General features: G+C 50.6%; 9 protein-coding genes across 24 annotated transcripts; 2 read left to right on the forward strand and 7 right to left on the reverse strand.

Annotated features, from left to right (window-relative positions):
• Positions 1-10,338: 10,338 nt before the first annotated feature.
• MEOX1 (mesenchyme homeobox 1) lies at positions 10,339-29,659 on the reverse strand. Of its 2 annotated transcripts, XM_058559416.1 has the most exons (3): positions 29,191-29,659; positions 13,194-13,366; positions 10,339-11,704 (listed from the first exon to the last, which is right to left on the reverse strand). In XM_058559416.1, the coding sequence occupies exons 1-3, from the start codon at positions 29,657-29,659 to the stop codon at positions 11,582-11,584; spliced, it is 765 nt and encodes a 254-aa protein (XP_058415399.1). In that variant the 3' UTR covers positions 10,339-11,581. The 2 variants fall into 2 exon arrangements, with proteins under 2 accessions (XP_058415399.1, XP_058415400.1); XM_058559417.1 differs by lacking the exon at positions 13,194-13,366.
• Positions 29,660-111,554: 81,895 nt separating this feature from the next.
• Positions 111,555-115,097, reverse strand: SOST (sclerostin). The gene is made up of 2 exons (XM_058559418.1): positions 114,742-115,097; positions 111,555-111,976 (listed from the first exon to the last, which is right to left on the reverse strand). The coding sequence occupies exons 1-2, from the start codon at positions 114,959-114,961 to the stop codon at positions 111,555-111,557; spliced, it is 642 nt and encodes a 213-aa protein (XP_058415401.1). The 5' UTR covers positions 114,962-115,097.
• Positions 115,098-122,431: 7,334 nt separating this feature from the next.
• Positions 122,432-133,674, reverse strand: DUSP3 (dual specificity phosphatase 3). The gene is made up of 3 exons (XM_058561111.1): positions 133,518-133,674; positions 130,341-130,567; positions 122,432-126,155 (listed from the first exon to the last, which is right to left on the reverse strand). Exons 1-3 carry the CDS (start codon positions 133,640-133,642, stop codon positions 125,950-125,952), a joined length of 558 nt encoding a protein of 185 aa, XP_058417094.1. The 5' UTR covers positions 133,643-133,674; the 3' UTR covers positions 122,432-125,949.
• Positions 133,675-135,268: 1,594 nt separating this feature from the next.
• On the forward strand, positions 135,269-138,637 carry CFAP97D1 (CFAP97 domain containing 1). Of its 2 annotated transcripts, none has more exons than XM_058559420.1 (5): positions 135,269-135,392; positions 135,943-136,013; positions 136,283-136,401; positions 137,994-138,050; positions 138,527-138,637. In XM_058559420.1, exons 1-5 carry the CDS (start codon positions 135,269-135,271, stop codon positions 138,621-138,623), a joined length of 468 nt encoding a protein of 155 aa, XP_058415403.1. In that variant the 3' UTR covers positions 138,624-138,637. The 2 variants fall into 2 exon arrangements, with proteins under 2 accessions (XP_058415403.1, XP_058415402.1); XM_058559419.1 differs by lacking the exon at positions 138,527-138,637 and adding an exon at positions 137,356-137,479.
• Positions 138,638-147,110: 8,473 nt separating this feature from the next.
• On the reverse strand, positions 147,111-176,729 carry MPP3 (MAGUK p55 scaffold protein 3). Its single transcript, XM_058561113.1, has 18 exons — positions 175,935-176,729; positions 175,556-175,674; positions 175,212-175,289; positions 173,965-174,045; positions 173,603-173,740; positions 170,093-170,174; positions 168,808-168,893; positions 167,305-167,379; positions 164,315-164,511; positions 162,449-162,513; positions 161,072-161,092; positions 160,471-160,512; positions 159,183-159,347; positions 158,998-159,078; positions 155,396-155,489; positions 155,082-155,190; positions 153,285-153,407; positions 147,111-147,416 (listed from the first exon to the last, which is right to left on the reverse strand). Exons 1-18 carry the CDS (start codon positions 175,957-175,959, stop codon positions 147,240-147,242), a joined length of 1,758 nt encoding a protein of 585 aa, XP_058417096.1. The 5' UTR covers positions 175,960-176,729; the 3' UTR covers positions 147,111-147,239.
• Positions 176,730-189,705: 12,976 nt separating this feature from the next.
• On the forward strand, positions 189,706-203,782 carry CD300LG (CD300 molecule like family member g). 7 transcript variants are annotated; one of them, XM_058561129.1, is made up of 8 exons: positions 189,706-189,821; positions 190,717-191,052; positions 193,617-193,718; positions 194,656-195,001; positions 196,600-196,712; positions 198,377-198,429; positions 202,126-202,245; positions 202,751-203,782. In XM_058561129.1, the coding sequence occupies exons 1-8, from the start codon at positions 189,779-189,781 to the stop codon at positions 202,862-202,864; spliced, it is 1,227 nt and encodes a 408-aa protein (XP_058417112.1). In that variant the 5' UTR covers positions 189,706-189,778; the 3' UTR covers positions 202,865-203,782. The 7 variants fall into 7 exon arrangements, with proteins under 7 accessions (XP_058417112.1, XP_058417115.1, XP_058417114.1 ...); XM_058561132.1 differs by having other exon boundaries at positions 194,917-195,001; XM_058561131.1 differs by lacking the exon at positions 193,617-193,718.
• A 7,560-nt stretch (positions 203,783-211,342) lies between these two features.
• On the reverse strand, positions 211,343-240,962 carry MPP2 (MAGUK p55 scaffold protein 2). Of its 7 annotated transcripts, none has more exons than XM_058561120.1 (13): positions 240,791-240,962; positions 237,901-237,964; positions 232,781-232,899; positions 220,361-220,513; positions 220,091-220,240; positions 219,479-219,706; positions 218,540-218,671; positions 218,341-218,446; positions 218,188-218,256; positions 217,803-217,964; positions 216,903-217,105; positions 216,443-216,571; positions 211,343-215,169 (listed from the first exon to the last, which is right to left on the reverse strand). In XM_058561120.1, exons 2-13 carry the CDS (start codon positions 237,929-237,931, stop codon positions 214,993-214,995), a joined length of 1,659 nt encoding a protein of 552 aa, XP_058417103.1. In that variant the 5' UTR covers positions 237,932-237,964; positions 240,791-240,962; the 3' UTR covers positions 211,343-214,992. The 7 variants fall into 7 exon arrangements, with proteins under 7 accessions (XP_058417103.1, XP_058417105.1, XP_058417107.1 ...); XM_058561122.1 differs by lacking the exon at positions 240,791-240,962 and adding an exon at positions 240,470-240,714; XM_058561124.1 differs by lacking the exons at positions 237,901-237,964; positions 240,791-240,962 and adding exons at positions 233,778-233,811; positions 234,329-234,369.
• A 16,306-nt stretch (positions 240,963-257,268) lies between these two features.
• On the reverse strand, positions 257,269-257,942 carry PPY (pancreatic polypeptide). The gene is made up of 3 exons (XM_058561142.1): positions 257,752-257,942; positions 257,463-257,534; positions 257,269-257,293 (listed from the first exon to the last, which is right to left on the reverse strand). The coding sequence occupies exons 1-3, from the start codon at positions 257,940-257,942 to the stop codon at positions 257,269-257,271; spliced, it is 288 nt and encodes a 95-aa protein (XP_058417125.1).
• An 8,173-nt stretch (positions 257,943-266,115) lies between these two features.
• Positions 266,116-267,098, reverse strand: PYY (peptide YY). Of its 2 annotated transcripts, XM_058561140.1 has the most exons (3): positions 266,693-267,085; positions 266,505-266,585; positions 266,116-266,356 (listed from the first exon to the last, which is right to left on the reverse strand). In XM_058561140.1, the coding sequence occupies exons 1-3, from the start codon at positions 266,893-266,895 to the stop codon at positions 266,332-266,334; spliced, it is 309 nt and encodes a 102-aa protein (XP_058417123.1). In that variant the 5' UTR covers positions 266,896-267,085; the 3' UTR covers positions 266,116-266,331. The 2 variants fall into 2 exon arrangements, with proteins under 2 accessions (XP_058417123.1, XP_058417124.1); XM_058561141.1 differs by lacking the exon at positions 266,116-266,356 and having other exon boundaries at positions 266,501-266,585; positions 266,693-267,098.
• Between the last annotated feature and the right edge of the window lie 4,705 nt (positions 267,099-271,803).

The raw sequence follows: 271,803 nt of genomic DNA on the forward strand, positions 1-271,803 counted from the left end.
GAGGAGCAGACCAGATCTCCTGGAAGGGGGGAGAAAAAAGAAAAAAACCCTCCCATCTGTTGAGTATTAACCTCTGAACCATTTAACCAAACATTGGCTTCTCTTGTCATTTGATAAGGTGTATCCAGCAAAGGGAGATGAGAAAATTGGAAGGTTATTCTTTTAAATTACATCAGCAGGGGGTTTGTTCCTGCCGCAGAGCTCGGAGGGTCCCGTCTGGGCCATCACATCACCAGCAGCACACTCAAGGACGGATTCGAGAGCTTTCCTCTGCCTGGGCGTTCAGGCATTCACAGGGATGTAAAAAAAAGCAAGAGGGATTTGAAAATAAAGCCCGTGCACGGCAGGCTGTCTGCCCTGAGCCAGCGCTGCAGCGAGGGTGATTATGGAGGAAGGAATGGTTTGTATCACCGTCACACAGAAATGTCCGACGGCTTTTCTGCAGAGACAACACCTCTCAGTCTTCCAGAGACTCTGTGTGCAGACTTCCGGAGCTGTCGAGGACCTCCAAGGCCATCCTGCCCACTCCAGCCCCCCTGGAGTAGAGTTTCTCTGTGGGATGGGCCAGCAAGCAGTCTAGACAGATAGGGACCTCCAGGGCTGGCCAGCCAGCTTCCGCTGGCAGGTCTGACCAGTGGAGAGGACATTAGGCCCTGGACAGAAGGGCGGGAGCCCCGGCTTCGGCTGCTGTCTCTGGTCCAGCCCTCTCTCCCGTCCCTCTCCTGACCTCCAACCGACAGGAGCAGGTGGTCTCCTGGGGCCCCACCCAGGCCTCCTGGGAAGTGAACTGAGCACTGGACAGAGTCAGGAGTCTGTCGTGAATGCCTTATGACCTTGAACTAGTCCCTTCTCTCTCTGGGCCTCAGTTTCCCCAAGGATCAAAGGAGCTGGATGAGATGGTCTCCAAGATCCTGTCAGCTCTGCCCTTGGTGGTGTTTGTTCATAGGATTCCTCTAATAGGGAGGAAACACGCATTTTCTGCTTCTCCCAGTGACTCACAGCCCGTTCATCAGAATTCTTCTCTGCCGTCTTTTCTAGACCTGGCTCACTGAAGCTTCCCTCCTGTTCTCCGTCCTTCTCTGCTTGGTTGCCAGAGCCAATGAGGCTCACCTCATCCTCCCCTGGACTCACTAGTCTTGTATCCCATATGTCACTTCTTTCCTCGGGAAGAGAAAGGCAATCCACTCTCCCTGAGCCCTGACTGAGCCCAGGCGCTGGTCTGGGATCTTTCACACGTGTTAACTCATTTACTCTTCATAGTAGCTCAGACCCATGGAGGAGTCTCATTTCAGATGAGGAGACTGAGGCTTAGAAACCTTGGCTTGGCCAAGCGCCCACTCCAGGAAGAGGTGGAGCCAGGATTCAGACCTGATCAGTTTGACTCTAAAGGCCAGATTCTTTCCACTGAATCATATGACACCTTCCTGTGTCACTTAGCCATCTGGTTCTTCCCGGGTGATGCTCCAGGCTCCTTGAGGACAGGGGAGGCAGGATAGCAGAGCAGAGAAAGCACAGAATCTCATTCCAAAGACCTAACTCCTCGGCGGACGGGGAAGAGGAAGGGAAGTGCGCAAGTCTCAGAAACTAGTTGGGACGTGACCATAAGGAACTTGAGCCCGAGGCTCCACTGCATGTGACCACACCGATTCCCTTCCCCATCGCAGCTCAGGCCCAGTTTCGCTGACCAGCCTGGCTCACCTGAGGGCTCTATAACGAGTCCCACACGACAGCCCAAAGGACACAACGCAAGGTGCCATGATTTCGTACACAAAGTAGGCGTGTGACCTTGGGCAATTTCCTCCAAATTCTGTTTTCTCATCTGCATAATGGGCACCTCAACAGGCAGCAAGAGTGAGAAGGCTTCACTGGCTCACTGGTTAAGCCGTCATTACCATTTTTTTCCTCTCTCATGGCGCCCCTGCCGTGTCACCTGTAGCACACGCCTGGCAGATATATGTTGGACGAATACTAGTCACCAGCCTGGGACAGCCCTGTCACGTTGACTGAATATTTCCACACTTTCTATTCTTTAATTCTCCCCGCAGACCTTTCAGAAGGCAAGGCTGCCCTTGCTCCTGGCCTTAGTTTACAGATAAGGAAACTGAGGCCTGTCTGTTATGGCTCCTTGCTGGCTGAAGAGTGGGGATGCTTTTTGCTGACAGCTCTCTGTCTTCTTGTCATTTGGAGAGAGCAGGCCTGTGAGGGCAGCTCCGTGGCCAGCTGTGGCCCAGATGTAGGGGCCTGGCTGGCCGCAAAGGAGGCGGGTAGGTGGGAATATCCTCCCATTTCCTCCCTCGAAGACAAATGGCTCAGGGGCCACTGGAAGCTCTGCAGGCTGTGGCTGGATTAGGACCCTCCCTGGAGCCTCCGGGAGGCGGGAGCTGTGCTCATCTTGAAAACAGTTCCTCCGTGTGAGGTGGCTCCTTGGAGGATGAAATCAGAGGGCAGGGGCTTGGTCAGCTGCCCCCCCTTCCCCTCACAGCACGGCTCTCTAAATAAGTGTGTTTAGGCCCGAGGTCCTAAGGGCCCTCGTCCCGGTCTGGGCAAAGGCAGGCAGGCTAAAAGACGGAGCCATCTTGACCTGCATTTTGTTTGTTTGGGTTTTTTTTTTTGGTGGGGGGGCAGCATTTTGAACTCGCTCCTCTGGCCACGGAGTGAATAGACACACACACAGAAAACATACACACAATGTACACACGCATGCACCCATACACATATGCGCACCCATTCACACACCCATGCATGTGTGTGTACGCACATGCATAGACTTCACCTCCCAGGAGCAATCATGGCTCCCTCCAGCCCTCAGAGCTCCCTTAAGCCCCTCAGGGGAGGAAGGAAGGAAGCTGGGTGTCGTATATCATTTCTCTCCAAACAGGCAGTGTCCTCTGGCCCAAGGCGGGGGTGGGGGTGGGCGGCAGCCATGAACTGGTCCCGGGAAGGAGGCCCTCTGGCCCATATTTCACAGACACCCCAGACAGAGCCTGCTGTCAGGAGCGCTGTCTAATTTCCTCCGCTGACTGCCGGCCCAGATCCCCCCAACAAAGAGGGGCATTGTGTCCTCCTCCCCAGCCCTGGCATCTGCTCCGCAGAGATCTGTAGGGGGACGCATGGAGGGGATTTGGGGGATGAAGGCACTGCATCCTGCGCCGCAGCCCCCAGAAGGGCCACAAATTCTTGAGCAGAAAGAGCCTGGTCCTGGCTGAGGGGTCCTCCAGCCTTGCAGGCCTCGGCCGCCCCAGCGCCCCTCACCCTCCCAGCAGTCTTCTCAGAACCCCCAGGCTCTGGAATAGCTTCTCAGGTTTTTCAGGGAAAAGGTGGGTGAGGAAACCGTTTAAGGGGGAGAGGCTGAGGATGAAAATGCATTTGAAGGGGACTGGCCCTCACTACCCTCTCCCAGGGGAAACAAGACTTCAGCCCCTGGTCTCCCCTCCTGGAGGGATCTTGCAGGCTGAGCAGGCTGCTGGAAAGAGGCCATTGTGCCTGGTTTTTCCTGCCCTAGGTCTTTCACTGGTTGGACATTCTGGCAAGGAAAAGTGGAGTCCTGGGGGGCAGTGCTGAGGGAACAGAGAACGTAGGGGGCGTGGGCTGGCGAGAGAGGACTATGGGCCCTAGAGCCGCTGCAAGACTCCCTAGGAGAATGCAGTCAAACAGTGCCCTGGGCCCCCACTTTCTGATTCCCTCCCAGGGATACCTCCACAGAAGCTGTTCCTCCCCAGTGCCAGGCCGCTGGGTCAAGATCCAAGCGATGCCTCCCATGGAGTGTGTGTGTTTTGGTGGGGGATATGCTTCAAAAGCTGAATCGCTATCACAGGTGCACTTGGGGCTGTTGTGTGTGGTCACAGTGTGGACACGGATGGGGCTTCTGCTCTGGGCCAACACATCAGAAGCAAATCTGGACTCAGCATCCTCCAAGCCCTTGACCTTCTCTCTATCCCCTACTGCTTCTCAGCAGTGCTTCTTATCTGGACAGCTTGGTGCTCTGAAAACATTTTGCCCACAGTGTCTATCTTTTGTACTCGAGGCAGAGCATGGTATTAGAATGCTCTGTTTCTACAGAGTCAGGAGATTGGCCCAGAGAGGGTAAGTGGCTTGCCTAAAGTCACATAGCAAATGAATAAGAGAGTACATAGTAAAACCCAGGCCTCCTTCTCCTTGCTCCGTGCTTTTATTGTCACTGGGTTGCAGCTTCCCTGTGGAAGGAGAAGAAAACTCTGTCTAGAACATGGGGTGGGTGTGTGTGTCTGTGGGAGAGAGAGAGAGAGAATCTCACCCTACTGAGGGCCCACTCTGAGCTTGGCCCTGTGCTAGGTGCACTGCAGACCTGACCCCATTGTCCCAGAGACAGGCTGGCTCCGTCTCCACTTACCACGCCCAGGACTTAACACATAGTTGGCACTCAAGAAATATTTTTGTGGAATGAATGAATGAATGAATGAATGAATCTAATCCTCCCATCAGCCTGTGAGTAAAATATGACCTCTACTGTGTAGAAGCATTTTAACAGATGTTTGCAAGCACCACAACTTCTTCAGACCACTGGCATCAGAAAACTAGGCTCAGAGAAGTTAAGTGACGATGAAAGCCACACAGCCAATTTCTGGGAGGGCTTATGTGGGAACCTCAGTCTGTTAGTCTCCAAAGCCCGTGTGTGTGTGCATGTGTGTGTGCATGTGTGTGTGTGTGTGTGTGTGTGTCTGTGTGGTGGGAGCTTCAGGAGGGAAGGTGGTAAGGAGTAAGGGATTTCTCCTCCTGCAATGCAGAGAGTATTAAAGCAGAACAACCTGAGGAGAGTGTGGTCCCACGAGGCAGGCAGCCAGCTCAGACACAGGCCTGCAGCTCTCTAGCCAGGTGTGCTGGGTGCTTTAGACAGGATTTGTGTTCCTGGAAAACTGGTTTTAAATCATTGTTAAAAACACAGACAAAACCATCCTTTCCAGGCACTGGGGAAGCGTGCAGCTTGAGGCAACGCTGCAGCAAGTTTTCTTCTGTACCACAAGGAATTCTTTAGAGACTCTGAATTTTCTGGATTTTTCTCAAAGCGTGGTAAATCTGCTGGATGGTAGAGAAAACCGACCATTGGGCTCTGGCCAAGCTGAGCACAGACTATGGTAGCTGCCCTTCACAGTGGCTCTCAGACAGGCCCAGCCTGCTCCCTTCCCAATAACGCTGGAGTTAAGCCCAGCCATGGGCCCCAGCTCTGGGACAAGCTGGAGTCCTGAGCCAGCAGCTCCAGTTAGGAAATTAATAAAGAAAGAGAAGCTCTTGCAGCCAGGCCCATGGTGAGAGACGAGTTAGGTCATGTCTCTTTCTGTTCAATCGGATATTAGTCCCGACCCTGATGTCACCTTCAAGCTATTAAGCATCACCCTCAGAGACACACTAGAGCTGCTCACAAGCTTCTTATCAGGCACGCCTCTGAGTCTTGCTGTTGTCAGTGGTCAGGACCTGGATGCTGTTTTTTCGCAACTGCAGGTCAAAGGGGAGAGGCTCATTCAGACTTCAGACAGGGCTCAGAGCTGAAAGAGAGAGAGAGAGAGAGTGTGTGTGTGTGTGTGTGTGTGTGTGTGTGTGTGTGTGTGTGTGTGGTGGGAGCTGGGGGAGGGAAGGTGATAAGGAGTAAGGGATTTCTCCTCCTGCAATGCAGAGATTATTAAAGGCGGACAACCTGAGACAGCATGGTCCCACCAGGCAGGTGGTCCTGTGGCCAGAATCAGAGACAGTTCCCCTGGGCTACAGAAACAGGGTGAGTGTCCAGTGCCCCTTTCCTGGGCAAGGGCATGGCCAGCCAGAGCTGTTGGGCTCTAAAGGCCTGGACTGCATCAAGCCAGCCAGTCTAAGTAGCTTCTGGGCCAGAGCTTCCCTACACGGTCCACGTGGCCAGCAATGGGCACTTGGGAGCTGTGAAGCCAGGAGATACCACTAATTTAACAATTCCCCCATCTACCCACCCATCCATCCTTCCATCCATCCATCCATCCGTCCATCTGTCCATCCATTTATCCATCCATCTGTCTGTCCATCTATCCCTCCATCCATCCATGTGTCCATCCATCCATGCAATAACTATCTATTGAGCATTTATGATGTGTAGGCATCATGCTAGTAGCTGGGAATAAAATGGCCAGAGACGCACATCCTCTTTTCTTCCCTCCAGCTTGGAAAGCAGACCACAAATGAATAAGCAAACAACAAATAAAAGAATGATAAATTGTGGTGAGGGCCGTAAAGGAACTCATACAAGGTGGGAAGACAGGGATAGAAGGATAGCAGTGGCCAGGGGTGATGGTGGCATTAGAGAAGGGTGTGGATTTGAGATATTTTGAGAGTGTCTATTCAGGATTTTCAGGAAATGGGACTGAGAAGGTGCAACCAGTAAGAGAAGGAACATGGTGAGGGCCCAGCGCTGTGGTGGCCAAGAGGGGACACCACTGGCCATTTCCACATTGGTGACTGTAAGGGGTTAGCTGGTACAGGCCGCTCAGCCTGCCTGGAAAATACATAGCTCTTAATGGAAAGCATTTCCACTCAATGCAAGGAAAGAAGGCTACCTACCACGGGTTCTCCTGGAACTGTGGCACTTTGGGGCTCCAATCGGAAAAGAGAGGACCTCGGCCTGACATCAGCTCTCTTCTTTGAATAGAAGCTTCAGAAATACATGCCTCCATCCAGAGCCTGGCCCAGGCAGGTGGGCAGGTTTCCAAAGCCCTGAGTGCCCCCAGGCCCTTTCATTTGGAAATGGATTCTCTACTCCCTTCGTCTCTCTTGCATCTCTCTGCCTCTCTCCAAAGGGCAGCCACACACTTGCTCCGCCTTGATGTTCTCTCAAGGATGGAGGAACCCATTACTGAAAAGTTATTGTCTGGGAATTCTTGGTTGTCCGGATTCCTACCAAGCCACCATCTCTGGTCACAGCCACTGGTTCATCAGGGAGTCGCCAGTGGGTGGGCTTGCTTCTCGCATACAGCTTTGCACCCGAGAGAAAGCAGAGGATTTTTACCAATTTGAGGCGCAGCTCGTCCCAGCTACTGTTCACCCAGCACTGGCCAATCAAACGCCAATGCTGAAGGGAAGGAGGAGGTCAAAAGAAACCAGAAAACACTCGAGTGACGTGTGCGTGCACCTTTAATTTCATGACCAGACTCTCCTCAATGGACTTATTAACTGTGTTTATTGGGAAGATTAAAATTCTCACATTGAAAGAGATTTTTTTCTATTGATTTTAGAAATTGGCTAATGTTGCCCTGTGATGTCAGGCATCAGCCTACTGTTGAAAATTAGGCCATATTTAAACACGTTAAAACTTCCTCTGTGTTCCTCTCAAGTTGTTGCTGTAAGTGCTCCTGGAATGGCTAAGTCCTTGGGGGGTCCAGGTCTGAGAGAGCATTCCAAACAGAGGGAATGAGCAAGGGAATGTAGGAGAGGAATCACATGGTGGGTGTCTATGGGAGGGTGAATGGCTTGGTACTGCTGGAGCACAGATTTTGTGGCAGGAGGTGGTGGTAGGAGGTTGAAGAGGTAAGCAGGGGCCAGAGCTTGGGGTTCTTGGAGGCCTGTGGAGGGTTTGGACTTCATTTTGTAGGTGATGGGAAGCCCTTGATAGGTGTGTGGGGTTTTTTTTTTTTTTTTGGTGAGGATGATTGGCCCTGAGCTAACATCTCTTGCCAGTCTTCCTCTTTTTGCTTGAGAAAGATTGTCCCTCAGCTAACATCTGTTCCAATCTTCCTCTATTTTGTATGTAGGACGCCACCACAGTGTGGCTTGATGAGTGGCATCCGAACTGGTGAACCCCGGGCTGCCAAATTGGAGTGTGCGAACTTAACCACTACACCACTGGGCCAGCCCCCCTAGATAGGTTTTAAATGGAGGGTGACAAGGTTGGATTTGTGTGTGTGTGGTTGCTGTAGGGGATGGACTTCGAGGTGCTTCAGCTCAGAAGGAGGGAGAGCTATCGGAGATTCCAATTCAAGTGAAAGGTGTTGACAGCCCGAAGAAAGGCAATGCTGGTAGGAAAACAAAGAGTCCAGTGGGTATGAGCAATATCTACATAGGAAGTGAAACAAGCAGGACCAGGTGACTGGTTCTGCAAAGCAAAGAGGTTAGAACCAAGGATGTGTCCCAGGTTTCCAGTATGAGTGAATGGGTAAGCTGTGGTGTCACCAACTAAAATAGACAATTCAGAATGCAGGCAGATGAGCCAGCCTAATCGGGGGAATGGAGACTCCCCTTCAGATATTTTGAATTTGAGATGCCTGTAGTCATCTTGGTGGCAAAGGGCAGTAGGCAAAGGAATATGAAAACTTAAGGTCCCAGAGCCCAGTAGGGGAGTGTTGGCCTAGTGCCAGAATGCCAGGATCCAAATCTCAGTGTCATAACTGGAGTAGTCATATTTCACAAGCTACAGTGACAAATGACCCCAAATCCCAGTGGCCTACAACACACTTTTATATCCTCACTGACATATGTGAAGGTGGTGGGTCAGCTTTGGCTTTGCTCCATGTCTTTCTCATTCTGGAAGCCAGGCTAATGGTGGAACCCCCATCTCAGCCTCGTGCAGAGGGAAAAGCACCACAGCAGAACCACATGATGACTCTAAAACTTGTGCATGGACAGGGCACTTGGCACTTCTGCTCACATTCCATTGGCCAAAGCTGGTCACATGGACAAGCCTGCCATCAATGAGGTGGGAAGGACACCACAGGAGGTCCAGCATACGGCAGTGGTCAGGGAGCATATTTCCCGGTGGAGAGGGAAGAAAGTAATTGGCCCCAATTGTACGCTCTACCAAAAACCACTAACCGGCTATAAAACCTTGGCGGCTTACTCAACTTCTCTCTGCTTTGGTTACCTCGTCTGTAAGACAGGAATAGTAGTACTACCTGTTAGGATTGTTAGGAGAATTAACCTAGTTCGTACATGTAAAACACTTAGAACAGTGCCCAACACAAACACTATATAAAGGTGGGTAGATTGAGGGAAGGAGGGCAGAGGGAGTTGGTGTTTAACGGGGACAGAGTTTCAGTTTGGGAAGATGACAAAGTTCTGGAGAGGGATGGTTGCACAATGTGAAAGTACTTAACGCCACAGAACTGTACACTTACAAATGGTTAAAATTTTAGGTTATGTATATTTTACCACAATAAAAAAAATGTAGGTACATGGGATCATCCGGGGAGAGCGTGAAGCGGGGAAGGCAGTGGGCAGAAAGAGGAAAACTTGGGAACCAGCAGTGAGGGCAAAAGCATTGAGAAAGGGGCCTGCATGGGAGACAGAGAAGGAACATTCTGGAGACAAGGAAAATCAGCAGAGGTTGATGTCCTTTGAAGCCATGGGAGCTGAGTTAGGAGGGAGTGTTGGAGTGCTTGAGGGTGTCATTTTTGCTTGGCTTTGAACCTGAACTTGCCCTTTGGCGCCTTGATTTTGGTGGATCTGCTTTACTCCGCCAGCTCCTGATAACGTCATTTCTGGTCACTGCCCACCCAGGCCCGGACTGCCTTGGTGCCACATCTTGGCCAGGTCTCCTCTTCTGGCTCCCCACTTCCCCTCTCTCTAGCCAGTCCTATTTTGTCCATTATTGACATCTTGGTGAGACAAATTTTTTCTTAATTAAAAAGACACAGAATTGGGGACATTTTTTCTTGTGTCATTTTTATTACTATTGGTGTATATTGTTTTATCCTGAAAAACAAAACCCTCCAAACTTTGAATTTAAAAATTAGGGATGGTTAGTTTATGGTCAAGATTCCTTTATTAACAAAAGAGTTCATCTTTTGTTTATAGAACTTGGACTATTTGAGAAGCCATAGGTTAGAGAAACTGAAAGATAAATTTTGCAACAGGAAATGAAGACAATGCAGTTGCATGGGAGGAAAGATTTCCTTTTGACAGTGATTATATTTGCACCCCCACAGTTTGAATAACCTAAAGGGGGATACCTTATTCTAGATGATTTCCTCCCTTTTCTCGTGGCTTCTAGAAATTGTCTGGCTGATCATCACACGAACATCAGAGGCCTGCACACAGAGCTGTGGTTCTTAGCTCTGCAAGGCAAAAGACTTGGGAACATTGCTTTTTTTATGGATTTTATTTCTCCAAGAGTTTTCTTACTAAGCAAGTTGACCTTGCACAGTTAACTTGATGTAATCTTAAGAAAATATATGAAGTATGCTTTAGAAAAAATTACACATGCTCTAACCAGCCATCTTATTTGGCAATCATTTTCCACAGCGTTTGCCCTTTTGGGATGGGGAGGTGGGGTTCTTTTTACATGTGAATGATGAAATCTACATACAAGAGCTCCAAACTCTCGCTGACCTCCTCTGCTGACCTCCCCTGCAACACCGGCTGGTATTGGGAGACAGAGCATGGAGGCAGGCAGGGCTCTCTCGTCGAGGCTTCAGTCACCTCAGGCTGTTTGGCCATCAGTCCTGGAGTGTCCCCCCAGAGGATCTGGGCCGTCCACACACAGAAACTTAGCAGCTCCTCCCATAATAACAGCATTTGTGGAACGCGTAGGAGGAGCTTGGGTGCATCTGGTGGAGAAGGAGGGACTGCTTGCTTGTCCCCATTTGCAGTCAGAGTCCTTTGAAAGCAGAGGACGCTGCAGCGGGAGAACCTTTCTCTCCAGGGTTCCACAGCCCCAGTATCATCTCTCCGTTCTCAGAACAGAGGGGACACTCTCCAGCCCTCAACTCAATAATGTGAGCATCTGGATAGGTTTTCAATCCAGAAATTTTAAGCCAGAAAAGGAATAGCTGCTCTCTTGCTCTGGGGCGCTGCTCAACACTCCCAGTAGTGTCCCTGAATTGATTCTGAAGAAGCAGGTGCTTTCCTGGGTCCACTCTCCCCCACCCAGGAAAGCCAGTGTGAACGGGCCTGTGTGGACCACGGAGACCAACACCAGGCTGTTTTTCAGACTGTCTTCTTCCAGTCAGTGCTCATAAACTTGCCTGCTGAGCCAGCAAACTTCCAGACAGGGACTGGTTTCTGATTTGCAGCAGCTGAGTTTCTGTCTTCAACCTTCCTCACACTGATTTTCCCTGGGGTTTTGGGACAACCGAGGGTCCCCAAAGCCTCAGATATAGAGCCGAGAAAGGAAGGGTGGTCTAGGGTGTGTGTGTGTCTCAGTCATTTCCTTTCTTCTGGAGCATTTTCATGAGTCACCAGCTGGTCCCACGGCTCCTCTCCCAGCAGGCCATGTGGTGTCCAGACCTGGAAGAGGCCTGGCTGGTGCAGGAGGAAGGTGGTAGGAGGAGGTGTGGGCAGCAGCCAAGAGACCCTGAGAAGGAGAGTCCCTGGAGCTGTTCCCCGGATTCATTTGGGTCCGATCAGGCCACTGCATGATTCCATGAGAACTGTGGGAAGCAAAGACTGGGGAAGGGGCACTAAGAGAGAGAAATGCTGGACAGAACTTTCTGGGAAACTTCAAGGCTCCCAGGAACACCGCGCAGCTTCATATCCAAGAGTCACTGCAAGATGTGAGAGGCTGTCCTGGGGTGGATGGGAGAAGGTGAAGGTAGGATTAGGGTGAGGGTAGTTGGGTAGGGGGCTTAGTCCTCAGTCTTTTTCTCCACGGAGAATCTCACTCTGAACTTGGAGAGGCTGCAGAGTCCCCATCCTCGGGGTCCTGCCCGTGGGGGGAGATGGGCTGACCGCCCTTCACGCGCTTCCACTTCATTCTTCGGTTCTGGAACCACACTTTGACCTGACGGAGGAAGCAAAGGAGCCCAGTCACTTGAAGGCAGGTGAGACCACCTCCCCATAGTGATGCTCAAGCTAGCCAGGGTGGGGCTCCAGGGACCTCAGTTCGAATCTCTGCTTGCCGCTCCCCACTGCTCCAAAGGCTCCAGGAATTGAGGCCAAAGAGAGGACACACCAATCTACCCAGAAGCCTGTCTCGTGTCTCCAGATACAGAAAGTGGGACAGACCCGGGTACAAGTTCTATAAGTCACTCTGCACTGGCCCCACCCCCTTCATATGCCCCGCCCCTCCTGTGCGAACACCCGCTCCCTCTGGCTTCTACTACCCAAGGGTCTGGGAGCAGAGGATCACCAGCCTGATCCTTAGGCACATTTATAAAGCACCTCTCACCACAGACAGCTCTGGTCTGCACATTCTCTCATCCGAGCGTCAGCAGCACCTGCAGGGTGGGGTTATGACCCTGTTTTACATATGGAGACCCAGAGAGGCTAGGAGACACGTCCCAGGGGTCTCAGGGCTAGGAAGTGGTAGAGGCAGGATTTGAATCGAAGTCTTCTGATTCTAAATCCAGCACTCTGGCAGAGAGCTTCATCCACTAAAAGCTGCTATCAACTATTATTATCATGAAAATATTTTACTCCATGTCAGAGCATGGGTGTGGGTGGAACGCCCTGAGGGAAAGTCCGAAACAAAGGGCTAGGAAGTTCTCCCTGTGTGCCCAGGAACCAGCTGCACATCCGGGTCACCTGGAGAACTTATCAGAAATGCAGAATCCCAGTCTCACTCATTATTCCAGCAAAATCGCTCTCCGGAGCTCTGGAATCTGCATTTTCTTTTTTTTTTTTTTTGTGAGGAAGATCAGCCCTGAGCTAACATCTGTGCTAATCCTCCTCTTTTTGCTGAGGAAGACCGGCTCTGAGCTAACATCCATCACCAATCCTCCTCCTTTTTCTCCCCAAAGCCCCAGTAGATATGTATGTCATAGTTGCACATCCTTCTAGTTGCTGTATGTGGGACGCGGCCTCAGCATGGCTGGAGAAGCGGTGCCTCGGTGCGCGCCCGGGATCCGAACCCGGGCCGCCAGTACCGGAGCGCGCGCACTTAACCGCTAAGCCACGGGGCCGGCCCTGGAATCTGCATTTTAAACAAGAGCCTAGATGATTCCAATGTACACTCAAGTTTGGGAATAACGAGATCAGAGGTTCCAACCCTGGCTGCACATGAGAGTCACCTGGGGGACCTTTGAAAAGTTCTGATGCCTGGACTCTATCCTGGACCAATGGAAACAGTCTCTAGGGGTGGAGCCCAGACATCAGTGTTATTAAAAATCTCCGCGGGCGATTCTCGGGTACAGCCACAGCTGAGAACGACTGCACTGGGTGGAGGGAGAAGAAAAAGAAGAAGATTCAGGGAGGAGTGGTGGGAAGGGAGGGGATGAGAGGGCAGAGGAAAGGAGGAATGGCCAGAAGATGGGGGACCCCCTGGGCCGCACCTGGCGCTCGGAGAGGTCCAGGTTCACAGCGATCTCGTATCTCCGGAGCCGGGTCAGGTAGTTATGGTGCGCGAATTCGGCCTCCAGCTCCCGCAGCTGCTCCTTGGTGAAGGCCGTCCTCTCCTTGCGGGCCTTGCTGCCGCCCTCCGCCTTCGCTCGGTTCTCCTGGTTGTCTGGGGAGAGAGGGCCCCAAAGGGGAAGACGTGAGCCGTCAGGGCCTCGCTTCCCTTTCTTTTGTCCTCAAGCAGCAGGGCAGCCTGTCCCTGTCTCTCTGATATTTAAAGGATGCTGAGAAAGAACCCACACCGTCCTTGATCATTCCTTCTAGTGTCTTAACTCCCGGAGAATTGGGAAGTCTTTTTGGCTCCTAAACTTAGGCGCCCCCTCCCAACTTTTTTTTTACTCCCAAAGCACAAGAAGCTGCCTTTGGCTATTTAATGGTCTCTACCACCCAGCCCACTCCCCAGCTTGACAACGTTAGTGGCTGTAAGCTTGTGGGGCAAGATGCTCTAAAAGAGGGATTCTCTGTCCTCAGCAACATCAAGCATCACCTGAGAACTGTTAGAAACGCACATGCTCAGGCCTCACCCCAGACCTACTGAATCAGAAACTGAGAGTGGGACCCCACGGTCTGTGTTAACAAGCCCCCCTAGATGAGTCTGCTGCTCTAAGATGTCACTACTCAAATGGTGCTCTGGTGGCAGCAGCGTAGCTAGGGGGCTGGTCACACTTGCAGGATCTTAGGCCCCACCCCAGACTTACTGAATCAGACTCTGCATTTTGGCAAGATTGCTAGGGGAGCTATGTGCTCATGTAAATTGAGAGGTGCTGCTTTAGGCTTCTTTCCCCCTTTGACACCAAGAGGGGTCTGGAAAGTTCATCTATGAAGGAGGCTCTGAGTTAGACACAGCAGGGGCTCAATCATAATTGCTAACGGGGGTGCAGGGACCAAGCCCCTTACACGGATTAGCCACTTAATCCTCACAATAACTCAACCAGGCAAGTTCTAGTGTTAGCCCTATTTTACAGACCGGAAAACTAAGCACAGAGAAGTTAAGCAAGGTGACCAACTTCGTCCAGCCGGTGAGTGGCTGAGGCGGGAATCAAACCCAGACAGTTTGACTCACATACTGTTCATATGAAATGTACGTAGGAAGGGGTTACAAACTGTGAAGGGCTGTACAGACGAAAGGGACTGTATCTTTATCTCCTGAGCAGGGTAAGAGGCCACTCTACTTTCACTCTAGCGGTGGTGGTGGGTGGAGAGGCCACGGGAAGGAGACCAGCACACCTACACGTTAGTGAACAATGCGCGCCACGTGTCCGGTGGACGGCCACAGGAACAGCTCTTCCTGCAGGCTCCACAGTTGGAAGTCTTTCCCTTCATTGTCCGTGTTGTACAGACATGGATGCCGTGGCTCAGGGTCAGGAGCTTTAGTGAAAGCAGCGCCCCAGCCCCCTGCCCCCTCAAGGACCCCATCCCCACCTGGTTGCGTGTGTTCTGGGCGAGATTCTCTGCTCTCAGAGGCCGAGCCTAGACTGACGGGGGTTTTACACCGGAGTGCGGGGGTAAGGCGGGGAAGCCGCCCACACTCCCCGCTAAGCAGCCAAATTGCAATGCGGGGTGGGGATGTAGAGACCCCTCGTCGACCCCGCGTTCCAGTTGGGAACTTTGGCCCTCCGGTTCCCTTCGCAGCACCTCCTTCTACTTTCCACTCGGTCCCCTCGTATGTCAGTTTCCAAGTCCTCCGCCCCCGCGCCACGCCGCCCGGGGGCCTGGGAGAAGGCCGTGGCGGCTCCTGCGCGGGGAGCGCACGGTAAAGCGATTTGGGCGCCGCCGCCACCTGGCGCCCGGGAGGGAAGGCGAGTGGGCGCCGCCGCGTCCCGGGAACCCGAGAAGGTGGAGGGGCGGCCTCCGGGGCTCCCCGATGCCCGAGTGGCGGGGGGTCGCGGCGCCGGGGCCGGCTGCCAGCGCCGGGGCCGGGTGGGCCGCCTGCGGGGCGCGCCCGGGGGCCGGACGGAGGCAGTTCTCCGGCCTGGGCGGCCTGCCTGGCGGCCTCTGGCTCCTGGCCGGAGAAGGCCGGCCCAGACCCCTCCGGAAGCGGGAGCGTGGGCTGGAGGAAAGGACGCGCAGCCCCGGGCCGGGGTCCCCCAGGAGTCCTCCGGCCTTGGCCGAACGGGCCCGGGAGGGAGGGGCGGTCACGCAGCGGATGGACGGCCTTGCCGGAGCACAGCCCGCCCGCAGGCTGAGAAACCCTGCTCATACCCACCCCTTCCTGTCCCAGAGCTCAGAGCGGTACCCACCCCTTCTCTTTAACGGCTGAGGGATGTAAAACCCAGAGGACTTGTGCCAAAGTTTGACTCCCCTCGCTGGAGCCTTTCAACAAGCCACTTAACGTCTCTGGTCTTCAGTCGCCTCATCAAGAAATTGGAGAAAATAAAGCGCCTACCTCCCAAGGGTTATTGGGAAGACTGGATGAGCTAATGTGTGTGGAAAATGCTTTAAAAACTTTAAAGCGCTGGATAAATATAAAATATTCTTCGAATTCTTCAACCCCACGAGGTGCCTTGTGAGGGGCTGGGACAGTAAGAGCTGGTGTTTCAGTAACAGAAGGTGTCTCTGTGCTCAGATGCAGTCACTGCTTTAAAACTCCCCACACAACACCCTCAGGAGCAGATACTATGATCCTCCCCTTTAGCATTGTCATGTGAATTTGTGTGATAATTTGATTAATAGTTTTCTCTCTCTCTCCCCCCACCCCCAGGGACACAACTGCTTTTTCTCACTTGCTACTGTACCTGGCACATAGGAGTTACTCGCTAAATCCTTCTCAGTATCCAGAGGAGGAAGCAGCCTCAGAGGGGCCCAGGAGCTTGCCCAGTGTGCTGGGCAGCTTTTAGGCAGCAGAACTGAGATTCAAACCCAGATCCACCTGGCTGGAGCTGGGCAGTCAACCCTGGCATCAGGTTCTCCATCTTGCATCTGGCTGCCCCCAGGGCTGGACCTGGACCAAGCAGCTCGGCTTGTCTCCACCTCCAGGGCTCCTGGGGGCCCTGTCCTGGGTTGATGGCCGCACTCACCCTCCCCTTATCCCAAGCTTGCTTAGGTGTGCCCAGGCACCCTATGGAATCACTGAAAACAATCCCCCGCAACCACCACATATACACACAGTCATGCACAAAACCCTCCTGAGAGAGAAGAGGGGAGATGGGGAGAGGAGCCCTTGGGAGCTGGTCTTGGACTGGTTATGTGGACAGCTGAGCACCGTCAACCAAGCCAAGCCCCTCCCTATTCACTCTCCTCTCCTGTCCCTTATTGTCCTGATTTAGGCGCTGGGGCCTGAGGATGGGAAAGAAGAGGAAATAGGATGAAGAAGCCTGAGCTGGGAACTGAGTGTCTCAGCCACTGCGGGAACCATGGGGCAGCACTAGGGATGGGACACCGGCCTTGGAAGGACCCTTGTTCCTCATCCGCTTCCCAGAGGGGGAGGAACTGTCATTATTGTTAGAAATGACAAAAGGGCCAGACATACGGCTAGCGGGTTATGAAAACTGAAGTGGAAGTTATGGTTCTCTTTGTTCTGCAACCTTTTCATCAAGAAAGACAAAGAAAAACTAGGAGCGCTTCGTTCCATTTCTGGCCAGGGGGTGTGCAGTCTGCCGGCTCACCTGCACAGTTCCTGTGCATACTGCCCCCAAGATGGTTTGATCCCAGGAGAGGAGACTCTTGTTGAGGAGCCTCCCTCCCTTCTCCTGGCCTCAGTTTCCCCACGTATAGAAGTATGGGATTGGGCTGGAACTCTCCCCTGGGAAGCTGGTGTCAGAGTTCTTTCCCAATATGCAGCCCCGACAACCTCTTCTCCTCTCACTACACCCTCTTCTTTTGAGAACCTCTGGCCTCAAACCTGAGGCCCTTTCTGGTTTCACGTATTCTTGTCTTGGCCTCTAGTTCCTCCCTTCAGTCAGATTGGGGGTCTTGCTGTGTGCTCTGTCCCAAGGCCCTCTGCAGCGTTCCCAATGTCCTCAGCCCAAAGATCAGGGCCATGCAGGGAACTTCTCTCTCCCTCCGATATGCAAAGCTCCCCACCCCGAGCTGAGTAGAGGGGAGCTGTGTTTGCAGAGGTTTCCGAGGACCTTTGGTGAACCTGGGCCTTAGCCGGCTCCAAGAAAGAGCTCTCTGACCTTGGCAAGTCTCTTAAGTTCTCTGAGCCTGTTTCCTCATTTGCAAAACGAGAATAGCTATACCCGCGGTGATCAGAAGGCTCCTGAGAGGGTAAAGTGAGATGGGTAACGTGTGTTAACACCCTGCATAGTGCCTGTACCCTGTTGAGACCCCTTGGAAAGAACCATCAGAAGAGGTTCTACTGGAGATGATGTTGGCGAGATGATTCACAGGCAGAGATCAGAAAAGATGCTCCTCCAGGTACCATGTCTCCAGAGCTGTGTGAAAGGGATGCCTTTTAAATGTCTGGCCTTTTAACTATTTTCCCTTCTGCACCATTTTTCTATGTCTTCCCTTGGATCTCTGTCTCTGGCCCCTGAGGCTGGCCACGATTCAGCCTTCCAAGCACAGTAACTAACATCGATCAGAATCATAAATCGGTCCTCATGGTCCTGCTTCTCTCTCAGGGGTAGTGGGTGCCTCTTCCAGGACTGTAGAGGGAGGAGGCTGGCGCTCAGCTGGCTGCCTCTGTGGTTAAGGAGGAGCTGCCCCGCCTTGCTCCAGCCCCTGCACAACCCTCCGAGTGAGCAGGGCCGTGATGGAACAGTCGACAGTGCCCAGAGAAATGCAAACAGGATGTGTGTGTGTGATTGCGGTTTCTACCATGAGCTTTTACACCATCCAAGGTAAATTATTTCATAAATAGCTGTCATGTTTGGCAGGCCTTCCTAAAGTTAGCAGACAGCTTTATCGGAGCCACAAGGAGAGTCAGACAGACCCTGGGGAGCTGCCTTTTTAGAGCCCTGTACCCCTACTCCCCAACTCTTAGCCATTTTACAGAAATTGCTATCCAAAACCGATAGAGAGCCGTGTGCCCCATATTCAAATAGCACTTTGCAGTTGACAATGGATTTCCTTCCCCTAGCGATAAACTTCTGGGCTTTCATATATGCTACAGAACCGGAGACTAGTAGAGCCGGACGTGGACCTAGAGATGATCTAATGTCGCCTTTTCATTTTACAGGTGAACCTAGAGAAGGTCAGAGACTTGCCAAAAGGCACACAGCAAGTTAGTGGCAGAGCTGGATCTAGAACCCCGATTTCCTGATAGGAAGCTATTTCCACACTAGTAGGCTGCTTTGTATTGTATCCTCTTGTTATTCTGTGAGGTAGGTAAGGTACACATTAGGCCATTGAACAGATGAAGAAATTAGGACCCTGGGACCAGTCCAGGGCTATAGCCACCATGTCACACTGCCCTGGGGGGACAGTGAGCATAGAGGCTGTGCCCATTCCACGAACGGCGTCTGTGTGTGGGCCCAGGTCTGTCTCCCTGGAACTGCCCAGGGAGGGAAGCGGGAGGAGATATTTGAGGCATGATGTCAGTAGGTGAGACCTTGGCAAACCCTCTGAAAATGGCGTCTGTGGCTTCCTGGGCTGTCACAGTGCAGAGCTTTGTTGTTCTCGTTAATTCTGATACTTTCAACCTCAGAAGGAGTCAAAACTCATCAAAATAGACAGGATCTAGATGGAGCCAGCCCAAGACGAGTTGGGCATTCGCATCCCTGGCTTCCTGGGATTGGCTCGCCTTTTCCTTGGGCCCCACTCACCTCAATATCCGGGCCCTTCCTCTTTCCCGTAGGTGCCTAACGAGACGTGGGTAGGGCTCCCAGCCTCTTTGAGGAACCCAGCAATGGGGCTGGGGAATTCAGGGTATGTTTTCTGGGAGAGAAGCAGATTCTTCTGGAATGGGAATGCCTGGTGCTCAAGTAGTCTTTGCTGAGGGTCTCAGGTGGGGTCGGGCAATGGTGAGGGAGAGTGGAACAGACTGGGCCTTGAGATGGGGTGTGGGGACCATGGGGGAGGGGTCGGGCGGGGGGAGCACAGAAGTGGAGGGGGAAGGGAGGTGGTGTAAATGAGAGGAGGAAGCAGCAGCAGGCCTCTGAGATGGGCTGGGGGGAGGCATGGGCACGCCGGACTTTGTTTGTGTTTATAAGTTCCAAATGTTGCCCTCAGCTGTCACCAAAGGAAGTGTGGGCTTCAGGACCCAAGCCCCACTCTTCACACTGTTCTTCTACCACTGTGTTCAAGGAAAACAGGGAAAAACATGAAATATAAAAGGCTGGGGTTGGGGGTGGGGGAGGAATCCTGGCAGAGGCCAGCGAAGCCTGAATCAGTGAGCAGAGAGGGTGCTGGGGGAGGGGGCTGGCTCCGGGGCTCTGCAGGGGCCTCGGGTCCTGCCCCTCAGAAAGAAAGGGCTGCTCTGCCCCTGGCATCATCCCCACCTCCCTGGGCCCAGGTGCCCTGATTGCCCTTATTCAAGCCAGAGAACTGGATGAGTGGGTGGACTGCTGAGCCCCTAGCCTGGCCTGGCGGTGGGCAGACCTTCTCACTGCCCATGGGCTCTTTGGACCCTTACATCTCAGAAGCTGGTCAGAATCCTACTGCCTTTGTGGAAATGGACTTTCTCCAGAACTTCCAGACCGTATCTCTCCGGGGGAGGCTGAGCAGGCCCAGGTCCAGGGCTTGTGCTGATGCCTCTGAGTGCAGACAATGGCCGAGGTCTGGGGTCCTGGTTTGGGCCCCGATCTCTGCCTGTCAGAGGAGGAGAGGCAGGAGCTCCAACCAGGACGCGGGGGACACCCAGAGGGACGGAGTTCCTGTCTCTCCTCTCACACTGGCCACTCTGGACCCTATGGCTTCGTCCTCACTGAGGATTCTGAGGTTGAAGTTGGGATGGGAGGGGCTGCAGCAGGTGTGCACCCCTGAAACCGCACCCTGCCCAGCACTGCAGTGATCCTGCGCCAGGGAGCCCAGAGACAGGCAGGCCTGGCTGGCCACAGAGGCTCCCTCTGAGCTTGAGTCATGGCCTAGCCAGGCTTCAAGCACAGGCAACCTGGGGAGCAGCCAGGATCCGGCAAGACTTTGAAGAGAGAAGGGTGCTCATTGGTAGGTTTGGGAAAAGTCGATTGAGGGGTTACCGAATGCTGGCTGTGCTCTTTACATCTGTGATCTCATCTGGTCCCACAACAACCCCATGAGGTAGATAGATACTCTTATCCTCACTTTTCAGAGGAGGAGACTGGGACTCAGTTGGTTTAGGACTCATCTGAGTTCACACAGCCAGGAAGTTGTGGATCCTGGACTTGAACTAGGTCTGCCTGGTTAGCACACTTAACATTAATCCCTGACCCCACCCCCACCCCCCATTACTAGGCTGTGGCCCAGCAAGGGGGGTGGGCGTGGATATGAGATCACCCAGTGTGGTACTGAACATCACTCTAGTGACCCAGGTGACACTTGCTAAGGTTGACCATTTATTTAGTTATCACCTCCTTTCCTTCTTCCTCTGTCAAACAGCCTGCTTCTTTAGAGATTCAGTCCTAAAACTGTCTCCACTTTTCCCCTCTCTCCTTGTGGGTGTAAGATCAGAACGCAGGGATCTGCTTGTGCCTAGAAACAATGCTTTATCTGAGTGGAAAAGCTCCAGTGGCCAACAGGACTCCAGGCTAGGAAAGCTCTGAGGTGCACGTCTCTGAGACACTGCTTTCATGAAAGGGGTGTTTAACTGGAGCATTTGTGCCACTGTTAGAACCTTGTCTCTGTCTCTATACTCCTGTTTATGAGCTGAATCGTGCCTCCCATTAATATGTTGAAGTCCTAACCCCCAGCACCTCAGAACGTGACTGTATTTGGAGGTAAGGCCTTTAAAGAGGTGATTAAATTGTAATGAAGCCATTAGGGTGGGGTCTAATCCAATCTGACTAGTGTCTTTATAAGAAGAGGACATTAGGACACATAGACAGCAGGGATGCCCATGCATGGGGGAAAACCATGTGAGCACGTGGTGAGAAGGCCGCTGTTTGCAATTCAAGGAGAGAAGCCTCAGGAGAAAGCAAGTCTGCCGACATCTTGATCTTGAACTTCTAGCTTCCAGAACTGTGAGAAAGTAAATATCTGTCTTAAGCTATCCAGTCTATCGTCTTTTTTTTTTTTTTGAGGAAGATCGGCCCTGAGCTAACATCTGCCAATCCTCCCCTTTTTATTGCTGAGGAAGACTGGCCCTGGGCTAACATCCGTGCCCATCTTCCTCCACTTTATATGGGACGCCACCACAGCATGGCTTGCCAAGTGGTGCGTCGGTGCGCGCCCGGGATCCAAACCAGTGAACCCCAGGCCGCCGCAGCAGAGTGCGCACATCCAACCGTCTGTGCCACCAGGCCGGCCCCCAGTCTATGGTCTTTTGTTCTGGCAGCCCAAGCAGATTGATACCTCCCCATAGCCAGTGCTCGCTCACCAGTGGAGAGAGGGAGTGAGGCCATGAGGAGTGCTTGGCAAGGCTGATGCTAGCCCATAGGGGACCTCTCTAGATTTGTCCTTTCCTCTAGATTGGAGCACACAGCCACACATTCATGTGACAGCTGGGTCATCTAGATGCCCAGCTGTGACCGCCCCGCTAACTGCCCCGCCATGGTGGGTCCACCTTATTGCTCCGACAGAACAGCTACACTTGTTTCCCAGCCATGGCAGCCCTGGTACTTGGGAGCTGATGCCAGTACCCCATGGAGGATTCCTGCAGTCAGCCTGGCCTGCACGTGCCTTTCTGACCCCAGCACTTGCCCTGACCGTGGGCTGGTTTTATGATTGAAGTCAGGCTCTCTGCACTTTTTCACAAGTGAGACTGTAAAAGTTCGGATGCATTTTACAGAAGCACATCACACATGGAAACCCTCATGCCAGACGGTGAAGCCACTCTCAGAGAGAAAGTGAGAAAATGAATGAATGAATGAATGCCAGGCTGCCATAGAGGCTATTGACCAGACATTGAATGAGCTCCTCCTGTGTGCAAAATTTCAATAGATGCTAGGGAGATTGCACAGGTAAATCAGATATCATTCCAGCCCTCAAGACACTTCAATTTTAGGGAGAAAGTCAGCCATATGCATCTATAACTCTGGATGCAAAGCCAACTGTGCTTTGATGCTAAAATGGAGATGTAAACAAGGCATGCTCCATGTGTGTGGAAAGTATTCTTGGTCACTCAACAAACTAGGATAAGGAGGAAATTACCTCAACATAATAAAGGCCATACATGAAAAGCCCATAGCTAACATCATACTCAATGGTGAAAAACTGAAAGCTTTTTCTCTAAGATCAGGAACTAGGCAAGGATGCCCACTCTCATACTGCTATCCAACATGATACTACACGTTCCAGCCAAAGCAATCAAGCAAGAAAAAGAAATAAAAGACATACAAATCGGAAAAGAAGAAGTAGAATGACCTCTGTTTGTAGATGACCTGATCTTGTATGTGGAAAACCTGAAGATTCCACAAGAAAACACTTAGAACTAATAAACGAATTCAGCAAAGTTGCAGGATACACAATCAACACACAAAAATCAGTTATGTTTATATACACTAACAATGAACAATCTGAAGAATAAAATACTTAGGCATAAACTTAACTGAGGAGAAAGACTTGTACACTGAAAATTACAAAACATTGCTGAGAGAAATTAAAGAAGACACAAATGAAAGACACCGCATGTTCATGGATTGGAAGACTTAATATTGTTAAAATGTTCATACTATCCAAATTGATCTATAGATTCAGTACAATCCCTATCAAGACCCCAATGACGTTTTTTGCAAAAATGGAAAAAAAAAAAAATCTTAAAATTCACATGGAATCTCAAAGAATCCTCAATAGCCAAAGCAATCTTGAGGAAGAAAAACAAAGTTGGAGGCCTCACACTTCCTGATTTCAAAACATGTTACAAACCTACAGTAATCAAAACAGTATGGTGCTGGCATAAAGATAGACATATAGACCAATGGAACAGAATAGAGAGCCCAGAAGTAAACCCTCACGTATATGGTCAAATGATCTTCAACAAAGTTCCAAGGCTACACAATGGGGAAAGGACAATCTTCAACAAATGTTGGGAAAACTGGATCTCCACTTGCAAAAGAATGAAGTTAGACCTTTACCTTCCACCATATGTAAAAATTAACTCAAAATGCATGAAAGACATAAATGTGAGACCTAGAACTATAAAACTCCTAGAAGAAAACACTGGGGAAAAGATTCATGACATTGGGTTTGGCAATGATTTCTTGCTTATGACACCAAAAGCACAGGGAACAAAAGCAAAAATAGACAAATGAGACTACATCAAACTTAAAAACTTCTATGCAGCAAAGGAAACAATCAACAGAAGGAAAAGGCAACCTACAGAATGGGAGAAAATATTTGCAAACCATATATCTGATAAAGGGTTAATATCCAGAATATATAAAAAACTCCTACAAGTCAACAATAAAAGCCCAACAATCCAATTAAAAAATGGGCAAAGAACTTGAACAGACATTTCTCCAAAGAAGATATACAAATGGCTAACAAGTTTATGAAAAGATGCTCAACATCACCAATCATTAGGGAAATGCAAATCAAAACCACAATGAGATATCACCTCCCATCCGTTTGGAAGGCCACCATCAAAAACAAAAACAAACAAAAAAATCACCCCCCTCGCCAACACACACACAAAATAACAAGTGTTAGTGAGGATATGGAGAAACTGAAACACTTGTACACTGTTGATGAGATTATCAGATGGTACAGCTACTATGGAAAAAAGTATGGAGGTTCCTCAAACTTCTAAAAACAGAATTACCATATGATCCAGCAATCCCACTTCTGGGTATATATTCAAAAGAATTCAGACAAGCTCTAGAAGAGATATTTGTACACCCGTGTTCATTGCATAACTATTCAGAATAGCCAAGAGGTGGAAGCAACCCAAGTGTCCATCAACAGATGAATGGATAAAGAAAATGTGGTATATACAAGCGATGGAATATTATTCAGCCTTAAAAAAGAAGGAAATCTTGTCATATGCTACAACACAGATGAACCTTGAGGACATTATGCTAAGTGAAATAAGCCAGTCACAAAAAGGCAAATACTGCCTGATTCCACTTATATGTGGTTATCTAAAGTAGTCAACTCTTAGAAACAGAAAGTAGAATGCTGGTTGCCAGGCCTGGGGGAGGAGAAGGGGAGTTGTTCAACGGATACAGAGTTTTAGTTTCACAAGTAAAAAAAGTTCTAGAGATCTGTTGCACAACAATGTGTGTATAGTTAACATTACTGTACTGACACTTCAAAATGGTTACCGTGGTAAAATTTGTTCTGTGTTTTTGACCACAATAAAAAGAAAGGGGATTTAAAATACAAGATGTCCCGTGGTAAGAAATCTCAGGAGAGCTCCTTTATGAGGTTATAAGCTGTATTTAGAAAATCAGCACAGGTTCTAGCGGATACTATCATTTGAGAGTTCTTAACTATGGCTTTCACTGAAATGACGCTATGTACAAGTGGAGTCATAAAAAAAAGAAAGAAAGGATTCTTGGAGGGGGTGGCCTTTGAGCTAGACGTTAAAATAGTAGGACTTCAACAGGTAGAAGAGTGGGGGAAGGGAAGGGTTTTCTGGGTGAGGGGAAGCCTGAGGAAATTGGGGGTGGAGGGAGAAAAAGCAGCATGCATCTGCGGGACAAGTAAACTGGTGTGGCTGGCGGCAAGGTGAGTGGAGGTGGAGGTGGGAGGCTGGGGCCTGGAGGGAGATCAGGTGGGAAGGCGGAAAGAGGCGATTTGTGGAGGGTTTTTGAACTTCAGGCGAAATTGCGAGTTCACGGGTTTGGCAGGGGCAGGCGCAGATCAGATCTTGCTGGGAGGCTCTCGGGTAAGGAGGAGCCCGGGAGGCGCGCGTGTTGGAGCTGAAGGAGGACGGGACAAAGTGCGTCGGATGAAGGCAGAGTGAGCGCCTGAGCGCGCCAGTGAGCAGTGCCGAGCAGAGCTCAGCGGCTCTCCCAGGCGGGCGATCAGATTCACCTGTAGCCGGGCTGATCACGCGCAACCTTCCCTTGAACTCGTCAGGAAATCACCGCGAAATCCCTCATTCCCATAAATTAAAGACGACCACGGTAGCAAGGACAGATTGGGGGCAAACAACAGTGGCCTCGCAGCTGTCCCTGCCAGCAGGGGTCTTTAACACTCCCTGCCCGGGGCTGGGAGTGAGACGACATCACACTGGTTTAAATCAGCTTTGTGCTGAGAACCAACAGAAGGTCTCAGGGTGGGGGCCAGGAACCCCTGCCTTCCCGATCTTTTACTTGAGCGAATCAGCTCCACTTCCAGTGGGAATGAGGAGGGAGAAGCTGGGGCTGGCAGAGGAAGGATAAGGGAGAGCAGAGAATGTTCCTCTTGAAACAAACTTTGAGTAACTTTCTGTTGCCGGAGCCTCCCCAGCCAGCCAGCCAGCCAGGATGAGACGCATTTGCCTGGCACAACTCACCCCTACCTTCTCCAGCAGATCTCTGAGCTCCGAGCTCCTAATTGATGACAACAGGATTTTAGGACCAACAATGATTGCAAGAAGTTCCCATGTCTTATACCCAAGACCCAGGAATTTCTGAGACAGTGTATTTGAAATATTCAATTCCATTGACCCCCTAAATATAGCAATATTTGTCAGACTGTATGTTCTGAAGGCTGGTTCTGGAAATATGGGCCTAATATCATTCATAGCTGCTATTTATTGAACTCATGTGCTAGGCACAGGGTTAATGGCATGGATCACTGCATTTAATCTTCACAGCGACTCTATATGGAAGATGCTATTGTTATAGTCCCATTTCACAGCTGGGGAAACAGAGGCTCCAAGAAGTTGAGAACTTTCCCAAAGTCATGCAGCCAAAAGTTGTAGTGCTGACACTGCAACCTGCCTGCCTGACTGTGAAGCATGATGGAAAACGCATTTCTGATCAATGCTGGTTAACCTTCGAGAGGTGGCCTAGCAGGGCCCAGGGTGGGGCATCTGAGGCACTCACGTTGGGCACAAAACGGAAGGGGCACCAAAAACCTCAGTAATCAAGAGAAATAATATTTTAATGCGATTTTTTTTGTTTTTTTGTTTTTTTTTTTTGTGAGGAAGATCAGCCCTGAGCTAACATCCATGCCAATCCTCGTCTTTTTTGCTGAGGAAGACTGGCCCTGGGCTAACATCTGTGCCCATCTTCGTCCACTTTATATGGGACACCACCACAACATGGCCTGACAAGCGGTGCATCGGTGTGCACCCGGGATCCAAACCTGGGCCGCCAGCAGCGGAGTGCACGCACTTAACAGCTACGCCACAGGGCCGGCCCCAATGTGATGTTTTTAAAAATCAAAATTAATGCAAAAAATCCATAATGAATAGAATATCAAAATTCTAGATAGAGAGAGAATCCAACCAGTGACTCAGGGTTGGTGGGCTGGGGTGGGGGTTCTCTGCGGTTTGTCTCTTCTAAGCTGAATCCCAGATTCCTGGAGTTGGTTGTGAGCCTTGCTCATCCTTTTGCTCTCTCTTTAGGCTCTTACAAAGCTAATCTTTCCCGCCTCCTTCCCCATCAGTTAAATTCCAAAGGAAGACTCAAGCAACTAACTGAGTGATAAGATTTCCATGCTGAACAGAGAGTGGGCCTGGAACCTCAGAGAATGAATGAAAGTCAGCTTGCTGTGCCCTGCCTTGTGCGACTGCTGCCATTGCTGCTGCGACTGAGGGGACCTCAAGGGAGAGCCCAGGGCCCCTCCTGGATGGGAACCTCCCCCGACCAGTGAAGAGTACAGGGCATTAAGCAGAGGGTGTCCATGTGCTCTTGGGGTGGTCAGCTGCCTGGCACGTGAGCTTACTCCCTAATGCAGCGCCATGGCCCCTGGCCAAAGGGAAAGACGGCGCATTTGGGTCTTGCTGAAACACAGAATGATTCTGCCTAAGCCCAGCCCTTGGCTCTGCCCATGCCTTCCCAAGGCCTTGGCTCCCAGTTCCCTGGAAAGTGGCTGGAGGCAGCCGAGGGAGATGTGGGCAGAGAGGGAGGAGCTACGGTGGCAGGCGCCACACAGGGGAGAGCTCTTCAGCCAGGTGCAGAGCCAAGTCACTGAGAGCGCCTTGGAGAGGAGAAGCAGAAAGTGCCCATTCTCAGCAAATCTCCAACCAGGGCTAGGAATAGGTCCGGATTTAACTGGCTGGGGATTTAAAGGGCCCTCAGATTGAGCAGCCAGGAGGGCTGTGGTCAGTATCATCCATTGTGAACACGGTGAGGGCTTCTTCAAGCATGGAGACTGAATATTTCAAAAGGAGGATTGTGCTTGAAATCTACTGCAGGGTGTAGGATTTGGAGTCTGAAGCCCGGGGTTCGAGCTCGCTTCTAGGGTGACCAACTGTCCCAGTTTGCCTGGGGCTAAGAGGGTTTCCTGAGATACGGGACTTTCAGTGCTAAAACCAGAAAAGTCCTGGGCAAATTGAGATGCAGGGGTCACTCTATTTAGACTCCATTCTAGCAGTGTTCCCCTCAAACTTTCCATCTCTCCTTTTCCACACGGATAGAACCGAGATGCTGATAAGACCTGCTATACTTACCTCGCAAACTGGAGGGACTCAAAAGTGCTAACATACATTTCTCACAGCACCTCGAACCTCCCCGATCATAGCACATCCACTGCCAGACAGGCCTCTGCAGGCCTCTCCTCCCTCTCAATGTGAGCTCCTTGGGGGCGAGACCACCTTATTCATCTCTGCATCCCCAGGGCCTGGGCCAGTGCTTGGCAAAGCGAGGATGCTCGAGAAGTCTGTGCTACATGGAAAGTGCCTTGTAAAGCAAAGCACAGTGTCCTCGTTGATTGGTTGGCACTCTCATTTTCTGCCTGCCCCTGGTTAGCCCCAGGAGAAGGTTCTCTATAGGTTCAGACAGACAGACGTTGCCCCTAGAGTGGCTGTCAGAAGGGCATAGCGGGCAGGGGGGGAGGGAGGCGCAGGCACTGCCTTGTTCCAGGCAAAAGGTAACCGGGTGGTGAGAGGAGCTGGGGAGAGCCCCATGGGGAGATGCGGAAACAACGGGTCCCCACTGTGGGGAGGAGATGGACTTTAGCTGGGCTCTTAACAGGCAGGCCAGCTCTGTCCTCTGGCCTTTGGGGCTCCAGCGCCGAGCGGGGCTTTACCTGCAAGCTGAGGTCTAGAGCTTGCCCTTGGCTGCCCACCTCCCTGACTCTCCCCAAGGCTGGTGATGCCTCAGGAGGGCTCCTCAGAGGGGTGGCCTTCCCTGGGGGTCACCCAGGCCTTAGCACGCTGATCTGCCCCCTTGGCCTGGGCATGGCCCAGCTGGGCAGGGTGATACCTCATGGCCATCTGTCCTGAATCTCAGTGCTTCATCTCCCTCTCATTCCTTGCCTCTACCATCCCAGCCCTAGGGCTGCTTCTCTGCCTCTAGGCTCCTGGAGGGTCCCGCTCTCCTTGACCACTCAGGGTCCTGGCTCTCTTTGACCACCCAGGGTCCCAGCCTCAGTCCTAGCCTTCTGAGCCTCCGTCTCAGCTCACTCCCCTGGTGAGCAAACCTTGTGGCTCTGGGACCATTTGGAGCTGGCCAGGGTATGGTGGGGAGAAGCATGATGCAGAGGTAGCCCAGATTCAGGAAAGCCCCTCTTCAGCCCTTGCCAGCCTGCACCCAGACACTCCATCCCACGTATCCTCCAAATCTTTGTGGATCCTATTTCATTCTCTTGCTGGTACATCCTTCCTGGAGCCCAGGAGTACAGGGGATATAGACAGGGTCCCCATCAGGAGAGAATCCTAGAACTCTGAGTAGAAGAAACCCCGAAGTTAACTCCTGCCTTTGGGTAGGTTAGATAGTATTGTTCGCAATTCATGGTCAGAGCAGCTAGGCTCAGAGAGGGCAAACAACCTCCCCAAGGTCACACAGTAAAGGAACGGTCAGCTGCTCCTCAGCCACCTACCTGAACTCTCCTTTTTCCGTCTGGCTGACTTCTTCTCCGTCTCGTTGGCAGTGCTCCCAAGGACCTCGTAGTCCTCGCCTGGGCCTCCCGTGGCGTCCACCAGGCCTGGGCTGCTGGCCCCCATCTCCCTGGAGCTCGCAGCTGGGCCCGGGTTGAGCCTGCGCCTGGCTTCCGAGACAGGGAAGTGCCAGTCGGGGGGCTGTGGGAAAGCGGGGTGCTGCTCAGTGAAGACACGCTCCTCCCGGGGCAGGCTGTGTGGGGTGGCCGCCAAGCAGGAGGCTGAGAAGTCGGGGTACGCTGCTGTTGCTGTCGCCGGGAAGTCTGGTTTCTGGTGGAAGGAGAACGGGGTTGGCGGGTAGTGGGGTAGCCCCGAGGCCCCATTGCCTTCCGAGTGGGGATTCCGAAGGCAGCCCCAGACCGGGGCTGGGGGGTGGGGGCTCCTCATGCAGCTGCTGGCCGCGGGATCCATCTGCCGTCTGCTGCGTGCCTCCGTCTTTTCGGTTTGATTCTTATACTTTTTATATTAAAAATTTTTTAAATGCAGAAAAAAAAAGTTAAACAAGAGGGAAAAATGTTCAACAGAAAATTCACCCCAGGAACCAAAACAAAAACTAAAGTCTTTCCTTAAAGTATGCACACACGTGGCTGGCTACACGTACGTGTGCACACACCTATGTCGGACTTCTCTCCTGGCTTCCTGTCCCCCTGACACACCAGCCTGCTTATCGGGGTCCCCTGTACGTGTATTTATCACCGATGACACTGAACATTTTCACTGTCCCAGCCCAGATGCACCAGCTGATGAGTGCTCGTCCTGGAGCCCTGCAGAGGGCTGGACCAGGGCTGCTGAGACACACTTTTAAATCCTGCGGTGGGGAGAGAGTGACAAATTTCTGAAGTGAAATGTGAGAGAGGAGAGGGAGGGGTTAACCTGCACACGCACGATCCCCTCCAACCAAAACCCGAGCAGGCAACTATTAATCATCAGAAACCTTATATGCACATCTAATGGGATTTGCAGATGGAGACTTTTAAAGAAACATTGTCTGTATTTTTTTTTTTTTAAGGAGCGAGAGCAGCACACACACACACAACTTCTTTAATGTGCCTCCTGTAACACTATGAAGTTATTTTATTGCACTGTTAACAAAATTCCCCAAGTCTTGGATTTGGAAAAAGCCTTAAGTCAGATCCAGAATCCATCAAGTGCCAAATTCCAGGGAGTGAAGAGGGGAATAAGTGCAAGAGACAAGTTTGCTGATTGCATTTGATTTAAGGGCCCTTCTACTGCCGCTTGCAAAAAGGGAGGTGGATTAAAAGAAATCTTTTTTTGCAAGTCTCAGCGGCCCACTATGGTCTGTAGTATAAAGAAAGACACACTCCAGAAAAAAATGATTTCTTTCTGCCCAAAGTGACAGTCTCACTTTCTCAGCAACTTAAAAAAACTTTCAGATTCTTCCTTCCGCTCTTTAACCCCCAACTTACATGCCAATTAGCCACACTCTTCTCTAGAGGGGTTTCAAGTCGTTTTTCTCCATGGTAAAGGAAAGGCTCTTAGATGAGGTCCTTGAAGTTTCTCCAGGCCTCCCCCACCTGCTCCCTGGCCCCCCTAACCTTCACCCACCTGCTTCCCCTGCCCCACCCCCCCCGAGGCCAAAGCTTCCATGGAATCTGGGGCATGGAAATAGGAATCAGGGGGATTCTCATTCCCAAAGGAATTGTCTTGGGCAAACAGTCACATGGTCTTCCTGGCTGGTGCCTATCACAGGAGGACCAATTGCCATCTTGACCGGTCCATCAGTCTCCTTAGTCCTCATGCCCTGCTGGTCTTTCTGGAGGGTTAATGTAATTTCTTGGAGGACGACATTCCAAGCACACGGAGCCAGTGCTCCTCTCCTACCGAATATTTCCGTGGCCCGGAGCAGCAAGATCAGGCTGAAATAGGCATGGACCGTAATAGCAGTGTCTCTGCTGGCTGGTTCCAAAGATGCCCAGGGTTCCCTGAGGAGGGGCCACGGGTCTTAGCTCTGCAGCCTGGAGGTGGCACACACTCTCTTCATGAAATAGGCATCCTGCATTCTGGAAAGGGCGGCCAGAGTGTCGTAGGCCAGTAGAGGAGATGGAGTCATAGCCACAAACCAGACTCATCTCTCTGCTTTGTCCAGGACTTGGCTGTTGCATACACGTTTCTCCTCTCAACCTCACAACTCTCTTATTGTCGGTAAAGTCAGAATTATGTTCTACATTTTACAAATGAGAAAAATGAGGCTCAGACAGATGATGTGGGCTGCTCAGAATCACAGCTAAGATATGGCAGAACCAGGAGTTGCCCTCAAGTGTCCAGCTGTCCAGTCTGGAGCAGCTTGATGCAGAAGAAGGAGCATGGACTTTGGGGTTAGACAGGTGTGAGTTCAAATACTGGGTCTGCCACTTCCTGGCTGTGTGCCCTGGGACAAGTCGCCCCACCTCTCTGAGCTTCTGTTTCCTCATCTGAGATGATAGTCAGAGCTGACATTCATCCGCTGATCTTAGCACCTCACACATATTCCCCCAGGGGATCCTCACAAAAGCCCTCTGGGACAAGTGCTTTTCTCATCACCTCCGTTTTTCAGAAGAGGACTCTGAAGCACAGAGAGACTGTGTAACCTGCACAGGGTCACACAGCTGGGGAGTGGAGGATCCAGGATTCCAACCCAGGCAGCCTGGCTCCACTCCATCAGGATGCCCACTCCACAGACATTGGAGAATTTTAAACAAATCATTCATGTGAAGTGCAAAGCAGGTGATAGATAAATGCGGCTCCCTTCCTAGCATATCTCATTCTCTTTAACTCAATGATTCCGAAGGGGGACTGTGGGACTGGGGAGCACTGAGGAAATTCTACAGAAACAGCCTTGTGAGGTCCCTCGCGGGGTCCCAGGCTGTGGGGGCTCTGGAAGGAATCCATAGAAGGCTGGGAGGAAGATCTGGCCTGTCAGCTTTCCTAGGAAAACCTTCCCCAGGGGCCTGGCCCGCAGGCTGTAACCGGATTCCTGCTCTGGCCTTGCATCTGGCCCAGAGACCCCATCCCAGGGAGGCCCAGCGCCTGGCCCTTTGCCCCTGGAAGGGGTGGGCCCGGGGTCATGGTGGGGTGGGCGGAGAGGTCAGGAGGGGCAGCGGGGAGGGGGCGCGGCGGGGGTGCTGTGGCTCTGTGGGGGGGCCCTGGCACCCCTGCGCCCCGCAGCTGCCGGCGTCTGTCAGCCACCCCGCGGGGGCGCGGCCGGGGGCCTGCTGGCCTCTACATCTTCCTGACAGGCCCCTCTTCGGAGGCCAGGAAAAAACAACAAGAGTTCCTCCCGTCACGGCAACCCATTTGTTAGATGAAGGCCGGGCACCAGCACCTTTAACCTCCTCAAAGTCGGCGTTTCCCCATCGAGGCCCCGCGGCCCGCGGGACAGAGATGGATGGAAGTGGCTGTTTGTGGAAAAAAGCCCTGTGGCCGTGCGGCCAAGGGGAGCAGGGTTTTCAGGAAGGGAGGGGACCCCGTTTCTGGTTGTTGTTAGGGGTGGCACGGGGAGGAAAAGGGAAAGTGTGCGTCAGGGGGAGGGTCCCAGAGGAGGACTGTCGCGTGCCCACACCTGAGCCATCGCAAAGAGCTTTTGGAATTTCCCCCATTGTGCGCCACAAGCGGGCGTGTCCCAAGCCGCAGACCTGCTTCCATGCCTGGCCACCCCACCCACCTGTGCCTGGAGTGGCAGGGTGTCCCAGGGAGAACCTGGGGACTGGAGGCAGAAGACTCGGGCTCAAGGTGTGAAGGCCACACAGCCTGTCATCGGCTGTGTGGTCTCAGGCAAGTCACACCCCTTTTCTGAGCCTCAGTTTTCTCACTGGTGAAATGGAGATGACAGTACCAGCCTCACATGGCTGTTCTGAGGATAAATGGACTGATGTCTGTGAAAAGAGTTGTAAAAGGTTAGGCACGTGGGGAATGATTATGGCTTCTCTTTCCTTACTCTGCTGGACCACTGGACAGGTCACGTCTCGATGGAGGATGAAGATGGCCCATCCTAGCCCTCCAGGACCTTCTTCTACGGCAACATAACAGAGGGTCAAGATCATGGCCTTGGGAATTAGGAGAGCATGGGTTCAAATCCAAGCTCCGTCACTAATAAGCAGAATGACTTTGAGCAACTCACTTTATCACTTGAGCCTCAGTTTCCTCATCTGTAAAATGGGGATCAACTCTTTCTTCTTTCCCCATTAGGTTGCTGAGAGAAGTGTAGGAGGCGATCTAGGAGAGCTCTTGCCACAGCCCGGTATATACTTTTTAGTGATAATTTCTGGATGATGATGATGATGGTGATGAAAATACCTGAGATTTTTGCCTTAAAGACAACTCCAGAAGGCCCTGTGAAATAGTTATATGCCACCCAAGAGGGACAAGATGGAGCCATTAGTATTAACTCTCATAGTACAACATGTGAACCAGATGAGACACCTCTTCCCGAGCAAGACCCTGAGGGACAGGACAGGAGACAGACAAGCTTGAATATGGTGGAAATGGCTCTGGACTAGGATGTTTACCACCAGGCGTGGGGTTTATTAGAATGTATATGTCCTTTGCTTCTCAGAAGCCTTAGAGGCAGGGTCACTACTGCCCTATAAGACTTTTGTGAGGTTCAAGTAATAGGATGGACGGGACACAGTGGAGTAAACCGCAGAATACAATTCTCACGACTGTCACAGCCTCCCCTGCGACGCCTGCGAGGTGGGACCAAGACATTCCACCCTAGAGAACCAACGATGGGGTCTTTCCCTAAATCCCAGAAAACACTGAGCCGATAGAGACAGTTTCCTCAGATGACTGTTTTCTCTCCTGTATATATTTTTTAAACCTCTGGTGAGGACCATCGCTTGTCTGCTACCAAGATTGTAGGCAGATGACTGGAAAACCCGACAGCATACAGAGTGGCCTGCATCTGAACCCTGGCTCTTGAAGGTCACATGACCTCGGTTTCCTCAGCTGAAAAGTGGAGACTTGCTGTAGAGACCATGGACGGGCACTCAGGAGGTGCTCCTTAAACACGCCCCTTCCAGGGCTTCTGTGCCTGAAGGAGTCAGAGGCAGGCTGATGTCAAGGAAACGCTCTAAGTTAGGGCAGCTAGATAAAATACAGGGAGCCCCGTCAACTACGTTCCGTGCAATATTTGGACTTCAGCTAAAAAGTGATTTGTTGTTTATCTGAAATTCAGATTTAATTGGGTGTCCCTTTTTTTTCTCCCCTAAATCTGGAAACCCTAATCAAAGGCAAAACTCATCTTTGAGATGGAAAAGGTGCTGGCCTTACCTTCTGAGCTAGATATTTGCACTTTGACAGAAGGTTCTGGAAGGAAACTCTAAAGGGGGCATTCCAGGGGAGGCATGGTAGTCGGGGAGGTTTGCCTTTGGCTGTGGGCTTTCTAGTTGCAGGAGGAGCCCAGGGTCCCCCAGGAAGTCTCATGGAGACCTTTGGAGTGAGACAAAGCAGAAGGGAGGAGGAAGGGGGGAGGAGAGGCGTCCAGGTGGAGAGTGAGGACAAAGGTGAGTGCCCCTGGGCAGGAAGTGCTGAAAGAGAGAAGGAGGGAGGCCACCAGTGCCCGGGCAGGGCGCCAGCCTGGGAGACTCCGGGCCGCCTCTTCCGGGGGTGCACTTTCCAGCCCCTGCTCGCAAGGCAGCAGCGCCTTTATTTGGGGGGAAACCAGCTAACGAGATAGGACAGCAAACTGGGGATTTATGTGGTGTGGGAACAGCTCGGGTTTCCCTCACTGTTTATCCAGCAGTATTTTTTAAAACAGAAATCAGCGCGCGGGTAACCACAGCTGAGAGTTACTGGCTCTGGCTGTGAGGGCTGTGTGTGTGTGTGTGTGGGGGGGGGTGGTCTCCTCAACAGTGCTTTGCTCTGATCAGCTTGGAAGTTGCTGATGGAGTGTGCCCCTCCCCAGCCGGGGCTCAGGTGGGAAGGGTGGCCCTGGGCAGGTCCCAGGTCGCTCTCTCTCCCCTAGGACGAAGGCCAGCATCCCTGGGGTTACTGGATGGGTCAAGGCCTAAAGCCTTAGAGATCACTCAGTCTAGGGGTCATGAACCCACGTGGGGCCAGGCAAGTAAACACAAGCCAGGGAAGCCAGCTGGGAGGGAGACATGGGGGTGCAAGGAGAGACAGAGGGACCCCAGCAGCTACTTGGCACTGGCCCATTTTGCCTTGCAAGAACATGGGCCTAGCTCTACCAGATCTATTTTTCTTAAAGAGCCATGATTCTAGATTTTTATAGGTGATCTCTCAATTTTTAAATGTTGGTATGAATTTAAAACACTGCTGGTCAATTAAAAGAGGCCTGCGGGCTCAAATTGGTTCTCGAACAGCCAATTTGCAATCTCTGGTCTCCTCCAAGTCTGCCTGCTCCCCCTTTTACTGAGGACAAAGCTGAGGTCCAGGGAGGCCTGGTGGCTGACCCAGGCCGCACAGGTTGCTCCTGGGAAAACCACGGGTCCAGGAAGCCTGTCCAGGGCTCCTTGCCCAAGCTGGGAGTTTTGCTGGCCAAGCCTGGGGTCTTACCAAGCAGTTCTCAAGAGCATCCAAGCATCTCTCATTTGTGCAAACATGACATTTACAAACACACTCATAACCCACTTGATTCTGGAAATGACCCGAGGGAGTGGGGCTGGCATTAATCCATTTTTACAGGTGAGGAAACTGAGGCTGGGAGAGGCTGGGTGACTTGCAGAGTCTGTCTTAGGAAGGGCTGGAACCAGGGCCTCCAATTACAGATCGATGATTTTTCCGCCCCCAAACTCTGTCATCCCTGGGGGATACAGCCTGAGACGGATAATAAACTCCTCCTACAAGGGAAAAGAAAATGGATGGGATACTGGGTAAACTGAATATTCTCCGTAACTTAAAGTTAATTGAAAATCCATAGGTTATCAATTTTCCAAGCAAGAGAATAAAACATAAGGTATTTCAAAGAGCAATTATACCAGGCATGGCCTAATCTTTCTTTGATGATTCCAAAAGCATTTCAGGGGAATGTAATGCCATAGGGCCTCATTATGAACACCAATAATTACTGTGTAGGGCTCTGAGACAACTTCTCATCAATCCCCTCCTGGCTGTTGGGGTCTTCCAGGAGAAGTCACGGCATCTGGCGGTGAGCACGGCACCTGGCAGTGAGCATGCGTCTGTGTTCCGTGCTGCTCTCTCTTTCTTTGTCCGTGTCAAGCTGGTCTTGGGGAATGAGCAGTGTCCCAGGAGGGATCTTGCCGACCTTCACCTTCTCCTGTAAAATGGGGGTAATACTGACTCCTTCTATACTCACTGTACAAGATTCTACTTAACAAAGGGCCTCCGATCTCACAGCGTCAGAGCAGGAAGGAGCTTCAGATCATAGCAGGCACCGGCTTCATTTTACCACGGAGGAGTCTGAGGCCCAGAGAGGTTAGGGGCCTTGTCTGAGGTCACACAGCCAAGGAGGGGGTACTAGAATCTGGGTTTTCTGCTTTCTAGACTTTCCTGAATACCACACTGAGGCAGAGAAGACCTGTGGAAACTGAAAGATTAACACATGGTCACACACACAAACAGAGACACATGGGGTCTCTCTGGCCACAGAGAGGAAAAAGTCAGATCTCCCCAGCCTCAGGAGAGGGGTGCCCAAGTCAGGGGAGGAGGTGAACCCCTTAGTTCAGGGTGGGGAGGAACCTGGGCCGGGGGTAGCTGAGACACTACTGTGAGCTTTATGGTTTCCTGAATGTCGGAGCATTTTAAAATGTGGTAATTTTGAGTGTGCAGCCTCCCAGGGCCTTTCTCCTTTTAATTGAAGAAATAAACAATCTCCCTTAAGGCACGCTTGGCCAAGTAGAAAGCAGGTGCTATGTTCCCCCGGGAGAGTGGCAGCCTGGAAGGACTCTGTGTCAGGGAGAAGCAAAATATCCGGGAAATAGAGAGCAAGCCGGTCTTGCCCGAGCCCCAGGAGAGGCAGGTCACAATAAGCACGTGTACACATATGCACACCTCCTGCCTGGGCCCTGAGAGTCCCTACATAAAGCTCATACATGCGGCCCACATGTCACACAAAATCAAACACAGAGAGGCTCAGCGCACCAGGACACACATATGTGTCCACGACAGATGCTCTCAGAGATGCTACTGCCTGTATCTCTCACCTGCATGGCAGAGCCCCTGTCGTCTGGGCAGAAATATTGAAGCAGGGGCAGGCACACACACAGCACGGCCACAAATGCTCCTTCCTGGTACCCCCACCCACGTGCATACACAACTAGACATTCTAGGAGGCACATCAGGACAAAAGGGTCCCCACATCCCTCTCCCTCTACACATGCAAATGTTTGCCCTCACCAGGCGCTGCGAGGCACAGCTTTATCAGTCCAGATGCTCAGACAGCTGGACACAGGGATGAGCCCTGAGACCCTGGTGCACACGGGCTCTCTGGTCGCACTCACGCTTGTGCACACAATGATGTTCGTCCTCAGCCTTGGGTTAGTTTTGAGAGCTGATGTGTGGTTACATTTTCAAATAGCGACAGCATTCATCTCCTCTGTCAGCTTAACCTACCTCACAACTCCCACTTTCTGCACCCAGCTACTGTTCTAGTTCTTGGACCTTCAAAGCATCTCACACCCTGGTCAAAGTGTCCTGCCTTATAGTCTCTGGAGGAGCTTTCACCTACATGGAGGTGAAGAGTAAGAAAAACTGATTCAAGGGTTTAAGGCTGAAACATTTTAGCACTAAGAACAGGACAGTGGTCCCTGGGGCGCCATCTGGTGGTTAGAAGCACGTTCTGCAATGAGGCCAATCCCAAGCTTCTCCCTCTCCAGAGTGTGAGGACCTGTGGCTGACCCTAGAATGGTGGGACAGATGGGGTGTCAAGACTCTATGGCCCCTGCAGCCCCACAGCTGCATACGGACATGAAGGGTGGGAAGAGAGCTACCTGCAGGTTACTGAACCGCTCCCCTCCAATACAGCTCCAGGCTTGTGTCTGCCCCAACTTCTATTTTCTGGATTTTAAGTGGAAGATATATGAAAGCCAGTGGGCTGGACAGCCATCCCTACTAAGGGGCCTGTGATGTCCCCTTCTAGTGACACCCAGTGGCAGAGCTGGAAGGCAGATGCTATCAGGGCCTGCATCTGCCTTGTTTGTGCCAACATAGGCCCAAGAAAGTGCCTGGAACAGTAGGCATCTACCACAAGTGGGCCTCTCTAATATGGAAAAAGAATTCCCATCCCACTAAGATCAAGGACCAGTTTGAGAATTAAACATGATGATGTATTTTGAGGCCCTTTTTCTGTTGTAAAATGCTGAATGTGGCTAAAGCAGCTTGGAGTAATCTCTGCCTTAGGTGGACCATCGAGGGCAGCCACACCTTCCCACCAGATCCCCTGGAGAGGGCGCAGGGGCAGACTCCTGGACTGGAGGAAGTCCTGGTCTCCACTGGGTACCAGGTCAGCTTGGCCAAGGAGCCCTCAGTCAATGCTGACAGTCTGAGATTCTCTGATGCTTCATTCCCTCATTCCACAGCCACTTCCTGGGAGCCTTCTCCATTGCAGGCATGGCCTGAATGAGCAGTGGTGTGGCCTGTGTGGGGCGTGGAGGTGGGGATGGGGAGGGCCAGGCAAGGCCCAGGCCATAGGGAGCTACTGAAGGGCTGAAAGGCCAGGAGTGGCATGAACAGATCTCCACATTGGAAAACACTCTTTGGTGGTATTGCCCAGAGCATTTCCACGGTAGCAAGGTGATGGTAACCATCATGCTGCCGAGAGCCAACACGTGCTGAGTTCTGTGTGTCAGGGTGTTGAATTCTCAGGACCCATCTCAACTCAGAGTCCAAAAGGGCCAAGCAGCTAACCAACCAGTCAGTCAGACGGTCAACGTGTCCAGGCAAGTGCAGGCAGTGTGGGCAGGCCACCGGCCGGGAGCCAGACAGGCCTGCCTTCACTTGCTTGGCTTGCCTTGGGCAAGTCTGACCTTGGGCTTGTGGTTCAGCCTAGTCAAGGTCAGTTTTCCTGTCTATTAAGGGGGGATAACAGCTAAAACCTAAGTTAGAAAATGGGGGCGAAAGTGCTCTGCATGTATTGTATATAATTACGTAGGTTAACTGTATACAGTTACGAAGGTTTTTTTTTTTTCTTTTTAAATGTGCTTATTTATTTGTTACTAGAGTTTTCCCAGACCTTATCAGCTGGCAGGTACAGACGGGGTCATGCTAACAGTTACTCCCCACATTTCCCAGGCATTGTCCCCACTGGCCACACAGGCCCAGGCAGTGTCACCCCAAGTGTGCCTGGAAGTCCACGAGGCATCTCCTGCACTGGTCTGTCAGATACAGATGCCTCAGCATCATCATGCCCCTCATGGACTTGCTCTGTCTTTGCTCGGGAAGCCATTTGAGGGGTCCCCCCCTTCTGCTGCTGCTGCCAGGGCCACCAAGGATGTGCCTCTGCCCAGGGGGAGGCTCTCAGGGCTCCCACAACTGCTGTTCCTCAAGGGGCCTGAGCAGGGCCATCCCCCAACCCTGGGGGTCACAGGACCCTGAAGCCATGCCCGGTGCCAACATCTCCCCAAGGCCCTTATGATCATTGCTCACAAGACCAGTTATGATGTAAGCAGAGCCCAGGCCAGGACCCCTGCTCCCACCCTCTGCTGGTAACAACAGCCAACAGATATGTATTGAGTCTCCACTGTGCTAAGTGCCAGAGTGAACAAAACAGACCAAGTTCCTGCCCTCATGGAGCTTACCTTCCAGGGGAGGGAAGAAGAGCAATGCACACATAAACCAGACTATGTCAGGGGGGTAAGTGCCAAGATGAAACCTAAAGCAGAGGAAGGGGATGGAGCATTACACAGGGTGGGCAGGGATGGCTTCTCTGATAAGGTGACATTTGAGCATAGACCTGATGGAAGTGAGGGAGGGAGTGAGTGTGTTGACATCCAGGAGAGCAGTCCAGGCCAAAAGAAAAGGACATGCAAATGCTCTGAGGCAGAGGAGCACTTGGAGAGCTCAAGGAATGGCAAGGAGGCTGGAACAGAGTGAGTGAAGTGGAGAGTGGTCGGAAATGTAACCAGAGAGAGAGCTGGGTGGGAGGAGGGGCACACAGGGCAGGCCACTGTACATTGTTACTCCATCTTGTTCCAAAATGGAAATTAAGGCAGCTCTGTGTATTCTCCATGGAGAAACTCCTATAGACTCAACACCACCCTGAACACTTGGTGACACCTAACGATAAGCCCTGGGCCCTCTCTCTGTCTGTCATATAGTCCCACTTCAGGGATGAGACTTATTCATATACAACAATAGCAAAGCGTACAAGATGGCATAAGATGTCCATGCTAAACATTGTGGCGCTCACAGGCATTCTAGGCCTGGAAGGTCATTCGGGGCTGGAGTGATCACAGAAGTCATCTTGGAGGACTTGAAGGTGTGAGCCTGGCACGGCTGCATGGAGAGGGGAGAGGCCAGTCAGGAGAGGACAGTCTGGGCAAAAGAGGGCAGGGGGTGGGAAGTGTCACTTGGAGAATGAATGTGCCGTGTTTCAGGAATGATAGTAATTGTCTTGATCATTTATTTAAGGTGTATTTCTTGAGCCAGGCACTGTTCCTTGATTGGGCCACTTACTGACTGGGTGACCTTGGGTGAGTCCCCAAACCCCTCTGAGCCTTAAGGCAGTACGGTAACAACACCCCAGTGAAGCTGGTATACACATGTGGGCCCCCAGTGACGTGCTGGGTGCTGTGGGGGCGGGGGGATGAATGGGTCAGCGTGCTGGTCCATTCGCAGTGCAGAGAAGAGACGACGGCAGACCCATTAACTCCAGATAGAGATTCCGACTTGCCACTGAGACTGTGTGAGGGGAGCCCACACTCATGATGGAGCGGCTGGCCTGCCTCTCCTGCAATAAACTTTCCAAGCAGGCTTGTCCCTCCAAAATGCACGACTGGAACTCTCTGAGAACCAATCTCATTCTCCATGCGCTGCTGCCAGAGCTGGTTACGCAGAGATGACTGAATGTCAGAGTCACTGTCAACCCACAAACAGGCATTGAGCTCCCACCTAGGAAATCAGAGAAGAGGCCCTTGGCCTCGGGGCTCCTGCAGGGGCTTCTTCAGGGGCCCAGCCAGCTTTTGAGTTAGAGAATGAGCCCAGGGAGTGGAGGAGAAGGGTGTGGGGATTGCTGTTCAGAGAGGAGACGTCTCCCCAGGCAGGGCTGGCCCGGGGAAGGTCCAGGGAGCGGGGCGGCTGGAACAAGGATGTGGAGGAGGAGGAGGGGAAGGACTCCGGAGGCCAAAGGAGGAGGAGTGTGTGAGCAGGGGGTGGTGGGGTGTCAGGAGAGCTGGGAAAGAACAAAGCAAGAATGCGCAAGGGCATCCTTCTCTCAAGACAATGGGGAACAGGAACAAACCAGGAGGGAAGGTTCTGACAGAAAGCGAGGAGAGAGAATGTCAAAGGGTCGCTGAGAGCCAGAATGCAGAATGGAGCATGCCGGGTAGAGTCCAGAGGGCAGCAGAAGGCGCTGAAGTTGTGGGAGGGGGGTGGGGGATGTTTGCACCGGGGCCTGAGCTGCCCCCAGGGTGAGCTGGGGGAGGCAGGGCCCGGAGTGGGCAGGAAGGAGGGAAGGAGGCAGTTAGGGAATCCGGGAGAGAAGTGCCCGAGGTGGGCGGGCCGGGGAGAGGAAGGCAGCAGGGAGGCAAGAGGCTCGAGGACTCTGAGGAGGCCTGGAGCAGCCCTGTCCTTTAATGTCCCTCCCACCCCCACCCCCTGCCCCCAGGAAGCAATGATGGGTTCAACACGTCTCTAGGATTTGCTGCTGGAATGCCCCTGGGCTGGCAGAAGGCTCCTTGTATTACTGCTGCAGGCCCCCTAGGTCTGGGGGTCTCATAAATTCAGGGGTTGGGGGCACCTGTATTTGGATGGAGCAGTCCAGCCTGCCCTGAGTATTGTCACTGAACAGTCGCTGAACTTGCAGAGCGATAAAATCCCAGGCAGAAGGAGGGGCCGGAGGGCAGGGTGGCCCCCACCTCCCCCACCCCGGTGATGGGGACTCTTCTGGCCTCTGACACGTCTTGCTTGCCTTTCTTCACTGTCTCCCTCCCTCCTTCTTTCTTTCTTGACATGGAAATCAGAAAAGAAGGTCAAGGCCTGGCTTTGTCCCCCACTGGCTGTGTGACCAGGGTCAAGCCCTGCGACATCTCCGAGCCTCCTAACTCCTGGAAGCCTCGCAGCCGACTGGGGCTGGGGCCAGAGAAGATAATGAAGCCAACCAAGAGGGGGCTGCTAACATTCTCTTCAGCGCCTTACTTCCTTGTTTTAAAACCTTTTCTCCCCCTCGCTCCCACCTCCCAGGGGTCAGGCTGCAGTGAAAGGTCAAGGTGAAAGTTCAAAAAGTCAGGCTGCCGCTACTTCCCTGGAGCGAGCAAGATTCCCAGGGAGGCTGAGGCCTGGGCAGTCCACGCGGAGGCTGTCCTGGGGTCTGGGGAGGGGTGCTTGGGGTGACTGGGGGATTTGCATCTTTCCTCTGCCGAAGGAGGGCACTGTGGTGACTGCTCCCTGGACTCTGCTGTCCACGCGAATGGCCTCTTTCAGGCCTGGGTCGTCTGTCCCTGCATTGCAGGAGTTTGCACCTTGAATCTCCCCTTGACCAGGGGAGGCTGGTGAAAGTCACTGCCCCAGGGGCCCTCACCACTGTGTCCCAAGCACCTCGATTTTCCTCCAGAGGAGGCAGGACCTGTGGGACCTCACCCTCCAGCCCATCTGGTTCCTCTGAGAACAAAGCCCTGTATTCTGGAATTAGGTTTGATGGCTTTGGCAGTGGGGAGGACACAGAACCTCCAGGCTTAAGAGACTCATGACAATTTCTCCTTAGGGAAGAGAGAAGGAAGCCAGGGGTGAAAGACTGGCAGAGTTGGGGGAGCCAGAAGGGAACCACACCTCTGCTGACCACCAGCCCCACCCCCAACTCCCATGGACTCGGTGATTTGATAATCTTATTCACCTAAGAAGCTGCATGTACTTGCATTTAAATTCTCCCATATTGATCATCAGGGACATTTCTTGGTTTCGGATCACAGAGACCACCAGCGTCTGCAGGCTGGTCAACCCCAAGCACCCCGGCTACTCTGGGGAGACTTCGAGAGTGCAGACGTGCCCCTGCCCTTGGATTTTCTGAAATGGCGGAGGACGACCCCCACCCCCTCCACACACACTGCCTTCGGGGGTTCAGAGGTCTGGGGTGCGCTTTCACAGATGGGGAAACAGGCGCCGAGAAATCCTCAGCCTTTCCATCGCCGACTGTTACCAGGACCTAGGAGGCAGGCACTGGAAAGGCCCCGCCCGTGTGTCTGCAGCCACCTGAGCACGCCCAGGGTGCGGGCGGCGCTGTCCGGGGCACGCTTCTGCCTGCAGGAGAAACGCCCTGGCGGAGTCTGGCCCCCACCTGCCCACAGATTTTGGCCCCAGAGCAGCCGCCGAGAGAGGGGCCGGGCTCGGGGCGCTGAGAGCTCAAGCAAAGCAGCCTTTAGAGTGAGTTCGCCGATCCCCAGGCCCACGGCCGCCCCGCCGGCCGCCCACGGCCTCCGCTCGCCCTCTGCCGGCCGAGTCCAGAACGACAGCCCTGCAGGGCCATAGTCTGTGCGCAAACGCCCAGAAGCGCCCACGGGTCCCACGCGAGTGAGGACCCACCTGGACTCGTACTCCACCTTGCTACATTTTAGCTGCATGATTTTGGGCGAGCTAATTAACGTCTCAGAGCCCTACCTGTGAAGTGGGAATAATAGTGCTTACCTTTCAGGGTGGTGTGAGGATTACATGGAACATGGAAAGCGCCCAGCACATAGTAGGTGGTTTTTAATGGTAACTATTATTAATAATGCCCATCTCACATGTTGGCTGTGAAAGAGATGAGGTCTGAGAAGGTAACCAAAGATAAAGATAAAGTGATAAAGATAAAATGATAACCAAACGTTCGTGCAAAGCGGCTGGTGTGTTACATCCTGAGGTGGGGGCCTCTGGGGGTTGTCAGGAGCCATCCTCTGTTTTATGATGGACACTGGCCTGTTTTCCTTTTCCTCTTTTTATTTACTGCTTATTCTAGGGGTTGAGGGTGAGGAGAGGGCATGACTCCAACAGGGTAGGATACAAATGCCTCACCACCTGGAAAGAGTTTGAAGACCAGACTCTCTGCTTTCAGAGGAGGGCAACTGTCTGTCCCTAATGATTTGCATTTGGCTTTTAATGCGCCATCAAGATATATGGTGACAGAAAAGTGAGGGAGTTTTTTCTGTGGAGGGCCTAGAGGGTGTGGGGTGGAACCCCGGGGGAGAGTGAGGGGATGAGGAGTAAGCCAGGGGGTGCTGGTGGGGTCCTGGACTTAGGGGCAGACCTGGGGCTATGGCTCAGAAGGCCCCTCCCTGAGTCAGGAAGCACTGTGAGTGGACAGTGGGAAAGACTAGCAAGGACACGGTTTGCCAGAGTCATCACCAGCCGATGCCCATGGCTGAGCCTGTCTCACAGTCTGTGCCCAGAACCCTGCTGTTGGATCACCCAGTCTGCACCTAGGATGCAATGTTTGCTCTGTCTCCATCCATTACCTGAACTCCTAGAGCCCTAAAGCAAGCCTCTGGACACTGGGGGGAGGGCACAGGGGAACACAGGGAACCCCCTTACACACAAGACTTTGGAGCATCTTATTCAAGGACTGAGTTCCTGGGAGGAAGGGGTCATGACTTCATCTGAACATCTTAGCAAGCAGTCCCACCCAGGGAGGTCCTGGAGGGTGAGGAGGAACAGCCAGGTGAGGCTGAGAGAGTGGGGAGGGGGAGAGGGAAGAAGAGAGGCAGGAAAAGGGAGAGAGGGAAAGAGAAAGGGACGGTATTTATGTTAATCCTTAAAGGGGGGGGAGGCCAAGCCAATTTGCTGCTCCTTGACACTTTACCTAGCTCTGTCGTGGTGGGCAGACAGCCCCAAGTTAGAGCCGCACCAGAGTGGCCTTCTTGCCCCTCCTCTGCGTACCTTGGCGTTGCTGGCCCAGATAGACTTCCCTTCCGAGAATAAAATGGCTGGCGGATGGCAGAAAATGCTGCAGAGGGAAGGAAGCACAGGCTGCCCTGGGTATTAACATGATTTAGGAGATACACAGGTCACCTCTCATGACCGAAAGCCATCCTGGAGTGAAGGTTTGCAGCTATTTCTAGGCAAAACTGTATGATGAGATGAAATAGCTCAACTTCTGACCATTAAGTCGTGAAGGCCATGGCCGTCGTAAATCTCAGTCTCTTCGGCCCTCTCTATCCTGCGTGGGAGCACAGCCCAGCCAGTGCCAGCTGCCTCGTGGGGCCCTCTTCTGTCCTGGCAGTGCCTCTGGGGACCCGGCAGGCTTCAGTGCCAAGAACTGTGGGTGCACTTGAAAGCCACCCTGCACATTATTGGTTTTTCCTGGATGATCTGGAATTCCTCTGGGTCTGTACCAGCTCAAATCCACAGCTCATGTCAGACCTGCTGGCTCTGCCACAGACATGTCTGACCACTTTGGGCAGGTGAGTTTACCTTCCTGAATCTTAATTTCCTCATCTTAAAATGTCAGCAATAACAGCTCCCTTGCAAGGTTGTTTCTGAGGGTGACATGAAATACTAAGCACAGAGTGCATCCTGGTACAAAACATGCCTTGCGTCCTTTTCTTACAAAGCCTGGCTCGAATTCTATCCTGTCTTCCTGGGTATCCTTCCCCTATTGTCTTCCTGGCCAATTCCTGCCCATCCTCAAGGGCCTCCTCCCCAGAGGGTCTTCTTGACTCACCCAAGCACAGCTAATGTCCTGCTTCCTGCTGTGACTGCACTTAGGACCCTTTGGCATGGTGGCTTCAAGATTTAGAGGCAAGGTGACTCTGAAGGGTGGAAATGGCTGGGTTTGTTTTGTGTTTGAGGAACTGGGAAAGGAAGATGGGGGATAGAGAAGGTAGTGGTTAGGGAGATTTCAGATGGAGGTATTTGGGATTAGGGGAGGTGGGATTATTGGATTTGGGGGTATAGCTCTGCTGCCTGGCTAGCAGATAAAAGGAAGACCCTACCTGGTCCTTCCAGGACACTAGGCCTGCTATTCCACTGATGGCCACCAGGTGTCAGTGGTGCCCCTGGGGCAGCTGTATTGAGAGAGGGAGCTGGTGAAACAGAAAGCATTGCTTTTTAAAAAATTCAGCACTTGTCCAATCCCATATTAACCAGGTTAGAGCTGCAGTTCTTGCTTCTCCTGCCCTGCCACCTTGTAATAATATTCCCTGGCACCCCACTCCCCCGAGGATCTACCTTGGGGACTGTGCAGGGCTCTGGTGCTGGCTGTCTCTGCAGCCCTTTCTCCTGCAGTCAGGAGAGCCAATCGCGATGCAAATGAGTGGGAGTGACAATACTTGAATCTGCTCTAAATTTTTTTTAAGAAGTTCAATTATTCACAGACTTTGATACTGTAAAAGGAGTAATATGATGCCTATGACGTACTTCAAGATGGTGTATGGTGACGTTGTAGTTGAGAAGCACTGAGCCAGAAATGCTGAGAAGGTTGCCCTCCTGAGAGGGGCAAAACTTCCAGCCAGGGGGCCGTCGCTGTCGGGCTTTTCCTGGTTATCTTTTCAGAGAGGCAGCAGAGCGGAGTGATGAAGAGCACAACTCTGGGGCCAGACTGCCAGGGACCACAGCCTGTCTCCACCACTTATCAGCTCTGAGATCTTAGGCAAGACTTATCCTCTCTGTGCCTCATTTCCTCATCTGTGAAATGGGAGTAATAATAGTCCTATCTCATAGTGTTGTTGGGAGGATTAAATGAGTAATTACAATGTCAAGGGCTGATTCAGTGCCTGGCACACGGCGAGGGCCACATAAGCATTAGCTCTTATTATTATTAGAAAAGGCCCCAACCTACCCACTTGTTGTTCACTTGCATCAGATGATGTTTAGAGGACTGCTGTTTTACGATCAGAAATGGAGAGATGAGTGGGAAGGGGTTGGTCAAAATAGACCTCTCATCCAAGCAGAGAGGGCTGGCTTCACGGATGGGTGACCTCTGCAGGCACACAGGGCCCCACCCTTAGAAGGGCCCTGTGCTTGGTTTAATGCTCTGCTGTCACCATCTTGATATTCTTATAATGTATGAAGAAGGGACCCTTCATTTTTGTTTTGCACTGGGCCCACAAATAATGTAGCAGTTTCTACAAGCAGATTCCTCTGGACGCAGAAGCCCCTTGTCTTCCTCCTCGTCACTCACACCAGTTCTTTTCTCCCATCACAGGCAGGCCCCCGACCCGGGAGATTTGCCCCAGACTGAGACTTTTTTCTTCCAACATTTTGATGAAAAAGTTTAAGGATATAGCAATGTTGAAAGAATTGCAGAGTGGACACTCGTACACCTACCACCTAGATTCCACCACGAACATTTCCTGTACTTGCTTCATTGAATGTCTATGGTGAGGCTTTTGCTGCGTTATCTGTGCTCATCTTTGACTCTGTCCTCAGCGACTGGACTCTCGTCTCTTGCTGACAGCGCCAAAGCTTCCAGCCCTGCTGTCTGGACCCAGAAATGCCTCCCAGGCTCTGGGGTCAGATGGTGGCCTGTGGATGAGGGGAGAAGGCTGCTGGAGGTTCTGGAGAACATGCTGGAGAAAGGCTGGGACCCAAGTCCCACCAGCCCTGTGGAACGAGGTGCAGAACAGACCAGGATGCGTTCTAGAAAAGCAAGGAAGGGGCCATTCTGGAGTTGGTGGACTGAGATTCCACTTTGTGACCATAGTCCCCATTAGTTCCTTACGTAGTTTCTCCGCCTCACACGGTTTTCGAAGTGTTTCTCACCAACGTGGTCTGGTGGACAGACCCCGGCAGCCCTGAGAGGGGACAAGGAGGAGGTTCTTCTCCCCACTTCGCAGCTGGGGAAACTGAGCCTCAGCGGTGGCTTCACTGACCTGCCCGAGGTCCCAGAGCTCAAAGAGGCAGATCCAGGAACCACGCCCAGGCCCTCGGACCCCAAAACCAGGCCTCTTTCTTTTGATCCCGTGGTGGGCGGGCAACCGTGTCACATTCCCCTGGGTAATTTAAGAAAAAAACCCAAACTTTCTCTCTAGGAAAAAAGGAGGTGTCTGGGCTGTGATTTACCTCTGAGAGTGGTTGGGCCAGGAGTGATCACATTTCAAAGGGTTGGAACTCATTTCTCTACTTTTCCAGCTTGGGCCCAGAGCTCAGAACCGGGTGGGCTTCTCCCGGCCCCTCCCAGCATCCCCGCCCCCTCCCAAGCGCCGAAGGCGGGTGACACCTGTATTATTGCTAAGGGTTAAAAAGCCCCCGAATCAATAAAACCCATTAATGAGTGTTGGTACCTCTAAGGCTACAGATAAACCCCTTCTACTCGGTAAGTTCAATGCCATAAAACAGCTCTCCTCTTTCGATCCTGGCATTCATTTGATAGCAAATGTGGAGAAATTCTTAAAAGGTGACTTACTAATTGCCTGTAAAATAAAAGGCAGATGGAAGCTTTATTACAGTTGAAGGAAGTCAGGAATATTAAGGTAAAATGTCAAATAACAATTGATTTTCCTCAGACATAAAGGGGCGATTTATGGCTTCCTAGTTACTACAAATGAGAAATTATTTGAAGTTTTAAAAAGTATGAGGTGAAATAAAGATTAAATAGAAGATGAAATCATAGGGATTTCTCTGGGAGGTGACTTCAATGCCCCTGGGGGCTAGAATTCATGTGGCTGGGGGCCAAGCAGCTGGGGCTTGGCGTGGCAGTGTCTCTGAGGAGGGTTTGCTTTGTTGGAGGAATGAGGAAAGGGAGATGGGGTAAGAGACGGGAGGGGTTAGGGGCAATTACAGATGAGGGATTTGGGATTAGGGGAGATAGGATTATTGGGTTTGGGAAAATAGCTCTGCTCCCCAGCCAGCAGATATTGAGAATCTAGGAGAGAAAAGGGTGGGTTGGCCTCCCTGGGACCACGATGGCCTTCCTCCAACCAGTTGGGGCCCATCTTTGCTGATGCTTGGACAGCTGTGGTTGCACACGCCCCTCCAGGCCACAGCATGACCCAAGGCCCTGTGGTGACTTCACTTGGTCTGGGCTAACCTGGTGTCTGCACTGACAGCCAAAGGGGAGGAGAGGAAAGACCACTCACTTCCTGGCTGCCAGCCCTGCACAAGGGCTCATCTCAGCCTGGGGTCCCCCAGAAGCTGACCTGAGACAAGGAGTCAAGGGCAAGTCATTTATTTGAGAAATGCTGACACTCAACTCCAGTAGGAGAGTGGGGAAGTGAGGCAGAGAAGGGAAGACAACTCACAAAGGGTGTTACTAGGCGTTACCTCTGTGGGTGGAGTTTAATCTCACTGGGTGACCTGGGGAGCCAGCGTGGGAGCCACCACCTCAGAGAGATCCTGCCTGAAGGATGAGGGAGCTGGGGTATTTATACACCCACCCCATTCTGCCATTGGGGGAGCCTGCTGAGTGGGATGGGGGCACTCATCCTCTGGCATTTCTGGGCCCTCAGGCAGTCAGAAGTTAGGTCCTTTGATGTCCAAGATGATGGGGCCCCGGAGGGTAGGGGCAGGGCACCCACAGCCTCTGCCTCTGTGCTTTCTGTATTTATGTTAATCCTCATAATTCCTCTCATGTACTTATCAGAGCCCCCACTTTATGGAAGAGACACTGGGCTTGCTGAAGTTAAATAACTTTCTCACATCAGGAGGGTTTGGCCCAGGGCTGCTGACTTCACGGCCCTTTCCATAATTTCCAGGTAGAAGACACATCCAGGGAGCATGTTAACTGCAGGTTCCGGGACCACCCTCAGAGACTCTGTTCTGGCAAAGGGGCGTTTATGGGGTGAAAGGGGTATTCAGGAATATGACTTTAATAAGCTGCCAGCCAGGCTAGCAGCCACCAGCCAGCCTTTGGGAATGACTTACACCAGCCACTGCCCGCCTCTTTTCCACAAGTCTCCATCTTCTCTCCTCACCTCCGTTTGGGTCTGTCCCCCTGTTGTGCCCCCTGGGAGCTCTCTGAGCCACATCTCTGTCCCGGAGGGCCCAGGGATGGAGAAAGGAATAGCCAGACTGGAGCAGGCCCCCAAAGCAGCATTGAGAAGGGGTGGCCCCGCTCTCTGGTTCCCGAAGCCATGAGGGGTGGCAGGAATGGCGGCCGAGAACAGGAGAGGCAGCAGGGGAAATGCCCTGGACAAGGTTGCTGTTTTCTTAGCTTCTCAGAGCTAAGAAAATCCTTGGGAGGAGGGGTTGGGAGACATGAGGGTGTAGTAATAAACTTTGGCGGAGAGTGGCTTCCTCTCCCAAGACTGAGGGGGGTCAGGCTGCAGAAAAGCTGAGGGGAGGGACCAAGAACCAAGAAAATGAGAGCAGACCCCACTGCGGCCCAGCGCGAAAGGGTGAGAGTCACGAACGAGGGGAGAGCAGGCGGGAGGCAATGGCCCCGTGGCCTCTGGACAGGAGGAGCTACCTGACGCCAGGGATGATCTGGAGAGACCCTCAGGGGTGGGGGTCCCTCTGTAGCACTGTCTGCAGACGCTGACAGGTGCGGTTTCCTGTGACAAATCTTCTAACACTGTGTTAGTTTCCTCCTGCTGCTGTAACAGATCACCACAAGTTTAGTGGCTTAAAACAACACCAATTGAATATCTTACAGTTCTGGAGTAAGCAGTCCTAAAATCAAGGTGTCAGCCAGGCTGCATTCCTTCCAGAAGCTTTAAGGGAGATTTTCTTTCCTTGCTTTTTCCAGCTTCCAGAGGCTGCCGCATTCCTTGGCCCGTGGCCCCGCATCATCTGGCCTCTGTTCTGTCCTCACTGCTCCTTCTCTGACTCTCCTGCCTCCCTTTCCTTTAAAAGGACCTTGTGGGGCCGGCCCCATGGCTTAGCGGTTAAGTGCACGCGCTCCACTGCTGGCGGCCCGGGTTCGGATCCCGGGCGCGCACCGACGCACCGCTTCTCCGCCCATGCTGAGGCCGTGTCCCACATACAGCAACTAGAAGGACGTGCAGCTATGACATACAACTATCTACTGGGGCTTTGGGGGAAAAAACAAATAAATAAAATTATAAAAAAAAAAAAAAAAGGACCTTGTGGATTATATTGGACCGATTTAGGATAATCTCCTCATCTTAATATCCTTAATGTAATCACACCTGGAGGCTCTCTTTTGCCGTGTGAGGTAACATATTTCACATTAGGGAAGTTAGGGCATTAGGATGTGGACATCTTTTGGGGGTGGGAATAAGGACCTGGGGTTCCTGTCTCACATCAGCCTTAGCAATCTGGGTGACCGTGAGGAAGGCACGTCCCCTCTCTGGGCCTCAGTTTCCCCACCTGTGCAGTGAAGGTGGGCCCCTCTAGCTCCTTCAACCTGAGTTTTCCAGTGGGGGAGAGTCTCGGGGGAGTGTGTATAGTTGTTTCGTTTCAGGGCCTGCCAAAGTCCCACATGGTGTGAGCTGGATGGGGGGGGTGGTCTGTGTGTGTTTAATCTCCTACATTTGGATGTGGTCCTAATCCAATAAATGCTTAGGATATTTCTATAGAATAGATTAATTTTTACTAGAAAAAAATATAATTGGTTGATGTTAAGGCTACTGCCCTGACAAATCTGCCTTGGCCATATATCTGAGAAAGTAGAAGACCCGATATGCTCACACATAAATATGCCATCGTCCTCGCAGACCCCGGTGGAGCGCTCTAGGGAGGTTTCCCTTGGTGATTTATTCTTCATTAATAAGCTCCATGCTATATTAGGATCAGATTTATGACTCTGCCTTTCCAATATTTCTGACATTTCATCTGCAAAGAATTACAAATGAAATCTTGAAACCTAGCCGTTTCTCCTGGCTGGTGCGCGGGCATCGTGTGGCTGAGGGGAGCTGGCAGGAGGGGGAGGCCCCGAGGCGCGGGCACAGAGGCATGTCTCCACCAGAAAGGAACGTTCAGCTCGACTTTGGGTGGCCTTGTGTTAGTGAGCAGCTCAGGAGGTGAGCAGTTCAGGCTGGAAGGCTGCAGACCCCGACCACAGCAGCAGCAGCAATAACATTTCTTAGAGGCCTGCTGAGGTGTCAGGTACAGGGATTCATTCATTCAATCATTCATTCATTCAACAAATATTTATTGAGCACTCACTATGTGCCAAGTGCTGTGTGGGTTGCTTGGTGCTTGGGATGCAGCGAAGAAGAAAATGAAGCAGAGACCAAGATCCTGGCCCTCATGTGGATGATGCTCCAGCGGAGGTGGGGAGTGTCCACCAAGAAAGCATGAATATCATAAATAAGGAAAATATATAGTACGTTCGCAGGTGAGAAGGGCTTTGGCAGAAAGAGCTGGGTGAGTGGAGCCAGGGGTGCAGTGCAGGGCGGGTTGCAATGTTAATTACGGAAGCATTTCACCTCGTCAGCTCAGGGAACTGCGACCCTCCCATTTCACAGATGAGGAAGGAGGCTCAGGTGGATACGCAGCTGAGCTGTGACACGAAGGGGTGGATCGCAAAGTGCTGTCTCAGCCCTTAGTGTCCATTCTCCCCCCTTGGCTGCACACCAGAATCCCCTGGGGACCTTAAAAATACTGTCGCCTGGGTCCCACCCCCAGAGGGTCTGGGTGCAGCCTGGGACTTGGGGTGTTTAAGGGGTCCCCCGTGATTCTCTTGTGCCACAGGGGCTGAGAACCACCTGCCCAAGGGCCGAGCTCAGGCGTCAAAGGCAGAGAGAGCTGCCTGTGGATTCCTCTCAGGCCTCCGTTTTCTCTCCTGCAGATGTGGATAAAAATATTTGCCCCCGTGCTGTGAGAGGATGGCATGAGAGTGGCACGTGGTGAGTGCTCCAGGCTCTCGGCCCCCTTCCCTCCCAACTCCCACTTCCAGTGGGCCCTCCTGACCCCAGAGTGGCTCTAATTATTCCACTCCCACATCGAAGTCTCGAGGCCACTTGCTCAGTGATACAGAGCTTGCATGTGGCAGACGGAGACGAGACGCAGAAAGGGCAAACGGCAGGTGTCTGTGTGAGGGGTTGGGGGTGGGCAGAAGAGGAGGCCAAGAGAGGCTGTGATTGCCCTGCTGGGCTGTGGATATTCAAATAAGGGCAGGGAGGTTTCCTGGAGGAGGAGGGGCTGGTAGGGGCTGAGGGAGTGCGGCCAGGCATGGGTGTTTGGAGGGTGTTGTGAAGGGGACCCCACTCCCCGGGGCCCTGTGCAGAGGACCACCTCCATTCCTCCCAGTGTTATCTTTCCTCTCAAGGGGGTGCCCTGCAGGGGAACAGCCTAAATACAAGCAGGGTGACAGGAAGGATGAGATAGATGAAGAGGAGCCCAGCTGGGGCTTGGGAAACGCCAGGGAATAGAGGCAGAGAGGGAGAGTGTGTGGGCCTTGAAACCAGGCCTATGCACCTGGACTTGATCACTGGGGAGCCAGAGTGGCTTTCTGAGCAGGGGAAGGGCACGGCAAGAATCTGACCAGGGAGTGAGGGAGGAACCCAGAGGCAGCAGGCGGCAGGAGGAAACCCCACAGATCCTCCTGTTTCCTTGCTTTGTGGCTGGGGGCAGTTATGACTGTCCCAAGCCTCAGACTCAGGCTCATTCATTTAAGGTAGATCTGATGATGCTTTGGGATGATGGGGAAGAATCGACAAGATCAGGTACATGAAAAGGGCTTTGAAAACTATAAACCACGGTGAGGGTTCTGCTATTGCTACTGTTTGAAGGAGTCGCCGAGGTGGTGGGGAGGAGAGTTGGGAAAGCTGGTGAGGAGGCCAGTGGGTGACAAATACCCACCTCGGACCAGTGGGGGCGGAGAGAAAGGATGAATCCTCGGGAAATGCTGGGACTACGAGGCAGGCCTTGTATGGGAGATGAAGGTGAAAATCCCCACTATCAGAGCTTCAGAAGGGGCAGGAGAGGAGCTGCCATTTACTGAGTCCTGGATGCCAGAGTAGTGCCGGGCAGGCTCCTAACAGATGGGGAAACTGAGGCACAGAGAGGTTAAGTAACTTGCCTGAGATCACCCAATCAGTCAGCAGCAGAGCCCGATTTGAATGCAGGCCGCCTAACTCCAAAGTCTTTCTACAAAAGCCAGATTGCCCAAATTTGTCCGACTGTGAGAATCACCCAGGAGTTTATTACAAACGTGTGTTCCCAGGCCCCTCCCTCAGAGATTCTCAGGGGGTGTAGGAGCCTTCTGTCTCTGTCCGCTGTGTTCAGTAGTTATGCTTCACTATTCCGCATGTTCAAAACAAGGTGGGCGATAGCTTGTCTCTGGCAGCACAGCAGCCACACACAACCAGTCCAGACGTGAATAATAGTAACACCAATAATAGCTAACATTTAATGAGCACTTACAGGGCAAGGATCTAGGCTAAGCATTTTATGCATACGATGCCATTTAACCCTCACAACAACCTGTGAGGAGGTGTGTTAGACTCACTTTACAGAGAAAGACTAAGGCCCAGAGAAGTTGTGTGACTTGCCCAAGGTCACACAGCTTGGAGGACCTGAGATTTAACCTGTTTTATGCTGGGCCTGAACTCTCCTTATCACTCCACTCTACCCCATTCGCAGGTGGCATTTGGTCCAGTGGGGCATTGCCCAGCTGGACAACAAGATTTTTCAGCTTTAGGAAGTTGGTGTCATGTAGAAATGCACCCAGAACCGTGTGTATGTTGGGGAGGTTTTCAAATGTGTCCACATCAAATATTTTTCCTCAAAGCACCTCTCCCTGCACTCCTGTTGTTCAGTGTGTACTGAGAACCTACCCATCCTGGTGGGGAGGATGAAGGAGTCAGAGTCCCTACCCTCTGGGGACCTGAAGATGGGAGCCCTTTGTGCTCATTAAGGCAGGGCTCTGAGCTCATCAGTATTGACATTATGGACCAGATCATTCTTTGTTGTGGGGGGCCGTTCTGTGCATTGTAGGATGTTCAACAGCATCCCTGGCCTCTGCTCACTAGATGCCAGTAGCATGCCCCTCTTGTGACAACCAAAAAGTGCCTTCAGATGTTGCCAAACATCCCGTGGGGGCCAAAATGGCCCCAGTTGAGAACCATTGCATTAAAGGGAAAAAAAAAAAAGACTACTGTATCCTCTACCCATGGACTAAATTTCACTGACATTGATCTAAAATGACCAATTCCATTTCTATGTTAATATTTTCTTTTACCAGCTCCCATTTTATTTCCTAATAAAGGACAAATCAAATTTAAGATGCAGCTGGATATCCTTTTGTAAATAATCCCTAATGGATTTAGTTTTGTTGGCTGCCTAGAAATTTCCGGTAGCTCAGACAGAAGTGAAACACCAGTTGGAGGCGCTGCAACTGAGTTCTTTTGACCAGCACCCTGGCACCCCCTTAAAAGCCGTCTATACTTGGGGTTCTCAGCTAGGCTGCAACAGAATCACTTCGGCCTAAAAAACACAGATTCCCACCTCCCTCTCCTGGAGGTTCTGGTTCTCTAGATCTTGGGTCAGGCCCTGGCGCCTGTGTGTTGGAAAAACTCTACAAATAATTTAGATGACCATCTAAGTCTATAATATTTATAATATAATATTTCCCCACATTCTCCATTGTCTTCTCTAGCTGCCCTGGAAAGTAAACCAGTAGTTCCGCTGGGGTGCGGTTCTAAAACTGGCCACAAGATGTCGCTTTTTAGCCACAATTCCCCACTGGGCGGATCTGGAGGGAGGCAGAGAGAGAGAGACCGCCTTCGTTGATGGGCCAAGGCGGTGGCATCCTGGCTCCTTCCCGGTGTAGAGCCTCTCCAGGGATGTGAACTGTCCGTGCTCTCTGCTTGCCCCTGCCTCACACAAAGGCTCTCAGCAGGCAAGAGCAGGGAGCTACCAACTGAGCTATTACTAGTTCCTATTGTGTTTGGAATCACCAAGCAGAATTATTAGGGCTGAAAGGGACCTCAGAACCTCTGGTGCAGTCGGCTTCAAACTTTAAAAAATATGACGTGGTCTTGGACAAGTTATTTACTCTCTCTGCCTCAATTTCTTCATCTGTAAAATTCGACAAGAATATATCTTGTGCAAATAGTTGTTATGACAGAGATGAACGCATGTAAAGCACGTGGTTATATCCTCCATAAATGGAAGCTTCTGTTGCAATTACAGTTTCACATATGGGTAAACTGAGGCTCCATGAAGGGAAGGGGTTTGCCGAAGGTCACAGAGTGAGATAGTGCTGGACCTGGGGCTCCCTCTCAGAATTTCTGATTCCTGGTCTACCACTGTTTTCAATGCTCTGAGTCTTCCTTTAGGGAAAAATCAAAACCCCAGAACACAGCACAAAGAATAATAAAAGATGGCTTTTTAGGCAGTGAGTTCTGCTTGGTGTTGGGAAAGCCCCGATCCGGGCTTGGGGACAGCGTGGAGAGTTCCACGGCAGCCTTTCTCTGGCTTGTGGGTGACGATGAGACTCTGTCCTGGGGTCGTGAGGAGATCAGCAGCTGTGTGTCCGGGAGTGTAAGTGAGGAGCAGACCAGAACATCAGAAAAGCAGCTCCATTTGTCAGGTGTCAATGCTCAGTGTAATTAGAAAGCCATGGGACCCTTCCTCGGTCCCTAAGAGAGATGGCCCCTTGAAGGAGACCATGAGTCCAAGACTTGGCACCAAACTGGGAGCCCAGGGCCCTCAGCCTAAATCTGGTTCTGCTGCAACATTGTCAAATCACTTTCTCATTTGCAGCCTGGGGGAGTTGGATGAAATTATGTGGGGGGTTTCCTGCTGGCTGTCATCATCCGTATGTGCTCATCAGGGCCTCTTCAATTTAGCTAACAGTCCCAGAAAGGGTTAAGCAATGGCCTCTCCTCCTTCGGACAGGAAGGTCAGGGGTGAGGCCAATACAGGAGGTGGCCCTGTCGGTGGAAATGATAATATTTACTTCCTAGACTCACGTTTGTTCCCTCTGTCCAAAGCCTTGCCTGCAGCGCCCTCGTAAAGACATTGGCAAGGAGCAGGAGAGAGGCTCAGCCCCTCTCTGAAATGGATAAACCAGTTGCACCCCCTCAAGGCTGGTCTCATTTGCCTTCTTCATTTTTAGACACATTCCAAACTTTTCAGCAAATTACAGTGTTTGCCAACTAGCTGTCTGGGGCCCAGGAGAAAGGCTATTTATAGCAGTGCTGGGACGCTGCCATCCCAGAGCAGCCTGTAAGAAATTGGGCTAGAGTGGCTGGGAGTGGTGTCCTGTGCCCTGGGGAGAGGCTGGAGCTCCTGGAGCAGGGTGGCAAAGCAGGGCAGCCCTTGGCGAGGCCCACCAGCACATGCCCACACCTGGGCCCTGGGGTCTGCCCTTGACACCCTGCACACCAAGGGGCTGACTCCGTGCTCCCCGGAGGTTCCTGAGAGCCCGTGAGGGACAGCGGTGCTGCTATGGCACTGAGCAGAGTCAAGGTTAAGACTCACCATAGGTCAGCTCTGGATTGTGTGGATTGCTGCCCCATTTCACCTCATTCATTCCCTCCCTCCCTCCTTCCTCAGGGACTGAGTGCTGGCTGTGTCACTGCCTGGGAGTGTCAAGTCACCTTTGTGAGGCTTGATCTTCGCCATCTGTGTGGAGGGTGGATCTGAGCTCCAGGGTTCTCCTAGCCATATGTGTGAGCCCCCGGCAGGGTGTCTAACACACAGCAGGTGCATAATAAATGTGTGTGTGTTCCCACCCTGCCCAGTGCAGAGGAGAAGTAGGAATAAAGGCAGTCCTGTCCTCCAGAGGCTCAGTACCCAGACCGGGATGCGGGACACAGACCAGGGCCTTGCATAGGAGAGCAGCACCCTCACATTTGTGCCTGATGCTACAGTTTACAGAGGGTTTTTGCAGCCTTTGTTGCTCCCCCTGACTCCACGAGGGAGGTCAAGAGTGGCGATGCGCATTGGCCTGGGGAAACGCGGCTTCTCAGGGAGGACCAGCACACGGTCAGGGAGGGGGAGGAGCCGGGGCCCCGGTGCCTTTTCAGGGCTCTGCTCTCCCCTGTGACCTGTTCTCTTGGAGTTCCCGCATGGGCTGTGGCCTCCCCAGTGCCGGCCTCGACTGCCGACTGCCGCTGGGAAAGTCAGGCCGCCCTCCTCTGCTAGGAAGGGGTGTGGAAGGTGAGCAGCTGGAGACACTTTTTTTTAAGGGAAGCTTGAAATATTCTTAGTCAGATTGTGTTATTTTTTTTCCTCTTTCTTTTCTGTATTTTTCTTACTTTCCGCAATGAGTATGTATTATTTTAGAATTAAAAAAAGGAAATCTTCACCTAAAAGAGTAATCAGACACAAGGCAAGATATGCTTAGTGCCAAAAGGCCAAGGGGCAGAGAGGCACTGGTCGCTGAGGCCCCGAGTGGCCCAGCCCTGAGGGAGTGGCAGGACGGAGAAGTGCAGCAAGGGCAGTGGAAGCTCCCTAGGGGGCTCTGGGGACTGTAGGCTCCATGAGGACAGGTCTGCCGGGTGCCCCTCTGCACTCCAGCACCACGGACAGTGCCTCACACACAGTAGGCCCTCAGCAGAGGGCAAAGCAAAGACCTAGATGCAAAGTGTACTTGAGGCCGGGGTGGGGGTGGGGAGGCGTCTATCTAGGCTGGAGACGAGGGTTACCCGGGGAGCACAGGCGAGCCAAGACCCAACCAGAGAAGCCCTTCAGTGCCGGGCCCAGGAAGCTTCCTTCATCCCATGAGGAAGAGCAGCCACCCAAGGCAGGGCTGGGGAGTGACAGTTTGAAATCAGCATTTTAGGAAAATGGAGCCGGGTGGCACAGCCAGTGCTGACTGTGAACTTGAGTGGGCTCCAGGAGGGGTCTATGAAGTTCTAGTTCTCAGACAGTCCTCTGAGAGCCCCTCCCCCAGTGATGGGCTCAGTTTAAGCCAAGTCCACTGTGAGAGGACCACAGGCCACCCCAGGGGACATGTCCAAGCAGGGCACTAGTGACGGAATGCCCAGAGTCCCAGATACAGAATGGGGCTGGAGAGCTGGGAGTCATCCCCACCTCCAGAGTCGAGACGGGGCTCACTGGGGGGAACAGAAAGCCAAGGGCTAGTGTTGGGGAAGGTCCAGTTAGGATGAGGAGCAGAGAAGGCAGTGGGGGTGTTGGGGAGGTGGCAGGGGGGTCAGGGTAGGGAAGGGTCACGGAGACAAGGTGGGGACAACCTCAAGGAAAAGCAGGAGCATGAGGGCTGGGAAAAGGCCCTGGGGCCCCACTGGGACTGCAGCTGACCTGGCCATGTCCTTACAGATCCTAAATCAGGGGGCTCAGCCAGTGACCCTCACCCCTACTCTGCCTTTTCACATCTTCTCAGGCTCTTTTATCAGATAGCTAGGAACAAGTTATACCAGATGATGCCAATCAAATTCTACGTCCTTCCCAAAGGATCTGGCCCCAGCCCCTTCTCTCAGCAGTCTGTCACCCCCACCCTGTCCCCCGCTGGCTCCTGCTCCAGCCACACGGGCTTGCTCCTACACGAAGCTCGTTCCTGCCTTGGGACCTTTGCACTTGCTGTTTCCTTTGCCTGAAATTCCCTACCCTAGATAACCACATGACTCATTCTCGGCTTCCTTCAGCTCTCTGCTCCCTTGTGGGAGAGACTCCCCAGCCGCCCTATCTACAACGGCACTCGCACTCTCTTCCCCTCCTCCAGCTTCCCTCATCTTCCTGTTCCCATCGGCACCTGACATCAGACATTTATTGGTTGGCTTGATTAGATTCTGTCTCTGCCCATCTTAGTCAGCAATTGCTGAAATAATGCTGTGTAACAAGCCACCCTCATACTCAGGGGCTTTCAATAACAAGCATTTATTTTTCTTATTTATGAGTCTGTGGGTCAGCCAGGGCAGCACAGCTCCAGGCTGTGGCCTGGGTGCAGGGCTGCTCCCAGTATTTCTTCATTCTCCTTGGACTAGCAGCTCCTGAGGCATGCGCTTCCCACGGAGAATGGCAGGAACTGAAAAGCCAGGCTGCACCTCACAGCACACATAATGGTGTTCATGACACGCCACTGACATTCTAGAGCCAAAGAAGCGTCATGGCCAAGTCTACTATCAGTGGAGTGGGGGGATGCTTCCCCCATAACACGTGTGTGAATGTACATGGGGGCGGGTGGGGCCGGTAGGGGAGTGATTATTTTCGTAACAATAATCCAAATGATTACATCCTCCAGTAGAGCATAAACGCCGTGTGGCTAGGGCTGGGGCTGTAGCCCAGCTTTATCCCCGGTGCCTGGAATAGTTCTTATACATTGCGAAGGTGCAGTAAACACTTGTTAAGTGACTAGACAAACTAGCCACTTAGCATGTGGATGACGAGGCTGTCCCTCCTGTCCCAGCTCCTGTGCCTGAAAGTTGGTTATCTCCCCATCTCCCTAACACAGATCTCCTGCCCCCAACTGCCTGGTCCCAGGGATCTGCTGCTGTAACAGGAGGTGTGGGAGCCACCTGTCTCCCTCAGGCTCCTAGTAGCTTCGAGAACCTGTGTGCCCCTCCCTCTGCTCACCAGAACTCCCATCCCCTGGGACCCTCTGGAAAAAACTTCCAGGGCACCTAAAACTTAGCCAGCTCTTACATCTGGCCCCACTTGTCATCCCAAGCTTGGCCTTGTTTTCTGACCTGGCACGCTGGGCACTGCCATCCCCGGACCTGGGCCAGGCTGACTGTGGGCCGAGTAGGAGGCAAGAGACAGGAGGGTGGGGCAGGGGAGTGCATCTCCCCTCCTTATTCACGCGGATCCCAACTCACAGGGGCTGGGGCAGGGCCTGGAAAGGCTGTTTGGGGCCTAAGCACAGAGAACTGAGTGAAACAGAAGAACTTGTTTTCCTGGGGGGGCCAGGACATGGCATTTCTTCCAAGCTCCCCTGAGACACCATCCCTGAGGGCTCTGCCTGGCCATCCCGGGCCGGGTACCCCTGGGCCAGGGTGCGTCCAGCGTGGCTCACTGGCCTCCCTCTCTCTGTTTGGTTCCCAGAGACCTGTGACTGTGAGGGGTACCTCAGAGGGCACTACGTGGGTGAGTAGCAGGGTTGTCTCCTCAATACCCTCCCCCCTGCCCCCCCACGCACAGCCCACTTCGGGCTCCTGGGTCAGGAAGAGAAAGGCAGAGTGATAGGAGACCCAGGAACCCTCCGAGAGCAGCTGGGCCTGTGGGACCCGCAATTCCCCTCAGTCTCTGTCAGGCAGAGGAGGAGCTGACTTACCCAGACCTTGGGGCCCCTCACCCCAACTTTCACCCAGCCACTGGCATCAGAGCCCTGGCAGGAAAGGGACATGGACCCCTACGTCAATACCGATTTTATTATTATCGTGATCTCAACTATATCTATTCAAAGTTTACGCCACCCCCATTCAGTAAGGGAGCCTTTTACCGGTCTCCAAAGTTCCTTCACTTTTTTTGGTCAATCTTTTCAAAGACCTTTGAGACAGGCAGAGTTTTTTAACTTTTCATTTTGAAGTAATTTCAAACTTACTGAAAAGTTGTAAGAATTGTACAAAGAACTCCCATAAACTCAACACCCGGGTTCAGCAGTTAACACTTTGCCGTATTTGTTTATCCGTCCCTTTTCCTACACATGCGCATTTTCTTCCTGAGTCATGTGACAGCTAGTTGCAGACATCCTGTCCCTTCACCCTAAATCCCTCAGCATGTGTTTCCTAAGGACAGGACATTCTCTTATATAACCCGGGGCAGTTATCAAATTCTGGGAATTGAACATGCATACAATTCTATTATCTAATATACTGTTCCTATTAAAATTTGGCCAGTTGTCTCAATAATGTCCTTTAGAGCATTTCCCCAGATCTAGGCTCCAATCCAGGACCACACATTGCATTTGTAGATTTGTGTTCCCATTTCACAGATAAGGGAATTGAGGATCAGAGAGGTGATGACTTGCCTGAGGTCAGTGACCTGCCAAGTAAAACTCTGACCTTGAACCCTAATTTTTGGATGTCAGGGGTCACCCTTTCATCATATTACTGTGCATCCCGACCAACCCCTTCCTGTAGTGGGAGGCGGTCGGGAGAGGCCAGTGGGACTCAGCCCCCTATCCAGGGACCACAGCTTTATCCCTCCTACCTGACTACAGAGTCCTGGCCAGAGGTGGGATGGGGGGCCCAGGGGGCCAATGCCCTGGGACCCTGACTATTGAAGAGTTTGTCATGCTCGATTGAAAAAAAAGTTGCTATAAAGGATGATATTGGACAATCGGTGGGATTCGAAAATGGACTGTACATTCGATCCTAGTATTGTGTTGATATTCAATTTCCTGATATTGCTCATTCTCCCGTAGGTATGTAAGAGAATGTCCTTGAAATATTTAGGGGAAAGTTCACGATCTCTGCAATGTACTCTCAAATGGGTTAGCAAAATAAGAGACAGAATAATAATGTCTATATTATTATATTAGATATACATATGTATAGCAAGAAAGAACTTAAGCAAATGTGGCAAAATGTTAAGAATGAGTGAATTTAGGTGATAGGTGTGTGGGAGTTTATAATATTCTTGCAACTTTTCTATAAGACTAAAAATTTTCAAAATCAGTTGAATAATAAAAACAAAAGCTGACAGGTGAGGCCTTTCAAGCACCCTCAGGGGGAGCTGGGGCCCCCCTTATTCTATTCCTTGTTTTCTCTCAAGCATCTCCACCCTCCTCCCCAAGGCCCAGGGTCTTGTTTACTAAACACCTCAGCAATGAGCTCTCACCCCCTGATTTCATCAATTATAAATGTGCTTGCTACTCACCACAGGGCAATTTGTGACGGGCTGTGGCTTGCGGTGAGCATAGCACCATCCAAGTTCACCGCAGCCTCGAGTAGAGACGAGGGTTGGGGCCAGACACGGGGCCATGGGGGCGGCAGGGGCACCCAGGCAGCCCTGCCCCCTTCCTGTTTGTCAGCCAAGGGAGGCTGCGGAGGGCAGCGGGTAAGCTGGCCACTGCTCAGGCTGCTGCTGCCGCTGGGCCAGCCTAGTCAGGTCTGTGCAGCCAGCACCTGAGGTTTCCCGGCTCCTGGGAACCGAAGCAAACACTCCAGCTAGCCCTGCTTTAAGTGCCTATGTGTATAAATTAATTTAATCTGCACAGCAAAGCTAGGAACAGCTGTTGTTATTATACACATTTTGCAGATGAGGAAAATGAAGCATAGAGAAGTAACTTCCTCAAAGTCATTGGTAAGTGACAGAACCAGGTTTTGCTCTCTTAATCATTATGCTGTATTGCTAAGTAATTTACATTAATAGATACTATGTATGTATAGTTAACACCTAATGATTAAAAGTCATGAGTAGTAACAATGTAATTGCTGTCTGATTCACCTCCCTGAATCCCATGTCGATAATATCTTTTCTCCGAGTAAGAGCATCTATCAGCTCCTACTGCCAATTTATAAAGTAGAAATCCTTACTCTGTCGTACAAAGCCCTCTTTCCTATCTGATTTCCCATTTCCCCTCCCCCCTTCTTCTGATAACAGCCCTTTCTCTACCTGCATTACATGCAGTTCAGGGGAAGCTGACCCCAGCTTGCCTCACCTGGGACCAATCATGTGACCCAGGCCTGGCCAGTCAGGTCACTGAATCCCCCAGCTCTAGTGATTGGTTTAGGGAAGGACACATGACCCACCAGAGCCAATGAGGATCTGTTCTGGGACTTCTCTCTGAACTCTTGGGTAAAGAAAATCTCTCTTAATGTTGGGGCGGCTGAGAGAAGGAATGTGAGCCAGCAGCTGGGCAGCCATTGTGCTGTTCCCCTCAACTTCCAAATCGTTTTCACTCTTTCTAAAAATTTCAAATCTTATTTTTTCCTTACGTTCTTCCTCTCCCCAATAATATCAAAGCACTCGAGAGCTTATATGCTTTCTCAAATTTTTGGAATTAGAAGCCTTCATTTTCTAGCTTCCCTGGCCTCAGTGATGGTCTGAGCCCTGGCTACTTTCCGCTGATCGCGGGGAAGGATTTAGCCTGCCTGCCCTTCCTCCCTGGTTAGTTCTCAGAGCGCAGATTCCCTGCCTCGCTCTTCTCCCAAACAGGCAACAAAAGAGAGTCACATCGTGGCCCTAAATGCGTGAGAGGCTGGTGGTGAAGCAGAAAGCTCCAAAGTTGGGGCTAGAAGGCTTTGGCTAGAGTCTAAACTTTGCCACTTACTTACTGAGCATTAGCAGGCACATTAGTTATCTCTCTGAGGCTCAGTTTCCCCACCAGTAAAATGGGTACTGTTGAAGGTTAAGAGCAATGGGGTCTTTAGAAGTGTGCTCTAGACTATAAAGCACCGTGCTTCCTGATTGTTGCCTAAACAGAGATAGAAATGGGTTTCTCCTCATCCGGGGTGTCATTGAGCTTCTGGTCATCATGAGATGGGTGTCTGAGCGCAGGTCTTCGAACATCCAGACATGCCGTCTTCTATACCTCTGGAGTTTTCCCAGCGTCAACCACAAGTGGACCCAGGATCAGAGTGTGCAGACTGAGTGAGTAAATGAGAATGGTGTCAGAATACAAATGTAGATACTGTCTTATTTTAGTTGTCATTAGTCTAAGGGACCATTCTTGCTACAGTAATATTGCACAGAACGCAGAAATTTCTCTGTACTGAGACGGTGTTTGTGACAAAGTGAATTCAGGACTCTCTTTTACCTAACAATGGGCAAGAAAGACATGGGCCTCCATGAGTTTTCATTCGGAAACAGGACAGATTACTCTCACTGAAGAAAATTTAAAGGAAGGTGGGAAACAAAAATAAAGTTGCGTTTTGATGACACTAGGAACTGTGCTTGTTCAGTGTACCAGATACACCTGCCATCACAGAAGTTATGAGTTAAGGAACCCAGGAGTCTAAAATTATATTCAGAAGGCCTCTGAGGGCGTGGGAGGAGGCCCCTTGGCTAAAAAGTGTGAATTAAACCCCAAGAGCCTTCCCAGCCTGTCAGCTCCTGTTTCTAGGGACCCCATCCTTGAATCTCGCTGCTTTTCCCATAGGCTGCTAGGAGTCTACATCCACCCCCAAACACCCTCCCCCAGGCCTAATTCGTGGGCAGGGGAGACCCTGAGCAGCAAGCCAGGCCCTGTCCAGCCTGGACCCAGATTCCCATCCATGGAGTGGTCTGGGCAGCGGCCAGCCAAAGAGGGGTAATTACTGCCGAGGTGCAGGGAGCTCAGGTGGGCCCCCCATGCCCCCACCTCCATGTGGGCAGTGAATGGCCCTGGCCCAAGATAAGACAGTGTCAGCAGGCGCCTGCCCACCCCTTGCTGGGTTCCCAGGCCCCTGGAGCCCTCTTGTAATAGGAGCCATTTGCCCCATAACCAGTGGGTGACCAGGTTTTTAATCTTGGAGGCCCCTTGGATCTCAGCTGGGAAGTGGGATTTGTCAAATGGGGAGGGGAGGGCCTGTCTGGGAATGCCAGAGGGCTTCTCAGCAGAAGGGGGTCGTCCTGGAGCAATATGTCACCGTTCCAGACCAGTCCCCCCATCTCTCCAACCTCCCCCAACCCCAGAAGATGGCTCTGCTCCTCCGGGGTGTCTCCAGCACGCTCAGCAGTTGAAAGTAAATAAATGCCTGAATTTGATATCAGGATGACTTATTTTGTACTAACTCAGGTACACATCAAATTGGGGTGCCTCTTTGCCTGACCCTCATCCTCTCTCCTTTGAAACTTCCTCTCTGGCCTGTTGCCCATCAACAACTGCCCTAAAGACCCTCTACCTGGCGACTGAAGAAGCTGCCTCTTGGCTGTCAGGAAGGGTGAGAAGGACACTGGGTCAAACTCTGCCTACTCTCTGCCACAACTTGCTGTGTGGTCTGGGGCAAGTCATTTCCCCTCTCTGGACCTGAGTTCCACTAGGGAGCTGGACTTGGAACTTCTTGAGTACCGAGTATATACCGTGCACTTGACACGCATGATCCCACACAACCCTTGTCAATGACCCTGTGACATGAGTTTTTTTTGTTCTCAGTCTACAGGGGAGAAGATGCCGCCTGGGAGAGGTGAAGCTGTGGTCTCAGGCCACACAGCAAGTTGGTCCAGGGCCAGGATCTGAAGCGAAGTCTCTTCGACTCCACTGCCTGAGCACTTTCTCCTCTGCTGTGACCTCCAGGAGACCCCGGAGGTGCCTTCCAGACTGAAGGTAGAGAGCTGAGATTTCAGCACCTCAGGCTCCATGACTTCTCCGTGGCATTCGCTGCCTGACCACCTGACACCTTTCCACTGAGATTGCTCCTCCCACCTCATCTTTCCCAAACTTGCATGGCATGTACAAGCTGCCTGAAGTTTCCCCTTTGAGCCTCAGTTTCCTGAGCCTCAGTTTCCTTATCTGTAAATTCAGCTTCCTAGGGTCCGTAAGCTCAGATGCCGCCTCCTCGGAGAGGTCCTCCCAGACCACACCATGGGACCCAGAGCCCATCACTCTCGCAGGGGTCAGATTATTTCCATCTTCATTTGTTTACCATCATGTTCCCCCACTAGAATAGGAGTTCACAAAGGCAGGGCTTGATCTGGTATTTTCACCGTTACATCTCAGCACCTAAACCCAGGCCTGGCCATACAGTGCTCAGTATGTAATTGTTGAGTGAATGAATAAATGAATTTATAGAAACACAACTACCATTTCTGGAATGTTCACTATGTGCCAGGCACTGTGTCAATCTTCACAGCAACTCCACGGGGAAGGGCAATTATTATACCCATTTTACAGATCAGGAAACTGAGTCACACAGACTCAGTTAAATAACTTGCCTATGGTCTGGCTTTGAACCTCCACATGTCTGACTCTAATGCTCATCAGACTGCTTTGTCACCTCAAAAGTGCCCTAAAACTCAAACGGCTTATGTCAACAGAGCTTCTCCTGGCCTTGCTAAGAGCTGCACCTCTGGCATCAGTGGAGCCCCGTGCGCAGCTGGCCCTCTCCTGGGCCCCTTGCTCTTGCCAAGGGGAGAAGCACTGAGCCCCCACAGGATCCCCAAGTACAGACACCCGGGTCCTTTCCCTCTCACGGGCAATGGTCCAAAATTGAAAACAAACCCTTTAAAATAAAAGCCATATTAAAAAACAAAACCAACTTTCTGCCTTAAAATATTGTGAGCCAGGGGGGCAATTAGCAATTGTGCTGTATTTTACTACGAGAAGATGGAATTCTAATTGGACTGATTTGAATTCCACACACCTCCACAGATTGTTTTGGGAATTAAGGTATCAGTTGTATCGGTAATTATGGTTTACCATTAAATTACCCCCCCACAGAAAACTGTTAAATTGTCTGTGACAGTGCTTAAATTTAGCCCAGACCCATGTCCTATGAAGACTGCGCGAGTCAATACAAGCCACCCGGAAACCACTGGGTGCCCCGTGCCAGGCAGTAATTAGGGGTTGAGGTTTCCAAAGTTTTATCTGAGACAGCAGGGACAAGCGCTGGGCTGCAGGATGCTCACGCGGAGGCCTTGGACCCCCCCCCCCACCCCGAGCAATGTTCTTGGATCCTGCCCTGCTTTGCTGGGCCAGTACCTGAGCTGCAGTAGGCATTCTGGAAGGCAATGTGGTTTCGGCTGATGGGTGACACTTGGGCGAGGTGCAGCAGCACAGAAGGAGCCCTGGGGCAGCGAGGGACAATGTGTGGTTCAGGGACATTGCAATCGGACACATCTGGGATTGAGTCCCTGCTCTGCTATTTAGCGAGGAAACTGGGAGGGCCACTTAATCTCTTTTGAGCCTCTGTTTCCTCATCTATCGAATGGGTGTACTACCCACCTCACACATGGGTTATGGTGAACATCAACTGAGACTAATAATAGTGGCAACAACCATCTCTGGCGCCCTTGCAATGTGCCAGTCGCATGCAGTCATCTTTAATCTCTACGACAAACCTATGAGTTGGAGAGAGGTGCTGTATTGGGAGGATTGTTTGATTGCAAGCCATAAGCCTTGATTCCAGCTAACCTAAGCAAGCTGGGAATTTATTGGAAGGGGGAGGGGGAGCTCACAGAATGGAGAGGAAGGCTGGAGAAGAGGCTCAGAGCAGACAGGACCCGGTGAGCACCAGCAGGCCTCAGGAGCCTGAACTGCTCATCACGTCCTCCCAGGTACCCCCAATGGAATGAACAAGCTCTGATCCCCTCGCCCATCTCTGGGTCCCCCCTCAAGACCCTAGTTGAGTTGTAGAGCCCCCTTGGCTCCACAAGAGGGGGCAGCAAGAGGAATTCCCAAAGGGCAGGCACCTGGATTTCCTATTCCTCAAGAGAATACAAACAGTGATGAGGGCAAATTAGGGGGCCAGGGGAGGATACTGGGCACGATTATTACTATCCCCATTTTATAGACCAGGAAACCAGGAGTCAGAGCCGTTAAGCCACTTGCCTAAGTTCACACAACCAGTGAGTAGCAGAGTTGGGACTTAAATCCACACCTCTCCTAGGAAACAGCTTCCTTCCTTCAGCCCCCAATCTGGACTTTTCTGGGGCAGGACCAGACATTAGCATCCAGGGCTGTGCTGTGGGGTCCCATGCTGATGTCTGGCTCTGGGGTGCCCAGCTAGGGTGGGCAAGCCTCAGGATTGAGGAGGAGCTACGCTTGCCCAACTCACAGGACCAGCCGATCAATGCGGGGAGCTTCTCTCTGATCCTTCTGTGTGGGAAACAGACGGCTGTCACGATGAGTCGGAAGGAAAGGCTTGTAGTCACGACATTGAAGAGTTTTAGAGGTTGTCAGACGTTCAGAGGCTGTTTTGATGTGTGAAAGAGCTCCCCCTCTCTCACCTCCATACCTTGGCTTCTGCTGTTTCTTCCACCTAGAATGATGTCTCTCCGTCCAGGTTTTACAATCCTACACATTCTTGAAAGCTGGACCCAAATTCCACTTTATCAAAGAATAAAGTGGATTCCTCAACCAGGGCAGACCTCTCCTTCCTCTGGTCCTGACAAGGTTTGCCCTCATGGCTCTGGCCATGCTCTGCGTGGCCGGGAGCTAGTTGTCCCCCCTGCCACACTGGCTGCGACTCTGAGAGGTCTCACCCAGCCCAGCCTATAGCACGGTGTTGGATCCAGTGGACAATTCTAGGGCTTGTGTAATGGAACAAAACTGCTTTTTTCCCCTAACAAATTGCACTTTCTTTAAAGTACTCACTATATGCCAGATACCTTATAAACCATCTTCCCCAAATCTCCAACCCCAAGCTGTGAGGAGTTATTCTCCGTTTTATAAATGAGGAAACTGGGCACAGAGAGGTTCAATAACTTGCCCACGGTCACACGGTCATTAAATGAGGTGGCTGGGGATTCAAACTCGGCAACCTAGCACCAGAGCCAAGCGTGAAACCACCGTGACAGATGCCCTCGCATCCGTCCCTCTGTCGGGAAGTGCCTTGAAAGGACCCAGCCAGAGCAAGAGGCTGTATTTTCTCATTTCTAGAATTCCCCCTCTCCACAGAATATTCTGCGGGCAGTTCCTCACCCCTGAATACAGAACCGAGAAGTGGGAAAAGGAAACGAGCTTTTTAATATCAAGGTGCAAAGGAGCGAGTTCTGCCGAGGCCTCCCTGAAGTGACCTGACAGAGCAAGTTAGACCAGCCACACCCCATGAACTATGGAGGGTGACCTCCATGGAGAGGAGAAAGAGGAGAAAGGAAAATCTGAAAAAAGGTGCAGTCTTGGGGAAGACCAGGATCTGGGACAGGACATGAATTGCTCCTCTTCCTTCTGGCACCATCAGTGGTTGACATGTGGCCTTTGGTTCAAGTCCTGGCTCTACCAATTTCCTAGCTGTCTGACCTTGAGCAAGTCACGTAACTTCTCTGATCCTCAGTTTCTTCCTCCTCAAAATAAAAAGAGTGCTTGCCTTATACTGTGAAGAATCAAGGACATAATAAATGTAATGGGCCCCATATAAAGTTTGGCATTTACTGTGTTCGAGAAATATTAGCTGTTTTCACTGTATTGTTCAAGGCCTCCTCATCTCGGGCATAGACGTCTGCAATAGCCTCCAGCCCACCTTTGCTCCCTACATTCCAAGCTCCCCAAGCAGCCACGATGGCCTGAGCACTGTCTGACTTTGTCATGCCTCCACGCCTTTACACGTGCCATTCCTTCCACCTGGAACACCTTTCCCTTTTTTCTACCCCCTTGAGTCCCTCTACTTGCCTCTCAGACCCAGCTAGATGGCAGCTTCTCTGTGATGCAGTCAGGCCTGCCGCTCCCTTGGCCCTCAGCCCCTTTGGTTCAGCCCTGCCCATGGTGAGGATGAAATGGGATGATGTCTGAGAAAGCCGTGGACAGTACCTGGCACAGAGTGGGTGCCCCACAAATGGCAAATAGAGCCGGGATTGCTTTCCCACCAGCTTCCCAGCCTGGCTGGGGCCTGGCTTCTTCATCTCCACATTCCAGCCCCAGGGTAACCCCCGGCACACTCTCAGTAACTGTTAGACATTTGCCATTTCGGGGGCTGCTCAGCATCCACATTGGGGTGTGGAATCTCCCCATGGAGTAGGCCTGCTGGGGGACGTCAGGGATCTCACCACAGAAGTTGGGGAAGCCACATCCTCCCACCTCTGTCAGGGTTGGACATGTGACCCAGGCTTGGCCCATCGGATACTCCCCATCTTGCCCCAGGATTCACACTTGGCAGTGATCTCCATAGTGGTGGCAGTAGTGGCCAGCAGGGGTGGCAGCCTCCTAACCCAACTTCCTAAGATGTGATGCTACCTGGTTTCCAGTCCCCTGGCCTCCCTTGCCCATTCTTTCCTGGTGCCCAGCCTTCCTGTGGACTCCTTGTGCTCACTAATATCCCTTCAATCAACTCCTTTGTCACTTCTTAGCCAACGATTAGTTTCTGTCATTTGCAACCAAGAGCCTGGTCAGGTGCAGAAAGAGTTGGATAAACAAGTGAAATTGATTGACATGCGTTTCTGAGCATGCTCTGAGAGGCAGATCCTAGGCTGGGCACCACAGTGTCCAAAGGATGTGTAAGACGTGGGCAGTGCCCCCAGGGGGTCCTGCTGTACTGGGGAGACAGACTATGCGTGAGACCACGAGCAGGACAATGAAGTGAAACCGGGCTTAACTGGGCCTCGCAGATACTTGGAGAAGACGATGTTGAGCACTCATCGGGTGGTGCTGTCGCCAAGCACAAAATGAATTAGCACGTGAGAACTGGAGGCACTGGGACAATTAGGGACTTGAGCTGAAGCAGTTGAAAATGGCTGAGTGGGGTGGAGGGGAAGGAACACCTGCCAGTAGGCAGTGCTTGTGAGAAAACACGGCCGAAGGCAGAAGAGGATCAGTCAGATGCCCCAGTTTACACCATTTTCACCCAGCAGGGAACTAAGGTGTACCATTACCTGTCTAGGTAGCTACCTGTATGTGGGCTTCTGTTTGCACGTGGGGCTGAGGATCCTCAGAGAAGGAGCCATGGTAGGAGCCACGAGGCCCAGTCCCATGGTCTCCAGGCAGCCAGAGCAATAGTGGCTTCCCTCTGTCCTCTCAGGCAGGGTAGCCACTGGGTACGAACTTCACCCGAGGGGAGGGAGAGTCGCAGGCACAAGCTGGATCTTGGGACTGTAGCTGGGGGTTTGGGTAGGGGGTGATTCTAAGTGTGACACCCTCCAGTGACAGCGTGGTGACTTCTGAGCAGCCCCTTGGGAAGCAGGCTCTGGAGACAGGAACTGTGGACCTGAGGGGTCAGAGGAAAGCACTGTTACCTGTATTTGGGCTCCTCAGCAGGTAACAGTTCATCCCAGGAGGATTCAGATTCCCCGTCCTGCCCTCTCCTTCTCCTGTCAGATGTTCAGACCTGTCCCTCCCAAGCCCCCACCTTACTGTCCACCCCCTGGGTCCCGCCTGCCAGGACCGCCTTCTGTCCACTTCCGCATATTGTAGCCATGGGAGGAAGACTTGGGAGCACAAATAAGACTCTGCCAAGGGCTTTCATGTCCTAGGGGCAGCACTGATGTAGCCGATCCATCCAGAACGTCATCTTGTCAGCAAAGTTGGGACCCATGTTCCCTTAGCAGCTTGTCCCAATAACACATGGTTACTACAGAAAAGTCTAGTCTGTCTTCTCTTTGCCCAACTGTCCCATACAAGGGCTTTCTTCCTACAGCGTCACCAGGAAAGTAACAAAACTGTCCGTGATGTCAGCTGGGGTGATGCCAAAACAATTATGGGAGAAACGGCATCAGCAAATCAGATAGTTGGGGTGTGGACAGCAGAGCTTTGTCTTTAGTTTCATCTCCCAGTCTTGGTCTTTGCAAATACAGAAGATTCCGCCATATCCCAACCTGGCAAGGACTGGATGATGTGGACCACCCACCTGCTGAGGTAGAAGCTGCTCCCAGAGCAAACCCAGCTGCCCCTCCTTAGGGGTTAGTTCTTCATCACAGAAAACAAAGATGACAAGAAGACAAAGGTGCAAATAGCTTCTATTTCATAATAAAGCTGACTCAGCAGATCACGCTATTTCAGGGCCTAGGCCAGGCCAGTTCTCAGGCAGTCCTGGCAAGAGGAACTTTGAGGAGAGGACAGTAAGATGGGGGCTTAGGAGCGACAAGTCTGAACACCTGACAGGACAGAGAGGGCAGGAGAGGAAGCCCAAAATTCAGGAAGCCTGCTCTTCCAGAAGGTACCAACACCGGGGTGAGGGCTCTCCCAGCACCCACCCCTCCCAATCTCTTTTCACCTATACTTCTGCCCCACCCTCACCTGGAGCTGCCCCCAGGGACCTGCTCTTCTGATCCCCAAGGTCACGCCCGTGGTGTGTGGATAGGGAAGTGCAGTGTACACATTTGGTTAGCTCCTCTTTTGAAACTGTAAATTATCAGACACAACCCTTTTGGACAGCAATTTGGCAATAATACCAAGTGACATAAAAATGTTCAAAGACTTTGGCCCAATAATCTTCCTCCTGGGAATTAATCCTAAGGAAATAATTCATCAGGAAGAGAGAACAATTCTATATCTACAAAGACATTTACTGCGATATTATTTATGATAGGGAACAACTGGAGACACTTCTCCAGCCAACATAGGAGGATGGTCCTGTACGTGATGGCTCATCCATCCAATGAAATACTATGCCACTGGTAAAAATAGTAAATTGGAAACTTGTGTAACAACAAGAAACAGTATTTATAAATTAAAAGCATGTGAAAAAAAGGAGCACCGAGTTGTGTATATGCGGTGATAATTAAAACGCTGACGAGTCTGTGTATGTGTGAGGGGTGAAGACGGGTCAGAAGATAGAGAAATTAAAATAGCTGTTGGGTTGCGTGTAAGGGATGGGAAGGTGGGTGTAACTGTGCTCACATGTCCTCTTCCATGGCTGTAGAGTCCTATTGAGGAATCATTTTTGTAAAATCGTCATTTGTCACTGCAGGTTTTGGCTTGCTTTATTGCCTCGTGGGAGGTGGCGGAAGAAGCACCTCTCAGCCAAGCCTTGGTCCACCTCCCCCCAAAGGAAGATGCCGCAGCCTCCCAAATCCCCATTGCAGCGTCTCCCACTTTACTCTGAGCTCTCAGTGGCAGACAGAGCCTTGGGCGCTTTTTCATGATCATAATTCAAATTACCTGTTTAAGTCGGTCAAATGAAAAAATAGCAGCTCCGCCCGCACGCGGGCCGGCGGGGGCGCCGGGAGCGCCGGGGCGGCTGCAGCGCGCTCTCCGCGGCGGCCGGGCTGTGAGCTCATTTCCTGGGGCGCGCGCGCCGGGCTATTTCAGCCTGGCGCTGTGCAAACAGGACAATTTACTGCGGCCAAAAGGGGCCCAAATTACAATCGTATCACACACAAATATCCGCCACGCCAGGCCTCCGGAGGCCGGGGAGGGGCCTCTCTCCCGGCGCGGCGGGCAGCGCGGGGTCAGGCGGGTCCGCCGGGCTCAGCGGGGCCAGGACTGCCGTCCCTGCTGTGCCCGCTCCCTGAGGCAGGAAGGGGACCCCAGGGAGATCGTTCCCATCTGGGTCCCAGTGCAGAAAACCTTGCCTCTCCTTGGGGTTTCTCTTTGCTCTTCTGCACTTCTGATGAAAACATCTCTCCAACCCCAGGGTTCAAAATCATATCTCCTTGTTCAGAAACCTCAGTGACTTTCCATCACTCTTAGAGAAAAGTCCTGAATTCCTAGCCTGATGGTCAAAGCACCTGTGTCCTGGCCCAGTCCACCTGCCCGGGGTTAGCCCAGACACCCTGCCCCACTCTTCCAGCCACTAGGAGCACACAGGGCTTTTCCACAGTTTCATGCATTGCCATTTGCCTTTTCATTCCCCCTAAATGTTTCCTGTTGTCTCTGCCTGGTGAACTCTTACACATTCTTCAAGACCCAACTCAGGTCACCTCCTCCATGAAGCTTTCACTGCCCTCCAGGTGGAGACAGCCCCTTTCCCTTCCCAGCACTATGCAGAAGCCTATGGAACTTCTCCCATCCTGTCATTATTTGCCTGAGTGCCTGTGGTACACTGTCCCATTGGTCACAGTATTCCCTCCTCCTCTCTGGAGAAGGATACTACTTCCCTGACCCACTGGCCTCACTCAGGCTTGGCCATGTGACTTGTGCTGGCCAGTGTAGTGGGACATATGAGTCAGTGCGGCTCAGAAGCTTCCAAAGCCGAGTATGGTTCACCATGCTATCTCTCCTCTCTGCTACAAGGATGGCAGTGTCCCAGCCAGAAACCAAGCTGCCAGCCTGCATTGGAGTGAAGAAAGTGTGGAGTGGGGCAGGAGCCGACTCATGACACACGGGAACTGTGAGAGAGAAATGAACTTGACCGTGGTGCTGGAGGCCTCCGAGACCCTGGAATCACGTGTTACTGCAGCCTAAACCAGCCGATCTTGATTTTTACAACCTCTGCTCTCTTCCCAGGCTTTATGTTACAAAATCAATCTCATCTGACTCATACGAAGGGCGGGCCCTCAGCCCATGTTCTTTGAGTGGCTGATAGTATTAATAGCTAAGGTTGGTTGAACATGGACTGTGTGCTCAGCACTCTGCTCTGCCCTTGCCAGGCATTACCCCATTTCATCCTTTCAACAGCCCTGTACGGTGGATACTGCTCTTAAAGAACTTGCAAAAGAGAAAGGGGGCTCAGAACAGTTTAGGGGCTTGTCTGAGATCTTAAAGTAGAGAGAGGTGGGACTGGTTCTTGAGCTGAAATCCGTCTGACACCAGAGACCTGGAACTTTCTGCCATTCAGTGGTGTGTGTTCTCACTCCACCAGCACTTCCTGAGGAGCACCTGTGGAGGCTGGAGAACAATGGGTGGGTTATAACCATGGTTTACACCTGTCTCTTCTGCAGGGCTATGAGCTGCTTGACAAGAGGGGAGATTGCAATCATCTCTGATTCATTCATTGTCAACAGAGATTTATTAAGTGCTTACTGTGTGTCAGGCACTATCTTATGTGCTAGGGACACAGAAATAAACAAAACAGATAAAATTTCTGCTATTAAACTAACCTATAGTGATAAAAGGCAGATCAGTGGTTGCCTGGGGTGGGAGCGGGGATGATTGCAACTTTTGGGGGTAATGGAAAATGTTCGGTACCTTAGTAGTGGTGGTGGTTTCACGGGTATATACATCCAACAAGACTCAGGATGGTACACTCGAAATGGATGCAGTTTATTATATATGTAAATGAGACCTCAATTTAAGTTGATTTTTAAAAATCCTTGTTCTTATGGAGAAATATTCTACTGAGAGAAATAGGCAATAAACACATAGATAAATAAAATAAATGTCAGAAGGAGGTAAGTGGTGCTGAGAAAAATAAGGCAGGCAGGGGATCAGGAGTGCTGGGGGTTGCAATTTAAAGTAAAGGGTTCCAGAACCATCCAACAAGAGGCTATAACACTTGTAAATATCTACGCACCCAATGTAGGTGCACCTAAATATATAAAGCAATTATTAACAGACATAAAAACAGAAATAGACAGTAACACAATAATAGTAGGGGACTTTAACACTCCACTTACACCATATGGATACCACATACACCACATACACCAATGGATAGATCATCCAAACAGAAGATCAATAAGGAAACATCGGCCTTAAACGACACACTAGAACAGATGGACCTAGTAGATATATACAGAGCATTCCATCCAAAAACCGAAGAATACACGTTCTTTTCAAATGCACATGGAACATTCTCCAGGATTGATCACATATTAGGCCACAAAACAAGTCTCCATAAATTTAAGAAGATTGAAATAATACCAAGCATCTTTTCTGACCACAACGGTATGAAACTAGAAATCAACTATAGGAAGAAAATCAGAAAAGCCACAAATACGTGGAGATTAAACAAAATGCTACTGAACAACGACTGGGTTAACGAAGAAATCAAAGAAGAAATCAAAAAATACCTGGAGACAAATGAAAATGAAAATACGACATGCCAGAATTTATGGGATACATCAAAAGCGGTTCTAAGAGGGAAGTTTATAGCAATACAGGCCTATCTCAACAAACAAGAAAAATCTCAAACAAACAATCTAACAATGCACCTAAAGGAACTGGAAAAAGAAGAACAAACCAAGTCCAAAATCAGTAGAAGAAGAGAAATAATAAAAATCAGAGCAGAAATAAATGAAATAGAGACTAAAAAAACAATAGAAAAAATTAATAAAACCAAGAGCTGGTTCTTTGAAAAGATCAACAAAATTGACAAATCTTTAGCTAGACTCACCAAGAAAAAAAGAGAGAAGGCACAAATAAGTAAAATCAGAAATGAAAGAGGAGAGGTTACAACAGACACCTCAGAAATACAAAAGATTATAAGAGAATACTATGAAAAGCTATATGCCAACCAATTCGACAATCTGGAAGAAATGGATAAATTCATAGAATCATATAACCTTCCAAAACTGGATCAAGAAGAAGTAGAGAATTTGAATAGACCAATCACCAGTAAGGAGATCGAAACAGTGATCAGAAACCTCCCAAAAAATAAAAGTCCAGGACCAGATGGCTTCCCTGGTGAATTCTACCAAACATTCAAAGAAGACTTAATACCTATCCTTCTCAAACTCTTCCAAAAAATTGAGGAGGGGGGGAAGCTCCCAACTCATTCTACGAAGCCAACATTACCCTGATACCAAAACCGGACAAGGACAACTCAAAAAAAGAAAATTACAGGCCAATATCACTGATGAACATCGATGCAAAAATCCTCAACAAAATACTAGCAAATCGCATACAACAATACGTTAAAAAGATTATACACCATGATCAAGTGGGATTTATTCCAGGGATGGTTTAACATTCGCAAATCAATCAACGTAATACACCACATTAATAAAATGAAGAATAAAAATCACATGATCATCTCAATAGATGCAGAGAAAGCATTTGACAAGATACAGCATCCATTTATGATAAAAACTCTGAATAAAATCGGCATAGAAGGAAAGTATCTCAACATAATAAAGACCATATATGAGAAACCCACAGCTAACATCATCCTCAATGGTGAAAAACTGAAAGCCATCCCTCTAAGAACAGGAACCAGACAAGAATGCCCACTGTCACCACTCCTATTTAACATAGTACTGGAAGTCCTAGCCAGAGCAATCAGGTAAGAGAAAGAAATAAAAGGGATCCAAATTGGAAAGGAAGAAGTGAAACTTCTGTCACTATTTGCAGATGACATGATTATATATATAGAAAACCCTAAAGAATCCACCAGAAAACTTTTAGAAGTAATAAACGAATATGGTAAAGTTGCAGGCTACAAAATCAACATACAAAAATCAGTTGCATTTCTGTATACTAACAACGAAGTAGCAGAAAGAGAAATTAAGAATACCATCCCATTTACAATTGCAACAAAAAGAATCAAATACCTAGGAATAAACTTAACCAAAGAAGTGAAAGATCTGTACACTGAAAACTATAAAACATTTCTGAAAGAAATTGAAGAAGACACAAAGAAATGGAAAGATATTCCGTGCTCTTGGATTGGAAGAATTAACATAGTTAAGATGTCCATACTTCCTAAAGCCATCTATAGATTCAGTGCAATCCCTATCAAAGTTCCAACAACATTTTTCACAGAAATAGAACAAAGAATCCTAAAATTTATATGAAACAACAAAAGACCCCGAATAGCTAAAGGAATCCTGAGAAAAAAGAACAAAGCTGGAGGTATCACACTCCCTGATTTCAAAATATACTACAAAGCTATAGTAACAAAAACAGCATGGTACTGGCACAAAAACAGACACACAGATCAATGGAATAGAATCGAAAGCCCAGAAATAAACCCCCACATCTATGGACAGCTAATCTTTGACAAAGGATCCAAGAATATACAATGGGCAAAAGAAAGTCTCTTCAACAAATGGTGTTGGGAAAACTGGATAGCCACATGCAAAAAAATGAAAGTAGACCCTTACCTTACACCATACACAAAAATTAACTCCAAATGGATTAAAGACTTGAATGTAAGACCTGAAACTGTGAAACTTCTAGAAGAAAACATAGGCAGTACGCTCTTCGACATCGGTCTTAGCAACATCTTTTCAAACACCATGTCTGACCGGGCAAGAGAAACAATAGAAAAAATAAACAAATGGGACTACATCAAACTAAAAAGCTTCTGCACAGCAAAGGAAACCATCAACAAAACGAAAAGACAACCTAACAATTGGGAGAAGATATTTGCAAACCATACTTCTGATAAGGGCTTAATCTCCAAAATATATAAAGAACTCATGCATCTCAACAACAAAAAAACTACCAACCCAATTAAAAAATGGGCAAAAGACCTGAACAGACATTTCTCCAAAGAAGATATACAGATGGCCAACAGACACATGAAAAGATGTTCAAAATCACTAACTATCAGGGAAATGCAAATCAAAACTACAATGAGATATCACCTCACGCCCGTCAGAATGGCTATAATTAACAAGACAGGAAACAACATGTGTTGGAGAGGATATGGAGAGAAGGGAACTCTCATACACTGCTGGTGGGAGTGCAAACTGATGCAGCCACTATGGAAAACAGTATGGAGATTCCTCAAAAAATCAAGGATAGAACTACCATATGATCCAGGTATTCCACTGTTGGGTATTTATCCAAAGAACTTGAAAACACCAATTTGTAAAGGTACATGCACCCCTGTGTTCATTGCAGCGTTATTCACAATAGCCAAGACTTGGAAGCAACCTAAGTGCCCATCAAGGGACGAATGGATAAAGAAGCTGTGGTATATAGACACAATGGAATACTACTCAGCCATAAGAAACGATGAAATCCAGCCATTTGTGACAACATGGATGGACATTGAGGGTACAATGCAAAGTGAAATAAGTCAGAGGGAGAAGGTCAAATACCGTATGATTTCCTTCATTAAGTAGTAGATAATAACAACAATAAACAAATACATAGGGACAGAGATTGGATTGGTGGTTACCAGAGGGGAAGGGGGGAGGGAGGAGGGTGAAAGGGATAATTCGGTACATGTGTGTGGTGATGGGTTGTAATTAGTATTTTGGTGATGAACATGATGTAATCTATGCAGAAATAGAAGTACAATGATGTACACCTGAAATTTTTACAATGTCATAAACCAATGTTACGGCAATAAACAAAAAATTAAAAAAATAATAATAAAAAATAAAGTAAAGGGTTCCAGGGAGGCCACCCTGAGACGGGCGGGTGGAGCTCCAGCTGGCACACAGTATTCTCCCTCACACAGCGGACTGTATCCCCAGCTTGCAAGCCTTTTTGAGGCCACCTGTAGGGAAAAGGCAGAGAGAGATTTATTCCCAGATCCTAGAAGTCTCTAGAAAAAGATGATGTCTTTTAATTACCCCACAGCAAGCAGCTTCGAGCCCAAGATTCTGCACTTTAAACGGTGTTGGCAGACTTCTGGAACTCTGGCCCTCTCGGGGGGCTCTGATGAAGCGCTGTAACAAGTATATGTACCGGGACTTGGCACAGCTGCCCACACAGAGCGAGTTCACAGCAAGTGTGTGTGGGATGGATACACTCCTCTTCATCCGCCCTCTTCCTCGCCCAGTCCACAGACCATGTATCTACACACCCAATTTGGCTGCCTCTGACGCCACTAGTGGGTGTCGCCTGCTCCTCCTACTTGAAATTGCACCTCAGAGGGCTCAGTGTCAGCTCCAGGGAGATGGGCCCGATGCCCCTTTATCTCAATAAACCCACCCCTTCCCAGGCTGCAGGTGAAGTCCTGAGCTAACTTTGGTCTTTCCTAAACTCTAGACTTTCCTTTCTGTGCCTCTTCCCTCTACGTGGGGCCCCTTTCCAGCATTTGGTTCTCTCTTATGGCTCTTTTTATCCTCTCACCAAACCAGAGTTTAGGACAGAATCCTCTATCAGTCATTTACACCCTAGTGGGAAATAATTTAGACCAGTGTGTCTCCTCTCCCAGGACAGTTACATGTTCAGCCCTCTCTCTGATTATGAAAAGGAAGGTTTATCTTTTGCTCTTAAAGAAAGTTCAGGCTGCAGCTGGGCTGGGGAGGGGATGTCTTTCAGGTGACAGGATCCTGAAATTGCTCTGCAGAAAGAGGCAGGCGTCCCTCTCCCCTGCAGGCTCTGTTGGTCACACCAGCTCTCTTGCTCCTTGAAACGTGGTCTCAGCAGAGCCAGGCTGGGCTCTTACCAGCTCCTTACAACAGAACAAGCCAAATGCGAAAAATGCCAGACACTGAGCTTTCTGGTCAGAGGAAGCCCCAAAATCAGTGTGGCTCAAAATTTAAAGTGCTCTTTGAAAAGACCAGAGATAACAAGTGTGGGTGAGGAGGTGGAGAGAAGGGAACCCTTGTGCACTGTTGGTGGGAATGTAAATTGGTGCAGCCACTATGGAAAATAGTAAGGAGGTTCCTCAAAAAATTGAAAATAGAACTACCATATGATCCAGCAAGCCCACTTCTGGATATATATCCAAAGGAAATGAAATCATTATTTCAAAGGGATATTTGCACCCCCATGTTCATTGCAGAATTATTCACAATAGCCAAGACATGGAAACAATCTAAGTGTCCATCACTGATAAAGAAAGAAAATGTGGTATACAATATATATACATTGGAATATTATTCAGCAATAAAAAGAAAGAAATCCTGCCATTTGCAACTATCTGGATGGACGTCGAGAGCATTATGGTAAGTGAAATAAGTCAGACAAAGACAAATACAGTATGATCTTTTACATGTGGAATCTAAAGAAGCCAAACTCGTAGAAACAGAGAGTAGAATGGTGGTTGCCTGGGGCTGGGGGTGGGGGAAATGGGGAGATGTTGGTCAGAGGGTACAAACTCCCAGCTATAAGATGAATGAGTCTTGGGGATCTAATGTACAGTGTGGTGACTATAGTTAACAATACTATATTGTATACGTGGAAGTTGCTAATAGAGCAGATCTTAAATGTTCTCACCACACATAAAAAAATATAATTATGTGAGGTAAGGCAGGTGGTGACTAACTTTATTGTGGTAACCATTTCACAATATATCCATGCCTCAAATCATCACATTGTACACCTTAAACTTACCCAGTGTTATATGCCAATTATATCTCAATAGTCCTGGGGAAAAAAAAAAGATTGGATATATATTTTTCAAAAAACAAAAGTGCTCTATAGAGCACCCAAGAGAGGGAACTAGAAGTCCAAGGTCATTTCAAAACCCCAAAGCTAAAATCTTTTCCCTCTTCCTGACCTTCACGGTTTGGGAATTTTGGCAGCCTCTTGGGGGCTTCTGTTGCCTGATGTAAACTTGACCACAAAGTCTTCCATTCAGCCCTCGCGAATTACATGCTACGTGCCAGGAAGAAGGAAAGCAGAAATGAGTAGGGTCTGTCTTCAAGGGGCTCAAAGTCTCTGGGGAACAGGGACCTAATAACAAATTAGAGCACAGAGGTGTGCCGAGTGCCGTAATAGCCATGCGCACGGGCTGTTGAGAAAACACCGAGGAGGGAACCACCAGCTCTTATGGGAAACCCAAGAAGATGCTTGCAGGAAGAGTTGAGCTGAGCCTTGAGAGTGAAGAGGAGTTCCTCATGTAGAGAAGATGCAACGGTCTCCTGAATATGCTAGGAGTCAAAACATCACGTGCCTCCCTAACTCAGGTGGGTGATATAAAAGAACAGGCAGGAGGAAGTAAGGCAGCAGGGGTTGCTGGAGGTGGTGAACTGGAAGGCCCACATCCTGCCTACAGGGCCTCTGCTGGCAGACAGACTGGTCTGCATTAAGGCTCCATTTGCCCTATTTGCCTTTATGCAGTACACAACTCTCGCAACCTCACATGCCTGCCTAAGCTGGCCATTGGCTGCATATTGCCCTGATGAAAAAGAGGGCTTAGTTTTGCCACATCTTGCTTTTTCAAGAAAAGCCAGAAACCCAAATTTTTATGTAAAATTTTCCAATTTGTCAAACACTGTTGAGCCCAAGCAATATCCTACCTCAGACTGGATCCACCCTAGAGTTCTAGTTTGCAGCCCTAATGGGAACCAATCCCCAGGATACATTCCACTCTCTCTCTTTCCCATTTACACCACACAACACGGTCCTTCGCTGAGATTTGACAGAGAAAGACACAATTATTGATGAAACCCCCTATGAGCTGCCTAAAGCCCTGGCAGAAAGACGAGATCGGCCTCTGAACAAGAGGAAAACAAAGTGGCGCTTCCCGACAGCAGCCACCGCATGAGATTGGTGGGGAAAACTTGAATTTATCTATGCACCTTTTTTGAGAGAGCCTCCCTTGCCCTCTGGGCTGTCCCCACCCCCAACCCCTCCTGTTTTGCTAATGATAAATGACAAGCAGTGGACATTATTAATTAAACTGGCCCCGTAGCCAGGGCTGAAATCCAAGGCCACATGCAGAGGAGGCATTCAAAGCATTTCTGCTGCCCCGCCCAGGGTGCAGACCCCTGCTCGCTCCTGCCCGGGCTCGGCTGGGCCCCAGCGGCCACTGCCTTGCACAACGGCCTTACTAGGAACTGTCTGGGCTCCACTCTGTCAAATGGGAATCACCAACACGGACCACACAGTAATTAAACTCCTGGCATTCTTTTGACAAAAAGATGTTCCTCCTGGGACATTCCCACAGGCCGCTGAAGGATTGTCTGGGGCCTGAGAGCTCCCAGCTGATTACCAAGGGATTTTGGAAATTGGCCTTGACTGGAGATCAAAAGGGGATGGGCGTTCAAGGGGTGGGAAATGCCTTCTAATTAAATTTATCATTTGGTCATTCAGCTTGAAGCACCAACGCCTGCTTCCCCAGGACCAAGAGGGGCAGAGAGAGAAAAACAGATCTTCAAGACCCATTTAGTTATATTTCTATTGATTGTTTACTGATGTATCCGAAGCACCTAAACAGAGCTGGTATATGGGAAGCGTTCAATAAATATTTGTTGGCTGATCAGCCAGAGATGGATGTGCTGATGCCAATACTTAACAAAAGCGGCAATCAGGAGTACTTGGGTTCTTAATTAGGTTCTAAGACATAATTAAGGTCCTAGAACCAGTGGCTTCTAATTGTTTGTTGCCACAAGATTGTAAACATGTTGAGGATGAGGCCAGTGTCTTAGTCAACCAGCTGTCCCCAGAACCCGGCGCAATGCTCAGCCAAGGCCTGCACACGGTGGTTTCTTAGCAGTGTCTGCTGACTGAAGGCCTCAAGGGCAAACCACACTCCAGGGCTGGGCCAGGCAGAGGCCCACTGGGACATGACCTGTGTCTACTTAGGCAAGCCCTTGAGCTACAGCAGCAGCAGAGGCAGTGACTAGGTCACAAAGACCAGGCGTTGGACCCACAGCAGATGTCACAGCTAGAAAGGCCTGAGATCTCAGCCAACTCGTGACTGGACAGAAAGCAGAAATAGCTACAATTTGGGGGTTTCTAAAAAATGCAACTTAATTTTCCTATATCTTTCTTTGAGACCCCCCCATTCTGTCCAGTAGCAGCAAACTTAATTTAATCTATTTCAGCTGAACTCAGAAATTTCAGATTTAAATTCTATTCATTCAGGATTTTCTCATCTCCCTCCCCAGGGCAGCTCCTTAGTTGCAGGGGCTTCTGTGGCACAGGAGGGGGAGCTGAGGACAGGGGACACTGAGCCATGGTCATTGCTATCCGTCTTCACCAGTGTCTGGAGCATGGTGGTCCCACCTCACTGGTGTCTGCTAAATCCACGTCCTTTTTTTAGTGACCATCAGTCCACACACTCTGCATCCTCCTCACCCCCTAGGGCCACCCGCCCTTGCCCACCACCTTCCATGGCCTCTCTGGGAGCGTGGGAAAATCAGCTGACCCCTTATTACCCCAGGGCTCAGGGAGGCCCTCATTGCCCCTGCTGGATGCCATGGTAGAGCAGGGTTACCACCCACTCAGGGTTCCCGATGGACAGTGGGGGCACAGTCCCCTCTGCTCTGATATTTCCCAAACTGGTTGGAAGGGTTCTGTTGGTGCCCTGCCCCATGTTGACCATTGTCTCTGTTGTGAGCTATGGATGCGCATGAAGGGGAGGATCACCAGCAATGAGGAAATGCAGGGAAGGGACTAGGTTACCTTGCAGCTTTTTATCCCCTGAATGTCACACGGGGAAATGGAGGTCAGGAAAGCGGAAAGGACTCACACAATTCCACACAGCATGAGTGAGTGGCAGCATCAGGCTAAGAGCCTGGGACCTCGTAAACCACTCCTGAGCCCTCCTCCTGAACCAGGCCCTGTCCCAGGTTCTAACCGTGAAGCTGCAACCAACAGGGCATGTGTGAGAGTTTTAAAACACGGCCACACATTCTCTGACACTCTTTCTCTTGAGATGTGGGGTCTATGCCTCCTTTCCTTGAATATCAGCAGGCCTGTGACTGCTTCAATCAACAGAGCATAGAGAAGTGACGCTATGTGACTTCCAAGTCTGGGTCATCACAGGCCATCAGCTTCTGCCTTGTTAGCTAGAATACTTGTCTTTGGAGCCCTAAGCCTCCGTGTAAGAAGTTCAATTATCCTGAGGCCGCCACGCTGTGAGGAAACCCAAACCACACAGAGAGGCCACGTGTAGGCACTCTGGTTGACAGTCCCTGCTGAGCCATCCCAGCCCAGGCAAAAACATGTGAGAGAAGAAGCTTCCAGATGATTTCAGCCCTCAGCATTTTGAGCCACTTCCAGCCATTCGAGTCTTCCCAACTAAGGCCATAGATATTGTAGAGCTAAGACGAGTCACCCCTTTGGGCCCCAGTCAGATTCCTAACCCTCTGAATCTGTGAGCCTAATTTGTGAGCTGTTGTTTTATGCCAGCAGATTTGGGGTGGCTTTTCACACAGCCATAGATCACTAGGGCAGTATGCCATCTTCGCCTGCTGGGGTCCTCCAGGCTCGGATATCCATGCTTCTGCCACCAATTAAGCCATGTCTGCTCCCACCAGAAGGCCACCAAGAAGGCCAATGAATATGTGGTGGTGACCCTTGTTTAGGGAACTTGGGTGAATGAGGTTGTTACCGTGCACGGCTGGTGACAAAAGAATCTATGTTCCAGTGAAGTGGCCCTGGCGGTATCTCAGGGAAGTAAAGGAAGAGAATGATGACTCACTACAAACCCCATTCCTGGCCCTGCCCATCTTCGTTTCATTTCTTCCACAAGGGGTCTTTGAGCATCTCCTAAGGGCTGGGTCCTGTTAGGCTCTGGGACGTGGACGTGGATCTGGAGCCTCGTGGTTCTCCTAGTCTAACAAGAGAAGAACATTAAAAAATTATTTAATGCACAGCTTGAATGAAAAGCACAAGGTGTCCTGAGAGTGGTTGGGGACTTACTTCATCCTCATAACATCTTTCTGAGGTGGGTATTATCAATTCTATTTTGCAGGGGGATACTGAGGCTCAGAGAGGTTAAGTGACCTATCCAAGATCACCCAACAGAGGACACATCAGACTGAAGAGAAGCCTGAGCAGGGCCCTCAAGTGCAATGAGAAAAGCACAGGCACAAATGACCAACTCAGCTGGCTAAGTGGGAGACAGTCGGGCCAGCGTCCTCAGCCTGGCAACCTCTGAACAACAGCTGGAACACAGCTGGGAAGCAAGGGTTGCTTATTAATGTAGCAAGGCCACCCCCATCTTCCCAAGAGGAGATGGTCCTCTACCAGGAAGGGCTGACGGGGCTCCTAAGTCACCTACAAGTCCCTGGACAGCCACACTCACCACCTGCCAAGTGAGGGTAGGAAGGGCTGGCTGAGGTATAACCACCCAAGTGCCAAGTGCCAGAGGAGGGGCATCAGGAGGTGAGATGGGACACCCAGACTCCCCCAAGATACCATACAGGGCTGGGATCCAGACCTTGGGGTGTGCAAGAAGCACCCGGGGAACAGGTCAACATGCCTGGCTCCCACCTGCGAGATTTGGATTCAGTCAGTCTAGAGTGAAGCCCAGGCATCTATATTTAAGTTCCTCCTGGTATTCTGATGCCCAGCGCCCATGCCCCAGCCTTTGGGGACCACCACCTTAGAGCGTCGTTTCTGGTGCCCTTGGCAGACAGAAGAGAAAACTGAAGGTAGAGAAGGGAAGTGAGCAACATTCTCACCTCCCTCAGCACAGGCTCAAGGCTTCCCTCCTCTTGAGAGGGCAGATGGGAGGGGCCAGTGTGGACATTCAGCCTCTGCCTTTGACCCCTAATTCCAGCCTTTTTGGATTCCAGGACAAATCCTCTCTTCTTCATCTCATTGAAGGGGGTGGGGCTCAAAATCATGGGCAGGGAAATCAGATCGGCTGCGTATGAATCCCAGCTCTGCTACTCAAGAGCAGGGGGACCCAGCAGCTTTGATAAATAATCAGCAGATCATTTAAAAAACATATCCTCAGATGAACTTTTTATAAAGTCCTTAGAATACTCAAAAGAAGAGGGAAAACGAGGATGCTAAAAGATGCAAACAGGTGATTAGGCAAATCAGTCACTAGATAAATTGGCTTCAGGCTAATGGTTCCCCTCCATCCATGATGCTGGGCAGGTTACTTGTCCAATCCAAACCCTGGTTTCCCCAGTTGTAAAATGAAGCTAATAAAACCTATTTCACAGTGTTGTTGTATGGACATTTTAAGATGGCGTGAGCTACGTGCCAGGTAGATGGTAAACATTCAGTAAATTCAACTTCCCTCCCTTCCTGAGCATTCGGACCACACGGAGGCCTCCCCTGCTCTTGGCTTCAGCTTTAAGGAGCTTGTGGTCACTGAGAGGATTTCTCACTGGAAGTACATGCATTCCAAATGGATACCTAACTGTATATTTTCTGGTGTAAACTATATGTCGACTCTAACTTTAGCCTGGGGGAGCTTTATTATTTGTTTCTCTTTCATGAAAGCTATAATAGAGGAACAGAAAACCCTGCCTCGCACATTCCAATTCCTAAATACACAATTTACAATTTTCTGGGATATTATTTAAGTTTATTTTAGTTCTGGAGTCTCACCATCCCTGTGGGGTGCTTATTTAAGTTCCCGGTGGGCTCTGGAAAGGCCTGGAATGTCTCAAAGGGAGGGAAGGAGAATCTTCCCATTCATTAAACAGCAGGGCCTGGGGTCTTTGCGGGTTCTAGGGCCTGGAAGCTTCCCTGACACCAGCTGAGGGATCCCAGCATGGGATCCAAACTCACACCAAGCTCTGCTTCTCCAGGCCTGGAGCTTTGACAGTTGGGCTTCTTTCTGGTTTTTCCATCCTTTGCTCGTAGTGAGGCCAATGAGAGGGACATGCTGGACCAGGGTCTGGCTGGGGGCTTCAGCTTCCTCTCTTCTTCCTGGAGATGGTCATAGGCCTAGCTGCCCGTACCTGTGCCCCCGTATGTGAGCAGGGACCTCTGACTCTCATCAGGTTCTCAGAGGGGCCAGGGGCCTCCAGAAGGATAAATACCATCAGCCGAACGGTCAATGGCCACCTCCCTCCCACCCGTTTCCTGCCCTCAAGCCCTGTTCTTGGGACAAGGCCTTCCCTGGCACTGAGTGGCAGGTCCCCAAGGAAGGCCCCGGCCTGGCTGAGCATCCTCCCAGGAGGACTTTTGCTCCTGGCCTGCAGGGAGTGCGTCCATAGCGGTGGAGGTTGGAATGGGGCAGCGTGCTGAGCTTCTCTCTCCTGTTCCTGTTGCAACTTATAAATTCCTATTCTGGAGTTCCACACTAGGGCTCTCAAACTCCAGTGTGCAGAAGATTCAACTGTGCTCCCAAAAGCACCCGAGGAGATTCTGGTTCGGGTGGACACTTGGAGGAACACTTATTGATAAAGTTGCTAGAAACTGTTCCAAGTTGCTGGATGTCTTTGAACTGTTCAAAGTTGAAAAAAAAAGTAGGTGTCCTTTAAGAAGGCTGATTGTGAGGTGGAAGACCCATTCCTAAGGAGGGCGGGCCTCTGAGAGCGTCAACAGCAGTAGCAGCTAACACCGATGTGGCACCACTGTTCTAAGGCTTGTGTTCTAAGCGCTTATGAACCACAGCCCCGTGAGAGAGGTGCTGTTCATGTGCTCATTTTACAGATAAGGAAACAGGCACAGAGAGATTGAGTAGTGTATACAAGGGCCCACAGCTACCCCAGGGGCTGGACCCCAGCAGTCTGGCCCCAGAATCCCTGTTCTTCCCCACACTCCAGAATGGGCTCAGGAGTCAGTCCCTCTATTTCAGGAATGGCCACTTGGACTCTGTAGGAGGTTAAGAGCCCTGGTGGGTGAAGAGGAGGACCGTGAGGCTGAAAGAAGTCGGGAGCATTTAGAGAGCATGAGATGTGGTGACAGAATAACATCCCCCCGCCCCTAAAAGTCCACGTCCTAATCTCTAGAACTGGTGAATGTGTTGCCTTACATGGCAGAAGGGACTTTGCAGATTGAGGAAGCATCTTGAGATGTGGAGATTACCCTGGGTTATCCAGGTGGGCCCAGTGTCATCACAAGTGTCCTTAAATGTGGAATAGGGAGGCAGACACTATGTGAGAAAGACTCAGCCAGCTGCTGCTGGCTTTGAAGATGGAAGGGACCACGAGCCAAGGAATGCAGGCCACCTCTAGAAGCTGGAAGAGGCAAGAAAACGCACTCTCCTCCAGATAGGAACACAGCCCTGCTGGCACCTTGATTTTAGCCCAGTGGGCCCAGTTTGGACTTCTAGCCTCCAGGACTGTAAGCTAATATATTTGTGTCATTTTAAGCCACTAAGTTTGTGATAACTTGTTATAGCAGCCATAGGAAACTAATAAAAGGAACTGTTAGAGATTTTGCACTTGGCTTTGAACAGTGGCTGAAAGTAGATGAGAAAACAGGGAGAAGATGGCCCAGAGTGGAAATGGGTAGAAACAGTCTCCTCCAAGACTGAAAAACAGTGGGGCTTCCAAACAGCTCTCAGGACTTGGCATCGTGATGCTTCTCAAGAGAGAGTGGACATAAATCCATCTCTGGGCTATGTCTTCATATGGAATATTTATTATGGAAGGATTATGGGGAGTCATTTGTATTTTTTTAATACTCGCTTCTCCTAGCCTTCCAAATATCTGATGAAAGCCTAGGGTTCAAATCTCATTAAAAAGCTGACATCATGCACCTGGGACATTCCCTAAATTGTACACAACATATCTAGGGAGACTTTATCATAACAATTAATAGCAATCATTTGCTAACATGCGTCGAGTGCTTACCCTTGCCAGGCACCATACCAGGGACATGGCATGCAATGACTTTTGAAGTAGGTCCGACCTTGATTTCCATTTTGTAAACGAAAAGCATTGCATTGAGGTGCAGACGACACTGTTGGTTGCCCATCAGCCTTCACCCTTCTCCCTCCTTGCTAAGACACCTTTTGACGGTGGTCAAGGACTGGCCTTCATGTCCAGTGAAGTTTGGCTAGTCTGAGTTAGTGCCTCTTATCCCCAACTAGGAGTGGTTTAAAAGAATACCAAGGCCAAGGCCCCACCTCGGAGCCATCAAGCACAGATCTCTGGAGTGGGCTCAGGGAGTTCTTAAAAGCTTCCAGGTTATTCTAATGTGCAGCCAGGGTTGAGATCCACTTGTCTAAGGCAATCAGGGTAATAGCTTTCCCTTCAGCCAGGGGTTGGCACGTGAACTATTCTGGCCACGGATACATGAAGTTTGCTTCTGAATGTTGTCACCTGCAAATGACATGTAGTGTGGCAGCTATCTTGGCACCGTGAACAAGAAGGAAACTGAGATCTGAAGGTACCGCTGAGCAGCCACATTAGCCTACCTGGAACCACACTATTTCCAGACTTATTGTTAGGTGAGGAATGAACGTCCTGGTTTAGGACAGGAGTTGGCAAACCATGGCCCAAGGGCGAAACCTGGCCTACTGCTTGCTTTTGTAAATAAAGTTTTATTGGCCTACAGCCATGCCCATTCATTTACATATTGTCTACATGTTGCTTAGCACTACAACAGCAGGGATGGGTTGTGATGGAGACCTCGTGGCCTGCAGAGTCTAAAGTATCTATTTTCTGGGCCTTTACAGAAAAAGTTTGCTAACTCCTGGTTTAAGGGTCTTGTGGTGGGTTTTTCTATTACCTGCAGCTGAGGGTATCTGTCGGTTTGGGAGTTTAGCTTCCCCAAGATGGCGTTGTTAGTGATGGCAACCTTTGTCCTCTCTAAGCCATTTTTCATGAGTTATCACAGAATGATCTTTCAGGGATTTCCATAATAGCATCCAATCCTACTTCCCGTGGGGACACCGGGTGGTAGGGCGGAGTCACTGCCTGGACTGCAGACAGGCCTGGATTTATGTCCTGGTTCTACCATAGAGAACCAGTTGCCTTTGAAAAGTTACTTAATCCTCTAGTTTTCAACTTTCTTATCTAAAACGAGGACAATTACATTTACGTGAAAGATGGGTAGGATGGTGGAGGAAATTCCAGACAAAAGAATCAGTGTTAGCAAAGGAACTATCTTAGTCTGGTTGGGCTGCCATACCAAAGTACCATAGACTGGATGGCTTCAACAACAGACATTTATTTCCTCACAGTTCTGGAGGCTGGAAAGTCTTACATCAAGGTCCAACAGAGTAGGTGTCTGGTGAGGTCCCTCTTCCCAGCTTGCAGATGGCCACCTTCTCGCTGTGTCCTCACGTGGTAGAGGGATAGGGAGAGAGCAAGTGTACAAGCTCTGTGGTGTCTCTTCTTATAAGGACACAAGTACTATGGGATGAGGGTCTTACCATTACCACCTCATTAACCTTAATTACTTCCTTAGAGGCGCCACCTTCAAATACAGTTACATTGGGGGTTAGAGCTTCAACATAAGAATTGGGGGGAAATACAACTCAGTCCATAGCAGGAACTGTGGTGGGAAAACTCTGAGGATATGTAGAGAACAGCAAGAAGCTGTTCTGAGCCAAGAGCATGTGGAGAGGGGTCGTGGAGCACACAGTGGTGAAAGGAGGTTGACACTTGTTGTATAATAAAGCATTGTCTGGTCTTTGTCCTGGTTCCTGGAGGGAGCGTCTAAACTCTTGAAATTTCCCTAATGATAGGAGTGTCTTTGTTATTCATGTTGTTCCCGGGGGTCCCCGGAGTTTATACTAACAAGGTGACTCCTGGTGGGCCCTAGATAGTTTTGTGTTAGAGGCTGGCCTTCAGAAAGACCTTGTGATTAGAGGGTTGGGGCTCTGAGCCCTGTGATATCAGCCTCTGGGTGGGGGAAGGGGGCTGGAGATTGAGTTCAATCACGTGGCCAATGATTCAATCATTAATGCCTATGTAATGAAACCCCAGTAAAAACTCTGGGGGGGAAAAAAACTCTCAGTTGAGCTTCCTGGTTGGTGAACACATCCATGTGCTGGGAGAGTGGCACGTCCTTATTCTACAGGGAGAGGACATGCAGGCTCTGTGTTCAGGACCCTCCCAGACCTCGCCCTATGGGTCCCTTCATTTGTCTTGTCTTGATTGGTATCCTTCATAATAAAACTGTAGTTTTAAGTATAGCACTTTCCTGAGTTCTGTGAGTCATTCTAGCAAATTACCAAACCTGAGGGGGTTGTGGGAAACCCCAAATATATAACCAGTTGGTCAGAAGTTCAGGCAGACTCTCAAACTTGTGGCTGGTGTCTGAGGGAGGGCAGTCCTATTGGGGACAGTGCCCTTCACCTGTGGAGTCCGCACTAACTCTGGGTTGTGTATTGCATTGTAGTATTGCAGCCCTAGATTCATGAACACCTGATCCAAGAGCTGGACTTCATTTGGTTGGTGGCTGGGAGTCATAGAAGGTTTATGAGAAGATGAGTGGCAGGATTAGTAACTGGGGTTCTGGAAGAATAATCCAACAGAGACTGAGGCTGGCCACAGTTCTCCCTGAGTCCCAGGCCCCCTTGGTCACGCAGTCTCAACTTTGACTTGTAACGCTGGTCACCAAAGATGCTTCCTTTCAAAAAATAGAGAGCAGCTATAAAGCAACCCACATATATTGGTACAGTTGGAGCCATGCCAAGGTAGGCCAGCCAAGGAGCTGCAGAAAATGCTCACTTCTGGGAGGAGAAGGTCAATTGGCTCTGCCAGGTTCACCCTTTGCTCACGTAAGAGGCCTGGATGCACACCCAGCCCAAGCCTTCTCTTTAAAATACAAGGGGTATGCAGCAGAATTGGGGTACAACTTCTCCTTGGGTGTTTGGGGAATCTCGAGCCCCTTTTCTTAAACTTCCTGTGCTCTCCAGTCTGCTTCTTTCCGGCAACAGCTAAATACTGGGAAATTATATTTCGGCATTTCTCGAACATCCCCCGCCAGCTAGGCACTGCGCTGCGTGCTCCCTCTCTCTCGATCTGATTTAGCCTTCACTGAAACCTGGATGATGACTTAATCTTTGGGCCAAGTGAGTGGAGCCACGAAGTTCAGATGAATTTTGCAAGAAAAAAACCTAAATCCATTTTGCGGCTGCCGATACACATTCTGACTTTACCACATCCGTGGTCATTCTAACCACAAACACAAAAGGTGCTATAAATTCTTTTCCATGCGGTATTTGATTGTCTCTGGCATCATTCATTTCTTGATAAGTCAGCCAGTCAAAATAGCCAGTGTAGGTCTGTCATTGATCCCAAGAGCCCCATTGTGGCATCCTTGGTTTACTGACTGTGTTAGGTCTCAATCTTTCGCAGCTGTTTCTTTTCACAAACTCTGTTTTCTCATTGACTTTGATGAGAAAAAATTTTTAGTTTTCTCTTTTTTTTTGGTGAAGAAGATTAGCCCTGAGCTAACATCTATTGCCAATCTTCTTCTTTTTGCTTGAGGAAGATTTGTCCTGAGCTAACATCTGTGCCAATCTTCCTCTTTTTTGTATATGAGACACCACCACAGCATGGCTTGATGAGTGGTGCATAGGTCCACACCTGGGATCTGAACCCGTGAACCCTGGGCCACTAAAGTGGAGTATACCAACTTAATCACTACACCACTGGGCCGGCCCCAGAGAAATAAATTTGAGAGAGATAACTAGTGAAAAAGTTTAATTGTACTCACAGAAGCAGCAGTTTTTTCTCTTTAATATTTTTATTAAATAATGGTCATCAGAGAAAACTTGAAAAATATGGAATTATAAAGAAGAAAACAAAGTACCCATAATTTCATGACCTAGAGATAACTAGTATTAACTAGTTAATATTCTGGTGTGTTTTCTCTCAGTCTTTTTTCTATGCACACACACATGCTTGAACATAACTGGGATTATCTATATATGGTTTCATCCTTGGTCCCAGCCAGCAGCAGAAGCATCACCTGGGAGCTTGTTAGAAATGCAGAACCTCAGGCCCCACCCCAAACCTACTGAATCAGAATCTGCATTTTAACAAAGTCCAGGGAATTCACGTGTGTATAAAGGTTGATGAGCACTGGCTTACCCCATTTTGTTTGCACTCTGCATTATATGCAAGCATTTGCACATGTCATTAAAAATTCTCCTAAAATATGATTTCTAATTGCATTATATTCCATCATGTGTATGAACTGCAATTGGCTTACCTCTTCTCCTCTTGTTTTCCATATAAGTAACACTTCAGTGAACGTCCTTGAATCCACTTTGCTCCCTATCTCTGCTTATTTCACTGGAGCAATTACTAGAAGTAAAATTACAGGAGTGAAGGCTATGATGTTGTAGAGAGTGTTTTTCACGCTTTGGGGCTACTCAGTACCTTTTCAATACGCTTCCTGTGTTTGATAAATTTCCCACCATGTGAGTGCCGTCTCCCCCTGGTAGAAACCTAAACTCACTTCCTCAGCGTTCCTAGAAACTAAGGGTCAACCCTGCATCTGAGCTCCACTGGTGAGATGCACCACACAAGAGTGATTCAGAGGAGAGCACTGACAAGAGGGAGGCACCCGGCCAAGTCCATTCTCGGGAGAGCATGATGGAGCCACTGCAATGACTTTTTTGCAGAAATAGAAAAATCTATCCTAAAATTCATATGGAATCACAATGGACCCTGAATAGCCAAAACAATTTTGAGAAAGAACAAAGTTGAAGGTCTCACACTTCCTGATTTCAAAACTTACTGCAAAGCTACAGTAATCAAACTGTGTGGTACTGGCATAAAGACAGATATATAGACGAATGGAATAGAATAGAGAGCTCAGAAATAAACTCTCATATATATGATCAAATGGTTTTTGGCAAGGGAGTCAAGACTATTCAATGGGGAAAAGGCAGTCTTTTCAACAAACGGTGTTGGGAAAATTGGATATCTACATGCAAAAGAATCAAGTTGGACCCTTACATTACACCATAAACAAAATTAACTCAAAATGGATCAAAGACCTAAATATAAGAACCAAAACTCTTAGAAGAAAACGTAGGCGCAAAGGGTTCCTGGACCTAATTCCAACTTGTGTGTGTGTGTGTGTGTGTGTGTGTAGGCTCCCCCACACCAGCAAGATGCTCTTGGACGCCAGCAGTGTGTCCAAAAATTCAAATCCATTCTGACACTATCTACCCGGAGACGGCATCAGAATCCACAGGTAAAGGGCTCTGTCCCACGAGGCCACCCTCCACTTCAGAGGCCAGCCCAGGTTGTTACCTGTGCTTCCAACCGACTGGCTACAAACTGGAGGTTCTAATGACCAAATATATCTGAGAAATACATTTTCTCAGATGAATGACCAAATATATACATTTCCTATAAATCACAATATCACAGTAGAGAAAAAGCTTCATAACATTGGATTTGGCAATGATTTTTTTGGATATGACACCAAAAGCACAAGCAACAAAAGAAAAATAAATACATTGGACTACATCAAAATTAAAAACTTATGTGCATCAAAGGACACAATCCACAGAGGAAAAGACAACCCACAGAATGGGTAAACAAAATGAATGACAGATGAATGGTATACGACGGAATATTATTCATATTATTCCGCCTTCATATTATTCAGCCTTAAAAAGGAAGGAAATTCTGACACATGCTACAACATGAATGAACCTTGAGGACATTAAGTGAGATGAGCCAGTCATGAAATGACAAATACTGTATGATTCCACTTGTATGAGGTACCTAGAGTAGTCAAATCCATAGAGACAGAAAGTAGAATGATGGTTGCCACAGGCTGGGGGATGGAGAAATGGGGAGTTACAGTTTAATAGGTATAGAGTTTCAGTTTTGCAAGATGAAGAGTTCTGGAGATGGATGGTGGTCATGGCTGCACAACAATATGAATGTACTTAATGCCATTGAACTGCACATTTAAAAATGATTAAGATGGTAAATTTTATATTATATGTATTTTACTACAATTAAAAATTTTTTTAAAATCAATTGGCCATACGGGTATGGGTTTGTAGAAGCTTTTAAAAATAATTTTATGTATATCTTTCGGATACACAAAGAATATGTTGTCTTTGGTTCAAAATAAGTCACAAGAACAGGTCTGACAGTGAAGTTCCAGAACTATGGTGGTACTTTCTAGAACTTCCCTTTCAGGATTACAGTCTTGTCTGCTTCCCAGGGTGTGTCTGCTAGGGCCTTGTTCTTAAAGTGTGGTTTCCAGACCAGCAGCATTAGCCTCACCTAGGAGTTTGTTAGAAAATCTTTAGCCCCACCTCTGACCTACTGAATCAGAATCTTTGAGTCTGGGGTCCAGGAATCTGTGTTTTTAAAACTCTCCAGGTGATTCTATGATCACCAAAATCTGAGAAGCACTGCCCTAGAGCAAGGGGCAGCAAACTCTTCCTATAATGAATCAGATGGATAATTGATTGAGTCAGATAGTAAATATTTTGGGCTTGTGAGCCAAAAAGCAAAATCAAGAATGTTATGTAAGTACTTTTGTAGCAAGAGAGTAAACGAATTTCAACAAATTTTTTATTGACACAATTTTAAATATAATTATAATAATTGGGAACAATTTTTGTAATGCAGGTTTACTAGTGAGAAGAATGGAATTTTTTTTGGATAACGTATCACTTAATTGGGATTCATCAAATTGATTGCAAATGTTCATCTGTAAAACTATTCTTCACTCACAGGCAGAGGGGCGGATTTGGCTTGTGGCCATACTTCGGCAACCTGTCCTAGCACATGGTAACCTCCGACGATTTAGCAGTTTGGCTAGTGGCGAGCTGATGCTTTTGCCTCCGTCCTAGTTTTCCTTTGAGCAGTCACCTCTCTCCTGTTCCATGCAGTCCCGATGCGACTGTCATTGTGGGGTGGTGGCACCTCCCACCCCTGCCATCAGTGGGGGAGAGCAGTGGCTGCAGAAGCCTTCTGATGGTGGGGCCCCAAGTTAATTCCTGCCATGAGCATCACATGGCGATGTCTAGGCCTTGTGGGATTTCTGGGGATCGCACCACATCTGTCCCTACTCTGAGATCTGCAGACAGCTTTGCCATATCCATTTATCGATTCCGTTTGGCAACATCTAGTAATGACCCTTAAATCCTGTGTAAATGTATTTGAAGTGGCCCCCAGGGGTTAAAAATCTGGATGTTCTCTCTCCAGCTACAGCGCTGCCGCTGCCCCACAGCCTAGGGGATTTTCCGTTCTGCTTGCTATTAAACATTTCTCTATTGCATGTTAATAAGCACCAGAAGTGGGACCCTCTCTCGGCCTCTTTGGGTCATGAGATTGGACAGTGATACTTCTGGAAAGCAATCAGGCAATACATGTCAGGAGCCACAGAAATGTCCCCCTTCTTGGAAAATAAATAATCCTAAACACAGAAAAATCTATCTGGGCAAAGATGTCCAATGTCCAAAAGTGGGTACAGGCTCAATCCACCACCAGCAAGCATCCAGTTGCACTCGCTCAGGATGCAGCAGATTCCCCCCCTTTCCGTTGGGTTGCCTTCCAAATAGCAGTTCCATGATGCCCAGCAATCTCTGTTTGTCTTGGTCTCCCTCTCCTCCTCCTTCCCTTTCTAACCTTCTTCTCTTAGAAACCCAGCTTCATCTCCTTTGGTCAGGACCCACAAATCTGGATTGTTCCTGGTGAGCCTTGTGCCCAAGGTGGGCACAACCACCTGCCCTGCGTCCCCCCAGCCTCTGAGTGGAGGACTCTTGACATAATCAGCCTCTCTGGTTAGGGTGGATTCTCAAGATGTCATTCTAATAATTTATAGTGTTCAAAGACTCCCTCTCCAGGAGGGATGAGGATAGAGAGGGGAAAGGGGCTGACAGGGCCAGAGAACCCCATCCACCATATTTATGATAGTGAAAATACTAGAGACCATCAGCCGTCACCAATGCCTGCTTGCACAGCCAAGGAGGTGCCCCAGGGCAGGACCAGGGGCTGGGGCTGGGTGGGGAGGTACTCCAAGCAACAAGGCACACATGCCCGCTTCCCCAGCTAATCGGGCCCAAGGTGCCTCCAGAACAGCATCTTCCTCGCTGCTGTGTTGGGGAAAGAATCTGCCTCCTGCACCAGCTCCTCAGGAGACCTGCATGGGAGGTCCTGAGAGCATGGGCTGCCTTGGCACGTGTGCTCAGCTCCCTCCAATGGGCGTGAGCCCGCTTATCAGCCACTCAGCCCTTCCCAGCCAGTGCCTTCTCAGGGTGTCTTGGCGTTCCTGGGAAGGCAAGGAGATTTTCTTGGGGCTGAGGCGTTGTTGGGCCTCTGTGTCCAGGTCGGGCCCCTGGCAGGGCTTCACGCCTAAACTCTACACTTTTCCCCACTGTCTTTTCCTGGCATCCCCCCTTTAACCCTTCAGGAAATGGGGCAACTCTTAAATCCCATGGTCTGGGATTCAAGGTTTTCAATGAAAGCAGAGTATGACCTATAGGGACTTATAAACATTTTGACAGCAAGTATTATTAATAAACTATGTAAAAGTCATTTATTTTTCTGTTAGAAGAGGCAGAACTTTCGCCTATAAAAGAATCAGACTTAAACTGTAAAAAACAAAGATTCAGGCCAGTCAGAGTCAACCTGGGTTGATGGAGAATCACTTGCAACATTTGCTTAAAAATGCAGCTTCCTGGGCCCTGCTCCAGAGATACCAAATCAGAACCTTAGGGAGGTGGGGACTGGGAACTTGAATTTTTTTTTCTTTTTTTTTTTTTTTTTTTTTTTTTGTGAGGAGATCAGCCTTGAGCTAACATCCGCCAATCCTCCTCTTTTTTTTTTTTTTTTTTTTTTTGCTGAGAAAGATGGCCCTGGGCTAACATCTGTGCCTATCTTCCTCCACTTTATATGGGACGCCGCCACAGCATGGCTTACCAAGCAGTGCGTCGGTGCGCGCCCGGGATCCGAACCAGCGAACCCTGGGCCGCCGCAGCGGAGCGCGCACACTTAACCGCTTGCGCCACCGATCCGGCCCCGGGAACTTGAATTTTTAACAAGCTCCCCAGGTCATTCTGAAGCACAGCAAACCAGTGGTTGAGTGGCTTCCACGCCAGGGGAGCCTGGCCCCCTCCCAGGGAGCCCCAGACCCCCAGCACTAGCTCCTTGGGTGCTGACCAGCAGGCATACTCCTTGTTCCTAAGACACTCTGTGACCTGGGGGTGAGGAAGACACAGCAGGCCACGGGAGGTGCAATACGGGTTTGTACCAAGTTCTTGGGGAGCACAGAGGAGAGCAGGAGTCTGAGAGAGGAAAGACTTCCCAGGGAATGGGTCTCTGGGGCCAGATCCTGAGGTTGAAGTAGAGTTGACCAGCTAAAGCAGGGAGCCAGGGTATCCAAACCGAGGGCACAGCATGGGTAGGGGCACAAACAGTTTGGGGCCAGGGCATGGGTAGGAGGTGGAATGGAGGAGGCTGGAGGGATGAGCGGGACAGGTGCTCATGCTGGCTTCTGTTATGTCAACTTGGTTAATCTGGGAATTACATTTCCCAGAATCCCCTTCTCCGTATGGATCTGGGTTAGAGTTGGTCAAAAGAGGAACTTGCTCCAGATTTGGAAAATCAAAGTGAAGCAGCACGATGACTCTCAGAGAGTTGCCGCTGTCAGATACTGTGACAGACAGAGGCAGAGGTGTCCTGCGCATTCCAGCTCATCCTCTACGCCTCTGCTCCCTGTCCTGCCTGCTGGCCTTGCTGAACAATGGCTCCCCACTGACTTCTCCACAAGCTCCCTTCACCACCCCACTTGGGCAGCTGGACATACTTGGCTTCTCTGATTTCTCTGGTTGGTGACTCTTTCCCTGATCGTCCAAATCCTCTTTCAGAACATTACTGCCCCAGCTCCTCCGACATTTGGGTAAGATCTAATGCCTGTAATAAATCCCTTATTCCCATAGACGCTGCTTCCCTTGCTGGACCCTGATCAATATGGTCCTCATTGTGAGTCCCTTTTCAAGAGCAGGGAAAACTTTCTTCATAAGCATCTCTCCCAACACACACACACACACACACACACACACACACACACACACAGCTCACCTGGGGTAGACCTCTTCATATCCAGAGCTGGAGAAGAAGAGGTCCCTTGCACAACCAAATGTTAGGAGAGCCGTGCCCTCTTTCAGGCCATCTGCCAGGACGAGGAAGAGGTGGGCCCAGCCTTCAGTGGAGGGGCTCCTTCAGCTTCAGATCCTCTCTAGAAGTCTGGGAGGGCTGTCCTATGGTTTGTACTTCTGGAACCCAGTCATGCCTGCTTGAAGACAAGAAGATCAGACCACAGGATGCCTGGGGCTCCTCCTTGCCCAGGGGCCTCAAGCTCAATTCGGTTTCCCTCCCTTGTGATCAGGTCCTCTTGGCTGGATCCCAAGGTGAAGTTTGTCCCCTTTATATCTTGCAAGTCTGGCTACTCCTGCATGTCCAAGTCACAGGGTTTTCAAATCAGAGTCTTCTCTAGAGCCCTGAACATGATAGCCAGTCTCTGTCCTCAGGAAGTTCCCAGTCTAATGGAGGAAATAGCCAGCAAATTGGCAATTAAAGGGTACTGTGCCCAGGGCAATATGAGGGGCACTACAGACTTGCCATGAGAACACAGGGGAGGTCCCTAACCCAGGCCGGCGGCTCAGAGGGGGCTTCCAGGAGGAAGTGATGTGAGCCAAGGCAAGAGGAGCAGGTGATGCAGGAAAGGCTTTAGATGAGGGACCAGCTGCATAGAGGCCGGGGTGTGAGAGGGTGTGGGACTTGGGGGAACTGAGAGGTGCCCAGCGAGGCACATGGGAGGTTGCTGGGCAGGAAGAGAAGGAGCTGGCGAGCTGGGAGGTCTGATCAGATCTGGCCTGGGGCCTGGTGGAGGTGAGGGCTCACCATCCTGAGGCCACAGGAAGCAGAGGAGGGGCAGGATCAGAATGTGCTCCTGCAGGAAGACTGGCGTGGAGCAGGTGAGTCCAGAGGCAGCGAGGACGTGGGAGGCCGGGGCAAGGGAGAGGGCAGCTGAACCAGGGGGCAGCATTAGAGAGAATGAATGGATTCAAGAGACGTTAGGCAGGCGGAAGGAGTAGAAACCATGCTGGTGGTGGTCGAGGGGTTGGTTGCAGGGATGAAGGGGCAGGAGGAGTCATGGGGGAGCCCAGGTGTCCAGCTGAGGCTCCTGAGGGTTTGGAGGCACCCAGATGGTCAGCCGAGCAGAAGCTGCAGCGTGAGTGAGCCCCACACTGACCTCAAAGTGCGTGCCTGCGTCTCCCCAGACAGCACAAAAGGACCAGGAAAACATGAAATGGATTCTATGAACAGTATTGTTAGTGAAATGAAGTCTCTAATGAGGGTGAAAAAAGGGAAAGAAAGTGATTGAGGGAAGGAAAGCGTCTTGTGCATAAAGAAACGGAGAAATAGAAAAGCTCAAAACATTTTTCCAGGTCTGGGGTCTCTTACCCCCTCTTCAGGAGGAGGGCTACGTGGGCCGTCTGAAGCTCGTGAGTGTTTTAGATCCAGTCTTTAGATGACACCTACAGTGGTTGTGTTAAAGCCACTCCAGAGCAAGTGTGCTGGTGGCCCACTTGTCCCTTGCTGGGTCACATTCAGCAAACACTTATGGAGCACCTGCTGTGTGCCAGGCTCCGTGGTGTCAGCACAGGGCACACGGTGGGGAGTATGCCAGCTCAGTCCCTGCCTAATAGGGGTTATGATTGGGCAGCAGAAGCAGACATGACCTGCCACGAATACAAGTCGTGACAAAGGTTGGGAAAGAGAATAGCAGGGTCCTGTTTCAGATGGGGTGGTCAGGGAAGGCCTCTGAGGAGGTGGCATTTGAGCTGAGATTGGAAGGCAGAGACTTCAGGAGGAGCATTCCCAAAGGAGGGAACAGCATTGCCATAAGCTATGAGCCCTGTGCTTTCGGGGAACTGAAAGTGAGGCAGTGTGGGCAGAGAGGGGAGCCAGGGCCGGGGCGGGAGGTGGGGGACACCGACAGGAGACCAGGCTGGACAGAGGTGAAGGCTGATCATGCAGGAATTGGAATATTTCGGCAAAGTCCGAACCAAATAATTCCTCGGGGCCTTTGTTACCCCAGGTTTCTGTGACATTTTAAAGAGCCATCCTGACTCCGTCCGTCATCAAAGGCCCAGGAATCTGTTTCCATCTCCAGCTTTTCTTTAAGAAAAGACCTTTAAGAGGGTCACCCAGGCATTCATGGAACAGGTGACCCAGAAGGCGCCCCTTGGTGCCCTGCAAACTGTCCGGCAACATTTTTAGAAAACGTCCCCTTTTAGATTCAACTTCTCTTGGCCAAATTGACCAGGGAAAAATAAGTCCCTACAAATAGCGATCACTGGCAAATGAGGGGAGTCATTATCTTAAATTAAGGCTGGTTTCTAAGAAAAAGGAAAAAGAAAAAAAAACCCAAATGCCACTCGGCCAAAACCTCACCCCCACCACCCCCAGCGCATACGTGAGGACGGTGGCTCCACCAGCCTCCTCGCAAGCATGGGGCTCCACACGGGCCTCCGTGCGAAGAAAAGGAAACAGGCAGAGGAAGGAAGGCCAGAGATTAGAGAAGCTGACAGATGTAAATAGCCTCAGAGGAGCCACGCTGTCCCGGCGGTCCTCCCTAGGGAGCCCTTTGTACCAAGGAATCTGGTTGCCTGAATGAAAAATGATATCATTTATTTCTTTAGTCAGAGCTGAGCTGTTTTCTTCAGACATAGAAATAACCTAACACCACAACACCAAATTGTTGGCCAAGTGATAGAGGTATCTGTAATTTGGGTGCTTGATTATGTTCTGGGTAAATAACCATGGACTTGGTTTCTTGGGAGGGGCCCCTCTCCCCCCAAAACATTGCAAAGCTACAGAGGAACTTGAATGAAAGAAATGCTTTTGAAAATGTCATCCCAGAGCTCTTGCCTGCTACTGAGCTGGAAGGAAGCCGCACTTTTCATTTCTGCTGCTCAAATCACGCCCCACTGGCCAAACATCCATCAATTCAACAAATATTTATTGAGCACTGACTTTGGCCAAGCCTGTGCAAAGGTACTGGGGCTACAAATGTGCAAAGCTGGGGCCCTGCCCTCAATAGACTCACAGTCTGGAGAGGAGGAAGTCAAGTTCAGCCCCTGTGGCTGTCCCTGTAATGCAGTATGTACATGACACAGTAGTTTGCTCCCATGGAAGAGGCAGTGTTTGAGGTGAGACTTGAAGATGAAGAGGACTTTTCAGACCAGAGAATTGGGAGGACGGTGTCCTAGGCAGACTGAACAGCATGTGCAAGAGCACAGAGGCTTGAAACTACCCAGAAACTACTTTTGGGAACTTAAAAGAAATACGATATTGCAGAGAATCAATTGCTAAGGAGGCCACTGGTTGAATGTATGGCTGGACAGGCAGGCAGAAACCAGATCATCTCCTTGTAAGCTAGAGAGTTTAGAGTTTATCCTTTAGGCGATAGGGAGCCATGGGGGAATTTTGAGCAAGGAAGCGACATGATTAGATTTTTGTATTAGAACATTCATTCCTTTCTGTCTTGAAGAAGTTCTACCACATGTCACACCAGGAGACTAGCGCAGGCAACTTCCTTACAGCATCGCTTGTGATAGTGCTAACACTGGAAATAACTTAACGTCCACCCGTAAAAAAACGGATAAACAGATAAGGTATAGTCATAAAATGTAATAGGGTTGAATAGCTAAAAATGATCGAACAATCCGTGGCTAGATCTTAAAAGCATAATGTTGAGTAAAAAAACGTAAGTTTCAGAATACGTATAGCGTGATAAAATGCATGTAAAATTTAAAATCATACATGTTTTATATTGGTTGTAAATAACATATATGTAGAAAAGCATAGAAACATGGATTATTGCTTCTGGAGCAGGAAGGAAAGCATGGGGAAGGGGAGAAATACAAAGAATTTTATCTATAATGTTCTATTTGTTTTATATTTTAAAAAATTGAGCAAAAATGCTAAAACATTAAATTTCCTGCATTTAAAAAAATCTGAACATTGTTTTTTAAAAAACAGAGAACAGTCCATCTGGTAGTGGTAGAGAGGATGGAAGGGAGGAGACTGGGAGGAGGGACCCCAGTTCCTTCAGGATGGAGCAGAGCTGGAGGCAGGTCTTGGGAGCCCCAAAGGGCAACGTGTACAGAAAACACCCCACCTTCTTGGGCTGCTTTTGGCCTCTGGGTAAAGGCAGAGTCTTTGCCTCTTGTCTGGTGTCCCTGGAAGACATGGGGCTCTGTCTTGTCCAGAACTGGCCACCCTTCCAATCTGACGTGACTTCTAGATCACAGCATCATCCTCAGTTCCCAGATGCCAGTGCTGCTCTTAGACACCTGCTAACCAAGGGCAGAAACAGGAGGCTTTTAGCATACCTGGGCACCTTGGGCATTGTATACTCAGAGCAAAGACGGTGTGTGTGTGCACAAGCAGGCATGCACACAGCTGTGACCACATGTGCAAAACCAGAAAGCAGAGCGAAAACAAGTCTTCTGGAAGGAGGTTTGCAGTGGATGCTGTGGCTTAAGCATGCTCACAGACGGGAACGTTCTTATACAGTTCAGAGAAGTAAGAACGAACCTTTCCAGAAAGCATTCATTTCTAGACTCCTTCTTACCCTTCAGATCTCAATCCCCTGACCTACGGCCTCAACTGAATTGAATAAACATGTCTACACCAACACATTCTTATGTGTCTGGGCTTCGAGCCAGGGCAGGCAGAACAGCCAACACATTCATGTTCACACTTCCCCAAGCCGAGCTAATCCTTGCTTCTATACCAGCTTGGACTTTGTGGGCATCCAGCAAAGGAGAACAGTAGACGTTTCTGCAATTATATATGAATTTCATAACTTATGTGCGTCCTAGATAAAATGCCTCTGCCCAATGCCCGCAGCCTCCCTTAAGCAGACTGATCATGCACTTTAAGAATAAAGGCGTGCAAAGCTACATAATTAATAACATGCAAATTATTCTCCTCTCTGGGCCACTTGGTCTTTAACATACAGAGCCAGGAGATCATACAAAGAGACACTCTCTCTCTTTTACACACACACACACACACACACACACACACACACGCACATCTCCCCACTCTAATTATAATTATCATGCTGCTTCCAGATCAGAGGTTAGCAGCCTTGGCATGGAGACGCCTGAAAGGCACCCAAGACAATTAGTGGTGTCCCTTCACCACCCCCTACATACCTCCAAGGCCTCTGCACTTGCTGTTCTCCCTCCTGGCACATGCACCCCCCAGGGCCTTGTGTGGCTCACTCCCTCACTGCATTTAGGTCTCAGCTTAAATGCCACCTCCTCAGAGAGGCCTGCCCTGGCAGCCCACACGGCTCTCTCTCTGCTCACCAGCTTTATTTTTCCTTACAGAACTTTTCATTCCCAGGCATTCTGCTATGCATTTCTTTGTCATCTCTCTAACATTCGTCTCCCTGCCAGGACTAGACCATGAGCTTCATGAGGCTCTATGATCACAGCACATGCCTGGAGCCTCGGGCGGAGCCTGGCACATGGCTGGCACTCAGTCACTATCAGTGGAAGGAATGAAGGTTATGCCTCTTTTTCTCTCCATGTCCACCTTCTCCTTTCTCCTACTTCCTCTCCTTCCCCCCTCTCTCCTGCCTCCACCTTAAACTGCAGGCAGGATCAACCCTCAGGAAGTTGTCGGGCAGGTGAGGTTTGTGGTCTGGGCTCCTCTCCTTCCACCTCCCTTTCCCGCCCTCCCTCATGGGTACCTATCTCCCACCTGCAGCTGCCCACCACCGGCTCTGGCCGTCTTGGTGGGTAGGATCCAAGCTCAGGCTCCCCAGATGATTGTAGGGAAGTTGGGAATTGGGGACAGGGGGGAGATTGTAAGAAAGGCAGGGCTCAGTCTCCAAAGCAGCCCTTCCAGGCTCTCGGAGAACAGAGCATCATTCAGAGCACCCTTCAGCACCCACCACCCAGGTTCTTGCCTGTCCTACGGGAGTCGATGCCACCGTTATGGGGACTCAGCCCCTCCTGCCTTTCCACATGTTGTGCCTTCTGTCTCCTGCCATGATTGACAGTATCCGACTCTGCCCACACCCCCCCTGCTCTCCTTCTTGACTTCTGCTGCTTCCTTGTGTAATAAACTTGGATAGAGAGAGCCTACTACGTGCCAGGTCCCGTGCTGCCACCGCCCCACCCCACCTGGTGTGTGCCCCGTTTCCTTCCGCTGCCTCTCCTCTCTGCCCCTCCACATCCTGACAGCCTTCAAATCTCAGCTGGACCCCACCGCCACCCCTGCCTTGCTCCCCTGAAGCCCCCATCCCCTTGGGTCTCTACCACTCAGGTGGCAAATGAGCACATACTCCACAGCGGGACCTCGTGCCCTCATTTCCACTCAACTCTCCAGCAAGATTAGAAACTGCTTGAGGGTAGGAGCTGCGTCTCATCCTCAGAGACCCAATATAAAACTATCCGGGCAAACAGCCTCTTTTCACAAAAGTCAGATATTCCCCTCCCTCCTCCTGCCATCATCCACATATCCCAGTCCATTCCATCCACCTAATCTCACAAGAGAAGAAATCCTAAATAAACTGAACAACAACTATGCAACCACATGCATATGAGGCACCTACTGTATGCTGGGTACTGGGGGTGACCTGGTAGCAACAACAAAGAGGAGTCACTGCTTTCCTGAGTCTTATAGTCTGGAAGAGGAGAGATTAATCAAATACTTATATGAATAAATCCATAAGTACATAACTATAGTCATGTGTCGCTTAATGACAGGGATATGTTCTGAGAAATGCGACGTTAGGCGATTTTGTAATTGTGTGAACATCACAGAGTGTACTTACACAAACCTAGATGGTGTAGCCTACTACACACCTAGGCTAGATGGTACTCATCTTATGGGACCACCGTATATGTGGTCTGTCATTGACTGAAATGTCGTTACGGGCACCTGACTGTGCTGAGATAAGCTTTCTGAAGGAAGGGAGCATTGCTTAAGAAGATAAAGCAAAGGGATTTGGACTGGGCTGGTTGTCAGGGGAGTGACACTTGTCTGAGACCTGAAGGGTGACAGGCCTTGAGTAGGCAGGCAGGGAGCACCCCAGACAGAGGGAGCAGCATTTGGAAGTGGCCCAGTCATTCCACAGAAAGTCGCATCTGTTAATAGCAGGGAAACCATATAGTGTATTGCCCAAACTGGGACACTTTTGAGAGTAAAAGTGGGAGCTGTTAATAATTACGCTGAGTCAATAGGTGTCAATGCCTGGCAAACGAGGTACATGGTTGCATTAATTAAGAGCAACAGTCTCCCTGCCTCCTGCCCATCTAGCCATGAAAGGAACTTCAGCTATTGGTCAAAGCCGCCAGAGACCTGAGCCTTTGCCTGCCTTTGGACAAGGGAGAAGACAGAGGATGGTCCAGGAAGTGGGAGGATGGGGGGGTGGAGGAGGGGTGGGCAGGACTACGCCGTCCCCAGAGCTAGAATCAGTGATCAGGACTTAGAAACCAGGGCAGGCCTGTGTCGGGGAACAAGTGGGAGGCGGGCGGGTGTGGGACACGGCACCAGCTTTCAGCTGCTGCGTCTCTGAGCTCGGCTGACGCGGGTAGCTTTTGCAGGCTCTCCACCCCCCGCCCCCCGCAGCTGCCCGAGTCCTGCCTACTTCAAGGACAGCAGGGAAGGTTGGATTCCTGTGGCTTCTTTGAGTTTCTTTTGCTCTACCTCCTCTTGCAAAAGTGGCCTGATGCATACTTGCAGTGTAGATAGAGACTCATGGAGAGTGTGTGTGTGTGTGTGTGTGTGTGTGTGTGTGAGAGCGGTAGAGAGAGAGAGACCTATTTCCCTCTGCCCCTCTATCTGTCTGACTCTCAGACTATTAACACAAGCCCGTCCTGGCTGCACCCCTGAATGTGTGCTTCCCGCAGCACACTGCCCCTCCCAGCTGAGCCTCCTGGCTGGTCCGCTTCTGATTGGCGCCAGGCTCATAGACCCCATGTAGGTAGAATATAACTTTCCATAAATAACCCTTAGCCTGACCTACAATTTAGCCTTTGGGTTTTTTCCCCTCGTGGTAATGGGATTGTAGCCTGGGCTGAGCCCTCCTGGATCTCTGGGTCTCAGAAAGCAGACCCTAGGGGCCGGCCCCGTGGCTTAGCAGGTAAGTGGGCGCACTCCACTACTGGCGGCCCGGGTTGGGATCCTGGGCGCGCACCGACCCACCACTTCTCTGGCCATGCTGAGGCGGCGTCCCACGTACAGCAACTAGAAGGATGTGCAACTATGACATACAGCTATCTACTGGGGCTTTGGGGAGAACAAGGGGAGAAAAGGAGGATTGGCAATAGATGTTAGCTCAGGGCCAGTCTTCCTCAGAGAAAAGAGGAGGATTGGCATGGATGTTAGCTCAGGGCTGATCTTCCTCACACACAAATAAAAGGAAAGCAGACCCTAGGTATAGCTGGTGTTGGGGCATTGCTTGGAATTCCTGGTTCCCCAACACTGCCTGGCGCAGGCAAAGACTCAGTACACGTTGACGAAGGGTGCTGGATCGAGTCTTATCCCCCAACGAACAGCCATGCGCCTTCAGCCTCAGTGCCTTTGCCTAGAATACCTGTGCCCCCTTCTCCACCTGGCCAGCCTCTAAGCAGCACCCGCCTCTGTGAAACCTTCGCTAACCTTTATCCCTCATCCCCACCACAGAATGAATTATTCTCATCCTTAGTCCCATAACACTTTGTACAGAACAATGTGACCTATTTGCCTACGTGCCCACCAGGCTCTGAGCAGCTCGAGTGAGTGTCAGGGCTGGGAACTGAGCCCACCCCTGGCTGCGGACAAAACATTTAACCCCTTGGTGCCTCAGATCAAACACAAACATGGCTCCAGGGCCCATGTCCCAGCCACTGTAGCACATTGCCTCCGGGGGCTGGACAATGTATCCATTTCCTACCCACTCTCCTGTTCCAAGCTCTGGGACACTCCTCACAATGCACGGATTCCTTGCAGGGTCTCACTGAGGCCACCTCGGAGCTGGAGGCAGCAACACCCACTGACACCTCTCAAAGACTTGATGATGGTAATAAATTTATGACGGTTCATTGGGAATTACAGTGGAAAGTCATCTGGGAGGACTTCAGCTTACTTTGGGGGGTGAGGAGGGCTCTTGGGGTGCGGTTACCCCAAGATGGGATGGACTTGATTTAAAACTTTGCTATTGATCATCCCTCCTTATGGCAACAGAAGAGTAGTTCTTGAGTCTCAGCTAGCGTCCGGCACTATGTGGCACCTTAGGTGGTAAGACTTTGAGAGAAGTGCCAGACATTGTCCCTGCTTGCGACGAGCTTACACCTTCACCAGGGAGGCATGAAACTCACGTTGAGAAAAAAGCTTGACTGAGCTCCCCGTGAGCTGGTCCTGAATTGTACTGGGCTCAGTGTCTATCCTGGTACTAAGCAGGACTTGGCCAGGTGAGACAAAGTGATCCAAGAATGAACGTCAAACGTAAGACAGAGACTCAGGGATCAAAGCAGTGGCATGGATAAAAGGGGCTGCACATCCAAGGAGAGAGGGATCAGCGGGATTGGAACATTTCTGGAAGATTCAGGGAAGAGGTGACAAGAAACATGAACCCCCCAAAAAGAGCAGGAGTTGTTGTGGGTGGTCAGTGGGGACAGCAAACCAAGGAGGCAGGGAGCAGTACAGCAGTACAGCCTGTGGCCACTTGGAGTCAGTACGGAAGCTTCGTGGGGGGGGCGGGGGATGGGAGTCAAGCAGGGGAAGGTCTTACATGTCAGACTGAGAAGCCCGAACTTGATCCTGGGCAAGAAGGAGCTGTTGAAGGATCTTGAGCAGGGGTATGCACGATGAGAACAACGATTTTAGAAGACAGCATGAAGGGCAGGCTGCTCAAGGGAGAGCAGGCTGAGGTGATTACAATGGCCAGGCAATGAGGAATGAGGTCCAGGTTTGGAAAGGAAGGGACAAACATGACTTTTCAAAGGAAAGACTGCCACAAGGGCCACCATAGCACAAAGTACGTCCAAGGTTGTAGCCCTAGTGACCAAGAGAAGGATGTTCACTTTGACAGAAATGACTGTGTGTGGTTGACAAAATGAGACCACATCCTCTCCATAACGATCCATTGTCTTTATTAACAATGCCTCTGGATTCTGAAGGAACAGACTGGTATTTCATAAAGCAATATTAACATTGTCATTCTCTACAAGAAAAACTTTTGCATAAATAACTTAAGTGAGAAAATAAATATGTAACTTAACTCTTTTTAAAAACTACTACTTTCATTCTTGCGGACAAATCCCACATGAAAGGACTACAAAAATGACCAGCCCAGCAGGCTTTCACACGGCATGTGCTTCTGTTTAGCAAAAAAAAAACTTTTAACAATTAAAAACTACACAGAAAGTAAGAGGTGCCTGGAAATGATTTTCAAAAAGATGTTTGGATGGCAGCTATTAGGTTTTGCAGTTTCTCAGCATATGTACAGCACTTGTCATTTTTTCCCCAGTAATATTATTTTAATGTAAGAAATGCCATCACATGTACCAGCAGGAAGAAGCTATTTTCTGGACAGAAATGTGTCAGTGGATGGAAGGCAGGAGGAGGTACCTCAGAAGGGATCTGCTGGCTGCTCCCTTGGGCCTGCAAACCCAGTGTCCTGGGACCCTGAGCTTCTCTACAGAAGGTGACTTTAAAATATGGCCATGGCAGGGGTGGGGTGGCGGGCTGCTCTTTGGGAATAGAGGGGTGATTTCTGTCCCTCCTGCCACCCTTGGGACCTTCTCCTTCTCTATCCCAATTGATGGTGTTGTTTCTGCATCCTTTCAGATGGAGCAGTGGAGGTAGCCAAACATCTGGGGAGGCCAGGCTGGGAAACAACACCGCATCCTTGGAGAGTCTGTCAGCTTTAAATAGATTCGTTTCTTTTTTCTTGCTTGTTTTTCATCTCTGGCTGCCAGATCAGAGGATTACAACTCAGAATTCTGGAATTCAATCCAACCTCTCTCTCTCCCTGCCCATGTAAAGGGCACTCGAGTCTTTGCGATCAGACGCCAGTAGATTCCTCGAGATCCTAATTCCATTCCCTACCTCCATTTTACAGAAGAAATCGAGGTCCAGAAAGAGAAGAGGGTAGCCACCCGGCAAGTTAGGGGCAGAGCTAGGACTAGAAGCCCCGTCTACGGACCCCAGTCCTGTGTTCTTGGCACAACGCGGCACTAAAGGCTTCACGACGGGCAGAGAAGTAGAGGGGGAATCTTATGGAACTTTCTTAACCGGTCCTCGGCCTTTTCTCACTCCCCACTACTCCCTTAAAACCCGGTGAAATGCTTCCCTTTCTGCCTCCTTCGAAGTGGGACCAGCCAAGGTAGGCGGCCCCGGTGGGCGGGGCTGCGTGGCTCAGTGTCTGTGACTCTCAGCTCCCTCCCCGGCCTGCGGGACCCCTTAAGCGGGCGGGGAGAGGGGGGCTTTGCAGGCACCCAGGATCCGCAGGGCCTAGCTACCTCCTGCCGAAGCCAGGAAGGTCTCGGCCCCCTGCCCTGGGTTGCAGGCATTTAAAAGGAAATACAAACAATCAAACCGCGCGCGGAGGGCAGGAACCTGGGGCGCCTGGGTCTGGGGCGCCGGCTGGGGAGGCGCGGCGGGCGGGCTGGCTCTAATAGGCGTTCTCCAGCTCGGCCTGGTTGGCTTTGGCGCCCCGCGCGCCGGGCCGCGGCTTCCGACCCTTCTGCGGCCGCGCGGCCTCGGGCCCGAAGTCCTTGAGCTCGGACTGGTTGTGGAAGCGGGTGAGGCGCTTGCACTTGCACGAGGCCACCAGGCGCACCTTGCGCGCGCGCGGCGCCGCGCCGCCTGGGCACTGCAGCTGCACCCGCTGCGCGCGGTAGCGGTCGGGGATGCAGCGGAAGTCGGGCCCGCTCGGGCGCCACCACTTGCCGCGGCCGATGGCGTTGGGCAGCAGGCGCGCCGGGCCGCACTGGCCCGAGCACACCAGCTCGGTGACCGGCTTGGCGCTGCGGCACGGCCCGTCGGTCACGTAGCGGGTGAAGTGCAGCTCGCGGCAGCTGTACTCGGACGCGTCTGCGGAGAGAGGCGCGCGTGAGGGCGACGGCCAGGCCCAGCCCCCGATCCCCGCCCGGCCAGGCTCCCTCCACGCCACTCCCGCGTTTTCCAAACCTGCCTCTCTCCAGACGCTCTTGCCCCTGGGAGTTATTATGGGAAGGGCCCAGGGACTCTGGGGCTGGTGGAAAGCCCCACCCTGACCCTGACCCACCCTCTCCCCCTAATTCTTTGGAGCCAGTGACTGCTGTGGTTCAAACACCAACTCCATCACTGCGTGATCTTGGGCAAGTTACTTAACCTCTCTGTGCTTCCTATCTGTAAAATGGGTTGTCTTGAGTATTCAGTGAGTTAACCCATTACATAGATAATGCAGGGGACGCCACTAGGCGCGTGGTAAGAACTGAAAGTGTTGGCTATTGTTATGTGTTGTTATTATTCGTCTCTAAGGGGGCCCTCTTCACCAGACTGAAGTCACACCTGTGCCACAGGGTCCCTAGCCATGGAGGGTAGGTGGTAGCCACACCCTCTGCATGGCTCTGGCTTCTCCCAAATTTCTTTTCCAGCCACTTGGGAGGGGTGGAGAGGGGATGGAGACAGGAGTAGGGGTTAATTGGAGGTAATAAGTCAGGGCAGCTGCTGGGAGGAGAGGGCTGGAAGGGGAGGTGGAGAGAAGTCTTTCGACTTGAAAGGAACCAAAGGCAGCCTGTCAGACCCCCTCATTATCACTGAGGACACTGAGGCCCAGAGAGGGAGAAGGGCTGGCTCAAACGGCAGACCTGGGTCTCCTGACTCCACTTCCCTGGCGCCCCGGAACCTCTCAGCTCCCACAAGGGTGGAAGCTGTGTGCCTGATCACCCATGGGAGGCTAGGCTGGGGGAGGGGCGAAGGGCTGCTTTTTACTACAGTTACTTCCCTACCAGAGGAGGACCAAGCTTGGACTGAAAACCTACAGTTTCGGCTGCCACAAACATTAAGCACTTGCTGTGTACCAGGCACTCTGCTGGGCCATTTGATGGACAGGCTTGCTCCCTGGGTCCGGGGAGATTGGGCTCTGAGGCCTGGCTTGGTCCCCCCAAGACATCTTGATCATGTTTCCTACTGTGGGCTTAGTCTGCTGGGAGCCTTTTAAAGAGCTGGTCCTCATGTGAGCGCCTGTCTACCCCCAAGGGTCTCATGGGGACAGTTACCATGTGACACGAAGGGGTGAAAATAGTCCTAAGAGCAAAACCAGAGAGGGGGCAGAGAAGGCCAGGCCCCCACCCCCAGGCGCTGGAGGACAAGCACAGCAGGGGAGTTGTGGGGTTTGCCTTCCTTCCCTGGCTGGCCTTCTGGTTTCTGGGCTAGTTTGGCATCCTCACCCCTGCTCCCAGGCTGTGGTGTGTGGGAGTGACCTGTTTGCCCAGGGAAGGAGGCAGTTTGGGTCTTTCCAAGAATAGTGACCCTAGGTCAGGTGCTTCCTCTGCAGAGGGTGACTTTGTTTTGAGCACGTGGCTTCATTGGGGCTTGTGCCTCTCATGGGAGCCCAGGGAGGTGGATGTCTTGTACTTGAGTCCCCTACAGCCCACTGCTGGAGCTTGGTGAACTTGCCTGGGGGAGAGCGGGGGAGGGGCCTCCTGCTCTCCCGTTTTGAAGACCTGAGGTCCTCCAGCCTCTCTGGGGTTGCCCTTTGCAGAGCCCCACATTCCCAGGTGGTCGTGAGGCGGGGAGGGATGGGATGCAGGAGCCTGGGCAGTGGACTCCTCTCCCACCTGGACAATGGCCAGAGGGCAGTGAGGCCCTCACTCTGAAGTGTCATTCCAGTCCCTGCCCCCAGCCATTCCTGCCAGCTGCAGAGCCAGCTGTGCACACTGCCTCCCAGGCTCCTGTGTGCAGACCTGAGCAGGAACCCAGCTGTGCCCTCCACCGGGGCCACTGCCTTTTCACTAGGGCCAGGCTCCCTCCCCAGGAATGAGGCAAGGCTGGGTCTGGGTTGGGGACTCAGGACAGACAATGCCACCTGTGTCCACTCCCTGCACAGAGGATGCTGCCTCTTCTCCAGGCCCTGGACCCAGCTGCCACCTAGGTCAGAGGCTAAAACTGTGCCTACAACCCCCGTTCCTTCAAGTGCCGGCTCACTGGGCAGACCGTGGGCAGGGGGGCCAACGGGGAGCCTTTCTGGCGTCCCTTTCCCACTTCTCTGCGAGGATTTGCTCTGGCTCTTGGTCCCCAACACCCCCACACAATCCCCCCACCAGAGTTGTCTTGGAATTGGCTCAAATTGGGTTCAAATCTCAGCTCTTCTACTCACTACCAAGTTAGTCTCTGGAGCCTCGGTTTCTTCACCTCAAACTGGGAGTTCCCCTCATGGGGCTCCCACACTGTGGGTCTCTGGGGACAGGACAGGCACGGCGGCGTAGTGTCTGGCTTCCAGCAGGTGCTCAGATGACAGGCTCCCTTGCCTTGTCCCCTCCCCAGTGGTGCCAGCAGCTGGACCTGTACTCCTCTATTCTCAGGAGGGGATTCTTTGAAACCTTTTTTCAGAGCCCCTGAGCCTGTCCCAGTGCTGTACCCTCACCACCTGAGCCTCCTTGCTGCCCCGGGCTCTCACTGCCAGCCTCCTGCCAGCCTCACGCCCCTGCACTCCAGTTCCAAGGCTACACTGGCATGCCATCCTTCCCCTGCCTCCAGGCAAGACTGTCCCTCCACCGGTGCTGGCAGTGGCTGACAGTCTACCCCAGTCTTCAAAACCTCCCACAGAGAACCCACCAGGACCCATGTGCTACAGAGTCTCTCCTCCCCCGTACCTTTGGTCTCAAAGGGGTGGTGGGGAGGCCTCCCTCCGTTCTCCGCCCGGTTCATGGTCTTGTTGTTCTCTGGCTCTGGGGGAGGCTCGGGGTACTCGCCCAGCTCAGGGATGATTTCCGTGGCATCGTTCTTGAAGGCCTGCCACCCCTGGCCCTCCACCACGTGGAAGGCTGCGTGGACCAGCAGGCAGACGAGACACAGGGCGAAAGAGAGCTGCATGGTGCCAACCGTAGGAGAGCACCCAGCCTTCCAGGAGCACAGGCTCTGGTCCCCAGCCCGGACACGGTTGCCTTTTTAAAGCCCCCTCTGCCTCATGCCAGCCAATGAGGACAGGCTGGGGCAGGGCTGGTCCCATGCTTCCCTCAGCCCAGGGGGAGGGAACAGGCTGTGCTCCGAGCAAGCCCTCTCCAAAGACTTCTTCTCAAGCCCAGAAAACTCCCAAATTGCTGCTGGTGCTCCCAGGTGACCCAGGGAGAGCAGGGCGTGTGGGGCAAGCCTGCCCTCCAACACCTCCCACGTGCAGGCGGCTGTGGTTTTCGGATATCAAATGAGTTCCGGCTCTTCATCTCTACCTCCCTGGGTCCCTCGGGCTTTCTCAAAACAAACTGTGGACCAGCTGAACACAGAAAACTGCAGCTCTGGGTCCTCCACAGGGCTGAGCCCAGCCAATCCCATTTCTCAGGCCAAATGCATTTGTCATCGCACCAATAAATGGCCCTAGGGGTGTATATTTGGCCCCCACAGACCCAGACAGAGGCAAAAGGATGCTTTTTAAGAAATCTCATCGGGTTAGCTCAGGGCCGGTCTTCCTCAGCAAAAAGAGGAGGATTGGCATGGATGTTAGCTCAGGGCTGATCTTCCTCACAAAAAAATAAAAAAAGAAGAAAAGAAAAGAAATCTCATTGGTCCCAACTCCATGAGGCTCAGCATTATCCTGACCAAGAAAGCCCTTCTTGACATCCTCTGGAAGGCAAGAGAGAAAACTGGGGGGGGGGGGGGGGGGGGGTCACACTGAACATGCCTGCTTGGGTGAGGGGCAGGGACTCTGGTGACAAGGCCGGGATGAGCAAGTCAGCAGGCTCTGGCGATGAGCTCGAGGAAACCTCAGCTCATGCTCCTCGGGGATCCTGCACACGGTGACAGGCACTTTATGGCCAGGACACCCTAGGGCTTGCAGGCTGATGTGCCAAAGGCAGTTATTTCCCCAGCCGGGCTGTGGGTAGGAGTGGGGAGCACAAAATCCCTTTTCTTAGCAAAAGCCAGGGCCAACATTTTTAGTGCTGAGATTTTTTTTTTTTCTTGTCTCCCAGCCCACCACAGTTTTCAAAAGCAGCTTTGAGTGCTAGATGGAAAAGCTTATTGGTGCAAGTCACGGGCTGCATTCCATGAAGCCATCGCAGGTCCAGCTAGCCACAAAGAAACGAGAAGGAATTGCTACCTCAGCCCTGGAGCAGAATGAGGGGCCTTGAAGAGGGAGAGGCACGGGGCAGGAAGGTTCACACCTGAGGTGCAGGAAAAGAAAGGAGGGCCAGCGGAAGCTTTCATCCAAAACGGATTGTTTGAGGAGCCGCGCCCACTCCTGGCCCTGAAGGGAGGCTGGGAAGAGGGCTGTGGCCTAGGTCTCCTTGGTATTTCCACTGGGCCATGAATCAGTACGCCCCACCTGCAGAGCCTCTGCCAGGCTTTTGCCACCTGCCTCGACTTGTAGGTCGCTGTGTCCATCTGCGGCCGTCTGTCCCTCCTTCTTTCCATCATCCATCACTCGACACATGAATGCAGCTGCTCTGACAGTTTTACAAGCCAGACAGAAGCCTCTGCAGGAAGGGCCCTCTCTGATACCTGCTTCCTATGTCAGTTTCCTTCAGGGCAGACGAAAACAGCTGTGGCCATTGTTGGGGGTGATCTATCTCTCCCAACAGAGCCGGTGTATTGTGAGAAGCTGGCCCTCTGTGCCCCCTCCCCTTGTCTGTGACCCTCCAGCCTCCTTTCTCCTTGCTCTGGAATGTGGACCGTTAACCCCGTCGTGGCTGCACAACTGCCTTCTGGGCCTGGACTTCAGAGAGGGCAGTTCTGACGCCTGGATTCCTTGAGCTGGCGCGATTGATGCTGGAGCCCCACCTGCTGTTGGGAGCCAGCCCATCCACATGAACCCCGCGACTGTGAGGGCCATCTTTGGAACATTTCTGCCACCTGCTGGAGAAGGAAGGAGGAGCCAGCGACCGAAGGATGGAGAGGCTCAGTATTGCTTTATTTCGTATCATTACTTTATTTGAAACTGAAGTAATGTTAAGAGAAAAAAGAGAAGAATCCAATGGACTTGAACCTCTAAATTATCTCCTTCTTTTTTAATTATTCTCTGCCAATGTATAGCCATGCTTTTTACAGAAGGGCTCAGAGAGAACATGCTATGATACCATCTGCTTTTTCACTTAACGCTAATTCAGCTTTCTATTTACTCAGTCCACAAGCTTGTCGTTGTTCAGAGCTAGACACTATTCCCCAGGGTTAAACCCCCAGGGTTTTAGCAGACTTCTGTTGTAGGTAGTTTAGGTTTTAGCATTTCCAATGCTCCCTTATCCTCAGTAGGGATGCTATGAACATCCTTGTACAAAGTAATTTTTTGAATTAAACTTTTTGTTTTGGGATCTTTGTAAATTTGCATACACTTGTAAGAAATAATACAGAGAAAATTCCGTATACCCTTTACCCAGTTTCTCTCAAGTAACATCTTGCAAAACTATAGGACAATATCACAGCCAGGATCTGGACATGGATACAATCCCCCAATCAAATTGAGAGTACCATTTTAGCTGTACTCGTGTGTGTGTGTGTTTAGTTCTATACAACTTTATCACATGTGTGGGGTCAAGTGTCCACCATCACGGCCAAGATGAAGAACAACTTGTGATCAAAAAGATCCCTCTCGTGGTCCTTTTATACCCACACCCACCCTCCCCAAGCCCTCCCTCTTCACCCCTAACCCATGGTACCACTAACCTGTTTTCCATTTCTATAATTTTGTCATTTTGAAAATGTTATATAAATGGAATCAACCAGTACGTAAGCTTTGAGAATTGGCTTTCCTCACTCATAATTCTCTGGAGATTCATCCAAGTTTTGCATGTATCAACAATTTGTTGCTTTTTATTGCTGAGTAGTATTCTACCAAGTAATTTTTTTTTAACTTTAGGGTTATTTCCGGAAGCAAATGCTGGGTCTGAGAGGGTGAATGATTTTGCTACATATTGCAGGGTTGTTCTCCAGAAAACCCAGTCATTTCCTCAGTCCCACCAGCGACATACAAGTGGGCACGTGCATTAGCTTGTGAGGGCTGCTGAAACAGATACCACAAACTTGGGGCTTAAACAACAGAAATGTATTGTCTCACAGTTCGGGAGGCTGGAAGTCTGAGATCAGAGTGTTGGCAGGGTTGGTTCCTTCTGAGGGCTGTGAGGAAGAGTCTGTTTTGTGCGTCTCCCCTAGCCTCTGATGGTTTGCTGGCATCCTTGGCATTCCTGAGCTTGTAGAAGCTTCACCTCGATCTCTGTCTTCATGTTCACATGAGTTCTCCCGGTGTGCGTCTGTGTCCTCATTCCCCCTTTTTATAAGGATGTCGGTCACAGTGGATTAGGGCCCACCCTAATGACCTCATCTTAACTAATTACATCTACAAGGACCCTACTTCCAAATAAGGTCCCATTCTGAGGTACCAGGGCTTAGGATTCAACATATGACTTGTGGAGGGACACAATTCCATCCATAACAGCATGTTTCTCCACAAAGCTGCCAACACACCGGGTTTGAGCTGTTAACATTTTTTAAATTGAATTTAGTAATTTAATAGTTGTACCTTAACTCCTAGTGAAGTTGTTTTTCTGTGTGATTATTTACTGGCTTCTACCAAGCTGCCTATCCACTTGCCAAACATTTAATGAAGCAAGGCCTCCCACCAGGCTTCCAGGAGCTCCTGTACCAGAGAAGTAATAAGTTCTCCACCCAAATAACTCCAATAGCACGTAGAAAGTGATTGGTACCACTAAGAAATGGTTCAGATGTGTTTTTTTAAAAGGACAAAGTGTTCTGGGCCTTAGGAGGAGAGAATAATTTCTTCCTTGCTGAGGTGGACTTGGCATCCTCACGGGAAGACGTAGCATTTGGACCAGACTTTGAAGGACAGGCCAAATTTGGCAAGTAAGTTATGCTCCTTGGACCTCTTAGGATCACAGAATCTTTGATCTGAAAGGAACCTCAAATGTCACCTAGTTTCACTGTCTACTTGGTTCTCAAGCTCCCTGACTCTAATTCATGGAAACTGAGGATTCTCCTTATTGGCTCCATTTTTAAACAGATTTTGCTTCCACAGGTCAGTGGTAAAAATGGAGTCTCTGGGGGCCGGCCCCATGGCCTACTGGTTAAGTTCAGTGCGCTCTGTTTCGGCGGCTGGGGTTCAGATCCTGAGCACGGACCTACACCACTCATTGACGGCCATGCTGTGGCAGCAACCCACATACAAAATAGAGGAAGATTGGCACAGATGTTAGCTAGGGCAGATCTTCCTCAAGCAGAAAAACAACAACAAAAAATGGAGTCTCTGACTTTGGAGAGCAATTTCTGCAGGTCATTTCCTGCATTGAGGGAGGTCCACGTCACCCTGTCTCTATTCAAGCTGAGAACTTGTTCTCTGTAGAGTTCGGGGTCTCAGCACAGGGGAAACGCCCTCCTTGTTCATTCAGCAGCTTCCGAGGGACAAGGGGGAGAGGAGCTCCAACGAGCTTTGTCACTCACCCTCCTGCCTAGAATAGGCGAATGGCTCCCCCGGCCCTAACAGGATAACCTTCCACTTCCTTCTGCCTGGCAGACCATGCCCTTCAAGGTGGGGCCCTGACTCATCCCCAGCACCTCCCCAACTGCCATTCAATTCAAACTACCACCCTCTGCCTGCAGAGCCCCTGTCTGCAAACTCTTGTTAAAGAACAAGGTATTTATGATGCTTGTTAAAAATGGTAAAGAAAACTTTATTCAAGGGAGTACTGTGGTGAGAGGTATAGGGCCACTGCAATGGGCTCTTGCAGTGGGGGAGAGAGATTGGGCTCCACGCCGAATACGAGGTAAAGTGGGGTCTATAGCCAAGGAGCAGGGAGGGGGGCAGTGAATGAAAAATTACTAAGAGGAAGTATTAGGGGTAAGGGTGATTTTGGCTACCCCAACCTAAGAGGATTCTTGGTGAAGGCAGGCCAGGGTGGTCAGACTTCACCTGGGGGGTCATGGGGGATGAGGAACCCAAATAGACATTGAGGGTGATCAGATATGGAGGGTGGAGGATTCTTACTAAAATTGAATAATACAGAGAGGAACAAGGAAACCCAAAAGTCGAGGCCCAGTTGAAAAAAGCTCAGAGGAGCCTAACAAAGGTTTGGCCCAAGAGAGGCTCTTTGTCACCGTGTGTGTCTGGAGACTGTCTTCTCCCTCCAGAACCCGGCTGCACCTGCCCCCCACTCTTCTTTCTCCATTTCAACACCTCCCTCCCTCTTCTCTCTGCCCTCCTTCCTCTCAGGGTGGCCGCTCAAGGCCTCTGTCCTCTGGGGACATTAAAGTGGAAGGTCATCTAGTTCATGGGCTTTCAAACTAGGTTTCTCCGAACCCCAGGTTTCCACAGAGATAGCTCACGGTTTAAAAAATAAGTACATTTTCGTTATTTAAAAATACACACACATTAATCAAATGTGTTACGCATCTACTTTCAATGAACTAGAGACCACTCATTCATTCAGTGCTGCCTCCAGGGTAATTCATTTTAGCGTAGACCTCAGAAACTGAATCTCCGTGCATTTGAACTCCTTATAAATGCGTCAATTCAGAAGGCCATAGCTTGGAGACTGTCTTTTTAAAAAGTTAGGCTTGGGCATGTCCACCCCCATAAAATGACACAAGCGAGCACAGGACACTCCTTCGCTCTGAGTATTGGGATGGGCTTGACACTGTGCCACCACAACAGATGACAGAAAGTAACAGGATACAAGGCAGATAAAAAATTGCAACTGTCATCTGTAAGTCTCATTTCAACATTCTGTGCTCATGAAAGCAGCTCAGGGCCGGCCCCGTGGCTTAGCGGTTAAGTGCGCGCGCTCTACTGCTGGCGACTCAGGTTCGGATCCCGGGCATGCACCGAGGCACCACTTCTCCAGCCATGCTGAGGCCATGTCCCACATACAGCAACTAGAAGGATGTGCAGCTATGACATACAACTGTCTACTGGGGCTTTGGGGAAAAAATAAATAAAATTAAATTTAAAAAAAAAAAAAAAAAGCAGCTCAGACCTTTAAAATAAAAGTATACAGAAATCCCAGTCCATCCACACACAATGGAATGCTACATAGCTGTTAAAAGGAATGGGGCAGAACTATAAGAAACAGTGGGTAAAAGATGTTGTCAAGCAAAAAAAGCAAAGTGCAGGGGGCCGGCCCGGTGGCGCAAGCGGTTAAGTGCGCGCGCTCCGCTGCGGCGGCCCGGGGTTCGCTGGTTTGGATCCCGGGCGCGCACCGACGCACTGCTTGGTAAGCCATGCTGTGGCGGCGTCCCATATAAAGTGGAGGAAGATGGGCACCGATGTTAGCCCAGGGCTGTCTTCCTCAGCAAAAAAAAGAGGAGGATTGGCGGATGTTAGCTCAGGGCTGATCTCCTCACAAAAAAAAAAAAAAAAAAGCAAAGTGCAGAACATTTTCCACTTATAGAGAAAAAGATCTCTCTGTGTATACACACATATACATATGTGTGTGCTTACATACATGTCAGATGTTTCTAGAAGGATATACTTTATAGCGGCTTCTTCTGGGGAGAGGGATTAAAGGTTTGGGGTAGAGGATTCACTCTTTGTTATAAGCCTTTTGTATTGTTTGAATTTATTACTATGTATATACAGTATTACATTTTTAATTAAAATGTTTTCAAAATTATACTTTAAAAACACTTTTTACCAGTTTCACATATCAGTGCTCTGCCTTAAGATTTTGTGTAAAAATATGAAGATTATATTGCAAAGAGGTTTGACAAATACTGAGCTAGTCTAACCACCTCACGCTACACATCGGGAACTGGAAACGAGAGAAGCTCTTTTTCTGCCCAGATTTTTTCTGTGTGGGAGAAAAGGCACCCAACTTGCTCTGCGTTTTTTATTTATAGGAAAAAGGCAATGCTCATCATAAGGGAGATAGTGCTAACAGTGGAATTTAAGGCATCTGGGGGCAGGGGTATGACCTGGGACTGCCTGTTTGCAGAACCACTCAAATCCTAATGCCACTCGATCATCTTCATGTGAGTCCACCTTGAGACTGTCACCCCAACCCCCTGCTTTCTTAGGAACTTAAATCATACCTCCGTCATTTGGAGTGGGCCTCTCTACTTAAGAATGTTCCAGTCAATTATACCTCAATAAAGCTGAAATTAAGATAAATAAAAATAGAAGAATAGAATAGAATACTCCTAACACAAGAAATTTCTGGCACTGGAGAGAAGTTCAACGAACATCCACTGCATAAATATAATTGTCGTGGAACCTACAACTAGCTCAGGAGGGCTAATTTTTAAATGATGATTATTTTGCAAAGTTAGAAAATGCAGACATAAGAGCTAAGCATAAAAGCATAAAAGAAAATCAACTATGATAAGAACAAAAAAAGACCATATCTTTGTAATGTAAGACATTTATTTTGGTTACAGTTTTAGTGTTTTAACACTGACTTGTGATACAACAGATGTTAAACTTACTTTTTTTTAAAACCAATTTGATACCGTCCCCTTTTCTGTCCAGAAAATTCACACTTTCATAATCAAATTACCCTAAAAGCTGACAAGAGGTAAGTTAAACTTCCAACCAATGTGCTCTCTCAGCCAGAGATGGCCTCTATTTTCAATCAGGATAAAATCTTGACTTGGAAGGACGATCATTGTTGGCTCTTCAGTGATTCGTGACACCGGTTTTGTGACAAAGAAAGTTTCCTGCGAGAAAAGCTCATATCTTCATATTATCAGATCAGTGCTTCCTTCGATTAAAACATTAGCATCTTAGCATTAACTTGACACAGAAGGCACAAACCATCCATCACCACGGGTGGAACACAGCGTCACCTGCTGGTCATCATATTTTTACACATCCTATAATTTCCAGGTGATGGTAAATTCCAAGTGGGGATTCTTAAGAGAATCCTACACTGTCAGAGCCAAAAGCGACCTTAGAAGTCTTCTAGATGAGACCCCTCATTTGATAGATGGTGATTTCTGCTCTCAAGATAACTCAGAGTGGCAGGGAAACAGACCAGCCTGTGGAAGGTGTACTGCTTTAGGACTGAGAAGAAAACCATTTGGTGCTTTAATTTTGCCCAGATGGGAGTCTCCTAGTCACAGAAAGGAATCAGGTCAGGGGAGGGGGTAAGGGCACCCTGAGTTCCTATTCCATCACTTCCCAGGGGGTAGAAAGCTGTCCAGAAACAGCTTCCAGTCACAGCTGGGCATGTGTGGGCTCTTACACAATAGAATTTGATTTTATTTTACGTAAAGAACTAGGAGCTAAAACTCATGAAGTAAAGATGGGGTTTCTGGGACTAAAGACTATCAAGAAGTTTCAAGTTATCAGCATAAAAGTAGCCCCAAAGTAAAGGCAGTAATTGTCCCAATGGCCTTTTCTCCTTCATGCCCTCACAAAGAGGCCTGCAAGAGGTCCTGGTTAAGTAACCACACCAACCTGCTGTGTTTGGCTAAGTGGCTGTGGCTGCCCTGGGGGGGTGCCCACTGCATGGACGTGGGAGGGGAGCCCCAGCTCCAGCTCATGAGCCTCTTCTAGAAGCAGAGCAGAAAGGTCTGACCAAGGGATGCTACATGTTTCCTGGAAGAAGAGCCACACATTCTAACCCAATCGGGGACCCACGTTCTTCCTTTTCTAGGAGCAGGGACGAGTGTATGCCAACACTGTCCCACCCTCATCCAGACCCCCCTTGGCACCACAATTTGAATCTTTGTACTCCGTCCACAAAGCTAACCGGCCCTTGCACACATGGGCTGGGTCAAGGTCATGTGCAGTGTACCTGGACACTGCCAGGGGGCTCATTTCTTGAAGAGTGTGAGAGAAAGAATTCAGCTTCTGGGAGCAGCAAACCTGAACTCTTGCCTCAGCTCTGCCTTAGAGCTGGGCAACGACCCTGAGGGCTGCACCCTTAATCATTCTGAAGCCCAGTTCCTTTTTTTTTAATACATGAATAAGCTCTACCAACTTGGTAGGGTTACTGTGAGAATCAAGTTAGATTAAGTGGGAAAGCTATCTGAAAACTGTGAAGTGAGGTACACAGTGTAGAGGACGGCCATTTCACTTCAGTGGGTCTATCTGGGCAGGAAGACAGATCCTGGTTTGTTCAGGGCTGCTGTGGTCACAGAGAAAAGGGAAGGGACGTCCAGGCTGCGCTGCCCCTGCTGTGACAAAGATCGATAACACCTGCGAGTGGGGCCCTGGGACACGCCTGCTTCTCCCTGTCCTAGCCGGAAGCTCCTGGTCCACTCTGAAAAAGGCACATTCTCCACCTCAATGAATGTTAAATATTCAACAAAAGTCCCTGATATTTCACTTCAGGTAAGACTCCTTTGCAAATCCTTGCAGGTGATCCTACCATGAATTCAGGCTTCTGGGAGCTTGAAACACCCACCAGAACAACACTCTACGTATATTTGGTGCTCAAAAAAAAAAAAGTTTAATTTCACAAACTTTTATCAGACACCTATGTGGCTAGGCGCTGGGGGCATGGCTGAGGAACACCTCTCTGTCATAAGGAACCTGAAGACGACAGCCTTGAATCACTTTCCAGGATGACAATCAAGCAAAGTCCTAACAAGACTGTGTTCAAAACAAAACTCCCATATTCTGCCAAATGTGCACACGCATGTGAGTGTGAGTGCTAGTGCATTCTGACACCATCCTGAAGAAGTCCTAGAAAAGGTTGTTTCTTTTTGTTTGTTTGCTCTACCACAAATCAAGGCTCCATTTGGATGCTCCGCCATATTTCATTTCTGCCTCGCTGAATCATTTTTGCTCCCAAAGGTCCAGGATCTTTCCTGGCACCAGAGAGCCATCAGAACTACCTGCCAGTGGGCAGGGTGTGAGCCTGGGACAGCTCATCTCTCTGCTCGTCCGTCCTCTGGCTGTGTTTCTGAGAGACACACACCCCACACACACCCACGCACACACACTGTAATTGGCCAACTTTCTCCTTCTGTCCTTGGAATAGCAACCGAGACAAAAAGCAGTTAGCACGAGTGGCTTGGGCTCGCCAACGCTATAATTCAGGACAAAACCCTTGTAATTCTCCAAATGGTGGGGTTTTTAAATAGGCTGGACTTCAACACCCTGTTTTCTAAAAAAAGAAAAAGAAAAGCATGCCCAAGGCATCCTCTTCTAACAAACCAAGAGACTGAAGGCAGTCCAAGGGAAACAGTCCAAAGCAGTGGATTCTGAACTCAAGCCCTCCAAAGATTTGCATTTTAAAAACTATTGATTTAGGAGTCCTCCAGGACAACTTATTTGCCCACCTGAGGGCCTCTTTGTTTAGTTATCTTTAATCCTAAAGAAATAGTTAAAATGCGGGCTCTTTGTGGGAATTTCCATCCACTAACAACTGACAGCTACCCCCAGCTTCAGACCTCATGACGGGACTCTGCCTGTGAGCAGAGTGCGGATGGCTGCGAGGAGATGGGGAGACAGACATGGTGGGGAGAGAGGGGCCCACGTTTGCATAGTTCCTTTGCAGGGCTCGAGGTGCTGTGGTCCCCACTCAGGAGAGGAGCCAGGGGTGGGGGTGGGAGGTGGGGGAGGTCAGGAGGGGCCCTGTGGGCGTCTGGAGCCTTACACTTCCACTGACCTCCCGCCCTGGGCCATTCAGGAGAAGCACACATGTCACAGGCCTTCCCACTCTGCGCCCCCACCTCGGGAAGAGGACGTCATAAATTACAGGCACAGGACACACCAGGGAGCAAGAATGTCCTCCTTAGCAAGCTTCTTTATGTGCTCCCCCCAGGGGAAAGTGGCCCAGGGCTATGTTGGGACAGATGTGGGCAAGTGCCTGGTGATGCTGGGAGCAGGGTACACTGTGTTTCCTAAACAGGGCGGCTTGGGACACCTCAACCAAGGCCTCCCCCGTCCGACCTCTAGAGAAGAGGCAGTGCGGGCCCTAGAGTTTCAATTTCCCCTCCTTGACTAGTCTGTCATTGAGCTGGCAGAGTTGGGCCAGGAAACCATCGTTGGGGCCGATCTCACGGTTCTGCCTGACGACGCTCAGGGCAGACTTGACATCCATCTTCTGACGCAGCATGAGGTACGCGATAACTAGAGTTGGGGAGCGGCTGTAACCTTCACGGCAGTGGACAAGCACTCGGCCTGTAAGAAACAGGGGGACGTGGTGAGCTGGGGCCATCCAATCACATCACAACTCTAGTTAACACTCTTTTAGGAAATGCAAATGAAGACTACAATGCGAGGCCATTGTGGACACACCAGAACGGCTAAAATGAAAAAGACGGAAACACAGAGCATCGGTGAGGACGTGGGGCAGCAAGGACTTTCACATGTAGCAGGGGAGGGCGTGTAAATTGGCACACCATTTTGGAAAACCGTGTTGCAGTATCTACTCAAGCTGAACACACACAGCCCCCATGGCCCAGCAATTCCATCCCAGACCCGGGCCCAGCAGGAACGCGCACACATGTTCACCAAAGACATACACCGGAATGTTCATAGGCAGCACTATTCATACCGGCCCCAAGCTAGAAACTCTCAAAGGCCCATCAATGGTAGAATGGATAAATAATAAGAATGAACAATCTACAACTTACCAAAAACAACACAGATGAAACACACAAATAGGATATATTATGATTCCACGGAGTAGGAGAGCAGGCGAAACCGCTCTGTGCTATAGACGTCTGGATAGTGGTCACGGGGGTCAGGGAGTTTGAGACTGGGCAGGAACATGTGGCGGGCTTTCTGGGGTACTGGTGGTGTTTTGTTTCTTGATCTAAGGGCCAATACATGGGTGTGTGCAGTACACTGATCTACACACTTGTAATATGGGTGCTTCTCTACAAGAATTTTATATTTCAATCAAAAGCAAATCAATGAAACAACCCAAATGTCCATCAACGGGTGAATGGATAAACCAACTGTAGTACATCTATCCGATGGAATACTATGCAGCATTAAAAAGGAATGAGCTATTGATACAGGAAACAACATCGATGAAACTCAAAATAATGATGACGAGTGAAAGAGGCCAGACCCAGGAAGTGCACATCTTGTGTCATTCCATTTATATAAAACTCTACAAAATGTACACTGATGTCTAATGACAGGAAGCAGATCAGGGGTTGCTTAGGAATGGAAGATAGAGAGGGGCAGACGGGAGAGGTCTCAAAGGGACATGAGGAAAACTTGGGGGCTGATGGATATGCTCACCGTCTTGGTTGTGGTGATGGTTTCACAAGCGGATACATATGTCAAAACTTATCAAACTGTATGCTTTAAATATGGGTAATTTATTGAATGACAATTATAGCTCAAGAAAGCAGTTTAAAAAAGACAAGGAACACGCATGTCAAATACAAACACGAACAAAGACAAGCAATCAAAACAAACACACAAAAACACCCTCTCAGGGCTCCCCAAATGGCCACGAGGCCCTACACAATACGGCCCCCACCTCTGACGGCACCTCCTCCTCACCCTCCTCCCTGCACCCCAGTGGCCCCTTGGCCTGCAACACCTCTTTTCCCAGGTGTTTGCTCAGATGTCACCTGCCCACCCTCTCTAAGCCACAAGCCCCCTCCCATTGCTTATACTCCCTAATCCCCTTCTTCCTGCTTTATCCCTCCCCCCCCCCCGACACGCCATATATCATTTTCACTTGTTTACTGTCATCTTCCCCTGAAACGTGAGCTCCACGAGGGCAGGGATGTCCATCTTTCTTGCCCCCTGCTGCATCCCCAGCATTTAGGGAAGGAAGGAAGGAATGGTGAGGAGATATCAGAAGGTACTGTCAATAAAGTTCTGCCTGTTGCAGTGGGGAGGCCCTGTGAGCCACAAGCCTTGGCTTCTCTCCACCACCACCCCCTCCCAACGCAGAGTGCTTAGTTCAGGTCCTCGTCACCTCTCACCTCTGCCCACTCCACACCTGCTCTCGCTCTACCCTCACCACCTCCAATCCACTCTCCACTCAGCAGCTGGAAGGAGCTTTCTAAAACACAAATGTGACCTGTCACCATTTGCAAGGTAGTCTAGTCTTCAAGGTGTGGCTTACAAGGCCAAGTGCCCACAGCTTCAACACCTTTCCGGGCCTTTTCTCATCTCTGTGCCTTTGCACACATTATTCCTTCTACCTGGAACATCCTTTCTCTCGGCTACCTGGCAAACTCCTACTCATCCCTTAAGACCCCAGTTCAAGTATTTCCCTTGTCAGCATAGGGATTTATAACCCAAATCTTTGAAGTCATATGAATCTGGGTTTAAATTGTAACTAGCTTGTTGTGATGGTTAAATGTGTCAACTTGGCTAGTCTATGATGTCCAGTTGCTTGGTCAAACACTAGTCTAGAAGGTATTTTGTAGATGTAATTAATATCTACCATCAGTTGACTTTAAGTAAAGAAGATGACCCTTGATAATGTGGGTGGGCCTCTTCTAATCAGTTAAAGATCTTAAGAGCAAACACTGAGGTTTCCTGGAGAAGAAGGATTCTGCCTCAAGACTGTAACATAGAAGCCCTGCCCGAGTTTCCAGCCTACGGGTCTACCCTACAGATTGCAGATCTGGCAGTCCCCACAATCATGTGAGCCAGTTCCTTAAAATATATATTTTATTGGATTTGTTTTTCTGGAGAACCCCGGCCAATACACCGGTTATTAACTCTATGACCTGTCTAACCTCACAGTGCCTCAGTTTCCTCATCTGTGCTAAGAGTACCCATTGCACAGGTGGTTAGGAGATTAACAGATGACATATAAAGCCCTGAGGCTAGTGCCTGGCCTACGTGAGCACTCAATAAATAAATATTAGCAACACTAGGAGTCCTCCGGTGGCAGCCAGTACATCCTCGACCACAGCATCCCAGCCCTGTGCAACTGCTGCCCACGCACAGAAATGTCCTCCTCTGCTGGTCTGAGTTCCTTAAGGGCAAGGACTGTGAGGTATTATTGATTTTTGGACACCCTGTGATCTCTAGCATACACTAGGTGCTCAGTAAGTATTTGCTGACTAGCTGAGTGAAGGATTTCCCACCAACACCTCTACACCAGCATTACTGTGAAGGAAGTTTTCTGTTCTCATCACCCTAGCTCCAAAACAGGACTCTATTTTCCCAAAGCCTCCCAAAGCAGGAAGGGGGAGTACTCCACTTTCCTGCCCATTCACTCCCTGGCCAGTGTACCCAAAGTATGCAGACTGGGGCTGTCCCTGCCCCCAACCTGGCAATGGGACCCTCTGCAGAGCAGCTGCCTCACCACCTGGAACATACTCAGCATGCCCAGGGCTCACAGAGCCAAAGTGGAAGGAGAAGGCGTGACTGCCATCCTTCCAGGCCTCTCCTCAGACGCCACCTCCTGCATGAGAGACAGGCTAGAATCAGGGGGACAGGGCCAATCATGCCTCAGCAGGCATCACTTCCCCTGGGAGGGTTTGGGTTAGGGAGGAAGGAAGAGGCTGGAGGAGGCAGCACAAAGATAAAGGGAGTTGCTGAGAGGAACAAGCTAAAAGCAGAAAAGGCAAGTGGCCCAGCCTGCTCAGCTGATGTCTGCCCTCTGGCCTTCTAGGATTTCTCTCTGGAACATCTTGCCTGACTGCCAGCACCTCAGGAGTTCTGCTTCAGTCTTAGCTTATGTTTCGGAGCTGCAGGAAGCATTTAAAAGCTGGGCTGATGTTTGCTGACTCCCCAACCTAAGCCAATCATGGCTGCCCCATTGGCCTTGCCAGGTATTCACGTGACCCAACTCTAACCAGTGAGATGTGAGGGGAACGCCACTGGGGGGTTTCTGGGGAATGTTTTACTTGCTCTTAAAAAAAGAGAGAAATATGAGGAAAGGTGGCTGCCTCATCTTTTGTTATACTTTGTCCTGTTGGGAGGTGGTGACCGGATCTGCCACCTTGGGACCGTTAGGGGAGTGCCCGACACTGGGGTTGGCAGAAGAGAGAGAGGGAAAGCACCTAGTCCTGATGCCACCATTGAGCTGCTGAACCAACCAGCCCCGGAGCTCCTTCACCTCAGAACTTGTTAGGGGGGGAAATAATAATTCTTCACTATTGAAGCTATTTGAATGGGGGCAGGGAGAGGCTGGAAATTAACCCCCAGCCAAGGACCCCAAGGCTGCCACTATGTGAAAGGTTTGCACATCTTGTGTAATGTGGGGCCATTCAACAAGCAGACAGGTGAGCAGAGAGAGACCTCAGCTCTCAGTCATTCACCCCAGGACACAGGAAACAACAGGTTTTCCACAAGGAGGCTCGTTGTGGGCCTGTTCCCTAGAGAAAGTCCAGTCCAAGCTGCCTCCCATTGTTTCCTGGGCAGCAGGTCCCTTACCGTTCTTGTGAGCCAGGGCCTGGTCAATGAAGTCTGCAGCCCTTTCAAAGTAGGCGCTGAGGTTGAACTCCTGCGTGTCGTTGGCCTTGATGCCCAGGTAAGTGATGCCGGAGTCCTTGTAGAAGTTGGCATTGGTGTTGACGTGCATGAAGGACCTGCCCTCGGCAGCGTTCAGGACGTGGGTGATGCCCAGTTTCTGTAGCTTGGGGATGTCTTGAGCCACAGACCTGATAGGAAACAGCAGCAGCAGATGACTAACTGGCCAACTGGCAGCTCCAGGGGGAGGAAGATGGAGAAGATGCTAAGCCTCTTGGCAAAGCAAGGAACCCTCCACGCTCTGGCCCTGCCAGCTTTTCCCCATCTTATGAGCCTCTTCCCTCACCCCAGCCATATCTAATTACCAGCAGCTGCCCCAAACAGACTGAGTGGTTTCATGCCTAAGCTGTCCCTCTGCCTGGAATACCCTTCTCCACCTTCTCTGTGGACATGCCCCCTCTCATTTTTCACCACCTTCTGCAGTATTTCCTGATTCCCCCCTCCATTCCATTTGGCATCGTGCTCCCTATACCGTGATGGTAGGATAGCCAAGTGGCTAAAAGTGGGCTCTGGAGCCAGACTGCCTGGGTCTGAATCCAGCCCTGCCACTTACCAGCCAGGCCACCTTGAGCACCTAACCTTTCTATGACTCAGTTTCCCTGTCTGTATAACGAGAATGACAACAGCCCTACCCCCTGGGGTTGTTATGGGCGTTAAACGAACCATTCTATAGACAGAGCCTGACCCCACAGTCAGCGCTACTATTCCAGTGCTTGACTGCGCTTATTCACTTAGATGTCCAGGCTGTGAGCTCCTTGAGGGAGGAACCATGTCTGCTTCAGGTCTGTATGCCCAGCACCTACTACGGTACCTGGCACATGGTAGGTGCTGAATGACTATGTGGTGAATCACTGAAGAAAAATGAAATAAGCACATCCCAGGCAGCCTCCTTCCTTGGATTATAAAGTGCAGCAGCCCCTCTCGTCCCCCAGAGGGGTCGCCCCTGCCCCAGTCCACTAGCCACGTTTCTGAAGCTCCTGGGTAAGCACTTGGGGAGCAAGTGGCCCCAACAGAACTATGGGGGTTATAAAACATTTGATCTGAATAGTCAAAGGGCTCCTTTATTTCACCTCACAACAACATCCCAATTCAAACAGCAGTTTACACTTTACAGAACGCCTTCTCCTACACGATCTCGAGTGCCTGTCACAGCAGCCTGTGAGGAAGGAAGGACAGAGCTGCAACTCTGGCTGACAGGACCACGGAAGGAGGTGTGTGTGCCCACATCGGCTGCTGGGCGGCAAAGCCAGGAGGAGACCTCCTTTCTCCTGACGCCAGCCCTGCTCTGCCTTCCCCCTCACTCTGACTCATGCCCCATCAACTGCAAGTCCTGAGACCCAGAAAACGTGGCTCCTCCAGGCTCCTCTCTGCCCTGAGAGCCCTGATCAGGAGCCGTGATTTTGTTAAGGGGCTTCTGATGCTGGGGGAGCACTCGGTGCTCAGTGGATCCTCCTTGCCGAGCGCTCCACCCCCACCCCTGGCTAAGTCAAGGTCAGAATTGCATAGACGGCAAGGGATGTATTTTCTACAGTGGCCATCAGCACTCGCCTCTCTGGCTACGATCAGACATTCACAACCTTGATTTCCACTTGGGAAGCGGTGATAGCCAAAATATGCCAAACTGCCCAAGAAAGCAGGGTTTCCAAGGGTGCCAAGGCCACTTGCTGCATGGGTGGCTGGAAAGGGGGTTATCCTCAGAATTTTGCAGTTACTGAGGCCTTTGGCTGAGACTCTGGGACTGTTTCAGCTGTCTCTGCTCACAACACTGCCCATGATTGTTAAGCAGTGGCTGATGAAATAAACAACTTTGAAGAGTCACTCCCATTCGTCTCCCTTCTCTAACACTAATTCAACATTCAACAAATTTACCATTATCATTACTGTGAACAAATATTACACAGTGCCTTGCACATAGCAGGTTTCAATATGGTGAACAAATGATGGAATGGATGAGACCATCCCCCATGAGGCTGGGACCTGCCTCATGGACCTCCTCTAGCTCTGTGATGACCCTCATTTTTGTGGCAGTCTTTAGCAGAGGAAGCAGGAGGTCCTGTCCAGGACAGGGATACAGACATGAACAAGACATTGACCCTGTCCTTACAATCCCTCAACCATTCTGGGCCTCCATTTCCTCCTGTGTAAAATGAGAGAAGGGGGTTAGTTCTCCGTTTCCAACATGTGGTCCTTGGGGCCCATGTCGCTCAGGACGGTGGTAACTGGGTCCTCAGGGTCTCATGAAAATCCATCCTGAGTCCTCCCAAGGCTGTACAGGCGTGGGAATCCATCTCTCAGAATGGTTAACACTGGTTCTCTCCTGTTGCTGAGAAATTCTTACTAGCAGTGTCACTAATAGAAAATAGGAAAATCAATTTGGCGAGAAGAACTCGTAAGTGATAAATAATAAATGCATTTCCTGGTGGTGAGAAGGTTGAGAGCCTTTTCTAAGTGAGGGCTCAGTTCCTTACAGGGTTTATCACTGGGTCATCCTAGAGTCCCAAGCTATCATACCCTCTCTGGAAGAGAGAAGGAGCGAGGAAACCCCAACCCAGATTTCTGGACCCCTCGTTTGGAATATTTCGATTCTGTTATCTGGCCTGCCCAGCCGGGGAAAAGTTCCACGCCCGAACTGTGACGTCAGCCCGTTGCCATGGCAGCGAAGGCAGACATTCCGCGGTGACCTCACTGCAGAACCAGGCAGCTGTCACATGACGCGCGGGCCGGAGACCGGCAGGGCGACAGAGGGCCACCTGTTAAGTGGACCTGGTAGCCCTGACCCCGCCCAAGGCCGAGCCCCTAGCGGTGGCGGCTTTGGGCCGGACGCCGGGCTGGCCGAGGTGTCCCCCGGGCTCCGTGCACCCCGCGAAGGGAAGGACCGCGCAGGGCCGGGGCGGCGTCCAGCCCCTCCGCCCCACGCGCCGGGGTGGGCGGTGACTCCAGCCCCCGCCAGTGCACCCGGAGGGGCGACCACGCCCCGGCTCCCCCCGCCCGCGCCTGCCGATGCCCCCACCCCAGCTGTCAGGTGGGCGGGGCGCCCCGGGGAGGGGCCGACGGGGCTGGGACTCGGGAGCCGCGACTCACGCGTTGCCCACGTAGATCCTCGGGGTGACCTCGTTGCAGGGCTGGCTCGGGAGGCTGTAGCAGCCGCTGCCGTCCGAGAGCAGATCGTTGAGGTCCTGCACCGAGAGCTCGAACGGGCCCGACATGGCGGCTGCCGGGCCCTGCACGCCGGGGCAGCAGCCAGCGAGGGGAGAGCGGCCGGGTCAGCTGGGCGGGGCCTCCGGAGCCGGGAACCGCCCCGTCCCGCCCCGGAGGCGGACCTGCTGGGTGCGGGAAGCGGCGGAGCGCGGGCGGCCACGCACGCTCCACGCCGGTGAAGGACGCGCGCCGCCGGGCGCCGAGCGCACGCTCGGAACACCCCAGGGCGTGTCCCCGGGGGCGGAAATGCCGCCACTCTTGAGTTTCGGGGGTGGGTTCCCACCCCCAGCTGAGGCATTTTCTCTGTTATGAACTGGGGAGTGCCGTAACTTCATTGGACCAAATGCAGGGTGCAATAAATGTCCCTACTGACCGGGGTACACCCAAGTGTCGCTTATTTTTTTCAGGGTTACAGGGGCACCTGGGTTCCACTTGTGAGCTCTAACTCTCCCTGCTGCCCACCAGCAGCGTTGGGACCCCGCCCCCGGGAGTTTGTCAGAAATGCAGAATCTCCGCCCCAGCTCAGAACTGGATGAAAATGTGCATTTTACAGGACGCCCTGGGGATCCCTAGAAAGGTTACATTTTGAGAAGCCCAACCCTGGGGCACATTTCTTTCAACATTCATTAAGAGTCAGCATCGTGCCTAAAAGCTTGGGCTCTGTGCAACCGGCCTTGGAATTCTGACCTTGAGAAATTATTTAACCTTTCTGAGCCTGTTTGCTGAAAAAATAGGGTAATAATAATAGTAGCTAACTCCTAGGGTTGTTTGAAAGATTAAATGTGACATTCAAGGAAAGTGCCCAGCACTACATAATGCGCACGCAACAGGTTGTGTTCGCCCTCTTCATCAGCACAGGTGTTGAGCACGATTAGGTGGTATACCCTGGGCTAGTGTAGGGATGAATCAGGCTCCTCTCAGCCCTTCCCGGAGCAGCCGCCAGCCCACTATGAGCCACAGGGTGTCAGCAACTCATCGTTTACTGAGATCCCACTAGGAGCAAAAGACAGGCTCTGTCCTCCCCCACTGCCATGAAAATTCCCCCTCCTCCCAAGAGCAAATATGGTCCCCAGAATTCAGGAAACCCACATCCTAAGCCCCGCTCTGCCACTAACTTGGTTCTTGAGCAGCTTGGCTCCTGCTCTGGAATTCAGTTTCCTCATCTGCAAAATGAAGAAATCGGATCAGATTATCCTTAAGGTCATCTTTCAGCTCCCCAAAAAGCTTATGTTCGCACACCTGCAGGGAAATCATTGCAGTGGAGACTACTTAGCTCAGGGTATCATAGCCCAGGGTATGTAACCAAGGCTGGATTTCTCTATCCCCCACCCCGACCCGGTGCTTTCCCACCCCGCCCAGAACACCACACCTTTTCCTGCTGGTGCTGGAGGCATCTGCATTCCAGGCAGGTGGGAAAGCTTCCCAGTCTCGCCCTTCGTCTTGACCTGGACCCAGGTTAGCTTTCAAAGAGAAGCTGTGGGACAGCCAGGCATGCTCTGCTGCTCCTCCTCCTTCCCCGAGACCTGTCCCTGATGTCATAAGTGGGTAACTATGACAACCCGTCATGGGGACAGCTGAGTACCTCACAGAGGAGCCTGGGTGCCTCATTTCTGAAGTGAGACTAGGAAGAGAAGATGAACAGTTCCCTGGATTATCTAGCCTACCCTGTAATTGTCTCTAATCACAGGCAGAGCACAACCTTCAGGAAGAAACTCGACTTTGGCCACTACATATTTCACAAAAATCGAATACAAATAGGTATGTGTGCTGTTTGGGCTGGACACTGCAATTAGGGGTTCTGGAAAGGCCCACCTTAGAGATATTGACAGTAAATCAAACCAGTACATGGCTTTGCGATGCTGTGGCCTTATCTGCTGAGTTGGGTCAAGAGGACATTAGTGTCAGTGACAAAAATGATCTACCAGGGAGTTCATTTGCTGGAAACGCTCATTTAAACCCTTTAAAGCCAAAGGAAGCTCGAAAGAGGCTAGGACTTCAGCACTCAATAGCTGGGCTAGTCATATTGGGAAAGGGTGAGAGGGAGGCTCTTTCACTAGATTCAAAGGACATTTATTTTGTAAATTTTACTTTTTCTAGCCCTCACCATTCTTTCATTTCTGCTCAAAAGTCTTCAAAGACGTCAGTTTGGGGAATTAAGCTAAACTTAAATTCCTGAACTGGATTAAGGTCAGAATTCAAAATCGTAATGCTTACTAATCAGGGCCATTGTCTAGAACATGCGTAGGTTTTCTGAGGCTGCTAAGAGGACTCCTGTGACTCAACATTGCTCTCTCTCATCCTTCTTTAGTGAAGCCTACTGTTGATACCAAACCTCCAGTGGCACACACACATCACATCTTAAAATTGAGCAAACTACAGGTATTTGTTCTTGCCATCAGAAGATCTACTTTATTGATTGTTATCTATGTCCTAAAGAGGTCCAGTTTCCCAGAGCCTTCTAAATACTCACCTAACCCAAAGATTCTTTCATTCTCCCCCTCCCCAGACACACCACCCCATTTCCCAGGCTCCACTGAGGCCCTCAATTTGCCCCTTTCCCAAATCCCAGAGGAGACAGATGCTAAGCCGCTGTGCGTTGGACCAGCAGAGCGATGATGTCACCATGGTGGGGTGGGTTTTCTTACCAGAGTGAACAAAAGAGAATCGACAAAATCGAATATGAAAACAAGCAACTGTGTCAGAAAATCGCAAATGCTCATCGCGGCCCCGCCAAGGTGGATTGCTGGAACGAATATTTTTCTAAGAGGTAGTGTTCTTTCACGTCATTTCATTTTTAAGTCAAAGTCGACTTTCCCCTTGTTGGGTTTTAGTGGAGGTTCTCCTGCGTGGGAGGAATACAGAAGTCATCTTGAGGGATAACCAAAGAGAGCGTGTTAAGGAGAATGAAAACTACCAAAAACGGGGACCCTTCTCTAGCCTTAAAGAGCTAACTTTCATTTCATCTAAGAGAATTTTTGGAGTCCTATTCAAGTCTGTCACAAGAAAGCACTACATACTTTTGAAAATGATGACCATAGCCGGGACTACAACACAGCCTTCTTAAAATCATTCCCACAAGCGTGCTAAGCACCAGGAAGACAGAGATGAGATGAGCTGTATAGCTCCTCACCTCAAAGAACTCGAGGTCTGGCAGCGAGACACTTCTATAAATAATAATGCAGTGTGGTCAGGGCTACAAAAGAAATGTATGCAAGGGAAAGAATCTGGTGGATGTGTGTGTGGATGTGTGTGTGTGTGTGGAAGGTAGTGTCACGATGCCTTTCCTATATACCTGTGTATCTGAAACTGAGGAAAGCTGAGGGAGAGACGTGAACCAAAACGTGTCATCGGCCATTTGTGATCTAACCACAGGCAAGACCTTCCGCCATCACATAAACCAGACCTTCTCAATCGTGGTTTCACGTAATTCCTGGGGAGCTTTTACAAATGCCGATGCCCAAACTCCACCCTAGATCAATAAAGTAGAATCTCCCAGTGGACAGCAGGGTTGAAAACCACTGACAGAAACCTGCTAATGCTTTGCACTTTTCCCAGAGTGCAGTCTGGTTCAACAGGGGTGCTGGGCCTCAAGGCACAACAGGACAGTCTGCTCCCTGCACTCAGGCAGCCTGGGTTTATGACCCCCTGACTTCATCTCCCCCACTCCCATCCAGGAGGAGAATTTTATTTTTCACCCATCTCAGGGTTTTGTGTTTTTCAGTTTAAACAGAGAAACAAGGAACCGGGAGCTAGTGAGAATCACCGTGGAAAACCAGGGCATTCTGAAGAGGCTTGATGATCGCAAACCCCACTATGACCGCAAGTCATCCGAGACAGACTGGCAGGCACGTGGGTACTCTGTGATATTCCCACGTGTGTACAGGGTTCATCTGTGTTCAGAGTAGAGTCAGTCTCAGGAGGGACCCCTAAGCTGCTGAGGGCGAGATCATGAGAAATGCAACAATCAGTAAAAGAAAAACCACCCAGAGCAAACAAAGCTGACAACAGGAGCAAACCACCCCCGAGCTAAGGACATCTCCTTGGTAGCAAAGCCATTATGCATCAGTTTCAGAAAATATCTGGTAGCATCTTCCCTCATCCCTTAATTCATTAAGAAAGGCTGAATGTACCAGCTAAGAGGATGAAGGGTGGATGATTCAGTGTGTGGCTGATTTGCTTCACTTAGGAATGACCCTTCAAGAAGGAAAGAAAAAAGCCTTCTACAGCGTTTTTAGAAAGCTCCACTCCCTGGCTTTGGTCTGTAAGCCTTTTCTAAGCCATCCTTAGGATTTTGAACTTCAACTTTCACACCAGCATCCTGGCATTGACATACATCTTTCTGATTTTTTTCCCTTCAAGAATTCAAGGCGCTATATCAGAAATACAACAAAATATCTTCTCTCCCAAGATAAATAGGTATGTCTTAACACGACTGCTCTTTATTACAGAACACGGTGATCACAGTTGATATCAAAGGGAACGAGGGGCCCAGTGAGGGGTGAATTTTGCTCTTCTGTAATATCAACTGGTCATACATTCAGGGAACTTAGAGCTCTTTGTTTCCTCTCTCTGTACAAGTAGGAAATGACTGTGTTTTGTCATCAGCTTTGAGGCTTTATGTGAGTCTAAGGGGAAGTGATTTGTTCCAATAAGACTTAAACAGGAGCTTTTGTGGCTTTAGTGTTGTGCCTCAGCTACATTACAGGTCTCTGTCACTATTCAAAAGTACTATTGTGTGGGCATTTTGTACTATTTAACATTATTAGTAATGACTAGTTACCCCCACCCCACCTGGGGGGAGAAGGATAAATGGTCACTCAGGCTTTCCAAAGAATAGTTCTGTATAATTGATGGTTCTCCATTTCTCTCCCTCTCTCCTTCCTGAACACAAGGTTACTCACCATGGAAAAGACACAAGAGAAGGCCCTAGGATTTCTTAGCTGCTTAGAATCTCAAGACACTCCTAAGTGGCTGAATGCTCCATCTTAGGGTGCTACAATAAAGCTGGGAACATAAAATGAGTAAGTTACATTTAAGGTACCCAAAGGCTTTAAGTCTCATCCCAAAATGGAGACAGAATGGGGCAGGCAGAAGGAAAGAGGCAACAAGCATTTTTATTTGGGGCTGCGAAAAGAAGTGTTCATGAGAGAACTTTTTAAAACATACACCATCACCACCACCATCCTGGGGGGAAGAAAAGGTGGGGTGATGATCCAGCCACAAGTTCAGCTCTGTCAAAATGGAAAACAAAAGCACATGACGAAGTTAAGGTTCAGACAACAGAGAACAAATGCCATTAGTTCCTCTGAATACACAGAATTGGAAAAGAATGCTTCATTGAAGTTTCCACGTATCCTGTTCATTTATAGGGAGCAGCAACAGTGAAAATATCAAAAATTCTCAAAACATATAGCAAGACAATGTTGCTCGGCTTCTATGACTGGTCATGCTGGTTTTGAGCCTGATTTTTTAAACTTTTTATTTTGAAAGAGAATAGATCTTAAATCTTAAAATAAATGTCAAATCTTAAAATAAATTTTTTTATTTTAAAATAATTAGATTCACAGGAAGTTGCAAATAAATATACAGAGGGACCACCTGCATCCTTCACTCAGTTTCCCCCAGTGTTAGCATCTTGTGTAACTATAGTACAATAGCAAACCAGGAAGTTGACATTCGTACAATCCATAGAGCATATACAAATTTCACCAGTTATCCGTATGCTTATTTGTATGTGTGTGTATGGCTCTATGCAATTGTATCACAGGTGTAGCTTTGTGTAACTACAACCACATTCAAGGTAGTTAACTGTACCATTATCAAAAAACTCTATTGTACCACCCCTTTTAGCCACAGCCCCCCTCTTCTTCCTGTCCCTAACCCCTGGCAATCACTAATGTGTTTTTCATCTCTCTATAATTATGGTATTTCATGAGTGTTACATAAATGGGATCACACAGAATGTATCCATTCTTTTGAGATTGGCTTTTTTCATTCCGTATAATTTCCTTGAGGTTCATCCAAGTTGTGTGTACCAATAGTTCATTCCTTTTTATTGCTGAGTAATATTCCATGGTATGGATGTAATATTCCATGGTATGGATGTACCACAGTTTATTTAACCATTCACCCATTGAAGGACATTTGGGTAGTTTCTTGTTTTTTGACTATTATGAATAAAACTGCTATGCACATTTGTGCACAAGTTTCTGCATGAAAATAAATTTGATTTATCTGAGATAAATGCCCAAGAGTGCAATTGCTGGGTTGTATGGTAAGTCCATTTTGAAAGGAACTACAAAACTATTTTCCAGAGTGGCTGTACCATTTTACATTCCCACCAGCAATGAATGAGTGATCCAGTTTTTCCACATCCTCATCAGCATTTGATGTTACAGCTATTGTTTATTTTAGTCATTCCAGTATGTGTGTAGTGACCTCTCATGTGGTTTTAACTTGGGTTTCTCTAATGATTAATGAACTTGAACATCTTTCATATGCTTATTTGCCATCTGTATATCCTCTTTGGTGAAATATCTGCATATATCTTTTCTTATTTACTAACTGGATTATTCTTTTTTTTAATATTGAATTTTGAAAGTTCTTTATATAGTATAGATATAAGACATTTGTTGGATATGTGATTTGCAAAGTATTTTCTCCCAGTCTGTAATTTGTCTTTTTGTCTTCTTAACGGGGTCTTTCACAGAGCAAAGTATTTTAATTTTGATGACATCTAATTTATCAATGATGACACTGTTCTGTATCTTGACTGTATCAATGTCAATATCCTGGTTGTGATTTTGTGCTATAGTTTTGCAATGTGCTACCCACTAGGGGAAACTGGGGAAGGGGTCCACAGGATCTCTCTATATTATTTCTTACACACATGTAAATCTACAATTATCTCAAAATAAAAAGTTTAAAGAAAAAAAGTCAATAAATCCAAATATAAATTCATCGTTCAACTGGTTCCAGTTAATCTGTTTGAGGAACCATCATTCTTCCAGACATCCAGGTTAGAAACCTGGCTGTCATCCTCTACTTCACTCCCTCTCTTTTATCCCTTCCCCTTTCCTACATATTTTAAATCTGCCAGTCCTACTTCTCAGTCTCTGTATATGTTACTGCCGATATTTCAGCCACTTGTGATTTACGATCAGCATCATTAACGCAAAAATATGCCCACATCACTTTCTAGCTTAACACCTTCAATGACTTGCCATTCCTTCCAGAATGAGCCATACTTTTAAATGTGGCATACAAAATATGTAAATATGAGCCCCCATGATCCTGTCCCTCCTGTCTTTGCAGCCTCTATCAATATGAATTCTTAGTTTCAAGCAACAGAAACTGACTTTGTCTGATTTAAGTAGTGAAATAATTTATTAAAAGAATATGAATTAGTTAACAGTGTTTGCTAGAAAAGCACAGAACCGAGCTTCTAGTTGCACATTAAGGAAAAACCCTTAAAATCTTGCTGTAGAACTGGTCTGTGGGTGCTGCGGCTCGTCCTGCCACCCCTGCCTCACCTAGAACTAGATCTCGCTGACCTGCTACTGCTGCCTTTGAAAGGTGTTCACTGTCCCTGCCATTTTGTGTCACTAGTTCCCATTCCAAGTCAGTGAAGGTGTAACTGATTGGTGTAAATTAGATCATATGCCCATTCCTTAGCTGCAAGGGAGGCTTGGAAAATCAGTGTCTGGCTTTTTCCACTTCTGGACGTGGGCTCTGCTTCTCATCAGAATTCCTAAGATAGGAGATTTCCCCCAAATTAGAATGAGGCTCAGATATTAGAATTCCACAAAAAATGACAAACGTCTGTAACTTTGTATCTCATCACTCCTTGCCTTTTTCAACTAACAGAAGACACGTTTTCTTCTCATCTCATTTATGTTTCTGCTGTCTCCTCTAGCTGGGAAATCCACAGTCCTACCTCTTTTCCTGGACAACACTAATCATTATTTATATAAGAGAGTCCATTCTCTAGGAAGTTGCCTTGAACTGCTCAGGTTACATTAGATACTCTTTCAAATGTCTGGAAATTTTCCTGTTGTCTTTCTGCTGTTGATTTCTAGTTTGATTCCATTATGGTCAGAGAACACACTCTTTAATTTCAAATCTTTTAAATGTGTTAATATACTCTATCTAGATGAATATTTCATGGGCATTTGAAAAGAATGTGTATTGTGCTGTTGTTGGGGGGAGTGTTCTACAAACGTCGGTTAGATCCTATTGGTTGATGGTGTTCAGTTCTATATCCTGGATGACTTTCTGTTCTAGGTCTATCAATTGCTGAGAGTAGGGTGTTGAAATCCCGAATTGTAATTGTGAATTTGTCTGTTTCTCCTTTCAGCTCTACCAGTTTTTGCTTCATATATTTCAAAACTCTGGTGTTGGGTACACACACTTTTAGGATTGCTATATCTTCTTAGCAGAGTGATCCTTTCACCATTATATATGTCCCTCTTTGTCCTAGCAATTTTCTTTCTCTGAAATCTACTTTATCTAATAATATAGCCACTACAGCTTTTTAAAAATTGTTTGCATAATATACCAGTTTCTATCCTTACTTTCCACCTACCTATGTACACTTGTAGATGGTACGTAGTTGGGTCGTGTTTTTTTATCTACTTTGCCAATCTCTGTCTTTTAATTGGCCCCTTTATCCTCCTCACTTTTAAAATATAATTATTGTATGTATTGCCTTTACAAACATTGAGCACCACATCAGACGGTGTTATAAATTTTGCTTCAACCAGAAAGTGTGGGTAAAGAAACTCAAGAGGTGAAGAATAATCTGTTATGTTTACTTCTATTTTTACGTATTCTGTTGTTTTTTCCTTTCTGAAGGTCCCAGCCTTCTGCTATTTTCTTTGTGTTTAGAGAGCTTCCTTTAGCCATTCTTTAAGAGTAGGTCTCAACAAATTCTGTTAGCTTCCCTTCATCTGAGAACGTCTCCCCTTCCCCTTCCTTCCTAAAGGATAGTTTCATCACATAGGATTCAAGGTTGACAGTTCTTTGCTTTCAGCACTTGATAAATGTGTCACTTTTTCTGCCCTCCATAGTTTGTTTTATAGGCAATACCAAAATAGAACTTGAATTGGTGTTACTTCCTGGGTGTTCTTCTTTGTTTTTAAGATTTTTTTCTTAGTCTTTAGTACTCAGAAGATTAATTACGATGTGTCTTGGTATGGATTTCTTTGGGCTTATCTGATTTGGAGTTTATCAGCTTCTTGAATCTGTAGGTTTATATCTTTCACCAAATTTGGGGAGTTTCACCCATGATTTCTTTGAACACTTTTCAGTCCCACACTTCCTCCTCTCCTTCTGGGACTGTGATGATACAAGTGTTAGCTCTTTTGTTATTGTCTCATGAGGCCCTGAGTCTCTTTTTTTTTTTTTCAGTCTGTTGTTCAGATTGAGTAAATTTTATTGATCTGTCCTCAAGCACCCTGATTTCATCTTATGTCACTTCCACTCTACTATCAAGTTCATCTGAGTTTTTTATTTTACAATAATTTTTCATTTTATAATTTCCATTTGGTTATTTTTCATAACTTCTGTTTCTTTGCTAAGATTTTCAATTTTTTAGTTTTTTCAAGATAATTTATAATTGATTGAGCACTTTTATTACAACTGCTTTAAAATCCTTGTCAGATAAATTCCAACATCTGAATGATACAAATATTGGTATCAGTTGATAGTCTTTTCTTAGTTAGATAGGAGTTTCCTGGTTTGGGAGAGGATGAGTGATCTGCTATTGTATCCTGGACATTTGGAATCCTGTTAGGAATCTCTTCATCCTATTTACCTCTTCTATTTTAGCAGATAGGGGTCCTGTTTGGGCATAGTGTATAGGTTCTTGCTTCTTTTATGTGTTTTATTTCCAATGACAATTCAGTTTTCCAAGGCTTTGCAATATTATTTGGGTTTGCTTTGTTCTTTGGGTACTGCCAGGGCTCCCACTCAGTCCCTGCTGGTGTCTTCTGCAGTGTGGGAAGGTGCTTCCCTGGGCTGCATGGTTTTGCTGGGCCACCTTCTGCAGAGAGGCGGACAGACACTGCTAGGCCTGGGTCTCCTTATGCCACAGTGTGGAGGGCAGAGAGTCACAGGGCTTCGCTCCTGGCGTGAATGAATTGGGCATGTGCTGATGCCCCAGTGTGGAGCTAGGGTTGGGGCTCCCCACTAGGTCTCTATTGGGCTTCCCCTACCCTGTCCTCTGGCAGAGAAAGCAAGCTTTTCTTTCCTTTTTCTTTTTCCTTCCCGTCTATGCCTGTTGGTGGTTCTGAGTTGCAGGCTTCTCCAGAGCCCAGTCTGGGGTATGTGGAAGATGAAAAGAAAACCCAGAAAACTCACCACATTGTTGTTCCTCAAGTCCTGATGTCCCTAGTCAGCCCACCATCTTCTTTCCAGCTTTCAGAGTCCTTTTAACTTTTTAATAATTTCCAAGGTATTCAGTTATATTTAGAGGAGAGAAGGAGGGAAAAGTAATGCTAAACCATCTTGTTCTGAAACCACAGGCCCGACTTTTAAAGGAAGCAATGGTTTGAGACTGTATTCAAAGAGCAGGAAAAGAACGGAGTAACAAATTGACTCTCATTAACTCCACCCAGATAGAGAAATGCTGCGTATTGGTTCTGAACAGTATGATTCAAGAATGGGCTTTGTACATATGCCGGTCTATAGTTATTAAACAAATTGCCAAGTGCTGTCATTTTTGGAATGCATGATTCTGTGATTGGTGGCATAAATGATGGGACACTAGAGAAATGGACACAAAATTTTGGTGGGCCGCATGTCTTAAAGCATGTATGTATTTGAACATGTAATGGTAAAAGCACAATTGACTAATGTTTAACATAGCTGAGCACTGCCTGTGAAGGAGTGATGGTTGTAACCTTCTTAAACCCATCTCCTGCAGCGAGTGGAGTGGTGGAGTGGCTTACAAATTGCTGGATCAAGGATGGCAAACAGGATTAACTCACTTGCTAATTCTGCTCAATTGATACTGGATACTGTGTCCTGACAGATCTAAAAGCAGTGCCTAGATTCAGAAGGAGAGGGCTATGGTCAATTAGTACTGTCTGCCATGGGTGTAAGAATGGGCCGTGGGAGCAAATATGCCCCACCCATTTAACATCCCTGACCTAGGAAAGTCCTTGAGAGCCCACATTCTCTCTGGTTGTAGACACAGGCAGACAGCTTACCTGAGTTTGAAGGCCCAAGAAAAAAAAAGGGACATCTTAAGGCATATGGAATAAGAGATTTCTTGGTGTAGGGGCCCAGAGTGATAGATGTTTGCAAAAATTTTGCCCAGGGGCTCAGAATGTAAGTACTGCTGGCTGGAATGGGACTTGGAATTGCATTTACACACATTCCACCAACATAGATTTGTAAACAGGTACGTTTTTTTAACAAGACTTTTCTGCTTTTTACCAACAGCAAAAACATTTTACACATGACCTCTGTCTCTGGGGCCCTATCCATTCTACTCTCACAGATTTAGTAGCAGACCAACAGCTGCAGACAGACACAGCTTGTCTTTAGGGGTGAGGAAGCTACTCTGACAGGAAATAACGCAGCCATCACATTTTAATGCCTTGTTTCATAATATACATGAAGAGAATTATCACCATTTCATCTGAAAATTGTGTAAAAATATTAAGAAGCAGAAAATGTCTGTTGAGCGGTATGAAATACAAACAAAGTCATCGGTCGGTGCTCAACTACTGTGTTCTTACATTGGAGGAAAACTGCCCAGAGGGCACTTGCTAAGAGTTGGTTACGATCTCCACCAGGCAATTTTTCCAGACTAATTTTGACTTGTGGGTCTCTTGCCTGACAGCTGACTTTAGCTCCTGGCCCTCCTGTATAATACACACAACTCTGCATGTGCCCCTCACACTTCAAGGGCAGCTGCCCTCCCTGCCCTGGGTCCATGTGGAATAGCTCAAGACTAGTATCACTTGGTAAGAATCCAGTACTCTGAAAGTGCCAAGAAGTCCTCATTCTTTTGCTAGAAAGTCTAAAGAATGTGATCCTGTTAGGTGGACCTACCAGGTCAGTGAGCTAGAAAGTCACAAAGGTGTCCTTGTATCAGACGCCAAAAATGGAAATTTCTCAATGGGCAGCAAATCTCCCTGCTGTTTCCCCCTTAACCTGGCCTCCTTTTCTTCTCTTGAGGGAAAGAGCTTGAAAATGCACATGGGTAAGCAGCCTCTTTCCAGTCTTAGAAACTACAGCCACACTGCATCGTGTTGTAAATTCTAGCTATGAACACACTCCTCACTTAAAAGTCAATTATTTAACAGGTAGCCTCAGTTATGGGACCACAAAAGGACGACACAGTAGAGTATGGTGATTGATGACCATCCCCGGTATTAGGGAGACTTGGGCTCAAATTCTATAGCTCTGCCATTTTTTTAAGCTGTGCGAGCTTGGACACGTTATTTAAACTTTCTAAGCCTTGTTTTTCTCCTTTGTAAAATGGGGATGATAAGAATCCTACCTTATAGGCTTGGTGTATTTGTCAAAGTAATGTATATAAAGGCCTTAGCATAGCCCTGGGCACAGAATAAAGACTTACATACATTGGCTATTAATAAGAAATCAAATTCTCTGAGCAGCTAAGATATATCACAAATCCTGTGTGACCCTAAACACTTTTGCTCAGAGACAACCTATTAGGCCCACACTTTGATTTTGACGGTCAGGACTGAAATATCATGACTTAGACATAGTTTTGATGGGGGAATCATCTAGTTTGATCTAGCACAAGGAGATCATGGCCCCTATGACCTGAAGATGGGGACAGGCGAGAACCAGGCCACTGTCAGTAACAAGAGGGCCAAGTGATGGGATAGAATTAATCAAACAAAGCCAAGGGCTCCATTTTAGGCTGAGGATATTGAGGAAGGGGACAGGCGGCCTTCCATTCCTTGAGAGTCCCTGAAAACAGCACTGTATCATAGAACAGTACAGTAATTCATGGTGATGGTGAAGTGAGGCACAGTCTTCCAAAAAAGTTCATGTATGCTCACTATTTAAAAAGGCAGAGAACCAATTTTTCTATTGCCAGGCAAGCACTCACCATCCATAAGGTTAAAAATCAACATTTTAGGGCTTGAAGACAGGGGAACTTCAGCTGCATGGTATGGGCCACATGTCTTAAAGGCCTTTACCCAGTGCAGGCCTGGGGTAAAACAACTCAGCTTCCAGCGAAGCTGGATGAATGGAGTGTCGCTGTTTATAAAGCTTAAACATGTCTGCAAACCGGTACTGTATAAATTCACCACCGCCACCGCCAAAAGACAGTGGCTACTTGACTTTGGTACAGAGAATCAGGGTCAACTTGCCTGTGATGATTTAATGAACGAAGTGTGTTACTTTGTGACACACCCCTTTCAACTCATGTTTTCTGCTCCAAAAGGGTGCAGTGAACACCAACAGACAAAAACCAACAACGAACATGTATACTCTTCTTGAGGACGGAGTTTATGGAAAATGCTGCCCCTCTGCATGCTTGAGATTCCTTCACGGTAACATGGGGGAGGCCGGACTAGGTGGTCTTCCAGGCCCCCTCCAACCTGGTCTAGGATGCAGTTACCTGACCCAACTAATAGGTACCCAGTGAGTGTCCTTGCTCAGCTTCTCTAAGAGCACTCGGAGCTGGCTGTGTGCACTCTGGAGATCCTCCTTCACCAGCACGGCGTCCACAAGGTGCCCATAATGCTGGTCTATGAAGGCGGCGGAGGCGGCCATCTCGTGCTGCTCCTCATCCTGCAAGGAAAGGGGCAGTTATGGAGCAACTGGGTGGTTCTCTCCCAACATAAGAAACCTACAGCCTTTGCCTTGGGCAATGTTCCAATCTCTAATTCTTAAATGACGAGTAGATGACGATGGCCCATTAATACCAACTGTGCACACAAGAACAGAGTATAGTGACAATATCTTCAAACTTCCAAGAAAGTTAATGGGCAGTAGACATAATCATTGTTCAGTCATTCACTCACAGAATATCTACTGAAGACCTGTTAACTGCCCGCCATGATACGAAGTGCTCTGGGGGATGCTGATGCTATATCTGTGTGTATATATATGTCAATATCACACTTTCTGTCCAAGGGTATTTCCAAAGAAGTAGTACTATTGTGTTGTGTGACAATTTGGCTAAATAATTACAGGAAAGAACTATAAATAATATTAAATAGGTAAAAGCAAAGAAAGCATTTCTGGAACGAACCAGGGGAAAAAGAAAGAGAATAAGTAACTCTAATGCCCTCTGAAGACTCCTAAATTCATAATGTAGAAGTCAATTCTTCCTTTCATTTCCTCATACCAGGGCCAAACACTAGCACAGTAGACAAAGTAGAGTTATTTAAGAAAGTGCCAGGACAACCCTGATCAAATTCCCCATTTCCTTAGGGTACCTGATTTCTTTAATCGGATGCTTTCCTGACGCCTAACACTAAGGTACAGACAGGCAATGACCCCGCCTTTACCCAATCTACACAGTATTTGCTTCTCCATTCAAAAGAAACCTCTAATCAGTAGAATTTCAAGTGGCTAGTTGACTGACAGTTAGCTTGGTTTTTGGAAGAAAGGAAAGTGGCAGATCCGCTCTAAGTAAAATTGCAAAATAAAATTTGTCACTGGCGTTCACCCACCTCCCTTTCTCTCTCTTTCCAGTCCTCTGCTGCCTTCTCGCCTCTGTTTCTAGGGGCTCAGTGTGTTTAGGCTGCCATGGAAGGGGTGAGTTCTGTCCTTCCCCAGAGACCCACATCCCAAAATATTCCCTCCTCCTCTTCTCTCTGTCATCCATCAAAACCAGATTCCTACTTTAGTGAGAGCACTGCAGTTTCAGAAGATAAGTTCTGAAGGTCTAGGAAAGTTTTTGCAGGCTACTACAAAGACAGCAGAGACCTAAGAGATGGCTGAAATCATTTCTTCTCCTTCTTCTTCCCCCCAGGAGGGGGAAAACTAGATTAAATTGGGAGAAGCTTCCCAATTCTATATTCTATTTTACAGGGCTCCTCTCACACCCAAAAGCACTCTGCGGTGTCCTGTGCTGCCCTTGGATCTTCAATCCCGCCTCCCCACCTCACACACACACATCCTGGAGACCTGCCTGCCGCTTCTGGAGTTTCCCCCTCCTCCAGGCACCCACAGTGTGCATCCTAGAAGCACTTAGCTGTTTGAGAAATTATAGAAAGAACATTTTTGCCACTAAGTACCTCAATCTTCTTAATAAATACTTGGCATTTTGAAAGAACTCAAGTAAATCTTTAATGGAGTAAAATGTGTGACTTTTGCTTTGCAGCCATAAATCCCCTGAATCCTTTTCCTGGCCTGTAAAGGTAGAACTCACCCACCCACAGCCTTAGCAAGGGAGTCACAGTCCTGAATAGCACACAGGAAAGACTCCCTCCATGCTGCCTCTCGCCCCCACGTTGGATTAGCTTGCTGGATCTGAAGGCAGAATCTCCATTAACTCATAGGCAGCAAATAGATGGAAAGAGGATGTGCCAGAAGGGTGTTTTATCCAGTAGGTTCCCTGACTTGGATGTCGGACACTCTGGCACTTGGGTGCCAGACAGTGGACAAATATTTAATGTTACACAAAACTCAGGCCTTTATGAGGACTTTCTCTGGGTTCTGCCTACATCCATCAAAATCATGTGAAAGGAGGTATGTTAAAAATGCAGATGCCTGAGCCCCACTCTAAATCTCCTAGGTCAGAATCTCTGGGAGTAGAGCCAAGGACACTGTATTTAACAGTGTGACCCTGTGACCTTGATGCCCCCTTGTGTTGAGAATGACACTGGCTTCAGGATAGTGGAACACGTCGGGAGATGCTAGAGTAGCAAGGTGAGATTTCACAACTGGGTGAGCTGACCCGCAGACAATGAAAATCATTGGCCAGATCTATTTATTCATCAGCCTGCCTGCTTGGAATGCAGCACTCCGGTGGGTAATAAAAGAGATGGAATAGAGGATAAACTGGTCAGGCTGAAAGGCCACCAGTAACAGACTACAGTTCTGCTTCTTTTGAAATAACAGCCACGGGCCAGGGTGTGGGGGGTTCTGACTCCTAGAAAACTGACACCTTCTGGGGACCTGATGACTTGACAGAACTTTCTTTGTGTCCTATGGAGCTCCCTCATATTCTCCCTTATGTCTTTTGTGTGTGTGTGTGTGTGTGTGTGTGAGGAAGATCAGCCCTGAGCTAACATCCATACTAATCCTCCTCTTTTTGCTGAGGACGACCGGCTCTGAGCTAACATCTATTGCCAATCCTCCTCCTTTTTTTTTTTCTCCCCAAAGCCCCAGTAGATAGTTGTATGTCATAGTTGCACATCCTTCTAGTTGCTGTATGTGGGACATGGCCTCACCGTGGCCAGAGAAGCGGTGCGTTGGTGCGCACCCGGGATCCGAACCCGGGCCGCCAGTATCGGAGCACCGCACTTAACCGCTAAGCCACGGGGCCGGCCCTCCCTTATGTCTTATCGACTCTTTTTTAGGTAAGTCTTTTCCCCCGGGGAATTAAATTCTTTTAATCCTAAAATATTTGTTAAAAACAAAAAAACATAGTAAAACAAATTGATAGGCTGATCCTAAAATTCTTATGGAAATGCAAAGGACCCAGAATAGCCAAAACAACCTTGAAAAGGGACAAAGTTGAAGGACTCACATTTCCTGATTTTAAAATTTACTACAATGCTACAGTAATCAAGACAGTGTGGTACAGGCATAAAGATAGGCATATAGATCAAAGGAATAGAAGTGACAGTCAAGAAATAAACACATTATGGTCAATTGATTTTTGACGAGGGCGCCAAGATAATTAAACAGGAAAAGAATAGTCTTCAACAAACGGTGCTGGGACAACCTGATCTCCACATGCAAAGAATGAAGCAGGACCCCTACCTCGTACCATAGACAGAAATTAACTCAAAATGGATGAAAGACCTGAATGTAACTGCTCAAACGATAAATATCTTAAAACACAGGAGTAAATCTTTATGACCTTGGATTAGACAATGATTTCTTAAATATGAGACAAAAAACATAAGTGACAAAAGAAAAAAATAGATAAATTGGACTTCATTAAAATTTTAAAATTTTTTTGGGCCAGCGGGTGGTACAGGCGGTTAAGTACGCGCGCTCCGCTGCGGCAATCCAGGGTTCGCCGGTTCAGATCCCGGGCACACACTGACGCGCCACTTGGCAAGCCATGCTGTGGCAGCGTCCCATATAAAGTGGAGGAAGATGGGCACAGATGTTAGCCCAGGGCCAGTCTTCCTCAGCAAAAAAAAAAAAAAGAGGAGGATTGGCAGATGTTAGCACAGGGCTGATCTTCCTCACAAAAAAATTAAAAAAATAAAAATAAATTTTTTAAATTTTTTGCTTAAAGGACCATATCAAAAAAATGAAAAGACAAACTCACAGACTGGGAGAAAATATTTGCAAGTCATACATCTGATAAGGGATTTGTATCCATAATATATAAAGAATTCTTACAACTCAATAATAAAAAGATAAATAATCCAACTAAAAAATGGATCAAGTATTTAACAAATGTTTCTCCAAAGAAGACATACACATGGCCAATAAGCACATGAAGAGATGCTCAACATCATTAGTCATTAGGGAAATGCAAATTAAAACCACAGTGAGACAGCACTTCACACCCACTAGGACTGCTATAATCAAAAAAGACAGTAACAAGTGCTGATGAAGATGTGGAGAAATTGGAGCCCTTGAACACTGCTGATGGGTGCAGCTGCTGTGGAAAAGAGTCTGGCAGTTCCTCAAAATGTTAAACATAGAGTTACCACATGCCCCAGCAATTTCACTTCTAGGTATGTACCCAAGAGAAATGAAAACACGTTCACACAAAAACTTGTACAACAATGTTCATAGCAGCATTATTCATAATAGCTAAAAAAAAATAGAAACAACCCAAATGTCCACTAATTGATGAATGGATAAACAAAATGTGGTATTCTATACAACGGGATATTATTCAGCCACAAAAAAGAATGAAGTACTGATACGTGAATGAACCTAAAAAACATCATACGAAGCCAAAGACGTCAGATACAAAAGGTCACATATTGTATGATTCCATTTATATGAAATGTTTAGAATAGGCAAATCTATAGAGATAAAGTAGATTAGCAGTTGCCTTAGGCCAGGAAGGAGTTGGGGGAATGGAGAATGGGAAATGCTAATGGGCTCAGGGTTTATTTTTGGGATGATGAAAATGTTCTAAAATTGATTGTGGTAATGGTTGCATAGCTCCGTGAATATATACTATTGAATTATATACTTTAAATGGGTGAATTGTATATAGTATGTGAATTTTATCTCAATAAAGCTGTTAAACCTCCATCCCAGAAAAAATATATATATGGTAAAACATGGAAAACAAAAATTAGTCATGAACCCAATATTCAGAGAGAATCACTTGTAGCATTTTAGTGTATTTTCTTTGTATGTGACACAAAATTAGAATCATACCTTTTTATTTTCTGATTTATTTTCATTTAACATTTTATTGCATTTGGCTATGTCATTAAATATTCCTCAGACACATAACTTTTAATTGGCCATATAATATTCCATTCCATCCTGTGAATGTCATGTAATGTTGTAATGTATTGAGCTGAGCCCCACTATTGGACATTTAGGTTGTTTCTCATCTGGCTGTTATTAGCACCACCATGATGAACATGCTGTTTGTTTCTAAGTGGTTCCAGACCCAAGCTGATGTTCTCTTTCAAGTTTCTAAAGGGGAAAACTTCTAATGTTCCTTCTAGCTATTACTTAGTCATTCTAAGTAATTTATCGGCATGGACAATCATAACACAGAATTAGTATGAACTAGGATTCCATCAAAATCTTTACTTGGAGGGAGCTTCTTGACCAAAGGGAAGGATCCAAGAGGGCCTCTTTCAGATAGAACCAGTTATATGAGACAGCAAGCAAAGTCTATACTGGAACTGGGTTGCTTCCGACTCCCCTATAACAACTGCCAGCTCATTCCTCTGACTCTGTTGAGAACCAGAAGAGTCACCAAGCCCATGTCCCCTGAGAGAACTGTGCCAAATATTTAGGTTTCAAGTGGGGATCCTGACACAGACTGGGCTGAGCAAGGAATCTATGACAGGTGAAGAGAAGTTCATTTAGAAACACATTGGATTATCTCATCCACTAGTTTTACAAACAGATTAATTCGCTGATGGTTCAAACCAGTTTGAAAGCAACGGTAATGACCACGTTAGGTGGTGTTTCAATTAAAAAATGCTTGGGTTTGGCTTAGGAGTTCAACAGGTTAGTGTGGCTTGTCACATTCGGATCAGGTCCTGGACAGACAGATGTCCGTCCCTTATTTTCCGGGAGAGTGCTTATGTGAGGGAGTGGAGGGGGCTGGGCCCAGGCAAAGCCACCCTGTCTGAATTGGGAGGCACTCCTGGCTGGCCCACCTTGAGCCTTTTGGTCACACGACCATCTAAGTCTGGCCAATAGGCAAAGTAGAAAGATGGGCTTGTGCAAAAAGCACAAGAGCCCTTATGCAGCGAGGAGCCCTCCCTGTAACAGGCCCTCTTAGGCCTTCGGAAGAGAAATGATCAACTCTAAACTTACAAGTAGGGCTGCTGTGTCCTCACAAGCTGGGGACATGGGTGGCGTCTTCCTTTTTTCCTGAATTGCAGGCTTTACAAATACAACATAAGGCTTGAACTCTGAGGTCCTCAGTTGTGGCAGTGCCTGAGAAAGAAAGTTCAGGAATATTACATACTTTGGAAATCTTTTATTGTGAAACATACTTTTCAAATGCTCAGTAATGGTGCACATCATCACATAACCTCGATGGCAAAGGTCCTGATTACACTAGTCATACGACAGTGGACTTCAGCTGGACAGACCAAGTGCTCACTCTCCTGCCCTCCACCCTGAAGGCCCACTCGCCGAGAACAGAGGGTTCCACAGCCTGGGCTCTGAGAGTTCCCATCTCTCTTTGCTCTGACCCCAAAAGCTCTAATTAGGGGTCGGCCCCGTGGCGCAAGCAGTTAAGTGCATGCGCTCCCCTGCGGCGGCCCGGGGTTCGCCGGTTCGGATCCCAGGCGCGCACCCACGCACTGCTTGTCAAGCCATGCTGTGGCGGCGTCCCATATAAGGTAGAGGAAGGTGGGCACGGATGTTAGCTCAGGGCCAGTCTTCCTCAGCAAAAAAGAGGAGGATTGGCATCAGATGTTAGCTCAGGGCTGATCTTCCTCACACACACACACAAAAAAACTCTAATTAACCTTCTGACGCCCTTCTCCACCTGCCCACCCCTGAGGGAAGAGCCAGCAGGATTCAACGTGTATCTATTTAATCAAACGTCATCAATTTGGCCTACACTTATGCAAAATGTGTGCTACCACACAGGCCTCTTGATGACATTCAAAGAAGGTTTGCCAAGCAAATGAAGAGACTAGGAGATCACTTGAAACAAATTGTAAAGACTTTAGAATGTTTTCAATATGCAAATAGTCCCATTAATTTGTGCATTTTATCTACAATGTAAGGGCCTCTATTTGGAAACACTGGTAGCAAACTGCTATATGTACCATCTGCACCCCCCAAAAATCAAAAAAATCACTTTTCAAATCAAATTTTGAAATTTGGACTTTTAATTTCGAAGACCAACTCCCAAGAGTCCCCATTAGTGAGGGTTTTCCTTTACAGACATCATGTGCTTTTTGGACTCTCCTTCAAGCAAAGTTCTGTGAAATAAAGCCCACAGTTTATATCGTAAAATCAGAGCTCTGTTTCTATAGAGGAAAAAAATCCCCAGATGGAGTTCAAAGCTTAGAAGTTTTTCTCAAAGCCAAAGTTAACAAGACGGGTAAGCCCCTGACAAGCACACAGCATGCGGGGCATGCAGAACTGGAAATGTTTCCGAAGCACTTCCCGGAGTCTTGTCTGCTGGCCTTTTTCCCTTTCAAACTGCTCTCCTGACCGCCTCACTCAGCGGTTCCTTAAGCCACTGACTCCATCTGTCATGGTCGGGAAGGGGGTGGCCTGATGCTGAGAACCGAGCCCCCGTTTCCACCCGGGCATTTACATGTAATTCCCTGAGTGTCACATCACAATCGGCCAGTTGCCGCCACCATCTACTGCATGATTTACTCCATGCGAAGACTACCATCCTAGGTCTGTGGGCCACCAAGAGGGTCCATGAGCTCCTACAATTAATGCTGTTTTTGTGTATAGAGGTGCACATTTTGGGGTACAAAGCTGTCATTCGATTCTCAAAGGGAGATCCAAGAAAATTTTAATATCCAGTGCTCTGGACGAAAAGTTCCTTAGACTGAGGCCAAGTGTTGTGTAAAATGTACAATCCCCTAGTTTATAAATTCTGTTAACAGGAAATGCCCAACTGGCCCAGGAACTTACGTCTGGCTCCACGTCCACCAAACAAACTTTGTTTTTGGCCATCACAGCCTGAATGGCGTCCAGGCTGGTTCCATAGAGATTTTCCTTATATTCTCCATGCTCCAGGAACCTAAAACACCACCAAAGGGGGAAAGGCCTTCAGTGCCCGAGCTTGCCTAAATTAGCACGGAAAGGGGAAGGGACTTCCCACCACGACTCTGCTCCCACTTCCCCCGTCTTTTCCGGAAGCCCTCCCAGGAGGTCAGTTGGAATACTGGACAGAGGCAAAGACCACAGCTGCCCAGAGAGCCAACGGGCCCATCAAGCAAACATACTTGTTGTGATGTAAGCCAGCCTCAAATGCTTGCTTCGAGACGAAGTGATATTCCACCCCCTCCTTCTCATGGCTCTTTCGAGGCCTGGTAGTATCTTTTAAAGAAAGAAGGAGGAGAACTGGGCAAAGAGATGTCACATCACAGTGAGTGAGAACAGCAGCGAGCCTGCGCTCTCGTTCCTTTCAGAAGTTCATCCCTGATTTGTGTTTAAACCAACCACTTCCATTCATCTAGTGTCCCTGTGTGTCAGGCACGGGGCCCTTTCCAGGCACATCACTAATTGGGCATAACTCTGTGATGTAGGCATGAGGCAGCCTCCCATTTTGCAGGTGAAGAAACTGAGAGGCCCAGAGAGGTTAAGCACTGTGCCAATGTCCCAAAGCCAGCAGGGAGCAGAGCCAGGCTCTGAACTCTCCCTGTCTCATGCCAAGTGTATGCCCTTGACCACTCTACAAACCGCCTCACTGAGGCTGCGGCTTTTTTTTTTTTGTGAGGAAGATCAGCCCTGTGCTAACATCTCCCATCCTCCTCATCCTCCTCTTTTTTTGCTGAGGAAGACTGGCCCCGGGCTAACATCCATGCCCATCTTCCTCCACTTTATATGGGACGCTGCCACAACATGGCTTGCCAAGCGGTGCGTCGGTGCGCGCCCGGGATCCGAACTGGCAAACCCCGGGCCACCACAGCAGAGCGCGCGCACCTAACTGCTTGCGCCACCAGGCCAGCCCCAACGCTGCAGTTTTTAGAGAATCACCAAAGGGATCCCCAGTCCCAAGCTTTTATGCCCTAATTGTTTGTCTTTTTTGAGAGCCAACAGGGCACAAACACAGATGACCCTGTGGTATGCTTTTAATTCTTTATTCAATTATTTCTCATTTTGAGAGAAAAGGAGACATGAAGACAGACAGTCTGTTTATAGCCTAGATGTGTTTCAGCAAAGCTGGTTCTCACACAAATAATTTTAAAACACATAGTGTTTTCCCACTGATTTCCATAATAGAACTGAGACGCACACTTCTGGGGAAAATCAGGTCCTCCACAGAGAAAGAGCGCACACAAAGCAACACAGCTTTTTCCAGAGCATTCCAAAAGAAAAGATGGGTATTTGCAAACCGTATATCTGACAAGGGATTAATCTCCATAATATATAAAGAACTCACACAACTGAATAACAAAAAAACAAAAAACCCAATCAAAAAATGGGCAGAGGAAATGAACAGACACTTCTCCAAAGAAGATATACAGATGGCCAATAGGCACATGAAAAGATGCTAAACATCACTAGTCATCAGGGAAATGCAAATCAAAACCACACTAAGATATCACCTCACACCCGTTAGAATGGCTATAATCACCAAGACAAAAAGCTACAAATGCTGGAGAGGCTGTGGAGAAATGGGAACCCTAATCCACTGCTGGTGGGAATGCAAACTGGTGCAGCCTCTATGGAAAGCAGTATGGAGATTCCTCAAAACATTAAAAATAGAAATACCTTATGATCCAGCTATCCCACTACTGGGTATCTACCCAACGAACCTGAAATCAACAATCCAAAGAGGCTTATGCACCCCTATGTTCATTGTAGCATTATTCACCATAGCCAAGACATGGAAGCAACGCAAGTGTCCCTGGACTGATGATTGGATAAAGAAGATGTGGTATATATATACCATGGAATACTACTCAGCCATAAAGAAAGACAAAATCATCCCATTTGCAACAACATGAATGGACCTGAAGGGTATTATGTTAAGTGAAATAAGCCAGAAAGAGAAAGACAAACAGTGCATGATTTCACTCATATGTGGAAGATAAACCAACACACGCACAGATAGAACTGTTTGGTGGTTACCAGGGGCTAGGGGGGTGGGGGGTGGGCACAAGGGATGGAGGGATGCACTTATATGCTGATAAACAATAATGCACAACAAAAATTTCACAATAAAAAAAAAAAAAGAAAAGATGGGGTCTTGGAGGAGAGTGTTTTCTGGCCCTAGGGGACACCTAGGGGGATGCTCTGTGCTCTCTCTTTGTGTGGCATCTGCTAGGGTCACTTTTCTGACTTTTCATTACTTTGCCTTAAAACTTTTATTCACCCACTGATTATATTCTAAACACCTTAGATGAGTGTAGGAGACCCAGCCTCGTCCTCAGGTTCATCTCCCCCACATCATCCACACTACCTTCCCCAGTCCCTAACGCTGCTACCCTGGGCTGCTCCTTCGCCCCTTTGCATGTTTTTCCCTCTGGATAGAGAACTCTTCCTTTCTTCTCTGCCTGGAAAACTCCTACTTTTCAAAACCCAGCATAAAAGTCACTGCCTCTGGAAGCCTTCCCTGACACCCTCAGTTCCTAAAAGCAAGGGGGAAGTCTGTGAGGTGCCTGGAAGCAGTAGGCCTGACCATCCAGGTAGCCATCCTCCAGGAGATGGGTCTGAGGGTTTCTGAAGGATCCATCTGTGAGCAACTTCTGCGTGTCCCGTTTCAGTCCATTCTATCAGCCTGGAAGGTGGTGGTCCCCTGAAGCCTACTAGGTCCATCACAGGTGTGCTGCCAGAGTGGCCTCCCAAACCCCGCCACCCGCCCCCATCCCTGCCACTTCAGGTAGGGCTCCGGAAGACAATTCTCACAACCCCTAGATTGAGCCCAGGGGAAGGGTATGGTAAGAGAAAGGCTTTGTAATTACTCTTCAGAACACTCTGGACAGGTGTGTTACTGCTGCCGTAGCATCTCCTCTCAGTGGCCACCAGGTGCCACATTGCATCCCTCAGAGGCCAGAGGGACTGACAGAGTCCTAGAGAGGAAAGGGACAGCCAAGGACAGGAAGTGGCAGGCAGCAGGTGAGAGGCTGTTGTGCAGCCTCGTTAAGAATGTGGCTGGGGCAGGCTGCCCAGGTTTGAATTTTGGCTCTCCCACTTACCAACTATGTGACACTGGGCAAGTTACTCAACCTCTCTGAGCCTCAGTGTCTTCCTCTGCAGTATGGGATGATAATAATTCCTCTTCTCAGGGGTACTGGCAAGGCTGACCGAGTTACTGCACATAAAAGCTCTAGTTCCTAGCACTCTTCATTCTCCTCTTCCTCATCACATTCAGAACCAGGACCCCCACCGACTGAATTTCAGCATCCCCGCTGCCTCCAGACTCAGGAGTGTACCCAGCCACCCTGATGGGCCAGATCCAGCTACAAGGGAGTGCCCAAGCAATATCGCTCACCGGGCTCCCTGGTTTCCCTAACCTGCTCTCTTACCCAAGCAGAAAGCAGGGGCCACAGGAGTCAGAGTCATTGGGAAGGAGTCTGGAATGCCCCAATGCTGGGGGCCCTTGGTGTCGGACTGAGGTTGCTACTTTGCCTGCAATGTGCTCTAGACTCATCTCCCATCCCAGGCAGGAGCTGGGCAAGTGGTCCTCCAGCATCTGCCTCAGAGGGTCCTAGTGGACCGCTGAGAGTGGGTCTCTTCCCATCATGCCTACATCCCATGATCTGCCTATAGCAGGTAGTGCCTGGCAGTCCCTCAAACTCAAAGTAAGGATTAGGATGAATATGAGGAATCAAGTCCCCATGAAATATTCATATGGGTGCCCCCATGAGGGCCCTCTTACGTGGAACGGCAACACCAAAGTGCTGTGGGTTCTCTGCCACCACCTTCTGCTTCAGCTCGTGCAGTCGGGCTCCCAGAGACCCTGGGAAACAGAGGGAAGGCTGACTGGGGTCCTTGCTGAGCTCCCTTCCCACCCCTCCAGGGAGGAAACCAGCCCACTCCCCAGAGACCTAGGATGTCACCTACCGATCAGAACCACCAGGCGGGGCCGCTCGCCGGGCTGGTGCTGGTATCTGGTCACCTCCTCGTAGGTCAGCAGCTCTGGAGACTCAGCTACCGAGGACACCTTTCCTTCCTGCGGGCTTCCCAGTCTCTCCCTGCGGCCCAGCCGGAAGCTCCTCCGAAGACCAGCTTTGGGGGAAGGGCGGAGGAATCATGGCATTCGTCCCAGGATCTCCCAGGCAAGACTTTCTCCACCTGGCCGGACCTGGATAGGGGGCTGAGTCCCACTGGCCTCTCCCAACCACCTCCCGCTACAGGAAGGGGTTGGTCAGGATGCACAGCAATATGATGAAAGGGTGACCCTTGACATCCAAAAAGTAGGGTTGAAGGTCACAGTTTTACTTGGCAGGTCACTGACCTCGGGCAAGTCATCACCTCTCTGAGCCTCAATTCCCTTATCTGTGAAATGGGAACACAAACTCTACAAACGCAATGTGTGATCCTGGATTGGAGCCTGGATCGGGGGAAATGCTCTAAAGGACATTATTGGGACAACTGGCCAAATTTTAATAGAAACAGTATATTAGATAATAGAATTGTATGCATGTTCAATTCCCAGAATTTGATAACTGCCCCGGGTTATACAAGAGAATGTCCTGTCCTTAGGAAACACATGCTGAGGGATTTAGGGTGAAGGGACAGGATGTCTGCAACTAGCTCTCACATGACTCAGGAAGAAAATGCGCATGTGTAAGAAAAGGGACGGATAAACAAATACGGCAAAGTGTTAACAACTGCTGAACCCGGGTGTCGAGTATATGGGAGTTCTTTGTACAATTCTTACAACTTTTCAGTAAGGTTGAAATTACTTCAAAACGAAAAGTTAAAAAACTCTGCCTGTCTCAAAACCCTTTGAAAAGATTGACCAAAAAAAAGTGAAGGAACTTTGGAGACCGGTAAAAGGCTCCCTTACTGAACGGGGGTGGCGTAAACTTTGAATAGATATTGTTGAGATCACGATAACAATAAAATCGGTATTAACATAGGGGTCCATGTCCCTTTCCTGCCAGGGCTCTGATGCCAGTGGCTGGGTGAAAGTTGGGGTGAGGGGCCCCAAGGTCTGGGTAAGTCAGCCCCTCCTCTGGCCGACAGAGACTTTGGGGAAATGCGGGTCCCACAGGCCCAGCTGCTCTCGGAGGGTTCCTGGGTCTCCTATCACTCTGCCTTTCTCTTCCTGACCCAGGAGCCCGAAGTGGGCTGTGCCTGGGGGGGCAGAGGGGGAGGGTATTGAGGAGACAGCCCTGCTACTCACCCACATAGTGCCCTCTGAGGTACCCCTCACAGTCACAGGTCTCTGGGAACCAAACAGAGAGAGGGAGGCCAGTGAGCCACGCTGGACACACCCTGGCCCAGGGGTACCCGGCCTGGGATGGCCAGGCAGAGCCCTCGGGGATGGTGTCTCAGGGGAGCTTGGAAGAAATGCCATGTCCTGGCCCCCCCAGGAAAACAAATTCTTCTGTTTCACTCAGTTCTCTGTGCTTAGGCCCCAAACGGCCTTTCCAGGCCCTGCCCCAGCTCCTGTGAGTTGGGATCCGAGTGAATAAGGAGGGGAGATCCACTCCCCTGCCCCACCCTCCTGTCTCTTGCCTCCTACTCAGCCCACAGTCAGCCTGGCCCAAGTCCAGGGATGGCTGGGCCCAGCGTGCCAGGCGGGCAGAGAGGAGCTCTGTCCCCACCAGCTCTGACGCCCCAAGGAAACAAGCTGGTCCGGGTGGCAGAGCAAGGAGAGGTATGAAAAGAGCCAGAGGGGCACAGCCACCCCAGGGCAGGGGAGGAAACAAGCCCCTCCAGCCCAAGATATTCCACAGAAAAGGGACCTTGTCCGTATGCACAGGGGACAAATACCGGCCTACCTTTGTCACAAGGCTGATCATCTGCGGTTTGCACAAAAGACAGATGGAACAGCATTAGTGAAGGGGAACCAGGATGCCCTACGGCTAAGAGGCAGCCGCAGCTTCGGGAGCCTGAGGAGCCCTCCATCTGTCCCCTCTTTCTTTCCTCCAACAAGCCTGTGATCCGAGCTGCGGTGCATTATTAAACCAAGACTTGCTCTAATTAGTCTTCCTGTGTGTGTCTCATTAGCGGCCCCAAGAAAGCCAGCTCATCACTGGCATAGGCAGCCTCAAGGCCAAATTACTCAGCAACGCTTCCGACTAGAGAGCAGGTCTAGAAAAGGGGCCATGGGCAGCGGCCCCCAAGCCAGGGAAGCAGCCCACTCTAGGACGCCTGCAGTGCGACCAGGACCTGCTCTCTGTTTTCTGAGATTTGAGACTTGCATGGGGAAATGCAGATGCCAGAGGATGGAGCAGCGCAGAGCAGAGCTGCAGGCCAGCTGTGCCTTGGTCACCTGGCGCCCGTTCAGACCTCTCACTCGGTTTCGAGACCCCCACCGGCCAGGGAGGCCTGACCCTGGGGAAGCTTCCTCTCCATAGGGGGCTCTAACCTGGCAGCTATGGCCACAGGCCCCCTGAAAAGGCTACCCTAGCCCCCATCCCTTGACCTCATGAGCCTCCGTTTTCCCATCTTGGAAAAGGGGACGCCCCGACTCCATCACTTCACAGGGCTGTTGTGACGATTAAAAGGCAAGAAGGTACGTGGATGTGTTTTCTAGAAGGTAAAATGCTAGACAGAGTAGCGTTGCCAGATAAAATATGGGACACTCAGTTAAATTTGAATTTCAGATAAACGACAAAGAACTTCTTAGTATAAGTATGTCTCAAATATTGCATTGGATATACTAAAAACCGATTTCCTGTTTATCTGAAATTCAAATTTAACTAGGCATCCTTTATTTTTATTTGCCAAATTTGGCCACTAACACAGAGGCATGAGATCACTCATAGCCATCTCCATTCCCTTCCAACATCAGTGGTTCTTAAATTGTCAGGGTCAGAGAGCCCCTCAGAAATCTAATGAAAGTTATGGCCTCTCTCACAGACAGAGATACACACACACACACACACACACACACACACAAGTTCGCACACAATTTTGGGAGAGGTGTTACCATGTCCCCCAGTGTTATCTATGGACCCCAAAGAGAGAAGCCCTCTTCAGGGAATAGCTCACCCCCAACTCACCTCCATTCCTCCCCCTCATGCCTCTCCCCACCCCCTCCTTCCTCTGGAGGCCTGTGAGCTACAGCCCAGCGCCTGCTTCTTCCCAGCACGAAGTCCCTGAGCCCTAACCCCGGCCCCTCCCTGAAGTGCCATCCCTGCCAGTCTACTCACAGGGGGGCTTCTTGAGGCTCTGGGGGCTTGGCAGGGTGCCTGTGGCTCTCCGGTAGCTTAGTCGCCTGCAGGGACACAAGGGGATGGGCAGGTCCATGAGCTGGGCCAGAGAACCAGTCAGAGGGAAGCTTCTGGAAAACTCGAGGAAACCAAGACCTGGATCCCAAAGGTGGGCACAGCCTGGCACTCCAAGGGCCTCCTGCTTTGCACTGAGTTCCAGTGAAGAGGGACACTTTCACAGGCACTCACGGGTCAGAGTCTCTGGGAGAAGCTCGCCCAGCCCAGGATGGTCACACCCAGGGATCCAGGCCAGTGCCCATGGTCAGTGATTGGTCGTTACTTTCCTGTGACTGATTCTCAAGGAAGGGAGGCCTCTTCTCCACTCTCACTCGGCCTTCCCATCTCTGAGGAAGCTGGAAAATGGCAGAACGACTTCCGGGAGAGGCCGAGGGCAAAAGTGATGCTAATTTAACACCCTTCTCCCCCCAGTGGAGAGCTCAGCCTGGCGCATTATCCAATATGGCCGCCAGTGGAGAGGCAGCCGCTGAAGCCTCATCTTTGAGCAGAGAAAACGCCCAGGGCTCTTGGAGGAGTCTAGATTTCCACACTTAAATGCAACTAAAGAGCTTTCCCCCAAGACCTGTGAAGCCAAAGATGCAGATGGGTCTGAGGCTTCCCTGAGGAAATAGAGCAGCAATTCTCAAACTTCAGCACCTCAGAATCACCTGGAACATCTGTTAGAACACAGATCTGAGAGTCTGCTCATGGAGTTTCTGATTCAGCAGGCCGGGGCGGGGCTCAGGGATCTGCGTTTCTAACAAGTTCCCAGGGGATGCTGACGCGCCTGGGGCACACCTGGCGACGACTCCATAGAGGCCACTGAAACAGATGAACCCTGAGGTCTGTCATTACCACATTCCAGACCCCAAAGGATGGAAGACGGCTACAAACCTCAGGGGAGGCAATGCAGTCATCACTACCACCCCCTCTGACCCAGGATTTACACTTTGGGAACTCATTTGAAACATGTGATGATCATTATCGCAGCCTTGTAGCAGTGAAGCCCTGGGGACGACTGAAAAGTTCAGCCACAGAGAAGGAGTGAAGCCACTTGGCTACGACCTTTCCTGGAGAAGCTTTCCCTGCATGGCCGGACGAGGGCCAATCCTCCCACCGTTACCTTGCAGAGCACCGCGTCCTCCTCCCTCTCACCCATTACATTTATATAAAGTGTTTGTTTGAACCCTGTGTGACTTTCCCGCTAAACTGTAAGTTCCTCCAGAGCAGAAGCCATGGGATCACAGCAGCCCACAAGAGGCCTGGCACAGGCCAGCTCAGTTCATAATAAATACCAGCTGCCTGTGAATAAATGGTATATCTCCCAATGAAATATTATTTAACCACTAACATCACACAATAAAGAACAGGCGATAATATGGAAATACCAATGTTAAAATGTTAAGTTAAAATAAAAGCAAGACCTCAAATTCTACATGTAACACACATAAAAGGCATAAGAAGGAAATAAATTATGCTGTTTAGATAGTGCTGAGACATTGGGTAATTTTCTTTTCCTCCCCCTCCTCCTCTATATTTTTATATTTTATTTCCCAACTTTCTCTAAGTATGTATTCTAAAATATACATTAATTTAATAACAGATTTCTATATATTTATTTAAATCTCAAACAGTCATCACTGCTGGTTATAGGTCAAGAAGAAAAAACACAAGTGCAATTAGTACTTACCTTAGGGAACAACACACAGTGGGTCCCTCTGGCTGTGGTGGCAGAGATTTGGGGCTTTGTCATGTACCTATACCTCTGGCCACTCCAGAACCACCCCTTACAACACACCCCAGACCCACCTTTCCTGGAACTGCTTGGAGGGAATAAGGCCAGCTCGAAGGTTGGTGTCTCCAACTCGCTTGGCCTGCCACCATGTGGGGTCGTCCTGGCTCACCACCTCCAGGACCTGCCTGCGCTGGAAAGGCAGGCCAGCCTCCTGGCAGGGAATGGCCCGGTCCTCCCGAGGGTTGTAGTGGAAGAGGGCCCGCATGAACACCTGCAGAGGAGGGGCTGGGTGAGGCGGCCCTTCACCGTGTAAGCAAAGATGTGTCTATGCCGCATCGAAGGCCAAATGACAATGACCGTTCACAATTAAAAAGAACAAGTAGCCTTCAGAATAGAAAGCTAATCAGAAACACACCACACATATTTTTTCTTCTTCTTCAACCATTTTAAATATTACAGCCAGAAAATCCAACAAGAATCAGAAAATGAATAGATAGTCTCCATGTCTGAATTTCTCTTTCCAACCTAAATATTTCCTCATTTACCTGATCTGCTATCCTTATAACAGCCCCTTAGCATACATAAAGCAACAATTCATCCTGGGAACAGAAAGTAATGTTATTTCCAATGTTATTTCTGAGATGCTAACTGCCCCTAATGAAGTCAGCAACCATCTGTTAAGTAAGTAATCTAGATGATTTGGTAAGAACACGAATATCAACAAAACTACTGTTACTGATTCCTCATCGTGACTTTTCAGTGGGTAATTGACATCCATAATTTTTACAGCTCAATCCTGCCTCATCTGTCACATACTTGGCCAGCCCCCAACTCTCCCCTTTACCCTGAAGTCACCTCCTCTGGAGAAGATGGTGGGAAGACACAGCATTTTGTCATACTTCCTCGTTCTCTTCTATAATTCAGTGGCATAAATTTATTTTATTTCTATTAATAGCAAATAGAAAAAAAACAAGGCCAGAGGACTTCCTTAGACAGATCCAAATCATATTCCTAGATTCAGCTGGATAACTGTAAGAACTCTCTGGCCAGATATTGTGAGGACAGATACCCTCATCCAGCCGTAGATGTTACCAGGGTCCGAGGCACTCAGAAGAGAGTATAATCCTAAATGGTCAGCCCAGATCAAGCTTCTGGCTCAAGACGAAATGTTTAGGAAGGATGGGCTAAGGGACAGGTGAGCCATTTTGTCCTCCAGAAAAACCAAGTTCTCTCCCTGTATCAAGTTAGAACCTACAAAAGCTGCCTATGGGGACCACATGAGCTTATCCCAAGAAGAACTACCTTCTCTCAGGTAAGAGTCCATATTATGTATGCCCTGGGATTCAACAGAAGAGTGCAAATAAGAAACAAGCCATATAAAGATTATGTCTTCATTTGCTGTAGAAAACTGACATCAAAGACATTGTCCATTATTAATCCCCCTTCATCAAAATAAGTATTGACGTCTACTCTGCACCAGGTGTTGTAATGCCCCTTTTTTCACGCATTTAGTACTGGGAGGTGGTGGCTGGGAATCAGCTTTCTTGAAAAATTAGCATGCTTCCTTCTACCCACTGATGAAGAAAGTATGTAATTCATTGAGTTCTCCTTTCTGCCTTGGCGGCCAGGAAGTTCAGATCCAAATTTATTTGAAATCAAAGTAATGCCCTCTTCCGTCCTTTCTACCAGCACCTCAGCTCAGGTCTTAATAATCTCTCCCCCGGGGTTTTACAACAGCCTCCTGCCAGGTCTCCCTGCCTCCAGTCCCCCCACCCCACCCTCCTCCAGGCAGCTGTCCCAGGGAGCTTTCTAACACACAAATATGGTTGCACCACTCCCCTCTTTAAAACAACAACAACAACAACAAAACACCTTTAAGCGCTTCCCACCGCCTATGGGGTTGTAACTTGGGTTGTGGGGCGCCTTTCCATATCCTGCGGGGCCTCACCATTTCAGTGCACCCCGGGCTGACTTCCAGCTACCAGTACTGGCACCTCTTTGCCCAAGAGCTTTCTCTGGCCACTGGGATCTGCTCTACCCTAACCCAACAGACAGGAATTGCGGGGAATTAACCCCCAAGCGCAGCCTGGCGGGAGTCGGTGCATAGATTCCCCCAGCTCCTCTGGCTCTTGGGTGGGAGGACGAGGCAGGAGTCTACAGGGGATCCTGAGCTTTCCAGCAGGATTAAGCCCACAGTGGTAACTTGCTTAATAATACACCCTTTGTTGCACTGGCTGCCTTCCCTTCCCCACTCCTGTCCAGGTGTTTCCTGGGGTCACCTCCAAATAAACTATTTGCACTCGAATCTTTGTCTCAGGGTTGGCTTCTGAACCCCAAACTAAGTAGGGATTGTGACAAAACCCTTACCAAAGCATTCAAGGCCATTCAAAAGGTAGCCTTGACCCACCTCCCCAGCACAACCTACCCCCTGGGGCCCCCTCACAGTTCTCACCAACCCCCAACCATACTCCTCTCCATTCCTTTGAGCCTCTGTATACACAGCCTCTCTGCCTGAACGGCCCTCCACCTCTTCCTCACCAGGGAAGTCCCACTCATCTTCACCTTCCTCAAGCCTCATGTCCAACACCCCTACTATGCGACACCTTCCAGGGCGCCTCTACCTCTGCACAGAATCCTTGTGAAGCACTTATCACTCAGCAAGGAAAGTCTTGCTCCTCATCTCCTCTTCTGAACCAGGATCCTCAAAGCTACTAACCATCCCCGTCTCCAGCATCTGGCAGAGCACCTGGCACAGAGGAGGTGCCCAAAAAAGGTAGGCTCGACAGAGAATTAAACAAACGGCAGCTACTTAATTGGTCCCAAAGCCAGCACATTTGGTTCCTTCTCTTCCTCATGGCCCCGACTTCCTACTTCAATTAAAAGAACCTTGTCTTTTATTAGTGAGCTATGTCAAATCCTGGTTAGAAAGAGGCAGGGTACAAATAAATGAGTCACTTTGTGACTGAATTACAGTTCTCTACCGAGCACACGCTCTCAGGACCAGACGCCGAATGACTCTTTCAAAGGCTGGGCTGAGCCCTCCCCCACTCCAGCCCTGCCATACCTTGCTCTCCTCTAAGTGGTCCTCCTCCTGGGTGGCTGGGATGATTTTCAGGGTGATGGATCCCTGGGACTGGGCCTGAAGGGAGAGAGGGCACAGGCTTATTATTTTCCAGGTCTAACCTTCCATGAGTTCATGTCTTACTTCCCGGGTCTGAACACTCACGTTCAGAAGGAAAGTCAGACTCACTGCCTCCCCTGTGGCCCACCCTTCTGTGGTGGCACTGGGTTGAATTAACTAAAGCAGCACTCAGAAACCAAGCATTTGCATTTTCATGGGACAAATGGACCGAAGATTTTAAATGAGAACCCGAGGACAATGTAGGCACTGAATTCCAACTCACCAGCCCCCCTGACTGCTAGTGCCCCCGAAGGCTGCCCTTCTTTCTTTTCTCTAGTGTTATTTTAATAACCTAGTTCAGTTTCATTTTCCTCCTTCCTGCCTGATTTGGGGCTGGTCCCCAGTCAGAACTTTCCTCTTTGCTTCCATCTTCCCCAGTGGGCTATCCAATCTCAGGCCTTCGACCTTCCCAGGGGTTCCTCTTGCCTCTATCCAACAGAGGCCCTGCACCCCCATGTGGGGGGCCCACGAGGAAGAATGCTGTCAGCCCATGAAAGCATATCTTGCCCAATGTCTCCCCGGCCCTGCTTTGCTCTGCAACACTAGGCAGTGGGTGCCCAGAACCAGGGAAAGGGCAGTGGGGGCAGGGAGACTGAAGGGCCTGCCTGCAACCAGCGCCCCCTACAGTGGGGGCCTCAAAGAGAGGGCCTCCTCTCTTCAGAGCATCCTGGTTCTGCCCTCTAGACCATGAGAAGTTAGCAAAGTGTCATGTCTGGGGAGAACGCCTGGGGATAAAGAGGACAAAACCATGATTGGGGCTTTTTACAATTTCAGTTTTGACTTGAACTCCCAGAATGGACTCAGGAGGTTGTTTTGGTCCCAGCATTTAACACTCTAGAATCCCCTTACACTTGCGAAGTGCTACATCCTTTCCCAGATGTCTACATCCTAATGATAACCACACATTGGTTGAGAAACCATCCCTATCCAAACTTTACAGGCAAGGAAATTGAAACTCAGAAGGATTCGATGACTTGTCCTAAGCTGCACGCTAGAAAGTGATGGAGGTGGGATTCGAACCCAGGACCAGCTGACACCAAAGCCCTTGCTCTCGGTCCTCCCTGTGCTCAGCTTTGTACTCCACATTCCTCGGCCCTTTGGAAGAGGGGACCCTTTTAAGGGGGTCTCCCAGAAGGATCCTCGGGAAAGGGAGCCGGGGGGAGGGCGATGGTGTGCTAAAGAGGGGGTCCGAGAGAGGCAAGTGGTCTGGATGCTCCACTCCTCTCAGCCCCCACCCTGCACCCTGGGCACACTGTAGGGCCACTTTGCCTGCAGCCTCCCCATGAAAACAAGAAGACTGAGCCAGATATGCCCTGGCTCCAGGAAGCACCCTGCTTTGGGCCCCCAAAGAACCACCACACCCCCAACCACGTGTGCAGCACGGACCAGAATCTGGCTGATCTCATCTGGCCGCTTGTGCAGGACCGCAATCCCGTTCACTTCTCGGAGCTCGTCTCCAACGTGGACCAGGCCTAGGAGAGACAGGGGCTGACCGTCAGCACAGGAAGGGGGCCTCAGCCCCCAGAACTCAGAGCTCTGGGCACCGCGGGGCCCCACCTTAGGAACCCACTGCACGGCAGACTCAAGGTTTAAAGACGGTTGAGTAGGACTGGGATGAACCGAGACCCTACTGCGTGCTGGGTGCCTCCCTTGGCATCACAGTCTCATAACCACCCAGGGAAACCCGCAATTTACAACTTGGCAGCAGAGATACAGAAAAATTACGCAGCTTGCCCAAGGCCACACTGCTAAGAAATAATGGAGCCAGTGTTCAGACACGGTTCTTTTGATGCGGAAAGGCTGTGCTCTTTCTGCTAGAACCTCTGCTTCTTTAAAAATATCATTAACTCTTCACCTTCCTGGGTTTACAGACATACTCCAAGAATGTTCTTCTCAAGTCTTAACAAGGAAACTTAAGGGCACCAGGGAGGATGTTGTCAAGAGTTAAACACCGGTCTGCTGGCTTTAATAACAAGCATCTCTGCATATTTGGCGTATTTGTTACTCAAAGTGGACACTGGCCCAGCAGCATCAACGTCACCCAGGAGGTGGTTAGGAGTGCAGAATCTTGGGCCCTCCCAAGACCTGCTGAATCAGAATCTCAGAATCTGCATTTTAACAAGATGCTGGGGGCCGGGGGGGGGGGGGGGGGGGCGTCGTGTGCTTGTTAAAGTTTGAGAAGTGCTGCTCTATGATCCTCACAATTCCCCAGACTTTTGGGGCAACGCTCCCCTACCCCAGGAGGTTTGCCTCCCAACTGAGTAGTTTTTCCACACACCAGTGATTCTCCACCTGTTTTCCATCCAAAAAATCTGGGACATAAACATTCTCCCCTCAGTAACAGTGGAACTGGGGTGTGGGGAAAGGGTGTCCCTGCCCCCACTAGGAATTACCCACCAAGACCATGCTGGATGCTTCGCACCACAGTCCTCGGGCTAAGCCAACGCATGAGCCCTTCTGATCACCCCCAAGGTGCTCCATGCCTGAGATATTTTCAAACAATTAAGATTTCTACCGGGCTTGGGAAGAGAATTCCAGCTCCACTCCCAGAAAGCAAAGCATATCCCAAACAGGTGAGTGGATAGGAGCGGGAAAGGAGACCTGTGGCCAAAAGGGCAGGCCAGGGGACAACGGCCATCACCTCGGCCAGGCTGGCATTGATGCCACTCACCGCTCCGGTCTGCTGCGCCCCCTCGCATGATCCTGGCCACCACAACAGCCCCTGAGTGCTCATCCCGCCGGATGGTGGCGCCCTGCATTGGAGACAGAGCAGGTAGGCTCCTAAGAAGCAGCCCCAAACCTCAGCCCTAGATTCTCTGGACCCAACAGAGCTTCTCCTGTTTCTCCCTCTGCCACCCTAGAGGGCAGATCAGCGGGGATCTTTTCAATGCTGAAGATGCAATAAAACCAACATCTTGCAGTAGTACAGTACAGCATGTTACAGTTTAAACAAAGCAAACAACGCTGTGACAGTCTCATTAGAGGTAAGGGACTGGGGCTCAGAGAAGGTAAGCGTCCTCAAGGTCACCCGCTGGTAAGGAGTAAAGCTTTTTGTGATGCTGAATTCAGTGCCTTCTCTGACATATCCCAGCCCTTGCCTCCTGCAAAGACATTTAATAATGAGGAGAATATGTGCCAGCAAATTCTCAACCTGCCTCGAACCAATCACAGGATTATTAGGCCTCCTGTTGCTGCCGAGGGGAATCAATTATGCCCCAGCCAGAGCTCCAGGACCAGGATTTGGCCCATGAAGCGCAGCAGAGGTGATGTCTAGGATGAGAAAGGCACTAATGAGCCCTCAATTTCATGCACTGTGCACGCTGGACTGCGGCGGGGCAGGGCAGTGGGCAGGCGGAGAGCTAAGCTCTGGAGGCAGATGGCCCTGGGTTTGAATCCACGCTGCCATTTACTAAAACCATGCGGCCTTAGCGAGGACGTCCCTTATCTTCTCTGAGTCTCTTTCCTCTGGGACAGCATTTAACTCAACAGGGTTGCTGCAAGGATGACATCAGGTAATGCACACAAGGCACTTAGCACACGGTGAGCACTCAATAGATGCTAACCATTTATTATTGGTTGTAACTGCAAACACATTGGCACACTTATTGTTAACTTCATTCGTGTCACCTATTTGAAGTACAGTCATGTGTCACTTAATGATGGCGACACGTTCTGAGAAATGCATTGTTAGGTGATTTCGTTGTAGTGCAAACATCATAAAATGTACTTACACACACCTAGATGGTATAGCCTACTACACACTTAGGCTGTATGTTACTAATCTTATGGGACCACCGTCGTCTATGTGGTCTGTCATTAACCAAAACGTTGGCATATGGCACATGACTGTACGTAAGATAACTATTGCTAGAAAGAGAGGCCATCGGTTAAGAACTCTGTAGCTTCTTGCCCGCTAGACCTTCAAACTTTCCAGCATCTCTGTCCATCCTTTCCTCCTTTCCCCCATCTCAGCGGAGGGGCTCCTCCTGTCTAGGCTGGTCCCTCTATCCCCTCCCTCCCTCTCCTGCAATCTCAATGTCCCATCTCTACTGGCTCCTTCTCCTGCTCCTAAAAATATCATCAAGTCTTTCCCATCATTAAAAAGCCTGCACCCTCCACCCACCAGCAGCCAGTCTCTGTTCCTTTGGAGCAAACTTCTTACAAGAAGCAGGGTGTGTCTGCTCTCTCTGCTCCCTGCCCTCCGGGTCAATTACCCCCTGCAACCTCAAACACACCAGCAAAAGCACCGACGACCTGCCAGCTGCCAGCACCACCACCACCCTCAGTCTTCTCTCCTCTGATCTCCCTCCTGTCTGATTCTGGGGCTTGCCCTCCCCATGGAATTCTCTCTTAGCCTGGGCCCTGGTGACACCTCTCTCCCAGTTCTTCTCAATGACAATTCGTCTCCTTTGCTGAGTCTTTCTCTATCTGCCTTTTAAATGTTGATGAAAGGGCCAGAGTCTCACCCCTGCCCTCTTACTGTCTCACACTGTATACTCTTTACCTGAGTGGCCTCAACCTCTCAGCATGGTTTGAACCCCTTTCTGGATGCTCCAAGTCTGTATCTCTGGACACACAAGCCTTCCACCTTCTGTTCATCTCCACTTGCCAATCACACGGGCCCTTGAATTCAACAGACCCTAAGCTCCTCTTTATTTCCCCTCTTGAATGATGACCCCAGCGCCCACCAGTGTCCCAGCTGGACACCTGGGCATTATCCTAGGTGCCTCCCCAGACTCCTGCCCAAACTGGGGCAGTCACCAAATCACATTAATTCTATTTCTGCAATATTTCTTGGATTTCTCTTCCCTATTCCACAGGCCTAGGTCAAGCCTTATTTCTGAGCCTCAGGATCTGGCCCTTACCTTCAAATCAGTCCTCTGCTCTGGCCTCACTCTCCAGGCCACTTTCTACTTGGGAGCCAGGATGATCTTTCTAAACTGCAAGTCTGGTCGTGTTATTTCTTACTTAAAATCTTTCAGTGGCTCCCCACGGCCTTTGGGGTCGAGCTAAGCAGCTGTGTGTGGACAATCAGGTTCTTTATCAGCTCCCATGAGCTGGCCTCACTTCTGTGGTTCCTTACCCCACACTTGCATTGTGTCTACCCAAGGCCACTCAGAGCCCCCTGAATCCACCATGCCGTTTACCTTCCCATGGCTCTGCTCATGCAGTTCTACTGTGTGGGACGCCCTTCCTCTCCCTTTTCCTTCTGGAAAACTCCTGTTCTTTTTTTTGGAATTCAGCATGGGCATCACCTCTTCCAGGAAACCCCCGGCCGCTCCCTCCTGTGAACTCCCAGAGGGCAAGGACTAAGTCTTAATCGTCTCTGAACTGCCAGCTCCCCACACAGTGCCTGGCACCCCGGAGGGCTCACAATGTGTTTGCTGAGCCGATGGATGACTGCCCCATTTTGAAGGTACGGAAGTAGAGGCAGAGGAAGGATCCTGTCTGTCTGCAGAAGTGGTTCATCTGAGGTCATCTGGGAAAGGTGAAAATGAAGAGAGCCAGCTGTGGTATTATCCAGGGCAGGCACTCAATTCTCTGGCTTCCACTACTTCCCTCCATCACATAAACAACCCTGTCCCTTTGCTTCGTAAATCAATGCTGAACCAGGACCAAAACGCTAGCAATCTGTCAGCTGTGGAGAAGAACGGCTGCTGCCCTGTGCTTCCTCAGTCTTCGGGGCAGAGATTGGCAAGCATTTTCTGTAAACGGCCAAATGTAAATATTTTAGGCTTTGCCAGCCACACAGTCTCCGTCACAACTACTAAACTCTGCCGTTGCAATGTAAAGGCAGCCGCAGACAATATGTAAATGAATGGAATGGCTGTGTGCCAATAAAACTTTATTTACAACATCTGGCGGTGGACTGGTTTTGGCCCTTGGACCGTAGTTTGCCAACCTCTTGTTCAGAACATGATGATCAGGCTGCCTCGTACAGCTGTGCCAGTTATTCACTACACAAAGGAGCTTGGCCGCAGTTGAGGGAGGCTGTATCCACCCAGAGAAAGGGGTATCCTGCAAACAAAGGTGTCACAGGAACTAGTGGCAGCCCCAACGAAGCTGCCATCTCTCACTCTGAAGACTTCAGGAGGGTCCCTTCCCAGTTTTCTAGGTGAGTGGGGGGTAGGAGACCGGGAGAGGGGGGAGAGGATGAGGAAGAGAGGTGGGTGCCACATACCAGGGGTTCCTTGTTCTTCACCAGGCGGACAATCTTCACCGATTCTTCCTCAAAATCCTCGTCAATATTATCAGGCAGAGGGGGGAGGACAGGGTCAAAATTCTTCTGGGCAACCGTGTCGTGGACCATGAGCATGGCCTGTCAGGAAAGCAAGAGAAAAGAAGGGCTGACTCCAAGCTCACAGGGGTTAGGGTTTGGGGGTCTCGGATCTCATGCCAGAGAGACAACCACCCCAGACACTGGCGCCAAGGAGGCCTCCCTCAGAAGTCTCCTTTCCTCAGGCTCAGGGCCGAGCGCTCCCTCCTGCCCCCATCCCAGGAGACACGAGACGCGTGGGTGGGCAGGGACTGCGGCATGACTACCCTGAGGTGGGGGGTGGACAGCAGCTGGAGCAGCTCCCTCTCGTCACCATGCACGGAGGCGGCCTGCAGCTCCTCCATCACCTGGAGGGGAAGGAGACAGAGGGCTGCAGACAGTCGGCTGCCAGAGCTTCAAGCTGCTGGGAATCTCAGGGCCCTCCCAGCACCTGCTACAGCACCCAGGGGTGCATCGGACCCTCAGCCGCCCAGCACTCACGCCCCCAGGGAAATCATGCCAGGGGTCAGAAGAGCATGAGCAGCTCTACAGGGTGATCCTAATGGGAGCTGACTTATTAAGCACTTACTGGACACTTTGCTTTATATGGACCTTCTCACTTAACTGTCACGATGACTAAATGTAGAGGGTACTTATTATTTTGCCATTTCACAGATGAGAATTAAATGAGAGAGATTAAATATCTTGCCCAAGGTCGCAAAGCTTCTAAGTGGCACAGCCAGGATTTGATCCTGGGCTTATCTGCCTCTCTTGTCTGTGCCCTCATCACTACCCTAGTTTACGGATGAGGAAATTGGGGCTCAGAGAGGTTGAGTGACCTGTTTAAGGTCAGAGCTAGTAGTAGTGGCGGTGCTGAGCCTGGGAGCCTGGCAACCCAGCATGCCCCTAATCATACTCCATCGTGGGACAGGCGCGGAGATCTGCCCCGTAGCCAGCAGCATCCTCGCCAGGCCATCTCCCGGGTTAGGTAAGTTTACTCAGGAGCTGGCCTTAATAATCAACCAGGACAGCTTTTCCCAAACCAGGCAACACAGAGGAGAGGTCCACAAGACACTAGGAAGCATTCCCTAAAAAAACGAGAAGGCTGAGCCAGTAAGTAGGGATGCACTGCAAGTCCCTGGACCCCAGGACTTCACATTGGGCCCCCCAAAGCACAGATGCAAGGTGCTCATTTGACCTATTCATATCCACAGTCCTCAATAGTCTGGGCACTGCTGATCTGCTCCAAATGCTCTCATTTCACAGCTGGGGAAACAGACTTTCTCGGGAACACACAGTGAGCGTCATCAGGTCATCAGGTCCTCTGGCCCAGCCCAAGGCTCAAGAGCTCCTCCCCGCCTGTTAGGAGGCCCGGGTCGGGGGGAGCAGGAGGAGAAGGGAAGGAGATGCCTCTTCACTTTTGGGCCCCTGAGTCCCGACGTCCCTAGGCTAAGTAATGGTGACGAGGCAAGATGAAGGAGCCCTACGGGGTGGGGAGCAGGGCTGACACCGTAAGGAAAAACCTGGGGCTTACATCCTCGGCGAGGGCCACAGCGCTGTGCAGAACAGGGGTTGGATTCTGTCTCTCGTAATAGCGAAGCTTCTCGTGAATCTGCAAAGAGAGCCAATTTCAGGCTGGGACCTCCCAAGCCAGCTGCCCAGGTTTACCCAGGACACCACACAGCCCACCAACGGCTGTGGGGATGCCTAGGGCTGCAGACTGGGTCACTACTGGGTCAGCATAAGAGAAAGCCCTGCATAGTGGGCTAGTGAAAACCTTCCTGGGGCAGGGGGATGGCTAGCATGACCTCCATGAGCCAAAGTCAGCTAGGAAGACCTCTAGAAATCTTCACCAGGTGGGATGAAATGGGGTTTTACCTTCATTAGGTAACTGAGACTTTTTTCACTGAAAACATCCCTTAGGAAGCCCATCTCTTCCTTGTGGTTGGAGTCAGGTCTGAGCTGAGAGGTCAGCAATGCCAGGGTCTCATGCAGACCTGAAGACAGTGCAACAAAACAATGTAGAGCAAACGCAATGGGTACTTCCTACCCCGTGGGACCCCAAGTGGACCCCCAAACAACACTTCAGCCCTGCCGTGGGGACAGTCTCTCTCTTGGCTCTCATTCCTGGGGCTTGGAGGCAGGGCAGCTCCTGCGAGCCGACACTGGCAGCAGCCTGCTTTCTCTCCAGTCCGGGGCTGCTGGGCAGGCTCTCGTGCTCAGGGCTGCAGCAGGCCCGGCCTGGGCAGGCGCTCACCGGAGTCCTCGGACAGCACCGGCATGTCTGTGCTGGTCAGATCCCAGATCCTGAGCTCTGCCTGCGGATCCTGAGAGAAAGGGGGTGGGGCGACAAAGCTCCATCAAGCATGTTCATTTAACAAACAGTGATTACACATGCGCTGTGTCCGTCTGTGACCAATCTGGGGACAGAGGCAATGGGAACAAATAATTCTCTGCTCACTTTTTTCAGAGAGGAAGGAAAGAAAACTAAGATTTGCTGAATGCTCCCAATGTGCCAAGCATTGTGCTGGGTGATTTCATATGACATTTTTCTTAATCTGCACAGAGCCCTGAGGAATGGATACTAATATTCCCATTTTACAGATGAAGAAACAGAGACTTGGAGTTCAGTAGCTTTCCAGTCAGCATCCATACTTGGTGGCCCTTCCAGGCCGGTCTCAGAGGTGCCAAGTGGCCCCTGCCTGACAGTGGGTGCTCTCCTCCACAGCACCCCCCCTCCCCTGTTACCTTCTAAGAGGCCGCGCGGGAGTCCCTTGCCTGTCACACTTGCACAAGTACCTGGGTGGGCCTACAAGCTCCCTCCTTCCCCACCATCCCCAAGCCCCAACCTGAAGGGAGCCTCCCCCAGCATAGAGCGTAGGTAGAGAGGTGGAGAGATGAGAGTCGGGTGTCTACTATGCGGGAGAAGGGAGCCCCATCTCAGCAGGCCCCACGTGGACCTCAAAAAGTCCTCCTCCGGAGGGGACAAGGAGAGTAATGATTCACTCATTCCGCAAACACGGAGCCAGCCCCACTGCGCCCGAGCACCGGCGCCACCAAGATGCATAAATACGAATCGTACCGGCTCTCCAGCCACCGCCCCCCCTCTACGCCGGACTCACCCTCTGGCTCCTTCGAGCTGCGCCCACTGCTCCCCCCCAACCCCCACCCAAGCGGCCGAGCACAGACTCCAGCTCACTATCGGAAGGAACCTGTGGGATGAACAAGGAGCGCGGCTGGGCGAAGGGGGAACCTGGAGGACGCACGGGGGCCGTCTTGGAGGATGCCGAGCGGCGGGAAAGGAGCGAGGCGCTCCCGGGGGAGGGAGGTGCGGGGAGGAAGGCTGGGGGCCGAGGGGCGGGGACTGAGCCCCCCACCCCTGCTGGGGGCTCGGTGGGCCGCCAGGCTGCCGTGTGCTCGAGGGGCGGTCTCGGCCCATCCTCCCCGCCCCGCCGGGCCCCTCCCGCCGCGGCTCCCCATCCCTTGTCTGTTCCCCGCGCGGGTTCCTACCTGGGCGCGCCGGGATCTCGGCTCTACGACCCGGAGCCGCGCGGGTGCCCGGGGCCTCGGCCGCCGCTGGCTCCGCCTTCCCGGCCCCTCCCTGCCGCGGCCGCGCCGGGCGGGGGTGGCGGAGCCGGAGGAGGCGAGGCGCGGGAGGAGGAGGGGGCAGGGGCGCGGGAGGAGGAGGGGGCAGGGGCGCGGGAGGAGGAGGGGGAGGAGCGGAGGGAGCCCTTGGCGTCTGGCACCGCCAGCCCTCTGCTGGCCCAGGCTCCGCTCTACCGCATCGTACCGCCTCCTCAGTGTCCTCCCACTCGAGCCCTGAGGAGCCCCCTGCCTGTGTCCCCTCACCCGGGCATACAGCCAGCCTTCTCTTCTGTCCTTACCGCCCGCACATAGGCCCCCCCCCCGCCCCCCGTCCTGAGGAGTGAACACTTGCTTAAGATATAATTCGGTTTTGCAAACATTTATTGAGCGCCCTCCAAGTTCCAGGTACTGTGCCAGGGGCTAGGGGTTCAAAGACAACCAAGACAGAGATCCCGGATTTGAAGGACTCCCAGGCCGGGGCGGAGGACCGGTCAGAGGCGAGGGCCACTCGCTGTAACAATGCAACATGCTGGGAGAGATTTATCGGCGCGCGGTGCCCCGAGGCGCGGAGAAGGGAGGGAGGAGAAGTCGAGCTGGGGAGACTGTAAGGCTCCATTCTGCCCCGTGTAGGGGGGCGGGGATGCGGGGGAAAGCGGCTCGTGTGCAGGGGCTTCTCCTGGGGGACTGGCCCTGAAACGGCCGTCACGATCACTGACTTTTATCGCGCTGTCTCAGGTACTCCTCAAATCGCTTCGCCTCACATTAGCTCCTGAGAGAGAGACCATTATTATCCCTGCTCTGTAATTGAGGAAATCGAGGCTCCGGGGTGGAAGAACGGGTATGGAGGAGAGGGCAGGAGCTGCTGGGTGAGTGAGCAGGTGGTTGTGGGGATTAGAGGGTGAGGAGTGGGCGAGCGAGTCCCCTCGCCTCTCTGCCAGCAGCAAAGAACATGAAGCACATATCGATCGGTGCAGGGGACCCGGAGGTTAAGTCTGGGAGTAAGTCTAGCGTGTCAAGGAGAGAAAATGGGTCAACAGGCCCCGCAGTCTGCAGTGCATGGGGAGGCTGTCAGTGGAAGAGTATGTCATGATGACATTTCCCTCCTTCCTCCAAAATTATCTACACCCGAGCTTCTCAAAATGTAATGTGCCTATGAATCACATAGGCACATTAGGTGGGGGTTGTGTAGGGCTGGTGGTACCAGATTCTGCATTTCTAACAAGCTCTCAGGTGATATGATGCTCCCTATCTTGGGACCTCACTTTGAATACAGGAAGACTATATGAGACACATTTTTACCCAGGGTGCTTAGTGTTAGAGAGGTATGAAGAGTGCCTGATATGGCGTCAGTTGATTTTTGACAAGGACACCAACAAATGGTGCTGAAACAACTAGATGTTTGTATGTCGGGGGGGGGGGGGGGGGGGACTCAATCCCTACCTCACACCACATACAAAGTTCAATTTAAGAGGGACCACAGGCCTAAACATAACTAAATTGATAAAGCTTCTAGAAGAAATCATAGGAGAATATCTTTTCAATCTTTTGGTAGGCAAAGATTTCTTAGAAAAGACATAAAAAGCATAGACCCTAAAGAAAATTGATAAACGGACTTCAAATTTTCAAACTTCTGTTCATCAAAAAACACTATCAAGAAAATAAATAGGGCCGGCCCCGTGGCTTAGCAGTTAAGTGCCTGCACTCGGCTACTGGCGGCCCGGGTTTGGATCCCGGGCGTGCACCGACCCACTGCTTCTCCGGCCGTGCTGAGGCCGCGTCCCACATACAGCAACTAGAAGGACGTGCAGCTGTGACATACAACTATCTACTGGGGCTTTGGGGGAAAAATAAATAAACAAATAAAAATTTAAAAAAAAAAAAAGAAAAGAAATAGGCAAGCCACAGACTGAGAGGAAATACTCATAACAGATATATCTGACAAAAGACTTGTATCCCATGGGGCTAGCAAGGTGGCGTAGTGGTTAATTTCACGTGCTCTGCTTGGGGGGCCAGGGTTCGCAGGTTTGGATCCTGGGTGCGGATCTACGCACCGCTCATCAAGCCATGCTGTGGAGGCGTCCAGTATACAAAATAGAGGAAAATTGGTAGGGATGTTAGCTCAGGGGCCAATCTTCCTCACCAAAAAAAAAAAAAAAAAAAGACTTGTATCCAGAATAAAGAACTCCTGCAACTCAATAATAAAAAGACAAACAACACAGCCAAAAAACAGGAAAAAGATGTGAACACACACTTCACAAGAGAACATACATAAATAGCCAATAAGCATATGAGAAAGTGCTCACCCAATATCCTTTGTCATCAGGGAAATGCAAATTAAAGCCACAAGCAGGTATCCGTATGCATGCACCAGAGGGTTAGTGTGAAGAGGACCGAGGACACCCAGGTGGGCAAGGATGTGGAGCAACTTGAGCTTTCAGACTGCCTTGTGTGGATAACATGGAACCAGCACTTTGGAAAACTGTTTGGCGACTTCTTTAACAAGTCGAACATGCATCTACCCTGTGATCCAGCAATTCCGCTCCTGGGTGTTTATCCGTGAGAAATAAAACCATCTACCCACAACACCTGTGCAACAATATTCCATGCATCTTTAATTCATAATAACCCAAACCAGAAAACAATCCAGATGTCCATCAACAAGTGAATGGATAAATACATCATGGTATATCTGTACAGTGGGATATTTACTAATCAGTAAAAAGAAACAAACTACCATTTGAAGATTATCCCTATCGTGCAACAACGTGGGTGAATGTCAAAATATACTGAATGAAAGAAGGCAGACGTGAAAAATACATACCGTATGAATCCTGGGCTGTTGTGATCTTTATGCTGTCACTGTACTCAGAGGCCTTGACTTGGCTGGTCCAGAAACCCAGTTTATTATTACTATACAAATTAACTAAATTACTCCAGAAGACAGAGAAATATTAACCAACCAATTTCGATAGAGTTGTCAAAGAATTACTGCTTCAAAAACACCAGATAGTTCTGCAGAATTCTACCAAACACTTAAGGAACAGATATTTAACTCTTCTAGAACATAGAAATAGAAGGAAATCTTCAAAACTCTTTTTATGAAGTAAACATAGCATTGATACTAAAACCTGTCAAAGAAAGCAAAAAATAGAATAAAAACCAACCCTACAAACCAGTCTCGTTTATGAAAAAATCCTAAAAACTATATTAGCTGACAATTTCACCAGAACACCAGAAGAATAATACACCATGATCAAGTAGAGTATATTCTTAAAATGGTTTAATATTTGGAAATCTATAACACCATATACAGTAATCTAACCTATTAATGGGATAAAAAGTGAAAAATTCATATTATTATCTCCATAGATGCTGAAAAGGCATCCATATGTGATTTTTTTAAATAACCTTTCAAAAATGAAGGTGAATAAAAGGTTAAACATAGAGTTACTATGTGATCCAGCAATTCCACTGCTAGCTACACCCACCAGAGAAATGAAAATGAAAACTTGTACCAGAATGTTCAAGCAGTATTACTCATATTAGCCGAAAAGTGGAAAAAATCCAAATGTCCATCAATTGATAAATGGATAAATAAATTGGGGTATAACCATACAATGGAATATTATTTAGCAATACAAAGGAATGAAATACTGATACATGCCACAATATGGAAGAAACTCAAAACATTATGTTCAGTGAAAGAAGTCAGTCACAGAAGTCATATACAAAGACCACATATCGTATGATTCCATTATTATGAAAAATCCAGAACAGGCAAATCTATAAAGACAGAAAGATTAGTGGTTGCCAAGGCTGGGGGATGGAGGTGGGGAGTGACTAATAATGGGTACTAGGTTTCTTTTGAAGATGATGAAAACGTTCTAAAATTAGATTATGGTGATGGTTTTACAATTCTGTGTGTATACTAAAAACCACTGAATTGTACACTTTAAATGGACGAATTTTATGGTATGGAAATTATATCTCAATAAAGTCATTTTTGTAAAAAGTAAATGGTCTAAATCCTTCAGTTAAAAGACAGAGATTGTCGGACTGGATTAAAAAAGCAAGACTTCACTATGTGCTAGCTAGAAGAAACTCACTTGAAACATAAAGACACAGATATGCTAAAAGAAAATGAATGAAGAAATATTTCCCATGGAAATACTAATTAAGAAAACTGAAGTGACTACTTTAATATCAGGTAAAGTAGATCACAAAACAAGGACTATTACCAGGGACAAGGGGGATATTTCATGATGATAAGGGATCAGTTGATCAAGAAGACATATCAACCATAAATGTGCTTGCATGTAATTATCCAGCCCCGGGGGCCTCCCATCACTGGAGTCATTTAAGATCCCTCTGGGTGTGTTGCCCAACGTGAGCAGATGAGAAAGAAAGAACAGGCAGAGACACTAGAAAGAAGGAGGCAGCACAGGCGACACGTGTTTTACCGAGAAACTCCAAACAATTGACTAAAAATACAAATGATGAGAAAATTAAATAAGATGGCAGAGAACACAACTGATATTAAAAATTCAATGACTTTCCTATGACCAAAAATAAATAATTATAACGAAAGAGAAAAATTCCAAACTAAAATAGCAACCAAAGATTAAATACCAAGTTATAAACTTAATAGGAAAAGTGAAGGACCTATTGACATATGGGGAAAAAACCTTTACAAGGCTAGTAAAGGATATATATAACAAACTATAACTCAAATAGACAGAGGCAAGGACAGTTCGATACTGTAAATATGTCAATTCACGTTAAGATAATCTCCAAACCCCATGTAATCCCAATTAAACTATAAACAGGATTTTCAGAGGCAACTTATTAAATGCTACTAAAATTCATCAGGAAAAATAAGCATTGGTGAATAGCAGGAAAATTCTGAAAAAAAAAGAGTTGTGGGACAGGTGGGGTGGGTGGAGGGCGGTGCTGGCCCTATGAGCTATGAAACATTTCTGATATGAAAACAATTTTTTAAAGTTTAGTATCGAAGAAACCATCAACATCTAGACGAATAGAACAGAAGAGAAAGTACAGAAATAGTCCTCATGTATATGGTAATTTAACTTTTTAGAAAGATGACATTATAAATAAGTGGGGGAGAGGAATTACTGAAAAAAAATAGTGTGGGGACAACTAGCTACTCTTTAAAAAGACAAAAAGAAAGCTGGATCCCTACCTCACTCCTCACACCAAAATACTTTCCCAGTGGATTTATTTTTATAATCTTGGGGGGAGAGAAGGCCTTTCTAAGCAAAATCCAAATGCAAATCTATAAAGAAAAAGACAGATATGTGACTAAAATGTAAACACTTTTGTAGACAAAAATATTATTTGTAACATGATATAATATCATATGCACTATAATCAACAGTTAAATTCCTCAATTTAAAAGAGTAAACACAAATCACTAAGAAAATATTTAAAAAAAGAAAAATGGTCAAAGAAAATAGACAGCTGCTGCAAAAGAAATACATACAGCCAATAAACACACGGAAAGATGCACAACCTCACTCACAATCAAAGAATTCTAAACCAAAGTAAAAAGTGATGTCCCTTTTCACCTATTGAGACAAAAATGTTTAAGTTTGTTGACATCTAGTGCTGTCAAGGATATAGGGAAATAAACACGTTTACAAAGTTGGAAAGAGTGTATCTGGTGCAAACTTTCTGGAAGACGATTCAGCCGTATTTACTAAAATGTTTATATGGACATGTCCTTTAGCTCAGGGGAGAGTTGGGCAAGCAGGTCAGAAGGAAAAGCAAGCAGAGAGAAATATCTGAGTGAGTGAGAGTTTAGAGCTGGAGGGCTGGGGACTGGGCTGCCCCCAGCACAAAGAAGGTGACTCAGAGCAGAGGTGGCAGAGATGGCTAGAAGCTCAGGCAGGGTCCGTCTCACCCAGGTGGGACTTAGTCACAATGCACCGGTCAGGGCAGCTGCAGATGAAACAGGAAGAGGAGATCCAGGCCAGAGGAATGAATGATCTGGGGGGTCCATCTTCACAGGGAGAGGAGAAAATAGGAAGCATGCTCTGGAAAAGAATGTCAATGATCCTCAAAGAGGTAACAGAATCTGCTTCAGCCTACAGGTCTGCATCGTTTGGTTTGGCATTCAGCCCAGACACCAAAGGGAAAGGGAACAGGGAATAATTGCAAGAGAAGAAATGGGCTGCCTCCCAGACACGCTTCAGAACGGTGAGTCAGGAGAGTCTGAGGGAAGGTGGGCTCAGTTCATTTACATCTCAGTGCAAATGAGGGAAAGTACTGTAACTACTTTTTTTTGGAGATTTCTAACTTTTCCTGTTGTTTCTTGTTTTTGTTACTCCACCTCAAAAAAAAATTTTTGTGTGTGTGAAATAGAATGTGCACACAGGAAAGTGCATAAACAAGACCACGTCGCAAATTAGTCAAAAGTGAACACCTGTGTAGCCATCACTCGATGAAAAAATAAACTCTGCCAGCCTGAGAAGCCCCCGTGTGCGCCTCCCAGGTCACAGCATCTTCCCACAGAGATAACCACTACCCTGACTTTTATAGTAATCACTTCTGCTTTCTGGTTTTACCGTCTAAGTATTATATTACAATACAATACCGCTTCCTATGGTCTGTTTTTAAACTTCCTCTAAATGGAATCACACAATATGTCTTTTGTATGCCTGGCTTCTTTCACTCAACGTTATCTTTTTTTTACGATTTATCCTTATCATCTGTGATGTGTGCTGCTGATATTTTCTCCCACTCTGTGGGTGTGCCTTTTGGTCTTCATGGTGTCTTTTGAGGAAATTTTTAATTTTAACACAGTCTAACCTATCAGTCTTTTCCTCTGTGGTCTGTGCTTTTCGGGTCTTGTTTAAGATCTCTTTCCCTACCCCGAGCCCGTGAGATATGCTATACTATCTTCGAAAAGCTTTATCATTTTGCCCCATACATTTAGTTCTATAATCCACCTAGAACTGGTTTTTGTGTGTGATGGAGGCAGGGATCAAGTCTTATAGTTTTTCCCTGTGGGTACTTACATGACCCAATGCTACTTACTGAAAAGACCATCCTTCCCCCAGTACTCTACTGTGCTACCTTCATCATCCATCAAGTGTCCCTACTATACCTCCCTTGGACCGGGCAAGAGGGGTCCACGCCCCTGGCCACAGGCTTTAGTACCCCAAATATTATAAACACACACACACACACATGTTAAAGAAGACATGCTGTGTTTCTTCACATTCTGAACATTCTCAGCAATTATTTATTTTGCTGCTGGCTGTGTCACATCCTCTGTCTTCTCTCACTCTGGGTCTCCAATAAAACATATGCTCGACATTCTCACTTTAATCTCCACTTCTCTTACCCTCTCTTCCCCATTTTCCGTCCTTTGGTGTCTCTGTTTCCTTCTGGACAGTTTCTCCTGATGCGTCTTCCAGGTCACTGTTGTCATTTCAGCTGTGTCTAACCTGAAACTCATCCACTGGATTCTTAATTTTAATTATCGTTATTTTTTCAGTTATAGAATTTTATGTCATTCTTTTTCAAATCTGCTATGTCATTTTTCATACTTTCCAATTCCCTGCCAAAGATTTCAGGCTTGACTTTTACCTCCTTGAACATAGTCAGAACAGTTGTGTGCAGGCTGGTCCTGCTTTTTTTGATACCTAGAGTCTCCATGGCTGTTTCTGCTGTCAGCTTTCTGCTCATTCTCGTTTACGGAGTCTTGTCTCCTCACACAGCTGGTATCTTTGATGGTATATTGAGTTGTATTTGAAAAAACAGGTTTTTGGGGTTTTTTTGAGGAAGATGGGCCCTGGGCTAACATCCATGCCCATCTTCCTCTACTTGACATGGGACTTCTCCACAGCGTGGCTTGACAAGCGGTGCGTCAGTGCTCGCCTGGGGTCCAAACCTGCGAACACTGGGGCCTCCAAGGCAGAGCACGTGCACTTAACCGCTGCGCCACCGGGCCAGCCCCTGAAAAACGTCTTTAAAATAATTTTAGGCTGATACTCTTTTCCTCCAGAAAGGATTTTCCACTGGTATCTTTAAGGTACCTGGGGGGTAGGTGTAGGGAGGGTGCTACCAGACCAGGACCATTTTTAATTCAAGTTCAAAGCTTGAAGTTTCCGGGGACACCTAAATGACAGGAAGCTGAGTGAAAGTCCACGGTGGCCTGGTTTATTTGCAATTCACCCCTCTCCCAAAGTGCGGCCCTTTGGGGTCCTAGCCTAAAGGGATTAAGAAACGTATACTACATCTACCCCCTGGAGGCCCCCACTCCAGGCTCATGCCCTGAGCTGCTGCTTCTGAATCAGTAAGTGCTCCCCAGGACAAAGGCCCCTCGCATGCTCACTTTCTGGGTTTCTACCTGCAGACCTCGGCCTGGTAATCCCGCATGCTCTTGTTAGCTCTTCACTGCTTTTTTTTTTTTTTTTTAAATAAACTTTATATTTGAAATAATTTTAGATTTACAGAAGAGTTGCAGAGGTAGTGCAGAAAGTTCCTGAATATCCTTCCCTCTATCTGTTTCCCCCTGCGTTAGCATCTTACATGACCTTGGCACATTTGTCATGACTGAGAAATTAACATGGGTACATTACTATTAAATAAACTCCAGACTTTATTAGTATTTCACTAGTTTTTCCACTAATATCTTTTCTCTGTTCTGGGATCTGATCCAAGTTACCACATTGCATTCAGCTTTCAATGTTTTTGAGAAGATTTTAAAATATATGCTATTTCATCCAGCCTCTGAGGGAGGATGGTCCTAATTACGTCATCTTCCACGGCTGCCCTCCCCCATCATTTCACTGTCATTCCTAAAAGTAAAAAATCCTTAAAGCAGTCAACATAAAAATCTCGAAAGGAGTTTTCAAATTTGTTCCAGTGGAGGAAGTTGAAAAATTGAGTTTGCAACTTGCTGGGGATGGGGGAGCTGTCGGTAGAACAGAGGATGGAACGTGTATGAGAAAACAGAAACTTTGTGGCGGGTTAGGCTATGCCGCAGCAACAAACTAACCACAGAGTCTCAGCGATAAACACGCAAAAGTCTGCTTGTTCACCTGAGGCTGCTGCAGGCTTGGTAGCTGTCGGGGCAGCTTTCTGCCAAGGGGTGACTCGGGGATCCAGGCTCTTTCCAGCTTGTGGCTCACCCATCTTTGTTGGGGACACATCTTCCCCACTCCTGATGCGTCCTTCCATGAGGAGAGAGCCCCACTGGTGTAACACCCTTGGTCTCGCTCCACACCTTCGTGTATGTGATGGATGAATTGGAAGGAGAATACAGGTATGCGTCATCCAGCCCTCTTTTCTTCCCTTTCCCTTGGGAGCTGGCTCGCCTGCAGAGGGTGTGTGTTCTGCTCTGCTGCTCCTCACCTGGAATATGACATGGACGGCCCCAGCCCCACTGTGGGGGGGAGGCCTGCAGTTTTCTGGCGCTGCCTATGGCTGCATAAAGTCTGCCTAATTCTGGGGTTGTGCTAGGAAGCTCACTCTCCTGTATCCAAGACCTTCTTACTGCACCTGTATGAACACAACTTACTCCACTTGCACTTTTATTGTTTTCATAGAGTCATTCATCATCTAAGGCAGTGGTTCTCAACCCAGAGTAATTTTGCCTCCCAGGGGGACATTTGACAATGTCTGCAGACATTTTTAATTGTCACAACTGGGGGTAGGGGGCAGAGAGTGGGTAGAGGCATCTAATGGGTAGAGGCCAAATGTGCTGCTAACCATTCTGTAATGCGGGGACATTGTGGGGGGACAGCCCCCCACAGCAAAGAATTATCTGGCCCAAAATGACAATAGTGCTGATGTTGAGAAACCCTGATCTAAGGGAAGCAAATGACCATCCCGGATCAGCGGAAGTGACTTAGTCCAAGCAAGTCCAAACCCAAGGGAAACTGAACCGGGGTAACAAAGTGGCGCCTGTCGAGCTGGGCCCTTTTTTGCCAGATTTTGTCTGTCCTGCTAACAGGCCTTTCTAAACCCCACCCTGCAGCTGGGACTTACGTTTCAATCGGGTTTTCTCAGGTGAGTCAGAATAAACAATCTCTTCAAGGCTCTCCCCGGCCCTCCCTTCTCCCTAAGGTGGTTCTGGGTCCTGGAAGTCTTTACCATCAGGCCTACAGAAGCAGGGGCAGCCTGCGTCACTGTCTGCCCGTGCTGGCATCCGCCGGGCTCTCCAACTTCCTGCAGGCTCCAGGGTGGCTGTTTCTTCCTCCCCGTGTCTGCTGCCCAGCCCCTCGTCCCAGCCACAGCACCTGCAGGCGCAGCCAAGCCACTCTCCGGCACACGGATGTCAGGAGGATGTGAGGAGGCGGCCACGAGCTCACAGGTCCAGGAGCCTTTTGCCCCACTGCTGTCCTATGATGGCAGGGCACCTCCCAGTACTCTGGGTAGCAAGCAGGACACAGGTGTCCTCTCCTCTCAGATCCCCGACCCCTCCAGTGGGGGTCTATCCGTTGCCCCCATATACCCCTTGCAGTAGCACCAGCTGCAAGGCCCATGCCAGCGCCTCACTCTGGCCCTTCTCCCCAACTCTTGCACCACTTCTGGGCCTGGAAGACCTGTCTCTAACAGCGTCCTCAGGCCTAGCTCCTGGCTGGGTGTGGGGCTGGGAGGGTGGAGGGAGGGACCTCACATAGGCATGAAGAGGGCAGGAAGGATGCATAAGAGACCCAACACCCTCTTCCTAAAAATAAAATTTTGGGGAACACTTCCTTTATTCTCCTGAAATGAGGATCATAAGTAATCTGCCTTCCCACACACTTAACTTTTAAAAATCACAATATAATGCCTGAGTTGTAATAGCGAGGAAGACTAAAAGGAAAACAATTTGTAACCAAATTAGCACATATTTTGAAATGTCAGTGCTCAGGCCCCGTGACACTAGAAAACATAACGAAGCGTCAGACACTTGCCCTGCTTTATAAGAAATGAGTCAGGATTTAAGAAAAGTAAGAAGATCAGAAATTATTCTCATAAGAACAAAAAAAATGAAAGAGCAGAAATATACTATCAAACGCTAGAATAAATATTATTTTAACCTGTGTTTTTGATTACCTTTTGTAACCCGAACGTGTGAACCGGGTCAGGTCCTGGGCTGAGATCATGGTAACATGGTTTTCACCAACGCGAATCTCTGTCCCTGCGCCTTCAATGCCAGCAGTGCCCCCATCACTGTGAAAGTAAAACACCTCTCTCCACATCACCAGAATCACACCCTCATGCACAATCTCCCCTCCCAGAACCACTGAGTTCATGCTTCAACTATTAACCCTCCAAGTGGGTAAAATTCCACCCGTAGATATGGAAGCATATATGCCAAAATGGTTTTCTAAGGGAGGAGGCGAATTACAGGAAACGTCCCCACTCTTTTTTATCTTTTTTTTTTTTACATTTCTGTATTGTGTAAAATTTTGCTTACAACCTGTATGAACTTGGCAATTAGGAAAACAAAACCCGACAGAGCTATTTTGGAAAACGATGTGTCAGGGCTCCCTCTAGTGTGCATGTTTGTTTTGTTCCTTTCCAGGAGGATTCGATTCTGATGTGGGAAACCACGAATTCATTCTTTTCAAGGCCAAGATAGCTCAGCGCGCCTAGGGAGACCAGCCTTGCAGCGCCGCCTGCCGGTGGCTCCGGTAACCCGCTCAGCCCAGCCCTACAGCTTTCATCACCCCGCCTGCACCGCCGCCCTGTGGCCAAGGGAGGTACTGCGCCCTGCCGGAGGTGATGGGGGAGGAGGGCGCAGTGGGCCCTGCGGCAGGGCCCCTAACCTTTGGACCATTGACCACTTTGGGCTATTCTCCACTTGGGGGAAACTTATGGGTCCCCTCTCAGGGTAATGGTCTTTTACGTATGTAAAATAAAATACATACACATGAGAGAAAACCAGTAATATTGAAGTGCTTATCAAAATATTTATAATTGTGTAATATAGTGATAAATGTGTTTTATTAGCGATTTAAATAGTGGCAAGTCTAGTAACTAATTACTAGTATCTAACTAACTAGTATCTCCTCAGTGCTACTCGATATTTCGAGCTATCTGCGACAACTTGATGTGTTGGTGTCAGTGATTTGTATCGGTGACAGACACAACTAACACTCATAACAGAAGGAAAACACAAATGTTAAAGTCAATATGTAATTTTTAATGGGTAGTGAAAGTCAATATGTAATTTTTCCCCATCCAAATTTATGGACTCCCTGAATTCTACGCACAGAACCACCCCCCCCCCCGGGGGCGCATGGCCGGGGGCCTGGTTAAGACCGCCGGGAAGGGGGACGGCTGTGGGAGGAGCGCTCCAGTGGGTTTTCAGGCCGGGAGGGGGAGGTGAGCACCGAGGGTCAGTTAAGGGAACGGCAGAGGCGCCTCCCCGGGCTGGGCGCGCGGAGGAGTGACCCTCACGGCCCCTCCCCTCCCTTCCTTGTCCTGATCTGGCGCATCTGCAAGAAGTTAAAGCTCCCAGTTCCCGGCGTGTGCTGCGCGTGTCCAGTGCCCACCATGCGGCCCCTCGTCCTGCTGTGGGGCTGCCTCGTGCTGCCAGGTGAGATGGGGCTGGGCGCGTGGTGGAGGGATGTGGGGCTCACGTCCAAGCTCGCCCTTTGGGTCTGCAGAGAGACGACCTCCTGAACCAACCTTTTCTTTCTCCGAAGCGCATGTGCCTGTGACCCAGCCCCGCTGCGGGATCCTTGCAGGCTTCGCCCGCCCCAGCCCTCAAGCGGGGCTGCCCTTGCTGTTTCTGGAACCCAGAGCCAGCTCTTCTCCCAGACCTGTGGGTACCAGCCCCTTCACGGCTAGGTGGCTGTGAGAGAAGCTTTACCTCTCTCATCTTCGTTTCCCTACTCTGGCCAAGCCTGGAGGCAGACAAGACACCCCTATATGGTTGCCATCTTAAACTCAGCAAATATTTCTTGAATCTCTGCTATATTGCTCACAACAACCCCAAGAGATAAAGAATTATCCCATTTCATCAGTTCACAGGCCTGCTTTTCTTTTTTTTACCTTTTAACATAAAATATCAGGATGCATCTTATAACTGATGTCAGTTTTCAATTGACAATGTTTTTTGTTAGTGGCATATAAAGTTATTGTGGCTCTTACATATGATAGCATCTTAATTCAATGAAATAGGACATTATTGTCATCTATAGATGAGAAAACTCAGAGGACCAGAGATATCAAGCAACTTCTCCAGGGTCACACAGCTACTGAGTGGCAGTGCTGGGATTTGAACTCCGGGCTGTCTGAATCTAGAGCTTCTCTACCACCTCCCTTCAATACGCCAGGGTTAGGCAAACAGCTGTGGCCCGGTCCCAAGGTCCCCCAGTAGGGGAGGGGAGTACCAGCTTTTACAGGGCTGCCCGCAGAAGGGCTGTGTGGTCTTGACCCTGGTACTTGAATCCAGGGAATTCTGACCTTCATCCCTGCTATGGTTTCAGGTTATGGAGCCCTGAAGGGCCCGAAGGAGGTCCGTGGATTTGAAGGCGACACGGTGTCCCTGCAGTGCACCTACGGGGAGAAGCTGAGGGAACGCAAGAAATACTGGTGCAGGGAGAAAAGGATCCTGATCTCCCACTGCTCTGGCACTATCTATGCAGAAGAAGATGGCCAGGAGAGGACGGAGGGCAGGGTGTCCATCCGAGACAGCCCCCAGGAGCTCAAGCTCACCGTGACCATGAGGAACCTCACCCTGCAGGACACGGGGAAGTACTGGTGTGGGGCCGAAAGACTGGGCTTTGATTGGACTTCCCTGGTCTCTCTGCTCGTCTTTCCAGGTAACACGTGTCTCTCCTTCCCCGGCTGGGGGCCAGGAGCTGCAGAGGGAGAGGGAGAGGTGGGTAGGTGATCAGTGGTGGACTCAGTTTCCCTGTCACGAAGGGGCGTAATGCTCGCACCAGCCTCATCGGGGGTCTCGAGGACTCAGTGAGATGACGCTCAGCTGCGGTTGGGGCGCACATGGTGTGGCCCGAGCCTCAGCTACTCTTTCACTCCTGCTGCCCAAGGTCACAGCACTAGTCGGGGACAGAGCGGGATGGAACTCAGACCTGTCAGACTCCACGCTCAGTGCCTCTCCTCTCTGCCCAGATGTGGGAGAGACTGCCATGGGCTGGGGACAAGACGGACATCCCACAGAACAAAAAAGATTCCTCCCTGGAGTCAGAGATATTCCTAAGGATTCCTCAGGCTGAGCCCGCCATGGCTGCATCCCGGACCCACTCCACAGCGTCACCTGCCGTGGCCACACTGGCCTCACCCTGCTTGTGGCCTTGGCTCTCCCTTCTGGCCTCCTCTTCCCCAGAGCTTCAAGTATGAGGACAGGTGCAAGGAGTGCCTGGGAACCAGCCTCAGAGGGCCTTGTGGAGCTCAGGGACTCTAGGGGGCTGGGGCTGGAGCCACGGGGTCGGGCTGGGGATGGAGCACCTCTCTGGGTGCCCGAGTCCCACGTGGACCTGCTGAGCTGAGGAGAGAGAAGCCAGAGAGGCCCAGGGGGATGGGCAGCCCCAGGCTGTCAGTTAGTGAGGGTGAGATAGGTTCCCATCTCACAGATGGGGACTGAGGCTCCCAGAGAGGAAACAATTTCTCTAAAGTCTTACGGCAGGAAGTGGTGAGGATTCAAATGCAGGTCGTTTCTGGCTTTGGTGTTTGGTCTTTCCCTCTCCTGGCCCTGTAGCTGGGACCCATCCCATCCCCAGGCCCATGCCCACTGCCAGGTCCCCATCATCCATGGGTTTTCAATTAATTCAAGGAAATAAAGGTAACCTCACCAAATAATAACAGCAGCATCAAAACCACACTGAACTTGTTCTCCATTATTTACAAGAGTCTCTGATCTCTTCCTATTCTTACCAGTATTCAGACCTCGTTTTTACCTAGCGTGATCAATTTTACCTGTATCTGAAGCTCTCCTGTTTTTATTCTTACCTTCATTTATAATTATTTATTTGTGTATAATATATGCATAATTATGTTTTCCTCCTGTATCAGAACTTGTTGGCCTCTCTCTAATGACACTTGGGATTTTGAAAATAAAGAAGGCTAACGGCAGTGGTGTGCTGGGGAATGTTTAACAACTAGCAGGGGAAGCTCTGATTTGTAGTGTTTGCCAGTTTCTGTAGTGTAAATGCCTCTGCCGTGGCCAGTTTCCAGCCATCAACAGTTTAATAACCGGCTCACAAAATCCCTGAGAAACTAACACTCAGCCCTCCCCAGCCAGTGCGAGCCATCTCCAGCACACCACTGAGTCTGGGGAAACGAAGAATTTCTAGGGAAGTCAGAACAAGAGAAGAGGACCCACTCTCATTTCTTTTGTTCATCACTGCCTGGAGGCCCTAGGCAATGACATCTGACAAGATAAAGAAGTATAAGTATTGGAAAGGAAAAAGTAAGTTCTCTTTATCTGCAGAAGATTGATCATTTACTCAGAAAAACTGACCTGGCATTAGAATAGAGAGTGGCAGAGAGAGGGAGAGAGTCTGGATGGCACGAATCAGAAGGAGGCAACAGATGGACGTGGGGGAGTCGGGAGCTCGGCGACTTCCGGGGGTTTGGCCACACTGTGCTGGGCACAGAGAACAAGCGTTTTGCCCTTGAGGGGTCCCAGCCTAGCGGGAGACCCGGGAAACAGCTTGTTCAGCCTGATTGGGCGTCAGCTCCCCCAGCGGTGCAGAGGGAGCCATGGGGACGCAGAGGGCAGGGATTTGCTCCTTCCATGGAAGGCGTTATGGAGGAGTTGACTTTTGAGCCGGCACTGAAGCACACAAAGAAGTGTGTTAGGCAGAGATGGAAAGGAAAAGCATCACACACAGAGGAACAGCATGTCAAAGTGGTGGAGGCGGGCCAGAGGCTCGCTGCGTGGGAACAGAGGCGACTCTGTAGGGCTGCGCACCAGGTGGGGAAGAGGTGAAGCTGACTGGGTGGGTTGATGTCTGAGTTTAAAGTCCTCAAAGGGCAGGCTAAAAAGTTGGAACTTCAGCTTATAGGCAACGGGGAGCCACTGGCTGTTCTGAAGCAGGGAGCGATGAGATCCAGTATGTATTTTAGAGACGGAACTGGCGCTGGCGTGAAGGTGGCGTGGAAAGCACAGGCTGGTGGGCAGTTGGGGGACAAGAAAAGCAGGGCTGAGCTGAGGGGGAAGCCAAGGGGACTGCAGGAGGGGACGGCCAGCAGTCAGCTGGAATCTGCCATCCGCGGCTCCAGAGTGGCTGAGGAGAGAAGATGGCGATGCTCTGAGGGGAGGTGGGGGTGGGGGTGGGCAAGCTGCTGGCTGCTCCTAGGGCAGGAAATCTGCTCAGAGCAGTGATCCTGGCCTCCCTGAGACCAGCCTCTCCCTTCCCTCCAGGGCCCTGCTGTCCTGCCTCCCCCAGGCCCTCCTTCCAGCCTCTTGCTACAACGAGCCTTCAGCCCAAGGCAAAAGCTTGGCAAACTCAGCCCCCAGAATTGAGTGAGTGAACTGTTTTCCTGTCCCTCCCCCACTCCTTTTTTTTTTTTTTGTGAGGAAGATCAGCCCTGAGCTAACATCCATGCTAATCCTCCTCTTTTCGCTGAGGAAGACCAGCTCTGAGCTAACATCTATTGCCAATCCTCCTCCTTTTTTTTCCCCAAAGCCCCAGTAGACAGTTGTATGTCATAGTTGCAGATCCTTCTAGTTGCTGTATGTGGGACGCGGCCTCAGCATGGCCGGAGAAGCGGTGCGTCAGTGCGCGCCTGGGATCCGAACCCGGGCGGCCAGTAGTGGAGCGTGCGCACTTAAGCACTAAGCCACGGGGCCAGCCCCCCAACTCCTTTTTAAAAAAACCTCCAGTGAATGCCTGCCTGGTGCCAGACACCGCGCTTTCTGGCGCTCACAGCCGGGAGCTGGACTCTCAGCTGAGGAATTGCAGGCTCCCCGGGCCCTCTAGACAGTCCCTGGCACACCGCCCTGCACGCCTTGTGGCTGCTGAAGGAGGTCAAGGCCTCACCGAGGCATAGGTGGTGGGGTGGGCATGTGATGGTGACATGAGGACTTTCTGGTGAGGGCAGAGGTGACAATTGGCCAGGACTGAAGGGGGAGGGCAGGAAGGCATCTGCTGAGTGGTCTCTGGAATGGGTCTTGGAGGAGGGAGGGGCTGTGATTGCCCCTCCCCAGGGAGAGAACAGGCTGCCGGCACGAAAAGGCTGGAAGCCATGCAGAGGCCTGGGGCGAGGCAGAGGTATGGTCTACTTGCTCAGAATAGCTTCATCTAGGCCTCTGTTTGCTTCCTGGGGTGTCCTTTAGCTGCAGATGTTCTGAGACGTTGGTCCCAGGGAGGCTAGGGTTCAGGGGTCAAGGGTCAGAGGTCTGGGGCTGCTGGGATTCAAAGGTCAGAGAAGGTGCTAAGGCATTGCTTTTGGACTTGTAGCTTCTCCTGGTCTTCACCCGACAGTCACCACAGCCAAGCAGGGGAAGACAGGGCCCGAGGCTTCTCCGTTCACAGGGCCCTCCCCGTCCCAGCACGCAGGAACCTCGCTATATGCAGGAACCTCTCCGTACGCAGCGACCTCTCCTCACGCAGCGACTTCTCTGTACGCAGAGACCTCTCCTCACACAGCGACCTCTCCTCACGCAGCGACCTCTCCTCACGCAGTGACCTCTCCTCACGAAGCCACCTCTCCTCATGCAGGGACCTCCCACCCAGCCACAGAGCTGGACTCCACCTCGGCAGAGGATGCCAGTCTTGTCCCCAGCAGCAGCAGTTCTAAGTCCAGGTGAGCCCCAGGTGACCAAGGGCACCTTTCAGGCCATCATCAAACCATGAGGTGCCTTTGAGCAAATAAGAACCTAACACTCCTTCCTCCAGGCAAACACAGCTTCTTGTCGTGGCCACAGATTGCGGCACAGAGGGCAGATTCAGTCCCCGTTCCCCGCTCAGCAGGGCCCTTGAGCGGTGAACAACCTACACTCAGGGGCCAGCAGCCCTGCTGCCTGGACATGCAGGCCCACCAAGGTGAAGGGTCCACCAAGGTGAAGGGTCCACCAAGGTGAAGGGTCCACCATGGCCCCAGTCCCCACCTCTCTCCCTGCTTCAGCTTCAGGGACAGCCACCCCAATTCAGTAGCTTTTGCCTGTCCACTTTGCACTGGACCCCATGCCAAGCAGATGTGGGACGCCTCTCCCTGGTCTAACAGGCGAATCTAGCAAGCAAACTGCATAGGCTTTAAGTCAGTACAATAAAATCCACGCTGGCCTGTGAGGCAGCCGTGCCGGCCATCCTCAGCTTGTGTCAAATGACCTTGCATCCCCACACCTCATGTCTGACGACGCTAGCTGGACAGATCCACGACAGGAAGAGATAAAGGGGAACTTGCTCTCACATGCCCCGGCTGCATTTCTTAGAGATTGAGGAACTCATGAACGACCCTGGTCCTTGCCTCCCTCTACACATAGATAACATCAGCATCTCTGAACTTGTTTGATGTATAACCGAGGAATTCTTGTTTATGCTAACTTCAATGTATAATCTAGAGAAAAGCCCACACGTTCTCTGTCCCTTTTTCTTGGCACATATGAACTCTAGTTGTAAAGATTTTTCTTTTCCTCTTCCTGCACGTGCTCTGCCTGTGGAAGAGACGTGAGCTACACTTAACTCACACCCCGAAGCTGTTCCAGCAGAGCGCGCTGTCAAACTGTTTCCCAGGGTTCCAACTCTTCACGCTGATTATCAAATAGACTCCTTTATTAACCTTTACCCAGACTCTTTATTTCAGTCGCTACATGAAAATATGAAATAAAAAAAATTATTTTGGGGCCGGCCCAGTGGTGCAGGCGGTTAAGTGCACGCACTCCGCTGCGGCGGCCCGGGGTTCGCCGGTTCGGATCCCGGGCACACACCAACGCACTGCTTGTCAAGCCATGCTGTGGCGGTGTCCCATATAAAGTGGAGGAAGATGGGCACAGATGTTAGCCCAGGGTCAGTCTTCCTCAGCAAATAAAGAGGAGGATTGGCGGATGTTAGCACAGGGCTAATCTCCTCACAAAAAAAAAAAAAAAAAATTATTTTTTTCTTACCCACCTGGAGCCCCAGCCTGAAGGATTGGCTCTTGAGGGTTATCTGTAGCTGCACTCAAGTACTGACATCCGAGTAACTGCTGGCGAGTTCAGACTCGGCTGAAAGTGCCTCCCAAGTTGGCAGTGGGGGCTGAGGTCCCTTCCATTGAGACGGAGCAGATATTGTGGGCCCCGGTGCCCTCTGATCTCCTTGGGAACGTCAGGGACGTGGCTGGGACGCAGAATGAGAATGTCATGGGGCACAGCATGCCCGCTGATGTCTGGTGACAGCGCTGGCCTCCTTCCATCTCACCCGCAGGGTGTCCACCCCCATGGTCCACATCTTGGCCCCGGTCCTGGTGCTGCTGAGCCTTCTGCTGGCCGCAGGCCTGGCTGCCCTTGGCAACTACATGCTCCGGTGGAGGAAGGAAGGTGAGCAGAGGTAGACGGGAGGGCATGGGAGGCTTTCTACCAGGGACCTCACTGCCACCTGCGGTCTCCCCACCTCCCCAGAGAGGCCTTGAGGGTCAGTGTGTCTGTCTGAGATGTGGGCGTCAGGAGCCCTGTTCCTCCCTTCTGAGGGAACCACAGGGCAGTCAATGTTAGTAAAAAACAATTCAAACGCAGGAGCGGGAGAATGGGGGGCTCTCGGCTTGCTCACGTCTGGTGGAGCTCATCAGTCAGTCCCTTCTCTCCTTGTCAATCCCAGCGAATCCACGCCCAGTCTCTGCAGGTGCAGCTCCTTGCATGAGGACTGACTATACGGAGGAGTGCAGGACTGAGCACTGGAGCTTGCGCAGGACAGACACTGTGGCCCCACATCTGCCACTGGGTCTCCAGAGGCGCTTAGCCCCTTTCAAGGCTTGGGTTCAAATCCCAGCTCTGCCACTTTTTAGCTGTGTGACCTTGGACAAATCACCTAACTTCCCTGAGCCTCAGCTTCCTCAGATATACGCCCGACAGAAAGAATACAGGCTGCACGTGAGATTTAAAACCCTCTAGTAGTCACGTGAAAAAAAGTAAAAAGACACTAGTGAAGTTAATTCTAATAATATACTTTACTTAACACAAGATATCCAAAACATTGTCATTTCAACATAGAATCAATATAAAAATATTAATGATACACATTCTACATTCGTTTTTTTCTCATCGAGTCTTGGAAACTCTGTGTAACTTGGAGTAGTCACATTTCCAGTGCTCAGTGGCCGCGTGTGGCTTGTGGCGCCTGTGCCGGACGGCACAGATTAAGAGGGTTAACTGAAATAACGGTAATAGCAGCCACCATGGGCCAGGCACTGTTGTGTGGCTTACGTTGCTTTTATCTCCTTTAATCTCCTCCATCCTGTGGAGTTTGGAACTACTTATTACAAATGCCCCCATTTTTCAGGGGAAGAAACTGAGGCACAGAGCAGTTAAGCAGCTTGCTCTGTTTTTGCACGGCTGGGAAGCGGTGGCACCAGGGAAATGTGTGTCAAAGCGCTTTGCAAATTGGCAATGTTGTCCCAGTGCAGGTGGCTGTGGGGGAATCCTGGGCCTGCATCCCGACTCCTCCCTGTGTGGTCCCCAGGAAAAACTGTCAGCTTTGCCCATGTCCCCAGGCCCCTCAGAGGAGTCGGGGGCAGGGGGATGGGGACACAGGATGGGAGCATCTCCGTCACCTCAGAGCCTCTTGGCACCTTGCCTCTCAAATTGTGGTCCCCAGCTAGCAGGAGTGACATCCCCTAATAGCCTATTAGAAATGCAGACTCTTACGCCCCCACCCCCACCCACTGAATTAGAATCTGCGTTTTAATATAATTTCCCAGGGTCTTGTATGCACATTGAGGTTTAAGAAGCAACGACCTTAGCACACAGAATTACTTCCCTAGCCGGTTTCCAGCCCACACAGGGGATTTCCAGGTACTGATCTCAGAATGCTGGGTCATTGCCAAGGGGTTGAGCTGGAAGGGGTTTCTCTGCCCAACCTGCCTGCCAGCTCCCTCTGCGAAGCACCCACTCCCAGGTGCAAGGGGGCCCATCCACCGCTGCGGGAGCAGCTGCAGGCTACTCCTAGCTACTCTTGGCTTCAAGGTGCTCCTTCCGGTCTCTTTCAGCTCAACTGGTCACGGAGACACAGAGGAATGAGAAGGTCCACCTCTCAGACTCGGTAAGGAAGGAGGCGGACCAAAGCCCAAGGTTGGATCCCCGTGGGGCTGGACGTCAGGACGCCTGGGCCCCACCTCTGTGTCTCCCTACCTGGTCCTCCACAGCCTACCTCGAGGCAGGGCTTACTTCCCACCTCCGGGGAATCTGTGTGAGCCCCAAGATCAGCCCTTCAGGCTGCGAGCCGGCAGAATGCCCCTCCTCTTCCTGACTTCCCACCAGGTGCCAGGCAGGGCTCGTCCCAGGCCCAGTGCCCTCTGCCCGTGAGAGAACATCAGAGCTGGATCCAGAGGGGGCCTTTGACGTCATCTAGTCAGCCTTTCTCTAAGTTTGGTGCAAAACCTCCTTCAGAACACCTGGCAGGGTGCCTGTTAGAAATACACCCTGCCAATCCTAGCAGAAACCTCTGGGGGGCCCAGGAACCTGAATTTAAAACATGGCCTCCAGGGATTCTGACAGCACACCAGAGTATGACAACTTCAGACTCTAGTCTGCTTTTGCAGAAGAGGAAACTGAGCCCAGAGAGGGTAAAAGTCTTCCCAAGGCCACATAGCAGGTCGTGGCCCAAATAGAGAGCAGGACCCATCTCTCCTCTTTCTGGAACACCCTAATGTTTTCTCTGAGCTTTCCTTGGCTCTGAGACCAAGGTGGCTTGGCTACCCTGAGACCCAGGCCAAGGGTGGTGCTCTGGGGACCAGGGGGTAGAAGGAATGGGAGTCCCTGTCCTCATCTTCCTGGAGAGAGGAACCTGCCTTAAGGCTGCCCGCTGCAGGGCCCTTCCCTGACCCCTGCAAGGAGAGACCATCCCTTCCCACGCCAGCACTCCTCCAGAGAGTGCTGCAGAATTAAGCCCACCTGCCGCCCCCAGCCTTCCACCCCGGCCCTTCCTCCCTCAGCTGTTTACTGAGATGCCTCCACTTTGATTCCTTTAAACATGAGAGCAGGAAGCGGGGGCTACCATCACCTTCTTTCCTGGCGCCAGCAAGGACAAAAGACTCAGGCCCGATCCCTAGGGGAGGGGCTGGAGGGGGAATGGGGCGCTGGGCCCTGGCTCAGAGAGCAGCTGTTGTTGTCTCAGGAAGCTCAACAAGGCCAAAGGTGGGAAAAGTCATGGAGACCGCCACTACGACTGCCAGAGCCCAGCCTCCTGGCTCTGCCTCCTGGGGCTCACCCCCACCCACTCCAGAAGAGGGGCTGGGGAAGGAGGGAGAACCTCTGTTCCGCTCGCCGTGTGGAGGCCGAGAGTGCCCGTGCCAGCCCCTCTCCCTGCACTGCTGCCCTCCAGCTCACCTGGACCGCTGCCCACCTGAGGCCCCTGCTCTGGGGGAGGGACAGGAAAGGACGCAGGGCCAGCAGGCAGAGGGGCTGGCAGGGGGCGGCCCCTTGTCGGGGGAAGGATGGAGAAGGTCAGAGGAAGACCCTGGGAATATGGCCAGTTGAGAAAATTTGCTTTTTTTTTGTTTATTTCCCTTTTGGCTTCTCTGTAGTTTTTAGCAGAGTCTGGAGGTGGAATTGAAAGGGTTTGGGGTTTTCTTTGCCCACATTCAGGTCAAAGACGGAAGAGGATACTCTACTCGCTCTGCCAGAGAGCCCCAGGGGGATGTGAAAACTCAGAGGGAAGTGTTAGGGGTCAGACCAGCATTTTCCTTCCCCAGAGAGCCAATGCTAGAAGCTCTCCATGTATCCTTTTCTTGAATACCTACTGTGTGCCAGGGGCTTGCCTATGTCATTAAACCTTCTACCCCCGCACAAGTTAGGTATTATTATTTCCTCCTCCTTACAGAATAAGAAATCGAGGCTCAGAGAAGATAAGTAACTTTCCCACAGCAACCCAGCCTGAAAGAGGCAGAACCAGGGAAACTGACCTCGGTCCGCGGGGCTGGCTGCAGCGCCCTGTGCTCCTTCCACCCTCCACGTTGAAGGCCAGGGGCTTGAGGGATGGAGCCAGCTCCTGGGACCAAGACTCTCTCCAGACTTGGGAGAGAAACCCATCCTCGGGCCATGCACGTGGGATGGCCGTGGCCCCTGACTCCTGGAAGGGCCCAGGTGGGAGAGCTGGGCTAAGATCAGGACGCGACACGCTTCCCAAGGCTTCCCTGCGACATCTTTGCTACTATTTTTCCAGTGTCTAGAAGCAGAGGCTCTCATCTTGCGTGTCCGTCAACCCAGAAAATGCCTCTGATTGTCCACAGTGTGGCAGAAGAACCAATGAGAGATGGAGACCCACACTGGACACAGGGTCGTGGTCCTGGCCACTGCCTACATGTGTGGTTTGGTCTCTGCCCCATGAGGTTCTTTCCTCAAATTTGGTCATCCTTGAGTAGGGGATACGTCCATGGCTGCCGGTGGTCAGTGGTTAGCAGTGGCTGGGTTTTGACTGAACCACAAAGCTGTAAATATGGGATTCATGGGAAATGGACCTGATGTCAGGGGGTCCTCTACTCCAGCCCAGCTCCGCCATGTCCTCACCATAGGCAGGGCTGGGAGGGCCAAAGGCCATGAGTGACAGCATTTGTGAAATCTCCTTCCCCCTGCCCTCATTCCCTTGTCCCTTCAGCCCCCCAGTCACTTCTCCTCCGAGAAATTCTGCTCTGAGTTTTATCTTGTAAGACTGAAGGTGTCACCAGAGATGGCTCAGACATCCACCTCTGCCCCCATCCCCTGCGGTGAGGGTATTGACAAAAGCAGGGGCCCAGTTGGTAGACAAGAGACACGGAGACAAAGAGAAGTGTGCGGCATGCCCTGTCAGGATGGCAGCATAGTGTAGGAAAAGAGCTTCGGTCTGAGGTCAAATAGTTGTGAATACAAGTCCCAGCTCAGCTTCTTGCCAGCTGTGTGACGTTTGGCAAGTTACATCACCTCTCTGAGCCTCGGTTTCCCTTCTCACAGATTGTGATTAGGAACAAGTGAGATGAGACACTCCTAGGTGTCCAGAAAATGGGAGCTTCTTTCTTTGGCTTCAGTGCCCATAGGGCCATAGGATTTGCTGGCCAGGGCACCTCAGGGCAGCTGTGCCCTTGGGAGACTTGGCTGGGGGCCGGCTCCAGCCTCTGCTCTGCCCAGCTGCCAGGACAATGGAGCGGGACATGGAGGAGCCTGGCGTTCTGACCTGAGGACCTATGGGGACAGCCCGGCCCCGGGCTGGAGATGGGCTTCCCCACTCACTCTGGACTACCACCTCTCTCCCCTGGGCCTCAGTTTCCTCAGTGATCAAAGAGCGACTGCTCAGACTATAATCTCCTAAGACTTTTTTCTGTGTTGTTTGTGATTCGGTGAGTCTTTGAGGCGTCCAGCTTTGCTGTCTCCAGGCCTGTTACAAAGAACCTGCAGCCTGCGTGTTCTTTCTGCTTAAAGGATAGAAATAACAATACTGAAAACGAATGAATCATTCCGGGAGTTCCCAGTTGTTGAGTGATAAAACATTGTCGTGAATATTCACTGTAACCCTGAGGGAAGGATTCTTGTCCCCATTTACAGCGGATGAAGCTGAGCCTCAGGGAGGTTAGGTGGCTTGTCCAAGGTCCCACGAGACTAGGAAACTTGACCGAAGGGCGAGACTAGGAAACTTGACCGAAGGGCTCTGACTCCGAAGCCCGCCTTCTTCCCCTTGCCCACCCCTCCTGCATTTCCCGCCTCCTGTTCCACTCACAGACCATCCCTGCTGCCAAGAACGGCCTGTTCTGACCCGTCTCTGTTTCAGCCGCTCCAGAACGGCGGGGTCCCGGAGTACACCGTGATCAACCTTGCAGGGCCCACTGGGCCTCATGCCAGCCCCAAGCCCTCCTCCAGTCCCTGCACGGAGATCCGGTGCCTAAGCCAGGTGGGACAGAGGGCCCGGGGGGTCCAGAGCCACCTAGCCTGGCTCCTCTGACAATGCAGGGAAGTGAGGGAGGGCTCTTTCCTCAGCATCCGCTCCCCAAACTCTGCTCCCCCGTGTCCACCCACCTACCCCATCATAACCATGGGCTTAGGCCATTTCACTCAAGAAGCCAGGGCTGTTGAGCTTACATCCTCTTTTCCCTGATCCAGAAAATTCTTAATAGCTTGTCAGGAGTCACAGCTTAAAGATCTCTGGGCTGGCCAGTTTCCAACATCTGCAGCCAGAACCTGGCCTGAGGCCATGAGGATGCTCTCTCAGGGGATGGGTGGATGGGGGTGGTGGGCATGAATCAGAGTCCGGGGGTTCTGGGGAGGAGAACTTAGTTCCTGTGCCCCTCAGATGGGCAGAGGCCCGGAACTGTGGAAAAGGCTGGGATGGACCCAGCAGCTACTTGGAGACCCCTCAGCTGGGCTCTGCTTTTCAACCCCCACTGTTGTCTTTACAGACTTCAGAGGAAGACGAAGCCTCTTTGCACGACCCAGAGGGGGACACCATCCCAGGGCTTCCCTGCCACGTGTCTGAGGAGGAGCTTGGCTTCTCAAAGTTCGTCTCAGTCTAGCGGCAGACCACCCTCCAGGCCAGGCCTGCTGTGAATCTGAATGGCTGGATTTGCACTAACTCAGATAAGCTTTCTGCTACAGCTTCAGAGTTCACCCGCCAGACTCCAGGGCTCTCCTCCACCCTCCCCAGGCTCTCCTCCTGCATGCCCCTGCCTGACTTGGAAGCCTTTGTCAGCCCCGGAGCCTGCAGTGGTGGCCTCACAGTTCCATCAGAGGCTGGGACCTCCATAATATGTTCACATCCCTGGGCAGGGCGGGCAGCCACTGGACCCTCACCAGGGCCAGGCATGCCTCAGGAGATCTGGTCTGAACTTGTATCTGCTACAGGAAATCCCCTGGGCCCGGGCGCCCAGCATCAGGCCTCCCCACCCCCTCCCGCCCCACCTCCTCCTCCCTTCCTTCCAGCCTCATACTCAGCACCACTTTCTCCTGCATAAGCTGGTGAGGAGGGAGCATGCGGGGGTTAGACTGGATTCAGATGTCTTGAAGCGTGGCTGTGAACCACCTGCCTCCCAGTCCTTCAAGAAGCTGGTTAAAAATGTGATTCCTGGGCTCCACCAAGACCTACCAAAACCGTCTCTGGGGCTCGGCCCAGGACTCTGCATTTCTAACAAGAGCCCAGTGATTCTAATACTCGAGTTAGAGAACCAGTGGGCCTGTTGGACTCTCAGGTCCTTCCAGCTTTGAGTCTACATTTGGTGTGTGGGGTCTCCCACCTGCCCTCTATAAGGGCTGCTGTGCCCACGACACCATGACCCATCCCGGGGCTTTCCAGGGCCTGCCCAGGTCCAGGCCCAGGTGAGGGGCACATTGGAAGGAGTGAGTACAGGACTCGAAGGAGAGAGAACAGAGTAGGAACCTAAGGGGAACCTGAAGGTGACCCTGAGTCTGGCTACCTGGGGGGGGGGGGTGGTGAGTGTGGGGGGTAGAATTACAGAACTATTATTTTTTCTCTTTCTACTTTCTTTAAAAAGTGAAATGGGAGGTTGCTCAGTATACAAAACTTAGAAAGCTGGGGGAAGAAAAGAAGAAAACAGGTCACCCAGAGTCTCGCCATTACCCAGAGACAGTCATTACTGCATTTTGTTGTATTTCCTTCCAGTCTTTTTTCTCCACATCATTTGCTGGTGTTCTTTTACAAATGTTTTGTACGTACAACTTTATATCCTGCTTTTTTCACTTAATTATTATATCATAAGTATTTCTCCATGTTTTTACAAACCTTTTATAAATAAAATGTTTATCAGCTGTGTAATATTTCATCATATCAATGTGCTTCAATTTATTTCAATTCTATCTCACTAGATATTTGTTTCTATTTTTGCTATTAACAAGAAACATAACAGCACAGTGAATCTTTGCACGAGGCTTTATCTGCATTTGGAGATTTCTCTGAGAAGGATCTGCATATGTGGAAGTGCCAGGCCCTAGAGTGTGAACCGTTGTGAAGTTACTGAGACCCATTGCTAACAGCTTTCTGAAATGACAGAACCCATTTCACTCCCACCAGGGCTTTTCAATCGAGAACTGCTCAGGAATGCCCTGCAGAGAGACCCTAGAGGGTCTGGGGGGGGGGGTGGGCTGGGCGAGGGGGAGCCCCTCTGAAGAAGCAAAGGAGACTCACCAGAAGGTGCCAGCCCGAGACGCCTGGGTAGGGGTGAGCGCCACTTACCTTCTCTGCGTAAAGAGGAAGCCCCTGGATCTGAGCTCTGGGGGCTCTGTGCCCAGGTTTTGGGGAGTAGAGAGCAGCAAGTTTCAGGCGGTCTCAGACCCCCAAATTTCACCCAAAGCAGACATCCCCCTTGAGAAATCCCTCGGCTGGAGACTGGTGAGAACTTTGAGAAATGTCACAGGAAGGAAGGAACCTCCTGTCACCCCGGCAGCCAGGGCTTCCTGGGGACCAGGAGGTGGTCAGCCAGGTCGTCCCAGTCCCACCTCTTGCCCGTTCTCAGAGCAAGTGTCCACTAAACAGACGGGTGTCTTTTGTGAGGCAGAGCTCTCTCCAAGGCAACCTAGGATTGGCGTCCATGGGATTCCAAGTTTCCATGGATTTATCAACACTCAAGTATCATTCGGAGTCGCTCGCACACTCCCCTCACTCCCACCACTGCTGCCGGGGTGCTGGGCCAGCTCCACCCACCAGGTAGGGGAGAAGGACCACTCCCTTACCACTTACCACTTCGAAGTCCCTTATCTTGATACACTTTGGTTTTATGTTTGTACAAAAAAATATTCAGCCCTGCGATCTTTTGTAGATGTGTGAGTCTCTTCAATCCCCTTCAACAAAGAATGCCACAAGTCACTCCTCACCCACCCAGAGAGCAAGCCAGTTTCCAGTTTGGGGACTTGCTGAGAGGTAAAACGTCAGAAAAAATTAGGGGAACATCAGAGTTGCTAACGTTTAGCTTTGCCAAATTGGGATATTAAATATAACAATAATAATAATAATAATAAACTATCCTTTATCCTCCCATTTGTTTCTTTAAAACAAACATTTTATCATGAAAAGGGAGTATTGATAGGAAAAAAGAATGATTTGGGCTCTCCCTTCCCCACCCTACCTCTCCATGTAGAATTGGATGTTGTAATCCTAATCCATTGAGGCCCATTGAGGACAGCTTTTCTAAGCTCATCCAGGAGGTAGTGGCTCGTAGGGGAAGAGAAAACAGAAGCAGAGAAGGTAGAAAGCCCCTGAGAGTGCAAGAGGATGTGATGTGATCAGAGGGCTTCCCCAAAGTGGAGGGAAGTGCTCTCCACCTGTAGCACTTTGAGGATATGACAGGCACCCCGCACTGCAGCTGAGAGGGGCCCTAAGGGGCTGGATCTGAGTGTGCGGCCCCCAAGCCTGGTGCAAAAGCAGCAGATCTGCCCATCTTGAATAGACCACATGAACTTATCAATTTGTACCTCCAAAAATGCTTGCTGGGATTTTGATTGGGATTGCATTAAATACGTAGATCAATTTGGGGAGAACTGACATCTCAACAATATTGATTCTTGCAATCCATGGACACAGTATAACTCTTTTTTGTGTGTGTGAGGAAGATCAGCCCTGAGCTAACATCCATGCCAATCCTCCTCTTTTTGCTGAGGAAGACTGGCCCTGGGCTAACATCTGTGCCTATCTTCCTGCACTTTGTGTGGGATGCCGCCACAGCATGGCTTGACAAGCAGTGCCTCTGTGTGCGCCAGGGATCCGAACCCGGGCCGCCAGCAGCCAAGCGCACACACTTAACCGCTAGGCCACTAGGCAGGCCCCAACGGTATAACTCTTTATTTAGGTCTTCCTTAATTTCTCTTGGCAATACTTTATAGTTTTCAGTGTATAGGTCTAGCACATCTTTTGTCAGATTTATCCCTGAGTTTTTCATATTTTTTGATGCTATTGTAAATGGTATTGCTTTTTAAAATTCAATTTCTGATTTTGTTGCTAGCATATAGAAACACAATTGATTTTGTGTATAGATCTTGTATCATACAATCTTGCCAAACTCACTTCCTAGTTCTAGTAGCTTTTTTTTGTAGATTTCATAGAATTTTCTACATAGACAATCATGTCATCTGTGAATAAAGACAGAATTACTTCTTCCTTTCAATGGGATGCCTGTTATTTCTTTTTCTTGCCTTTTTGCATTAGCTAAAACCTACGGCAGAAAGTTAAAAAGAGATGGCGAGAGCAGACATTCTTGCCTTGTCCCTGATCTTAGGTGGAAAGCACTTTCACCATTAAGTATGATGTTTTCTATAGACTTTTCATAGATGTATTTTATCAAGTTGAGAAAATTCCCTTCTATTCCTAGTTTACTGAGAGCTTTTTTTAAAATCAGGAATAGATGTTAATTTTTTCAGTGATTTTTCTGCAACTACTGAGATGATTATATGTTTGGGTTTTTTAAAGTCTGTAAATATGACTCCATTCTTTTTTTTCTAATGTTAAACCAACATCGTATTCCTGGGGTTAACTTGACTTGGTCATGAAGAATATTGGTATGGAGTTTTCTTTTCTTAAGGTCTCTGTCTGACCTTGGTATCAGGATAAGTTGAAAAGTATTCCTTCCTCTTCAATTTTCTGGAAGATTTTGTGTAGAATTGGTAATATTTCCTCTTTATGTATTTGGTAGAATTCATCAGTGAAGGCATCTGTGCCTAGAGTTTTCTTTGTGGGAAGGTACAAACTAGACATTGTTAATTGCTATTTTATGCACACAGTGCTTGCTTAGATTCTTACATTTCAGATTTTCTTTTTAAAAAGTTCTGTTGATGCTAAACTCTATCAGTTTTTATCTGAAAATCTCTTTACTTCATCAACATTCTTGAAAGAGTTTTGCTGGATACACAATTCTAGGTTGACAGCCATTTTCTCTCAGCATTCTGCAGATACCTGTATTACTGTTCTGCCTTCTAGCTTTAGGTGTTGCTAGTGAGAAGTCTGCCATCAGATTGATTGTTGTGACTTGTCTTTTTCTCAGACTGCTTCTCCACTTGTCTTGGTGTTCTGCGGTTTCACTACTGACCGTAAATTTTTTATTTTTCCTGTTTGGTGTAAATTCTTGTATATGTGGATTCATGCCTTTCATCAGTTCTAGGAAATTCTCAAATATTATCTGCACTCCATTCTTTTTAATCCCTCCATTGACCATGATTAAATTTTTTTAGACCTTCTCTTTATAGCTGCCATCTCTTAACCTCGCCTCATATTTCCCTTCTCATCTCTCTGTTCTGCATTCTGTGTCATTTCTTCAGCTCTATTGTCTACTTTAGTACTTCAAGCTTGAATATGCCTCCAAATCACTAGGGAATCTTGTCAAACTGCAGATTCTGATTCAGTAGATCTGGGTGGGGCCTGAGAGTCTGCATTTCCGACAAGCTCCCAGGGCTGATGATGCTGCTGGTCCGAGGACCATACTTAGGGCAACAACTTTCTGGTTCACTAATCTCTCTCCAGTTGTGTTTAATTTACCATTAAATCTCTCAAATTTAGTTTTTATTTTAATCATTGTATTTTTTATTTCCAAAAGTTCTAGATGGTTCTTTCAAACCTGATGGGTCATTCTAGTGTCTTCTTACTTGTTAATTTTTGTAATGTCATCTTGTATTTCATTAAACCTTTTACATGTAGATAGTCCGTTTACATTTTGTGTCTAATGTCAAAAGTCCTTGGATATACAAATGTATTATTGTTTATATCGACTATCACTCATGGTAGTTTTTTCTTTGTATTTTGTGATCTCACATTGTCAGCTCATGTTTGGATGATCTTAATGTATGGAAAAATCTAGGGGCTATCTCTGAGGATTCCTTCCTCCAGAGAAGATTTGCATTTGCTCTGTCAGGGTCCAGGACATGACACCAACTTGGGACCAGATTAGCCCCTTCCCAGGTCCCTGGGTACCAGAATCTCAGGTTGCCTTACCTGGCCCCTGGCTTCATATTTAACTTTCCAAACATGATGCTAATATTGGCATTTGCCTTTAGGGCAACTCCACCTTCCTGTCCACTCACCATACTTATGAGGGTTGTTTTGTGGCCTCCAGGAGACTTTCCTTCCCACAAGCCCAGCAACACAATACAAATTGTTTCACATAGGCTCTCATTGTTTAAAAGCACAAGGTACCTTGTTCACTACTCTGCCTGGACTAGAACCCCCGACTCCCATTTTCCAGGCACTGTGTAAGCCCTGTAGATTTTTGTGTGACTCTAGGGAAGAAGCCCTCCAAAACAGGACTGAGATGTCACTTCTTTCCACTTTGATGAGCAGGGACTCAGGGAAACATTTGATTCAAGTTAGAAAAATAATGAGGTATTACTTACACCCACATGTGATGGAATAAAATTTATAATCACTACCTCAGAATAAAGGATAATCCTTAAAATTAAATATATTCAGCTTGATGATAAACTTTATGCATTGTTTTTAATTTTCTCATGTTGCCACAGAGGAAACGGTCCACAGACTAATGCTTGGGTACCACTACCACACTCCGCTTCTCAGCGGTGCCACTGCAGCTTCTCATTACAGTCCTGATCAAGACCGTCTTCCATTTGCTCCCTTAGACTCTGGGCCTCTGGATGTAGGGACCCTGCCTTGTTCAAAGGGGCTCAGTAGATGGTCGTTGAATGAATACTTAAGGCTCTATGCCATAATTTTTCAAGGAACTGGATGATTTATTAGAAGATATAATAGAAAAAAAAGACCCTGTTCACAATAGCAACCCCAATACAAAATATCCAACAAAATGCAGGGCACCTGTGTAATTAAACCTACTGAGAGATCTAATCCAAGATTTGAGAATTCACAGATCTGCAAAATTTCCAAAATATATTTTGTTAACTCATACATTCAGAAACAAGAAAAAAAAAAATCTAATATCACAGCCCTTTTATAAAAGGAAGACCATCTTAACCCCAAAGGTAGGGGGAGGAGAGAGAACCTCGAGATAAAATTCTTTAAAAGGAATGAATTTTGTTTGATAAGAAAGTCACTGTGGCGGCCGGCCCCGTGGCTTAGCGGTTAAGTGCATGCGCTCCGCTGCTGGCAGCCCAGGTTTGGGGCCTGGGTTTGGATCCCGGGCGCACACCAATGCACCGCTTCTCTGGCCATGTTGAGGCCGCGTCCCACATACAGCAACTAGAAGGATGTGCAGCTATGACATACAACTATCTACTGGGGCTTTGGGGGAAAAAAATAAATAAATAAAATTATTAAAAAAAAAAAAAGGAAGTCACTGTGTTGTCTTTTTTATCATGTTGCTGTTGGAGAAGAGGTCAGTCTGAACATGCTGCTTGGCAGACAGGTGGGTGGGGGACCCTGGGCTGAAAGGAGACCTGAGTACATGGAGAGGCAGACCATGGTCCTGGAGGGGAAGACTGACCACTGAAGAGTGCTAATTCTTCCCAAATTAATGGACCGATTTAACGCGATTCCAGTCAATATCCTGATAAGAAGAGAGTGTACTCTGACAAAATGATCCTAGAGCTCACCTTCCAGAATAAATAAGAAAGCATGACTGAGAAAAAATAATTGATCAAGAGAGTAGTTTGAGGGGCCGGCCCCGTGGCTTAGCGGTTAAGTGCTCGCGCTCCGCTGCTGGTGGCCCAGGTTCGATCCCAGGTGAGCACCGACGCACCGCTTCTCCCACCATGCTGAGGCCGCGTCCCACATACAGCAACTAGAAGGATGTGCAACTACGACATACAACTATCTACTGGGGCTTTAGGGGGAAAATAAATAAATAAATAAAAATCTAAAAAAAAAAAAAAAAGAGAGTAGTTTGAAATTTTCCTTACTAGATAGTAAAACAAATTTCTAAATCATTAAAACTTTGATAATAGCAACTAGGTTAGGTAAATAGATCAATAGAACAAGCTAGATGGTCCTCCCTGCTCCCTTACACGGCCAGCTCATGTCCCTCCCAGAGCTCTGTGGTCACAACCAAACCCAGCCCTGAGGGAAGTGGGGCCAGGTGGCTTTAGACTGTTGACTCCTCAACCACCTACAGTGCGCGGAGCTCTTTTTTTTTTTTTTTTAAAGGATAATTTTATTCTACTCTTTTTTTTTTTCCCAAAGCCCCAGTAGATAGTTGTACGTCATAGTTGCACATCCTTCTAGTTGCTGTATGTGGGACGTGGCCTCAGCATGGCCGGAGACGCGGTGCTGTGCGTCGGTGCGCGCCCGGGATCCGAACCAGGGCTGCCAGCAGCAGAGCGCTCGCACCCAACCGCTAAGCCACGGGGCCAGCCCGTGCGCTGAGCTCTTGAGGAGCTGAACCTAGGGATGGCAAAGTAGCCTCCACTCTCCCTCATAGTCCCTTTCTTATCCCATGTTCCTTCTCTAGCAGCGCCTTCTTCTCCAATTGCACCCCCACCCCCATTTCTAGTCAATCCCCTTCCACCTCTGGGAGGCAGCATGGGGGGGAGAGGGGAGGATTAAGAGCCAGGATTCTGGGAGTCTGGTTCCAGTTCTGCTAGTGACTTTCTCTGTGACACTGGACAAAGCCTTTCACCTCCCTCGGTCAGTTTTCCCAACTATAATATGATAAGAATCCATTCTGCCCTATTAACAACCTGCTACACTGCCAGGAGGGGAAAAGGATTAAGAAAAAAGAAAAACTGGTAGCAGAATTCCTTTTAGAAATTCAATTGTCTTTATTAGGAAAATACCTTGATGCCAATTTGGAGCTAAAAGGAAATTTGCCCCACCCCAAGGGTATGGTCAAAGACAAGCCGTGGTCAGCAAACTTGGCTACACATTAGAATCACTTGGGGAGCTTTTGACACATAGGGCTTCCCAGGCTCTCCTCCCAGCCTAGCAGAGACTGGCTAGATGCTGTTGTCTTCCTGAGCACCACAGAAGACTATATTTCCCAGGTTCCCTGGCAGTAATCCAGGGCCACGTGACTAGATTTTGGCCAATGGATGTGGGCAGACAGGCCTAGCCCATAAAATCCCTGAGCAATTTCCTACACTCTCTGTTCCTTTTCCATGACACCTGTGGAGCCTGCTCCTTAAAGATCATGGTGTCACAAGACGGAAAGAGGCTGGATCCCGAAGTCACCGCTAGGAGTGCCACCCAATCTCTATCAGATGTGATGTGAGCAAGAAATGAATACTAAAGGTGTTAAGCTGCTGAGATGTTATGGTTGTTAGTTACAGCAGTTAGCCTTTCTGGAACTTCTGACCTAATAGATCTGCAGTATAGCCCATGCAATTGTATTTTTTTTAACCCCCTCAGGCGATTCTCACATGCAGCCAGGATTGAGAACCACTGAATTAGGACAAAGGTTCAAGTGCAGAGTTGCTAGGCATAGTAAAAAAAATATTGAATTTCCAGGGGGCTGCCCCAGGAGATGAGAAGAAGGTTGTCCAGAAATGAGAGAAGAAAGCAGGAGAGGGCCCAGCAATACGAAGGGAGGCAGGAAGACCTAAGGAGAAAAACTGACCAGGAAAACATTCTGGGAATGGTCAGGGGACATTTGAGATTGGGGTATTTAATATTTAATTCTAAATCTCATCTGAGCTGTTAGGTGGGTGACATAAGCCCCTATGGCTGCCTCCACGTCACCAGTGAAGTCAGCCCCACGCTCGTCCCTGTGTGAGTGGATGCTCTGGGGGGATCAAAGGAAGGGGGCCATTTCCACATTTGGTTGTCACAGAGAGAAGGGCACAGCCAAAGCCCCTCCTGAGAACCCGCAGCAGGCGTTCAGGGAGAAGTCAAGGTGGGAAGGCAGGCTGACCCCTTAACCTACAAGATCTGACACACACAAGCACCCCCATGGTGACAGCTCTCTATGGCACCAATGTTGGGCACCTAGAACCAATCCCAGCATTTGCACTGGGAGAGTCCATGACACTTTACAGAGGATGAACCTGAGGCCCAGAGAAGTAGAGGGACTTGCTGAAGGCCACACAGCAAGTTCCAGGAGAAGGTGAGTGAATTAGCCATGGAATCCCTGGGTCCCCCGGCCCCCCAAAATTCTCATAGACTCCTGGATACAAGCATTTTGAAAGAGCATCTTCTGAGGATGGGGAGGGTGGAACAGCAAGGCAGGAAATTTCAGAAGACATTACAGAACACAAGACATGTCACCCTGACTTCCATTCCAGAATCATCTGTGCTGTGCTCCTGGCTCTCACCCTTCCCCGAAACCATCCACCCAACCCCAACCAAAGACAAACAGAGCCCAGAAGCCTTTGCTTTCACATTTAATCAAAGGAAAAGAAAGAAAACCAGTCAGAGAGAAAGCTCAAGAATTGGACGGCTGAGGGAGGGGAGAGGGGAAGGGCAACCGGGCTGGGACTGAGTGTGGACAGTGGGTGGCAGGGTCCTCATTAACCTGAGGTCCCTCAGATACAGGCGTCCACATGGGAGGAGGGAGGATAGAGTCAGGGAGCTAACATGGTGAGTGGGCACACACAACTGTTCCAACGTGGAGTGGGGTTTGGGCAGGGGAGGATGCAGTCCAGAGAGGGATGGAGACAGGAGGCGGCCCAGCCCTTCCCTGGGCTTCTCTAGAGGTGAGGGTACCAGAACAGCATCAACACTGGAGATTGGCTCTATAGGGCCAAGTGCCAACTGCCCAGCAAGGTACCCACCCCCAATGCCTGGCTCCCCCACCCCCACCCGAGAGGATGGCCTTGTGGTCAGGGGGCTTTGGAGGTCAACCAAGGGGAAGGGAGTGGCTGCAACAGCAGATCCTTGCTGCCTCTACTCCCAAGTCCCCCAGGTGAGGTGGGAACTGACAAAAGACATTGTGGCATCAGACCAGCAGGAAAACACCCCGTTTTCCTCCCACTCCCAGTCCCCTTAGACTGAAGGCGAGGGTGATGCAAGGGAGAGCTGAACTGAGACTAAAAGAACACTGACTAGAGGGAAAAGACAAGTATAAAGATGACTGCATAGTGGATGCAGAGCTATGCAAATGAGATGGGAGCTGGCTTAACCTTTACATCTCATTTGCATATCCTATGCAAATGCAAATGAGATCCCTAATATAATAAATATATTTCTACCTTTGTAATAAATATTCTGTTTCTTCTCCCTCCCCTTCCCTAGGAAATGGGCACACAGTGGTTCAGGAGCCAGCTTGGGCTGACACTGCAGCGAAGACAGATGAGACGCTCAGAACTGGGAAGCACAGGGGCTGGGGCGTCGGGGGTCGCCTGCAAGGGCAGGTTCGTCCCAGGAAGGATCAGAGAGGAGGAGGGAGGAGATGCCTGGCGAAGTCTAGGACAGCATTCTCTTCTTAAAAGGGATTCCCCTAGTTTACACAACTGCCCTCCCCCAAAACTGGAGGGTGGCATTTAGGGTCAGACGACAACAGGAGAGCTGGAGGAAGATATCTGGGGAGGGCCAAGCCTCTGGAATCTGGGACAAGGGTCTCATAAGAAATGGGAGCTGATGGGAAACCCCAAAAAAGAGGCCCCAAAGAGTGACCTCCAAAGCAAAACAACCCTTTGGTTCTCCTCTCCAAAAACCAAGCCTGACACACACACACCAGGGACAGAAACACAGACCGGGCCCCGCAGCATGCGGAGAAGCTGCAGAAATTGTGTGGATGGCGCCCCCTGGAGTTGTGCAACAAGGAGCCTGCTAGAGCACAAATGTCCTTCGCCAAGCCCATGCTCCACAGCCTACGGCTCACAAGGTTCCCTCCGCATCCCTCCTCAGCCCCCCACACAGCCCTGATGTGAGTGGGCCACCTGGACCCAGCCAGAGAGAAGACTAAAATGGACAAACGGGCTGGAGAAGCCCAGACGTGCCCCCACCACGGGCCATGGAGAGCTTGGGGCTCCTCGGTCAGTGGTAGCAGGCTCCTCGTCACAGGGCTCAGCCCTGAACCCTCCCCTACCTGGGCCGAGCCTGCTGATCCCTGTGGCCTAGTCTCGCGGGGAGCAGAGCCGACCTCTCAGGGGCACATTGGAGAAGTCTGTGGAGAGACTTCGGCAGTGAAAGCTGTGGATGAGGGAAGGATAGGGCAGTGTCCACTCATGGGACCCCGCCCCAGTCCAAGGGCACTGAGAGCTGCACTACCTCCCGGCTGTGACAACTGGCTGGTGCTTTAGATCTCCCAGCCTTCAGGATGGCATCAGGCTGGCACCACTGCCCGGGCCTGCTTGGCTGCCAGGGGGCCACACACTCCCCTGACCACATGGAAACAGCCTAAGGCCTGCTCCTAGGCCACAGGGGTGAGGTGGGAGGAGCCCAGAAATAGGGTGGGTGTGTCCAGTCCAGAGGAGAAAATGTGACTGGAGAGAGATGGCAGGGGGCAGTGAACCTACTGACCACACGGTCCCAAAGCAGTTTTTCTCTCTGGACTGAGCATTATGGAGGTGACTCTGACACACTCCTGGGTGCAGGATGGCCCTCAGAGAGGGACATGTGGTGGTCCATGGACATTGGGAGTGGGCAGCACCTGGGCATAGAGGTACCCCATGAACACCCACCTCCCCGGCAGTGCATGTCTCTGCGCTGAAGCCAGACTTAGGGCCCGCTAGGAGCCATAACCCAGGGAGAGCCAGAGGGCCAGGGATGGGAGCTAAGGTTGTGGCTGGGGGTCACGGATGGGAAAGAGATGGATTCAGGGTTCTGGGTGACAACCCAGAGGGTGCGAGGTCTGGGTGATCAGGCTCAGTACACCCAGCTGACGGGCACCCACTGGGGCTCGGTCCGCAGCTTCTCCATGGCAGCCTGCAGCTCATGGAAGGTCCTCTCCAGGTTGCTGTTGACTAGGCTGAGGTCGAAGTAGTGCCCGTAGCCCCTCTGGATGCGGCTGCTCTCCTCCACTGTCCGTCTCAGGTCCACCTCCTGCCCGGCACAAGGGGACCGGTCAGTGTCCCTCACTCACGCCCATCGTCAGGGAATCTACAGCTGCCCCATCTAGTTCCTCCCCAAAGCCCAACCATGGCGGTGTGGACTCCCTGGCTGGGGGGCAGGAGCCCCTCCCTGCACGCCCCAAGGTGGCTCTCCTGCAACCACAGACAGACAGACAGATGGGTGAAAGGAAGGAAGGAAGGAAATAGCTTTAGTAAATGCCAAGCACGGCACTAACTGCTTTGCAACCACAGAATCTTCACTACAGCTCTGCAAGGCAGTATAATTATTCCCCGTTTACAGCAGAGAACACTGAAGTACAGAGAGGTCACACAGCCAGCCAGCGGCTGAACACAGTCTGCCTGACTCCAGAGCCAGTGCTCCCTCCAGTTTGATGAGGCCCCTCACCTAGGCAGCCTGAGAGCCATGCCTGCTACTCGAGCAGCCCACAGTGCCGGAAGGCAACCCCCACCCCAGACCCAGTGGAAGCTGGCCCAGCAGGGGTGGGAAGGGAACTTGAAAACGGACTTAAATAAGCCGAAGCAGGAGCTCTCGGGCTGGCCCAGTTGTGGCCCAGCAGCTCCAGTTCCCAGTGTCTGTTGCCAGAGGGCCTGCAGCAGACGGGAGCCCAGCCCAGACTGTCCTGGGCCGGAGCAGCGCTCTGACCTGGGTAATAAGAGCTGCAGTACCGAGTGTGGCCAGCAGAGGGACCCCTGAGCTCAGAGCGCCACAAACCCTACAGCTCCTGGAAAAGGCTGCTGCTCCATGGGGAAGAGGGGTGCCCTGGGGTCTGCAACACCTGACTTGAAGCCTCTCCTCCCCTCTCTGCCTCCTCCCTGCTGCTGACTCGCCCCTCCAACCAGCCTTCCAGCCTCTGGCTTCCTCCCTCCCTTCAGCCTTACCCCCAGCTGTAAACAGCCCTGAGCCCACCTGGCCCACCTCTGCCCATAGATCTCGCACTGGCCTTCTGGTCTCCCTTTGGTCAGCACTCCGTCCCCGGAAAGTGGGCTGAGCCGTGGGGCTGGCAGAAGCTCCAGCCCCCAGCGCGGGCTAGCTGTGTCCCTGACTCTATGAGACTATGGGCACTTCCTCCCTCAGACCTGTTTCCACACCTATAAAGCGGGACTAGCAAGCCCCACCTCGCTGATACCTTGGATGGGCGCCCCTCCCCTTCCCCGACATCACCTCCTTTTCTTCACCAGCTCCAGCCTGCCCCCCACCCCAGGCAGCCATCAGACCCCTCCCACCGCACCTCAGAGACCCTCACCGTGAGCTGCTTGGTGGACACTCCGCTCTCCAGCGCAGCCCGGTTCATGGCCCGCAGGGTCTCAAAGTCAGGGGCCTCGATGAACACCACGTAAGGGACGAACTCAGCTGTTCTCAGCACCTTCACCGCCTGCAGGAGAAGAAGGGGGTCCAGGAGTATATCCCCACAGACGTCTGGGGTGACCGGGGTGAGGACGGGCACCTGGGGTTCTGGGACACGAGTCCTGGGGATGACTGGTAGAGGGCAGGGGCTGGGGCTTGTGTAACCAGAGGAGCCTAGAGTAGGGGACCCGGGAGGCTGAGAAGGAAGTTGTAGGTGGGCTGGGTCCCTAGCAGTAGCTGAGGGGTTATATGGGGGTGCCTGGGAGACAAGTGCCTGGAAATACAAGGGGGAGTGCTGGGGGCAAGCAGAGTGCGCAGAGAGGATATCGGGCAGCAGGGAAGGGGCGGGCGGGCGGTACCTGGGGGTTGACGTCCAGCACGCACACCTTGCCGGCAGCTACCACGCCCCGGATGGAGTCGATCCGTGTGCCATACAGGTTGCCCTCGTACTCGCCATGTTCCAGGTAGCGCCCAGCACGGATGTCAGCCTCCATCTCCGCGCGGGACACAAAGCTATAACCCTGGCCCTCCCGCTCTGAGTCCTTGGGCCGCCGGGACGTGTCTGGGGGAAGGAGGGGTTGATGCACAGGCAGGCCACACCACTCAGACGCACATGCACGTGTTCCACATGGCCGCACAGCCCTAGGGGTGCAGCCTGCCCTCCACCTTCGCAGCACAGCCGCCTTCCCACACACCGCCCTCACCCTCACCATTGGCACACACACAGACTCGAGATGTCCATACTGACTGGACCTTCGGAGATCACCTGCTCCAACCCAGTGCTCACAGATGGGGGGCTGAGGCCCAGGGAGGGCAATGTACAGCCTAAAGCCACACAGCAAGGCCAGCAGACCTAAGGTCAGCACTCAGGTTCCCGCCTCCAGGAACCAGGAACTTTCACCACCCCAACTGGTTGTGCCACCAAGAAGCCCTGTCTTCCACAAGGCCACACAAGGCAGCTCACAGCCCTGTTTCACATGGGTCCCCAGCTGGGCTTTTAGCAAGTGAACATGAGAGAAGGAAAAGCAAGACTAGCCCAGCCCAGCTCACTTGGCCACAGGTTGTCAGGACAGCTACCTCAGCCCTTCCCAGCCTGCAGTGCCCCCACCCACCCACAGAGGGTGCACACCCCACACCTCACATCCAAAAGTACCCCTTGACCTGGTGCCCATGCAGATGCCCATTCAGGGAACCCAGCCCTGGCCTCAGGGAAGCCCTGCTCCCTGCCCCCCACCCAGCAGGGCCCAGATCCCACTCACAGGGCACCGTGGTGCCATAGCGGTCTGGATCCCACATGATGAGCTTGTTCTTCAGGCTGCGCCGGCCCACGCCCTGAGCCCCGATCAGCACCAGGGTTTTCCGGCGGAAGGGGGGCATGCGGGCCACCTCCTCATAAATGAGCAGTTCGTGGCGGTCAAACTCTGGACACAGGGAGATGGCGCTGCTCACCAGGCTGCTCATCAGGTGGAGGGGGTGGGGCGGGGCTCTCAGGGAGGCCAAGGGTAAGAGAGCTAGGGCTGGGAGCAGAGAGAAACTGGGCAGGGCCTGGGGGCAAGGCCGGCAGCATCAGAACCAGTCGTTGGTGGGGGAGGGAGGGACATGCCATGTCAAGAGAGGGCAGGGGAGGTGGCCTCCAACACCCACCTGCATTCTTGGTGGTCAAATACATCATTCGCTTCTTTTTCTTTCCTGAAAGGCTGCCACATAAGGTCCCTGGCCATAAAGAGATGGGCGAGTGAGGCCAGGCAGGGCCGTGTCAGATCCCAGATTAGGGTCTGCAGAAGAGGGACCTCATACCTGAGGTGGGTGTCAGCTCCAGGTCCCGCTTGACGAAGGCTTTCCGCTTCTCCTCCAGCAGCTGGCTGGGGATGAGCCCCGCGCTGCCCCCTTCTACATGGCACGCCTGAAATGACATGTGACAAAGATCTGCCTGAGTGAGAGGACACCTCCCCCACACACCACACCTGGAAAGACTGCCTGGGCACCCAGGGCTCACCTGCCACCAGTTGGCGTCGTCCTGGTTTACAATCTGGAGCAAGTCCCCAGCGTTGAAGTGCAGGCCCGCTTCCTTGCAGGGGATGAGGCTGTCTCGGGCGGGGTCATAGTCAAAGTGGCATTTCACAAATACCTGGGCCAGGGATCAGAAAAGAGTCAAGGGAGGAACCAAGGGAAGGCTGGATGGGATGTGCCCTCTCTCACCCCAACCCTGGAGGAGAGAGTGTCACACAGTCCACCCTCTGTCCCCTCCCCACACAAAGATGAAAAAGGCCCTGGCACTGCCCCTCTAGAGGCATGATGCCTCCAGCCCTGCCTGGTCTGCCTCCCTGGTACCAGCCTCACTTTGTATCTAGAACAAAAGGACTCAGATAGAGGGATGGGGGATCTGCTCAGGCCTGGGGCCATGGCCCCACCCACTGAGAAGGCAGGAGCACCCAGTAAGGGACATGACCCTGGCATCTAACGAAGGATCCCTCCGTCCACCCTCTCCCTCCCCTTGAAGGAGAGGGCTCTGGCAGAAGGCTAGAGAGCCAATAGGAGAGGTGGGCAGACCTCCACAATCCACCAGCCAGGAGGCAGCTGTACAGGACACGTGACAACCCAACTCTGCACACCCACGCGGATACTAGGCACGCAGACCGTTGTACACGATGCAGGCACTCATTGCACGCTCGGGTACCCCAGGGCTTGGACGCGCGCACGTCCCTTGCACATGCGCATGAATGTCCAAGATCAGCGCAAATGCACAATGCGCGCATGTGCACCACACGCAGAGGGCTGTAGGTGGATGGGTTCGCAGCCCCAGCCCGCAGGTCTCGCCCCACGTTTTGCTTTGAGAACACCGATGGGAGAGGAGGAGCTCCTAACCCGAGGCCTGTGACCCTAGCAGCCACCCCTTGGGCCTTGACTGTGTGAGGGGCTTGGTGGATGGGCCCACCTGGCGGGGCAAATGAGGCTCCTGGTAGCTGGGCAGGATCTTGAGGATGACGCTGCCGCTGGCGCTGCGCAGGAGCTCCTGCAGCGCGCGGGGGTCGCTGCCCACCGGCTGCCCGTTCACCTCCTTGATGATGTCGCCCACGTGCAGCAGGCCTTGCTGAGCCACCATGCCCCCGTGCAGAATGCGCGCAATCACCAACTCGCCGCCCTCCACGCGGAACGTCACGCCCTTGGGGACGGAGGGCCGGTGTGATGAGGCCCCAACTGCTCCAAGTCAGAGTCTTCAAATGGGTCTGCCAATAGCCCCTCCATTCCGTCCCTATCCCTCCCCCCCACCTCCCTCAGAGTCCTCCTCTTCCATCCTTCCGCCCAAATTCTTCACTTACAGGAGCACTAATGGCAGGAAAGGGGCAGAATGAAGAGGGTCCTGGCACATGAACGTATGCAGCTCATATGCACAGTGTCTGCGGTCTCCTGAGTCTGCGTGGGCCCAACCCTGGGCAAAGCTGATCCCATCTTCAACTTCAGCCCTCTCCTGACTCGACGTGCCCCACTCTGATTACTCTCAATCCCCCCTCCAAACCCCACATCTGGCGCTGCCCAGAACTCTCACCAGATGCTCTCCAGCAGTCTTGCGGATGCCCACCATGCGCACGGCGTCAGGGGGCACGGGCTGGTTGCTGAACGTCGGGTCCAGGCCCGGGCTGGGGGGTGGTGTCTCATAGGTCTTGGAGGCCACAGAGTCATGCGTCTCCAGGAGGGACTGAGGAAGTGGTGGAAAGAGGAGGGACCATGGGGCAGTGCTCTGCGGTCCCTTCCCTATCCTGGCTCTAACTTCCTGCCAGCCCCTCCCCCAGTCGCCACCCCAGCCCAGGGCGGAAACCTGGAAGTGGGGCTCCTGGAGGATGCGGGCCAGCTCCGCCGCTGTGCTGCTCTGCTCCGCCAGCTGCGCCAGGTCGCGCAGGATCTCCTGCACTAGCTCCAGGTTGTTGTCCCGCACAGCCTCTAGCTTCGTCTCCTCCAGCCGCTCATGGGCCTGGGGGCACAGAACAGGTGAGGCCTGACACTTCCCCAAGAGCCCTGAGGTACCCAGCAGTGCCCCCATCAGCATCTAGGCATCTCCCACCCTCAAATCCTGACTTCAGGCCCCACCCACGGCATTGCCCCTGGCATCAGCTTCAGATCCTCACTCGCTCAGACACAAGCCCACTCACACGTGTGCACACACACCTTGCTTTCTCCTTTCTCCCCCAAAATGGTGATTAGGACCCGGTTTAGGGAAGGGAGAATCCAAAGGACAAAACTGCATTTCCATCCTCTTGCCACAGAAGGTCATTAAAATTATCATACTGTCTCCAGCTCCCAGGACACTATGAGCATCTGAGTTCAAGGACAGCTTCTTCCACCCGACATCATGGTTGGGTGGGGTCTTGGACACCCTGTAGCTCAGGATGAGGAAGCCAGGAGGTGGAGTAACTTGCCCAAGGTCACAGGAACTTGAACTTGGGTCTCCAGGCCCTCAGCCCAGTGCTCCCAGGGAGGGAGGGGATAAGAAATCAGTATACGGTACCAGGAGAGGGCCCTGCACCTACTTGTTGCTCTACTGACTCTGGGCCCCACGACAAGGTGCTCTGAAAAGGGAAAAGGAAGCCTTCACCAGTGACCAGCCCAGCAGGGAGAGTTATATTAGGTGAGTCAGGAAGAAACGAGTCCCATTTCAGGGATGTATAGGAAGATTTTGTTCCCTCTGAATCATTTGAAAGATAGTTGCAGACACAAGTCACTTTACCCCAAAATATTTCAGTACGCATCCTCTAAGTACAAATAGGAGATCTGCTACATAAACTACAATACCTTATCACACGCAAGAAATTCAACATTGACACATTGATATAATATTATCTAATTGACATTCTGTATTCAAATGTTCACTATTGTCCCAAAAATATCTCTTATAGTTTTGTTTTGTTTTGTTTTTCTGATCCAGGATCTAATCAAGGATCATGTGTTAGATTTGGTTGTACATCTTTTTACTCTCCTTTAATCTAGAACAGACCCCAGTCACTTCTGGTCTTTCAGGGCATTTTTAAAGAGTCCAGGCCAGTAGTTTGTAGAATTTATCTGGTTTATCTAATTGTTTCCTCACAATTAGACTCAAGTTAACCACTTTGGCACGAGTTCTACATAAGTGATCTTGTGTCGTTCCCACACCTTGAGACCATGTGACTATTCTGTTCCCCAACAATCTTTCATTAATGGGTTTAGTGTCCATTTATGACACTTGCCTGAATCAATTACTATTTTGGGCGTTGCGAAGTAGTGATTACCTTACCCCATTATTCTTTCTACATTTATTTGTTGGCATTCTACTATAAGAAGGAGCTTTTCCTTTTTCCCTCCCACCCCACCTCCCTCTCCCTCTCTTTCTCTCTCCGTATCACTACGGATTTGTTTTACTTAATGTGTTCTAATCCATCACCATTACTATTCTCATCATCTCAATTTATCCCAAATTTGTCCAGTGGGAGCCCCAAGCACAAAAGGCTTGTGTCCCTTTGACGTGTTCCCATCAGTCTTTGGGCACCTTCTTCCCTCTGCCACAGGCTCATCTTGTATCTTCCCTACCCCGGGTCTGCCATCAGCAATTTCTCCAAGAAACTCTGATTCCTTTTGGTGGGGAATGGTATTTAGAAACCAAGACCTGGGCCCTCAGTGCTCATTGCCCCTGGGGTGTCATGTCTTCAGTAGAGATTCGTTGATACTGATAGTTCCGATTAAAATCAAACTACACGGGGCCGGCCCCGTGGCTTGGCGGTTGGGTGCGCGCGCTCTGCTGCTGGCGGCCCGGGTTCGGATCCCGGGCGCGCACCGACGCGCTGTTTCTCCGGCCATGTTGGGGCTGCGTCCCACATACAGCAAATGGAAGGATGTGCAGCTATGACATAAAACTATCTACTGGGGCTTTGGGGGAAAAAATAAATAAATAAAATTATGAAAAAATAAAAAATAAAATAAAATCAAACTACAGGATTTTCCTCATTTTCTCCCATTTCATATTTGTGTCTCCCTTCTCCTTCAGTGAGAACTTATTTCCCAGTAACATTAATATACTTACTTATTTGTTCTGTCCATCAATATTCGAAAAAGTTTCAGAATTGCAAAACCATTGCTACTACCTATCACAAACCTACTAAGTAAAAATCAACATTTACCTGCAGTTCGTTCTGTCTTCAGGAGAGTGCTGTCTAAAAGAACTTACAGCGTTAATGGAAATGTTCTTTTTCTGTGCTAATATGGTCGCCACTAGCCACATGTGGCTACTGAGAAATGTGACTAGGATGACTGAGGAACTGGATTTTTAGTTGTATATCAGCATTTTTGTTTATTTAAGTATTTAAATAAATAGCCACATGTGGCTAGTGGCTACTGTATTAAAGAGTACAGCCTTAGCATTTATCTACTTTATACAGTCAGAATATCGTGAGCAACAGTTACTTGAATTAATTCCTTTTTCTGTATGATTATACTAACAATTTGCTATATGGATCAATTCACTTATCTGCACTTAATTTCAGGGTTTGCTTTTTTCATTCTTTTAATTTAATCTTATTTTTTGAATATGTACAACATTCACATGGTTCAAATTTCATATCTCTATAAAAAGCAAATTCAAAGAAGTCTCATTTCAGGGCCGGCCCCGTGGCTTAGCGGTTAAGTGCGTGTGCTCCACTACTGGCGGCCCAGGTTCGGATCCTGGGCGTGCACCAACGCGCCGCTTCTCCGGCCATGCTGAGGCGGCGTCCCACATACAGAAACTAGAAGGATGTGCAACTATGACATACAACTATCTACTGGGGCTTTGGGGAAGAAAAAAAGGAGGAGGATTGGCAATAGATGTTAGCTCAGAGCCAGTCTTCCTCAGCAAAAAGAGGAGGATTAGCACGGATGTTAGCTCAGGGCTGATCTTCCTCACAAAAAAAAAAAAAGTCTCATTTCCATCCTCATCCTTTCTACCCCATTCACACCCACACTCTAGAGGTAATCATTTTCATTAGGTTCTGGCTTATTCCATCGGTTTCTTTTCACAAAAATAAGTAAATATTTCCCTTTCTTTCTAACATAAAAGGTAGAACACTATATACACTCTTTGATACCTTGGGTTTTTTGTTTGTTTAATTGGTTTGGTTTTTTACTTAACAATATGCCCTGGAAATCACTTTATGCTGCTACAGGGAGATCTTCCTTTATTATCATTATTTTTTAGTTACTGCATTTGACTCATTGCGTAACTGGAGTACCACAATTTATTCAACATGTCTCCATGGGTATTTAAATTGTTTCTAATATTTTACTACTGCAAATAAAGCTGCAGTGAATAACCCTGGCACAGCTGTTCTGTAGCTATGGAGAACATTTTCCATGGAAATTCCTAGAAGTCTTGCTGGGTCAAGCAGGAAATACATATGTGGTTTTGTTAGATATTGACAAACTCCCCTCCATGGGGCTCCGGCCGCTTGCCCTCCCACCAGCATTGATGAGAGACTTTCCTAAAGCCTTGCCACCAGAGGGTGTAATCAAAACTTTGAATGTCTGCCAATCACAAGGATGAGAAATGATCTCTCAATGGGGCTTAATTTGCATTTTGCTTATTGAGTGAAGCTGAGCATCTCCTCATATGTTTAAGGGCCATCTGTATATCTTTTTCTGTAAACTATCTGTTCATGTCTTTTGCCAATTTTTCTAACAGGTCTTAGTTTTTTTCTTTTTCCCATTTTTTAAATATTCTCTGTGTTAAGAAGTGCTTTGTGATATTTCTTGCAAATATTTTCCCCTAGTTTGTCATTTGTCTTTTGACTCTGCTTGTGGTTTTTTTGTCAATGCAAAAAAAATATTTAATGTAGTTAAATTTATTAATCTTTTATGCATCTGAATTTTGAGGCACAGTTTTTTTGTGTGGGGGCTTTTGGGGGTTTTTTTTTGGTGAGGAAGATCAGCCCTGAGCTAACATCTGTTGCCAATCTTCCTCTTTCTGCTGAGGAAGATTAGCCCTGCACTAACATCTGTGCCCATCTGCCTCTATTTTATATATGGGATGCCACCACATCATGGCTTGATGAGCGGTGCGTAGGTCTGTGCCCGGGACCCGAACCTGCGAACCCTGGGCCACCAAAGCAGAGCGCGAGAACTTAACCACTACGCCACCAGGCTGGCCCCATTTGAGGCACAGGTTGTTTTTAAAAAGAAAGCCTTCCCCCACACACAGATCCTTGTTTTCTTTTAGGACGTGTACGGTTATTTTTTCACATTTAGATCTCTGATCTGCTTGGAGTTTATTCTTATGTATGCTGTGAGGTATGGATCTACTTTGATATCTTTCCAAATGACTATCTAGATGTCCCAATACCATTTATTGAAAATCCATAAGCAAACTATTGTTTAATTTTCTACATGAGATAATGGTATTGTGATTATTTTTAAAAACTAATCTTTATCTTTTAGATACACATACTGAAATACAGACAAAATTATGTCTGAGATTTGCTTAAAAATAATTCAGGAGAGAGGGAAGTGGTTGGAGGTATGGATGAAACAAGATTGTTCAAGAGTGGTTAAATGTTGAAGTGGGGCAATGGATGACGGGGGATCAGGAGACATTTTTGAAAATTTTCACAATAGAAAAGTTTTTGTTTGTTTGTTTGTTTTCCTCTCCCAAAGCCCCAGTGCATGGCTGTATATCCTAGTTGTAAGTCCTTCTAGTTCTTCTATGTGAGCCGTAGCCACAGCATGGCAAGTGACAGACGGGTGGTGTGGTTCAGCGACCAGGCAGCACACCTGGGCTGCCGAAGCAGTGAGAGCACCAAACTTTAACCATTAGGCCATGAAGGCTGGCTCTAGAAAGTTTTTCAAGCCCATGAGATGGGGAGATTTTAATAACACCTCACAGGGATACTCTGAAGATTCTGTGAGATGGACACAGTGCCTGGCACACAGCAGGTGCTCAATAACGGCTAGCTCCTTTTTGCATGTTGGTCCCACAGTCACCTAAACCCCCTCTCCAAGATGGGCAGCATTTCAGACTGACTCCCACAGCCTGGCTGGGCAGAACATTCCTGCTGGGGAAACAGACAACTGAAGGGGCAAAGGGATAGCCCTCAGAGACCTGTTATGCGTTGATGTCCCTCAGAAGCTGGAGGGCAGGGACATGCCCTGGAAGGTTCCACCAAACCCTACATGATCCTCATTTAGCTCAGCACAGCCCATGGACCTTCCTCGGCTCTGTGTTACTACGTGTCTAGGTCAATGCCCCAGGAGTCCAGGGTCCCAGGAACTGCGTTTCAAGAATGAACAAAGGCACTCAGGCACACAATGACCTCACCATGGTGACCCTGGCCGGGCTCTCTCAGGTTAGCAGAAGCTAGCTCTGGCCCAGGTGTCCTGACATGAGCGCAGAGGTCGCTCATTTTAGCCTCCGCATCTTCTGCTCCATTGATGGATGGAGGACTAGTTTCTAGAGGAGGCCTCGCCTTACCAAGCAGGAAGCCTGGGCGTCTCCAAAGCCACCTACCTCCCATCTTGGACTTGACAACCCCTCCCCCAGGCCGGTCCACTCCTCCTCCTGTGGCCGCTGCCAGTGTCTTACCCAGAGATTTAAAAGCACAGATCTCCAAGCTTGACCTTTATGACCCAGAGGAAACTTTAAATATTTAATCATTCAAATACAAAAAACAAACTACACAGGCCAATTTAAACAGCTGATTGACCAGGACTGAGAACATCCAACATGTGTCACAATTTGCAACACACGTTTCTGGGACTTTGGAAACTCAGAGTTGGATTAATCACAATCCTTGGTTCATGACATATTCTCATCACTAGTTTGTGCATGGCTTCCTTTTAGTTAGTCAGTATTAAATTAGATATTTTTAACACTATAACAAGGATCTGGGAACCCACTACTCAAACCATAAATGAGGATCTTTACAATCTCCTACATCCATCCACGTGCCCCAACCACTCATCCACCCACTCATCCACTCACAGAAACCACTGTCTTGATTCCCTGTGTTCATCACACGGTGGCCTCCCATTTTACATAGTATTATTGTATCTATATGTATTCTACATATTCCTAAACTGAATGTTGTTTTTAGTTGTTTTTGCCTTTAAAAAAAGGGAATTATGCCATATATAATCCCTGGGAGCCTGATTTTTTCCCACTTAATATTATTAAGTGAAAAGTTATTTCACTTACTATTTTTTACTATTAGTTTGCTAAGATTTATTTATTTTTCATATTATTAAGTGAAAACTTATTTTGCTTATTATTTCTCACTTAATATTATTTTGCTATGATTCATTCTTTTTTCCCTCATCATGTTACTTCATTCATTTCAATCACTGTATTATATTCCATTGTGTGAATACGCCACATTTTACTGATCTCCTCTCTCCTTGGGAGGCATGAGGGTCATTTCAGGCTTTGCCATTGTGAATGATGCTGCTGTGAACATTCTAGTCTGTGTCTCCCGGTGCACATGCAAGAGTTTCTCCCAGGAGCAGGATTGCTGGGCTGTGGGATATGCATGTTCAATGGCAAAATAGCACACGTGCGGAACATCATCCCATTTAAACGTCCCAATGACCCTGTGAGATTAGCAGTATTAAGGCCATTTTCCCAATAAAGTGTCTGAGCCTTAAATGGGTAAAATGAAGTCCTTAACAGCATGCAGCTCATCAGTGTACACCAGGGACTCCAGTCAGTTTCCTGACTCTCTGAGTCCCCCACAGCTGTGGTGGCACTATCTGAGCACATGTTCTTGGAAAGCCACGTTCTTGGTACAGCACACACTGCAGTATTGCAGGCCCTGGGCCCCACAACCAGGAGAGTGGTTTTGAGTTTCTGTGATAACCATTTGTTTAATTCTGCTCTAAAAATCATCCTCAGCCCAGCAGAGGCTCAAGCTCATTATAGACCAGAAGCTTGGGCCAGGTACACAGCTAGCTAACAGTAGAGCCAGTACTCGAACCCAGATCTGCCAGCTCCCGACCCAGAGCCAGAAGTAGACTGCAAAGGCAGAAGCGCCACACAGCCATTTCTTTGAAAAGCTTTTCTCTCCGCCCTCCCCCTCCAACCTCTCCGATCTTGGCAGAAGACAGAGAATCCTCGTTTGAAGCCCTGCTCATCATTAAATAGTCCAAAGACTAAGAGGAGTCCGAGAGAGTGCCGTGCCAGAAGGTAAGGTCACTCTCCAGTCTGGATCTGACCGTGTGATTCGCTTTGGCCAAATGTGATGCAGGCAGAACCCTGGAAAGTGCCTGGCTTTTGGGGCTTGTCCCCCCTTGCTGCTTGAGATCGCCATGTAAAGAAACCAGGGCCACCCTCCTAGGATGAGTGACCACACCATCCTAGACCTTGCAGCCTTCTCAGCTGAGCCACCAGACATGTGAGTGAGGCCATCTTAGACCACTTAGCCCCAAATGAGCAAGAAAAACCACCCAACCAATCCACAAAACCAGAGAAGTAAAACATGGCTGTTTTAAGCCACTACGCAGTAGGGTGCTTCGTTACACAGCCAAAGCTAACTGATACACTGGGCTCCCCACCACTGTAGCCTCTGCTTGTCATGTCCCCTTGTCAGAGTCTCTTATCTTAGTGACCTCTCTTGACGCTCATTCTTCTAGGGCTCTGTCTTGCTCTGCGAGCTCTCTCACCTCAGCCTCACCATAGGACTGGAGTCCTTCCTGTGAACTCCAGTCCGATGGCCAAAACTACATTATAACAACTCTTTATGGCTTAAAAAGACTTCCATATCCATGACCTCCCCCTCTTCCTACCATAACTCTGCGAGATAGGCATCATTATCCCTACTTCTCAGAAGAAATAACTCAAACTCAGAGAGGTTGTCAGACATGCTGAAGTCACATAGCCTGTCAGTGAATCTTCTGACTGCAAATCCTGTGTTCCTTCTCCTCCATCCCATGTGGATTAGTTCCCAGGCCTTGCAGCTGGCAGATGTCCCCACTGGTGACACTTTGCCTGAATTTCTGAATGTCACCTGCCTAGGATTCCTCACTTTGGCCTTGCTTGTTGTTAGAACACCTGCTGCTGGATCCATGTCAGCTCTTCCAGATGCCACCCACCTGCCAGAGCTGCCACCTGCTGTCTGCAGCCAACTCCCTGGATTTACGATCTGCCTTCCAGATTTGACTTCCCTCCAGAGCCTTTAATTCTCTGAATTAGTCCCCTCAGGCCCTGCCCCTCCCTAGTCCCAGATTTACCCAGCCCGGCCCCTCCCACACTGTCTGTCATGTCCCCGGAGAGAAGAGTCAAGCCCACTCCACAAGGCTGAGGGAAGGAGGTTGGCAGCCACAAGCAGTTCCAACTTGATTCCTTTCCTGAGGGTTTCTGGGCCACTTCGCCAGGAGAACCAAGTTTTTGCAGCTGGATCTTTGACCAAAATACATTGTCTATTAGGTTAGAAATTTATCTTCGTAGACGTAATCATTAACATTGGTGAGAAGGAGTAAGAAGTGGGTCCTGCTGTCCAAAGCAAGTCACATGGTCAAGCCCAGATTGAAGAGTGGAGAGAGCAACTCTACCACTGATGAGAGAGTGGCAAAGTCCCATTGCAGTGTCACACACACAGGGATGAGAGGGATGTTTACTGAGCTCAGACAGGCCTTCATGGAGATTCACTTCCTGCTTGTTTCACAACTAGATGGAGAGAAGAAGTCACTGAGGTCCCTTAGCCCACAAGCCTCTTTTTGGGGGTCTCAGAGTTGAAGAAATGTCCACACCACCTTCTATTGTGCTTTATGCATCTGGAATCATACTAGGAATTTCTTGGGAGGAAATTCTGACCAGCTATCCCCAAGAACATTTCTGGAGAAGGGAGTTTACTCATGGTCTGATACAGCACATGGGAAGTTCTCAATTAGGCTGAACTGTGAGGTCCCAGGACTGGGACAATGCAGGGCTCAGTGAGAAGATGAGACTTGGGCTCCACCGAGAGAAGAACAAACTATCTGATAGTTCATTGCCGTGGCCCTAGCACTGTGCCTGGCACTTGGTAAGCACGCAATAGATGTTTGTTGAATAGATGATGGATAACTAAATGACTGAGTGACTGAGTGAACAGCAGAGCCATCCAGCCAGCAGTCCCACCATTGCAGAGCTGTCAAATGGATTAGACAAAGCCACCAGAGAGGAATGCTATCGAGGGGAATCACGCTTTGGAGGGGGCTGGCTAGAGGACCTTCTAACCCTGAGATTCTGCCATCCCGAAAGCCCCTACTTACTTCACTGGCTGTCTCACTAGAGAAGCAATGGCTAAAGTGACTCAGAGACGATGTGGTCTAATAAATCCAACTCTGAAAACAGCTTTGGAAGGTTACAGATGTTGAGGTTCAAAATGCACATATTCAGCAATTCCATTGCCAAGTGCCCACCCTGGAGAAGCTCTTACACACGTGCAAAAGCAGATGGCTAGGAGGATGTTCCTGCAGCATTGTCCCTAACAGAGGCAAGTCAACAACAGCATACCTGTCTCTCAGCACGGGAACCAATCAACAAAGACCCTGGGCTCTGTTTATATACTGGAATTCCACACAACAGTTACAATGAATCTATCTATATCCACATCTACGTCTATTCTTATGTCCATTCCTATACTCCGTATATGAACTACAAATCTCAAAAACCTAAGCAGCTCACACTATCATTCCATTATGTAAAGTTTAAAAACATATATACGGGGGCATATTGTTTATATCAAGTACCTATGTAGGCAAGACATGCAAACATTGAGGGGTATGACATCATCAACCTCCAGCCAGTGGTTACCTGTTGGGAGCGAAAGCAGGGGAGGAAAAGAGGGGAGGCACTGGCTGTAGCACACTTTTTATTTCTTAAAAAGGAAGAGCCAGAACTAAAGCAGATATGGCCAGCATTCCCATCTTGGAGGTGGGCACTCAGAGGTCTGTTATGTTATTTCCTACACTCTCTGGTATTCATTCACTCAACAAATATTCAGTGAGCAGCCACTACGTCCCAGGCACTGTTCTAGGCTCTGGGGACACAGCAGGGATCCCAACTGACATCCCTGCCCTCGTGGAGCTCCCATTCTCTCTGTTTGAGACATGCATAATTCCTTGTTTTTATTTTTAATACATGAATACAATATTGACCACTGAATGAACAGCAACCTGCCTTTCTCTAATCTGCTTAGTTTTCTCCTCCCCAGAACCGCCCACTATTGATCCTCTCAGACCTTTCACCTTCCATCCTTAACAACCTCCCCAGATCTTTACCCACTCCACAGATGACAACGTGACCAGGCTGTGTCCCCTGCGGCAGCTCTCTCCCTCCAGTGGGGCCCGGTCTCCCTCCACACCCCATGCCAGGGCCGGCCACAGCTGTCCTGTGACAGAATCCCCACCCCCACCTGGCTGTACCACCTTCTCCCTCCCCACATCACTGTCATTGCCGACTTCCTGGTCACCCCCACCACCATTCACTGAAGACCCTGGGACTGCCTCAGTCTTCTCCCCACCCCAACACTTGCCATAACCCTAGATTCCAATGCCATCCCACATCTGAGCCTTCCATTCTGGACCACTTTAACATCAATGACCTGACCATCCACTGCAGCCACACCCTAGATTGTCGTGTCATCCCCCAGAATGTCCTCCTTGGAAATCTTTCACCTCCCACCTCTCTCTCTCTGATTTCAGCCGCCTTCTCTTCCAGCTACACACTCTCTCTCCAAACACTGCGACCTCACAGAGCCCCCAGGCCTGCGCCTCCATCCCCTCCCTGCCTCTCCATCTCCTCCTGGTCCCTCTCTCCCCTCCCAGCCTGGGCTCGAGGTGATGCTCTCAGCCACTCTCACCTTCGCCTTTACACTGTTCCCTGCACCTCAGCCTCCCACAGCCCCCGTCCAGCACAAGCTCTGGACCAAAGCTACCCCTGTCAGCTCCGCATCTCTGGACTGAGTCACCCGCACCCTGGGAAATCGGGCACCTGCCACAGAGACTCTGGGGCCCTGGCTTTGGTGGGGTCCCTCTCTCCTCCTCTTCAGCAATTAGTCAAACCTTCACTTCCAAATCCACCCCCACCTCCTGATGGCTAATTCCCAGCAGATGACTGCCTCACCTCCCCTGAGAAATCTGAGCAATTAGGCATGATTCCGTGGACTCCCAGCCTTGCCTCCAACACAGCTATGCACACCATTCTCACCTCCTCTCCTCCTCCTCTGTGGAGGGGTCCACCCCCTCCCCTCACCATCCTGGCTTCTTCTCTCAGTTGAAGGCAGCCTCAGCCTCACACTTCCCCAGGCAGAATCCAGGGGCCTTGCTCCCCCACGCCTCACCTTCCACACTCCAACACCAAGTACTGCTGATTAACTCCTGAAAGCCCTGTTACCACAGGTCTAGTTCAGAGCCATCCCCAACTCCGGTCTCTCCAGCTCTAGCCATGACCCTCCATCTATGCTCCACGTGCTGCCAGACGGGTGCACCTAAAATGTCCACGTGCCGTCATCATACCCCTGCTTAAAACCCACGAAAGGCTCCGTGTCGCTCACAGGACAAGGCCCAAGCGCCCAGGCACAGCCCCCAGTGCCCTCCACACCTGCCAACATCTCCGCAGCTCACGCTCTCTGCCGCGCCCTGCAGCTCCAGCCTCACACCGACACTTACAGTCTCTGTGTACTTCCAGCTCTTTCTCACCTCTGTTTCTGCTCAAGCTCTTCCTGTGGCCCAGAATCCCCTCCCCCTCCTCTTCATTCCTCAAGACTCAGCTCAAGTGGCCCTTCCTCCAGGAAGCCTTCCCCGCCCACCCCAGGCTGGGTTGGGCATCTGCCCTTTATGTTTCCAAAATGCCTAGTGCATCTGCCTCTATCACAGCCATTATCAAATGGTTTTATAACTTTCTCTTTTAGCGAGTCTTTTCCCCACCTGATGCATGGCAGGTGACCTTGAAAAGACAGCTGCACAAAATGCTGAACGGCAGAGGGACAGGCAGGATGAACTCTGGAGATTCCGACACACAGGCAGGCTCGCCCCCACCACTCACACTCTCCACAAGCTGGCAGCCACCCAACAGCCACCCACATGGCCGCGTCCACACACCCACCAGCCAGGCGTGGAGGCAGCCCCCCACTTGCAGTCGCTCCGATTCATCACCTGGCCATGAGTGTTTGTGCATACCCCCCTCCAGCGGTCTCCTGCGGCTAACACCCCATCCCCCAGTGAGCCTCCCCAGACACAGCGCCCTTGTGCCCACCTCCCTGGAACACTATACCTTGGCCAGGGATCTTACTATGGGACTTTCCATAATCCCTCGAAGGAAGATCAGGTCCAGTTCTGCAGCGCCTGTGGCGTTGGGGAGGGATCCCAGGTTGTCCAGGACTTGCTGCATGGCTGGGGGCAAGGGGCAGGCAGTGAGACACACAGGTGCCAGCTGGTCACAGGAGACCAAAACACACCACAGCAACCCCACCCCTCCCACCCCACATCCCACAGAAGACAGCCCCTCCCCAGCAGCACTTCCCTTCCTGCCAGGCATGGGAAGGCCTGGGGCAGGGGCCCGGGGGAGGGGGGAAGGGGCAGTTTCCTTGGCCTGTTCTCTAGGCCTTAGGTAATGCCAGCCTGGGCAGGTGGGAGGCTCCAGGCAGCAGGAAGTAGACTCTGAGGTGGAGGGAGGGGAGAAAAGGAAGCAGATATCAGGTTCCAGGTTCTGCCCTGAACCAGAAAACCACAGGTGCCTCACTCAGTCTCTGGATGGACTGAGCCACCTGCACCTGGCGGGCTCACGGATGACAGACACAGTGCTTGGAGCATGTCCCTGAGTGCAGGCCTAGAGTCAAGCAGGCAGCCATGCAGGAAGCCAGGGCTACCCAGCATCCAGTACCAGCTGCACCATTAATCCAGTGTAATTTTGCACAAATCACTGTCCCTCACTGGCCTCAGTCTTTCCCTCCTGTAAAATGGGTAGGTTGGACCAGATGGTGTCTACAGGCCCTTCAGTTATGACAGACAATGATCTATAATCATTGAGAAATTAATATGGATCGTAGGAAGGCAAAGCTGAGGCCTGGAACATTGGCAGGAGCTGGGGAAACAGGCCCCCTGGGGCTTGGGATGGCTGTGGGTACCCAAGGGCAGTGGTCAGACCAAGTCATCTCAGGTTTCGGCAAATCCTCAGTCTGGAACAGGACACAACCAAGGACATGAAAACACCTGATGCTGGGCCACAGCACTGGCTGCTGAGATCTGAAGTGGGGGTTGTCTTCACCCACCAGCAGAGGTGGGAGCTCCTGGCTGTGGCAGGTTCTGAGAGAAGGAAGGGAGAAGCAGAGTGTGCCCAGCTGGCGGCAGAGATGGGCAGGGGATATCATTACTCTGCCACTCTGCCACCCACGCCTACATCGGCATAACAGCACCCAAGCCATGGAGGAGGGGGGTGCATACGGTGCCTGGTACCCCTCCTCCTCCCCACCTTCTCCAGAAACAACATCCAAACTGCCCTCCGGACCCCTCCTGCCCAGGCCTGGGCTTGGCATCGGTCAGAGAATGCAAGGCCCTTAGTGGGCTCAGAAAAAGGCCAGGGCAGGGACTCTTCCCACTCTGCCAGAGTATCCCGGGGTCCACCCTCCCCAGTCATCCTTACACACAGACTCCCCAGCCTGCTGGCCATGGGGGAAGACTGGTGCCCTCTGTCCAGGCCAGCACTCCAGGTGGGCCGTCACCCGAGACCCTAGGCTCTTGGGAGCCCGCTCCTAGGGCACTCTCTCCAGACTCCCCCAACCCCCAGCTTTCCCCCCAGCCTCCCCTCCCGGCCTTCCCCTACCTTCCCTCCGGAGCTCGGCTTCCTCAGAGGAGCCCAGGGATATGCCCTCCAAGGAGGCCCTGCTGCCTGGGCTGCCCGCCATGGCCTCCCCCCACTGGCCCGGGGCTCCGGGAGTAGCCTCCACGCCACTGTCGGCGCCTTCCCAGCCAGAGGGGGCTGCACTGGAGGAGGTGGGACTCGGGGAGCGCCCTCTGCAGGATCAGCCAATAGTAAGGCTCAGCTGCCCTGACCACCTTGCTGATTGGCCAAAATTCCAACAGGAGCAGACAGGTCGGGAGGGGGCAATGGGAAAGAGAGAAGCCTTGTCCTACCCACTGCCTGACCCCAGCGGCGGCGCGAAACCCAAGGGGTTGGGGACTCGGCCCCATCTTGTTCCCGCCCCCCTTTCCTGGAAGTCCCTCCTCAAATACACCCCATGCCACCTCCTGCTCGTGCCCTGCGACCTCTATTCTACGTCCCCTGTCCAGGCCCCTTTACAATGACCCCCTCAGGATCAAAGGAAGCCCCCCAAAATGACTCTCAGTCCTCCGCCAGGACCTGTCGCACCACTGTGGTGTGGGGCAAATACCTCAGCCCCAAATGCCTGCCCCCAGCTGCCAGCCATGGGGGGCAAGGAGGGGGCAGGGAGGAAAAGGAGGGGGATAGCACCACTGTGGGCAGGGAAGGGTACCTCAAGCCCTTCCGACCCCACATCTCAGCAGCAGCTTCTCCCCCTCCTCCATCTCCCATTAGCTCTCCCCCTTAGGTAGGGGGGACACGCCCCATAGGCAAGTCAGGCATCTTGGAATTGGAGAAGGAAAAAGGTGAGGGCACGTTCACGGAGGAGGGAAGAGGGTGGGCAGGAGGGGGGGACTTGGCAGTTACACCAGCCCAGAACCTCCATTCCTCTGAGACTTTGTACCCATGAGGCCACCAGACAGCCATTCCCTGAGGATTGGCACCAGGTTGCCAAGGCAGCAGGGGGGGATTACACACCAGGACTTTAACCCTGGGATGTGAGAGAGATTTAAAGGGACAGCTCCACCCAAAAGCAGCCTCAATTCAAAGAAAGGAGGGAGTCTGGTAAAGAGGGGAAGAGAGGGAAAGGCTGCAGTTCTGGAGACTCCAGGGGCAAGTTCTCTAAACTCTCATTGTTTAGACAACATGCCATTGCCCATATATCTCCAACCCACTCCCAACCCTCAGGAAAAGGGCCTCTCCACTTTACTAGAAATAGAGTTAGGGTTTCTCTGCAAGAGGAACACACCCACCCATTTTCCTCCCTCCACAATGACAATGACCATGTTGACCAGTGGGGAAGGGTGGGAAAAGGACCTTGCTAGCTTCACTCTCTGCAGGGCCCAAGGCGGGGATCTCTGGGGGAAGGGGGAGGTGAACCTGACCTCAGAGGCCGGGGTGCAGCTGTCTATGAGAAGTGTGATGACCACCAAATGGTCTAACCCACCATTAGATATTTGAGGCCAGGAGCCAGTCCAGCCCAGAGTGAGCACAGAGGGCTGCCTGAGGGAGAGGCTACGAAACTCATAGCCTGTGCGTCTCACATCACCTCTTTACAGAAGAGGAAACACAGGCTCCAAGAGGTTACACAGTTTGCTCCTGTCCTTCTTCCTTTGGATATAGGAAGGCAGAAGCAGCCCACGGCACAACATGAGGGGAGCAGGGGCCCCAGGAGTCCTCAGAGGAAGCAGGCCCCATACCCACACCCCTGGGCTCCACTCCCTGCCCTGTCCCCCACCCCACACCACCACACCCCCATCAAGTGGTCTGTAGCAGGGAAGCCACATTGCTGGGCCTTCTCACCCCTGCCGGGCACTATTAATGGGTTTACTGGACAGCCCCAGATTGATAGGCCTTTAATCACCGGCTCAAGGATGGGCTTGATTAACCCCTAAGCAGCTTACAGTGGGGCCCAGGCAGGCTAGATCAGGGGGAGCGCCCAGGGGGCCCAGCAGGCTGGACAGGAGGTGGAAGCACTGAGCCCTCCCAGGCTGCAGAAGCTGAGGGACATTGGCACAGTCACTCCATCACCTGGAGAAGAGGCCTTTCCGGGGAAGGGAGGAACGGGGCGGGGTGGGGGTGGGGGGGACAAAGGTGTCACAGTTTAGGCTCTGGCTTACTCACAGCAGCCTTCACTTTCCTGGTTCAGTTTCTCAAAGGGGAGAGACAGGGGAGTCATTCTAACCAGACTGGGAGGCCTGGAACATCTTGCAGAGGCAGCAGCAGGGCCTAGAGTGCGGGGAGGAGCTGCAGGGGCGGGAAGCATCCAGGCAGGGGAAATTCACATACATCAGAGCAAAACCAGAGCAGTTTCCAGCTGTTAGCAGGACGCTGAGCGAGCCTCTAGCACAGGGAATTCCCCTAGTGGATCTCTGAACGCAGTTAAGGGGGTCCATGAACCCTTGGAGTGGAATGCATATTTTGTGCAGAGAAGCATTTGTCTCTGATGAGGGCCTGTCACTGACATCAGATTCTCAAAGGATCCAAGACCAATAAAAGTTAAGAACACTAATCTTGGGCCGGCCCGGTGGCTTAGCGGTTAAGTGCGCGCGCTCCGCTTCTAGTGGCCAGGGGTTCAGATCCTGGGCGCACACCGACTCACCGCTTCTCCGGCCATGCTGAGGCCGCGTCCCACATACAGCAACTAGACGGATGTGCAACTATGACATACAACTATCTACTGGGGCTTTGGGCAAAAAAAAAAAGGAGGAGGATTGGCAATAGATGTTAGCTCAGAGCCGGTCTTCCTCAGCAAAAAGAGGATTAGCACGGATGTTAGCTCAGGGCTGATCTTCCTCACAAAAAAAAAAAAAAAAACACTAATCTTGTCCCATCCCCTCATCTTACAGATGGGGAAACCTAGGTCCTAAAAGGGAGGTGACTGACTCAAGGTCACAGGTTAATGAGGTAACAGTAACTCAGCAGCACAGCATAATAACTGTGAATATTCCTAACTACTGTGCTTTTCCCTGTCATCGACTTTGAGTTTCACCTCAACCTCTTTACAGAAGAGGAGAAGCAGGCTCCAAGAGGTTAAGTAATTTGCTCCTGAGGCCTAAAACCTCCTCAGAACCAAGTCAAGGGTTCCCCACCTGGCATTCTCCATGCACAGTTTCCTGTGCCCCAGCACACACACGCCCACATCTCTAGTTTATGCTGGTCTACTCCACCCATCTGGTGGGCACTGCTCCATCACCTTCGCAGCCCCAGGCTGCTGCAGTCCCTTCACCCCCAAGCCACCCTCCAAGGCCCAGCTCCTGGAGGTCCCTTCTCTAACCAGCCTGGCCCCATGCCGTTCCCTCCAGCAACAATGTGGATCATCTCTGGAGCATGCATCCCCCTGCCCTCCACGGAGGAGAGTTGTGCTGTGTCTCCAGCCCCACCTTGGGGCAGATGCGGCAGGGTCAAAGAAGCTGCCTGAATGATTGGCTGAGTGGCTGGGTAAAGCAGGGGTGGGGGGCAGTTCCTTCTCACAGGAAGCTGCGGGAGTGCCTGACTGTTGCTCCCCACCCTCGAGTCCTTGCCTGGCACCCTCAGAACCACTGACACCAACGACAGCCTCACCCCCTTCTTACCAGTCTCAGAGTTGGTGGCAGCCACTGGCATGGTGAGGTCGGCAAGGGCTCTGAAATGTCTCTCCTGGAGGAGAGGAGAGAGGAGGATGAGAAGGCTCAAGGGCAAAGCAATGGGGAAGGGGCCTCCCCTTCAGGATCAGCTAACAAGGGAAGGGAGAGGGAATTGCCCAGAAACTGGATGATCCCACAGTCCTCGGAGGCAGGAAGAGCAGATATTACATGCCCATTTCTCCAAGGAGGAAGAGACAGAGGATCAGAGAGGTTAATTGATTTGCCCAAGGTCATAAAGCTAATAAAGAGAGCTACAATGAAAACCCAGGTTTTATGACTCTTAAAAAAAAAGTGTTGGGGGCTGGCCCAGTGGCATAGTGATTAAGTTTGCATGCTGCGCTTCGGTGGCCCAGGGTTCGCGGCTTTGGATCCTGGGTGTGCACCTAAACACCACTCATCAAGCCATGCTGTGGCAGCATCCCACATACAAAAAATAGAGGAAGATTGGCATGGGTGTTAGCTCAGGGCCAATCTGCCTCACCAAAAAAAAAAAAAAAAGTGTTTCTGCCTGTCACATCTTTTTCTTTTTCTTTTCTTTTTTTTTTTTTTTTTGAGAGGGGGTGGGTAAGAGTCCAGAATTTGAGTCAAAAGCAGGAAAGATGGGTGTTTCCAGACTGTAAGCTCCATGAGGTCAAGAACCACATCTGTTTTATTTGCCTCTGGATCCTAGGCCTAGCACAGTGTAGATGCTCCACAAACATCTGTCCAATTGGCTGACAGAAATGATGTCGCACCTCCCCCAGGCCTCTCTGTCTTCCTCATTCTCCCCTTGCCTCTTCTTAGCCCAGAGCTGGGACAAGGAGAGCAGGGGGCTCTGGGCAGAGCCAGCCATGGAGTTTACAGCCCTAGTTCCCACCCAAGGGCCTCCCCAAGCTGGGGTTGGCTCCCTCATTCTCCAGGGGAGGGTGCAGGAGGGTAACCCACAACCCTTCCTCCATTTGCCTTCCTAGGCATGTGCTGTTGGAGAAAACCCTAATTCCCAGTTGCCATAACAACAGGAGGTAGTGGCTCACAGCAGGGGTGGGGGAGTGGAGGGAAGCAGCTGGCAGTGCCCACTTTAGGACTGAATGCCTGCTGGGCCCTGGAGGTGGGGGAGCCGCAACTTCATCTCCCCCCAAAAAAATATTCTTCCTAGAGGGACCACTACGTGATTTTAATAAAACCCTCTCTACTCCCATGCGCCTCCCAGGCCTAAGCTGGTCACTTGAGTTCAGGTAGCAGAAATTATAAAGGTGAGGGGACAACTCCCCTTCCTCCTGGATCTGCCCCTGAGGACATGAAAGAAAGGAGCTCTCAGGGAGAGGAAGGGCACCCCCTGTCAGGCAGGCACCCAGGCTGGGAGAAATGCCCAGCATCCACTGTGCCAGCTAGTGCTGCCAGTGCCAACGTCTGCTGTCCCTATTCCTAGACAGCTGCCAGGAAGGAATCCTTCCTTCCCCATCCCAGGTCCTGACAACCTGGAACCTGGAGCCCTCTCCTGGCTACTAGCTCTGCTGTCCCTGACAGAGGTACTGGCAGTCAGAGGGGACTTTGGACGCCCTTCTTCTCTAGATGGTGGAGGGTGGGAAGAAGCAGGCAGGATCCTGTCCCCAGAAGTCTCACCCAGCCTGCCCAGGTTTTCTCCCTGGGGAGTCGGTTCCCATGGCATGGCATCAGCTAGCTCTGCCCCACCGCCACCCAAGCCTCTGAGAGGGCGGGGCCTGGCTGTGCCCACAGGAGAACAGCAGTGCCAGGCAAGCCAGCCTGGCTCCGTGCCAAGGTCAGGGGCCCAGGCATCTGGGAACCGGCACCTTGGCCCCGCACCTCGGCTTCCAAAAGCCTGGGCTCAGGTGCCCTTTCACCCCTACCTCCAGACTATCCACATCATCCAGGGTTGGTAGGTGATGCGGGCCAGCCGTGAAAGGGGGAGGTTTCCTCCAACCTCTCACCCACCCCTCCATCAATACACATACAAAGAGATGTAGAGGAGAAAGGTCTGACAAAGGCGCTTTGAAGACCGACAGCTCGTGGGGAGGGGTAGCCACACTGAGGGCCAAAGGATGGGGGTCTAGAGGCCAGGCGAGCCTGCACGCATGACAATCAGATCGCCCCCGCCCCAGAAGCCCAGCCCTAACACGCTGGGCGCTAGGACCTGGGGGGAGGGGGGCGTTCTGTGAGCCATCAAAGAAGGCTCATTGCGTGCGCGCCCGCGGGAGACCAGGGGATGAGGTCACTGAATAGCTGTCCTCCCGCCCCCATCCCCACTCTCCCCCCTTAGTTGACCTAACTTTCTGACCCTGGCGCCTCGCTCCTGGCACTGATCCCCTCCCAGGTCTCCAGGCACTAACTCTGGCCCCCGACCCCGACCCGCCCTCTCTACAGCCTGGGAGGCGGGAGAAGGAGCGCACCTCTTCCCAGGACGCCCTCCCAGGCAAGACTGAGGTGTTGGCCTCCCAAGGGAACCGGAGGGCCACGGGAATCCATGCAACCTCTGTCTCGCGCCCCCGCCCCCCGGAAGCGCAAACAGCGCGGTTCTTACGTAATGCCCGGCTCCAAAGTCCCCCGAATCCACACAGCCCCTGGAGAGGCCGGGCGGGTACCCAGGCCCCGCACGGCTTACCAGCTCTGTGCCCTCGTCATTTTGGAGCCCTCACCGCGGGGGCAGGGGCCAGCGTCAATGGGCAGCGGGGTTTGGTCTCTAAGAGCACGAGAAGGGAGGGGCGGGAAGGGGAGAGGGAGGGGACCGCCCTGGGGGAAGGAGCCCGGGGAGATTGGACCCAGAGAATAGGGGCCCAAGTGCCGTGCCAGGACGAAGAGGAAACAGGGGCCCTGGGGTGGGTGCGGGACCGGGGGCGCCTACCTGCGCCCGGGGAAGCCCCTAGCTCTCGGCGGCTCCGGCGCAGCCTGGCGCTCCGCGTTTATTGCTTGTCAATCGCTACCCGGCTCTTAAAGCGGAGAGGCCTCCTCTGCGCGAGGGGGCGGAGACCGAGAGGGGAGAGAAAGGGAGGGGGATGTGGACGCCGCGGGACAATCCGGAGGGAAGTAGTCTTTTGGAACAGCTAGTGAGTAGGCAGGGAGGTGGCGGTTTGGGAGACACCGCACAGCCCACGACCCCTGCTCGCTTCCCCCTCGGGGAGGCAGGGACTGGGACCTCTACCCAATAGTGTCCCTCGGCGCTCAGAGATCCCTTAAAAGGGCGATGGTGAAAGATTACTCCGCCCTCTTCTCTCAGCTTAGATTTGCGTTCCAGTTCCAGGCATGCCTCACCTTCCCTCGTTATCCTGCTTCCCCACTGGGAAGGGGATCAGAGGAGTTTAGGGAGACCCCCAAGGAGCAGGAGACCCACCCTCATAGAGCTTCCGGCTCACGGGCCGCTTTTAAGGACTCGAATGGTGGATCCCTGGATCCCAGACTCTCCAGAAGAATTTGCAAAAAAGAGCAAACGTCTTCGTGAGGGAGTTCGAGATCCTATATTAAGCCTGCATGGAGGAGTTGCTCTATACCCCTATCTATGGAATGCAGAAAGAAGTAACTCTCTATCCTTCCTCAGAGTCCTATCTCAAGAAGTTAATAAAGCGTTAAACCCAGTTGCCCGCCTTTGCCCAGCCTCCGGCTCCACCCCAGACCTGCTAGTAAAAGATATCGTATGGCCTCGGAATACTGGAGGATCAGCCCGCAGACCACCCTTAGCTCAGTGCGCCGCGCATTTGGCGCCAGCCGCAGTACTACTCCGGCCTCGGTGTCCCCCCACCCCCCACCTGCTGTTGCCCTCTGGAGTGAGCAGGGGTTATCCCTCTTCCTTACTAGCTGGGCGCCTAAGATCAGAAATAGACTGCATCTTGGAAACTTGCTTGGAAATCTCAGAAATGGGTTTGATTTGGGAATTCTTCCCGGTATCAGGGGACTGGTCCTCGGGTCCCAGGATACTCAGCTCGCCCCTGACCTCCAGAGGGAATAGATTTGGGTATAGGTATAGAGAAGAAGCCACAGGACAAGGCCAAACTACTGAAAGCCCGGATGTTTCGGTGCCCTCCGCCTTTACTGAGGGAGGAGAAGATGGTTAACGACCCCAGATGGCGGGGACTGGAATTGCAGGTATCTGTCTCCAACCAAAGAGGCTTCCTGGAGCGCACTGCTTCCAACCCTCTTCTCTGCCCTCAGGCCGGAAGATCCTCCTGATTCAACTCAGGAAGAAGTCCTCTTCCCATTATGAAGGCTACCCTCCACTCTCACCTGTCCACCTCTGGGCGGGGAATCACTCAGCTATTTGCACCTGGTTAGGAAGTGGAAGGATCTTGGATCCCTCCAAAATGTTAATTACTTCTCAATCAGGCAACTCAATCAGGCAACCGCATAACAACCCACAGCAAACCTTCAATTCCATTCAGGATCCCCACGACAAGGTGGAATCCCAGATTCTGGCCCAGAGGTGGAGTTGGAGCCCAATTCATTATTCTTACAAGCTGCCTGCCCACATTAATCAGTCAGCAAGCGTGTCTCTAGTAAGCGCCTTATAGAATGCCAGCCTGTCACATCTGTTCAGGACCTTACAACTGATAAATTGTTCGATTCTTTACAGCAGCCTCATGAGGTTACAGAGTAGGGAGAAACATTTCTTAACGCAGAGCAGGATGCTCCTGTTCTGTTCCAGACAAGGTGCCAGCTTCAGTGATACTGAGTCGATATTAGCTTCGGTGCCAGCTTCAGTGATTCCTGGTCCCTGGGAGCTCACAGTCTGGGGTGGAGGTCGGGAAAGGGGTTGTCAGACACAAAAAGCACCTTCTGATGGTATAATCGAACCTTATGGCAGAGGTGCAGTAAGTGTTCTAAGCTGGGCCCCAAGGGAATGCAGGTGCTACTGGTGGGAAATAGAGTAGCCGGGAAGGGCAGCAGGTTTGAGGGGTCCACAATGCTTCCCATGGCAGTTGGGGGCTGCCCCTTCTGCCGGGGGACACGAGGAAGTATGGGAGGGGAGTCCTCCCCCTCTGGGGTCTATAATTAGCTCCAGCTTCCTCCCTGCCTCCGCCCCAGAGGTCACAAGGGTGCAGGCGGTGTCACTGCTTACTCTGAAATCAAAGTTTCCTTGTGGTGGATGTCTGTCCTAGGGCTTTGGGAGTCAGGGCACCGAGGGAAATAAAACTCAGAGCGGTGTTCCGAATTTGCAGCGGGTCCGGCGCTATATTGAGTGATACTGCACTTCCGGTAATGCCCAGCAGGGGCCGCCAACAGCTCTCCCGAGTCTTTCTTCTGTACATCCACCCCCTCCGATTCCTCGCCCCAACCCTGCAACTCGCCAGAGTCTTGTTCTGGAAACCTATCCTACTGGCTATATGTCTCAGTACAAAAAGGTTTGGAAGCCTCAGTGCATAATATATATTTATACATACTTATATTTACATTTATATATTATTATATCTATGCTGTTGAACTAATACGTACATTTATAAAAGGAAATTTTTAAATGATTATTTTTTAAACTATAAATAGAAGTTCCAATATTTTCTTACACCTCAAAGAATCATCTTGTGCACCTCTAGGTGCATGCCCTCGTTGGAAATCACATTTCTACAGAAAAAGCTGCATCCCCACCCTCCCCAGTCCCAGCCTCAACAGGGCATCCAGACAGGGAACGTTGCCTCCCCTCCAGGACCAAGCCAAACCCTCCCTGGAGGACCAAGTGTGCTGACCCCGTGCTTCTCTCACAACTCTCAAGACCCTGAAACCCCCTCCACCACCACCACCACCAGCCTGCCCCACACCCACATCAGATTGCCTGTCTGGAAGATAGAGACCGAAAACCTCTCCCGGACACAGCCTCTTTGCCCTCCTGCCCCCACCTATCCCTGGCCTAACACTCATACCTCACCCTGGCTCCTTGCTTTACTGGGCCACAACCCCATGGGGTGGCAAGTTCTGGAACTAGACAGTTCTGTATTGAAATACTGGCTCAGCCAAACGGTGTGTTTGTCCTAGGCCAGTTACTTAACCTCTCTGAGCCTCAATTTCTTCATTGTACAATGGGGATAACAGCCTCCACCTTGGGAGACAACAGATGTAGAGTGGCTGCCACAGTGCCAGGCACACAGAAGGTGCTCCATAAATGTGGTTCCCTTCTGGGAGTAGGTCTGAACAGGTGCTAGCTAGGTGCCAACTGGGCAGTGGGTAGTTAGCCTCTGTCTCTGGCTGTCTGATGTGCCCTTAACTGACCTCAGGTCCTCCTGGGGAAGGTGGGGGTCCAGCCTAGGGCTTCTGGAGCCCCAGGTATCTGGTACAGATAGCACGTCCTCTTCCCGCTGCCCACACACTCATTAGTGGCATCTTGCCCAGCCCTATCTGTGCCACCCACTTCTCTTATCCTCTCTCCCTCCAGTGCCCCCACCGAGGTGCCAAGGGCTTTGCTGTGGGCACCGTGTAAGGGGGCCAGGAATAGGCAGCCCATCGCCAGAGTTGGGAAGAGCTTGCAAAAAGCAGTGCAGACCCTGGGAGTGAAAGGTAGAACTGCTAGCCACCCCAACAACCCAGTGTCCATTGCTGGAGACCCCCACAAGCCAACTGTGACTTGGAGTGCCCCTGTAGACTCTGGAGAGGACAGGGATGGGGGTCGAAGGTGAGGGAGTGGAGGGAGGCTCCAGACAGTGGGAGTAGATGCCCTGGGGACTATGTGAGTCACTTGAGTTGCTATGTGGATGCAGAAAGGAAGGAGAGAGGATTGTCCCCTCTTGAACTGGTGCCCTGGTGGAGGGCTGCATGTACACACGCGCGCGCACAAACACACACACACGCGCCCTGTGCTTCTTCCCTCCTCCTTTGCCCTGGGCCAAGGGAGCACTTACAGAGTGGGTTGGGGCAGAGACAGAGGGACAGGGCCTGGGACTGTGGAGAGCACTGGGAGGACTTGCTGAGTGACCTCAGGCAAGCCCCTTGGCCTGGCCTGGGCAATATCCACCTACGGGCTCTGTGTAGACCAGAGGGGATAACTCATATAAAAATGTTCTATGAACCATGGTGGGGGGAGGCGGGAGCCAGGTCACCCAGGGCATGGCCTGGCCATCTCCCGTTCCCAGGAATGCAGAGAGGTCCCAGTCCCAGAGCCATTCTCCGCCCCTCCCCTGCACTACCGCCCAGCAACTGCTCTTTTCCCCAGCCCTGCTTGGCGCCAACTGCTCAGCTCCAAGCTCCCCCCAGGATCTTCTCCTGCCCTCTGCATTGGGGTCTAGCCACCCGGGGCCCACCCTGTGCACCTTTCCTCTCTGAGGCACCTGGGGACAGAGTGGGGGAACTCCTGCCCATCCCAGGGGGGCTCTAAGCCCTCTGGCTTCTCCACCTCCAGCTGCCTGTCCTAAGGTTGGGATGTGTGGAGCAGTGGGGCCCTGGGAGGGGGAGAAGTCCAGATCATCTGTGCCTACCACTACTTTCCTTTTACAGGTCAGAGCCATTGGGGGAGGGGCTGCTCTCCCACCCCCACCAATACAGAGAGTGGGAGGGCTGCCATCACCCAAAGCAGACTAGGAGTGTGCGGGTCCTGGGCAGCAGGCCTCAGGATCTATGTTGGAGGTGCGGGGAGGAGGGGCATGGTCTGTGCTGATGGCAGGAACACCTGGGCATCCCCCCTGCTAGTTGTCCCCTACCCCACCCAAAGGACCAGCACTGGGGTGGGCAGAAGGAAGTGCTCGGGTGGCAATGTCCCCCCAGGAGCTCCAGGCCTTCCTGAGTCAGGTGGGCAGATACCTGTGAGGTGTGCACAGGCACACACAGACAGCAAGCATGGTTCTAAGTGTGCCTGCGGTGTGTTTAGGGATGTGTGTCAGGGTATGTGTTTATATGTGCACAAATGTGTTCATGATGCATTTGTGTGTCTGTGTGGATATGTGTACAGGTGCACATAGAGGGTAGAAGGGTGCTGCGTCTATGCACAGCCTGCGTGTGTGTGTGTGTGTGCATGTGTGTGTGATGTAGGGGATTGCTGGTTTCTGCCATTGTGGGACCCTGAGCACCCCTCCCCAGCAGCCCACTCCTGCTTCCCCCACTGCGGTTACTGAAAATGACCCATTCCGGGTAAGAGTTAAAACCTGGGAAATCTGTCCAGTGCCCAAGGTCTCTCCTCCTCAGTCCACCACAGAATCCTTTGGCAGCCAGACCCAGGATCCTAGAGTGGTGAGCATTCAGACTCGGGGGCCAGGAGGAAGGATGCCATCTCTTCCATGCATGAATCAGTGTTGGGGCTGGGCATAGGAGGTGGAGGAGGAGGCCTCTGGAGCACCCTGAAAGAGTCTCACTGGGCCCCGCACTGCCCGTCCCAGTGCTGACCATCTCCTGTCCTGAACTCTCCCCACAGCCCACCACACTCCCTGCTTCCTCTCATCTCCCGTCTCCCTCTCTTATTCACTGAGATCTTAATTCTTTGGAGGAGCTTGACTAGAGTGACTCAACATCCCCTCAACTCAATCCCTGAGTCCCCGCTATCAGAAACTCGGTTGCTATAATCCAAGGGCCCAAGTGGATTTTCTCCAAAGACTGTGACCTCGAGGCCTGAACTTCTCTTTGGACCTTCTCTTCTCCCTTGTACTGAATCTTCTCAGCCTCCAGAGGGACTGGAGACAGATCAGCCATGTGGGCGGTCAACCGTGCCTACGTGATGGAGCCCCAATAAAACTCTGGACACCAGGCTCAGGTGAGCTTCCCTAGTTGGCAATACTCATGCATATTGTCATGTATCATTGCTGCGAGAGTAACGCTTTCCACAATGCCATGTTTGGAACTTTCCTGGCCTCTGCCGTATGTGCCTATTCCTGTGGCTGACCTTAAGCTGTATCCTTTAGCTGTAATAAACAATAACCATGAGTAAAACAGCTTGCCTGTATTCTGTCAATCCTTCTACCAAATTATCAACACTAACGGTGGTCTTAGGGACCCCTGAATTTGCAATTGGTGTCAGAAGTGAAGGTAGCCTTCTGAGCTGTCCCTCTACCTTCATAGAATAACACATGCTACATGGATGAACATGGATGAACCTTGAAAACATATGTTAAGTGAAAGAAGCCAATCACAAAAGACCACGTATTAGATGATCCTATTTATGTGGAACGTCTGGAATAGACAAATCTCTACAGAAAGTAGGTTGCTGGTCACCTAGGGCTGGGAGGAATGCAAGGGAGTATGAGGTTTCTTTTTGGAGTAATGAAAATGTTCCAAAATTGATTGTGGTGATGGGTGCACAGCTCTGTGACTATACCAGAAACCACTGAATTGTACACTGTAAATGAGTGAATTGTATGGTATATGAATTATATCTCAATAAAACTTTTACCCCCCCAAAAAAAAGGGGTGTGTGTGTGGAATTAAAGCTCCTGGAAAGGGGACTATGTTGTGCTCACTGCTGTGTCCCCAGTGCCTGCAACCCCTCCAGGAGGACAGGTGCTCAATAAATACCGTGCAATAAATAACATCAAGTGACTCCTGAGACTGAAGCAGGCTCCTGAGGACTCCCCGTCTGGAATTTTCCACACCACTCCCTTTTAAAAACAAGAGCTGTTTTTAGAGTATCCACACCCCTACTCTGCTTCAAGATCCAGCTAAAAGGCTTAGGCAGATCAGGTCAAGGCCTGTAGCCTAGGAGTGAGGGCAGGACAAAGGGGGATGTGTGGGGACATCAACAAGATTGACCCATGGGGTCTCACGCATGGAAACAGCCCCTCCAGGCTCCCAAGCGTTAACCTAAATCATCGAAGGGATTCCTAGGGCAAAAAGTTTGAGTCTGAGGCTCTCAGATCCAAGGTTCTGTGAGGAGAGACCCAGGCCTGTCTCCTTTGGGAGGAGTCTCCCAAAGCGGGTTTTGGACGCTCCAACCAAGCTCAGGCATGAAGAACCACGTTCAAGAATGGATGCCCTGGGTTAAGTGCGCGCGCTCCGATGCTGGCGGCCCGGGTTCGGATCCCGGGCGCGCACCGACGCACTGCTTCTCCGGCCATGCTGAGGCCACGTCCCACATACAGCAACTAGAAGAATGTGCAACTATGACATACAACTATCTACTGGGGCTTTGGGGGAAAAATAAATAAATAAATAAAATTATTTTTTAAAAAACTATTAAAAAAAAAAAAAAAAAAAGAATGGACGCCCTGGGCCGGCCCGTGGCTTAGCGGTTAAGTGCGCGCACTCCGCTACTGGCGGCCCGGGTTCAGATCCCGGGCGCGCACCGATGCACCGCTTCTCCGGTCATGCTGAGGCCGCATCCCACATACAGCAACTAGAAGGATGTGCAACTATGACATACAACTATCTACTGGGGCTTTGGGGAAAAAAAAGGAGGAGGATTGGCAATAGATGTTAGCTCAGAGCTGGTCTTCCTCAGCAAAAAGAGGGGGATTGGCACGGATGTTAGCTCAGGGCTGATCTTCCTCACACACACAAAAAAAAAGAATGGATGCCCTCCTTTCTCTCTGAGGTTCTCTGATCCTGCCCCAGATGGCTTTGGCCCCAGCTGGGAGGTGACCCACCTGCCCTCCCTCCTCCCCCTCAGAATGTGCGATGAAGTGAAATCCACATCCTGATTTTATATAGTCCGTTTCTCAGGCAAGACAGTGTTCATTCGACTAACCCCGGGTATCTCTTCTATTCCAGGCACTGGGCAGCGTCCACAGGACACAGAGTAAGTAAGGCACTGTTCTCTCTCCTGGAGTCCAGTCTGGCACGGGAGCCAGACGTGGGCTTCACCTGGCAGAAGACCTGACAAATGTTGTCACAACCACCTGAGTGGAACAAGGGCCCCAGGAGCCCGGGGCAGGGCAGGGAGGGGACTAGGGAGGCTTCACAGAAGAGGAATTGCCGGAACTGGGCCCTGGGGTGAGGGGATTCTGCCAGGCAGAGGAGTGGAAGCGCTCATTCCAGAGAGAAGGAGCAGCCCAAAGGCTGGGGGACATGGAAGGCAGGGCTGTGCAGGAGCCACTGGAGCCTAAAAGCTGGAGGGTGGGACAGATATGATGAGGGAGGAACAACAGCAGATGTGGCTAAAGAAAGTGGGTTGAGAGGCAGACGTCCAGAACAGGGGAATGAGAAACAAAGAGTGGGGCCTCCTCGCAAAGGACCCGTACTTCTCTGCAATAAAAGAGAACAAACAGTCAATCTGCCTAACAGCACGGAGAAATGTCAAAAATGTTATGCTGATTGAAAGAAGCCAGCACAAAAAGAACACACTGTTTGATGCCATTTACATGAAGTTCTAAAACAGGCAAAACCAATCTACAGAGATGGAATCAGCGGCCGCAGGGGCCGGATGAGCTGGAAAGGGCAGGAGGGAACTGCTAGGGTGATGGAAACGTTCCGTGTCTTGACTGTGGGGTGGTTATGTACGTGTCAAAACTCACCCAACTGTACCCTTAAAATGGGTAAATTCTATTGTGTGTAAATTATACCTCTATAGAGTTGTTTTAAAAATTTTTTTTAAGTAGGCTGAGGTCAAACTGTGAAGGACCTTAAATGCCATGCTAAGAAGTTTGACTTGACCCAGGAAGTCATGGGAGGCTTATCAGTCAAAGGCTTTTCAGTTTGCTTTGGTTTTGCTTGGTAGCAAGTGAAAATCCAACTCAAGCCAGCTGAAGCAAAAGAGGGAACTTCTCTGAAGGGTCCTGAAGGGGCAGCTCACAGAATTCAAAGAAGACTTTGAGGCTGACAGCCTGAGGACCCCTCTCTCAGCTCTGCCTCCCAATAACCCCATGATCCAGCTCTAGTGTCTCCCATAGCTGAGGACACCGTGCTCAGAGAAGCACAGTGACTTGTCCAGGGACACACAGCCAGCTAACAGTCTTGTCAAGCCTGGAACCCGGGTCAGTCTGACGCCAGTGCCTGTGGCTTGACCACCAGACCTAGAGGAGCAGAGAAGAATTCACTTGAAAAGGCCCCTGTGAGAAACACAGCCAAGCAGACAGAGGGAGAATGGGAGGAGGAGGGGGCACAGAGCATGGCAAGCAACCTGCTGAGTCAGGAGCAGTTGATGGGCCAAGGGTCTGGGAGGTGATGGAGGGGGACTCAACAGCGCAGGTGGCCTGAGGCCTGAGGGACAGAGGGGCATGTAACTGGCTGGGGGTAGCTTTCCAAGAAGGTGGGACTGCTTCTCCAGATCTCAGTCCGTCCTGAGCTTGAATCTCAGCTCCAGTGACCTTGGGGAGGTCTCCTAACTTCTCTGAGCCTGCTTCCTCAGTGCAAAAGGAGTTAATGATGCCTACAAGTGTCATCAAAATTAGAGACACTGGAGGCCAGCCAGGTAGCATAGTGGTTAAGTTCATGTGCTCCGCTTTGGCAGCCCGGGGTTCACGGGTACCAATCCCGGGCACAGACCTACACACTGCTCGTCAAGCCATGCTGTGGTGGCATCCCACATACAAAAAGTAGAGGAGGACTGGCACAGATGTTAGCTCAGGGACCATCTTCCTCAAACAAAAAGAGAAAGATTGGCAACAGATGTTAGCTCAGGGCCAATCTTCCTTACCGAAAAAAAAATTAGAGACACTGCAACAGAATGATCCTCCCAGTACCTGGCCCTGAGCAACTGCAATGACGATCAGTTATTAGTATACAACAATATATTCATAGAGCTATTTTTGTTGATGATAATAGTGAGTCCTTTGTGCCTCCTCCCCCAACCTGCTCACCCCATCAAGCATTTTCTCTTGTTCTGGGCCAGGAAGGAGAGTAGCCGAGCACTATCCCTCAGAACTTGACAGTTCCTGGAATGAGTGAGCAAGCCCGAAAGAGAGAGGTACTGAGAGCCGAGGAAGAGCCCCTGGGTTTGCAAGGGCAGCCTGGGTTCTCTCAGTCAAAGCTGCAAGAGGATACATCATTTGAGCTCTTTTGGGGATGCCTAAGTGGAATGAAGGATAGCCTGTTTGTTGAGATTTCAGGTACTCTGGCCCCTAGATCTCTCCCTCCACCTTGTACTATGGAATTTTATCATAGGAATCTCATTTCTTTTTCTGGAGATTCTTGGCTCCATGGAAATGCAGTCCTGGTCTCACTCGGCTACTGAGCCATTCCATAAAGTTCAGTGACATTGACACTGAGTTTCTCACCCCTTCCCCTGAGGAAAAAGTGTGGATAGGGAAAAAGAATGCTTCCAAGAGTGGAGGGGCTCCCACATGTTCATCACCTATTCTGTGCCAGGAGCTGTCCAATGGCTAGAGCTGCAGCTTCCGACTCCACCCCTATGCCACAGGTGCATCAGCTCCTCTCCTCCAGGAGACGCTCAGGGGAGATGATGTCTCTCAATCAAGGTCACACAGACAGGAAGTAGTGAAGTCAGGGTTCCTACCCAGAAGTCCCTGCTCTTTCTACTCTGTCCCTTCTGGGGGTGGAGTGTGCATGAAAAAGCATCAGCCCACATTTCACAACCTTGCCCCAGAAAACCAGCAGTGTTGAGCAGGTACAGGGACCCTGAGGCTGCCCGAGGCCTGAGTTCATTATTCAGGCAGCCAACACATACCACCCTGCAGAAGGCTCTGCAGGTCACCCATCAGGGGCTCCAAAGTGGCTAGGCAGGCTGGGATGAGCAGCGGGGCCTCAGGAGCAGTGCACCTGAAGGCAGAAACCTCAACTTCTCCCTCACCCCATGCCGGCAGGCCTAGAGGCCAGGAATAGGGGTGCTAAGGCCCCACAGCAGCACCACAGGGAAAGCAAGAACCCTGGATCCAGCCAGAAGGGAAGGAGCACGTGGTCTCTCAGTATGGCCCCTCTCCCAACCCCGAGAATAGCCCCTGGGAAAAGCACGGCCACTGTCAACCCCAGAGACAGTTCCTCCCTAGGATCTGTACACTTGGAGGAAAATGTTACCCTATTCCCCAGGGCCTCCCGCCTCTGCCACCCATGCTCGGGGCCCCTGGCAGGGACTGTGCCCTGCTCAGGACAGCAAGCAGCCCATGTGCTTCCACCCCCACCCTCTCCTTGTTCCCAACTCCCAGGTTATGACACAGGGGCAGGAGAAGGAGACCAAACTGGGGGTGAAAGAGTATAAAGGGCCTCAGAAGTCCTGGCCAGAGACTCTTTTGCTGTGCCGCTCTGCACCTGCCCAGCGCCATGGTAATGTCTGGTGGCCGAGTCCGGGACCCCTGCCAGCTGTGTTCTCCAGGAACTTGGGGGTGGGGGCGGCACCAAGGGCCCCTCCTAGGGCATTAAGGGCATGAAGGAGCAAGGCCAGGGCAGCCCCCTCTGCCGGTCTGATGGCCAGGACAGCTGCCAGGTTTCTGTGCCTGCTTTGGATTTTGGGGATGAGAGGAGTTCCTGATGAAGAGAGGGTTGAGGTCTCAAGGGCTCCTGGTGGGGGGGGGTCATGTGTATGGATACCATAGTACATGAGTCACTGTGTGTGCCTATGTGTTGCTGGCACAAAATTCTTTGTGCACAGCTGGGTGTGGTGGAGGGGATCCCTGGGCTGGTGTTCCTGTGTGCAACTGTCAGTCATTCATTTAACGTGTATTATTGAGCATGTACCAAGTGTCAGGCACTGTTCTAGGTGCTTGTGATACATCAGTGAGCAGAACAGGCAAAGAGCCCAGCTGTAATGGTGCTTACATTGGGAGGGGAGGTGCTGCTGGGCAGGGACGAGGACAATAAAAAAATAAGCATAGAACACAGTGAGTTAGAAGATGCAATGGGGGGAATAGAGCAAGATGAAGGGATGGGTTGCGATTTTAAACAGAGATGTCAGAGTAGGACCCATTTAGAAGGCGAATTTTGAGCTGATGCCTGAAGGAGGTGAGGAAGCTGGCCATGCGTATATCTTGAGGAAGAATCTTCCAGGCGGAGAGAACAGCATGTCTGGCATTTTTGAGGAACAGCAAGAAGGCGGGCGAGGCTGGAGCGGGGTGAGCAAGGAGTTTCTGAAGAGGTCAGCGAGGTTAGGGAGCTGACCAGTGGCTCTAGGCCGTCCTCGTGTGTCCACCTCAGGGCGTGCCGCCCTGTCCATCCCCATCCCCATCCCCACGGTCCCCGTTTCTCAGGTGCTTTGCGCTGTCGGGGGAAGAGGGAGAATCTCCCTCTGCCCTTTCCCTTAAGGTTCTTCTGGCTGGCCAAATAATCAACAAGACAGGTTAGCAGGAGAAAATAATACCAAGTTTAATAACATGTATACATGGGAGAAAGCAGGGACACTGCGTTTCTCAACACAATAGCAGAAATTCTCGTCTTAAATATCATTTTCAGCCAATGACAAAGGAGGACTTTGGGGGTGGGGGAGTCAATTACAGGAGATTACCATTAAAGCACAGTAAACAAGAGTAAGGTTTATTATACAGATTTAAGTCATCACCTTCCACATTGATAAGTCACTAGAAATGAGCTCATCCCCCTCTCTTCTCCAAACAGAGAGGGAGATACCTTTACAAATGGAGATTTCCCTTATAAATGTAAATGTCTGTCTGGCAACTCCTTGCAGGGCCATCCAAAGAATGTGGCCAGAGACAGAACTTCTGATAAGAAGGGCTTGTTGGTGCTTTTTCTATTGTAACCTCTATCCTAAATTATCTTTTATAGCAGTCATGATAATAACCCCTTCCTAAAACAGATTTTTTTTGGTTTTAAATTCTTTAGGCAGTTTGGGAGGGGAAACTCAAATATTTTTCCTGAGCTCTCTGAGTCCTTATTGTCTTCAGCTCGAAATAATCCGCATACCAGAGTGGTGCTTCCTGGGGCAGCTTGCCCTGAGCACCATCAGCACGCATCACTGTGCACGTCCAGGTACACCATTCCGCCTGGGCACCTGGACTCCCTTACGGCGCTCGTGCACCTGTGTACGTCCCAGAGGCAGACACGTCACTGTGTCAGAGCGCCCCGGCAAGCCAGCTCGCCCACCACGCCACAAGTCGAGGGTCAGGGAGTCACGTGACAGCCCGCGCCTCTGTCTGTCCCGCCCCCTCCAGACGCCAGCTCTGCGGTGCGCGTGCGCACTGGCCCTGGTGTGCCTGGTGGTGCTGCTGCTGTGGCCGGAGGGCGCCGTGGCGGAGGAGCTGCAGCCGGAGCAGCTCCCTGGGCCCAGGGCGGCCGAGTGGCTGAACTTCAGCCCTTTCAACAAGTACATGGAGAAGTTCTTCAACCGCAGGTGGGCGGGGAGGGCGGGAGGAAGGAGGGGTGGGCGAGGAAATGGACCCCACCTGTCCCCCGCCCCCCCCCCCGCGCATCACGGCTCGGTAACCTCTGCAAAGATGTGTTCTCCAGCTTGAAGTCTAAGGACAAGAAATCTAAAGGACACAAGAAAACCGCGAACGCCCCAAAAACCCCACCAGGGAACGCCACGATCCCCCAACAGAACCCCACGAAACTCCCCCCGCAGCACACCAGGAAAGCCGACCATGGGCCTCCTCCCAGGGCCCCAGGTAGGGGGAGCCTGAGCACGGCTGGACCAGTCAGCGGCCTCAGAACTGGGGGGCAGGCTGGCGGGTAGCGAGAGGAAGCCCTGGGGGTAGGGGGGATATGAGGGCCCCCGGCCTTACTTCTCCGGGCCGGATCTTGACCTCCAGATGCTCGACTCCAGTCTCCCCGCCCACCGACCCCTTTGTATTCTGTCAGGGGCCTTAACTCCTCCCCACTCCCCAGTGAGAATAAAGAGAAACAAAATCTCTGTTGTTGCCGTGACTTCTGTGGGCCCTGGGCAGGAAAGGACCTGTTCTACAAGGGGGAGAGGGGACGCTGGAACTCCTGCTGTGGGAGAAAATACCTCAGCTGCAGCGTCTTCCCTGCCTCCTCCCTGCAACCCATCCCCCTCCCCCACCTCACACACATGCCACTCCCAGGGTGGGGGCTCTAACGAGAGGGAGAGCAGAGGAGAGAGAAGCAGGTCCCAGCAACCTCAAAGCCAGACCGCCCCCAGCACCAAGTTTCAATGCAGAGCAGGGCAGCTTCAACGCCAGCCTGGGATGTCTGTGGCACAGTGACAAGCAGAAGTGCCTTTGCCTGCCCCTCAATGTGCAGAGTGCAAGGTCCTGCCTTTGCCTCCGGGACCCTCTTGTCCTCTCTGGCAGTGAGGAGAGCAGGGGGAGGGGCAGGAGCCTAGCCAGGGCCTGTCCCTGAGCAGCTCAGTGTGAGGGTGGCACTCTCATCTGGGGGCTGATGACCATCAGAGAGGCCTACGCAGGGGCACCTCTCATGATCCAACCCTCAGACACAGGTATGTCCTGAGCAGGGTCCTAATTCCTGCCCCTGGGAAGTATCTACACATCTCCCTACTCAGAACCCATCTCCTTAACTGCCAGAGAAAATTCTGGGACTTCAGGCTCCATCATCCAAACTCAAGCTCTGTTCTGCTGAAACCAGCCCCTTCCCAGACACCCCATTGGATTTAAGAATCCACCTGAGCCGTGCGTTTGCCTGGTAGCTGCATCCTCTCCAGCCCTTTGCCTTTTAGGGCCTGGTTCCACTTTCAGGTTATTGGCATACACCCTTGCAGCCAGGACTTGAGGGCAAACACATTGTGGTGTCGTTGCCATGGGGTCTGTGTGAGGTGCCGAGCCCAGAAAGTCGACCCCCTCATCCACCAAACCACAAGCTCCATCCCTTCAGGCAGAGCATGCGGGGCTGAGGCAGGAGAAGCCATTCCAGGAACCAGGAAGGTTCTGATTCTCTTATTCCCCCCTCACCCCCAAATGACTGTGCTTTATACACAGGTGCTCTCAGCCCCAGGAAAAGCGGAGAGGGACAAGACCCCCCCTCCCGGTGACACACACACACCACCCCATCCCCACCTATCAGGGTGCCTGAGAAGGGCAAGGGCTGGTGAAGGCCCTTGGGGCCTCTGGGACTCCTCCTCAGTGCAGGCCTCCCCGGGCAGGATCTGAGTCCTCGCCCTCCCAGGGCTGGAGTGTGGAATCCATAGATTGGACCCCTGGAGGTGGCTGGAACTCTCGGCTAACCCAGCCTCCTCCCTGACGGCTGCATTCCCCCTGCGGCCTCCCCTCCTGCAGCTGCTCGAATAGCAACTCCTCCCAGGAGTTCACTACCTCTCCGGACAAGTTCTCTCCAAATTTCTGGTTCTTCAGAGATGCTTCTATAGAGTCACGGAAAGCCTGCCTTTCCGAGCCCCCTCCTGGAGCCATGTGGAGTTAACCATAGTCCTCTTCCGCAGATGAAACTTCACACGCTTGAAGAGCACGTTCTCTCTCTCTGCCGGTCTTCCCAGCATGCTTCACAGGCACAGCTGGTTGCCCGGGGGCTGTGTCACAAGTCTGCCCCTCAAAAGCTCCTGTTTGCTGAGCATTCACGTGGGTCAAGGGCCATACTAAATGTCTCATATGCATTATTTTCTCATGCTCACTGAGACCTTATCATTCTTCCCATTTTCCAGATGAGGAATCAGGCTCAGCGAGGTTATATCCCTGCCCAAAAGCACATGGACAGAAAGTGGCAGATCCCAGATTCAACCCCAGGTTCATCTGACTATAAAGCCGATGCTGTATTCCTATGTTAGATTGCTGTCTGCTGCAGGACCTTGGACAAGCTGCTGTACCTCTGTAAGCGTCGGTTTTCTCCTCTGAAGAGTGAGGATAACAGTATCTCCCTCACAGCGTTGTTGAGAGGGTGACATGCCCCTGGCACACAGTAGGCTCCTTTTCCCTCCCAACAATCTGCATATGACACTGTCTCCAGACCCCTCCCCATCACAGCCCCCCTCCTCCTGCCGTGCTTCTGTGCCCTGCCCTGTGCCCCCAATGAGCTGTGCTCCAGCTGAACTTGCACAGTGACACATCTCTGACCTGTCCAGAGGAGGGCAGCTGTGATGCCACTGATGCAGCTGGTGACTGTCTTAGCACAAGACATTCCTCTGGGCTGGGCTGTCGCCCCTGCCCCCATGCCAAGACACTTTAGTATAAGTTTAGTACTCCACCTACTGCCCAGGCTATAGGAAAGTATTGGTGGTGGGTACGTTTGGGGACAGAGCTGTTGTCAGGCCGATGATCAGGAGGGTCTAGAGGTGCTGCAGTGGGAAGATTCACTGACTTGCTGAATGACCTTGGGGGAGTCCCTGCCTCCCTCTGGGCCACAACTTGCCCCTCTGTGACGTGGAGAGAATGAGCCGAATGGCTCTGATGACCGTACAGATGTTCTGGATCATTAATGCCACTCTCCTTTCCCTTGTTCTCTCCCCTCCCCTTGTCTCTCTGGTGCATTTGGCCCCTTCTACCCCCACAGGGGTCCGCAGACACACACACACACACACACACACACACACAGAGGCTGTGACTTTGATTTGCTTTATTTAGCCTGTGTGGGAGCAAGGAACAAGCTTCGGTGGGAGATGAGGGTGCAAAGGGGAGAGCTGGGCCGGCACTGCCCTTGGATTAGAGGAGGCAGGAGGCGGCATTACAAATCCATCGGGCTGAGCTCCCTGTGAGGAGAGGGCAGAACATGGCAGTGTGAGTGGGTGGTCCTCATGCCCTCAGGAGATCTCAGGCCAGCCCTGGGTCCCTGTTCTCCCCTCCCTCCGCCTCCACCTCCATCCCCACCCCCGTTTCAGCCCCAGGGAGCTGGCAGACAGGGCTGGGAATCAAACCCACCTGGGGCCAGGTGCCTCGGGGGAGCCCCACTCCAAGAACTCCAGCGTGTCTTCTTTGTCTCTTTTCCCATACCTGGGGGCAGGGGGTGCGGAGAGGCAGCTGGGGCAAGTGCTGTGCCCAGGCGCCAGCTCACCTGCCTCCTGCCTACCCTTGGGCACCATCCCACCCGGGACCCAGGCCTGGTCAGTAGAGATGCTCTGCATTCCCAAGAGCATGGAAGGGGCTGGGGCTGGGGGCGTGGCCCAGGGTCCCAGTGGCTGGGATCTGTCTCCCTCTGTCTCGCACACACCTGGGCCTGGTCAGCACGTTGATGTATCTGCGGAGCTCAGCCGCATATTGGGCCATCTCCTCTGGCGTGGCATTGTCCCCCGGGTACACTGGCTCCAGCGGGGACCCCTGGGTACCCAGTGGTGGCTGCAGCAACAGAGCCACGCATGTGGACAGGAGCAGCAGAGAGAGGCAGCGGCGTGCGGCGGCCATCTGAGGAGCAAGAAGTGGGGAGATGAGGCAGAACAGAGTCCACCCGCCCAGCCCTTTAGCCCATCACCCATTTCTCCAAGCCTGGGGACAAAGGGACAAAGCAAAGGGCTGCTGGGACCTGACCACCCCACCTCCTAGCCACTGCCCTGGAGAGCACGGACAGCCCCCTCTCACGAGCAGCACAGCTGCCGGAGCTCAGCCAGGGCTTCGGCAAAGTAGAAAAGCATAGCAGAGAAGGTGGGGACATGAGGCAGGAGACACAGGACTCATGACATTCAGGGCCTGATGGCTCTCAGGAGGCAGATGCGGGGTGGGAGTTGGAGGGAAGAGGCTGGTGGGAAGTAGGGGCACTCCAGCTCACCTACAGTGTGGGGACACAGAATGAACTTGTGAACCAAAGGACAGAAATCCATGGCCTTGTAGGTCAGCCCCCCCACCCGCCCCCAGGGTTAGACATGCAGATGTAGGTCCTAGAGAAGACACTATCGCCATGTTACCCTGGACAGACGGGCACAGTCACACACTCGGATCTCACTCACTAGGTCGCAGTCACTCACACATTTGTGTTCACAGCCACCACCGCTTCCCCGCACACATTTGCAGTCCTCTAGCCAGCAAACTACTCTTCCAGGGTGACAGATTTGTCCAGATGTAGAGCCAGACCCAAGCAGGACCTCAGGCCTCCCAAGTCCCCCAGCCCTGCAAAGCATCAACTCCTTCCCCCGATCCCAGGCCCTAGCCTTCCCTGGGCAGGCTGAGCCCACTTACCCTGAGTCCTCAGCGAGAGGGAGCTGGGACAAGCAGGTGCCTGCCTCAGGCTGGATGGTCCCCTGCCCTCAGCTGTGCCCCTTTATAGTCCTCAGCCCCCCAGAGTCCCCGCCTCCTGTCAGCCTCTCTCACTCCCCAGCCTTCACCCCCTCCTCCCACTGTCTCCCTGGTACCCGGGACGCCAGCGCTGGGGCCAGGGACAGGAGGGGGATAAGGCAGTGTCGTGGTGCCAGACCAGTGGCATAACAGGTAAAAGTGGACAGATAAAAGTCCCCTGTGGGCCCCCATCTGCCTTTGGGCACCAGAGCAGGCTTGGTCCAAGAAGGACAGGGTTCTGGGAGCACAGGATGACTGAAAGGTTCTGGTCGCAACCTTGAAACAGCTCCTCCTGCCTCCCAAGGATTAACCCAAATCATCAAATAGATTCCTCAGGGCAGAGGCTTGAGGCTGTGGCTCTGAGACTCCAGGGATGAAGGATGGAGACTCAGGACTTCCTTTCCAACTTGTGATTCTAACAAGGTGGGAATGGGGGAGGGAAGGAGTGGGGCCCCAGGCAGGGAGAAACCGGCTCCTGGGCTGGTGCACAGGAGGCAGAATGAGAACTGACGTACCTGCTTTCAGGGGAAATGGTGTGTGCCAATTTCTAGTCGCCGTTTCCCAGACCCTCCATTCTAGGAGAGGGATAAAAGCCAGCATCATTTGTAAAGCTTTGAATTTTCTAAAGTGCTCCCAGCTCAGTCACCTCACTGAGTCCCTACAACAACCCATTTTACAGATTCAGAACCTAAGGCTCAGAGACATTAAGTAACTAGCCTCAGGCCACATAACTAGTCAGTGGGAGATCCACAGTTTGAAACAAAGTCTAACCCCAAAATCTGGACTCTTTTTTTCTAAGTGGGGCTGTCAAAGTATTGCTATAATTTCCCACTTTTTGGCTCAGAAATGTGAGGCTCACAGAGGGGAAGACACTTGCCCAAGATGACACAGCTGTCTGGGACTCAAGTTCTGGCTTAGATTCCAGCCCCACCGTCCCAGCCCCACTGCCTCCGGGAGCCTCCGAGTCTCCTTGCTCAGGTCCCTTCCCCAATCCCCGGCCCCCTCCCCAGTTCAGGCCGAGGAGCAGTAACTGGCTGTGTCCGGATGACACACTGAAGCCTGAGTAGGGAGCAAAGGATCTCTCACCCCTGAGGATCTGCTGACCCAGATCAGGACACCAAAAGTGTGTTCTGGAAGAGGAGTCAGGGGGAGAGGCCTGGAGGCGATGCGGCAGGGATCTGAGCTTCGATTTTCCTCAAGATGGTGAGGATAAGGAAGCTCGGTGAACATCAGTGTTCTTTCTTGCTCCTCTCAATTCTGATTTCTGGTAACAAGAACAATAATGCTTCACCTGACAACAACTTACATTCCACAAAGCAAATATGGAGGTTCTTCTGTTTCCCAAGCCTTGGCCCTTCTCTGGGCCTCCAGTTCCCACTTTGCAAAACATGGGTGGTGAGTTAGTGGCTGGTCCCAGGTGGACCTCTGGGGAGGCGGGCAGAGACTGCAGTCTGCCACCAGGGGGCGCCTGGCTCCATCCCTAGTTTGAAGGGTCTGGGCTCCCCCAGGACTGTAGCCTGGTGGGGACCTATTCTGACAACTACTCACATCAAGACCCAGTTCCTGCCGACAGATGGTAGATCTGGCAATTAACTCAAGTGCTGAGGCCATTTATAGTTCGGTCTTGTCACAGAGGTAAACAGCTTTGTCAACCTAAGAAATGACAGGTACTCCACAATGTCAGCTGCACCCATGACTTTCATTTTTCTCCTTTGCAAACAACAGATTCTTCTTCTGGGTCCTCTCAGGGATGGTGTGACAATCAAGGGGGAAGAGGCAGGGGATGTGCTTTCTAAACTGTATGGCCATGTCCAGAACTGAGCAATGGTTGGGTCTCACTCATCTTCATGTGTTCCCAGGGCTGCCGTGGAGCCCTGCTGGGGAAGCCAGCAAGTACTTACCTGCAGATGGACTCAATGAAGTGATAGTGGTCCCTCTCTGCTGCCCAACCGCACGCCCTCTGGGGCAAGGAGAATGGCCACCAGGCAGTGTCGGGGATAGAGTGAGGGTGATGAGACTAGGGAAGGAACACCCCAGAAACACCGGGGATGAAACACCTTCACAGAGTGAGGGTGAGTGTACAGTAGCAAGGGGCCTGGGGGTCCACACACAGGGGACTGCAGGGACAGGAATTTGACCAGCATTGTGTCCTCCATCACCTGCCTCTCACAAGAGTGTCTCCAAAGCAGCCTGGCCCAACTCTTAGGCCTACGTCATTCCTACACTAGGTGGCAGCAGCAGAGGTGGGGAAAGCTGGGGTATGGCTGCCCTGGGATGCCAGGAACCCATGGAGTCCCCCATACCCTGGAGAAACCCTTGGGCTGAGGATAGCCGTCACACACATACACACACACACACACACACACACACACACACACACACACACGATGCCTGCAAAAACAAATCCTATCATTGTCAGCCCAAATCTTTCCTAAAGAGGAAGGCTTCTTTCTTGCTAAGAGAGAGACTAAACCAATCTACAAAACAAAGTGTTGGGGGTGGGGGTGGGGACCATGGGGGCTGGGTGTGGAAGGAGGGGAATTTTTCCCAGAAGGGAGAAGTTCAGAGCAGTTTTGAGATGGGTAGGAAGCAGTAGGAGAGTAAAGGAAGAGAAGGGGATTTTAGTAAGCATTGCTGTAGACCTTAGGATGGATCTGTGTGATGTACCCTGAGGACTGGAGTGAAAAGTGGAATTTGTTTCCATTGCTTTGGTGTGGAGCTGTTGTTCCTTAAACACAGTGCTCCTTGGAATGTGAGCCCTGTGGGACTTTGGGTTTATAAGGGTTACACATGTGCCAGGCTGTGCCAGGCTGATCAGGACTGTAGACTCAGCTCCACCACTCACTACTCTGCCATTCACCAGCTGTGTGACCTTTGGCAACTTACGTGATCTCTCTGAGCCTTAAAGCAGCAGAGGGTTATTATTATTTAAGGTGTCAGTATCCTGTTTAACCAGGGAACAAATAAATGCAGGGAAATGAAATGTCTAGGCCAAAGTCACAGAGTCCATTAACGGCGGAGACAGGACTCAAATCCAAATCTTTTGTCTCTGAGGCCACTGCGCCCACCCTGGGGCCCTGCCCTTGAGGGATGGTGTGGGATAGCTCTGTGTGACAGCTCATATTCAGGCTACAGGTATACTCAGGGCAGGGCAGGAAGGTTCCTGGAGGACATGAGGCTTGAGGTGGCCTTGAAGAGTGGTGGGGGAATGCTATCTCACATATGTAGGGAGGTGGCAGTGGGACTGAGCAATTCAGGGGCACACATTGAGGAACTGGGGGAGATGCCACCAGAGGAGAAAGAGAAGTGTTATGGAGAGCCTTGCAGCAGAAGAGTTTAGACATAATGGTCAGTGGAATCAGAACTGGCGTGGGGTGGCTCTCTTATCTCTGTCCCCAACTATATGGCCTCCTGCAAGTCTCTTCTCCTCTCTGAGCCTCAAGATTCTCATCTGCTCAGTGAAGAGATAGGACCAAATGATTTCTGGCCGATGTTCAAAGGAGATCGTGTTTGCAGCAGATGATGCTGGTTGCCCCAGTATCCCCTCTCTCCTTCTTCCCTCGTGAGAGTGCTTGAGACGGGCACTTGGCCACTCAGCTAAACTCATCTTTAGGTTGTTCTTGTAGTGAGGTGGGACCACGTGACTGAGTTTTAACCAATGAGATGAGAATTTAAATGACTCATTAAATTCTGGTGCCATTCTGGTTTCAGGAGTGGATGCACCCTCCCGTGGCAAATTGTACCAAAGATGACCACAAAAATCCCTCCTATCCCACACGCAGTTCTGCAGTGAGGTCTGTGTGCCCTCATCCTGAATGTGGGTGCACCTGTGACTGCTCTGACCAGTAGCGTGTGGTGGGAGATGCCATGCAACTTCCAAGGCCAGGTCATAAAAGGCCATTGTTATGGGTCGAATTGGGTCCCCACAAAATCCATACGTTGAAGCCCTAACCCCCAGTACCTCAGAATGGGACCTTATTTGGAAATAGAGTCATTGCAGATGTAATTAATTAAGATGAGGTCATTGTCTGTTGTCTTTATTAAAAGGGGAAATTTGGACACAGGAACAGACATGCACAGAGGGAAGACGATGTGAAGAGACACAGAAAGGGGCACTCATCTACAGGCCAAGGAGAGAGGCCTGGAACATACCCTTCCCTCACAGCCCTCAGAAGGAACCAACTCTGCCAACACCATGATTTAAGACTTCTAGCCTCCGGAACTGTTGTTTAAACCACTCAGTTTGTGGTACTTTGTTACGGCAGCCCTAGAAAACCAACACAGCAGTGCAGCTTCCTCCTGGTTCTCTTGGCGCACTCTCTCTGGGGGGAGCCGGCTACTGTGTAGGTCCAGCTGCCCCAAGAACGTCATGCTGGAGAGGCCACGTGAGGGTGCTAGGTCGGCAGCCCCAGCTAAGCTCCCAGCCAATAGCCAGCAGCCCCTGCCAGACACGTGAGCCAGCGGAGCCCACAGATGACTGCAGCCCCAGCCAACCTCTCACTGTCACTGCACAAGAGACTCCAGGTGACAACTGCCTCATCAAGCCCTTCCCAATCCTGACGCATGATGGTTGTTTTAAGCTGCTAAGTTTTAGGGTAACTTGTTACACCACAGAGTAACCAGCACACCTACACTTTCCCCTTCTCTCCCTTCCCTCTTGCCGGAACACAGAAGTGGTGTTGGTGGGCCATCCTCAATCCTGTAGATGAGGGCATGGAGAAGCCACAAAATAGGACCCTGGGCCCTTGGATGCCCTCATGGAGTGGAGCTGCCGACTCCCCAGATGCCACTGGCATTTTATGTAGGAGAGAAATAAACTCCTATCTTGTTTAAGCCACTGTTAATTCTGTCTCTATTTGAAAAGCCAAATCCATATCTTAGCAATATACTGTGTGTAGAACAAATAGCTCAGTGTCCAGCATGTAAGTGCTTTTTTTTTTTTTTATTGTGAGGAAGATCAGCTCTGAGCTAACATCCATGCCAATCTTTCTCTTTTTACTGAGGAAGACTGGCCCTGAGCTAACATCCGTGCCCATCTTCCTCCACTTTATATGGGACGCTGCCTCAGCATGGCCTGACAAGCAGTGCATCGGTGCGCGCCCGGGATCCGAACCCAGGCCGCCAGCAGCGGAGCGGGCGCACTTAACCGCTACGCCACGGGGCCAGCCCCCACAAGTGCTTTTTTAAAAAGGTAGCCATTGCTATTGTCATCATTAATATTACACCTAAGGCACCCTCCAGCTCCAACATTGGGTGAGACAGATCATCGGTGGATTAACCACCTGCTCAACACTCCTCCACGTGAACATGAGGGGAACCCACGTCACTGATGGTCAACCAGACATGTCGAGCCAGGCAGAAATTGTCTGTGGTCATGCATAATTCATACCATCCATTAGCCTCAAACTGACTGCGGCTCTCCCGGGCAGACCAACAGACAGGGGACCACGGGCACTGACACAGGTACACATCCTCTCACTCCTCTGACCACAGAATGAACCAACGCTTGTGGCAGCCATTGCATGCTCCCATCCCCCCTCTCCTGGTGCAGGGGAAGTGGGATTGGAGGAGGGAGACAGGAAATGGGATGGGAAGTGGATCTCAGATAATGGTAATACAGTGAGGAGAGGAAGCCTGAGAAACTAACCCTACCCTGAAAAATCAGGAAAGGCTTCTGGGAGGAGGTGACCACTACCCTGAAGATGTTTTCCAGACTGAAGAGAGGGAAAGGCCTCTGCAGGGAGAGGGAGTGACCTTGGCAAAAGCTTAGAGCATCAGAGTCCACATAGCTCGTGACCTGTACCAGGCCTGGGACCTGCCTCCACCTCGCCCTTCCGCCCTACCTCAAGGGAGGCTGGAGGGCAGCTCAGGGGAGGATGATAGGCATCAGAGCCCCATGGTCCCCTAGGGCATGTTGTGTCTGAGCAGGGGCCTCTCTTGCAGCTATGTCAAAGCCAGCTCTAGGGTCTTCTCCCAGAGACACCTAACTGCAAATAGTCCTGGAAGGGCACTGCCCTCCGAAGTGACACCGCCCAGCCTTCCTGCCTTTCTTACCACCTCTGGGTCTGGGGTTTGGCCTCACCCTGATTCTCCCTCTCATTCCCCAGCTCCCTGCCTCAGGCTTGGCCAGGTCCTGCTGAACTAGAGGCCTAGGAGAGAGCCCACAGATAGAGGAGGCCATGTCTGAGGGGGGAGACATAGGCCCTTCTTTCACGGACCCCCCAGACCTAGAAGGGAGACAGAACACAGAGACACAGACAGAACAGAGCAGTGGCCATGAGAGCTGGGCAGCCACACAGGGCAGGAAGAGTGCAGATCAGGGACAATCAAGGCAGACTTCCTAGAGGAAAGGGGCTGGGAAGGAAGAGTGTCAGGGAAGATCAGCCTGCAAACAGGTTCTAGAATTCCTCACAGTCATAGGTGCAGAGTGGTGAGGGACTCGGGTTAGATTCCAGTCTGAACATCCAAAGTGCCTCCAGTCTTCCGTGTCTTGTCCAGGGGAAGGGGGGGGGGAGGCGTGCACAGGAGGGTATCCCCTGGCCTTGTCACCAGGAAGGCACAGTTAGCGGCTTATCCACTGAATGTGAATTCAGCAAGGTGGAGGACGGCAGATAATGAGGGAAAGGGCAGAAATTGTCTGTGGCCATGCATGATTCATACCGGGGGTCTCTTCATTCCCATCTCCCCACACTCCCGTTGCTCCTCCTGCCCAGGGAATGGGAGATGTTAGAAATGACCCTTCCCCCAGCACACACACCCACCTCACCCCCCAAACGACTCTTTCTCCACAGCCCCATCTTGGAGCCCATCTCCACCCCCAGCCACTACAACCCTGGGGGCTAGTAATACCTCTCCTGGGGTAACCGCCCTGGGGTGTTGGTGCCTAGCCCGGGCCCCGAATGGCCTTCATCTTTGGGGGAATGCAGCTCTGTCCCCATCTACTCTCCCAGGCTGCCTAGCATGCTCCTCTCTGCCCTCCTCATCCTCGCCCTCTCCATCCTCGGATGACTCTTCTTCCTGTTCCTCCCTGCCCCTTTTCAAGAACTTTCATCCTGCCCCCTCCTCCACCGACTGGAGTTTCACCGAGGTCCCTTGTCTGGGCGCTGTGCACTGGCCGGGCTGGGCGGTAGTGTCTTCTCTTAGCTCAGAGCAGAGGGAGCCCCCCACTCCGCCCCAGTCCTGACCTGGGGCGCCTTTGGTCTGAGGTGCCGAGTCTCCTCCCGGCTCCAGCGCCTCCACCCTCCACTCCCACCTGGATGCCACCTCCACGAAGGAGAAGGGAAAGGAAGCACAAATGCACACATTCCGTTTCAGTGAAATTTGCTCTTTATTTGGGGACCAGGGGAGGACCACACAGCCCTCCAACCCAGAGGGTGGTGGCAGCGAGAAATGGCAATGAAGACCCCACCCGGATCCCTCCCCAGCCGCAGCGGGCAGGGAGAGGAATCCAGGCTCCGGGGCCAGGAGCAAACATGCAAATGAGGTCGGTGTCGTTAGCACATCTCCCAGGAGGCCTCGGGGGTCGTCACCACACGTAGTCGCCTTCTGACCTGGAGGAGGGAAAGAAAGGAATCTGGAGCCCGGCCTTGGCTCTGGGAGAAAGTACGAGGTGGCCGTGCCGGGGTGGGGGCTCCGTGGAGCAGCAGGACCAGGCCGCGCTCCAGAGGGCAGGGCGTGTGGCGAGGGGGCCGCTTTTACCGCGACTTGACCGGGCGGTCCTCGCCGTCGGGGAAGAGCAGTTTCGAGAGGATGGCTTCGGGGCTGTCGCGTTTCCCATACCTGGGGGCGGGGCCGGGAATGGGCGGGGTCAGGCCTGGCCACGCCCCGGGTGGAGGCTGGCGGAGGGCGGGACCCCCGCGCCGCCCGCCCGCCGGGCGCACGCTCACCGCTGCCGGGTGACCAGGTTGAGGTAGTGGCGCAGCGAGGCGTAGTAGCGGCTCAGCTCCTCGGGCGAGGCGCCTTCGCCGGGAGCCTCGGGTTTGGCGGGGTAGGCGTCGACGAGCGCCCCCAGGCAGGCGAGCAGGGCCAGCAGCACGGTGGCCATGGTGGGCCACGGCCTGCGCACTGGCACCATCTGGAGAGGGGGCATTGGAGCGTGGGTCTCCCCGAGCCTCAACCCGGACAGCAGGAGGCTGAGGCTGCAGTCGGACCCACGCTCCAGCGGCCTGCCTGCGCCTGGTACCCAACCGGGGCTCAGCCACCCGCTCACTGTGTGTTCTCGGGCACTGCACCGTGTCTGGCCTCAGTTTCCTCATCTGTCAGAGGGGCCTAAGACCTACCTGCGTCCCCTCTCCCCACCCGCTGCTGTCCAGAAGGGTAGATGGAGGAAGAGAGCTATGCGGGTAGCGGGGGCGCCGGGCCTCTCTCCTTACTGCTTCTGCTGGCCCCCTCCCAATCCAGCTTCCCACCACTCAGTCCCAGTTTCCACCATCCCAGCCTTAGTTTCCTCACAAAATAGCTTGGGTTCCCCAGCACCAGACCATTCCTGGGCCCCGGGCCACTCACAGCAACAGCTCCCGAAGCGGAATGAGCAAGGGGTGAAAAGTGAGAGAGTCCCAAGGGCTGGGCCTCTGCAGGTCGGGCTGCGGCCTCCTCTGCTCAGCGCTTTCCCTGCGGGGCTTATATCCAGGCCTGGAAAGGGAGGAGGAAGCCGAGGGGGAGGGGGAGCCCGAGGGGGGACGGCCCTTCCTCCTCCCTCCTCCACCCCCGCTAGACCGCTGAGCCCACACCCAGACAGTGCATGAAGTCTCCACCTCACAGGAGCTGCGGGGGAAGCCGCCATTCTCAGACTCATGGTCCCTCTGGACGGGGTGCCTAGCCTGAACCCAGTCTTCACCCCACAGCCCCCGACAGCAGGTCTAGCCTCCTGAGGAAGTGAAGCATTTGGATCTAGACTCCTGGGGCAGACCAGAGATCAGGGTCCATCTTCCCCAGCCTGTCCATGGGTGGGAGTGGGGGATGGTAGGCTGGACACGTTTCCTCAGCCTGTGGGACCTGTGACAACTCCTTCCAGAAGGCAACCTTTTCGGCCCCTGCTTGCCAATAACTTGGAGAAGGGCTGAGGCATGACAGGACCTGTGAGGAAAGTCTCTTTCTGCTGTAGGAAGGGATGGGAGCTCTGACTTTGGCTCTTGACCTGCTGTTCATGATGTCCTGGAGGAAGAGCCTCTCCAAACGTGCCATTATGTCCCTCTCCATTAAAGATTTGAAGAGGGGGCAGGAGGAGGCAGAAGCCAGTGCCCTACCCAAAAGCACCTGAGTCTGCCACCTACCCAAAAGCATCCAGCCTGGCACATACAGACCTGGGTTGAGCGAGGCCTGGCATAGAGTCCCCTGCCAGTGTGCCCCCAGCCTCATCCAGGTGTCATTCAGGGCACTGGTGTCTTCTGGGCCTGAGCAACGCCAGGACTGCACTGTCCCCAGCCCAGTGCAGCCCCTCTGGGGCAAAGACCCTCATGCAGGGCCTTCAAAGGGAAGAGGAAAGGATTAGTGTTTATTAAGCACCTGCTGTGCATCGGGCAGTGCGTGATTTCGGGCACCACACCACCACGAGCTGAGTTAATCCCCATTTTACAGATGAGGAAGCTGAAGCTCTGAGAGGTGAGAGAATAGCCAAGGTCACCCAGGATTCAAACAAGAGAAAAGGGCTGAGGCAGACCCCAGGAAGAGGCCTGCTCATTACCTGGACTAACCGTGGGCCTCAGGAGTCGGGCAGGGGAGCAGGGGAGGGGAGGCAAAGTGTGAGGCCCGCCACCTGCTCTGAGAGGCCGGGGTCAGGGAGGGGCCTCCGGACGCCAACCCCTTCAGACCCGCCTGCCCCGCCAACAAAGCCCTTTCCCGCTCCCTTTGCCTGGCCCGGCCGGAGCCTCCAGTGCTTCCAGCTGTCCCATCAGTCCTGGAGGGCAGGAGGGGCCATCTTGTCCAGGCCCCTGCTTCTGGGCCAGCTCCTCCACCCTCAGGACAGATGGCCGTGGGTGTTTTTTTAGAGTTCTCCTGAGGTGGAGAGTCCAGGGCTGCCTCAATCACCTTTTTATGGGTTCAGTCACCTGCACTCTCAGGAAATGGCTCCTTATCAGCCTGTCAGGCCCCGTGGGCCCCTCACATCCCAAGAAAGGCCAGGGTGCTTTGCTGAGCACAGGGGTGGAAGAGGACACGGGACAAGGGGACATGGACCCCACCCTCAGAGGGAGGAGAAAAATCATTCTTAGAGAGCTCTCGTCTCAGGGGCGAGGCACAGCCCTGTTCTCCAGGAACCAACTCAGAGAGTCAGGCTGTATCCTTGGCTATCCCCAGGCCGAGGTGAGGGGCACAGCAGGATCACAGGGACTCCAGCCTGAGGGAGGAAGCTCTCCACTTTCCTTGCAGAGCCCAGTCTGAGGAGCTCCCAGAACACAGAGACAGAGACAAACACAGAGAGACAAGTGTTGTCCAGTTTGGAGAGAAGACAGCGGAGATGAAAGAGCTCCACTCCTCCAGAGGCCATGGAAAGACAGACAGGTGCTCCTCCTGGGGACAGAGAGGGCAGCCAGGGGGCTGGTTAGGACAGCTGTAATCCCAGGGGTCAGGGCCTAGAGGAGGACGCTGCAGGCTAAAGGGGGCAAGGATAGCGGAGAGTGGGGGGCTGTTTGCTCTTCTGACACTGCCGCAGTAGCTGGGGTGGTGACCAGGGTTTCTAGTGTGCTGATCCTGGGCTGACAGAGATGACAGGAACTGTGAGATGCCCACAGGGAATCAATGGCACCCAGAAACCCCCTCATGCCTTGGGGTCTGAGGACAGATGGGAGGAGAGGAGAAACAGTGGAGAAGCTAGAAGGCCCAGATTCAGGGTACAGCCTCTGAAGAGGTCACTTCCTCATTTACTTTTAGGGTGAAAGTAAATGGGACCGAAGGAGGTCCCGCAGTGTGGACCAGGAGCCAGCCTCCCACATCTCACAAACCCTCCCTCTCCATCACGTCCCAGCCCTCCAACTCCACTCCCCAATTACAGGGCAAGCTGATTGGTTCATTAATCACCACCTCCTCATTGAGGAGTTTATTAACTTGTTGATTAGTGAGGAGGACGTCTCAGCCCTCGATCAATGGGCTCAGCTACCCCACACACACACGCACCCACCGCCATCATTGACCCATGACTCAGTCACTATGAGACATGTCTCAGGGTGGGGGCTGACATCTGTGAGGGAAGAAACTTCAAAATAATTGTTATTGTAGACTTGGGACCAGCTGCTGCCTCCAACTTGTCTTCAAGGAGTAGAGGGGACAGAATCACTGGAGTTCTCTTGATCCCTATTCTCAGAGCACCTAGCAAGGCCACCTCAGGGGCCAAGGAGGCCATGGACTTGGACCCCAGCTGACCACTCCCCTTGTCCAGTGGGCTCAAGGGCCACTCCTCAAGAGAGGGTGGCCCATGCCACTCATTCTCAGAGGCTTAGCATTCTGTACCCCCCATCCACCCTCCCCACTCCCAACACATGAGGCGTCTCCTTGACACACCACACACGGGGCAGCACTAGTCCACTGCCTTCCACCCTCAGGCCAGGCCTGCTCGCCAAGATCCTATAGACAGACAGACAGCAGGTTGCCGTGCAGCAAGAGTGACTCGATCCCCATTCAACAAGCACTTGTTAAGCCCCTACTTGAGCCAGGCACTGTCTAGGCACTGGGGACAGAGCAGTGGACAAACAGGCAAAATCTTTGCCCTTGTGAGTCTTATATTCTAGCAGCAGGAAATAGAAAATAAATGAATAACCAAAGAAACAGGTGGTATGTCTGATGAGGATAAGTGCTGTAGAAAAAAATCAGGGTAAGGAGGATAAAGAGTACTAGGGTGGGGGGCCTAATTTTATATTGGATGGTTAGGGAAGGCCTCACCTGTAAGATGGCGTTTGAAGGAAGTGAGGAAGCAAACCATGAGGCTACCTTGGGAAGGGTGTTCCAAGTAGGGGAAAGAGCAAGTGCAAAGGCCCTGAGGTGGGAATGTGCTCAGCAGTTTGAGGAATGGCAAGGAGGTCCACGTGGCTGGAGTGGAGTGGGAATGGGAAGAGTTAGAAGGAGATGAGATCAGGGAGGTAGCAAGGGGATCAGATGATGTAGGTCCTTGTAGGCTGTTATGAGGACTTTGGCTTTTGCTCAGAATGAGATGAGAGCTTTGGTCAGAGGAGTGACATCTTCTGACTTAACGTTTTAAAGGAAGCATTCTGGCTGCTGTGTTGAGAATAGACTGAAGGTGGGTAAGGTCAGAAGCAGGAAGGCCAGTTAGGAACCTATTGCAATCCAGCCAAGAGATGGCGGTCTCACACACACACACACACACACACACACACGCACACTCCTCACAGCTGCAAAGGTACCACTCATGTCTCACCCAAGAACAACTTCCAGTGATGTCTGTAAGGTACTGACAGCCTCTCATCTAGCTGAAAAAATCTGCTGGTGAAGACAGCAGAAAATCAATGGATGTGCCCAGTGGTTAGGTGGTAGATCTGTCTGCTCTCTGATTGTTAAGGCACCTCGTTCATTAGTCCGTGGGAAACCCTCTCTGCTATATATAGTGTATATATATATATATATATATATATATATATATACACTATATATATATATATATACTGGCTACAGCCCAGGAAAATACTGGCTACTGTGATAGTGCTTATAGAAATGCCAGCTTCTTCATTCTGTCATGAGTGTAAATGTCCTCTTACTTAAAAACACTCTGGCTCTTTGCACAGAATGAAGCAGAGAATGAAGATTAGCCAGTTGACACCAGGGGAAAATGGCCACATCCCTCCCAAGGGATATTAGGCACATTCAAGGAAGCTTCGTCATCTCCCGGCACAAATGGGAGGGAAGAAAGCAGACACACTCCTAACTTCCCACGATCTGTCACCGCCCGCAAAGCCCTGTGGAGGGTAAGTGGAACCACGAGGGAGCGAGTGAGGTCAACGGGAGTTGTCCAAACTGTCACACCGTGGATTCCGGTTATAACCGTGGAGGGGAG

Source organism: Diceros bicornis, chromosome 18, assembly GCF_020826845.1.
Source record: "Diceros bicornis minor isolate mBicDic1 chromosome 18, mDicBic1.mat.cur, whole genome shotgun sequence".
Lineage (NCBI taxonomy): Eukaryota > Metazoa > Chordata > Mammalia > Perissodactyla > Rhinocerotidae > Diceros > Diceros bicornis.

Excerpts from the sequence above, each read along its gene's own strand:
- MEOX1 (XM_058559416.1), bottom strand. The coding sequence starts at position 29,659 with ATGGATCCCGCGGCCAGCAGCTGCATGAGGAGCCCCCACCCCCCAGCC. Across the intron at positions 13,367-29,190 it reads ACGGAAAAAGGAGAGTTCAG|ACAACCAGGAGAACCGAGCG; the intron begins GTAGGTGGCTGA and ends CTCTCTCCCCAG. Across the intron at positions 11,705-13,193 it reads TGGACCTCTCCGAGCGCCAG|GTCAAAGTGTGGTTCCAGAA; the intron begins GTGCGGCCCAGG and ends TTCCTCCGTCAG.
- SOST (XM_058559418.1), bottom strand. The coding sequence starts at position 114,961 with ATGCAGCTCTCTTTCGCCCTGTGTCTCGTCTGCCTGCTGGTCCACGCA. Across the intron at positions 111,977-114,741 it reads CCACCCCTTTGAGACCAAAG|ACGCGTCCGAGTACAGCTGC; the intron begins GTACGGGGGAGG and ends CTCTCTCCGCAG.
- DUSP3 (XM_058561111.1), bottom strand. The coding sequence starts at position 133,642 with ATGTCGGGCCCGTTCGAGCTCTCGGTGCAGGACCTCAACGATCTGCTC. Across the intron at positions 130,568-133,517 it reads AGGATCTACGTGGGCAACGC|GTCTGTGGCTCAAGACATCC; the intron begins GTGAGTCGCGGC and ends GTTTCCTATCAG. Across the intron at positions 126,156-130,340 it reads GGCCCTGGCTCACAAGAACG|GCCGAGTGCTTGTCCACTGC; the intron begins GTAAGGGACCTG and ends TGTTTCTTACAG.
- CFAP97D1 (XM_058559419.1), top strand. The coding sequence starts at position 135,269 with ATGAACAGTTCCCTGGATTATCTAGCCTACCCTGTAATTGTCTCTAAT. Across the intron at positions 136,402-137,355 it reads AACGAATATTTTTCTAAGAG|TTTAAACAGAGAAACAAGGA; the intron begins GTAGTGTTCTTT and ends TGTGTTTTTCAG. Across the intron at positions 137,480-137,993 it reads CATCCGAGACAGACTGGCAG|AATTCAAGGCGCTATATCAG; the intron begins GCACGTGGGTAC and ends TTTCCCTTCAAG.
- MPP3 (XM_058561113.1), bottom strand. The coding sequence starts at position 175,959 with ATGCCGGTGCTGTCCGAGGACTCCG. Across the intron at positions 159,079-159,182 it reads CCGCCTGGTGGTTCTGATCG|GGTCTCTGGGAGCCCGACTG; the intron begins GTAGGTGACATC and ends TCTGTTTCCCAG. Across the intron at positions 155,191-155,395 it reads GCTGGCTTACATCACAACAA|GTTCCTGGAGCATGGAGAAT; the intron begins GTATGTTTGCTT and ends GTGGTGTTTTAG.
- CD300LG (XM_058561129.1), top strand. The coding sequence starts at position 189,779 with ATGCGGCCCCTCGTCCTGCTGTGGGGCTGCCTCGTGCTGCCAG. Across the intron at positions 195,002-196,599 it reads AGCAGCAGTTCTAAGTCCAG|GGTGTCCACCCCCATGGTCC; the intron begins GTGAGCCCCAGG and ends TCTCACCCGCAG. Across the intron at positions 202,246-202,750 it reads AGATCCGGTGCCTAAGCCAG|ACTTCAGAGGAAGACGAAGC; the intron begins GTGGGACAGAGG and ends TTGTCTTTACAG.
- MPP2 (XM_058561119.1), bottom strand. The coding sequence starts at position 234,410 with ATGGCGGGCAGCCCAGGCAGCAGGGCCTCCTTGGAGGGCATATCCCTG. Across the intron at positions 219,707-220,090 it reads AGACTGCTGGAGAGCATCTG|GGCGTGACGTTCCGCGTGGA; the intron begins GTGAGAGTTCTG and ends TCCGTCCCCAAG. Across the intron at positions 215,170-216,442 it reads TGTCCACCAAGCAGCTCACG|GAGGTGGACCTGAGACGGAC; the intron begins GTGAGGGTCTCT and ends TGTGCCGGGCAG.
- PPY (XM_058561142.1), bottom strand. The coding sequence starts at position 257,942 with ATGGCCGCCGCACGCCGCTGCCTCTCTCTGCTGCTCCTGTCCACATGC. Across the intron at positions 257,535-257,751 it reads AACGTGCTGACCAGGCCCAG|GTATGGGAAAAGAGACAAAG; the intron begins GTGTGTGCGAGA and ends CCCTGCCCCCAG. Across the intron at positions 257,294-257,462 it reads CCCGAGGCACCTGGCCCCAG|GGAGCTCAGCCCGATGGATT; the intron begins GTGGGTTTGATT and ends CTCTCCTCACAG.
- PYY (XM_058561140.1), bottom strand. The coding sequence starts at position 266,895 with ATGCCCCCTCTCCAGATGGTGCCAGTGCGCAGGCCGTGGCCCACCATG. Across the intron at positions 266,586-266,692 it reads AACCTGGTCACCCGGCAGCG|GTATGGGAAACGCGACAGCC; the intron begins GTGAGCGTGCGC and ends CCCCGCCCCCAG. Across the intron at positions 266,357-266,504 it reads GACCGCCCGGTCAAGTCGCG|GTCAGAAGGCGACTACGTGT; the intron begins GTAAAAGCGGCC and ends TCCCTCCTCCAG.